This window comes from Lytechinus pictus, chromosome 10 (genome assembly GCF_037042905.1).
Source record: "Lytechinus pictus isolate F3 Inbred chromosome 10, Lp3.0, whole genome shotgun sequence".
Taxonomy (NCBI): domain Eukaryota; kingdom Metazoa; phylum Echinodermata; class Echinoidea; order Temnopleuroida; family Toxopneustidae; genus Lytechinus; species Lytechinus pictus.
Genome location: NC_087254.1, coordinates 30,046,462 through 30,328,981, shown reverse-complemented (window position 1 = coordinate 30,328,981; position 282,520 = coordinate 30,046,462). Strand labels below are relative to the sequence as shown.

The following is a 282,520-nucleotide window of genomic DNA, read 5'->3' as shown; positions in this document are numbered from 1 at the left end:
TCTAACTGCTGAGCGCCTAGAAAGAAGGCAGAAGGTCTCATTTGTATAAGTCTTTGGTATGACTCGGCCAGGGCTCGAACCCACGACCTCCCGTTTATGAGGCGGGCGCTCTACCACTGAGCCATCATGCCGATACAAGTCACGTCATGTACATGACTGTACAGACAGTAATAGACTGTACAACATTAAAGAGAGCCTTTTTATCTTTACCAATTTAAGAAATAAGATTAGCATAACTTATTCAATTCAAGGTAAACATTTGTTTTGACATTCAGATTTGTCTTAAAAATCATCATTGAACAGAACACAAAACAGAACATAAAAATCATCATTGAACAGAACACAAAAAATGCTTATTATTTTCATATTCTTTAATGCTCCTATTTAATGACATCGCAAAAAAGCGTCTAATGTCACAATGGTTCAACCTTCAGATTGAATCGCAAAAAATATAAAAGTGATTTGCCCCTTGAACTTATCGCCACTTGCCATTGCATGTTTACATGCTTAATGGATGTGATTGAACGCAGATTGATGTCGAGTGAATATGGCGCGAAATTGACATATAAATCAATGCAGAAGTCACCCCCTGGGGCGAGATATATACTCACTCAAATCACCCGTCATCCTTCCTTGAACATTTAAGAGTTGATAGTCGCTTGTTCAGACTGATTGAATTATTGTGGATGAATTGATGTCAGGGCTGGCGCAAAGGGGCAGGGAATAACTACTGCTCCCAATAACAAATTTGTTGTAGCATTTCATACAGGCTCACTCTCACATACATGGAGTGCGTTAATTTATAGTACTGATAGAAAATGGGAAAAGAGAGAGAGAGAGTGGGAGATGGGGAGTTAGAGGAGAAGAGTGAGAAAGATAAAAGAGAGATATTGACATGCACGTAGAGTCTGTCACCGTGTAGATAATCATCCAATATGTGTACGCCGTGGCGCGCCGTCGCGTCGCCCCATTGCATTTTGGTTTGCGAAATGACGAATGTGCTAAAATTGGGGAATTAGGAATATAACTGAAATTGAAAATTAGTAAAAGCTCATTGCTATAATAATAATGATAATAATCGAAGTACACTTTTGACGTGTGTGATTCAGCACCTAAGCTCCCTTCAAAAAAAAAAAAAGCTACGCCAATTCGCAATTTTCACTTGCTCCATGTACTTTTTTGTATTTCTCTTATTCAATGCGAAAACTTCACAAGCCATGGAAACTGTTCTGCGTAGAATTCGCTCGACTTCTTTGCTTTTTGTTTAAACATATAAGTCTGATCGAGGAGTGTGGGTGTATTGTCGTGAAATAAGGCACAATGCCTCCTTCATTCCATGGGGGAATGACATGAACACCTTACATGTTCTCCGCCGTCTTCTCCTTCTTCTTTCTTAAGTATGTCACAACACGATGTGATCTTAAAGATACATCACGCCCTAGAACCATGACCACCAGAGCTAAAGGAAAACAATAGGAGGCAAGCAGAAAAGTGGCAGAGATCATCAAAGGGCTAAACCACGACTTTAGAGCCATTAACAACCCCACTTACTATACAATTTAATTAGTAACATTTTTGAGCGCCTTTTTATTTTCTGAAATAACATTGGCTTTTATGCTTACATTATTCTGAGGCCTTTATCTAGTTTCTCTTTTTTGTATCCACTAGTGATGATATCAAATTTAATGATATCAAATTCATCAAATCAAATTCATCAAAATCAAAGGCATGTTGAGATTTTACCCCACCCCCTAAAAAGAGGATGTTTGTCATCCAAACAGGAATTCTACCTTGTTTAAAATTAGTTTAATTTAATGGTTTGATATTGCATCCATGGAACCAATGGGTTAAAGTGTACAAATGAATGTATTACTAACCATGCGACCTATAAATCTAGAAGTAACCAAACTTTGCCACCTTAGTAATGGACCCTTAAATTTCGTTGAACGCGAAGAAAAACATTGCATTCTATCTGAGTCAAGGAGATACTCATTAAACATGTTAAATAAAGTGGTATTTCCTTGCTTATATCGTGTCATTACACTAGCCAATGCTAACCTAAAGATGTCGAAGACAGAATTTGTAATTCAGAACCTTAAACTTCGATACGGCGCTGATACAAGTATATAGCTGTATAAAAAAAAAATCCTTTTGCCTACGCCTCTAAAGGGCTGAAACAGACACTTGTCGAGACTTTTTCGTGAACTCACATCGTAGCAAATAATTATGTAGTGGGCGACCCCCCCCCCTTCCTCTTGGTATTTATAAGGAATAACGTTTTCAACTCAAGGACAGGGTGAAGGGAGTGGGGAACCTTCTAAATATACCATGATATATGAATCACAAAGATTTTCATTCAATGTGAGGGGAGCTTACTTGTCTCCATTGCCCTGATCTTTTGAAACACCGTTAAACCGAAGCCTACGAAAAAGGCTTACGGATTTGATATGTGCGATAAGAATTGGCCATCAGGTAATGCAAATTTGAAATTCGACGTTAAGAATAGCTACGCTCGAGATAAGTAGCCGATACTCGCCGATTTACGAGTTGTGAGAGGTTAAGTGCTTTCTAATGGTAAAATGTCAAAACGCGATCTCCTGCATTCAGAAACCCAAAGCGATCTGATATTGAGAAAGTAATCTTAAACCGTTAGATGTGCATTTTTGTGAACAGTAAGCGGTACTGACAGTAAGGCTGATGCTACATTCACACCAACAAATCCGACTTCAGGGGCCCGTTGCATAAAAATTACTATTATGGTATCGGTATCATCCAATAGTAACTACCATGGTAACGCTGATCAACAGCCAGTCAAAAACAAGTATTCCATGCAAGTTACAATTATTGGATGGCAAAGTAACCATAATGGTAACTTTTATGCAACGGGGTCCTGATTGATCAAATGTAATTACGTTATTTCGAATGACATGCCATCAGCCGTTTTTGGAGTAGAATTCGTTGGCGTGACTGTCTGTTTAACCTGACATTCGAAATCAAACTCGATTAATTAGAGGTGCCGTGGCTAAGTGGTGTAATGCACATGACTAGACACACAAAAGTTCGGTGTTCGATCCCTGGCCACGGCACCAATGCCCTTGAGTAAGGTATTTAATCAACAGTGTTCTTGAAATGCTACAAGCATTCTTGGTAACTATGTTTGCACTTTGTCTTGTTAAGTAAATAATGATCATCATCATCACCATCGGGAAAGTTAATGAAGGTTCTGCCCTCGTAAAAACACATATACTCCAAAAATAATTGGATTCTGTTTCTTCCAACCAGACGTTCATCATTAAATTACAAAGACTACAAGATTCCAAATTACGTGTGTTCATAATCTAAGGAATTGTAGTCTGTATTAGAATTGTTATTACTTGTACACAAAATTTATAATTTCATGCCGAATCCGTGACTTTGCCACTAAAAGAATGTAATTTTCATATAAAGTCGATAAAGGCTGTCGAAAGGTAACTGTTTGGTTCGTATTATCTTTTCTAGTATTCAAATTTCTTTCATTATAATGATCTAATCTCAGCTATATAAACATTATAAAAATGACAATGACCAAACATATTTAGTCATTAAAAGCCATCCGCATCATAGTCGAGATGGGCTTAAAACGTAATATTCATACTTCTTCTTCTTCTAAGTAGTAGTAGTAGTTAGTAGTAGTAATATAATTAATATCATTATTATCATTATTATTATTTTAATTATTATTATCATCATAATTATCATTATCATCATCATTATCATTATCATATCATCATCATTAATATTCTTCACATATGCTATGAATTTTTCATGCACGATTCGACATAGAATTTCCTTATTCGTCCTTGAAACTATGCGGCCAATGAATATCACATTTTTCTCGACCAACGAGTTTTGAGTTCATACTATTGATTTTTTTTCCTCGCAATTATTTTGTCTACCTTCTTTCAAAATTCGATCAAAAATCTCAATCTAATAAATTTAGAAGTCAGTCTTTTTCTCAATCTAATTTTGATAGATTGATTTCCAATCGAAAGAGTCTGTCAGAGAGAAACGGAAGCTAAAATTTAAGAATGATAAGCACTATTGCCAACGAGTAGTACCACTAAACGCTTGAAGACGGCTTTGGGGTTCGGGGGTTTGGTTGGAGTGTTATCCTCTTATTTTGCTCGTCAATTTTGTTCTAGTGCCAATTATGAGGGAGGGGGCATCTTTCTCTATTCATATTTTCTTTCTGCCTCTCTATATCCCATCACAATCATAAAGCTCCCTCCTAGGCCATCTCATCTCTCTCTCTCTCTCTCTACTTTTCCCTCTACCGTCTAATCCTGTTTATTTTGTGTCTTTACACTTAAGGATCTGTCAGGAGAAGCCCAAAGGATATTCTGAGTGCAGAGTTGCAAATTTGAGGTTAGGCCATGCAAACTGAAGCATCACTGGAGTCTACTCTGATTGCACCAATTCATGTTTTAAAGACAAAGTCAGTCCGTAGCAATAATCGTTATCTCTCTTCAATGCAATATTTTGTATATTCCTATTCTTCCCATTTTATGACTCGATTGATTTTGACAGCTTTTTGCAGCAGGACGAGAATAATTTCTGATTAATAATTGAGAAATGATTTGACAACTGGCACTTCATAAAATGTTGGTCATGTAAAGATAGTTAGCACGTGTTTAACTAAACCTTGGCTATCAGAATACGGGACATTTAAGATCAGGACCCCGTATAGCACACACTTAACCTTACTTTTCAACTTAAGTTGTCATACAAAAATCTCCCTATATACGTTGCCTATACCACCAAATGAAGCTGGTCTTATCTGGTCAATTGTTTCGTTCCATCAACACCCCCCCCCCTCCCACCCCCAGCGGATGGGGGCGCTTGCCTCCCAAACACTTTCACGACCAAGAAAAAAAAATAAAAGGAAAGAGAGAAATGTGAAATATAATATTATTTTCTGAACATTGCGTCAAAACCTATCATAAAATTGGATTTGGTAACAGAAATGTCGATATTCCGATGGAGATTCGTGACAATAATCCTGTGCTGAGCAGCCTAAGTCTGAACGTTCCTATGACAATTGTCGAATAATGGTCATTGCATGGTAACAACTATCAAGAAACGGTCCCAAATTTTCAAACATGTACCGATCTGAAATAAACATGCAATTTCATGAATATATACGTCATATCGAAATATTAAGCGTTTTTATAAATAATTAATAATAGAAAGTATTAAGAAACAATGAAAGTAATGAAAAAAAAAGTTTTCCGCCTTATGAAATAAACAGTATATTTCCTTGATAAAATTTTCAGTAATCTTTAGTGTCCTTAGTCATGTAGTGCAGTAAAAGAAAGCGAAATACAGTAACGACGAGGAATGAATTTGAAAAAAAGATATGCATACATAAAACCATAGCAAAGAAGAAGGAGAGGATAAATAATAATGATAATGACAATCATAACAATAATGATAATAATAATAATAATAATCATAACAATGATGATAATAATAATAATGATAATCATAATCATAACAATAATGATGATAATAATAACAATAGTAATGATAATAATAATAATAGTAATAATAATGATAATAATAATAATAATTATGATAATGATAATAATAATGATAATAATAATATTAAAGAGGAAGAAGAAGGAGGAGGAGAAGAAGAAGAAAAAGAAGAAGAATACGAAGAAGAAGAAAAAGAAGAAGGCCCCCATTCTACCCACCCGACGAGTTTCCCATCTCTTTCTTGCCGTTGAGTGGCTTTGGGGTCCAGTTGTTTTTATTTAATTTGTTTAAACATTTTAGAACAATTGACAGTCATTTGCTGCGAATTTATTTTTTATGTATTTATCCCCTATATTTTCCTCCTCTTTAATTTAATAAAATTGAAATTGTTAAAGATCTCCGTGTGTATATATTAGATATAGCACGAATTAGAACTATGCAGTTTGATAATGTTTGATAATCCTTCTTGAATGAAGGGGGAATAGGAATTTCCAAATCTAATGAATAGAAAGTTTTTCACAAGAATTAAATAAACAGTATATTTCATTGATAAAGGGGAATGGGAAACCGAAGAAGAATAGATAGCGAAGAATATTAATGATGATGATGTGATAATAATGATAATAAAAATGATGGTGCTGATAATCAATGATAATTATGATGATAACGATAATTATTATATTACTATTACTACTACTACTACTAAGAAGAAGAAGAAGAAGAAGGAGGAGAAGGAGAAGAAGAAAAGAAGAAGAAAAAAATGCTCAATTAAAAAAAAAGAAAAACAGAAAGCAGAGTATGAGAACCTTGTAACATGGATAATGCATGATAGAAACTATATTCAAATATGATATCTCAACTATCGAAATCCATAATTATTCTTCATACAGGAAATAATTAAAATTTAAAAACGAAGACGAGCACAATGATTCTTAGTGCAATGATGCATGTATGCATCGTGTGAATATTTAGAAAATACTTTGAGCGGATCGATTATGTCAGTGGCGTACAGAAAATTGTTAACAACCCCCCCCCCCCCTCCAAAAGAAAAGCGCGTTTTACGAACTATAAGGGCGCAAAAAATGTGATTCTGAGAGGAAGCATGCGGGTAAGCACAGCGACCGAATTTTACAAATGTGTTCCCTTTTAAGCCTATATGAAGATTAAGTTTGATGCATTAAATTCACCTTCGCGGGGGAGGGGGGGGGGGAATCCTCTATATAGATTTATCATCATTTATTTAATTTTCTCTTTTTTATTTGTTATTGTTTCTGTGAGGTTGATGCGCCTCTCTCGAAGTGCAATTTGGGGCTCGTGCCCCTGTCCCCAAGATACGCCCCTGTTGATATATATATGGTGACGTAATGAACTAGTGAATTTGAGTTAGGCCTACAAATAAAACACAGTTCATAAAAATAGGTCTCTCCTATCTCATTGCCTTTAAGAAAGACTTCACAAAATCAGAAAACCCATTCAATTTCTTCCAAAGGCACGAACTTGGAATTCAATTTCTTCTCGACAACCTAATCTTTGATTAAGATTGTTAAATTTGCTGATCGCAGTCCATCCAACGCTTTTTTGTGGCGCCACCCCCAACGGATTATGAATAATTGAAGCTCTCATAAGATCGGGCAGATTTAATGGTAATTCTTTTCACGAATCTTAAGCCCCTGAGAGGCATGTATACATAATTCAAGGCAATAAAGTCTGTATAGTGACGGTGCAATTTTAGTACAGCGTTAAAAAAAGTATTTAAGCACACTCATATCAGGTATCAGCCCCATGAACAGAATGAGGTTAACATTTTGTTGAGTAACAACGAAGAGCAGTGACCACGTATTATTTTGTATGCCAAGGATCTTTTTTGATAATTATCATCAGCATTTCTGGTATTATATTTGAGAGAATTTACCCCTTATACACTTCCCGCTCGGTCTCCACCCTCACTCGCCTTTGACACCCCATTATACTAAATATTATCGGCTACGTCAGTAATTCTTGGATCTGAGCTTGACATTAATTTTTGGCTATATACTTAAGTAGTAATAAGAGAATAGATTAAAGTTTCGTCTTGATGAAACTGTGTATAATAATCCATATTTTCTACAATTAAAAATCAGTTTAATTATCCATGGTGCACCAGGCTTCAATCAAAATTCAATTCAATTCATTAATTTGTTTCATTTCGACTTCAAGTTTATCATAATTAAAATAATGATGAAGTAAATATCATGGTATCATATAATCACATTTTAACAACATAGATAGTAAATTAACATTATTCATCTTTGTCTTTATTATTTTATCAAGACAAATAATAATGCTGAGCAGTTTATTGATGGATGTCAAAGACAAACGCTGGAGACAGTTTGACCTTGATGATCCATGACCAATAACATGCTACGGTATGCAATTAAGAAACAAATGAATGTATCCATAACAACTAAATATGATATGAATGCCCCTTTTCTGTAGAGGAAATTGACAGGGACTTGATGGCGAGGGTCACTAGCAACGAATATTGGTTCTTTTAGGCATATAATAGTGTAGGCATCCAAAGTATGAGGGAATGCTTAGAAATGTTATTCTCCTTGTTTTTTTAAGTTTTTTTTTTTTTTTTTGGGGGGGCTTTTTTTTTTTTTAATCATTGTCATAATTTCAAAGGTCAGAATAACAAACTTTAACTCGCACTTCGCGCCTCACATTTATTGTTTATTAAGATATACAGCTTTTTCTTCATTTAAAAACGAGCGGAATGTTCAGTTTACAGGTCAGATTAACAAGAAGACTAAGCTGCCGCCCAGCGCTTGCATCATTCATTTTGGAAGATAGGCCAACCCACCAGTTCCAAAAATATAATGTGCATAGAATATCATGTTCTTATGTCTAAATCTCAAAGAAATTCAGCTCGCGGTTCGCGCTCGCAATAACTGCTTATTGATATTCACATACTGTTATTTCTTAAGAACGTGCTTGAATTGCCAAATTGTTTTTCCAGTTGGCATATAACATAAAAAATCGTGTACTCGCGCTTCGCATTCGCATCAATAATGTTTAATTGTATACACGTCCTGTATTACAAAAAGTGCCTATAAATGTCCCGTTTTTTGGTTTTAAGCTGGACAAAAATTCAGCTCACATCATTTTTTTACTTAGATATACCCATCATGTTCATGGTTACAAAAAGCGCTTAGAATGATTAGTTTTCAACATTTTCAGCTCGCGGAAATTTGCGCTCGCATCAATTTTTGATTGTTAGATACCCATCATATTCATGGTCAAAAATGTCGATTTTCAGGGCTAAAAACATCTCAGAAAATATGTAAAAATTAACTCGCTTCGCGATCGTATTATTTATTCATACCTTATGGGATACCTTATCTCGTATGTAACAACCAATCTGAGATGCAGGAGCACCCCTTAAAAAGAAACGCAACAATAAAAATTAGCTTTTTATCGGCAGATCGGGGGAAATGTGGATAAAATGTTTTCCGCCCTGCCCAGTATTCGTGAAAGCTGGAGTCGCCCTTAGGTATAAACATATTCTCTTTTTAATTAATAGACGAAGCAAATATTTTCGCGTCTTAATAAAAAGACACCTTATTTTTACACGTTTTTTTATTCTGGTCTTTCGTGTCTATACGATATGAATTCATTCATTTTTCCCTTTTTTTTAATTCACTTATAATTTAACATGAGAATAATATTAGATTTTACTGTTATTTATATTAAAAAAATACTCATGTCGGGAATCGTATAGAAATAAATGAATGAATTTCGTCCAATTCAGTGGAAAAATCGAAGGCATATCAAATTGACGTAATGATGTTATTTACTAACAACATGAGAGAAATGAACCAAGATGATAGGCCCTGGATGTAGGCCTATTCACAAGATATAGAAATTAAATATATAAGAAATTTATGTTTACAAAATGGAATTATTCACGGGGTGGAGAAATAGATCAATGTTGTGTTGAGTTATCCTATGTTTTTCTATGAGCAAATGCCAAGATGGGGCATTTTTAAATTTCACAGTTCGAACCATAGAGATAGGCCTAGTATATATCTTTATGGTTTGAACTCTCTTTTTACCAATTTACTGGAGGAATTTGAGCCTGTGCTCCATAGACGGCGCTATTCACATTCAGCGATGATCTCCATAGCACTATGCCTTCCACATTTCAATGCTCAAATACTTTTTTATATATGTTTTTTTTTTATATTCGTCTCGCATTTTCATTTACCTGTCATTTTTCATTTGTTTATTTCCAGTTTTATTTCAACAGTGAAGTCTCTTCAGTTGACAGAACTGCTATCACTGAGGGTCCTGCACAATACAAAAACAAATGTATATACATACATATATGAAGATAAAATATAATTGTTTCTCTGAGTTTTCTAAATTTTTAAAACTCTATTCACATATTTCATTTTCCTTATCAAAATACTATTACTTTTTTCTCTTCTTTCTTACGATTTTATTTTAACTTCCTATTTTCATGATCTTGAGGTCCATTCGTGTTTTTTTTTTAATAATTCTCTTTCTCTCATCAACTCTCTTTTTTTACATATACAGCTCCAATCAAGTTTTCTTCTCCATATAAAATGGATAAAATGGAAGCTAAATTCAGCAGACTGGAAGCAGAATACAATGTGAGTAAGGGGAAAATAGATTCAGTAGAGCACAGTCTAGAGTTTGTTATAAGTGAAGTTGAGGATCTGAAAGAGAAGTGTACCATAGACAACATTAAGGGAGCTCTGGAAAGGAGATGTGATGACTTAGAAAATCGTTCTAAAAGAAACAATTTGGTGTTCTGGGGCATCCCTGAAGGAAGTGAGGATCAGTTTGAGAATTGTGCTGAATTTGTTGTTGAGGAGATGCTAAAAAATATAATGAAGATAGAGAGAGCAGATGAGATCGAAATTGAGCGTGCACATAGAACCCCATCAGGAAAGAAAGCTAGAGCGCAATTTGAGCAGACAGCACCCAGACCCATACACATTGCCTTCCTACGATTTCAAGACAGAGAGCGGATTCTTCGATCAGCTGCAAAGGCGTTGAAAGGGAAGAATATCAACGGCAAAGTTGTGTATGTCACAGATGATGTCTCAAAATCCATCCGTGCAGACCGCAAAAAGTTGATACCAACAAAGAATAGGTTGAGAGCAGAAGGTCTATTTGCAGTCATCCCATACAGCGTACCAGCATATGTTCTGTACAAGTCAAACGAGGGAAACTTCAAGAAGATTTTTGTCAAAGATGTTTAACATTCCAGAATTAACTACTACATCTTGCATCAGTAGGAAAGTTTCAGAGCTAGTTAAATTTTTTGATGAATCAGCTGTGGAGTCTGAGCTGAAGATACCATGCAGACATTTATGCAAGACTTTTTGGATATGAACAATATGCCAAGGTCTATGAACACTTTTGGTTTTATTCTTATGTATTTTTTATTTGTATTTTTTGAAGAATTTTTTGTTTTATATTTTTATAGCTTGGTGCTACATGTTAGGAAATGTTATGAAGCAAAGCTGCTCTTAGATGGTCAGAATGGAGAATGATATTACAATGAATATGATGTCTCTGAATGTAAGAGGGTTGCAAAATGCAGTTAAAAGGCGAAGTATTTTTAATTGGTTTAGGAATATGAAGATGGATATTGTTATGTTACAAGAAAGTCACAGCTCTTCAAAAGATGAAGTATTATGGACAAGTGAATGGGGTAACAAAATGTTGTTCTCCCATGGTTCAACAAACAGTAAAGGGGTGTTAATTTTGTTTAATAGTAGAGTAAATCTGAAAATACATAGAGTATTTAGAGATGAATCAGGGAGAGTTATATGTGTTCATGTGAATATTGAAAATAACAGTTTTCTTATTTTAAATTTATATGCTCCAAATGTGGAAAATTTACAAGTACAGTTTTATAGAGAACTATTAAAAATATTAGAAACAGAATGGGATGGAAAGGAAAACATTATCATTGGTGGAGATTTTAATTGTATTCTAGATGCACAACTAGACAAAAAAGGTGGGACACATTTGGTCAAGAAAAAGGTTGTGCAAAGGATTAAAGACATTATGGTCCCTTTTGAATTGATCGACATTTGGCGCAGCAGAAATATTAATCGCAGACAATTCACTTGGAGACAAAACACACCTCTTATTCAGTGCCGGCTGGATTATTTTTTAATTAACAGAGATTTGAAACATAAAGTTAAAAAGGTGAATATTGTTAGTGCACTACGCACAGACCATTCAGGTGTGAACCTAGAAATACGTTTGAATAAAAACATGCGAGGGAAAGGCTATTGGAAGCTAAATACCTCACTTCTCCTAGATGAAGAATATATTAAGGTTATGAAGGAAAATATCAATAATTGGAAAAAAGAGTATTCGTCCTTGGAACCAAGAATAAAGTGGGATTGGATCAAGTATAAGATACGATGTTTTAGTGTGAAGTATTCTAGTAACGTACAAAAGCAGATATCTGATATTGAACAACAATTAAGAAGTAAATTGAATTTACTTGAAAATAGACTTGCCATCAGCGAAGAAGAGGGTATTATTAATCAGATAGAAAAGATAAAGGAAGAATTGATAGAAATAGACAATAAAAGAGTAGCCGGGCTAATGGTTAGGTCAAGGAGTCGATGGTACGAAAAGGGAGAAAAGAGTAATGAGTACTTTCTAGGATTAGAAAAGAGGAATAATGTAAAGAAGATGTGTTACGAAATATATGTAGAAGGCCAGTTAATTACAAATTTTAAAGATATTTTATCTGCTCAAAAGCAGTATTATGAAAAGTTATACACTTCAAAAGTAAGGTTTGGAGCTGGAGAACAATGTAATTCGTTTCTACAAAAAATTTATGTTCCCATGTTAAATATTGAAGAAAGGGAAAAGTTGGAAAAACCAATTTCTAAAAAAGAATGTAGAGAAGTACTGAATGATTTGGCCAAAAACAAGAGCCCGGGAAATGATGGTATCCCAGTGGAATTTTATTTATGTTTTTGGAATGATTTAGAAGATATTTTTATGGAATCGATATTATACAGTTTTGAAATAGGAGAATTGTCAACATCACAAAGGCAAGCTATCCTTATTCTGATTAAGAAAGAAGGCAAAGATGAAAGAGAACTTAAGAACTGGCGTCCGATTTCTTTATTGAATGTAGATGTAAAAATAATAACTAAGGTTTTTGCCAAACGCATGTGTAAGTTTATAGATAAATTGATAAGTGTTTGTCAGACAGGTTTTATCAAAGGAAGATTTATAGGTGAATCCATCAGAGTTATTATGGATATTATGTTTTATACAAAAATGCATAACATACCAGGACTTTTTTTATTTTTAGACTATGAAAAAGCATTCGACTCATTAGAATGGGATTTTATGATGAAAGTACTGGACAAGTTCGGTTTTGGACCCAAATTCAAAAGTTACATCCAGACTTTTTACAACAATATAAGCAGTTGTGTGAGTAGCAATGGACATACCTCTGGATATTTTGATTTGAGCCGGGGAGTAAGGCAAGGGGATCCAATCTCCCCATATCTTTTTATTCTGGGTGTGGAAATACTTTCATGTGCTATACGTCAGAATAAAAAAATTAAAGGTATAGATATAGATGGATATGTAATAAACATTGTACAATATGCAGATGACACTACGTTGGTTTTATCAGACTTAGAATCGGCAAAAGAAGCCCTTTGTGTAATTGAAGATTTTGCTTCCTTTTCGGGTCTTAAAATTAATAAAAGCAAAACAAATGCTATGTGGTTGGGATCCAAAAGAACTTGTGAAGATAAGCCTTTGAATATTAATGTACCGTCTGAACCGTTTCGAGTATTGGGAATATTATTATCTTCAAATATTGATTGTATGATATCATTAAATTTCGAAAAATGTCTAGCTGATGTAAAAGTTCTGCTTAATATATGGCGGAAAAGGAATTTGAGTTTGATAGGAAAAATACAAATAGTAAAAACTTTTGCTATATCAAAATTTGTTTATTGTGGGTCAGTTTTACCAATACCAGGCCATATATTGAAACAATTAGAGCAAGCTATTAAAGATTTTATATGGAATGGAAAAAATAGATATATTAAAAAGTACACTCTAATAGGTTCATATTCACAAGGAGGTTTGAACATGATTGATATCCCTTCCTTCTTTAATGCTTTAAAGATAAGATGGATATCAAGGTTTTTTAAGGAAGACAACTCTCTTTGGTCTATTATATTTAGATATTTTATGAAGAAATTTGGAGGTGAATTTATATTTTATTGTAATATGTAAAAAAAGAGTTGTAAAATGATGGGCAATTGCCCTGGTTTCTATCAAGATGTATTGAGTGCCTTTTTCTATTTTCGGTCATTAGATTCAAAGTATAAAGATATAAGGGAAACAATTGTATGGAACAATGACAGTGTTATAGTAGGAGGTAAACCTTTGTTTGTTAAAGAATTTTTTAGAGCTGGCTTATGGTACATCTCAGACTTATATGACAGGGAAGGTAAACTTATAGATTTCAGTATATGGATGAAAAGAGGAGTGGAAAAGAAATTTTATATGAAATGGTGTTCAATTGCTTCGGCCATTCCAAAAGAATTGAAGTTCAGATGCCTTAATAATCAAGGAGAGTTAATAGAATTAAAACTTGTATGTAATTTCAAAGGCAAAGATATAGACTTTATGAAGTTGACAACACAGAATATCAATTTAATTTTGAAAGGCAAACTTTTTGAGGCTCCAATATCAGAAATTTACTTGAACAATAAATATAATATAGAAAAGGATATATGGAAGATTATCTATAAAATGCCTTTTGTGTTCTTAACGGATACTAAGAGTAGAACTTTTCAATATAAAATAAACACAAGAACACTCCTCTTAAATAAAAGATTATATAAAATGAAAATTGTAGAATCTGAATTATGCACCTTTTGTAAACTAGAGGCGGAAACAACAGAGCATCTTTTTACAGAATGTCAGCATGCATGTACCTTTTGGGAAGAGTTTTTGAAATGGTGGTACACAAAATTTGATATTAATTTACAACTAAATGATGAAGATATTTTGTTTGGTATATCAGATGGAAGACCACATAAATTACTTTTGAATCAATGCTTAGTTGTAGCTAAACAAATGATTTATACATGCAGACATTTGAATATTTCACCGTCTTTTGATTTGTTTCTTGTAAAGCTGAAACGAATATACAAAATAGAAAAACAAATTGGCATTCAAAATAAACAATTATCTAAGTTTGAAAAGAAATGGAAAATTCTACATCCCTCTTTCATATAATAGTTTGGGCAGCTTGATGGAAAACGAAATCATATGTGATGTCATAACCATTCAATCCTGAAATGTTTTCTATTTTATTTTTTTTTATCTTTTATATGCTTTGTTTTGTATTTTATTTCAATTTGTATATAATATGTACAATGTATAATGATTATGTTTGTTATATGTATATGAAGTTATGAAAATAAAAAAATCATTGAAAGAAAAAAAAAAAGTTTTCTTCTCCATCTATTTTCCACACGTATCTTTCCTCTTCTTCGTTTGTATCCTCCTATAATATCTAATTTCGCCTTTCTCTGCCTAGTTCATATTTTGTCATTTTTTTCACACCTCATTCTTTTGTCTTTTTTAGTCTTAATTGTCGTCTGCAGAAATATAAAAAAAGGACAACCGATCCATAAACATACGAAATAGATGTACACACCGCAAATAGATGAATTATCATATTAGAAAAACAAGAGATATAAGGAAATGATTTTTGAAGAGTATGCGCTGGTTTGTCCGAAAAAAAAAAGACAAGCACAGGACCGTAGCCAGGATATGAGGGGGTTCCGAATTATAAAGGGTGAACCTTTTTAGTATTTGATCAGTTCTGTTAGTCCGTGGGGCGGATCTAGCTTTCTTCAATAGGGGGGGGGGGCATAAAAAAAATTCACATCTTTCCCGATAGGCACTTAAATAAGTAGTGCGACGGCAAGCTCATTTTTTTCATTATTTTTTTTTATATTTGATGTATTCAGACATGGAAAGTGAACGCTAAAGAGCAAATTTTTGTAATGTGATCAAGATGCGGATTAAGGCGTAAGTAAAGAAAGCGTGCGCGAAGCGGAAGACGAAATTTGTAATATACTGACCTGAATAAGGACCTGTTTAGTACTGTTTGCAATGACACATGAGGATTTATATCTCTTTAACCAAATAATGCGCGCGCGAAGCGAGAGCTGGAATTTTTTGATATTCTGACCTGAAACTTTAACATATATATACTATAACCTCGTATTACTAGAATGAGTGACATATAAGCACATTTTGTACCAATGATCAGGATGGGTATAAAAATGAACGATTGATGACATTTTTATATTTCGATCTAAAAAAAAGTTTATTTCTAATAAAAAAAATACTGCAAATGCCAGGAGCAAGCTTTTGGAGGTTTATATCCCAAAATTTGACATTTCATTCACTTTTTGTAATCATTAAAATAAAAGGATGTGAATGCTATAGCATTATTGGTTCCATGACAATTGCTCCGCCGACATCTGCTCCGCCGACAGTTGCTACGCAAAATACGACAACTGCTCCGCCGACAATTGCTCCGGACAGTTGCTCCGCCGACAGTTGCTCCGTCGACACTTGCTCCGCCGATATGTGCTCCGTCGACACTTGCTCCGCCGATATTTGCTCCGCCGATATTTGCTCCGCCGACATCTGCTCCGCCGACATCTGCTCCGCCGAAAATTGCTCCGCCGACAATTGCTCCGCCGATAATTGCTCCGCCGACATCTGCTCCGATTATACGACAATTGCTCCGCCGATATTTGCTCCGCCGAAAATTGCTCCGATTATACGACAATTGCTCCGCGACAATTGCTCCGCCGATATTTGCTCCGCCGTAAATTGCTCCGATAATGCGACAATGAATTTACAAAGTAAACTTAAACTATGCTTGCATGATATATTACATGTCATACACAGGGGCCGCGGGACGGTTTTCAAAGTGAGGGCTGAGTCAAAAGTGGGGGGGGGGGGGGCTGTCCATGCTAAAAATCACAATCATATGGTCATTCTTACGTTTTTTGGTACACGGCTTTGGAAAATTGGGGGGCTAAAGCCCCCCGGCTCCGCGGCCCCTGATACATGCATATAGAAAGAAATAGAAAAAAAGGGCTAAGCACAAAGGAGGGAGATATATTCTTAATGCTTATTCATGGTGGGGGGGGGGAGCATTTGTGTAAGTTTATTACGTGCCTGGCGATTAAAATGAAGAAAAAAAAACGCGTTTTCATGTAATTATTATAACCATATAGCTCCATGTTATAACAGTAGAAACAAATTAGACATACCCCATTCTTAGCGTCAAAGTCGCTCAGACTGGCGAAATATGCTCCGAAGTGGAGACATTTGCTCCAGGTGAAATTCAACGGTATACCCCACCTTATTTTGTCGAAAACCTGTACTGTAGTCACGCAAAATGTTTACTGTCGGCAAATTTTGTGCCACACAAACATGACCAAGACATTCAGTAAGTAAAAATTAATATTCAAGAAAATACCAACTTGTGAAAGGCTACATGTCGTGTCACCTTCTCGGCACACCCCTCCACTCTGGTTTCCATATCCTCTCGTACACACAGTGCTCTCAGTCTGGTCTCCACATCCACATCATGTCATACACACCGTAGGTTTTAGATTATGATAATATTGTATATAATAGTGAGTTGCTTTTTTGTTTTATGTTGATCATGATTGTTTTCTTCACTGATAGAAAAAGGATAATTAATTTTTTTTAAATGATCCAAAAATAAAATCCATATGTTCTGTTTTATATAGTTATTAGTCAAGGTTACTTTAGTTCGCATTAGTTCTCATTGTTTATACGTTCTAATTCCTATGCATTATTCCGATTGATATTGTACTTTAAATTTGACTATGTATTGTTACTTTGATTATGTTGTGCTTTGTGAACGGAAAATGAATAAATCTTAATCTAAATCTAAATATGGTCCGCCAATAGTCGAATTATATTCATTATGATGTTATAATGTAAGTAACAATTTGTTGTTGATGGGGGATATAATTTTACACGTAGTTTCAAAAAATAAAAAAAATCAATCAAACAAGATTTTCTTCTATAAATGATATACCTTCATGTGTATATGGCAGCCTATGTATTTTCCAAAAATGAACTATATGAGAAGAAAACGTGTGTTCATGTACTTATTATCATTATCATTGTACCACCATTATCATCATCAGCATCTTCATCATCATTATCATTGTCGTCGTCGTTTTGCTTATGCGGAAATCAAACAAAAATGATTGTGAAAAGGGTTATGGAGGGAAAGAGAGAGAGAGAGAGAGAGAAAGAGGGGGAGTGAGTGAGAGCTTGAGGAAAAAAGGAGGTGTATGACTTCTTATTTCTGAATATCGCGATTTCTGTTTATTCATGGGATTGAAATAGAAGGATAAACTTAACAAGTTCTTGTCATTATCATTTTTTTATTTGATTTACTGATCAGAACATGAGATAAATGAAATCATGAAGACTGTACGTTCTCGACAGTTTTATTAACGTTTTCCAACCAAAACTACACTTTAATGACTGCAAACACCTTCATTTTCACACACTCGCAACTATGGACACAGTATACATGTAATTGAGAGTAGTGTCATTTTCAAAACCTTTCTTAGCTGCAAGGAATACTGAATCTCATTTCCACAATGTGCATCTGAATGCACAATGCCTGTGTTTTTAACATGTACCCAAATTACCAAATTTAAAGAACACATGTTAAGATCTAATGAATCAGCTAAATAATCCACATTCTATCATGATCAGCAGGCATAACAGCCTATATACTCTTCAATACTTCAATTACACTTTGTCGAAAGAAATAACACAAAGAAAAAGAAATATATAGAATTGTAACTCTGGTAAATATATCAAAAATATTCAATTAACGCATCGTGCTCTCATTTCTTTTACGAGATATCTCCCCCCCCCCCGAGATATGCTTCATGTTTACAATTTTAAAAAAGGCGTATAAATGTCCCCTTTCCATGTCAATAACAGCTCGTGCTTTGTGCTCGCATTATAAATTCAGTGAGATGCGTATTGGGTTTCATGAATTTGTAACTATATTATTGCTGGTATATATTATTGTCTTTTAAAAATAACATTATTTGTTTAGACGTAATGAGAGAGATACATACATATATGCATTTATTATAATATATTTATATTGTCGCTATTGCACAGAATAGAACAAAAATACAACCGAAGTCTAGTTTAATAGTAACTCACCAGTAGCGTAATGAGCCAACAACAAAAAATGGAGGGGGCGAGACAAGGATGACATTTATTTTCCTTTCCTTTATTCTTTTTTTTTCATTGGTAGGGAGAATGGGGGGATCCGTGACCCCTAGCACGCCCCTCCCCCATCTGTACGCCAGTGATGATCATACTTTCGTTTGAAACAAATTGAAGGAAAAAAGTGCAAGGGTAGATAAGGCCGAAGACGTAAATAAAAATTATTGATAAAAATATTAATGATTATAATACTGATAAATATACAATAAATCAAGCGGTCACCAATAAAAATAAACAACGTGAAAGAACAAAACGAGAAAGAGCCCGCGCGAATGTATGGTGTATAATTTGCTGGAAAGCAGAAGAGATATTGTGTCCAACACCCCCCCCCCCCAAATTCTCTCCCCGCTCAAGACCGGAGTGAAACCAATGATAATAATATAATATATTAAAACAAAAATCCAGATTCACAATTTCAATGGGGAGTGTGTCATTCCCCTTCTCCGTTACAATTTGTCAAGTGGCAGCGGCAGGGAGAACAATTTGTTTTGTTTTTTAAGCAGAAAGCTGCGATGATAGGGAGAGAATAAAATAAATAAAACATTAACGAATAACAAGAACAAAACAACGACAAAACAATTTTTTTCAGGATGAATTTCTTATCATTTAACCTAGACCAACTTGGAGAAATAAGATGTTCATGCAATTGTCATATAATCGGAGCAGATGTCGGCGGAGCAAATATCGGCGGAGCAATTGTCGCGGAGCAATTGTCGTATAATCGGAGCAATTTTCGGCGGAGCAAATATCGGCGGAGCAATTGTCGTATAATCGGAGCAGATGTCGGCGGAGCAATTATCGGCGGAGCAATTGTCGGCGGAGCAATTTTCGGCGGAGCAGATGTCGGCGGAGCACATGTCGGCGGAGCAAATATCGGCGGAGCAAATATCGGCGGAGCAAGTGTCGACGGAGCACATATCGGCGGAGCAAGTGTCGACGGAGCAACTGTCGGCGGAGCAATTGTCCGGAGCAATTGTCGGCGGAGCAATTGTCTTATTTTGCGTAGCAATTGTCGGCGGAGCAGATGTCGGCGGAGCAATTGTCGGGTCACCAGCATTATTACTATATATAGTACCGCATTGCATGCACGCGCACGCAGCTCAGCTGGGCGCGGCCGGTGTAGCGGCGGATTCGGTTCCACCGGCGGATACCGTATCCGCCGGCAGATATCGTTCTTAATGGCCGATATCGTTTTTAATCGGAACCATATCCGCCGGGTTTGACGCGGCTTGATGTTTGCAGATTTGGTTCCTCGGCGGATTTGGTTCTATTGACGATACGTGTAATATTTATTTGGACAGACGTCCAACCTCGGCAGCGCGCGCATGCGCGGCTCTGGCAATGTCGTTACCAATGGGGGGAGGGGATTTTCGTCCGCCTTTAGACTTTTAGTGAATTTTTATTCAGGGGCGGATCCATACAGCTTTTGACGAAGGGCTCGATGGGGGTGAGGGAATAGGAGAAACAATGACTCGATATATCATGTATACATAGACCTGGCACATGCGCCAAAACTTTGCTATTTATTATTATCAGATTTTGATGATGTCACATCCCCATTTTCCGTTTTCTTATGTTATCACACAAAACCATATTTTTTTCATTTATTTCATATTTGTGTGAATTATATGTCTCCCTTATAATGAAATAAGTTGCAGCAATAAAAACCTAATGCACTAAATCAGTTGTCAATCCAAATTTTCTAGTTCTTGGAGGAAAAAATTTGAATAAACCTAATTTCATATAATAAATTACAAAAGAACAAGTGGAGATGTGACATCATCAGTCCACTTAATGGATATTCATGACGTAACAGGCGGGGGGGGGAGTTGCCCCCTGGCGGATTTCACCAGGAATAAAAGAAAAACGGGAAAGGAAAAAAAGGAGGGAGAAAGAAAGGGAAAGGGGAATGAGGGGAAAAGGAAAGGAAAAAGTGAAAAGAAAACGAAGAAAAAACCCTTTTTAATGGAAAAGGAAGGAAATCGGGAAAATGAACGAAAGAAGAACATTTGAGAAAGAACAAATCATTCCAAAACAGGCATATGTAATGCAATAGCACGGTGGGAAATAAATTAAAAGATGACAAAATGGCAAACAATAGCGCGAAACGAAGGTAAAATGCAATTAGTCAAAAGCTAATTTTTGGAAAACAAAGAAAAGGGACAAGAAAAAAAAAATAACACGACCGGGCTTCCGATGATTGAAATTAAAGAGCGGGAAGAAAGATGGACTGCATACAACATTGTGCTATAAGCTAGCTAAATTTTATGTAAATAAGCTACCGGGGCTTTGCCCCAGACCCCACACAGTAGGGGCTCTTCATTTATACTGAACCTCAAATTGCTCTATAACGCTTCCCGTTCACAATCACGTTCAATTACTGCACATGAGCCGGGGGGGGGGGGGGTCTTGGTTCCACACCCAAGAGAAATAAAATAAATTAAAGGAGACGAGGTATAATGAAATGAATGGAAACAATGAAATTTGTTATTTGCTGAATCTAATGGAAAAATCAATTACATAATTAGAATCTAATTTCAAAAGGCATTTTTTTTCCAGCTCAAACGCTTTGCGACTTTTTACAGATTTTTCCCACATTACTATGTTTTGCCCCTCAAAATATTTTGGTTCATTACGCAACTGGGTTGAATAAATGTGTTGTGTAAAAGCTATATCCTGTACATGCCCGCGATTTGATTAAAATAGCGGCAATCTGCGAGGTTTAAATGGCTTTGATATCAAGAAATTCCGGACCCCAACCGCACAGCACTGCGTATGTAAGGGTTGGGCTATGGTCCCAAAAAAGTTCTACAAACAAGAACAAAAAGAAAGGAGGAAAGAAAAGCAAAGGAAAAGTGTAGAATATGATTTTATTTACTGAATATAATGCCAAAAAATAGCTCAAAGTTAGATTCTTCTTTGTGTGCAGTATGTGAATTTTGTTTCATTTATTGTAAAGCGCGTAGAGAAACTTTCAGTTTTATGCGCTATATAAGGGAAGTATTATTAGTAGTATTATCATGAAAAGGTGATTTTTTTTCTCGCTGGCTTCGTTCGGGACTTATATAAAGCAGCTTTTTAGCTCATGTGCTATACTGCACCCCTCGTTTTTTTTTACACTTCACGCTACTGCCGCAGAATCCTGTTCACTTTTGGCGTACAGACCACCAAAAAAAAAAGGAATCTAAAGAGAGAAGAGTGAAAAATATTATTCTCTTCGCTTCGCTCACTTTTTTTTAAAGATAAATTATGCCCGATACGCAATATCTGGCCTTTTCAAAATAGTCGCCTCATTACACAAAATTTTTGGCTCTTGCCCCCCCCCCCCCCCTGCTACGCCGCTGACTCAAGAGCCCTTCTCTACACATGCCCATCATCCCTCCTCAGCACGTCCCCATACCAACGCACGACGTTCGCCTTTGCCAACTGGTCCTTCGCTTCTTCCAACCCTAACATCTTCATCAAGTCCTCAGTCTTCTTCCTGTCCATCAACTTCATCCCACATCACTCTCACCTTTGCTCTCTCCTTGGATCCCCATCTTATTTTTGTTCAAACACATGTCTCATTCCCATATAACATCACCGATCTTACACAACTCTTATACACCATTCCTTTCATCTTCAAAGGAATTCTTTTCCCACATAGCAGCTCTCCACATTCCCTAAACTTAACTCACCCAAACTTTGCTCTAGCTGTCACATATGCCTCACACCCACCACACCATAAATGATCATGAAAAATACATTTCCTTAAAAAAAAAAGGAGAGATTTGGATCCCTCAATATCGCCTGTACTTCTGGTGCGCATGCATGCATGACGTGTGAACGTGATGAATGAAGGATATCGCGATAGCGCAAGAACGATATCTTCCGAAGGGAGTGGCCTTTTTTGGTACTGAATCCGCCGGAGGAGAACCATATCCGCCGGCGGATTTGGTGCCTAGAACAGTATCTGCCAGGCGCAGGATCCGCCGGTACACCGGCCGAGCTAACATCTCAGAATCTCAGATCGATCAGAAAGGGTAATCCACACATCGCTTAGAAGCACTATCGTCTAACGTTAGATGTGATGTCGCTTCCGTGCAATGTGCATGCAATTTACTCTGGTGAATGACACCTTTCGAGGTATGATTTGAAGGACTGTGTGGAATTGAGGTTTTTTTTATTCCTGGTGGGAGATTATTCCAGTCTTTCTGAGATTCTGAGAATAACCTGCTTCGTCTTCGGCCTACCGTGCGGTTTGAGCGGGACCGAGGTCGATCAGCGGGTTGCCCGATGGTCGGGGGCCGGGTGGCGGCTGCATGGTCGGTGTGGTAAATCAGGGGATCATATTTGGCACTCATCCTACGAACGAGGTTATAATATAATATTTGGGTGGGATGTATGGATAAAGAAAATTCAGGGGCTTCTTTTGATGCTAAGGACAAGTTTATTAGATCATTAGAAAGGAAGATTAACATTAAGAGATAGATTGCAAAGGCCAAAGCATTATTTTTTGTGCATGTTCAATGTTGAGATTGCCATTTCACCATGCGTTACTTGTAAGTTGTAGGATGGGGGATCGGGTGTCCGGACACTTTATATTTTTGAAGCCTTCTTTTTTGTCTTAAGATTACACTAAAAATATGAATTCAAAAGTTGTAATCATCTTCTATTTTGTTCCCTATAATATTTTCTAAAATTTTGTACTAAAATTTGATGAAACTTCGCTTGTAATTTTTTCAAAATGACTTTCTAAAATTGATCGTCCGGACACACAACCTGTCCGGACACACAACAACTGGGTATACTACTACTAGGCCCTAGTTTTACTTTACTTTGTTTTTCGACAAAGCAACAAGACAGACGCATATCTCGATATGCGTCCTGACGCTTTGGGGATCAATGATTGCGGCAATTTCCCCCGTCTTTTCATAAAATTTAAAAATGAAATCAATATTGTAGAAATGTTGGAAATGAAGTTTTATTCCATTTACATGATTTTGTGGCCAGATCTTTTAGAAGGAAAGTAGAAATCTCGGCGAAAATTTCAGGATTTTTTTGCGGTACACGCACATGAATGGGACGCAATTCCTGGCTCCGTGGAGAGTAAGCACACGTTAGTGAATTATTTTTACTCTCTATAGGAGCCTCTTGACTATTAAAGCCAGGTGGCTCCATCATTCACTACCGAGTACCGTGTGCTAGAACTTCATTTCCGACATTGATACATTATTGATTTCACTTTTTAACAAATACATTAAAAAAATCCCAGAAATTTATGTAACTTACCGATGTGCCATCTTGTCCTCTTTGTTAGAAGCTAAGCTACGATGCATTATTACAGAGGGCATTAACATCATGCCGCCCATATAGAGGGCGGCAACATCATGCCGCCCTCTACATGTCGTACCTCAGCTACCAACAAAGCGGTAAGAGTAGAATATTTTTTTTCAAAATGTATATATCGTAATTATTTAAAGAAAACCTATGTCGTAATTTCAGTTCAACCTGTGCTCGAGATTTAAAATAATATTCTAGTTTGTAAACAAAGATAAAAATTATGTCTGATTTACCTTTATCAGCATTCAGGGTTGACCGACATTTCACATCATTTCCAGGAAGAGGCCCATAAGAGAAGCTTCAGTATTCAAGTGATGCTGACCACAACTGGCCACAACTATCACTAGGCAGAGAATCCTTATCACTCCTTGAATAACCCATCTCTAGCAAAAGGATCAAGTCTTCAAGAGATGCAGAGAATACTGACAATTGACCAGGCAGATGGCCAACAGTGGCTGAGCAAATATGCTGTGAGCTTTTGTAGCAATGCAGAGCACCCATCATTCGTCACATTAATTTTGAACTTCGGAGAGAATCTCAGGTGAGGTTTAGTTTGTTTCTACTGATAACGTTTATGGCAGTGCAGATCGCAGATGCTTTTATTTTGATTTCGAAGCAAATTCATTGCTGTACACCCAAACTCCTGCCCAGTGCTTACATGCATCGAAGCACAAGTCACCACAAAATAAATGTTTTTTTTAATTCAGATAGTCTTTCATTGTTGAAAAAACAAAATTACAACACTACTGTCTTCTGTTATCCAATTGCTGTTTGTATTTCGCTCATGAATCAATATTTATAAACTACCTTTGAAGAAATAATAAATAGTAGTTACACTGTTGCCATAGAGCACTCAAAGAGACTTTTGGCACTTGTATATTTTTCTGAATGAGAAAAAAGTTGATTACAGTTTTATCAAAAAAATGATAGTTCATAACTTTTAACAGAGGAACAATTTTTTTGACGTTATATTGTTAAGTGTAGTGACAAAATAATATTTTGGAAGTATATTTATTCCTATTTTATAATAGCCCCCCCCCCCCTTTTCTTGGAATTCAGGGTTAACATTTCCAGGTAGAGACCCGTAAGAGAATCTTAGCAAGTATTCAGGTGATACTGAGAACATTGATTATGGCAGCAAAGCAGAGAATCCACCATCACTCCTTGAATCATCATCTCCAGAAAAAGGGTCTTCAAGCAATGCAGAGAACATCGACCAATTGACCAGATGACCCAAAGTGGCTGAGCAAACATTTTGAGGGATTCTGATAATTTTTGTTATGGCAGCAGGACAGAGCATCCATCGTTCCTCACATTATTTTTCTAAGAGAGAATCTCAGGTAAGATTTAGTTAGTCCTTAAGGTATACTGAGAACATTTATAATGGCAATGCAGATCACAGGTAGTTAACATTTGATTTTGAAATAGAATCATTGCTATATTACCCCTAACTGAGCTGCCAATTAGTACTGATTTTCAGCATTTAGTACTGAAAAATGATGAGAATATGGATGGTTTATGCAAAATACTGATTTATAAGTTTCAATTTTATGTGTTGTCTTGAAGTATTTCTCTGAAGGTGTTGATTTCCTCACCAAAATACTGATTTTCAGGTTTTGAAGTACTGAAATGGTCTTGTTCAGGTGGACAGCTCTGCAAAATGCAGGAGTAAATACATATACAGTACATCCATCCATGCACAACTCACAAGCCACCGCAAAACAAATGTGTATTCAAATCCAAAAGGTCTTTTCTCATCGGAAATACATAATTACAACATGATTATTCAATGACTGCTAATAATGCACTCGCAAATATTTTACAGCTTACATTTTTGAAAAAGAAATAAATAGTACCTGCAGTATTAAGTCCTGAAAATACCTTTGTGCCATTCCCAGAATTATCTTATTCCTGTACACAGAAAAATTCTTGGTCACAATGATTTTTTGACATTATATCATATATTTAAGTTAGTGAAAAATGTTTTTAACAATTTGATACTTTATTTTATTTATTTTTTCATATTGTAAATTTTTTGTTTCTTTTTTTCTTGACATTCAGGATTGACAGACATCTCACATCATTTCCAGGAAGAGACCCACAAGAGAAGCTGAGAAAGTATTCAAATGATGCTGAGAATATTGATTATAGCTACATGGCAAAGATTCCATCACTCTTCGTTGTACTTTCAAAAGGAGATTGGCAAGACATCATGTCGAGAACAATGACAATGGCAGCAGAGCAGAACATCTCTTTCCTCATTTCATTCCGAGAAAGATGACTTCAAGCGATGTTTGGCAAATCTTTAATAGTAGGAGCAAGGCAGAGCAGCCATGAAATCCTTCAAAAAGAAGAATCACCCGAGAGGTTTGTCAAGTATTTCAACAGATGCAAATATAATTTTAAATGTTGGTAAAGCACAGCATCTGTAGTAAAAAAAAGGAAAAGGGATTTGCTACAGAATTTCTATTGCAGCTGATTTTTTTATGTTTTATTTTATAGATATTGTTGTTGATTTCTGTGTGTGTGTGTGTGTATTTCCAACTATGAATCTGTTGTATGGACTTGTATACTCAGATGTGACATGTTTAATTGTGTGTTAAAGTAGAACTAGAAAACCTACAATCATTATATTGGTAATTGAATACATTGCAGAGAAAAAGATTCTTTAAAAAAAAATGAGTACATGAAAAGTGGCAGCATGTATAACCCAATGATGCTAGGTCTGAAAATTGGTCTAATCCAGTAAATTGACTTTTTGATGATGATGTTTGCTAATGACTGTTATACATGCTTTAAGAAGCCCATTCATTAGTATTATAGGTCCTTTTGAGAGAACTTGGATGTCTTCTGATTATTAACAAGCTAGCTTTACTACAGCTTCATTGGGAGAAATCAAACTTCAATTGAAATATTGTGCAATAATTCCAACCAATATCCATAAACAGAAAAGAAATAAATGAATATCAATTGATAAATGTTTTGCAAAGGACCAAATAATAATAAATTGTTGAGACTAAGATTTTAAGATTATTAAAAAAAAATCTCAGAAGAGAATCAAAGAGCAAAAAAAAAAGACCCATAATCTATATTTGCACTGGGGTAAGCTCATCTAAACTACATGGGCAAACAAAGTGGATTAATTTAGGAGCCACACAGTGGGTAGTTGATCAGTCAAGACCAATGCAAAACTGGTAGATTCTATTTCCAAACTTTTTGTTTTCCTGTCTCCACATAATGAATTTAAGGACCTTACTCACTGTCCCCATTAAATAAAATGCTATCCCAAGCCCAATCAAACGGAAACCTGCCTGTAATGCAAATCATATACAATATTTGATGTTAGCTAAATAGCAGCATACTTAAGAAATTGCTTTGGATAAAACAAAAGTTTTGTTTTCACTTTGACTATCACACACAGCACGGCACTGAACATTTGAAGCAGGTGAAGCTATCACGGTCGCTGCTGGCCACTCATGGGGACAAAACCGAATAAAAAATTTTGAGAGATATATAAAATGATTACCATAAGGTTCCTGGGGAGTGTTTCATGAAGGACTTGTCAGACGTTTTATCCGACAAGTCCTGTTTTATCCGACATTTACCATAGTAACAGTGGCTCTCGGCCAATCAGAATCAAGAAAAGATGTCAGATCTGACAACTTGTCGGACAAAAATGTTGATGAAACGCTCCCCCGGTCTTTGTATGACATCCACTATTTGCCACATTATTCCTCAGGGTCTTACGAAGATGCGGGACATCAGCTATGAAGTTAACCTTGCGGTCCTTGGCAAAAGGATTCCTGGTCCAATATGCATCAGCATCGTCAGTACAGAGCGCATAGAACTTGCAGTTACTGCTAGCTCCATCAGATGTAATACTTTTCACTCTCAAACCCCAAGCCTCTAGCAACTTGACTCCTTCCCATACACAAGGGTACAATTGTTCAGAGCTCATGTTGGAGCATGGGAAGTATGCAAATGGGGCCTTCAGTCCTGAAAATATGCCCCTTACCATCAGCACAAAAACATGTGTTGCTAACTTAGTGCTTTCTCCTTTCAAATATTCTTCAAATGTTTTCTGTTCATTATTTATATTACCCAGGTCACTGAACCCCACCAACCGTCCACTGGCACTGAAAACCAAACCAGATTTGATTTTCATCTCATCCATCAGCAGACATACATTTCTCTTGAAGTCAGGCTGATTATCAAGATCTTGTTCCTTGATGATTTCTGTAAGAAGATCTTTATTGAACCCTGGAGTAGAATCTGTGAAGTGCGTGTATTTTCTGAGAGTGTTCTGATAGGGAAGATTTATGAATCCAGAATTGCGGAGGAGGTTATGAGCTGACGAGGATTTCGAATTGAGAGCAATGCACATCCTCAATAAACAAGGACGCCAACGCATTGCTGTGGGTTTTGATGTTGCAGATTTTTTTTGCTGCTCCCACAAAATCTTCTGTGGTGAATCATCTGGGAGGGATTCAAAATACTTTGCTGTTGTATTGTTACTAATAATACCAAGAAATTCCTGCGATTGATCAAGAGGAAGTTCCTCTGCATCCTGTTTGTCTCACCTGCATAGCAGAGTGAGACTATAGGCGCCGCTTTTCCGACGGCGGCGGCGGCGTCAACACCAAATCTTAACCGAAGGTTAAGTTTTTGAAATGACAGCATAACTCAGAAAGTATATGGACCTAGTTCATGAAACTTGGCCATAACGTTAATCAAGTATTACTGAACATCCTACCTGAGTTTCAGGTCACATGACCAAGGTCAAAGGTCATTTAGGGTCAATGAACTTAGACCATGTTGGGGAATCAACATCAAAATCTTAACCTAAGGTTAAGTTTTTTAAATGTCATCATAACTTAAAAAATATATGGACCTAGATCATGAAACTTGAACATAAGGTTAATCAAGTATTACTGAACATCCTGCCAGAGTTTCAAGTCACATGACCGAGGTCAAAGTTCATTTAGGGTCAATGAACTTTGGCCAAATTGGGGGTATTTGTTGAATTACCATCATAACTTTAAAAGTTTATGTATCTGATTCATGAAACTTGGACATCAGAGTAATCAAGTATCACTGAACATTCTGTGCGAGTTTCAGGTCACATGATCTAGGTCAAAGGTCATTAAAGGTCAATGAACTTTGGCCATGTTTGGGGTATTTGTTGAATTACCATCATATATCTGTAAGTGTATTGATCTAGTTCATAAAGCATATGACATAAGAGTAACCAAGTATCACTGAACATCTTGTGCGAGTTTGAGGTCACATGACCAAGGTCAAAGGTCAATGGACTTTGGCCATGTTGGGGTATTTGTTGAATTACCACCATAACTCTGTAAGTACATTGGTATAGTTCATAAAACTTGGACATAAGAGTCATCAAGTATCACTGAACATCTCATGCAAGTTTCAGGTCACATGACCAATGTCAAAAATCATTTAAGGTCATTGAACTCTGGCCATTTTAGAGGTAATTATTAGATTGCTGTCATAACTTTCAAAGTTTATAGATATAGTGTATAAAATATGGATATAGGGGTAATCAAGTATCAATGACAAGTTTTAGGTCACATGATCAAGGTCAAATGTCAATGAACGTAGTATTGTATCATATGAATGGTGTTTTTTGTTAATTATTATTTTATAGTAGTTTTCAAAGTCAGCACTGCTGCTATATTGAATCGAATGATGCAGGTGAGACAGCCAGAGGCGTTCCACTTGTTTACTGTAGATGCTATGCGTTCCTCCAAGATATTTATTTTCTTTTCCATTTTCCTTAACAAGATCTTTGACTGCCTCAGCTTATCCTTGACTTCTTCAGGTGGAAGATGACTAAATGGGGTATATCGAGAAGAAGTGGCACTGCTTGCTCTTGATCTGGTTGCAGCGGCTGCCAGCGAAGTGCGATAAATGGTGCAGGGTCCACAACGTTTTTCTCGAGTGAGTATTGGGCAAGATATATGGCGGATGGTTGAACAATCTGGGTAGTTGTGCCTGTACACACTTCTTGTTAAGAGTTTCTCCTCGCCCAGATCCGTGTATTCAGGATTCCCTAGACAAATATTCAGCGAATAAAATGTATCAACAAGTGATTGTAGGTCAATTCCAGTCAAAGTTTCACTGATGCCAGTAAAGCTGGGATGGGCAGCCGCAATGTGTCTTCCATACACATGTATGTACCATGTCTTGTCCTCTCGTATAACCAAAACTTTAGATGAGTTTCCCTCATCATCCAGTAAAACAACCAGTGTTTTTTTATTTGAAAGTTTCTGAATGTTTAGGGCTGGATACTGTGAGACAGTTTCCAGTAAGACTCAACTAGATTTCCCTCACTTGACTTAGTGCATATTACACATGAATCTCCATGTGGAGAGAATGTGTGCACGGTTACGTTCAGAGGTACAGATTTTTTCTTGTTCTGAGCATCCTTCCATCGCCTCACCTTTCTAAAGCAGCTCCCACAGAGTGATGGAGGGTGGACTTCATCATTGTCATTGGTAACGTCAATGCCCAAGGCCATCAAACTCACTGCAGTCTTGGAATAGCTGCGACCATCATGCAGTTTTTCACCACAAGCCGGCAATATTTCTGCAGCTCCTTTCTGTGTTCATCTATATAAAATCATCACAAAAAATACATGTGTCAACTGAAAACCGATTATTGCAGGTACACCTCATAGAAAAAATAAAATTAAGGACATAAAATGTAGTGTAATCTACTTTTAAAGGAAGAATCTGTCATGATATCTCAATATTATAAAATAAACTAATACTATCAATCAAAGCACCATAGACAATAGTGCAAATTTTAAAGCTGGAGGAGAGTCTTTCAACTTTTGGGCCTCTAATATTTCAGTACAATTTTTTTAAAGACTCCATATAGAGTATAGACCACAGATTTGGCAACAAAGGAGTGCGAAATCTACATGTAAAGTTTAGGTTAGATCTTCAAATGTTAATTGATAAAATTAAATCACACACAGTGACACACAATGACGTAGACTGGTTCTTTAATATTTATTTTCAAAATCTACCTTACAAAATACAATATATTTGAAAAATTTCTATGTACACCGAATTCCATTCATATTTATGATTGTGTTGTTTCAAGTGGTTTTGAAGTTGGTGGTGGATTGAGCACTCATACGTACTCACAGCCGGCAGCCAAGTCAGAGTAAAGAAATGAATGAATCAAGGAATAAGTAGATAAATAAATAAATGAATAAATAGAATAGCTAGATCTAGTCAAGAAAGGCAGTGTTTAGAAAGGGGTCCTACAACTTTTGAATGGCTTATCTTTCTCTTGTAATCACCCATTAAATGTAATAATGCACAACTCTGTGCATCTGTGCTTATTTAGAGTCACCTCTATTAGTGACCTTTGTAACTGCACACAAATTTGAACGCGTGGGGATAATCATATTTTCTCTAGCAGACGACTCTCCCCAAGCTGCCCAAGATTGACTGCGTTCGCTTGCACATATTAAAGTACGTATTTCAACGAATGGGCATCACCGGGCACTTTCCAATTGAGTTGGGTTTTGAAGAAAAAAACATGCTCTTTCCAATGAAATCAAAAAACGAAATCCGCTAATGATCGGAAAATATTTATCTAGAATTATGAAATTAATACTAAAAGTTACTGAAAATTCATAAAAATGGCCATAACTTTCCCATTTTGGGGTGAATATTGGTGAAACATGTATCGTTGGAATCGTTAGAACAAAGGGAACTCATTTTTAAGCACAGTTCATTTGCTTGTTTGCAAATAGTTACTCCACTGAATGAGGATAGTTTCGAACAGCGGCTTCGAAGCCTGTACATGACACAGCAATCGAGCTTTCGCCTCCGGTCAAATTGCAACGAGCGGTACTTTGAAGTCGTTCGTGTTGCGTAAGACATCCGGTCATTAAAACATTGGCTGAGTCTCCAGTGCTGGTAACTCCATGCCGGGATGAAGTTTGTTGAAGAAACACTGAAATGTTTCACCACTGCTGCCTGATGTTTGCAGGGGGCTCCAGTCTTCCCAGCATGACAAGAGCAGTGTCCTAGTTCCATATCGACATCGTACCCCCTGTCTTGTGAAGTCTGACTAGTTACGATGAACTGGGAGGCTGAGAGCTATAACTAAAACAAAAGTTAAAGCAATACTATTTACACCATTAAAATTTACTGCAGCTTGACATTGATTTAATGAACACTTCTACAATTACTCATTCTATATATTGGGATATAAGCTCTTTACTTACAAAATAATCTTACTAATCCCTTATCAAGTAATCAACTTGTCTCCTGACTTTTATAGTAATGTTTTCTGGATGTTTTTGTTTATGTTCTTCAAATATTTGCAGAATATCTTCAGCATCTGGTAGGTTATTACATAAGTTTTGAAAGCAAAAAGCAAAAGGTTTGGGATTAGATTTGAAATGTGGAAAAACTTTTTAATAAATTTCATATTACAGAGTGCTACATAACTTTTTAGAAGCGCTTGCCCAGTCAGGCAAGTAAATTTTCAAATAGTTCGAATATACTTGCCCAAAAATCTATTTCACTTGCCCAAAAAAAATCCTTGAAAAAAAAAGATTTACCTCTTTAAAAGAAAGTTTTGCGGTTTTATAAACCACTGACACCCTTTTCTCTCTTTTGACATGAACTGATCTACCTTGTTATTGCATTTCTTTTTCCAAAGTGATTTTATCTTGCCTGCCATGACCAAAATTTGGGTCAATATCATATCATATCGACCCTAATTTTGGTCATTCTACTGTGAGAATTTTGCTTGCCCAATTCGGGCAAGTAGTTTTGGTCTTTACTTCAAAACACTTGCCCGACTCTAACTTTTACTTGCCCCGGGCAAGTGCTTATGTAGCACCCTGTATTAAATCATACATGATATGTAGTATAGACATCCAAAACCTTCCACAAAAAGACAGGTTTCCTAAATGTTGAAATCGCTAAATGTACAAGTAACTAAATTAATTTTTTTTTTAGAAAGTTCAGAAAGCATGCCATTTGATTGTTAGCTGGGTATGCACCTCTGTTTTGGGGGTGATTCCTGCTTTTTTTAGGAGGTCTTCTACTTTCATTACCTGTCTGATGTCCTGGAGCTTGATTGATTTCTCCTGGGGCATATACCTAGAGGGGATCACATTCTGCAGGTGTCCATTGGCTACATCATTCAGCCTCTGTTGGTAGTTATCATCCAGAAAGGTGGACATATAGTCTGCCAGCTGGGGAATGCTGAACGCCTTTGTCCTTTCCAGGATCTTATCCTTCAGGACATGCATGGCTGCCTCGCAAAAATTGTTGGTGTTATTACCACGCACCTGGAGGTCAAGTCGACAAGTAATTGCCCACTTCTCCTTCCTCCCATAGTAACCAGTGAGATGCTCTTTGAATTTGCTGTTTAAGTGAAAAAGTGGCAATCAGTATACACATAATGTTAAACATCTCAACTGTTTCTTGGTCTTAAAACATATTTGCTTAAGGCCTAGACAAATTAAATCTTTCCAGTCAAACTCTTTTATTCGTTGATCTGAAAGACTATTTGAAATATGTATTTTGAAATCATCTTCTATAAGAAACAATTTACCATTATTGAATTTATCATCATTGGATTTATATTATGCAATATTGCAATAGTCATCATTTTATGCAGTTTCAAATATCCCAGGCTATTGAGGATTATCATACATATAGACTCCTTTATTATATGGGCATTACATGATAATATAATGGGGGACCCTCTTCCGTAATCTCATTACATGCATGCTCAGTAATAGAGCAATGAAGTTAACTCACTCGGACAGGGTTGTGTCTTGAAGACTCTCCTGGTACAGTTCCTCAAGCTCCTCAGTACAGGCGTAGATGAGGCGCTTTAGATATGTTGGAGGTGGTTGGGTCGCTGCTCCTTGGGGATTTGGTTTTTGCCATTCCACAACCACCTCCACGTGGCTTGGGGAACGTGGAACACGCAAAGGAGAGTCTGACTGGCAGGGAAAACGTGACTGAGGGAATTCTGTTCCGATGCAGAGTCGTCGGTCATGAAGAGAGCTGGCCCTTGGACTCCTCTTACTCCGAAACTCTTCTGGGGAAGGAGAGAGCGGTACAGCTTGAGGGCTGCCTCAATCACCCCCTCTGCTTCACTAGAGGTGATGAGCACCCCCATATGAAGGCCACCTGCACAACTATGCGTCAGCAGCAAGAAGATGCTACAGCCATACCTGTCCATGTTCGATGAGGTATCGATGAATACCAGCTCTGACGCATGTTTCACTTCTTCGTAGACCCTCTTCATTAGCGGAGTGCATATAGCCATCACAACTTTGTTGTCGCTTGTTATATCAAGCGCCATGCACTCCGAGCCCGCTCGAGTGTTGTAATGAGAGATGTACGTTCTAAGGCTATGCAGCATCCTCTCACCAGTTGACTCCCCAAACTCTTCTTGAAATACCTTGCGGTACAATCTGGAAAGGACAAAATATAATAATCAATTAGTCTAGATGCCAAAATTCAAATCCAAATGTTGTCTTCCTGTACGTAAGCAAGTTTTTCTGTTGAAAATCTCGTAAATAAAACACTTTTAAAGAATTTCCTTTATGATTATTCAGAGTTCTTTATTTTGCAGAATGATTGCTGCTATAAAAATTCTTATCATTATTATCATTATTATTATTATTGTTGTTATTACCATTATTATCATTACTATTACTGATACAATTAAATGAAATCAGTATTTGGCAACAAAAAAAGGTATGTTGCTTTCACAAGTACAAAATTTGAATATTTAAGCAAAAGTTTCCGAATGCGGAAACTGTGGGCATAATCCATTAAAAAAATTATAAATGGTAAAACACAGGCAGAAGTCAGTCAAAGCGCATACAAGTATGCTTTTTTCAAGCCAGTGTTCGATTGATTCTTCAAACGTATCTGACATTTTCTCACAAAATCCCTGTTTTTCTGCATTTTACCGTTGGTTGGCAACATAACAAGTTTTCTGGGGGCCTTATTATAATGGAAAGATAATAGTCATGTTAATCTACCGCATTTGAAGGTGTAACACATTACCCACCACTATATTAACAAACAAACCTCTGCAATATATGACATGTTATGATATCCTAACTTACAGTTTACTGGTAAATTAAAATCCTAATACATTCAAGCAGGGATAGGTGGTCTAATTTGCATCATAGTCAAGCTGTGCAATTCATGATTTTTTTTGGTTATTATTTCACTCTAGTGTAGATGGTACGATCAATTCAAAATCAAATTCAAATTAATGTTAATTTGCATAATATGCAAATTATAGTATACTGCTTTTCCCATGCTTGAAAATTTTAGGACTTATAATAAGTTACGAGATCATAACAAGTACATTGTAATATTCCTGTGGAGTTTCTATTGTTGCAATATTGATGTGCCAAAACCTTTCCTGAATAAATAAAACATTTAATAATGTAGATTGGGGTGGGGGGTGGGAGCTATTTTGGCCCTCCTTCAGATCTCAACAAATTTACCGACCCACTCAAAAATTGTTACAGGCGTAAAACACATCAAGACGAGTAAGAATTAAAAGAAAAAACATCATTATTTTTTTAAATAGTTAATCACGTTTTTAAATACGTACATTTTTTACGATTATAGGGGAAAAAAAATTAGATTTTCATCTAAATTCATGGGAATTTCATGGATATTTAGTTATTTTCTTCAGGTTTTCTCTAAAAATAATGTCAAATTATGTAATTCATCATTCATATTCATGTCATTCAGTCTAATAGGAATATTACTAATTTGCATAAATTATGCAAATATTCTTTTGTATTTCTTTGTTTTTATTCTTATGTATTTTAAGGGTTTTTTTTTTTTTATGAAGAATTCAGGTCTGAAGTTTATAAAATAAACTAATAGCATAGACAGATCCAATTCTGATTCATTAACACTCACCGGTGGGCGAACTGCACATCAGGACATACAGCCCTATCAGCTGCCTTCAACAGGTAGTTGGCCCCATGCTTCAACTGAAGCTCGTATTTCATCATGTCTATGGCCTGAGTAGGGCCATATTTCCTTTTGAAGAGGGAGATCAGTTTTTCTTTTGCCTCCTCCGAGACATCCCGGAACTTCAGGGCGTCTGCACTCATAATTGGGTGATTATGCATGTATGATAACCTCATCTCAGCTGGGTACAGTGGGAGGTGGCAATTTGTGCGCATTTCAATTACTTTACCATTGTGACGTAATTGTAAGCGCACTGATCCAGCGTTGTCTTTATTATGACGTATATTGTAGGTATGCGTATCATTTCAGGTTTTTGCATCGGCTCGCGGTTCTGAACCGCGAGCTGTAACAACGTGTAAACGCAATCCAAATGCCGATTCTGCATCGGCATTTGGTTCAGAACCAATTAAGAGTAATCGAGTATCACTGAACATCCTGTACGAGTTTCAGGTCACATGACCATGGTCAAAGGTCATTTAAGGTCAATGAACTTTGGCCGTGTTGGGGGTATTTGTTGAATTACCATCCTAACTCTGAAGTTTACGGATCTATTTCATAAAACTTGGGATATAAGAGTAATCAAGTATCACTGAACATCCCCTGTGAGTTTCAGGTCACAAAACCAAGGTCAAAGGTCAGTTAAGGTCAATAAACTTAGGCCATGTTGGAGTAATTGTTGAATTGCCATCATAACTTTGAAAGTTTATGGATAGAGTGAATGAAAAGTCGACATGGGTGTAGTTGACAAGTCTAAAGTCACCGTTCAAATATCATCTATGGTCAATGAACGTGGTATTATGTCATTATATGAATGGTGTTTTTGTGAATGATTATCTTATAGTAGTTTTTAAAGTTAGCACTGCTGCTATATTAAATCGCGTAATGCAGGCGAGACGGCCAGAGGCGTTCCACTTGTTATTATTATTATTCTTTATTCGCACTTCAAACAACAAAAAAAACATAGATTTTTCGTAAATGTTTACATCTTTTTGCAGCTACAAATTCCTGATGTTTGAAATGGTTTCTTATGTCCATATTTACTACAAATGCGGTTCAATGATGAACAAAGACATATAGCATGGACTGTCAGTCAGTCTTTTTGTTTATGCTCTTATATTTCTGGCAGCCTTTGTTTTTGAGCTGCTGTGTAGACATATTTATTGTGATAGACACTTCTTTCAGCTGTTTTGTTAATAGGTGGTACTGGTACCCTTTTTGGTTTGTGCCAGTCTCACTTTATGTCACCCAGTAACCAGTCCTTGGGTCAAATTAGAAATTTAACCTTTCTTGTGCCTTCAGCATAATATTTGATGTAACACTATTTAGTAATCCTTTACCCCATTTTCCACTTCAATAGATAAATATCAGTAGGTTGTTACCTCTGGGCTTGGTTTACCGAGGTGTGATAAAATTTGAAATAGTTGTAGGTCATTCCCACACTTGTTGGTAAGGCTGGTGAGATTGAAGCATTGTTTGAAGGCTATGAAAGCCTCTAGGATAGAATGAATCGGTTGGTACCAAAATGCTAAGTATGTCATTGGTATTTTAACTACATGACTGCATGGATGAGTGACTTATTGCTCATTTAATAATCTATATCCTTACTGTAGGTTTGATGATATAGAAACCTTTCCTCCCTGGGTTTTTCAGATAGGGCAACTTCTGCGTGGTCAGTTTAACTAATTATCGTGGTTAATTCTAGTAGTGGTTCTGACCAAAGAACCTGTTTTGTCGATCAAACAACCACGAAACGTGGTTAAATCATTTTGACCACGTAAAACCACACATTTTTTAGAGTGGACGGTAGATCATGTTCAGACATAATGTAGTAAACTGTTAAAAACATTCCATGTTCAACACAAAGCAGTAAATGTCCTTTGTTAGTGACTTATATGATCTTTTAAATTAAGAGAACCTGTAGGATAGGGGAACAGGCAGCATCAGTAAAATAACAGTATGATAAACTATGGAATCTTTGAAGTACGTTCATCTCCACATATAACAAAATATATCTTACAGTATAAACGATACATCTTTAGCACAGCTGCTTATCGAGGAATACAATAGTACTTTTCCTTGAAAATAAAAAAACTTATCTATTTGAACAAATATCTGTTTTATGGATAATCTTATCTCTCTACCCTAAGTTTTGGTCCATTCTCAAAGGACACCACCTGAGAAAGGAAAATTGAAAGAACAAGGAAAAAGAGAAAAAGCAACAGTTAAGAATAATAGTCTATAGTGCGAAAGAGAAAGGGAAGCATAACAATATATCTGATGTCCTTTTGACTTAGGAGGCGAACGCGTAGAAATGGGGACCAAGCAGTATCAGTACAATATCAGTACAAAATAATGTTCAATTGTTACATACCTAATCTCTCTGATTCTCATTCTTTTGATGGAGAATACAGTTTGAAAAAAATATCAGAAAAAATGGGCATTTCACTGTTTTTTTAACTTTCTGTTGTTTCTGTTTAGGTCCATCATTTTTTCCCTTATGTAGGTCTTGTACTTGCTCATTTCCTTTAGTCTTTTCCCAGGAGAAAGAGGCTGAGTGAGAAGATGGTTTGAGAAGCAGTCTGAAGAATAGAAAATACAACATAGTATTAACAATCATTTACACAAAGTTCCACACTAGCTTTTTTCTTGGTGGCCCGATACGTTCACCCAAATCATCAATTTCATATTCTTAGGGGCCCGCAAAGCAAATTTGGTGACCCTAAAAGAATAGAAAACATTACAAATATAAAAACTTTGGTTGCCAGATTAGACCACCAAATGTAGGCCTTTACAGAATATTGGTGGCCCGACTCGCAATTTTGGTTGTGCCAGGCCACTGTAATGTCGAGCCCTGACCATGAAAAACATTGCTGATATAACTGAAGATTCAAAGACTGAGTGATTTTTGGTGAAAGCAAATTAGAAACTTAATTCTACATACATGTATAATGCTATAAGAATAGAGTTGGTACAGGCGTTATGCCAGGGTCTTCACATTTTTTTTTTAAACTGGGCCAATTGAAGGGAACAGTATATGGAATTCATATTTGAATATATAATTGAATACCTAGAAACTTCAGTTGTGCAGCTTAAAGGGATGGTTCAGGCTGAAAGTATTTATAGCTTAATAAATAAGAGTAGAATTCACTGAGCAAATTGCCGAAAATTTCATCAAAATCGGATAACAAATAACAAAGTTATTGAATTTTAAAGTTTAGCAATATTTTGTGAAAACATTGCTACAGTGTTTACACAACATGAATTCTTTACTAGACATGAACTTTGATGACACATAATTTGGACAACTGGCAGAAACATATCAAAGTGAGTTTGCAATGGGTTTGCTGATGCAGGAGGGGTAGGAGCAGGGGGTCTTCCACTTCTGTTTTTTTTGCTGGCCTACCACCTTTTGATCAGAATACAATAAGATAGCGGCTGTCCCAAGATTCGTTCCGCTTGTGCCTTGCCCAATCATTTTTTTTACGTTTTGGATTTAGGATGGACAGTAGGAATGTGGAGTATTGAATAACACTTCTTTAAAAATTCTTTGGGGCGACCAAGAGGGTCATCGTTTGAAAAATCATAATCAGAATGCCACAGATGTTTATAGTTTGATACAGGAAAAAATGTACCAACAACCTTGCATCCACAAAATCTACATATTGAGCAAAATTTCTCTATGTCTGTCCAGACCACTCATGATTACTCACACGATAGACACAACCAAACAATACACATACGACACGTCACCCACGTGTAAATGTAAACAAAACTGACCCCGGAGTGACCCTACTTAGAATGAACATTTGAAATTAAGAAAAATGGGACAAAAATATGCAAAAAAAATTACCCTTGTCTTTAATACTCTGAAAAGGTAAAAACACAGACAGAACAGAATAACTCCAATGTACAAGTAACAAAGTTTTATGATGATAAGAATAAATGAACTTGAAATTCATCTTAGAATTAGATCTTTCCCCTCATACATGAATGAGACATCCAGTGTATGAAGGGATTATTTGTTTATAGGGAGCTTGTCACTTAAAATGAGCCCGGATAGACCTGGGAAGAATTCATCGCTTGGGCTGAACTTTTAGCCAATCATTTCTTTCCACTCCCTTTTTCTTTGATGAGGGCAGCTTGTCAAAGCATCCCTAGCATTTAGTTACTTCAAAATTACTTTACTGCTAAAGCCAATGACTGCCATCTCAAGTTGATACTTGGCCTTGACGAAATTCTGAAGGATTTCCACTTTGATTTATACTGAACTCGTTGAGATTCTGGTGAATAATTATTGCTTTACAGAAGGGTTGGGGGGGATTTCATGATACACAGATGAAACAATTTGTCTACTGACCTCACCTCTCAGTTTCCTCACTGCCTTTGTCAGGTTTATTTCTCTCGTTCTCAGAAAGATACTCTGTCGCCTCTCCATTTCCATTTATCATTCACCTCAAGTCTCTTTGTCCCCCCTCCTCTCCCTTTTTTCATTTTCTCTTGGACAAATTACAAGATTAAGATATGGTACAAACAAACTTTATTTCTCAATTCTATCAATTTTACCAGAAAATAAATAATTAGATTTCACATATTGCAAAACGTGATACTCCCATTAACAGCCATACCCTATACCAGGTAAAACATTTACTGCAATAACCCTATTTTGAAAGACTAAATCCCTGCTGTAGACTTGAGCACTTTGTCAACCTCCTCGGCAAAATTAATTAATGGATGCATTTTGTAAAAAATTTGCCATTAATGATTTAACATCTTCAGGTATCAGGTCTTGACGTAGTGCCTTCAGTCGATCATTAAACTGAGGCATTATAGCTCTTCGGTCTATTATGGTAGATTTTACAGTCATTATCTCTTTGTCGACCTCCTGCTCATTCTGGTGGATTTGCCCAAGTGCAGCTACAATGTCCTTTATTTTTATTTTGTATGCTTTGAATACAGCATCATTATCGCCAGAAGCCATTTCCAACATTGCTAATGTACGAGATGTTCCATCGGGGAGAGTAACCTGAAAATTTTGATATTTTCTATGGTGTTTTGTTGTGCCGTCACCATGTACATGTATACAGTTCCCAATTGCCTCCTTTGGGTCTGTAGTTTTCATCGCTAAAGACTTCTGCTAGCGCTGTCACAGTCTTTTCTGCTGTCCTAGATTGCATCATCACATATTCATAATACCTGCTGTAGTGGTCGATGATCACCAGAATGGATTCACGAGATGGTGAAAGATAATGCTGTTCTCGCCCTTATAAGATGTGTTCCATCAGTCCACTTCTGAATGTGATCTGTGTCCTAATGCAGTGACAATGAAAATAAATGCATTATCGATGGTGTAGTGCTTTCCATGCAAACTTCTTTTCTTTTTGGGGTTAGATTGCTACACCAATTTTCTGAATATACTAAGAATATGCAGCAATAAGTTTACTAGCATAACTAGATTATACTGTAGTCTTAGTCATAATATCTTTAATTTCTCTCTTTTAATGTGGCAAGGATTTGTAATTTGTTTGCATTTAACAACAAGTCTGACTTGAGAATGATATGTGAAATTGAGATTTCAATCGTTGGATCTAAGGTTTGACTTTCATTTAAGAAACTATGTTGCTAGATAGCATGAATGGCTTGTCATATCTAGAAAGGAGTTCCTCCTGCTTCTCCTTTTAATATAGATAGAGGGAGGAATTGGGGAGGACACATGCATCATGGCAACGGCCTTGCCAGCCAACCATCATGTCAGTAAATCTGTATTTGTGATCACAAACTGATTGCAAAATTATTGATTACCAGCCTTTTCTGTTGTAGTAGTCTACTGGATAATTGGAAGGACTAATATTTTTACCAGTAGAAGTCCATCGCCCTCTCATATCCGATCCTCTCCATTTTGGGAGATTTGCTGCTAGCTTCTTCATCCATAACTGCAGATGTATAGAGGATTTTCTTTGTTGCCTCGTCGCACAGGGAATATGTATGAAATGTGGCACTGTATTCTGGGGAGTTAGACCGCCCATTGCCAGATAGTATGACTCGCTTGTCATATCTAGAAAGGAGTTCCTCCTGCTTTTCCTTGTAATATAGGTAGAGGGATGAATCGGGGGGGGGGGGGGGGGGGACACATGCATCATGGCAACGGCCTTGCCAGCCAACCATCATGTCAGTAAATCTGTATTTGTGATCACAAACTGATTGCAAAATTATTGATTACCAGCCTTTTCTGTTGTAGTAGTCTACTGGATAATTGGAAGGACTAATATTTTTACCAGTAGAAGTCCATCGCCCTCTCATATCCGATCCTCTCCATTTTGGGAGATTTGCTGCTAGCTTCTTCATCCATAACTGCAGATGTATAGAGGATTTTCTTTGTTGCCTCGTCGCACAGGGAATACGTATGAAATGTGGCACTGTATTCTGGGGAGTTAGACCGCCCATTGCCAGATAGTATGACTCGCTTGTCATATCTAGAAAGGAGTTCCTCCTGCTTTTCCTTGTAATATAGGTAGAGGGATGAATCGGGGGGGGGGGGGGGACACATGCATCATGGCAACGGCCTTGCCAGCCAACCATCATGTCAGTAAATCAGGGGAGCGTTTCATGAAAGGACTTGTCGGACGTTTTATCCGACAAGTCCTGTTTTATCCGACAGTTACTATAGTAACAGTGCTTCTCAACCAATCAGAATCCAGGAAAGTTGTCAGATCTGACAACTTGTCGGACGAAAATATTGATGAAACGCCCCCCTGTATTTGTGATCACAAACTGATTGCAAAATTATTGATTACCAGCCTTTTCTGTTGTAGTAGTCTACTGGATAATTGGAAGGACTAAAAATTTTACCAGTCAAAGTCCATCGCCCTCTCATATCCGATCCTCTCCATTTTGGGAGATTTGCTGCTAGCTTCTTCAACCATAACTGCAGATGTATAGAGGATTTTCTTTGTTGCCTCGTCGCACAGGGAATACGTATGAAATGTGGCACTGTATTCTAGGGAGTTAGACCGCCCATTGCCAGATAGTATGACTCGCTTGTTATATCTAGAAAGATCACAAACTGCTTGCAAAATTATTGATTGCCAGCCTTTCTGTCGTAGTAGTCTGCTGGATAATTGAAAGGACTAATTTTTATGGGGATGTGGGTGCCATCTACAGCACCAGCAACTACATCTTATAATTCACAAACAACAAGCCTGTTGTCTCTACAAATTAAATTAATTACATCTGGGGTGTTTATAACGATTTAACAATTTAGGCCGCATCAATTATATGCGGTTCCAAGGCTATAAGTATTGAGATGGGGGTTACGTTTTTCTTTTTTCACATCTTAAGGCCTCTACAGAAAGTTTGAATAAAATCATCACCTTTTCATGTATTCTCTGGCATAGGTGAAAATGGCAACCTTTCACTTCCACGTTTGGAAGTGCATGTTGAAATGCATTCCTTGCAGCGACTTCAAAATCGATGGTCACTCTGGCTGGATTGAGTTGAATGTCGCATTCCAGTAGAACAGCAAGAACCGTCCTATACATGGCTTGTGTCTTGTTAGCAACGAGGGCATAAACAAGCGGGACAACATGGCTCTCATACATGGCATGGATTCTCCACAACTGGAATATATGTTTGGTACAACTTTAAAAGTACCATCAGCAAACCATGACTCGGCATTGCCTAGGACCTGGAGAGGAGAAAGGGGAGATAAAGAAATACATGTTTCTGGAGGTAGTCTTGTAATCTGCTTAGGAATGAAACCCGTATTTTTCCAAACTTTCCTTTAATAGAACAATAATTTGTGCTTCATTATTTGAAACTGATATTAGGTAGCGTTTACTGCAAGAAGTATTTAACCAACATTGCTTAAAATAATAAACTATTCCACTTCAATTTCTTATCAAAAATAAATTTCTGAAAACCTGTTATTAAACGAAAATAGTTTTGTTTCTGCTTTCAGGAAACACAACATGATAAAAAGTTTTCTTGGATGTTCCTATAAAGTGCTTCACCTGAAAATTATCATTAAGTCGTCACATTCTGTTTCAAGTTATATTATGAGTCAGAATCAAACAGTAGTAACACGGCTTCTGTATAGTCAAGAGAGAGTAGCATTTAATAAGTAAACGTTTGTAGCGCCCTCTTTTGGCAGGATCATTACATGCTCCTCAAATCTCATAAACATGCAGGTATTGTAACATCCTCCCTTCTTTGAGCTTTGTGCTAGAGAGAATGTATATAATTGAAAAAAAATCAATGATAAACCAAGCAATTAAATGTATGTAAATATTTACAAAATATAAAACCAAAATACCAGTTTATGAGACTTTCACATTTTTGTAGTTGCACAAAAATAATACTTGCAAAAAAGAATAATTGAGTTAAAAACAGTTCTTTCAGTTGCAAACAAAATGTTTTAAAAGTCCAGGTTAAATTGTCCAGGTTAATTTCACAAAATAAAAAGAGTCCAGATAGATGAGTTGATAAATGAGTTGCTTGTTGCTTCAGTTCTGACTTCAAAATTCGCTTGAGTTAAAAAAAAAGCAAAAAACTTGTTTAAGAAATGTTAGTGTTCAGTTTATTTATTTCAGCATTCACTTTCTTTCCTTCTTTGGTTTAAATGTTCAAAACGTAACAAAATCCCTCATCTTAAGCGGTTCGCGTCGCTGACGTCTAGATCGTCTTAGGGAAGCTGGGTTGGTTGGTTCCGTTTCTGAGGTATTCAAGTTTGCATCACGCGACTTCTCCGGACTGTTAATATCCGCGTTCTGGGATATCTGGGTCCTGGTATAGGAAGTATGGCGCTCAGTAGTTGGTACATCAGGTTGAGGATTACCATCAGAACGTCTCCAGTTAAAAAGAGCAGGACCAGTGTCATGTACATCTTGTGGTTCAGATGTGGCTCTGAGGTGTTCTCTGTTCCTTCTGAGAACCTGGCCCTCACAGCTATCTTCATAGGAACGGTCATCCAGTTTCTTAAGGATAACTGCTTTCTTCCACTTCTTGTCATTGTTGAATGGCTTGACTCTTACGACTGCTCCTGGTGAGAGATCTTTCAACTTTCTTGTATCTCTGTTGAAATACTTTGCTTGACGTTTCTGGCTTTCTTTCAGTCTCTCAAGATCAGCCTGTGGGTTGCGATCAGGTGCAAGCAACCGAGTCGAAGTGGGGAGGAGAGTACGAGTCCGACGGCCCATGAATCTCTGGACTGGACTACTCTGGATACCTTGTGTAGGGGTGTTGCGAATGTTGAGTAAGGCTAGATCAACATCATCTCCAGTATCCTTGCATCTTGTAAGTAGTCTTTTTGCAGTCTTGACAGCAGACTCTGCTTTGCCATTAGCTTTGCTGTTGTATGGAGAGATGGTATTATGCTTAACTCCAAGCTTTTTGGCAAATTCAGCAAATTTGTTAGAGGAGAAAGGAGGACCATTGTCAGATACGATGATTTCAGGTACTCCATATCTCCCAAACTGGTGTTTCAGTTTCTTGATGACTGCAGGGGCAGTTGTCCTCAGTAGTTTTTCCATCTCAAAGAAGTTTGAGTAATAACAGATCATGATCAAATATGTGTCATTACTATGATGGAAAAGATCCAGTCCTATCTTAGCCCATGGTCTGTCTATAATCTGGTGCGACATCAGAGGCTGGGCAGGCTGTGAGCTGGAGTTTTCTTGGCATGTGGCACATGTTTGAATAAATTCCTTGATTTCTTTACTCATGCCCTGCCAGTAGAGATGATCACTAGCTCTCCTCAAAGTTGACTCGACACCATTGTGACCACGATGTAACTCCTCTTTCATTTTGTGCCTGACTTGTTTTGGGACTACAAGCCGTTCACCCTTGAAGATTAGATCATCACTGACAGAAAGTTCATCTCTGAAACCAAAGTATGGGGTGAGTGACTGAGGAAGTTGTGACTTGTGGTCTGGCCACCCTTCAAGAATGGTGTCTTTGAGTTGGCAGAGAGTAGGGTCATTGGCAGTCTGTCTTTTTATCTCTGCTATCTTGTCATCAGGGAGTGCCAAGTGGGTAACAGCATTCACCACTTCTAGATCATGTTGTCCACTCTCATAGGGAAGAGAAGCACGGCTAAGAGCATCAGCCAGGACGTTGTCCTTGCCCTTGAGATATCTCACTTGTATGTCATATGCAAGAGCTCGTAGCAGTAACCCTTGCAGACGCTTTGGAGCTCTATCTAGGTGTTTCTTGCAGATGCTTTCAAGAGGTTTGTGGTCAGTGAACACAGTTATTTCACGGCCATAGGTGTATTGATTCCATTTCTCCAGTGCAAATACTATACCAAGCATTTCTTTCTCAATGACAGAGTATCTGGATTCGGCAGCATTCTGCTAGCAGAGGCTATTGGTCTTCCATCTTGTAGCATAACCGCACCTACGCCTGTGGAGCTGGCATCAGTCTGAATTTCTAGCGGTTTGCTATGATCGTAGAAGGCCAACACAGGTGCTTGCACTAGCATCTCTTTCAACACCTTGAAAGCTTTGTCATGGTTGGAGTCCCAAGTCCACGCCGAGTTGTTATGCGTCAAGTCATTGAGAGGTTTCATCACATCTGATAACTTAGGTAGGTATCTGGATAGGTAGTTTACCATGCCACGCAAGCGATGGATGTCATCTTTGCAAGAAGGATCAGTCATGTTCAGGATAGCTTCGATCTTTGATGGATCAGGTTTGAGTCCAGAGCTGGATTTGATGTGGCCAAGGAATGTGATTTCCTTCAGTCGGAACTGACATTTCTCCTTGTTCAACACAATGCCAACAGCCTGACATCTCTTCAGTAGACAATGTAGTCGGGCATCATGCTCAGCATCACTGTTGCCCCAGATGATGATGTCATCGGCCACACAGCGAACTCCAGAAAGACCATCAAGTGCTTGGTGAAGCCTCTTTTGGAAGATTTCACTACTGACTTTCAAACCAAATGGAAGACGTTTCCATCTGTACCTTCCCCAGGGTGTGGCAAAAGTAGTCAGTAAACTAGACTCTTCATCTAACTTGCAGTGAAGGTATCCGTCTTTCAAGTCACAGATTGAAAAGACTGTAGCATCTGAAAGCTGAGGTAGAATATCATCTAAGACAGGTAAGGGATAGTGCTCCCTCTTAAGCACGATGTTGAGAGGTCTGGGGTCTAGACAAACACGTACTTTACCAGATTTTTTCTGCACCACAGCCATCTGATTTACCCAATCAGTTGGAGAGCTGACTTCTTCGATGATGTCTTTTGCCTGAAGATCATCAAGTGCATCCTTTACTTTGCCTTTCAAGGATTCAGGGATGATTCTAGCTGGGCAAACAGTAGGCATTGCATCATCCGTAACTGTCAGATGAACAGGACTTCCAGGCAGAGTGCCAATTGAAGAAGACGAGAACACATCAGGATACTTGTCAGGTATTATCTCAGCAATGTCCTCAGGAACTATGCTGCGTACTAGCTCAAGGGAATCATAATGAACAGTAATGAGCTGCATCTTTTCCCCTGCTGTTTTGCTCAACAGTGGAGGTAGATCATCCTTTACAACTATGTATTCAACTTTGTATTTCTTGCCAGTAGCAGGATTTCTGGTTATCACCTTACACTTGCCAATAGCCCGAGTTGTAGCTTTATTCCACATAGATAGACGGATGTTTGCACTCTGAACTACATCCTCCTCTTTTAGATACTTTTGTGGAAGAACATTCCTGGTCTTGCACACTGAAGATCCCTTGAAGTGATTAGGCTTACTGCAAGCTTTGCACTTTTGTCCCCATGCTGGACAGGACTCTTTTTTCATCTCATGAACCCTGTTACAGAACTTGCACTTTTTAACCTCTGATTTACCTTTCTGTAGATCTTTCCCTTTTGGTTTCTGCGTGCTATACTTCTTTCTTCCAGACTTTGGGAAATGCCTCTGTCCAACCTTATGTATGTCTTCATTCTTTTGACTCAGAGCTTTCATTTGGACAGAAGTAGCCTCTACAGCTTTACACACGTCTATAGCAGTTGTGAGGTCAAGGTCAGATCTCGAAATGAGTAGTTCTCTCATACGATCATCACGCACACCTAGCAAGACACGATCAACAAGCAGCTTGTCTTTCATACAGTCACAGAATCCGCATGTTTTGCTCATCATACAAAGAACAGTGACATACTGCTCAATGGATTCCCCACTCTCTTGATTGCGCTGGTTGAATTTAAATCTCTCAAAGAATTCTCTGCTCTCTCCAAGGAAATGTGTGTTAAACTTGTCCATAATCACAGAACATTTGATGCTATCAGCCTCAGTAGCAAATTTCATGCCATTGTAGACGCGAAGACATTCCGGTCCAACACTGTGAAGGAGAAGGGCAGTCTGATAACGATCTGGTTGTTGAGAGAGATTTGTGAGAATAGAGTAATTTTCCCATTGCTGGCTCCACATTTTCCACTCCTCTGCGACATTATTTCCAGCAGACGCATTAAAATGCCCAGGGGTTTGAATGTGTAGAAGCGCGCGAGCGGAAGGTAATCTATGGTTTATCAAAATAATGATAAATGAATATTGGCCCTTACCTTCTGAAGTGAAAATGATGAGGCAATCTGGAGCTAATCAGTCACAGGTTGTCATCAAGAGTCTCACACGGTCAAAAGGCGGCAAAAGTAGCTCACGTGACCGGCTCGTCGATGTATCCGGAGGGGTGCAAAGCCGAAGGAGGGGGCTCCCTACTTTATTCCCCCCCGTTTTGAAAAATTGGTCCCATACCAAAATGACAAAAAATGTGGACAAAATTCGGCCACCCGATTTGGAGCGACTATTTCCCGTCGTACCCTCCATAAATTTCCACTGGAGAGCACTAAAAAAAAAAAATTATTATTATTATTTTTTTTTTTTTAAAGAAAAACCTCCCCCCAAAACCACGGGGTCCAAAACTTAAAAACAAATGTGGATCAAAACGATCCAATAGGCCATATAACATCAAATTTGAAAACCAAAACAACACCAATTTAGTATCCAAAAATGGCCAAAACACATTGGGAATTTGGCGAATAAATATTATTTTCGCCTGAACATTCCCTTATAGAGGGAAGAATTTTCTAATGGGCAATATTTAATTGACCGCCAGAAACCAAAAACCTAACTTTATCTAAGCGGTTGCCCTAATGACCAGATCACAACGCCAAATAGCGTTGCTCCAAGTCTCCCGGACAATCTCCGGGTGCTCCTCAGAGATAATCTATCTCCGAAGCAATCCCTGATCCAAGTCAGGGTTTCCCAAGGATTTCATCTTGGGGAAATCTGCTAATTCCAGGATCCCATAGCCTTCTCTGCCGGGTGTCAGGCAGTGCCACTGGCTGTCCCTTCCAAGAAGGGAATCCTGCTGAAATGCAGGACGAATGCATATTGGCTATAGCAGTATGGGCTGATCCTGGATTACAGAAATCTAGCTGTATCAGTGGGTCAACTTGACCTAACAGCTCCAAAGCCATTTTCCTATGCTTAACTCTTACTGTGCCAATACGAATACCCCTTGACTGCCAGGGGTATTCGATGGAATCCTAAATTGACCGAAACGTGAGCAGCGACTGATTTTAAAACGGTCATATTTTTTTACCCGTACGTTGTATAATAAAACTTTCTGCACATGAAATGATGCATGGTTCATGGGCTTTATAATCGTGTTATTATCTTTCATATTCGCGTTTGGAAAAAATGAGAAAATATGTAATATTTTACATCGTTTTTTTTTCAATAAGTAAAACCTAGAAAATAATGATTTCATGAACATTTCAAAGAGTAAATAACCTAAGGAATTGTAGAGATACCAAGAAATTACGAAGATAAAATGAAAGTTCAATGTTTAACCTTTCAAATGACGTATCTATTTATGAAATTGAACAAACAGAAATAACGAAAAAGTATGCTCTTTTGAATGAAATACTATTTTGCTATTCAAGTTATTTCCTCTGAAGTACGAGAGAGTATGTATAAAGGCATTGTCTTCGATCAAGTGACCAATCACAGCACAGCTGCGATCCCCATGCAAACACACACAATAATATATTAGTGCCATGTATCTTCAAAGTGCGGCCAACCATACCCTTTCATTCGTGTAGTCTTCAAAATAAGACTCTGTATTTTTTTTTATTCGTAGTGTAAAAAACAAAGTTATTGCCAGTCAGAAGGAGACAAAGTATAAAAGAACTAAAGATGATATATTGAAATATAGATAAAGAGGGGTCGGACAGATTCAATACTTACAAGTTTGGGGTATAAAATCCCACAAAATAATATGGGCGTTCTTGGCAAAGTGCACAGAAGTAAGAAAAAAAAAGTTTAAATTTTTTTGTGAATCAAAGAAGAGGGAATGCAGATCAGTTACAAACAAAAAAATCAATACAAATTTTCAAAAATAAAATAGGCCTATTTGTTCTGTATTACTGGTCTGACCAAAGTAGCCACCTGTTAACATTCTACGTGAGTACATTCTTTTGTTCATGCCACCAAGTCATGAACAATAGATGCCCAGACTCTCTTTCATGAGGAATCTCTAATCCGCGCTCCCTCCTGACCTATTATCTAAAAGAAGAGTAATTTAGCACAGGATGTTCATAGAAATCGGGGCTCACGCGTGTCTTTTGATTTGACTTTTGAATACTTTCAAAGGTTCCGGTATTGATTTCTTATGGGTGACCCAGGTAAAGAGAAAACAATTTGCCCCCCTACAGAAAAATCCTGCATCCGTCCAGGGCCTCCCCAGCTCGTAGCACTATCCATGGTAAAAGAAATAATTTGTTCAGATAACATAGTGTACAATAATATGCGTGGTATAAAGAATTGTAATATTCAACCCGTTATCATCATTATCATTTCCATTTCTACTCTCTAAAGTCGATTTAAAATCCCCTTGATAGTGACGTCAATGATGCAGCAACTAACAGGTCGGTCTAATCGGTTTTGTTAATGTATCCCTTTCTTTCTTTTCCTAAAAACATCTGATATCACTTTATAAACTCCGTTTACTTTTTCTCTGACCAATGGTTTGATTTAGCAAAGGAAAAACATCCACCTTGAAAAAAAATAAATCTTGAGACGAATAAAGCGGTATTATCGGCCGTTTTAATTATTACATTTATTTTTCTGCTTCTTGCTATTTAATTCGAGGAAAATATTGAACGATTCATCTTTTTTTGAGAAGTTTGAATATGATATTGATAAGCATAACAATCATTTTTTTTATGATTTGGGCTATAAAAACACAAACGAATATGAACCGTTATTTACCTGATCTTAAGTTTATGAAGAGAGAGTTTGGCTGCAGAAGGAATGCAATTGATATGATTACAACAATTATTTTTGAATAATAATCATGATGATGATGATGATAATTCTGATGGCAATAACATTAATGATAATAAAAAGAAGGTGAAGGAGAAGAATAATGATAATAATGATTATGATAATAGTAATACTAATAATGATAATAATGATAACAATAATAAATGAATAAATAAATAATGAGTGTGATTATTGCAGTGCGCAGACGAGAGTTGGAAATGACAGCCTTCTTTACTCATATATTTATAACGAGAACATTTTTGTGAGAATGCTAAAAACAAAGTATAAGACCTTTCCCCCGCCCCCTCCCCCACCCCCCCCCCCCAAAAAAAACCTCCCAAACCGTGCACATTTGCAGGCAGAAAAAGCCTTGACACAAGAATACTACCATACGGGCCTGCAAAACACCCGATCGATAGCTCATGAATATTCATGTAACAATAGCGAATGGGCGAGTAGTGTTGGGTGAGGAACATCGTACCGCTCTGTCATTGGTCAATTCCGAGCTGAATGCCTTCGCACATTCGCCTTTGCTCTGCCCATAGAAGTATGTGTATTGCTACAGACAACCGTTATATCACACGTGTCTATAGGGGAAATCTTGATTCAGATCGCGGCAATATCCGAAATCAACTCTTCAAAATAATGATGCAAAAATACAATTTTACTCAAAAAATGTCTATGTAAACCACTATTTTTTATATGATAAAATGAATTGTGAATTAATTGCCAGTATAACAACATTAAAAACACAGAATATGGTGTTGATTTTCTGGCTGTAAAATTGGATAAACTAAAAAAAATATTTGGGCACGTATACGTGCCAATGGCACTAGAGGGCTAAGGGCACGCATAGCTGCCAATGGCTCTTAAAGAGTTAATGAGCCGTCTATCCTGGGAAACCGCATCCAGGTTTTGTGGGGCGGACCCAGGAGTTTCTGGGCTAAGCATACAGCTTTGTTCCTGCCCTACAGTATTAGGCAGGCTTAGAGGAAATTCCTCCAAGTCTTCACTTCCGAAATCTCCAGAATGGCCTCCTGATGACATAGATATAGAGGCCATGGAACTGGTACTAAGGCGGCAGACAATTACCTCCTCACTGCTCCCTTCTGGTAGGCATGAAGGGTCACTCCCCAGTGGTACCCCCTCCCCTCCTGTGGGTATGCCCTCTGTAGGGGGACTGGAGGCACAAACCACTGATGCCTCCTCGATTGCCTGGGCAAATCCCCGCACAATCTCATCTGCAGGGTGGGGTTGCCAAGGCTCTTCTTCTGGCCCCGCCCCCTGGTCTAGGTCAGGGCACGCCCCTTCGGGACCTTCTACTGCTACAGATCCTCCTGGGCCTGGTATGTCTTGGGTCGGAGGTCGGCCTCCTCCTCCGGCCCCAGGGCGTTTCCCTCCAGCTCTGGTTCAACGCAGGAAACCCTTGGATTCTGAGGCACCAGCCTCTTCTGGGGGCAGTCCTTCCGGAAATGGTCAACCCCACCACAGAGGAAGCACTGAGGGGTTTCGGCTCGGGGAGCCACCTTCATTCCCTTAACTGTATCGAGCAATTGGGTCACCTTATCCTCCACGGACCCAAGGCGTTGATCATGCTCCCCTATCCATTTCATGATTTCGCCCATCCCTATAGGACGGGCATTCCTAGCACTTCCCGGTGAGGACATAGGCCTTCCGACCGGGGGCCGGTGATCCCTCTGGGGAATCTGGACCTGGTTTACGGTCCATTCCCCTTCATGTTCTGGAGCCATTGTAGTGGCCCGGGCCTGTTTTGACCGTCCATAAACGGCCTGGTGCGAGTGTTGGGCCCACCTTATGGCATCTATTGCTGCCTCCAAGGTGGTGGGCCTGCAGTTAAGGGCCTGGTACCCGGCATTCCGGTCAAAGGCTCCTTGGCATACCCGCAAGACCAGCTGGCGCTGCAGGAAAGCATCATCACTGCCTGGGTAAGCCCTGGTGGCTAACTCCTGTAACCGATCGGTCCAGTCTACCAGGGTCTCGGTGGGTTCCTGCTTAGCTGTGAAGAACTCCAGCTGAGCAGCTTCTGGCAGTTCCTGATGGCTAAAGCGGGCGGCCATCCTCCGGATTGCCAGGGTATAGTCCATCCCTGGATCTCGGGAGGCGAGGTGATCAAAATACGCCAGCGCCTTGCCCTCCAGGCACCAGCACAGATGAACCAAACTGTCGGCTCCATCCCACCCCCGGTTATCGGCATAGAGGGAAAACTTCCTAAAAAAGGGGTCCCATTTTCCCTTCCCGTCGAAAACCAGATTTTTCGGGAGGCCTGTGAATGCTAGTCCAGCGCGGGCTTGGGTGGTAGTCGGCGCTGGTACAGGCGCTGAGGGTCTGGTCACAGGCACCTGGGAGCATCTAGTTCGGATGTCCCAATAAGGCAAGTCCGATGTAGTAGTCCCTCCTGTACGCGATCAGCTGGGGAGGGCTTGCCCCCTGTCAACCAAAGGATCCCCTTCCCTATATGGATAGGCGGGGGCTGTGTTGAGAGAAGAGTCCGAACTATAGGTGGGACCACTATCCGAGGAGGCCAGGGTGGGAGCCCGACTCAGTGGGGGTTGGGGGCGCTGGTTAGGAGTCGGGGCAGATAGCTGGGCGCCAGTCTGGTGCTCAGCTTCCCCCGTTCCACTCCGCCCCTGGTAAGCAGGGGGTGGGTACACATCATATTGGTAAACCCCAGGTGCCCCAGCGCGAGCTCTTGGGGTACTGGTTACCGCGGGGCCAGGCTCCCTGATGGTAGAAGCATCCCTGAAATCTTCAGGGGTTTGGCTTGCGGCAGACCTTCCCTCCTGGGGGGAGGGGGTGTCCGAAACCGCGAAGTCAAAAACATCAGGCAAGGCCTCCAGCTCCTCCAGACTAAGCGCCGAGGCAAAGAGGTCCGGAGTGAGGGTGCCATATCGGGCCCTCGCATCAGCAATGGCGGCTACTCCCGATGCGGTAATACCCGGGACTGCCACTAGCTCCAAAAAGGAGCATGAGTTAATGGGAACCTTGGCAGCAGGGTCCATCTTAAAGAAGACCTGCTACCAACAAGAAATGTCTACATAGACTACAAAAAAACAGCAACAATTGGCAGTAAATAGATTATCTGTTAGTTACCCTAATGAATATCTCTGAATTATTGATCAAAAATTAATAAAATATCTAATTGGAAGCACTTAATTCAGAGCAGTGCAAGATCTGCCAGAGCCTGGATAAGTTCCTGGCGAGAAATTACCCCAGACCTGTAAGCAACCAACAGTATAATAATTACACGTAAACGACCCCTAACTTCGATTAAAAACTGTTGATCTGCTTCTTCATTCATCTCCTGATAAAGTTGTAAAGTACACAGGAGGCACATGAAACCCGATTTAAAAGGCCGGATACCCGAATTCCGGTATAAAAAACCGAAAAACCGGTATCCGACTATCCGGATATCCGACTATCCGGTATCCGACTATCCGGATATCCGACTTTGAGTGTCCGGTTATCCGGCTATCCGGTACTGGTCCCTGGTCTCCAAGTTGGAGCCAAGAATTAATTAACCTAAAAGTTACTAAACTAGGGTGGGAATTATCCCTCCAACAAAATTGTACACTTAGCTAATTAAAAACCTAACCTCTAAGACTATCTATCTATATCTAAAAGTTCAGCCTGCACTGTCACCACGGTACCATGCGGTTGCAATATGGCCGACAAATAAAAATTGTATCCAAAATAACACGGTAAATAAGGAAAATAAAGCAATCACCAAAATCGGTATCCGAAATATCAACGAGCTACGAAAACAATATGACTACGCCAAATAATTATATACAGCCTATATGGCCTATTGCCACTGATGTCGCTAGACCACTCACTTCACCTTCCCAACTTGAGTTGGGTGGTGAATTAACTCGGTAAGGTCGATCACCCTTCCAAAAATGCAAATGTAAATCAAAATCACAAAGATAATGAATCAATAATTACTTGCATTTAAAAATAGTCAATAATAATTACCTGTAAATATCCAGGCAAATAAATTAGTCCCAGAATCTGCAGGCAATCCAACGCCAACACAATCACACACCCGGGTGCCCTCAGCCAGCGAACGACCTAGTCGTCTCCACGCTGACCTGTGCCCGGCCTATGTGTGACCGTTCGAACGTTGAACTCTGCCTACAATGCAAGGTTGGGATATCCCCAAATTTGCACAGAATCCGGGCGACTACGCCACTGTAGTAGCGCGCGAGCGGAAGGTAATTTATGGTTTATCAAAATAATGATAAATGAATATTGGCCCTTACCTTCTGAAGTGAAAATGATGAGGCAATCTGGAGCTAATCAGTCACAGGTTGTCATCAAGAGTCTCACACGGTCAAAAGGCGGCAAAAGTAGCTCACATGACCGGCTCGTCGATGTATCCGGAGGGGTGCAAAGCCGAAGGAGGGGGCTCCCTACTTTAAATGGAAGGCTTAGCAAAAGTAGCTCCATGCTGAAGCTCGGAAGGAGACCCATCACTATGATTATCAGTCATCATGCAATCAACAGTAGTCACAGTATGTCAGAATGGTAATTCACACCAACATAGCGATACCGAATGTAGAAAACAGTACACAGACTTACATATGTGGGACACATGCAGGAATGACTCTCACAAAGCTGGCGAAATCCAGTTCAAATCACAGTTTGCAGATACATAACAGAGTTCAGAGAGAAGAATATTAACTGTTCTACGGAAATAGGTAACTTTTCACCGCTGCCATCATGTTTCAAGTTATATTATGAGTCAGAATCAAACAGTAGTAACACGGCTTCTGTATAGTCGAGAGAGAGTAGCATTTAATAAGTAAACGTTTGTAGCGCCCTCTTTTGGCAGGATCATTACATGCTCCTCAAATCTCATAAACATGCAGATATTGTAACACATTCAAAGAGGTTTAGCTAACAATATTTATCAGTCCTAAGTTGCGGGAAAGGTAATGAGGGCTATTTCTCACTGCTGCACTTTATTGGTACTCCCAATGTTTAATAACAAAACATGAATCTCAATGGTATCAATTAGAAAACTAAGGGTTATTTATTGGGGGCAAAGCCAAAAAGAGCACTATTTCAAAATGGGCATTTTTGGTACAAACTGATTTTTTTTTTCACTATAGGACTTTCATCTGGTGAAGTAGTTGTGTGTTTTGTAGTAAATAAGTTGAGCAAAGCCTATTTGAAGTGATTTCTGATTGATGATTGATAAGATTTATATATTTTTTTTCGCATCGAGTTTGCATAGCGCGTGAGCGAGTGGTTTAAAAAAATGTTCAAATCTGAAGTTGCAAAATTTGTTTTAGGTCAATTATGGCGCTAATTACTATTAAAAGGGCATCCTTGGGAGATGCTGCGAGCGTGGATCGTGAGCTCAAACTTTTCGACATTTCATTTCAAATTCAAACATTCCGAGCACAATCTGAATCAAATTAAACTATTTACATAGTTTAGCTCTTATTCTTCTATAAAGCTAATACTTGTTTCTCTCAAAAATTGACTGATCACTAAAAATGATCATTACCTTTCAGTTACACATGTTCATGGGGAAATACAACTTTTTTTCACTTGAAATAGGCAACAAAATTAATATATGTCATACTGGGTATTCCGTGTAAATTGTAATGAAATACAAAAAGTGATTTCATGATGTCATCAGTCTCCTCATTTGCATACCAACCAGGATGTGTAACTATTTTGTAAAATTAACTTTTATTAACTTTGATATAAAATGTCATAGAGATCTACATGTAACATTCTTATATCGCAACCGATTTTGATGAAATTTTTAGTGTAATGCTTCTTTGATTTGTCTCGTCGCCACTGGTATTAGGACCTCAGTGTGTGCCCAATAAGGACACAATTCCTGCCTCCGTGGAGATTAAGCATGAGTAAATGACTTGATCTCTAACAAGTTAGCAGCCTCATGGCTATCTTAAGGCCTAGACAAATATATCCACTCTTTGAGAGGAGATTTTCAACTTTTTTCTGATTTTTGTCTCGCCCACCAGAGGTGAAGGCGAGACTTAGGGATCCAAATGTCGTCCGTCCGTCACAAACCTAATGACACATAACTCCACAACTGTAAGTCGCTTTCCAACCAAACTTGGATGGTAGATGGACTTGGGGGACCTGCATGTTATGCTGCAGTCAGAGGTCACATGGTAAGGTCAAAGGTCATTTTCAGATCAACATTAAAGTTTACGTGCAAGGCTCTTATGACAAGTGTTATTCCATCCCAATCATTTCACAATGAAGTTTCGCTACAAATCTGTTGATTGCCCTCGCAAATCACGATATTTCTGGTTATTTTTATAAGTGGGCGAGACACAAAATCGCTTTTGCCTTGTTTTTCATCTTCCTCCTAACAGACATTTTTATTATATTCCTATCTATTTAATCTATCGGCAACTCATCATATTTATCTGCTACCAATTTTGCCACACATGCATGAATAATGAAAACAAATGAAATTTAAAAGAAAAAAAAATTTAAATGAAGGTGATATCTACTTTAGATGTCAACTCATCATGATATCTGCAGTAGATGTGAACTCATACTTTGGGATAATAATGGGAACATAAATATTCAGATGTTCTAAATTTATTGTCATGCTCAAGTTCTAGTACAATAAATTAACATTGACATAAATATAACAGGTGGGCTATGCTTGTCATTGGTGCACAAAATATAATATCAAGACACAAAATACAATATCAAGAACAAAAAAAAAAACACTCGCCTATAATTCTAAGATTTCGAAGCTCCCAATTATTGCAATAAAGCCGGGCCCTTATTTCCTTAATTCTCTTTTGATTATTTGGAAATTGTGAAAAAAACAGAAAAATAAACATCTAGAAAAGAATCATGTAGAAAATAAAAATTAAAACAATTTGAAGTCTATTCTATCAAAGTAATGTAAAATGGTTAGCTTGTGATGATGGCTCCTTGAGCTTGATTATTGCGGAATAGTTATTCAATTCGTGCTCTCGTCTGGAGGTCCATGATGAAAAGTGCCGGGCTGGGTTCAAGCTGAATGAAAAGTTGACAAGCCCCCCCTCAAAAAAAAAGAAGGTCTTCAACATATTTTTTTTTTCATACAAAAAATATATTTATTGGGGAGGTTGAACCCCTATGACCACCTCCCTGTGTACAAAATGGGTTTCAAAAAGTTACTGTGTTCAAATTAACATTGACACAAATATTTTAAAAATACACTCGCTTAAAACTCTCATATTTTGCAACTTCCAATAACTGCTTCAAACCCACCTCTTTGTCTTTTAGCTACATGACTAATTATGTCAAAATTTTGAAGAAAAAAAACAAAAAATGTACATCAAGAAATGAATCTTGTAGAAAATTGAATTTGAATATGATTGTATGAGACTGATGTAATATTGTGAAATTTTGATGGCTCCTTGAATGTGATTATTATGTAAAAGTGATGAAATGTTTGCTTTATTCTGTATGCGGGACCTATGCACATTTGACAACAGAATCTCTATCAAGAGTTTGTTTGCTGAAGCTAGCCCACATTTTTCTTAGACCTGCCAGTTGCCTATCCCAAGCAATTTAATGATCAAAATCTGAAAAAAATAGGTTGTGTCGATTTTGTCTCTGGTCTCGATGTTGACTATTTTTCAGAGGCCCATTTTCGGCATTTTTCATTAGCCGCTGGGCAGTAATCATGATTTTTGTGCACGTATGTGCAGTTGGCACATGTTTTTTCAGTACCTGAACGCTGGTGCTCAGATGTTCGGGCCTTCTGTGGTCGAGATCAAGTTGGTCGTGGACATCGTTTCAGGTAATGGACGTCGCTGCTGTTTTGCAATTACTCCATCTGCTGGGCACTGCTCTTAAGGCCACCGCACACCTTACGACCCGACTGGTCGGCGACTGGCTTGCGACTGAGTAAGGGGAGATGAATCGCAAGGTAGTCATAAGCCTCGACACCGCACACCTTGCGATCCGATCTGCGACTCACGCATGCGCTTTTTGCTTTTTGGCATTGCAACCATAGACAAATAAATACGATTGCAACTGAGGAAGCGCGCTTACTACTGTGTAAGCGCGTTGTTTATCATATACGCGTCGTGCAACTCTGCTGTCTGATTGGCTGGAAGTTGGATTGAGCTTGCGATCCAGTCATAAGGATTCGACATGTCAAATCCTTACGATTTTCCTTGCGACTTGTCTCTGACCGGTCTGCGACTCGAAGCTGACAAGAGCTGTGACGTCACATCTCCCCTCACCCAGTCGCAAGCCAGTCGGCGACTGGTCGGGTCTTAAGGTGTGTATGGTGGCCTAAGCTCTCTGTTATGCAACAAGTGTCTATACATTTCCACAGGCTCAGATTCTTGATTTGTAGCAGTTTCTCATGGAGCCCTTGGTCGCAAAGTCCGCATACTATTCTGTCGCGGAGCATCTCTCCTTCCAACTTTTGGTATTCACAGTCTGATATCAGTGCTTTCAGATCTGTCAAGTATGCACTGAACGTTTCATCACAATGTTGATTGCGAGAGTTAAACAGTATCTGACAACTGACATGTTCTTTCTAGGCTGACAGTAGTCACCAAACTTCTTCTTGAGAGGCTCCACTCTTCCAACTTTAGCCGATTCAAACTCAAATGTCTTTGAGATTCTCTCAGCTGTTGTTCCCGCATCATGAAGAAACGTAGCATATCACATATCTCCTTTCTTACTCATTTCAGTTGCTGTTTCATAAAGTTCATAAGCACTAAGCCTTTCCTTCCAATTCGTAGCAACATTTCCTTTGAAGCTGAAGGGTCCTGGTGGTTTCAACCCTGCCATTTTTTGTAACAAAAGTTATCACTAACCTGAAATTTTTTCGTAGGAAGATTATGCGAGCGTTGCACATGACACGAGCCCAAAACGCAAGCACAAGTAAGTCCCATCGACTGGGGTCCCTTGAAAAGTGCAAGCTGTAGATGCTCTTTGTTGCAATCTGAGCATATCTGAGAGGTCTTTTCTCCTCAAATTTGATCATATTTTATGGTAGATCTATATCTGATATATTTTGTATTAAATTAAAAAAAAATTAGTAAGAATGAGGCTCATAAAATTTATAAACTCATTTCAGATTCTAAATAAAAATTCAAGCCATCAAATTTGTTCACACCAGTGACTCTTCAAATCTCCATTTTTATAGGTGATGTAGTCAAAGATGAAAAATTGCATTGGTAGTGTCAAAGTCATTACCAAAAATGCGCTTGTCCCAGTTGAAAGGCAGCCCGAGCACTATACCTCAGCTGCACCTTTACAGGGTTCATACTCTTTTTCATGAATAAAATTCCATGACTTTTCCATGAATTTTAAACAAAGTTTTGGCATAATAGACTGACAATTTGATTTTGATTTGAATTAAGATCCCGCTCGCTCAGTGTGCTTGAGTGGGCTGATCGCACAGGCGTCGCGAGGCAGGAGGGTGCACCGTCAAGACAGCGCTAAATTATATCAAATCTTTCGGTCTCATATCAATCAGTATTTGGATTTATGCTAATGAAAGATCATCAATATTTATGTTCAATTTTTACACTTACCGCGTTGTTTGAGTTTTGCTGTGTGTTTTTCACTCTTGTGGCTTTTGATGGCTGCTTCGCCCATATTACGAATACTGAATTTACGCATGCAAACAGCACATCTTGCGATCCCCAAATCTGAGCTTTCTTTTACACTCCAGTCACGATATTGCGGGTACTCCAACCAAGCTTCCTTAAAATGACAGTTTCCTGGCATTTAGATTTCAATTTTCCTAAAATCGGTCACAAAAATGTTACGGTAAAAATATCCACGCCTACAGTACTAGCCTTGACTAATTCCAAACGCATGTGTATACATACAACAACTCAACACGGTCTTCTATGCATTGCCGAATGTAAATATTGCCAAGATAATTATGGTACGTTCATGTAAAGGTTTGTGAATTGTTTCATTCAATATAAACTTGCAATAATAAAAAATATGGGAAATAATTCATATTTTTCTGTTTATTGGAAAAGCAAAAACATTAATAATGGTATTTTAATTTTTTTTCAATGGCGCTGATCTGTACGGTTACGTACAGATCTCTGGTTGTAAACAGTGCATGCAGACCACATGTACAGAACCAACAGCTTGACGAGTAACTACGGCGCAGACGTACATACACATTGAACCGGCCACACACACACACACACAACTGCCGCATACACACCAGCTGTTACACTGTGTTCTCATTTTCACAATCAGTGGACAGATACGACAAAAGAAAGAAAATACAGGAAGAAAATGGTTGAAATATTTTTATTTATTACTACTTCTAACAGAAAATCATTGAACTTAAAAAAAATGATTTTCCATGACTTTTCAATGAAAAAACGATTTTCCATGACTTTCAAGGCGTGAAACACAAAAAAGTGAAATTCCATGACTTTCCAGGTTTTGCATGACCCGTACAAACCCTGCCTTTAAGAGGGTGCTAGCGAGCACCGCTTGCCTGCCCCGCCGGCCATGCCTGTCAAGGAAGAGAGCGCCGGCTCGCTCGACCCCAGTACATGCCCCACCACTGACATGGCATGGTCGCAAGATGATGAAAGCAGCAAAACTAGTTGCATATTCGCAAGAAAAATGTCCTAAATAACATCCTTCAAAAGTGCTATAGCAAGGAGCTTCAAGGGCTCCAAAGTGTCAATTGCATGCCGTAAACCTAAACAAGTTTGTTTGGCTTCATCCAGATCTCGCAAAGATAATCACATGCGATGAATGTTTATACATGTCTGTTAAAGGAGAATGAAACTCTTGGAGCAAGTTAGCTTTTGTGAAAGCAGAAAAATCAAAGAATAAGATCAACAAAACTTTGAGTAAAATAGGACTAGCAATAAAAGAGTTATGAGCATTTGAATGTCGAGATCACTAATGCTATGGAGATCCTCCCATTGGCAATGCGACCAAGATCTGTGATGTCACACACGTACAACTCTCCCATTTGGACACTGAAAATATACCCCAAAACATCTCTTTTTGCTCATTCTAATCATATGACAAACGATTCATCAATGATATAATGTTGTGAAACCTCTGTACTTGTCATCTCATAAAGAGAACACCTCACCTTGTGATAGACTCTATAAAAGTGAGAATATAAGTGAAATAAGTACTAAAGTAATGAGGGAGTTGTACGTGTGTGATATCACAGATCTTGGTCGCATTGCCGTTGGGAGGATCTACATGGCACTAGTGATCTCAATATTCGAATGCTCATAACTTTCTTATTATTCATTCAATCTTCCTCAAACTTTCAACAATATGTTTCTTAGATTTTTCTCTTTGATATGGATTCAGCTGGTTTCAAGGGTTTCATTCTCCTTTAAGTTTATGTGCATTTATAGAAAAAAAAATTGTTTTCAAACAAGTGTATGAATGTGTTTTGATAACTTTGAAATAATCAATTCAGATTTCACCCCAATCGTTCAACAATTCTCTTTACAATTACAGAAAATATTTAGTTGTCTACAAATTTGAATTACGATTGAAAAACAGGCAGCTTCCTTTCCACATGTATCTTTTAATCACTCCATGGACAACTTCCATATTTTTAATGTTCTAGAACTATCAGGAAAGTAATTATTTTCTTCATAAATGAAGGATTAGTCAAAATGAATTATACAAGGGATGGTGGTCTCTGATACAGACATTCAAATCTTTACTTGTTTTCCAAGTGATATCTGCCAATTGGCTCAGTTCTTTTTATTCATAAGATCAGTTGGGTGGGGGGGGGGGTAGAGTCACATTAATTGAAGTTCATGAAATCAGAGTATAAGAAAAAGTTGGGAAATGTTAAATTAACATTTATACTTCTGTTCAATGTTATGATTTATTCCATGAAAAATGAATGACATGAATTCTTATTCAGTTAAAAATGTATGATCAGTTAATTTTATACATTTTTCATTGAATAAATCATAACATTGATCAGAAGTCTAAAATCTTATTTATTAGATGTAAAAGTGTATTTTTAGATAATAGTATGCTTGACTTTGATTTTCACAGATTACATGTTGTTTCTGGGTTATTTAAAGTTGGAATAAGAATGGGTGTTGAATAGAATTGCATAGATATGTATTTGTGTGATTGTGAAATAATCAGGATGCGTGATGATGTTGGTTTACGTGTTTTATTTAGTATATATTTGTGTAAGACAAAATTTTGTAGTTACTTTAAATTTTGAATAAAACATGTTTTTGTAGGTTAATTTGAATTTTGTATACAATATAATTTATATTCATGTCCTAGTTCCTAATGTGTTTAAACGTTGTTACTTCTCTCATACTTGATTTATGTGTGTGCTTTAATATTCAGAATTTTCAGTGAACACTTAGTTGTGGTCAACAAGCCGTTCTCTCAATACAAGGCAGCCATATTTATATGATGTTTCATTTACATCATGATAAATTTGTGTTGTCTCCATTTTAAGAAATTATGATTTGAACAGTTCACTAAGGGTGATTGGGTAGAATTTAAAATGTCAATCTCAAAACAAAATTGCTGAAGATTTGTTTTGGTAACAACAAACACATAGGATGGCTCATTTTCTGTTCTTTAGTATTTTTTAACTTGTTTCAAATGGTAGTGGATTCAGATTTACACACCCATAAGTTCTGCACAGATCTTTTCTGAAATGCATCAGTAATTCTTTGAATTATTTGGAATATTCTGTTTCTGTATTGTGTGTATTTTATACCTGTGTTTTTATATGCTGCATTCGTAGAAATAAATGAATTGAAGGTTGAAATTGATATCTGTTGGTTTGGGTTCTTTCCTTTTTGTTGGGAGAAGAGATGGGAATGGGAATAGAAAATAGAGAATAAGAGTGGGGGTAGTAAAAAATAGGATTCAAGGAGAGTGAAGGGAAGAAAGAAGTATAAAGGAGATTGAGGGGAGAAAGACAGAAGTAGATGTAATAGAAGATGAGGTTTGACCTGAAATGACCTTTGACCTTGACCTGAAAACTTGCACACATAATTGATGATACTCCTTGTTGGTGACGCGACATTTGCTCCGGTCTCAATATCTCAAGAGGGCATAGGGTTAGAGCATGGCTACCTCCATGGTTAGAGTCAGGATTGTAATAGTATTTGGTTCAAAATATCAATGTAAAAATGGCGATTACGGTTTATTTAGTTTTGGAAGTTGAATTTATTGTTTGGCTTAATGTGCAGATTTTCCATCGGAGCAATTGTCGCAGGAGAAAATGTCATGGAACCCTCCTTATATACAAATGATACTGGATTCATGTCTAGAACAAATTGCATCAATACATTTTCATAATTTAAGTAAAAATGTTCATATTTATTTGAAATGGGTGGCATTTTTTCAGCTTGTCCATACTTCCTGTTTTTATTCTAACAAAAGAGTTGTTTGATGAATCAACTTGATCAAGTATACATGTAGGAGTGATGGTCTGATTAGTTTTGGGGCAATGAAGGTCAATGGTCTAAGAATTTGCATTGAAATATACTGTTCTTGTGTTAACTCTGACCTTTGACTTTGCACCACATTAATTCATTTCCATATCATACAAACAACGATCTCATAAAAGTTTCATTAACTCTTTGTGCGCTGGACCATGAACCCATCTGTACTGAATTATTTTCAGGGAGGGAAACAATGCATTGTTTGTTGAGTGTGAAATGCGAAGTTCGCACGGCACCGAGTGTGCATTGGTGCGAAGTACGCGTGGAAAGGGTTAAAAAATCAATTTTTTTTAAAAAAAAACGGAACCAATAATTACTCTTTACAATTGGTGACCTCTAACCTTAAAGGGGGTACTCCTGGCTGAAAGTAATTAAACTGAGTAAAATTTACCAAGCAAGGTATTAGGTAATGAAAACTTCATCAAAATTCTGATAATAAAAAAAAAAAAATTATTGTGTTTTATAAAGTTTAACAATATTTGTGAAAAGATATGCACGTCGTCATGAATATTCATTTGGTGGGCGAATGTCACATCCCCACTTTCCTTTTCTTTTGTTATTACTTGAAGTCATAATTATTTCATTTTTTCATAGACGTGTGAATTTTTGTCTTCCTTTTAAATCAAATAAGTTGCCAATCCAAAATCTTAGTTCTTGGGGAAAAAAAATTTGAATAAACATAATTTCATGTAATAAAATTCAAAAGAACAAGTGGGGATATGATATCATCAGTTTGCTCATTGAATATTCATGAAGACATACATAGAACTGTTTCACCCATTATGCAAGTCTTAAAAATGACATAACCTTTGTTTTTTCTTGTCCGATTTTGATGAAATTGTAATTGTTTTGTTTGTCTGATTTGTCTTTACATGTTCAAATCGTATTATTTTCAGCCTAGAGTATCCCTTTAACCTAGTGAAGTGAGTCTACTCACACATTTGTTGGTAGCTTATAGCCATCATGTCCCAAGTTTAAATAGGGACTGTCAAAATTACTTTCAGAATATAAAGCTGTAACCTCAACTTTTGCTGAACCTTCACTGACCATTTTTATTCTAAGTGAGAGCTGCAGAGAGCACCTCATGTTTTGGACTTTTTCCCCTCTTTTGTCATTAGAAAGTTTTCGCAATCACTACGCATACACTTTCCATAACACAGAAAATCTTTTGCCAAAATGCCTTCAATGACAATACAGTTTTTGTCGAAAAGCGAGTGAATCAAAACGGCAATTTCATCCTGGACTCTGGACAAACAACATACATGTATTTCAAATATTTTGTCTGATCCGAATCTTCGGACAGTCTGCTGTCCCAGTCCACCAACTTTCAACATAAACCTCTCAGCTGTCCTTTGTGATTTGACTTGCATTTTCAAAGGATTTGGTGGTACACATTTGCGTAGTGATTGTGAAAACTCCCTACTGTCCATCCTGTTTCTTTCTCGTTATCCTCTCACTTTCTATTCACTTTCTATTCATCTCCTCCAATTTCCGCCCTATTTCAGCTCAATTATCCAAATGTCTCTTTTCTGTTTCGCTTGACCATCGCTCACAATTTTAATCATTTTTGGGTTATCAGTTGACACTTCATTTTCTCCCTTTACTATTTCAAATTTCCTTTGCCTATCTTTTCATGTTTCTCTCTATATAATCTCAAAGGGATGCTCCGGGCTGAAAATATTAATATCTGAATAAATAGAGTAAAACTCATAGAGCAAAATGCTGAAAATTTCATCAAAATCAGATAACAAATAAAGTTATTGAATTTTAAAGTTTAGCAATATTTTGTTAGAACAGTTATATACTCGTTGTCATGAATATTCATTAGGAGGGCTGATGTCACATCCCCACTTTCACTTTTGTTTCATTATTTCATACATGTGTGAATAATATGCCCCCCTATAATGAAATAAGTTGCAGCAATGATTAGCTAATGCACTAAATCAGTTGTCAATCCAATCTTTTTAGTTCTTGGAGGAAATTTTTTGAATAAACCCAATTTCATATAATAAAATACAAAAAACAAGTGGGGATTAGACATCATCAATTTGCTCATTGAATATTGATGAAGACATGCCTAGAACTGTTTTTGTTATTCCTTGTTCAATTTTGATAATATTTACTTCAGCCTGGAGTACCCCCTTAACCTGTCAGGGGGCTGTTTCCGAAAGCTGTTCATACATGACTTTACAAAACACTTGAACTAAAATTCTTGTTTCAATTTCTATTCAAAACCGAATCCTTTGTCCAATATTTTTTAGAGCTACAGAAAATTTTAAATTTTTGGGAGTAATTCTTAATGGACATCTTTCTTTGAAGGGAATATGAAATTGCATAACCAACACCCCCTTATGCTATTCTTCTTTCTCTCTTCCTTTCCCTCTTTTTCCTCTTCTCTCTTTCTTTGTTCACCGCTTGAAAAGTTATAGAAAAGACAGTTGCCCCCCCGTTTTCCTACAGTGTACCCCTGCTCTCCCACGTTGTACTGGGTTAATAAACACAACTTAACACAAAGGAGACTATGGTACAAAATATATTGTTTCACAAAGAAATTTATTTTTTTAATTAAAATTATGTTTTCTCACATTTTTACAAAATATCTATTTTCAATATAATTTAAAAACAAGTGGAATGCCTCTGGCGGTCTCACCTGCATCACGGGATTCAATATAGTAGCAGTGCTGACTTTGAAAACTACTATAACTCGCACAAGATGTTCAGTGATACTTGGTTACTCTTATTTCCACGTTTTATGAACTAGACCAATACACTTACAGAGATATGATGGTAATTCAACAAATACCCCCAACGTGGCCAAAGTTCATTGACCTTACATGACCTTTGACCTTGATCATGTGATCTGAAACTCGCACAGGATGTTCAGTGATACTTGATTACTCTTATGTCCAAGTTTCATGAGTCAGATCCATAAACTTTCAAAGTTATGATGGTAATTCAACAGATACCCCTAATTCGGCCAAAGTTCATTGACCCTAAATGACCTTTGACCTTGGTCATGTGACGCGAAACTCATTATTATAAATATTATTATTTTATTTGGCATTTCAACAAAAACAGTTTACAATCAATTTACAAGAGAATATACAATTACAAGTGAAAAGGGATGTTTACAGAACAAGTCCAGGTTGCCTGGAAAAGGAAAAAGTTAAATAAATTACTGTAGCCCGCAGGCTTTCCTCCCCGACCTGGACTTGTATGTTAACACCCCAATAATAAAACATATATATAGATTATTATATTAATACAAACAATAATTCATATAGAAAAAGCATATTGAAATTGATAGGTATAAGAACAATCAAATATAGTAAATATAGTGTGACGTAATTACAGGACAACTTAAAGAAGGTGTAGTAAATTGGTATTTAGATATACATTTAAATTGGCCAGGACGTAAATATAAACTTTAAAATGAAGTACATTGTATTGGGAAAAGATGTATAAGCAGTAAAAAAAATGAAAATATGAATGCAGGATGTTCAGTGATACTTGATTAACCTTATGTCCAAGTTTCATGAACTAGGTCCATATATTTTCTAAGTTATGATGACATTTCAAAAACTTAACCTTAGGTTAAGATTTTGATGTTGATTCCCCCAACATGGTCTAAGTTCATTGACCCTAAATTACCTTTGACCTTGGTCATGTGACATGAAACTCAGGCAGGATGTTCAGTAATACTTGATTAACCTTATGGCCAAGTTTCATGAACTAGATCCATATACTTTCTAAGTTATGCTGTCATTTCAAAAACTTAACCTTCAGTTAAGATTTGGTGTTGACGCCGCCGCTGTCGGAAAAGCGGCGCCTATAGTCTCACTCTGCTATGCAGGTGAGACAAAAACCAAATGAATACTCCCCCCAATTAAAAAAAATAAATCAGTTTCCTATACAAATAAATTATACATCAATTCATTCTCTATATTATTACAAGTTATCCCAATGGCCTGTATTCTCAAAAGTGGTTTCAATTGTACCATGGTACAAGACCTCGGACTATGCAGATTTTGTAACATTATGCTTTTATTGCGTACACAGAGTTGAATCCAATTAAATGAGCGCTTTTGGCAAAGTGCGCTTAAAATTAAGCGCATTAATGAAATAAATCTGCATGGATTTGTACCATGGTACAATTGAAACCTCTTGAAAATATGGGCCAATAGGTATACTTCAGGACTAGCTAGAAAACATTTAATGAGAGGTTAAGACTATACTGGCGTTGATTCGGCAAACTCACTATTAAGGGCTAAGTCTGTTTTGGAGGCTTTGAATCAGACTACAAATCTTGGACTTTTTTTCCTTCGGAATCTTGCCTCAATTTTTGAATAAAGAAAATAACCTAGAAAACATCCTTCGAGACAGGATTGCAACCTCCATCAACAGAACAGAGCAAACTCGTAATAGCGCATTGTTTTACCAATTATGCCACATCAGTCGAGCTGACTGAAGTATGGGTATTACACTACATGGTTTGCCATGAATATTCATGAGGCGTAGCCTGACTTAATAACTCCTTTTGAGTACTGAGTCTATGGAATTGATGCCAATATAGTCTTGACCTTAATGAGAGACTAAATACAATGTTGGTCAGTTTACAAATAATGAATGTTTGAGTGTAATGGACAGAATACTTCATGAGGTGAAAGATGAAATGATCCATTGAATGAGGTGTAGCTGAGTTGAATGGATCATTCATTTCATCTTTCATCGAATAAACATTCTATCCTCTGCACAAATGAAAAGAACATTCATTTGGGCATTTTCACGGTAACTGACATTACACGGCACAATGTTTTCACACCTTTCATTGTGTGTATCTCTAAAACAACAAATGATGGGAGTTTGCTTTTGATAGAGTTAATAACGTGAACCTTGCTGTATACTCTGATACTAAGTTTTCCTATGTAACCACATTTTTTTATGCATCAGCAAGCAAAAATGTGTCGGTAACTGACATTACGCAAAAGGACATGCAATTTCAGGGTGTTCATTAAAATTGAAATATCTCATGTCCCTGAGTAGATAGAGTAATAGTTTGAATATGTAAATATACTTCTGTTACTAGGTTAAGATGTGTCAAAATATTAAACAATTCGTTTTTGTCTTTTGGGGACTATGATAATTTTTCCACAACCATGCTGGTAACTGACATTACGGTAACTGACATTACACTTAATTTGCCATAGAGATAACACATGGAAGTAAAATGTGTGGAATCATTGCATTGTATCTTCTGTGCAGGGCTTCTCGTGAAAGTGACCTTGATGTGGAAGTATACCCGAGTTTTTAGGAACATTTCAATTAAAAAACTTTTTCTTTTTCTTAATTCCTTTCTTTGATTTAAACATTTTTATCATTACTTGTCGGTAACTGACAATACACATTAACATTTACCAGTGCTATATGATTTTCAAAGGCATAATTTTCTTGGTACTTATATGTAAGGCTTTTTAAATTCATAAAAGTTTCATAATACTTCACATTTTTAATTATCCAAAGATAAGAAACGTATGTTTTACTTACTCGGGGGGGGGGGGGGGGGTGGGGTCATAGCAGCTACATGTTTTCCTATAGTAATTTAATATTGCATTGACTGTACACATGGATTTTTTTGATTATACACCCATAATATATTCATCAGTTTTATATTGACTTTTTAAACCTTTTCCTTTTCCTCCCCTCAAAAAAGGCAAAATGAATAAGGGTCTCCTCCCCTAGGCTTCATGTACCCCTCCCCGAATCTCATGCAGCCATGTACATGTAGTTTTATTGATTTCTATTCTGGTCAGTGCAAGCAATGCTTGTTCATATCTGTTGGATTTCAATTCTCTTCATAATTTGTTTAATCATTTTCTTTGCTAATTTCTTTTATAAGCTGTCAACAAAAAGTAAACTCCAGCTTCTAAACTGAAACTGAACTATTTGTAAATTTGAAAAAAAAAATCAGTTTTAGTAGATCCATGCAACATTGATCAGAACTGTCAAATTTCACTTTTCATCTATACTTGTAAACCAAAAACAAAATTGTATCACACATCCACACTACTAACAGGTATAAAAACCAGGAATTTACTTTTAGCGAGGCAATGCTCAAAAGAATCCTAGAAACTAAAAAAGGGACCCTGGAAATCCCCTTCATCACAATGTTAAGCTTAAAAAATGTTGCAGATTTAGGCAATAGGTTGGGAAAAGTACCCCCTACCCCCCCCCCCCCCCGAAAACCAAACAAAAAATTGTCTGATACACACAATTAGGTACTTGGTAAGTGCATGTACAAAACAATTTCATAGTAATTTTTTTTGCACGATGGGAATGCAACTTCCTTCATAATTTCATATAGTATTCCTTGTGAACTATACCTTTTAAAAGTCAATAGCAAGCTCCTTCTGGTGTGACTTTTAAAGTGAAAGACTTAAATAACAAGTATACAATATTTCTTCACCATAAAATTTACCACATATTTGCATTTCAATATTGGTAACCAACGTTTTATCATGGTAACTGACATTACATCTCGGTAACTGACATTACATTTTCCACTTGGTAACTGACATTACATATATTTAGTGGTACCCTATGGCTTCATTGTTAATTGGTAATCTTTAATTTTGGTGTAGAAGGGAGGGGTGTTACCTAGAGAGGAAATCTACCAAGTTTCATATAATATATCCTCTTTTCCAGGAAATGAGAAAAAAAAGTTCATGTTTTCGGTAACTGACATTACATACCATATCACATACTTCATCAATGTTTTTTTATCAGATGAATGAATTACTGGTGTTTCTTTCTGTGGGATTTTAAAAAGTGTTATAATAGCAAGCTAAATCACAGGCGAAAACATCATGATCAAACCTGTTCTTTAAAAATCTGTCAAAACAAAATATGTATCAATATACTATTTTCAACACTAATTTGTATCCATACTTTGGCAGCCATTTTGAAATAAAAAATGGCTGCCAGAGTCGGAAAAAAATTTTGTCTCAGAAACTTCAGGTCTTGTTTTATTAAAAAACATAAAGCATTTGACATGAATATCAACTTGATTTTTTTGCCTCTGTGTCCATCTGTGGTGAAAATGCCCATTTATTTTATATGACACCTAAATATAGATCCTTGTCATTTGACATTTTTTACAAATTTGAATATAAGTGCATTCAGTCCAAATGCGGTCTGTTTATTGTCACATACATTCAGCACGCGCACTATGGAAAGCCAGCTAAGTCAACATAAAATGCATGTTTGTAGATATGAGGTATGTTCATAAATTCATAAATTTCTTGACAATTTGGTGTGTTCTCCTTTGTTTACAAATGATATTTTGCAAATTTCCTGTAGAAAAAATTATGACACGGATGGATTTCCATAGAGATATGATGATTGGATCAATCGAACTCTTCGTAAGACGAGGCCCTGTTGTAATCTTTGAACCATGAAATCCTTATACAAGAGTATTGAAAATAAAATCATTGTACAGATTCATGAAATTAAATCATGGCCAAGTCTTATGTTTGTGTTCTGCCCTTATTATGAAACACGAATCACATAAATGCATATTAATCATCACATGAGTCACTTTATTTCAAGAAACACGTGATTGTGAGCTCTTTTTAATTCAATTACTTAGGTGAGAAACAACATGAAAATAAGAATTCAAATACATGGTGCAGGGCACTGGAATAATTTTGTATTTCACAATTGAAGATAAACAAAGAATTCTTGCTGATTGTGACATTTGAATTCTGTTTAACAAATTATTCCTTTTAAACAAATAACCAGCGACTAGAATATTTATCAATGTATTCCACATAATAAGAATCTTGCTTTAGGATTAGTCAAAAGTCAATCATGCGATAAAGGGTAGTTTCCCATCAATCATCACTTGCAGTGATGGAATTTTGTGTTTCGCTGATCTTCAGCCCATATGGCCATAACACAAATAAGTCTGAGTACGCGCTAAATGAAGAGGTCATTCATTACCCCTCGATTTTTTTTGTCCCATCATTCTCCATCACTTGCAGTGACGAACCTGCAAGATCTAGAAAATAAAAGTGTATTGCCCCTTGATTATTTTGTTGTGACAGTAAAATTCCTTCGTGAGGTTACAATTTTCTTGCTGGACCAAGACGATGCTTGCGCACAATTTACATACACGCTAGCATTAAAACAAGCATATGAACTTGATGGATTTTTCAAAGGAAATCTTAAATTTTCAAAATCAAACTTCCTTCTTGTAGAGACATATGAATATCAGTTTCTTCTTTATAGTGTTTCCAATGTGGAATATATAAAGCATAATCATTACTTGATTTCAAGTGACAAGGCAAACTATCAATTCCTCTGCAAGGTGGGTGAACCCGCTTTTTTCCTCAGCTTCCCTTCGGAAAGATAGCTAATCCAGCTGGCCTCCAAAGTGATAGTTTGCCCATCTCCTTCCCCAACAGTGATTATCTGTTTACTATCAACACCAATTAACAAGAAGAAAATCTTGTGTTTTGGATTTGACAAACTATTTACCACCGGCAAAGCTATATTTAGACAGAATTAAGTAAAAGCTTTGTTTTGGTTTCTTTCAATTTCCCATAATAGACATATTTCATCATGGCTGACTACATTGGTGAACACTGCAAGCAAGTTAGAATCACAATAGGAATATTCTAAAGTCGTCAACCCATATTATCTCGCTAGATACGTTTTAAAAGGCATAGTTGTAGAATTCAGTTAATGAACAATGAAAAAAATTTACATCTACAAGAGAAAACAGGATTCACTTACAAAAACTTAACGGGAGAAAGGAAAGAATCAATGAGCTTTTGAAAATGGAAGTTAAAGCATCAGAGGAAAAACTAAAAAAAAAAAAAAAGATCATCTCTGGATAATCATACTATCTATATGAAGAAACAATAAAATCAGGTGCCATCGCCGATACCCACGGAAATACAAGATCTGTCAAGGATATAGAAACTGTAAATGAAAGCCAGAGAAAAGATCTTACTGAACTTGATTATAATTACTAGACAATCTAGACAATGCAAGATGGCAAGACATACAATGCCAAAGTGCAAGAATGCATCTATCACTTCTAGTTGATAAAAATGACAAGTAAACAAGTAGGAAATCTTCCAGATGCATTAACCTGTTCCAGGATGGGCCCAGATATGCGACAACTTTCCAGAAATAATGTTATGAAAGACCTTGAAGAGCCAAAACACTACAAATAGAATGTGGAGGAACAACCAATAAAAGGAGGCATTTTGGAGAGGTACAAATCGCTAAGAAAAGCACATATACCATAGGAATTAAAGGAAATGCCATCAGGAATGGCAGAGTCCTATGTCAATGTCATTAGTGAATCTGTTCAGAGTCTTCTCCCTTCATCTCAGAGTAACATCTCAGGTAACACATCAAATACTATGACTGATATACGTTGCAAATAAATATGCAAACACAGAACTTGAAAAGTCCCAGGCCAGACTCTCAATAATTTCAGAATTGTGAGTTCCATCCTCTAGAAACTTTTGAGACCATATCTGCAATGCCTTGGTTATGCAACATTATGTAAATGCATGTCAGAAAAAAAAATTGCACAAAGATGGGATTCCATGTATGCATCCAATGCAAAATTTGTGGTTTTAAATATAACACAAATTCTGAAGGTTTCTAAAGTACAAGGATGGCAGGAGCTCATCTGAAAGAGACTCAAAAGAGACAGAAAAGGACTATTACATGAAAGTGTTACACAGGAAGTATGAGGTAGGTGAACGGGACACTGCTCAATTGAAGGGGAAGTGCAAGAAACTTTGCCCTCCCTGGAAGGGTCCAGCATTGATTGTGGAAAGACTGTCTCCATTCCTGTATAAGAATGTTAGGATGACAGTGAACCATGACCGCATGAAACCATGCAAAGATCGGACTATTCCTCCGAATAAGAAAGGGAAGAAGCACAGGCAAGAGGAGGTGTATTGCCTTTGCAGGAAGCCCTGGGGAGGAAAGTTTATGATTTCAGTGTGATAAACATGAAGAATGGTTTCACGGTCAGTGCGTGGGAATGTCCGAAGAGGAAGGCGAGATGTTGGGGGTGGACGAAGAGAACCATTGTCCGGGATGTTCATCTAGGACTTAGGGAAATCCACTCCTTTTCTCAAAAGCCTCCGAGAGACATTTGGGTCTCGGGATATTATTTATGGGGCCTGGGAGATTAGGCAGAGGGAGAATATTTCCAAATTCTAATGGTTTTTTCCCCTCTGTTTATACTTCAGATCTGAAGATGCCTCGGCGGTCAAGACCACCCAGACGAACCGAGCAGGACGAGGAAGATTACGAAGAGCAGGTAAGGAGGAGGGTGTGGGCGGCCACAGATGCTGGTGTCTTGCTCCACCCTTTGTTTGTGTGCCGGTCAGCAACCAAGATGTCAAAATTGGCATTTGAATGCTTGGCTGTGAAGCAACACGGCCTTGCGTTCAGACGCGGAGACTGAAGATGGGTAATCTGTCTCCAGTATTGGTTGCTGCGAAGCACCTTCAAGGATCACGATTGGGTATTGCGAAATGTCCCCAACATCGAGGGGCGCCGCAATGTGCCCGAGGAGGGGATGGACGAGTGGTCAGGGAGGAGGAGCTATGGAACCCAGGTGCAAAGATTCGGGCTCCGAGGTCCTATCAAGACCGTGGCCAGCGAGGCAGGCAGGGCGATGGGTTTCGCCAGTCGGCCTCATATGCTGATGTTGCGGCAGGCAGGCGTTGTATTTAAACGTCTTTAAGATCCTAATTACACAATCAGGGTTTGCCTTGTATTTTTAACTTTTCATTCTCAATAATGGTTGTCAGGGTTTTTTTATTCTAATACATGTACTTGTACACATGTTTCATCTTGGTCTGAGAATTGTTTAAATCTGCTGTTTGCGAAGTTAGTCAGTGCCTTTAATGTTGAAAGATACTTTTTTTAAGACCATTCTTGCAGAAACATTTCTTAACTTAGCTTTAACTGTGATATTCATTCTTTCTTGTTGTTTGTCCAATATTGTTCAAACTCTCACCTATCAACTTGACTGATTTTTCGTTTCCTTATAAAAACAAGTTTTTATTTGGGTTGGATTCCCCTTTAACTCTATGCGCCGCTGCGAGCTGCATGTGCATGCAGATATTTTTTTGAACAAAACTAATGCATGCATGCACATGGTACATCTAAAGAAGATCTGAGATCACTGGCCCCCTCATTCATGGCACCAATTCCACCAAAGAAAGACAAACATCCTAAAATGACAAGCCTGATCACCCTTTTTTTTATATCAGGGGCTTTCACTAAGATTAACATAAAATAAAATAATGTTATGATCATATAAGACTTATAAGAGTTTTTTTCTCCAGAAAATAAGGTACCTAACTTTGGTTAATACTGCAGACAAGTATATTTTTCAGATTTCATGGACACAGTCAGAGATTTCACTTCGCTAATGCCCAAACATTTCAATGACCTTGATGCAGAAAAAAAATTAAAAAGCTGGCAAAGAGGTACAGAGATGTTGTAGACATGGAACAGGTCATTCCTGAATACAGGACTTGATTTTTCCATATCTAGTGATATATCATGTTACTGTCGCATACTTTTTTAAATATTTTTAATGAGTGAATGGATGCATATATTTTTTATTTAACTGTGTATATGGAAATAAAACAAATGCAAATCAATACATCAATATAACTGATTTCAATGTCAAATACCTTTTATAACGTCTCTAAATGAGCAGAATAGGGAACATAATGTGAACACCTTCAAAGAGGAATAAAAGATGTAATATAAACATTGCAATTATCACTTGATTAGAAATATACTGACCGAGATCCAATACATTTGGATTTTTTTTAGGGGCCTAATAGGGGTATATAATTAATGCCATACAGGACCTCCTGTGTTTTAGGGGTTTCTATTATTTGGGGGCATAATAGGGGGTATCTGCGCACATATGGGTAAAGGAAGATGAGTATAATATGGTACACATGTACATCAAACCAAGGGTGAGCCACGTGACTTGTCACGACGTGGGTGGGGTTATAGAATGAAGAAATATAATGTCGTATAGCACCTCCCTAGTTTAATGGGTTTTTATTATTAAGGGCTCATTGGGGGTTGGATATAATGATGCTGAGGAGGGTATCCAGCCAATTGGTTGTCACGTTAAGCATTGAACTGTGATAGCAAGCAGCAATCACCCCCCACCCCATTTTTTTTCTTTTGAATTATTTTGCACACGGTCCCTTATACAGGAAAAATTCGGATAGCGCATGCGCGTTGCAATTGCGTGATCTGAAAAACACAGCAGATGTTATTAGGAATTATATAATTAAAACTGCACATCCCATGTTTTATCTCCCTTTTAAATTTCTCGCGCAAGTTACGTCCTCTACAAACTTCGCGGCTTAATACTGGAATGTAAAGCATCATGAACCGTGGATTGTTTCTTTGAACAGGAAATAAAACAAACCGCTTTATACCTCTTTCTTGTAAGCAATGTATGCAAAGTTTCTGGGCATCTTCATTGATAACTTAAAGCCCAAGTATGGTTTTGGTTAGAAAGATGAAGTTTTTATCAACCTTTTGAAAAATGTGGCATTCCTGCTCCAGACACCGGGAAATGAAATGAAATACACAAAAAGTCACTGTTAATAACAAAATATCAGTCAGCAATGAACAACCACTAGATGGAGCTATGTGTACAAATCTGTGGTAAAATCTCGGGGGCATCCAAACAGTTTATATTTTTGTCAAATGTAAAGAAAATAGATGGATTAGGTGAAAATCATTCACAGGGTTGTTTGTTTGTGTTCTTTAAACAGGGTAGCCATTATAGTATTATGTACTACTCTTCCAAGAAGCCCTGTGTTTGGTGAGCTCTATCAAGAAAACCAATTGGGGTTTCTATTTTTTCATGGTTTAGCAAAACTATACTTTGGTTTTGAACTAGAAACAGCATTTACACCGCATAACTATATACTTGTATATCCATTATTGATCATGTACTGTACAAACACAAAACTTGTCTTTCAAAAATATAAGTTTTATGCTTTATAACTCATTTATATTACACTACACAATTAACTGTTACTTTGCATGGTGCCAAAACCAAAATAGAACCTATTTATCTATTAATGTGTGTTGTGTGAAAATCTGTGTGTACATATGTGCGTATGTGTTTGCATTCAATCGAGGACACACACGCGAAATTAAACCTTCAAACCGAGGACGCACCCGCAATGGGGGACCGTCCTTGTTCTCTTTATATCTTTCTTTGGCACAGACATGCGATATCGATCATGCTGTGAAAATCTCTGATCGATTCACCCACAGTCCGCAGTCAGAGGTACTACGTCAAGCACATGTCATGGATATGTGTTTAAAGTGTATACTCTTTCCTTAACAGTGCCATCTCGCGACATAACAAAATGTAACCAGATAGTGCCTTACGTATACGTATAGCAACGATAGCCAGCCGGCCCGCGCGCGCCACTTTTTCCAGATATCCACCAGTACGGTACCCGCCAATTGCAATCCAATGCATATATCGCAGTTTACGTACCCGGGTCAATGAGTTAGTTTTGGGATCACTCAGTATGGTAAGTGTGGAATTCGTTTTCTTCTCTCTCTCATGACAACTAAATTAACTTATAACTTCTTTGAATTAGACTACGCGTATATAGACCGGTACCGATTTCAATCTTAGTTAGATCTAGACATCTTGATCTAGATCTATTTAGAGCCCAGGCTAACCCAGGCCAGGAAGAGCCGGACCGCGAAGCGGTCCGGCGCCCAGGAGCTTACCGTGTATTTACCCATACTCACGGGACAAGGGTAGATTATGGTCAAAATATCTAGCAAGATCAATTGTGAAAACAGAAATTATGCACTTACCACGATTATATGGATGAAGGTCTAACGAGTGGTAGAATCCCGACTTTGAGGCACAGACTGGAACCTCAAAAAAACGGAAAAGTTCTCTCCTACCCCAGTCTCGATCGGCCATTTTGTTATGATTCACAACAAAAACTTGTCGCATTTTTGCACAACTGTATGTCTATCTAGAGTCTAGACCTAACCCAGGGAGGTCCGGCCCGCGCAGCGGGCCGGAGCCCAGGGGGTTACCGTGTAATTCACCATACCCACGGTAGTAGTAAATAATTATCCGAATAGTTAAAACAGAAATTAAGCACTTACCACGATTATATGAATGAAGGTCTAACGAGTGGCAGCTTCCTGACATCGAGGCACAGACTGGAACCTCAAAAAACGAAAAGTTCTGTCGCGGTAGCTCTCCTTCTTTCAAAATTCAAAACAAAATGGCCGATCAAGCCCTAGGGCGCGTGGGCAAAATAAATGAATATTCATGACGTACAGATAGGGGAATTCCCTTCTGTCGCGGGTCTTATGAGATCTGCTGCAATATTGCTCAGATCAAGGTCCATGCCTCGATAGATCTAGGCAGAAAGAATGGCGGAAAGCCAGAATAAATGTGTCATTTGTCATCAGCATTTTGTGCACACTAGTACTAAGTTCAGATTGTCTTCACTCACAAGTCCTAGAACTGTGTTGAAAGTTTTTAAGAGGGAAAATATAATTAATTGCTTTATCTGTGGGTCGTGCAAAGCTAAATTAGTAAAATAAACAAAAAGAAACAAGACATCTTCCAAAAAATATGAGCGAAAGAAAAGAACCTATGCTTCCCCTAATGTAACTCCAGCGGCAAAGAGAGCTGCGATGTTTGCAACACCAGGGAAGGAAGAAGTTCAAAAGGATGATGATGGCAATTTTGATAAAAGATGACGATGACAAACATTTATGAGGCACTGTGGCACTGTGCCCCCCCTAAAAATGAAATCAATATAAGCTAAAACTGTTTACCTTTCTTCTCATCACATGATGAAATGCGAAACATTCGCTTTTCCCATATCCAGTGGGGAGAATGCCCAAAATGTGTGAACAGAAGAGGAACAATCCAACCTACCTTTCTCTAATGCAGGATGTTGTGAAGCTTACAACTTACCTCAAAGAGGAAATTGAGAGAAGAAAGGTATTAATGTCAAAGAACCCTTCAGACGTGGCGGCATATAAAGGCCTTGCTGAAGTAACACTGACATCCATTTTGGTTTTCAACAGGAAGCGGGCTGGAGAGGTTTCTAAGATGAAACTGGCCGACTTTGCACACTGCAAAAAGGGAGAAGACCTCATGACTGATGGACTGTCATCATGGGAGAAAGAATTATGCAGAGTTGTGTACCGCATTGAAATCATTGGAAAGAGAGCAAGGACGGTTCCGGTGCTGCTATCCTCAACACGCAAACCTATGTGGGGCAAGGAAACTAGAATATCTTAGATCTACAAGTCTACGCAAACATATTGGTACCGTTTCACAAGTCATGAACCTGAAAGATCACGAACTTGACATTTTGGCAAGATTCATGGGTCACGATATCAGAGTCCACCGTGATTACTATCGTCTGCCAGACCAAACAATGCAATTGGTGAAAGTCACAAAGGTACTCCTGCAAATGGAGAAAGGGGATGTCACTCACCTTGCAGGAAAGAGCCTTGATGAGATAGATGTCACAGAGGGAGAAGGTATAAGCCCATTGACATTTTTTTAATGTAGCATAATGCAATAATGTCAATTTGTGCTCCTTATATGTGTAAAAGTTACTTATCTTCAAATACATGTATGCCATTTTCAGGTAAATTTCCTAAACTCATTAATTTGAGGCAGAAAAAAAAAATTTGGGAATACTGATATACAGCTATTATCCCTACATGAAAATTTGATCAAAATGGGAGAAATTATCTGAGAAATTTGAAAATATGTAAACATTACTATTAATGCAAAGTCTTAAGTTCAGGAAATGTGGAATTGTACTTGTGCCATCTTTGCACCAGTGAGATAATAGACATACATAAATTATGTTTATGAAATGAAATATATTTTCTATCTTTAATATACATGTACAAGTAATCTAAAGTTCACATTCACTATATGCTTTTTGGTAATATAAATCCCTGATTTGCAAGTAGTTAATGCATATATTCAACAATAGTGGTAAACCCAATTGATAAAAAACATCTCTAGCATTAATTGTCCTTATCAACTCATCTTTAAACCTTCAAGAGAGGACTGTCTTTACTTGCAGGGTGCCAGTCTATGCGTATAGGCATACCACTTGTGCACTGTTAAACAGTTACTTTGCTATAATAGACAAAGTGAATTATGCAAGTTCATGGAAAATAAATTGTGTGTATGTATGTGTCTGTGTTTGCGTTTGTAAAAGGGTTTAACCGAGGACGCACTGACAAGATATAACCTTCTAACCGCGGACCTACCTTCTATGGGGGACGGTCCTCGTTTCCAAATAAGAGTTAATTATGCTTTCTTTCATGCCAGAGAGGGCGCTCTATAATTATGAGAGCAAACGAGCGATCGTCCGCAGTTGTACGTGAATTTCATTTTCAGAGTGCGTTTGCAGTGTACGAAATGGAACGAGAGTGTGTGCATCGAAGTGAATGTCGCCATCTAGTGTCAGCGTTCGAACAGCCCTTTACACACTGCATGCACGTAGTATGGCATGGCCTGTATACGGTACGTGCGCGATTCATCATGCATCATATCAGCAAGCGTGCGTTAAGCTTGTCCTAGATCCTGCAAATGCCTGCTGCCTGCATCCCGGTCCTCGATCAAGCCGACGATGACTGAACGACCTCCTCGTCGACGTCGACGCGGTAACGCCGTCGCTTCATCAGAACCTGGTATGTAAAATAACTTCCATCGTAATTTGGTGTAGAATAGGCCTGACTGTCAGAGCTACTCAGTAGCCACTTTTTAAGTTAGTAGATCTAGGCCTAACGTTACATGTTCTGCAGTAGATCTAACGTAAGCTTGTATAGATCTAACTTAGACCTTGACCGAAATATCTGCCGTTGTGGTAGCTCCTTCGGGCATTTTATAATAAATTTTGGGTTTTCACTTACTACTCCCTTAATAAATTTAGGTTTTTCACTTACTACTCCCTACGGAGTAGTAAGTACATGTACATGGTCTAGACTAATTTCTGTCTCATTAATTTTGTCCATCGGCCCAGTGGAGTAAATTATAAAAGTTTCCACCAACTGATAAGTTACTTTAGCACTGTTTTTTGCTTTTTTTTTTTTTGTCTCGCTGTGATATAATTGGAAATTGAATTAATCATATTGTATGTGTTCTCTTCTTTGCGATTTCCAGACATTAATTATGCAAAACACCTCGGTGGACCTGATCCGGATGGTTTTGAAACCCATTTCATTAGTCAGGTGAGTTTTTCATATATAGAAACATGTTCAGAACCTGATTCATCAATGATTATGTCATCATATATTCATTAATGTGTTTACTTATTGATGTTTTGTCTTTAATGGACTTTTTACCTCATTCATGTTGCTGTCATTCCAACTCATGAATAATACAGAATCACGTACCAAACAGTGAATAATGGACCGTCCTCTGATGTATGTTTGCATTGTGTGATCATGTGTTAACGTCCCCCCCCCCTTTCACAGACACCTCAACTATTAAACCGTGGACTGTCCTTTGTTGTATGTTTTTAAAGTGTGTCAGATTGGTGTTGGAACTGCTTGTAACATTAACAATCCAACAGTGGACCGTCCTCTGTTGTATGTTTTTAAAGTGTGTCAGATTGATATGGGAACTTGAAGGTAACATTAACAATCAAACAGTGGACCGTCCTCTGTTGTATGTTTGTAATGTGTGTCAGGTTGATGTTTGAAATTGAATGTAAAATTAACAATCAAACAGTGGACCGTCCTCTGTTGTATGTTCGTAGTGTGTGTCAGATTGATATGGGAACTTGAAGGTATCATTAACAATCAAACAGTGAACCGTCCTCTGTTGTATGTTTGTAATGTGTGTCAGGTTGGTGTTGGAACTGTTTGTAACATTAACAATCCAACAGTGGACCATCCTCTGTTGTATGATTTTAAAGTGTGTCAGATTGATATGGGAACTTGAAGGTGATATTAACAACCAAACTGTGGACTGTCTTCTGTTGTATGTTTGTAATGTGTGTCAGATTGGTGTTGGAACTGCTTGTAACATTAACAATCAAACAGTGGACCGTCCTCTGTTGTATGTTTGTAATGTGTGTCAGATTGGTGTTGGAACTGCTTGTAACATTAACAATCCAACAGTGGACCGTCCTCTGTTGTATGTTTTTAAAGTGTGTCAGATTGATATGGGAACTTGAAGGTAACATTAACAATCAAACAGTGGACTGTCCTCTGTTGTATGTTTGTAATGTGTGCCAGATTGGTGTTGGAACTGCTTGTAACATTAACAATCCAACAGTGGACCGTCCTCTGTTGTATGTTTTTAAAGTGTGTCAGATTGATGTTGGAACTGCTTGTAACATTAAAGGTCAAGTCCACCCCAGCAAAATGTTGATTTGAATAAATAGAGAAAAATCAAACTGGTAAAACACTGAAAATTTCATCAAAATCGGATGTAAAATAAGAAAGTTATAGCATTTTAAAGTTTCCCTTATTTTTCACACAACAGTGATATGCACAACTCAGTGACATGCAAATGAGTCAGTCGATGATGTCCATCACTCACTATTTCTTTTGTTTTTTATTGTTTGAATTATACAATATTTCAGTTTTTAAAGATATGACCATAGGGACCGACTTGACTGAATCATTATAGTATAAAGCAATGCTAATATCACATGTTCAGGGAGGAATTGATCACTGTTTCACTCGGCAATGAGGAGAAAATTAGAATATTTCACATTTCATATGATAAAATACAAAAGAAATAGTGAGTGGATGACATCATCAGTCTCCTCATTTGCATACCAACCAAGATGTGCATATAACTGTTTTGTGAAATTAAGCGAAACTTTAAAATGTCATAACTTTCTTATTTTACATCCGATTTTGATGTAATTTTCAGTGTTGTGCTTGTTGGATTTTTCTCTTTTTATTCCAATGAACTTTTTGTTGGGGTGGACTTGTCCTTTAACAAGCCAACAGTGGACCGTCCTCTATTGTATGTTTTTAAAGTGTGTCAGATTGGTGTTGGAACTGCTTGTAACATTAACAATCAAACAGTGGACCATCCTCTGTTGTTTGTTTGTAATATGTGTCAGATTGATATGAGAACTTGAAGGTAACATTAACAATCAAACTGTGGACTGTCTTCTGTTGTATGTTTGTAATGTGTGTCAGATTGGTGTTGGAACTGCTTGTAACATTAACAATCAAACAGTGGACCGTCCTCTGTTGTATGTTTGTAATGTGTGTCAGATTGGTGTTGGAACTGCTTGTAACATTAACAATCCAACAGTGGACCGTCCTCTGTTGTATGTTTTTAAAGTGTGTCAGATTGATATGGGAACTTGAAGGTATCATTAACAATCCAACAGTGGACCGTCCTCTGTTGTATGTTTTTAAAGTGCGTCAGATTGGTGTTGGAACTGCTTGTAACATTAACAATCCAACAGTGGACCGTCCTCTGTTGTATGTTTTTATAGTGTGTCAGATTGATATGGGAACTTGAAGGTAACATTAACAATCCAACAGTGGACCGTCCTCTGTTGTATGTTTTTAAAGTGTGTCAGATTGGTGTTGGAACTGCTTGTAACATTAACAATCAAACAGTGAACCGTCCTCTGTTGTTTGTTTGTAATATGTGTCAGATTGGTGTTGGAACTGCTTGTAACATTAACAATCAAACAGTGGACCGTCCTCTGTTGTATGTTTGTAATGTGTGTCAGATTGGTGTTGGAACTGCTTGTAACATTAACAAACAGTGGACCGTTAATTATTATTATTATCTAGTAAAGATGTGCATTAATGGCTAAATGTAAGCTTTCCTCTCTCTATTTCTCATTTTCCTTCTTTATAGGGGATGGGCTGTTTTCAACAAAGGAGTTTATGAAGGGAGAGTTCCTCCTTGAGTACAAGGGTGAACTTTTGACAGAAGAAGAGGCCTTAGAAAGGGATTATATTAGTTTGCGGCACCATTACCAGTACTTCTTTCAGTGGAAAGGGAGAACAATGTGGTAAGAAAAAATCTCTTGATTATCGCTATAGTGCAGTACAGGGAATAATTTCCAGCAAAATTAATGCCTGCAGTATGTGGTACTTTTCAGACTAGCGTAAACTAGACAAACCTGGAAATAATTACGAAGGAGCTATATTTGAGAAGCTTGATTTATATTCACAAAGTTTGCTGGAGGCATAATGTTTGTTTATCATTCCTCTTTTATATCAGTCCTCCTGTTTTTCACAGTTGTTCATGGAATTAACCATTTTTCATCAGAGTTTGGTACAATAGTGACATGCTTTGATAACATTCTGAGGGAAATGAATGAACCCTGCAAATTTTACTGTTGAGATGAATTTAAGACATGGAGCATGTTACACTTAATCTGTTATGAAGTGTAAAAAAGAATACCTTTGTCATATTAACTGTAAAGGAGTTTTCTCTATGTGAAGACTGGAAGTTAAATGTGTAACCATATAAAACACAGATGTATGTTTTCACTTGCTAATTTTACTTTGTAAAAAGGGAACACAGTGTTATTGTTTATTTACTTTTATAAATCTATTCTTTTGCCCCCCCCCCTCTTTTTTTTATTTCAGCATAGATGCCACCAACTACCCACAGTCTCTTGCGAGATATGCAAATGATTCTCGGCCATCAAGGAGGAGCTGCAACTGTAGAATCAGAAAAATAGAAATTAATGATTCAGTACATCTAGGGATCTTTGCTCTGAGAGACATTAAAAAAGGGGAAGAACTGCGTTATGACTATAATGCTCCAGGTTTGCCATGGAGGACCAAAAAAAAGACATATGATCAACACACACTGAATGCTGGAGGTGATCGAAGAGCATCAGATACTGGAGGTGTTCAACAGGCATCAGAAGTTAGAGGTATTCAGTTGGTGCCAGATTTTGGAGGTGTCCAACAGGCGTCAGATGCTGGAATTGTTCAACAGGTGTCTGATGCTGGAGATGTCCAACAGGCATCAAATGCTGGAAGTGTGGAACTGGCATCAAATGCTACAGGTGTCCAACAGGCATCAAATGCTGGAAGTGTTGAACTGGCATCATATGCTACAGGTGTCCAACAGGCATCAGATGCTGGTGGTGTCCAGCAGGCGTCAGATCCCAGAATTGTTCAACAGGCACCAGATTCTGGAAGCGTCCAACTTGCATCAGATGCTAGAGGTGTTAATCAGGCGTCAGATAGTGGAGATGTTCAACAGGCGTCAGATGCTGGAGTTGTTCAGCAGGTCTCAGATGCTGGATGTATTTATCAGGCATCAGATGCTGAAATTGTTCAACAGGTGTCTGAAGTTGGAGGTGTCCAACAGGCATCAAATGCTGGAGGTGTTGAACTGGCATCATATACCGATGTCCAACAGGCGTCAGATGCTGGTGGTGTCCAGAAGGCATCAGATCCCGGAATTGTTCAACAGGCACCAGATGCTGGAAGCGTCCAACTTGCATTAGATTGCTGGAGGTGTTAATCAGGCGCCAGATGTTAGAGGTGTCCAACAGGCATCAGATGCTGGAGGTGTTCAACTTGCGTCAGATGTGGGAGATGTCCAACAAGCGTCAGATGCTGAAGGTGTTCAGCAGGCATCAGATGCTGGGGGTGTTCAACAGGTCTCAGAAGTTGAAAGCGATCCATGTGCTTCAGATTCTGAAATCTCTGAATATGCATCTGATTTGGAAGATTCTGGGCATGAATCAGACCGTGATGATTCAAATCATGCATTAGATCCTGACTTTGTAGTTGACGAATCTGACTCCTCTGATGGTAATTCTTCTGAAAGGTCTTATGTCATTCCATTTAAAAGACCAAAAGTTACTGTGTTGTATCCCGAAGCCTCCCAGGTCAGTTCTGAATCGCCATTACATACTGCAGAAAGCAATGTATTGCAGAGAAATCCTGATACATCTCATGTCCGCTCTGAAGCACACTTACCTCATAGTTCTCCTGGAAAGATCAAAGTATTACAAACTTACAACCAGCAAAGAGACACTGGGACAAAGGGGCATACTGCCCATTTTGTCGATCATATCAGAAGAAGCTACCAAGACACCTAAGAGAATTCAAAGCTCACCAGAACGAACCAGATATCATACAGTGGCTCACAATTACGGACAAAGATCTTAAAGCAAAAAGACTGACGAGAATGAGGAACCTCGGAAACCACTTGCACAATGCCAACGTTATCAAAGAAGGAGAAGGAACGATCATTCCAGTGTATAGACCAGACTACGATGCAGATTACACAAAGTATCTGCCCTGTGTTGACTGTTACGGCTATTTTGTAAAGACTGATCTCTGGAAACACAATTGTCCTTTCAGAGAAAGCAATGGAGAGCAAAAACAGAAGGAAAGGAGACAGTTTGTAAAGGATAGCAGATTGCTATTGCCGATACCAGGTACATCGAAGAAAGCTCAGGAAATTCTTGCAGGACTTCGCAATGATGATGATGGGGTTGCTCGTTTCATAAAAGGAGACAAGTTGATGAAGCAATTAGCTGATGGATTAGCCCTTTCACACGGTCATGATGCTGATAATTTTGCTCACATACGCAACAAACTACGAGAACTTGGGCGCTTATGCATCACATACAGAGAAATAACTGAACAACCGAATGTTGCTTTGACTGACCTCATCAACCCATCGAGGTTTAATAATGTATTAAAAGCCACTAGAAAGACAGCGGGCTTTGATGAAGAAACAAATCTCTACGCAACTCCATCCTTAGCCCTCAAACTGGGCCACTCACTAAAAGCAGCTGCAGAAGTGTTATTGAGTCAAGCCCTCAGTGATGGTCCTATGGTAGATGATGCTTTAGAAAATAAGTGTCAGCGATTTATCAAACTGTACAACATGCAGTGGTCAAGAACAGTGTCATAAAATGCATTGCGCACACTTACTGAGCATAAGCGCAATAATCCTCAGTACATTCCTGTCACAAGTGATATTGCCAAACTGGCAAAGTGTTTGAAGCATGAGATAAAGGCTGGTGTACAGGCCCTAAGCCAAGGTGATCCAAAACCTGAGGTGTGGAGAAGTCTAAGTGAGGCTACGCTTACTTCGATCTTATTGTTCAATCGCAAGAGGTCAGGTGAGGTCTCTAAACTCAAAGTCAAAGATTTTGAGAACCGCCAGAATGGACAGTCTTCTGTTATTGATGGACTCTCTGAGTGGGAAAAAACACTTTGCAAAAGTATGACAAGAATGGAAATCGTAGGAAAAAGAAGACGCACCGTACCAGTTATCCTCACAAGAGACATGGTAGAGAGCATGGAGTTATTGATGAAGAACAGAATGGAGGTGGGGGTTCCTGAGGACAACAAGTTCTTTTTTGCCCTACTTCACTCACAGAACCACATAAGAGGGTCTGACACGCTGCAAGAATATGCAAACAGATGCGGAGCAACAAAACCACAACTTCTGAGGTCTACTAGGCTTAGAAAGCACATTGGAACAGTGTCTCAGATCATCAATCTTCGTGACAATGAGCTCAATATCCTGGCCAACTTCATGGGACACGAAGTCCGCGTCCACAGGCAGTTTTACAGACTTCCTGAAGAAACAGTGCAGTTAGCCAAGGTGTCCAAAATACTGCTCAACATGGATAAGGGTACTACATCACACCTTGCTGGACGGACCCTGGATCAACTTAGCGTAGAACACGAAGGTGAGATTGTGAACTCCTGCTTAGAGTCAGAAGGGGAAAAAAAGTGTTTTTGTCTCAGTTATCCCATCAAAGGGGAAATATGAATTCTATTGCTGAGGCTTTTCATCGGGTATGTTTGCATTCAGGTATATAATTGTTTACATTTCAAATATACTTTCTGAATGAAAGCTCATACAGGAGAAAGGAACAACACAACATTTTTCTTCACAAATTAGATCAAGTGACAACAGTGATGTAGAAAAAAAAAGAAATGGTGTGATTTGCTCATGTGTTCACTTACAACCACTGTATAGTCTTTTTACAAATGTATATATATGTCACTGGACATGTGTACTCATTTATCCATTCACTGTGTACACTTTTAAGGAATTGCTACTTTTCTTCTCAGATGTTCCATTGGACGGTCCTCTGGAGGCTGGGTCAGATTGTGAACCAGAACCAGCTGTACTGAAGAAGGATTCTCTATCCTCTGTCGATGAAACAGGTATAGTAACAGGGCTCTTTCAACCTTAAACTTACATGCTTACATGTAGTCAACTAACTCAACTTGTTATGTGTTGTATGTTTTTTATTTATTCATTTCTAATCTTTTCTCAGGGTAGCCCATTCACCAATAAATAGTGGCCTTCCATGGGGCCCTAAATGAACATATTTACACCAAAATGCATAATTTATATAAGGAATAGTTGGAAATAAAATTCCAAAAGATTCTTGTATTTTATCACTGGGAAATCTTTACATAATGTACTTATATTGCAATATATTAAGTTTCAATGTTGTTGAATTATCAAAGAAATGATAACGATTCCCCGGAAAAGGAATTAAGTGTGTAATATCTCTGTTAACTAGTTTCAATCATTTACGAATGAAGGTAAGTTGTCTCTCAGGATGATTTTGGTACCAATGAATTGCCTATGATTATCTAGTTCTGAAAAACGTTGAAACAAATAAAACATGACAATGATGAAACTAATTATAGGAAAGTTATTGAAATTTGAAATGGAAGAAAAAAAATTACTTACTGCTTTCAATATTTAAGTAGTTTTTTCTTCACTTCTCTCAGAATGCAAGTAGCAAAAAAAAAAACCCCAAAACACACACATAAGGAAGTATTACTTTTTGCATAATGCTAACTTAAAGATTTGCTTGCATTTAGATGTTCCACAGGACGATTCTGTCAATGTTGGGGCAGAGGCAGCCGCAATGGATATAGATCCTTCCTTTTCTTCAACTTCTGCAGATGAAACAGGTATTTACGACCTCAAGATTGGCACAGTATCAGCTGAATAGAAGCCCTTAAAGGGGAATCCAGCCTTGGCCATTAATTTGTTGTGTTGGGAAGGAGAAAATCAAATTAAACAGAATGGTGAAAGTTTGAAAGAAATCGGATAAGCAATGAGAAAGTTATAGCTGCTTTAAAATTGAGATCACTGTTACTATGTAGATTTCAAATTGGCAACTGGGTAAGTAAATTATGACAAGGGGCAAGGACAACTTTCCCATAGGCCATGTACTTTATTAACAGGGATTTGTGGTTTTCTCTTAAGTACCCATTCCCCTGGGGTAGTAATCTAAATATATCCCAGGTAGTATATTGTTATGTCCTCATGAAAGAAAAATATAATTTTAAATTTGAAACTTTTGGGAAAAATGACATTTTAGCCATAATATGTATCGGAGTACAAGGAAGAGTAGTCCGTGCCTTACATCACTATGACATCCCATATGCGGCCAATTTGAAGTCTCCAAGGGTATAGTGATTACCAATATTTACAACTTTTAAAAATTCATAACTTTCTTGTTGTTTGTCCAATATTGTTCAAACTTTCACCTATCAACTTGTCTGATTTTTCTTTTCCTTATAAAAACAAGTTTTTATTTGGGTTGGATTCCCCTTTAAGAACTCTGAAATTCTGTAGTACATGTAAATACCTCCATGACTAGGTAAAAAAAAATCTCAACAGACCTATCCTTAGATAATTGGTCCTAAGAAAAAGTGATCTCTATAACTTCCGGAAATTCTTGTTGTGACCAACAACAGTCACAACATCCATCATCAGTTATTATATATGTGTATATATGTATATATATATTACGTTAATTTGGACCATAGGGGGAATATACGTCTGAAAAAGAGGTATCTTTAGGGGAATTCGTTCCAAAGGGGAATTTTTCAGTTCCCCGTAAGGGTTTGACAGTGTTTTTCATTGCCTTGCCATTGTCCTGCACGCTTCAGACTGTTCCAAAGTGGAGTACAGAGGTCGTAGTACGTGTAGACTGAGGACTGGTCCATTTGTCTAATTTAGGGGGGATCAACAGCGATGCAAAATTTCGGTGTGTATATTCGGGTGTATGGAAAAACGGCTCCTGGGGGAATGTAGGTATTTCTCCTTTATCTTCAATAAAGTATATATATGTTTTTATTATCTCACTACCATAAAGAACTCCGGAGTAAAAGACATATTTTGTGCTAATATGAATTATAAATATCATCTAGTTTTTGCTTAGGAAGAAATATATAAAAAACACCCCCTCAAAACCAAATCGCTTAAAATGTGGGTATCCCCCCGTGCGTACGCTCGGATAGAAGCCAGTACGTAATAATACGTGCATGAGAAGCGCGCGCGCGCGCTGCAAGCAACAACCCCGCGGCGTGGATCTGGCTAGCGCCTAGCCTGGAGTAACGTTCTGTGGTCTGGAAGTTCGATCTGAAGTTCCATAAAATGGTGGCTGTTTCAAGGTTGTGAGAGTGATACGATGGTAAGTAGTTTTGTCCCCATGTTAAACTGTATGAATTAGATTTAACGTTAGGCCTGTCTTCTGTTATCGGCCATTATAAATCGTGAAATCGTCTAACGTTAACTGTTGTTTGTTCGTATGTGCTCGCATTGTACTATTGGCTATGTCTGTAGCAGTTGTAATGCAACTTGTAATGTGTATTGTCATATCTAACTTAGATGTGAGTAACGTTAGTAAGTTAGGCTTTGAAAGTAGGAATGTTGTCCCCAGGCAGGGGCCTGTTTCTCGATAAGTAGACTTCTTGGCTAAGTCAGATAAAAGATTATTAGGTCTAGACTAGTCAAGAAGTTGACGTATGATGGTTTTGAGAAACAGGCCAGGCCCAGGCCAGGCAGCTGGACTGACGAAATAAACGGCAGTGAATCATGACATGGACCTGTGACACTGACAGATTTCATGATGATGCTATTTAACGTTAAACGTTATCTGTTTGACGCCACCGGGGGGGGGGGGGTCGGGGACACCGGAGTCTGTACCCGTGAACAGCTTGGCCCCGCTACGAATAGTGGGGCGGGGGGCTCTTACCACCGGCGTAAATCCACTTTGGGGAGTGGGGGGGATGATCAACATTTTTGATGACCCCCTAGGGCCCTAACGCACATTTTATTATTTTGCGAGCGAGCGAAGCGACCGAGCTAGAAATTACCAGTTTTCGCACATTTCCTAACTTATTTTGCGAGCGAGCGAAGCGAGCGAGCCAAAAAAGACCAGTTTACGCTCATTGTTTTACTTATTTCGTGAGCGAGCAAGTAAAAAATGACCACTTTACTGGTTTTAATCGCATTTTCAGATAGAAATTCTAAAATATAATGGTCATTTATGACAAATTATCAAAAACATAACTAACTGGTAAATTAAAATATCATTTTTGTGTGAAAAGGTGGGGGGATATTTGTACACACCATCCCCTCCTCAAAAAAGTGGGGGGGGGGGATATATCACCCCCATCCCCCCGGGATTTACGCCAGTGGCTCTTACACACATGCCAGGTTATCAGATGTTGGAAGTGTAGGGTGATAAATGCTTAGTACCTGATGAACACTTGCAGTCCGGCACCCTCACTCAGTAACTATGCTTTTTTGTAAACCTTCTGCAGTTCTTTGAAGTAAATTAGCCAATTATGTCTTATTTGAATATAATTTTCACTCTAAAGACTGAAATTTCTTTTAATATCAATGCTAAGCAAAGACATCGTATGATGTTACATGTGGTACACAAGCTGAAAAATATTTGTCATATCAGGTCACCATGAGTCGGAGCAGAAGACCCCGTGTTTCCCCAAGAGAGGAGGCCAACAAATGGTGTGGAATTGGATCTGACCAGGAAGGATTTGAAATAAAGTTCATCAATAAATCTATAGGTGGGTCAAACTAAAGTTTATATCTATGCATGGACTGACGTACACAGGACATGATTGATGTATTCATGTCCTGTGTACCGAGGAAAGGATGTACATGTATCTTCGCAACCTTTTGAATTTCTCCTTAAATACTCAAATTCTCCATCAGACACATGAAGTGCAAATGAAAAAGAAATTATGTTACAGATACTGGTTGAAATCTAGTACTTTTCAGATTGGATACATGAAGAAAGAATGGTGACACCAACAAGTTGGTAAATTTGAAGGGAATGGGTGGGTGTGTTGGACATAGAAAATGCCTTGAGATATAATAATGTGACACTCTAAAAGCATTGTATACAATTACAAAGGAAGATTTCTTAAGACGCAAGGAAATTTCATATTTATCTAGATGAATAGGTAAAATATGGCTCAGAACACAAAAGATTCTTTAGAAAATATGTTAATATATGATAGTTAAATGATGTAACAGGAGTTAACCGAAAGGTTTTATGGGGAACTCTATAGTAAGCAGTGGGCAGGAGTGAGAGAAATTACCCTTGTATTGGGCCTATTTATAAGGCAATTTTTATGCAAACTTTAAGGTTTTTGCACTATTTATCAAATGTAACTGGGATATAAAATCTGTTATATTTTAAATGAGAATGCTGTTAAATTGTACCTTAATTGGGTGATGGAATGAAGGCTCATATTGGGGAAGGCTAGGTAAATTACGATCGGGTAATTGTAATTCATTTAATAACTTTACCATGTTTTTTATCAGTAAAAAAAAATTTTCTCTTTCCAACTTTCTTTGAGAAAATGTGAATAGGCATGTTTTACTTTTGGAAAGTGATTTACATGCATGTAAGTGGTTTTCAGAGAATTTCACAACCCTTACCAATACCGGTACTTTTTGTAGGAGCTCTGCTCTTGCATTTTGGCTATGCATACTCCTTTGAACTGGATGGGTAATATTTTTTCTTTTGTAATTGTACTGTAGGCTATGGACTTTACACAACAAGGCAGTTTGAGAAGGACAGCTTTCTCCTAGAATATAGGGGTGTGCTAAGTGTAGCATCTGAGGACACTGAAAACGAAGAATACACCTTTCATTTCAAGCATCAGGGGGCTGACTATAAGTAAGTTCAATTTAAAAATATGCACTGGTATAAACGACTTATTTGACTTTATTTCAGTACATTATAATTATTTTTCATAATGTTATGTTAGTTTAAATACATCATACTCATAGTATGGCAGCATGTATTAAGGTTGTGTTTCAGAGGTACCACTGTACTGGCCATCTACATTGTAAGGGGAATGGGAAACACATTTGTTTAATACTAAATTAGTTGAAATGACTGGACTGAAAAATGAATGGCCTGAACAGCTTCCATTAAAAAGGGGGAATTTCAAAACATAAAGCATCTTTAGGGAGAAATATTATTATATGGGGGCAATGAATAACTAAACTTTAACTGAAACACATATTTAGGTACCTTTGAGGAGGAAAATGTGTTAGTTTGAAAATAGTTTATGCTCTATCATCATAAGAGGCCGTTTGAATTTAGTGAAATTGGCAAAGTGAAACAATTTGTACATTAGTATCTAGACTTGTGTTCGTAAGCAATTATAAACCTTTTTTTTTCATAACCTCATCAACAGAATTCGAAGGGGCACAGTATATCATGATCAATGTATGGTCATTCAGGCAGGCAGTCAATCAGTCTGTTCTTTGCATATCTTGTAGATCATAGTACTTTCTGATTTTCCAATGAATACTCGTGAAATTTGGCAGATACGCATTGGTCCTGGGGTGATGATTTGCAAGCCACATTGTGTAAGATTGAAGCAACAGAAATTAAAGAGATTCTTATTTTATTTCCCCAAAATTAGCTCGCTCGTGTATTGCAGACAAGTAACTTGAAGGAAAAGTGGATTTATATTACATGTATCTTGTTTTGTGGATGAATTAATACTTGCATAAATATAGTATTTAAGGGGAATTCTGTGAAAAATGTTTTATATGGAGAAATATTGAATAGCGGACATGCTTTGTAGAATAGCAGACGCAAAAGGATGAACTTGGCATTTTAAGATATTGCAAGGGGAATGGAAAACACATTTGTTTACTAAATTAGTTGAAATGATTGGACTGAAAAATGAATGGTCTAAACAGCTTCCATTAAAAAGGGGAATTTCAAAACATAAAGCATCTTTAGGGAGAAATATTATAATCTGGGGGCAATGAATAAGTAAATTTTAACTGAAACACATATATGTATTGAGGTACCTTTGAGGAGGAAAATGTGTTGGTTTGAGAATAGTTTATGCTCTATTCTCATAAGAGGCTGTTTGAATTTAGTGAAATTGGCAAAGTGAAACAATTTGTACACATGTACATTAGTATCTAGACTTGTGTTCGTAAGCAATTATAAACCTTTTTTTTTTCATAACCTCATCAACAGAATTCGAAGCGGCACAGTATATTGGAATCACTGTATGGTCATTCAGGCAGGCGGTCAATCAGTATGTTCTTTGCATATCTTGTAGATCATACTACTTTCTGATTTTCCAATGAATACTTATGAAATTTGGCAGATACGCATTGGTCCTGGGGTGATGATTTGCAAGCAACATTGTGTAAGATTGAAGCAACAGAAATTAAAGAGATTCTTATTTTATATCCCCAAAATTAGCTCGTTGATGTATTGTAGACAAGTAACTTGAGGGAAAAGTGGATTTATATTACGTGTATCTTGTTTTGTGGATAAAGTAATACTTGCATAAATATGGTATTGAAGGGGAATTCTGTGAAAAATGTGTTATATGGAGAAATATTGAATAGCGGACATGCTTTGTAGAATAGCAGACACAAAAGGATGAACTTGGCATTTGATGATATTGCAGGGGAATGGGAAACACATTTGTTTACTAAATTAGTTGAAATGACTGGACTGAAAAATGAATTTTCTAAACAGCTTCCATTAAAAAGGGGGAATTTCAAAACATAAAGAATCTTTAGGGAGAAATATTATTATATGGGGGCAATGAATAACTAAAATAACTAAACTTTAACTGAAAACCTTTGAGGAGGAAAATGTGTTAGTTTGAGAATAGTTTATGCTCTATCTTCTGAGTCATAAGAGGCCGTTTGAATTTAGTGAAATTGGCAAAGGGAAACAATTTGTACATTAGTATCTAGACTTGTGTTCGTAAGCAATTATAAAACTTTTTTTTTCATAACCTCATCAACAGAATTCGAAGGGGCATACATGTAGTATATTGGAATCACTGTATGGTCATTCAGGCAGGCGGTCAATCAGTCTGTTCTTTGCATATCTTGTAGATCATAGTACTTTCTGATTTTCCAATGAATACTCATGAAATTTGGCAGATACGCATTGGTCCTGGGGTGATGATTTGCAAGCCACATTGTGTAAGATTGAAGCAACAGAAATTAAAGAGATTCTTATTGTATTTCCCCAAAATTAGCTCGCTGATGTATTGTAGACAAGTAACTTGAAGGAAAAGTGGATTTATATTACATGTATCTTGTTTTGTGGATAAATTAATACTTGCATAAATATAGTATTTAAGGGGAATTCTGTGAAAAATGTTTTATATGGAGAAATATTGAATAGGGGACATGCTTTGTAGAATAGCAGACGCAAAAGGATGAACTTGGTATTTGAAGATATTGCAAGGGGAATGGGAAACACATTTGTTTACTAAATTAGTTGAAATGACTGGACTGAAAAATGAATTGTCTAAAAAGCTTCCATTAAAAAGGGGAATTTCAAAACATAAAGCATCTTTAGGGAGAAATATTATTATATGGGGGCAATGAATAACTAAAATAACTAAACTTTAACTGAAAACCTTTGAGGAGGAAAATGTGTTAGTTTGAGAATAGTTTATGCTCTATCTTCTGAGTCATAAGAGGCCGTTTGAATTTAGTGAAATTGGCAAAGTGAAACAATTTGTACATTAGTATCTAGACTTGTGTTCGTAAGCAATTATAAAACTTTTTTTTTCATAACCTCAACAGAATTCGAAGGGGCATAGTATATTGGAATCACTGTATGGTCATTCAGGCAGGCGGTCAATCAGTATGTTCTTTGCATATCTTGTAGATCATACTACTTTCTGATTTTCCAATGAATACTCATGAAATTTGGCAGATACGCATTGGTCCTGGGGTGATGATTTGCAAGCCACATAGTGTAAGATTGAAGCAACAGAAATTAAAGAGATTCTTATATTATTTCCCCAAGATTAGCTCGCTGATGTATTGTAGACAAGTAACTTGAAGGAAAAGTAGATTTATATTACATGTACAGTATCTTGTTTTTGTCTCGCCTGCGTAGCGAGAGCGAGATATAGGCGCCGCTATTCCGGCGGCGGTGGCGGAGTCGGCGGCGTCAACATTTTAAGAAATGCTCCCATTCGTAAAGTATTTGTTCAATTTTCATGAAACTTGTACACAAGGCTTATCAAGTATCTCAGATCATGTGGACCAAATTTCAGGTCATGAATCAAGGTCAAAGGTCATTTGGGGTCAATAAACTTAAATTATGTTGCGAAAACTTAACCAAAGGTTAAGTTTTTGATTTTTCCCCTTCATTTCAAAAGCGTTTGTTCAAATTTCATGAAACTAGTACAGAAGGATTATCAAGTATGAAAGATCATGTGGACCAAATTTCAGGTCATGAAGTCAAGGTCAAAGGTCATTTGAGGTCAATAAACTTAAATCAGGTTGCAAAAACTTAACCAAAGGTTAAGTTTTTGATTTTGTCCCCTCATTTCAGAAGTGTTTGTTCAATTTTCATGAAACTGGTACATAAGGCTAATAAAGTGTCAAAGATCACATGGACCAAATTTCAGGTCATGAAGTCAAGGTCAAAGGTCATTTGAGGTCAATAAACTTGAATTATATTTCAAAAACTTCCTCCTCATTTCAAAAGTGTTTGCTCGAATTTCATGAAACTGGTACACAAGGCCTATCAAGTATCAAAGATCATGTGGAACGAATTCCAGGTCATAAAGTCAAGGTCAAAGGTCATTTGAGGTCAATATACCAATTATATTTCAAAAACTTCCTCATTTGAAAAGCGTTTGTTCAATTTTCATGAAACTGGTACACTAGGCCTATCAAGTATCAAAGATCATGTAGAACGAATGGCAGGTCACAAGGTCAAAGGTCATTTGAGATCAATAAACTTAAATTATATCTTCAAAAACTTAACCTTTAAGTTTTTAAACTTTCAACCTCATTTCAAAAGTATTTTTTCTAATTCCATGAAACTTGTTTTAAGATCAGTGTACTGTATTCCGTACATTCTGATCATTTTAATACCCACCCCTTGATACATACATTGTATATATATGTATATGACTGGTTTAAAATGCTGCCATTAAAATTTGCGTGATGCAGGCGAGACCGCCAGGGGCGTTCCACTTGTTTGGATAAAGTAATATGTGCATAAATATGGTATTGAAGGGGAATTCTGTGAAAAATGTGTTATATGGAGAAATATTGAATAGCGGACATGCTTTGTAGAATAGCAGACACAAAAGGATGAACTTCGCATTTGATGATATTGCAAGGGGAATGGGAAACACATTTGTTTACTAAATTAGTTGAAATGACTGGACTGAAAAATGAATGGCCTAAACAGCTTCCATTAAAAAGGGGGAATTTCAAAACATAAAGCATCTTTAGGGAGAAATATTATAATCTGGGGGCAATGAATAACTAAACTTTAACTGAAACACATATTTAGGTACCTTTGAGGAGGAAAATGTGTTAGTTTGAGAATAGTTTATGCTCTATCATCATAAGAGGCCGTTTAAATTTAGTGAAATTGGCAAAGGGAAACAATTTGTACATTAGTATCTAGACTTGTGTTCGTAAGCAATTATAAACCTTTGTTTTATAACCTCAACCACAGAATTCGAAGGGGCACAGTATATTGGAATCACTGTATGGTCATTTAGGCAGGCGGTCAATTAATCTGTTCTTTGCATATCTTGTAGATCATAGTACTTTCTGATTTTCCAATGAATACTCGTGAAATTTGGCAGATACGCATTGGTCCTGGGGTGATGATTTGCAAGCCACATTGTGTAAGATTGAAGCAACAGAAATTAAAGAGATTCTTATTTTATTTCCCAAAAATTAGCTCGCTCGTGTATTGCAGACAAGTAACTTGAAGGAAAATTGGATAAATGTATCTTGTTTTGTGGATAAATTAATACTTGCATAAATATAGTATTTAAGGAGAATTCTGTGAAAAATGTGTTATATGGAGAAATATTGAATAGCGGACATGCTTTGTAGAATGGCAGACACAAAAGGATGAACTTGGTATTTGAAGATATTGCAAGGGGAATGGGAAACACATTTGTTTACTAAATTAGTTGAAATGACTGGACTGAAAAATGAATTGTCTAAAAAGCTTCCATTAAAAAGGGGAATTTCAAAACATAAAGCATCTTTAGGGAGAAATATTATAATCTGGGGGCAATGAATAACTAAATTTTAACTGAAACACATATTTACAGTGTAGGTACCTTTGAGGAGGAAAATGTGTTAGTTTGAGAATAGTTTATGCTCTATCATCATAAGAGGTTGTTTGAATTTAGTTAAATTGGCAAAGTGAAACAATTTGTACATTAGTATCTAGACATGTGTTCGTAAGCAATTATAAAACATTTTTTTTTTCATAACCTCATCAACAGAATTCGAAGGGGCATAGTATATTGGAATCACTGTGTGGTCATTCAGGCAGGCGGTCAATCAGTATGTTCTTTGCATATCTTGTAGATCATACTACTTTCTGATTTTCCTATGAATACTCATGAAATTTGGCAGATACGCATTGGTCCTGGGGTGATGATTTGCAAGCCAAATAGTGTAAGATTGAAGCAACAGAAATTAAAGAGATTCTTATTTTATTTCCCCAAAATTAGCTCGCTCATGTATTGCAGACAAGTAACTTGAAGGAAAAGTAGATTTATATAACATGTACAGTATCTTGTTTTTTGGATAAAGTAATATGTGCATAAATATGGTATTGAAGGGGAATTCTGTGAAAAATGTGTTATATGGAGAAATATTGAATAGCGGACATGCTTTGTAGAATAGCAGACACAAAAGGATGAACTTGGTATTTGAAGATATTGCAGGGGAATGGGAAACACATTTGTTTACTAAATTAGTTGAAATGACTGGACTGAAAAATGAATGGTCTAAACGGCTTCCATTAAAAAGGGAAATTTCAAAACATAAAGCATCTTTAGGGAGAAATATAATCTGGGGGCAATGAATAACTAAATTTTAACTGAAACACATATTTAGGTACCTTTGAGGAGGAAAATGTGTTAGTTTAAGAATAGTTTATGCTCTATCATCATAAGAGGCTGTTCGAATTTAGTTAAATTGGCAAAGTGAAACAATTTGTACATTAGTATCTAGACTTGTGCTCGTAAGCAATTATAAACCTTTTTTTTCATAACCTCATCAACAGAATTCGAAGGGGCACAGTATATCATGATCACTGTATGGTCATTCAGGCAGGCGGTCAATCAGTCTGTTCTTTGCATATCTTGTAGATCATACTACTTTCTGATTTTCCAATGAATACTCATGAAATTTGGCAGATACGCATTGGTCCTGGGGTGATGATTTGCAAGCCACATTGTGTAAGATTGAAGCAACAGAAATTAAAGAGATTCTTATTTTATTTCCCCAAAATTAGCTCGCTCGTGTATTGCAGACAAGTAACTTGAAGGAAAAGTGGATTTATGTTACATGTATCTTGTTTTGTGGATAAATTAATACTTGCATAAATATGGTATTTAAGGAGAATTCCGTGAAAAATGTGTTATATGGAGAAATATTGAATAGCGGACATGCTTTGTAGAATGGCAGACACAAAAGGATGAACTTGGTATTTGAAGTTATTGCAAGGGGAATGGGAAACACATTTGTTTACTAAATTAGTTGAAATGACTGGACTGAAAAATGAATGGTCTAAACAGCTTCCATTAAAAAGGGAAATTTCAAAATATAAAGCATCTTTAGGGAGAAATATAATCTGGGGGCAATGAATAACTAAATTTTAACTGAAACACATATTTAGTTACCTTTGAGGAGGACAATGTGTTGGTTTGAGAATAGTTTATGCTCTATCATCATAAGAGGCCGTTCGAATTTAGTTAAATTGGCAAAGTGAAACAATTTGTACATTAGTATCTAGACTTGTGTTCGTAAGCAATTATAAACCTTTTTTTTCATAACCTCATCAACAGAATTCGAAGGGGCACAGTATATCATACTCACTGTATGGTCATTCAGGCAGGCGGTCAATCAGTCTGTTCTTTGCATATCTTGTACATGTAGATCATAGTACTTTCTGATTTTCCAGTGAATACTCGTGAAATTTGGCAGATACGCATTGGTCCTGGGGTGATGATTTGCAAGCCACATTGTGTAAGATTGAAGCAACAGAAATTAAAGAGATTCTTATTTTATTTCCCCAAAATTAGCTCGCTCGTGTATTGCAGACAAGTAACTTGAAGGAAAAGTGGATTTATATTACATGTATCTTGTTTTGTGGATGAATTAATACTTGCATAAATATAGTATTTAAGGGGAATTCTGTGAAAAATGTTTTATATGGAGAAATATTGAATAGCGGACATGCTTTGTAGAATAGCAGACGCAAAAGGATGAACTTGGCATTTTAAGATATTGCAAGGGGAATGGGAAACACATTTGTTTACTAAATTAGTTGAAATGATTGGACTGAAAAATGAATGGTCTAAACAGCTTCCATTAAAAAGGGGAATTTCAAAACATAAAGCATCTTTAGGGAGAAATATTATAATCTGGGGGCAATGAATAAGTAAATTTTAACTGAAACACATATTTAGGTACTTTTGAGGAGGACAATGTGTCGGTTTGAGAATAGTTTATGCTCTATCATCATAAGAGGCCGTTTGAATTTAGTGAAATTGGCAAAGTGAAACAATTTGTACACATGTACATTAGTATCTAGACTTGTGTTCGTAAGCAATTATAAACCTTTTTTTTTCATAACCTCATCAACAGAATTCGAAGCGGCACAGTATATTGGAATCACTGTATGGTCATTCAGGCAGGCGGTCAATCAGTATGTTCTTTGCATATCTTGTAGATCATACTACTTTCTGATTTTCCAATGAATAATCATGAAATTTGGCAGATACGCATTGGTCCTGGGGTGATGATTTGCAAGCCACATTGTGTAAGATTGAAGCAACAGAAATTAAAGAGATTCTTATTTTATTTCCCCAAAATTAGCTCGCTCGTGTATTGCAGACAAGTAACTTGAAGGAAAAGTGGATTTATATTACATGTATCTTGTTTTGTGGATAAATTAATACTTGCATAAATATAGTATTTAAGGGGAATTCCGTGAAAAATGTTTTTTTATGGAGAAATATTGAATAGCGGACATGCTTTGTAGAATAGGAGACGCAAAAGGATGAACTTGGTATTTGAAGATATTGCAAGGGGAATGGGAAACACATTTGTTTACTAAATTAGTTGAAATGACTGGACTGAAAAATGAATTGTCTAAACAGCTTCCATTAAAAAGGGGAATTTCAAAACATAAAGCATCTTTAGGGAGAAATATTATAATCTGGGGGCAATGAATAACTAAATTTTAACTGAAACACATATTTAGGTACTTTTGAGGAGGACAATGTGTTGGTTTTGGAATAGTTTATGCTCTATCATCATAAGAGGCCGTTTGAATTTAGTGAAATTGGCAAAGTGAAACAATTTGTACATTAGTATCTAGACTTGTGCTCGTAAGCAATTATAAACCTTTTTTTTCATAACCTCATCAACAGAATTCGAAGGGGCACAGTATATCATGATCACTGTATGGTCATTCAGGCAGGCGGTCAATCAGTATGTTCTTTGCATATCTTGTAGATCATACTACTTTCTGATTTTCCAATGAATACTCATGAAATTTGGCAGATACGCATTGGTCCTGGGGTGATGATTTGCAAGCCACATTGTGTAAGATTGAAGCAACAGAAATTAAAGAGATTCTTATTTTATTTCCCCCAAATTAGCTCGCTCGTGTATTGCAGACAAGTAACTTGAAGGAAAAGTGGATTTATATTACATGTATCTTGTTTTGTGGATAAATTAATACTTGCATAAATATGGTATTTAAGGAGAATTCCGTGAAAAATGTGTTATATGGAGAAATATTGAATAGCGGACATGCTTTGTAGAATAGCAGACACAAAAGGATGAACTTGGTATTTGAAGTTATTGCAAGGGGAATGGGAAACACATTTGTTTACTAAATTAGTTGAAATGACTGGACTGAAAAATGAATTGTCTAAAAAGCTTCCATTAAAAAGGGGAATTTCAAAATATAAAGCATCTTTAGGGAGAAATAATATAATCTGGGGGCAATGAATAACTAAATTTTAACTGAAACACATATTTAGGTACTTTTGAGGAGGACAATGTGTTGGTTTTGGAATAGTTTATGCTCTATCATCATAAGAGGCCGTTTGAATTTAGTGAAATTGGCAAAGTGAAACAATTTGTACACATTAAGGTATTTCTTTGATTTCGCTATTCTTTATTCTTCTTTCTGTTCTTATGTAATTCTTTGTTATTCTTTATATCCTCTTCTCTTTCTATTTCTTTGTTTTTCCTATAATAGGTAACATGTTTGAATGTCACATCATTTTTCATTTTCATTTTCAAATGATACATATATTGTATGTCTCATTTTATATCATGCCAAGCATTCATAAGAATTTGATTTTTTTTTTTTGGGGGGGGGTTGGTTTGGTTTTATTCACGATCATAAAAATATACAGATTAAGATATAAACATGAAATTATATAACCGTATAAATGATATTAACATGCAATACAAAAGAAAGTAAATTAAGATCGAGGGATGACCCGCTTCAGATGAACTAACATAGCTAACCTTTCTTGGAAAAAATTATTTGATCAATACTAAATTACCTCAAAGATAAGATGGTCAATGTTTTAGAGTAACTGATGGGATGATAATTTTCCACATGGTTTGTTCACAAATATGAAGGAAATTTCATTTTTCAATCAATTTTGGGACTGACTTGCAAAAAATGTTATGTAATCTTATTGGCCCAGTTTTCACACACAAGGAAGCAAAAAAAGCATCCACTCATTTTGCATTAGCTCCTCTTGCTCCTAAAAGCAGTCATATATAATATTCCTGATACAGCTGAGTAAGCATTATATCACTTTTCTGTTCATTGTCTGTAGGAAAGAAAGAGATCTTGGCATTCCTGAGACAAAACCCATCATTTCCTCACCCATGTGACACCATCAGGAACAGACTAATGAATGAAGTGTATAAGAAGGAGAAAAGGTCACTTAAAGTTATCTAAATGTGCACTGCATGATGTCATCATGAAACTTTCATAATGGATTGCACTTCCTTCTTGGTGAAATGATCGAGGGCATCATGTGTATCTTTTTTAATGACCTTGATTTTACTTGGAAGCATTTCCTCACCCATGTGACACCATCAGGAACAGACTTATGAATGAAGTGTATAAGAAGGAGAAAAGGTCACTTAAAGTTATCTAAATGTGCACTGCATGATGTCATCATGAAACTTTCATAATGGATCGCACTTCCTTCTTGGTGAAATGATCGAGGGCATCATGTGTATCTTTTTTAATGACCTTGATTTTACTTGGAAGCATTTCCTCACCCATGTGACGCCATCAGGAACAGACTAATGAATGAAGCGTATAAGAAGGAGAAAAGGTCACTTAAAGTTATCTAAATGTGCACTGCATGATGTCATCATGAAACTTTCATAATGGATCGCACTTCCTTCTTGGTGGAATGATCGAGGGCATCATGTGTATCTTTTTTAATGACCTTGATTTTACTTGGAAGCATTTCCTCACCCATGTGACGCCATCAAGAACAGACTAATGAATGAAGCGTATAAGAAGGCGAAAAGGTCACTTAAGTTATCTAAATGTGCGCTAATGTCATCATGAAACTTTCATAATGGATCGCACTTCCTTCTTGGTGAAATGATCGAGGGCATCATGTGTATCTTTTTTAATGACCTTGATTTTACTTGGAAGCATTTCCTCACCCATGTGACGCCATCAGGAACAGACTAATGAATGAAGCGTATAAGAAGGAGAAAAGGTCATTTAAGTTATCTAAATGTGCGCTAATGTCATCATGAAACTGATAATGGATCGCACTTCCTTGTTGGTGAGAAGATCGAGGGCATCATGTGTCTTTTTTATGACCTTGAATTTACTGGGAAGGTCACAGTGGTTCTACAGTGTGTCTTTTAAGACACGGCCAAAATGAGTGACAAAATAAATTCAGTAAAAATCAGACTTTAGCTGTCATGATATTTAAATGTTATGTAACGTTTATTGCAGGACTTGATGCAAATGTACAGCATCGTGATGACATCATGTGACAAATTTGCATATTAATAAGCATTTCAAAGAAATTTGCCTTTGGTCACACTCCCACTCGTTAAAGTTTGTGTATCAAAATCATTGTTGACATTGTCATGTTGATTCCCAACTTATTTAGCTTTTGTATATGCCCGTTTCCATGAAGCTTTCTATTTTTACACTTGTAATGATTTCCTTTCTTTCCCATGGTGCATAAAAAGTTGAATTATTGCTCAGAGTTAAAAAATGGATGTGCATGCAACTCGCATACCTAGTACACAGCTGCACAGTGCAAAAAGAAATTCTCATATGTATTTAACACATGCAGTGCTGAGCTGGCTTTCACCATGCCAGCTGATTACTCATGCTAGCCCATTGGACTGTTCCATTGCTTGCCTAGGGGTGTCAGCTTCACAGTTCGTGGAAAAAAACTGGGGGAAAATCTACAATTTTGCTAGGTAATGGGCAATCATTAAGAAAATTGCAGTGTTGCCACAGCAACAGAATGTCGACAAATGTGCATGGTTCTTGGAAAATCATGATATTTGCTCTATAACAACATACAGTGTCTCAACTTTCATTTGCGATCAGTTTCAAACATGGGCGTCAATCCATACTTGAGTGTAAGGGGGACAACCGGCCGCTCAAAGTGATTTCAAAAGTTTTTTTTAAAGGCCAGTTTGGCACTTGATAAGGCCACCGCAAACCGTACGCCTTGTCTAAGACTGGAATTTGAAAAAAAAATTCAATAGCAATAGATATAGGAGTTTATAATATGTAAATTATATCCAACTAATTAAGGTCCTGAATTGACATATCAATATCGAAAATGCGTGATTCTTAAGCAAAATTCAGTCATAGAAAAAGCAAAATCAGCTACCAGTCATGGGACTGGTGTTACGTCACTACGATTCACAGCCGGGACTTCCCTGCAAGTTTTATACATGTATTACTATTGATATGACAAATCGAGACCTCAATCAGGAGGAAGTTACATTCTGAAAATTGATATCCAACCCTATCACAATTTTATCTTAAATTCAGTGGTAGACTATGCAGTCCTAAGGTTTGCAGTGGCATTTAAATTAGATGGTACAAGCATGGAAAACGCAAAGGATATGTGCATTTGGTACCATATATTAAAGCAAAATAATTTCCTTTTTGATAGATTTCATTTCATCTAATTTGCTATTGTAGATTAATAATAGTTAAGCTTTCTGATTAGATTTTGGGTTCAAAGGTCACAGAGGTAAAAGTTATAGGTTTTAGCCTTGCATGTTATTGTGATATCTTGGGAACCACTATAAATATATGGGGTTTAAACTTTCATTTTAGGCCATAAAAGTTACTCTTCTGAAATGTTTATATTATAGGAGATTTGCTGCTGTCTACCTTGTACACCTCCAGAGTTCAGGGAATTATTTTGCTTTAATTCTAGATTGAGTGTTACACTGACATGTTTTTCTGTATCATAATTAAGTCAGATCGATTCTCACATGGCACAGGTCAAAATCTAAAGCCTTATACAGTACAGTACAGTTTGTGAAGCCAAAATGATTGTAGTCTATTTGAGTGATTTGCCAAGCATACTGTTTGTGACCAACCAACCCATTATAGCCTTTTAGAGACATTGACTATACATGCTTACACTTAAGGCCAAAAGATTACTTTTCTAAAATGTTTGGCAATTCACATATATCATAGGAGATTTGCTGCTGTCTATCGTGTACACCTCCAGAGTTCAGGGGATTACTTTGCTTTAATTCTAGATTGAGTATTATACTGACATGTTTTTCTGTATCATAAGATCGATTCTCACATGGCATAGAATAAAATCTAAAGCCTTATACAGTACAGACCTACACTGAATCGATTCAAGGAATTAGTATTATAACAAAATTTTGTATTGAAAATGTAGATGTACTGATATGATGATTAGATAATCTGTTTTTGTGTTCCTGCACATATTCAGTGCTTTTAATTATACTTTTCGGTGGAAGTACTTTATCAAAACAACAGTGCTATTGTTCCCAATATATATTTTTATAACAAGGTTTGCCGAAATGTGAGATTGTTTTCATTTTAGACATAGCTATTTGAGTAGCACTTAGTCTTTAAATTTGACAATTTAATGATTGATTACTGATTCATGTCATTTTCAGAGTAAATGAAAGGTGAAAATTTAACAATGTAATTAAGTTAAATTACGAAGACTTCAGAGCAAACAGGCATACTCATTCGTGACATTTATTTCTTAACTTGCAGATAGTAACAGTGTGTGAAAGATGTTAGTCATTGGTAAATCAGTTGCCAGATTATTATTTTTTTTTAAGTGTTGGCAATTTTTGTCGAGCTCACCGAAGGTGAGGGGAGACTAAGGGATCGCCTGTGGCGTCTGTCCGTCCATCCGTCCGTCCGTCGTCCGTCCGTAACGCTACAAAAACTTGAATAACTCTGTCCTCAGGCCTTCAATTTCAATCAAACTTGGAGGGTAGAGTGGTTATGCAAAGTTACACATTTTACCAAACAGCAGGGTCACCTCAAGGTCAAAGGTCACAGACAGGGTCAACAAACTTTTAGGGGCCAGCGTTAAGTTTTTAGGGCATGTTTCGATTATGGCTCATAACTTTTGATCTACCAAACTTAGGTGGTAGATGTATCTTAGGGAGTTGAAGGTCACCACAAGGTCAGAGTTCACAGACAGGGGTCAACAAACTTTTAGGGGCCAATATTATGTTTTTAGGGCGCGTTTCGATTATGGCTCATAACTTTTGATCTACATGTCCGCTTGCAACAAAACTTAGGTGGTAGATGTCTCTTAGGGAGTTGAAGGTCACCACAAGGTCAAAGGTTGCAGACAGGGGTCAACAAACTTTTTAGGGGCCAATGTCAAGTTCTTTAGGGCATGTTTCAATTATGGCTCATTTCGATAGCAAGTCGCTATTGTGGCTCATATACACTTTGCCTTGATTCCACTTTTTATAACAATCAAAGTTAGTTTCTAAAAGTGTTGTGGCACGTTTGAGGGCGAGACACATTTTGGCACTTGCCTTGTTATGTTTTTGCTACTTGAGATTGAGGAACTGCTGAACAAAACCAGATTTGTGTATAGCCACATGTTGAATTGTGGCCAGTTTGTGAAATACTTGTTCACGTTTTTAGAATAAAACAAACCAAAAGAAGAAACAAATGTTTGCTATAAAATTGTCATTATGAGACGTTGAATGTAAATACGAGGTGAAATGACAGCTTGAAGACAATGAGTTTGTTACTGGAACAGGGATCGGTGAGCAGTTTGGAAGTTTACAGTGTATATGTATGTCAGAGAGAAATATACAAATCCAGGGACAATTTCAGTTTATTCAAGGCATCGTACAGTGTTGGTAAAAGGCGAAGTGGTAACAAAATAGATTTCCTACATTTTATAATTTGCGGATACATATATGAGGTAGGACGCAACCCCATAAAAGTCGGCATATTTGAGAAATCACATGATGAGTGTGGTTACGGGTAACTCCAATAAATAGCTTATTATTAGCTTATTAACTGGGGATCTATTGGGAAATATAGTGCTATAAGAAGAAAAAGTATTTCTTTGGTTTTATCATTCTTTATTATTCTCTCTGTTCTAATGTTTTTCTTTGTTCTTATTATCCTCTTTTCTTTCTATTTCTTTGTTTTTCCTTCTCTCTTTTTATCTTATCCTGATGTATTTCTTTGTTTTCCCGAATTCTATTAGTTTATTCACTTGGGATATATGGGGAAATATAGTGCTTTAAGAAGAAAATGTATTTCTTTGGTTTTATCATTCTTTATTCTTTTCTCTATTGTCATGTATTTCTTTGCTGTTCTTATTATCCTCTTTTCTTTCTACTTCTTTATTTTTCCTTCTCTCTTTTTATCTGATCCTGATGTATTTCTTTGTTTTCCCAAATTCTATTAGTTTATTCACTACGGATCTATGGGGAAATATAGTGCTATAAGAAGAAAAAGTATTTCTCTCACTTTATCATTCTTTATTCTTCTCTCTGTTCTCATGTATTTGTTTGTTGTTGTTTCTATTATCCTCTTTTCTTTCTACTTCTTTGTTTTCCCTTCTCTCTTTTAATCTTATCTTGATGTATTTCTTTGTTTTCCCAAATTCCTTTAGTTTATTCACTTGGGATATATGGGGAAATATAGTGCTATAAGAAGAAAAAGTATTTCTTTGTTTTTATCATTCTTTATTCTTTTCTCTGTTCTCATGTATTTCTTTGCTGTTCTTAGTATCCTCTTCTCTTTCTACTTCTTTGTTTTTCCTTCTCTCTTTTTATCCTATCCTGATGTATTTCTTTGTTTTCCCAAATTCCTTTAGTTTATTCACTTAGGATCTATGGGGAAATATAGTGCTATAAGAAGAAAAAGTATTTCTTTGGTTTTATCATTCTTTATTCTTTTCTCTATTGTCATGTATTTCTTGGCTGTTCTTAGTATCCTCTTTTCTTTTTCTTCTTTGTTTTTCCTTCTCTCTTTTTATCTGATCCTGATGTATTTCTTTGTTTTCCCAAATTCTATTAATTTATTCACTTGGGATCTATGGGGAAATATAGTGCTATAAGAAGAAAATGTATTTCTTTGGTTTTATCATTCTTCATTCTTTTCTCTGTTCTCATGTATTTGTTTGTTGTTGTATCTATTATCCTCTTTTCTTTCTACTTCTTTTGTTTTCCCTTCTCTCTTTTTATCTTATCCTGATGTATTTCTTTGTTTTCCCAAATTCCTTTAGTTTATTCACTTGGGATATATGGGGAAATATAGTGCTATAAGAAGAAAAAGTATTTCTTTGTTTTTATCATTCTTTATTCTTTTCTCTGTTCTCATGTATTTCTTTGCTGTTCTTAGTATCCTCTTCTCTTTCTACTTCTTTGTTTTTCCTTCTCTCTTTTTATCTGATCCTGATGTATTTCTTTGTTTTCCCCAATTCTATTAGATTATTTACTTGGGATCTATGGGGAAATATAGTGCTATAAGAAGAAAAAGTATTTCTCTCACTTTATCATTCTTTATTCTTCTCTCTGTTCTCATGTATTTTTTTGCTTTTCTTAGTATCCTCTTCTCTTTCTACTTCTTTGTTTTCCTTCTCTCTTTTTATCCTGTCCTGATGTTTTTCTTTGTTTTCCCCAATTCCTTTAGTTTATTCACTTAGGATCTATGGGGAAATATAGTGTTATAAGAAGAAAAAGTATTTCTTTGGTTTTATCATTCTTCATTCTTCTCCCTGTTCTCATGTATTTGTTTGTTGTTGTATCTATTGTCCTCTTTTCTTTCTACTTCTTTTTTTTTCTCTTCTCTCTTTTTATCTGATCCTGATGTATTTCTTTTTTTCCCCAAATTCTATTAGTTTATTGACTGGGGATCTATGGTGAAATATAGTGCTATAAGAAGAAAAAGTATTTCTTTGGTTTTATCATTCTTTATTCTTTTCTCTATTGTCATGTATTTCTTGGTTGTTCTTAGTATCCTCTTTTCTTTTTACTTCTTTGTTTTTCCTTCTCTCTTTTTATCTGATCCTGATGTATTTCTTTTTTTCCCCAAATTCCTTTAGTTTATCAACTGGGGATCTATGGGGAAATATAGTGCTATAAGAAGAAAAAGTATTTCTTTGGTTTTATCATTCTTTATTCTTTTCACTATTGTCATGCATTTCTTTGTTGTTCTTGTTATCCTCTTTTCTTTTTACTTCTTTGTTTTTCCTTCTCTCTTTTTATCTGATCCTGATGTATTATTTCTTTTTTTCCCCTTCAATTCTATTAATTTATTTACTGGGGATCTATATGGGGAAATATAGTGATATAAGAAGAAAAAGTATTTCTTTGGTTTTATCATTCTTTATTCTTTTCTCTATTGTCATGTATTTTTTTATTGTTCTTATTATCTTCTTTTCTTTTTACTTCTTTGTTTTTCCTTCTCTCTTTTTATCTGATCCTGATGTATTTCTTTGTTTTCCCAAATTCTATTAATTTATTCACTTGGGATCTATGGGGAAATATAGTGCTATAAGAAGAAAAAGTATTTCTTTGGTTTTATCATTTTTTATTCTTCTCCCTGTTCTCATGTATTTGTTTGTTGTTGTTTCTATTATCCTCTTTTCTTTCTACTTCTTTGTTTTCCCTTCTCTCTTTTTATCTTATCCTGATGTATTTCTTTGTTTTCCCAAATTCCTTTAGTTTATTCACTTGGGATATATGGGGAAATATAGTGCTATAAGAAGAAAAAGTATTTCTTTGTTTTTATCATTCTTTATTCTTTTCTCTGTTCTCATGTATTTCTTTGCTGTTCTTAGTATCCTCTTCTCTTTCTACTTCTTTGTTTTTCCTTCTCTCTTTTTATCCTATCCTGATGTATTTCTTTGTTTTCCTCAATTCCTTTAGTTTATTCACTTGGGATCTATGGGGAAATATAGTGCTATAAGAAGAAAAAGTATTTCTTTGGTTTTATCATTCTTTATTCTCTATATTGTCATGTATTTCTTTGATGTTCTTATTATCGTCTTCTCTTTCTACTTCTTTGTTTTTCCTTCTCTCTTTTTATCTGATCCTGATGTTTTTCTCTGTTTTCCCAAATTCTATTAGTTTATTAACTGGGGATCTATGGGGAAATATAGTGCTATAAGAAGAAAAAGTATTTCTTTGGTTTTATTATTCTTCATTCTTCTCTCTATTGTCATGTATTTCTTTGATGTTCTTATTATCCTCTTCTCTTTCTACTTCTTAATTTTCCTCTTCTCTTTTTTTTAATATCTTGTCCTGATGTATTTCTTTGTTTTCCCAAATTCTATTAGTTTATTTACTTGGGATCTATGGGGAAATATAGTGCTATAAGAAGAAAAAGTATTTCTTTGGTTTTATCATTCTTTATTCTTCTCTATATTGTCATGTATTTCTTTGCTGTTCTTAGTATCCTCTTCTTTTTCTACTTCTTTGTTTTTCCTTCTCTCTTTTTATCCTATCCTGATATTTTTCTTTGTTTTCCCAATTTCCACTAGTTTATTCACTGGGGATTTATTGGGAAATATAGTGCTATAAGAAGAAAAAGTATTTCTTTTATTTTATCATTCTTTATTCTTCTCTCTGTTATCATGTATTTCTTTGTTGTTCTTTTTATCATCTTCTTTTCATTCTTTTTTTTTTTTTTTTTTTTTTTTGCTGTTTCTTCTTTTTTTTCTGGGCTGAAAAATATATGATATGTCATTGAGCCCCCATACCCACAAATATGTGATAAAAAGGTACTATTTTCATTGTTTTTTATTTCATTGTGAAAAAAAATCTATAACGTTCTTATTAGTTGTTAAATTTTCCTCAAACGTTTATCAAGATAATTCTGAATTTCTGCTTTTAATCGAAATAAATTATTGTTGGCCTTCAATTTCATGTACGTCACTTCATGTCAACTGATGATATAAAAATCTCTGTAATTGAATGCATAGCCAGAATGATATGCAATACATGAACACGCGCGTATCCAGGATTTCACACCTGGGCACTGCCGTTTTTAAGAGTTAGCCCCCTCCCCCGCCCATTTAAGATTTAAAAAAGAACTGAAAATTTGGCATATCGATCATAATATACAAAACGAATGGAGAAATTAAAGAAGGATTAACGACTGGTTCTCAATAGAGTTCATGAATTCTTGGGAAAACACATTAGTAATGATGCGGGTCATTTGCTTATGTCATTTATCATTCATTTATTTATTCATCTTTTTTATTTCTCATATCGGGAGAAAACGAAGGTGTAACAAAAGAACCAAGATAAGAGTCTTGACAAAATTAATTTCAATTCGATTAAATTCAAATTTTATTCCTCAGATGAAAAAGACATTTAGATACATATCATACAACACAAACATAATACATACAATTAGAGATATCCAAACATAACTGATAACACAAGCAAATGTGGATAGATAACACAATTTATTTTTTTTTAAATGCAGTATGTGCATGAATTCATGTACCATAACATCATCGATATTTTAAACAAAACTAAAATTAGATTAAACTAATAATTTGTCAATTATCGCAGATGGTGTACATTATCTACCATCACATGACTATGTAAAAACGCTTTAAGGAATTAAACAGATATAACAAATGGCACAACATATAAAAGTAGGGAGAATTATTGACAATATTGAGTCCAAGGGGAAAATGCGCACATTCCCTGTAAATCACTCAAAGGGGGAAATATGGAAATTCACCTTATTGCTTGTGTGAGGGTTAAAATCCTTTAAGGGGAACTCATTTAAAGCAAAAAAAATATATATTTCATATGGAAAGTTTTAAATATTTTTTGTGACTTAATACAGCTTTCTTAAGTTATTCTTAACACTCCCACAAAAAATTGGGTCAATAAATTTATTAACTAATTAATTAATTAAATTTTTGTGGAAGATCCCCCAAACTACCATTTTTTATACATTTCCCCATATGGCTGCAAATAGTGTTATATATATATATATATTTGCCCGTTACGCCATATCGCCCCCTAAAATTTTTTGCCTAATGACGCCATTGCCTGTTCCATGATATGACCGGGAAATTTTTGGCTCTTGCCCCCCCTGGCCACCGACCCCTGTTACGCCGCTGATCAAATCTAATACCTGGAAACAAGAAAAACTCTGTGTTACAGCCCCGAACAATGTATATCTGACTGCTACTGGTGAAATCGTTGAACTCGCCGAGAAGGCTGATGATGGAACCTACATCTACCGTCGATACACACGGTTACGGCCTGCTGTTGCTGCCCCAGTGGACACCACCTTGGTGGGATTCCTTGAGTGCCCCAATGGGAACTTGTTCCTCTCATTCCCTACAGACATGGGTGACACCAAGATAGTTGCTAAAGTATGGAAGCACACAGTTCCAGGGGACAACCGAGTGTGGTTTATGGTTCTTAACCACTGCTCTGCTTTCCCACAGAACACTTAGCTGGATATCAACTGGATTAACTCTTGACCCCAGATGCCTTCAATTATTAAATATAGTGTCTTTGTTTTGAGGCTAAATGTATAAACATGGAGGATCAAATGAGGTCATACATATAAACAGGTTTGTTAAAGGATTTTCTGCTCTTTTTATAGTACTTCCACATTTTTGAAGTGTGCCCTTAATCCTAACCCAATTATGGCCCCCCTCGACGTTTCACACAATATCTCCATGATGCCAAAAGCAATTGACATGACGCTGCCTATTTCTTTTCAAGCCTCGCGCAACTTTTGAGACCAAATTTGCGACGCCCAGGTACGCAGTTCCGGAGTTACGTAACATTATGTAAGAGCATGTCAGACCCAAAATTGCTTAGGATGGGATTTTATGTACAAATCTAATGTAAATTCTGTTTCTAGCCCAAATTTAAATGTATCATTATTTTTACGTTTACCGGTGAGAATCAATTACTTTTATATGAGTTTTATGATCAGAATAATGTTGCCGACAATTTTCTATGAAAAAACAATAAAAAACAAAAAGTCAGAACAAAGAAATAGATAAAAAATTTAGAAAACAATAAAAAACGAAAAAAAATGATACCGAATTTTTTTCTTATCTAAATTTGATCGTGGTCCCAAAAAAGTCTCTACATAAAAAAAAGGGCTTTATTTAACCCATTCATGACAGCAAGTATTTCAAGCCTTATTTGATCAGCTTTTCTTCTTCAAATTGGCAACACCAGTATTTTTATTTTACTGCTATATTTTTCTTATAAAAAGTCATGTATCTGAAATGAATATATATTGACAGAAAATACGTTTACAATTTAAAAAGTTGCCAATTTGCATGGAAAAGCAGTGATTTTAAACTTTCCATCATGTTGCCAATTTAAGGATTTTAGTGCTTATTTTCCTTTGAAAAAATTTCAGCATCAAACTACAAATACTGATGCAATCAAAATGGGCACATTACGTGTAGAATTTTTTTCTCTTTCTGCTCATGTGTTTGGTATATTTTATAGGGCTCTGCATCAAAAGTTATTGGGCCAAACCACAAAAAGTGGGATTCTGTCACGAATGGGTTAACAAGTTATAGCTAAATTCTAATTTTATGCATAAATTAGCATGATTAATTCATATGAAATAAAATATGATTTAGTGAAATTTAACTTTGCAGCATTGTAGATTACGTCATTCTCTAACAGCGTGCACATTTTTGTCGCGATCGAGCGATCCACGCCCCCTCCCGTCCTGTTTTCGTTCTCGCGATAACTTGAGAACCGATCGACGGATCATCTTCTAACTTGGCCCATGTATGCATGTGAGAGGGGCAATGAACTGATTAGATTTGGGGTTTGTAGGTCAAAGTTCAAGGTCACAGCATTCAATAAAATACATAAAAGAATGGCTTGTTCTCTGCCGTTACTTCAGACCCGATTGACGTACATGTATTGACTTCAGAATTGGTTCAAGTACGCATATGGGAGGAACAATGATCTGATTAAATTTTGGGTTAATATAGTCAATGTTCAAGGTCACAGAATGCAAGGAAACATGAAAACGAATTGTTTCCTGGCAAGAACAGAAATAATCAACAGGAATAGGCTGCAAATTTCCAATCTGGCAGTGGCGGAGGCATACATTTTGCGGGGCTGTGTTTGGTAATTTTCTATTTATTTTTTTTGTTAATATCCTTTACGGCAGATATGGCAGACTGTAATCCTGACAAGAGCTGGACGCTTGTCAAGTACCTGCGAGATGGAAAATATGACGTGATCCCGTTTCGCTGGGTTCGAAAGAGGCATGGGGAAGACTGCCAACGCGCCTGGTTCCCAGTAAATGGGACAGTCAAGGCACCAGAGTACACTCGTCTCAAGGAAACCTGTGCGAAGCCCCCAAGTTCCAATATTTCTGAATGGCTCAAGGTTGCTGTTGTAATACACCAAGGTACTTTTGTTTTATATCTCTTTTACCAGGGGCTGATCCAGGATTTTGTGAAGGTGGGGGGCACACAAATCTCCGAAAGTTTTCTGACAAGCAAGCAAAAAAAAAAAGGGTTGTCAGTTTTAAAGTGGGGAGGCACACTTTCTTGAAAAAAGAGGGGGCACAATGTTTATTTTTCTTTCAAAAAGTGGGGGACACGGGACAGATGTGCCTCCCCCCAACTCCGCCACTGTTTGTTACAGCATTTTTCTAAAATTTAAAATGCCTGTGTGCAAATTTCTTTGTTTCTTTTAAGATTTGCTTCTTAGCAATAACTGACTATGAGGTTGGCCAGTCCCTTCTAAAAGAACGCCTTGATGCCTCGTCTTCATCAGATGCTCCTCAAAAGGATGCACAGCGACCAAAGCGTGTACGTGCTAGGCCAATGCGGTTAGCTGAAGATGACAACGATGATAGCAACCATAATTGGAGCTCTGATGCTGATGAGCACTCGTCTAGTTCCGAGGAGCTTGACACCGTCCAGTCAAAGAGTAAGCCCAAAACAATTTGCGAATCTGATAAGACAGATCGAATATTTGAATATTCGGTCATATGTAATTGAGGATAATTTTTAGTGGAAGGCATTAAAAGTGACAGTGAAATTCACAACTGCCTGATGTAATAATTATCAGCATTTGTTTTAGAGGAGTGAAATCTCTTTTTTTTTTCTTTCTTTTTTTTTGTAGAACTCCTTTAGGCATTCCAACTCAAACTTTTATAACCACAGAGTAAAGCTTAAATATTTACGTAGTTACAATATCTGCTATAAAACAGTCTATATTTTAAACCCTTTTTACACTGATTACTCCGGCATTTATGTATATCTCATGCATGTACATAGCAACAAGCAAGACCACTATCCAATGACCCTAGTGCTTTGATATAAAATGAGAACCTCTGTTGGTGAGGTTTGGTTGTTGTTTAACCGAGTAGACTTGCATGTGCTTTGTTGATATTGATGTGTCTTGGAAATTACTTGTAAATTACTGGATCGTAGGTAGATGATATTTAACAATGTTTCCATTTACTTTTATAATATGTGTACAATCTGACATGTCACATCAAATATCTAAGGGATGGTTCACCATAAATAGACCGGTTTACAGTCAGTCCGCAGCCCGTCCGAAAGTGCTCTATTTTATTCAGCGGTATGCATAGCCGTCCGTGGTTATGCATACGTAATGAGCTGTGAAGACGAACTTTCCGATCGGTGTTTTTTGCTCTTAGAATCGTTTATTCCTCACAAAATTGGTCTTATTTTATAGATAAAACTTTGAAATTTCTGATCAGCTAAATAAAATGCACATTTAATGTATTTTGAAGACCGATATTTAGCTTAGAAAAAATGATTTTTTTCAAGAAATATATGTGAATAAACAGAGCGCATTTTTGCACCGAAATTACACTTGCGTCAAATTGATATTATAATCAATATAAAGCGTAGACATTCTTCTTTACGACTGAAAAAGAATTATGAAATTTCATGATGTAGCAAAGTCAGGAACCACAAAAAACCACGGCAATGTCCATCGCAAAATGATTGGAATTGCAGTAGAATTGCCGACGCGTTCTGATTGGTCAACAGCGGCGCACAGACTTGCAACATTTTATATAGCTTAAAAAACCCGGAAGTAGTATGGAAGAGATCGATGGCGAATTGCGTAAGCGCATTGTTTTGGCGTGTGCAAGGACCCTGGTTCGAACCCGCCGGACTGTTTTTTTTTTTTTTTTTTTTTTTTGGGGGGGGGGGGTGATGGGTATATGTTTATGCTTTTTCTTTAAATCATATTCCTTCATCGTTCCTCCCCAGCTTTATTCTCTTTTTACTTTCATGTGAAGTTCTATTTAGGCCTGTATTTATTAAATCATGGAGCTATTAATAGCTCTATGATTAATTCTTTCTTCTTCTTAATCACTGCTTTTGATTTTCAAGTTCTTGATTACACTTATTTGGGCAGGGGTGGGAAGGGAAGTGAGTTAAAGGTCAAGTGCACATCAACAAAAAATTATTTGAATAAATCCAGAAATTTCCCTTTTTTAACACAAAACAGTTATATACACAAAACAATGGTATGCAAATAGAGTTGATTATGTCACTTACATCACATTACTTTTTAAATTTTTGTTGCATTTTTATTACATAAATTTTAGCAAATTTGATCTAAAAAATCTTCCTCGAATCACAATAGGTTACATTTATGGAAACTACGAATGTTAATGGAGGAATTAAAATCCCTCTCAAAATTTGTTAATGAAAATTAAAATAAAATATACATGTCATGTACATGTATCAAACAAAAAAATACACAAGAATTTAGAGTGCTTGTGACATAATCGGTTCTGTAATTTGCACATTGACCAAGATGAGCATATAATTGTTTTATAAAATTAGGCAAATTTCTCAATGTCAAAATAGTAATTTTTTTAATTTTGAATCATAGTTTTTATGAAATTTTCTGCAATACTTTATTTTTCTTTAAATTCAAATTAATTTTTTGGTGGGGTGGACTTCTCCTTTACTCTTTGCTTGGAATAGGGAATGCACATTAATATTTATCCACGAACAAAATTGTCTAAACATATGCAAATCCGTAATTGGACACATGCTCACTATCCTTTCATCCAGGCCACTCCCTCACATCCACCAGGTTTACAGTCTTATAACAAAAATGATGAATTAATTATAATACCATCACACCATAGCTCCATGATCACACAACATTCATACAGTGCTTCACAACAAATATTTCACTTCTGTTCATATATGCAATAATTACTGTGGAAAACAAAAACAAGGCGTAACCACATTCAAATACCGTTCAAAAGGACAAATATATTATACCTTCGAAAAAAAAAATTGTGAACATACATGGCACTTAACCTTCAGCACATTAGATAACATATAACAGAGTTGCTTGAGAACAAAATATGATTATGGGGCATTGCAAGAAACTTATGTTCAATTTCAATTGCAAATCAACTACATGTTTGTGTTTGATCAAAGGACTTACCCTTAATTTTGGAATGTGTGATTGAGTAGAAAGTTTCTTGCAATGCACTATATAGTAACATAAAAAATGTTCTTTGGTTTTGAATTGTGAATTTTTATTTTTGTCAAGCTGTATTCCTGTCCAAGTCAGTATTCTTAGTCCTCCCCAAAACTGTGCTCTAATTTTTTTGTTTCCAATATCGATAAAGATAAATTTTCTGTTGTATCAGTCCAAAATTTGCAAACGAAATAAGGGCTTTGTCGAAATCATAGTCTGATGGACTCTCCCAGAATGAAGTAGCAAGCAGAGACCAGAGTCAGCAAGTATGCAGATCTGTGTGTAGAAGAGACAAAAAAAGAGAGAAATAGTCTAAATTACTAAATAACCATTCAAAGTATGAATTATGTTACATGTACGTCAATTAAGAGACTAACTAAGTTAAGTCTAAGTACTGTCTGTGACAGCCACAATTTTTTTATTTGAACAAAATGGTTTATAAATACGGTAGTACCAGACTTTTTAGTTTGACTTTAAACTGTTTATAGTCTCTAGAGTAGACTGTCTGAGCTAATCATCATTTAATTCTTAACCGCAGCCTGGGCTGGGCTGGGGCAAAAATCATCATGGGGCTCAACTTCGACTAATTAAGAAAAAAGGTTAACAATTTTCAACATAAATCAAGAAATATCTCAATCTATAATAAAAACTTGATGGAATTCGGAAACCTGATAATCATTGAATAAAACTTTAGAAGGGATCTACTTATTAAGCTTCGTTTATATTAAGTCTTAATTTAAAAAAAACAAGTCCACCGTCCACAGACACATATAATGCGAGCCATCTGCCATCATTACAGAAGTTTCAACGTATGGGACCAAAGGCGAAATTCTACCAACCCGCAACGAACGTAATTTTGGCGTTATTTCGCGCCATCATGGAGTGAACGGGAAGGTTACTTCCGGGTAAAACGTAAATTTCTCGATTTTTAGGGTATCATTTTCTCTAAAATAAAAATATAAGGTGAGTTTGCGTCAAGTTGGTTCTGACATATTTTGAACAGTGACTTTTCTTCTTTCTAAAAAATCCTGATCGAAACAATTTGGTTATGTAGCAAAGTCAGGAACCAAAAGTGAAATTCCGACTACAAAATCACAGTTAAAATATTACTAAAATAAGCATCAATTAAAGAGGTAAAAATGGTAGGTTGAAAATGTCGAAATATGGAAAATTATATACCAAACTGTAGATGAAGGTCTTGAGAATAACTTACCACAATTCGTTTCGACGTAAACTGAAGTTAGCGACCAGTACAGAGCTATAACTTCAGCCCCTCCAATTCAGTGGGAAAATCAAGCCAAATTGATCGCACGTTTTCCTTCGGAGACCGCTAGAGGGCCGCTGAATAAATTTCCGTGAATATGCTCATTATCGCGCGAGCTGCGGTCTGACTGTTACTAACATATTAAAATTTTATGCATGCTTTTTAAGAAAAAGGTTGTTCTTGACAACCTGAAAGCTTGCCCATGGTTTGCCCGACATAGCAACATGTAATGCATGCAAATTGGATTCCTAGTATTGTAGTCCATTTATTAATAACAGGTTGGTGGAATACCTGGTTGCTAGGTCCTCCAGAAAGAAACATCCATAAATTTGAATAGCTTGGTAAACCGGTCTTATTGCATTCACAAATAATTCTCATTTGAAAGTAAAGAATATTCAAATATTCCATTGTCAATTCAATATTTTGAAAAGTGCCAAAAATGCAGAGGGGCAAGAAAGGAGGGACGGAAGTGTCGCATAAGAAGAGGAGAATCGGGAAGGATCCTGTTAACAAGCCACCACCCAAGGATGCCAGCAACGCCAGTCTGGCAACACTAGACGCTGAAGAAGCCATTCCCAAACCTAGGTCATTAGCTGGAGCACCTACAGGTATGCAGGTATTTTTCAGTTTAGGTACACACAAAGTTATTTCATAGTCGTAATTTAAGAACCAATTCTGGGTCCCACAGTCATCGAAATCATTGAAAAAAAAAGTTGTCGTGGGAAGTCATGGAAATGTCAGATTTTTTTTTTGGGGGGGGTGGAAAAGTCAGAATGAAGATAATGCTTTTTTTTTTTTTTTTTTTTTTTTTTTGATGACTCCTTTTAATGTCATAACAGATTATTTACAGGGTACATATTCTTATAGAGGACCAAATTTAATTAAAACTTGTTTAAAAGTTGACAAATCGTATGCAGTTGGCGATAAATGCAGAGAATCCAACCAGTACAATTTTCTGTATTTTATTGAGAAATGAAACAAGAATGCGGAATTATGCATATGTCTTGCAAAATATGGGATTTTGAAAGTCTGATTATATCTTATGATTATACATATTAGTGCAGTATGCACAGACAAAATGCACAAAAACGTAACCACTGTGTAGCGTGTGCGTTGCACGTGCAGCATGCATTCACCCACGGGGGTACCATGCACAGTACTGCCCGTCTGTGTTGTCCTGCTGGTCTAGTCTGTGGTCCGCAATGAATTAAGTGTGATCAATGTTCGCCTGTGAGCTGCTCTCGCGCTGTGCAGCATCTATCAACACAGCGGACTGAATTGCTAGGTTTCAAAATCAACTTTTCCAGAAAAACAGAAGGCAAACTTTCAAGAAGTAGACAAGACCAATATGGGGAGAACTTGAGTTCAAGGAGCATTTTGGGGTAAAAGTTGGGAACCGGTCTATTTCACATAATTTGAATGTGCTGAATCTGTTAAGACCGGTTCCCAAGCCAATTTTTCATGTTTTGACCACCTAATTTGCATTAAAAAAATGGCTGCCAAATTGATAATTTATAATCTTATTTCTACACTATTCTTTTATAAGAATCGCTTTCACCGATATGGATACTGCAAAATCCTGCATACTGAACATGTACCATTCGGGAAAATTTGTTATTTCTGTTTCCAGCTAATTATTTATGCAAATTTATGCATATTTTGCAATATTATGCTATAATTTGATAATTACACTTAAAATGTTTATTATTTTGGGTACAAATAGCATTTGTATCATTGTGATAATTGTTTGGCCCTTAAATATATAATACTCGGTCAATTTTATATGTATTTTATTGTTCTTTGATATTTCTTTTGTGTTCTTGTATTTTCTGCCATTTGCTTTGTATATGTTTGATATGAGATCTTTAAAAAATAATATCAATGGCAGACAAATTTTAAGCTTCAATGATAGAATCATTTGATAAACTTCTTTGCCACAACTGTTAATTGTACTCAGGAACAAATACACACACATGCTCACACACCCACACCTGTATATAGAAAGTAATATACATGTACTTGCAAGGTATATTAGACATGCCCAATATGAAAACATTGATGCTGATCCTATAATCAATTACCAAATTCAATGAACCCGTAAGAAAAGAAGAGTTAGAAGTTGGAAAACCTGTAATCATGCTGAACTTAAATTTCTTGAAATTTAAGTTATTTAGTTTTTTATAACAGATCTAATAATCAATTTAACGTATGATTTACGCAGTGCAATTTATTAATCGGATATAAGTAGCAGTACATCCTTGTAGCAAAATTATATCTTTGATTCAGCTCCATCAGAACTGCAACCATGGCAGTTAACCAAAGAACAATTTGTAATAAATGCAAAGGGTCTGTATTACTGGATCGCTTACTAATTTTTTTGGTCATTACTGATTTATTTATTTATTTATTTGGCAACGATACATTTTCCCCAAGTCAACCATCAAAGTGATAACTGAAAACCACAGCTTCTATCCAGTCCTTGCCTAGGAAGATTCTTTGACGAACGATACTGAATACAGAAGAGGAAATGATAAAAAAACATGCGGCTAAACATAGATTAACTCCATGGTAAAAACATGGGGAAAACAAGGTTTCCAGCCCAGTCCCTGCCCAATGCAGAACTAATTTTCACAGTGTGTCCTATGGTTAAAAGTGCTAGAAATGCCTGTTGAAGGTAAACCAACATGGAGACAGTTGCAGAAATCCGGTCTAGAGGTTATCCGGTCATGGATGATATTTTCCGCACCACCGCATGTAAGACAATGTCTGATCTCAGCAATTCTGTGGAGGAGGTAAATATGTAGATTGGCAGACATGTGATGTGTGTTTCTTCATGCTCATTGTTATATCAAAGACTACGCCAAGATATCTAGCCTTGCATACTAAGATATGTAGCTTCCTCACCTATTAATACTGGAGTTGTAGTCATAATAATTACGCATATATGGAGATGACAAAACAAGATACTTCGCTTTTTACTGTTAAGCTCCAGGAAGTTGACCTTCATCCAACATCGAATCCTCAATGGCAGCACCAACAACAGCAGCAGCTGCACGAACCTCTGTATCTTTAACTTTTAGATCAAAAGTGAGGTATAAAGCTGGATGTCATCAGCATAGAAGTGTATACCAAGACCATGTTGCCACATTATAGAGCCAAGAGGAGTGATGTACAGTTTGAAGAACAAGGGACAAGGACATACTCCCAAGGAACTCCATATCAAAGGGTAGTCACAGGAGACTGCATGCCAGTGATGAATACAGCTTCATACAGCTCTATTGGCAAGGTAAGAGGAAACCTGCCATTGGAGTGCAGAATCATCGATTCCAAAACAGACTGTCAGTCTCCCAAGAAGAATGACATGTTCAGGTATCAAAACCGGTTAACAAGTCAAACATAACTTAGGCAACTGCTTTCCTCATAGAAAGAGAAATCCTGGCTCTACAATCGAAGAAATTCTCGACCTAGACTTTGATGGTGATATCTCAGACTCGCATGCAGCCTATCAGAGCTGGGTAAGCTATTGGATGCTGTTGGGTTTAATACCGATCAAAAGAAGTGGATTAATAATCACCTGCATGAACGCCAAACATGCCAGGAACCCACCATCCTCTGAAATATATCTTCGTTATCAATTTGAAATAGTCTATCTTATGAAGATATGAAGATGTGTGAATATTAGAAGTTCGATAAACGGCCTAGAAGACATTAGGCAATTCACTGTGGTATTGAAAAGGTGCACTTCGAGCATTTTAACACCTGGAACAACAACTGGTTAGACAGCAGATTCTCTCTCAAGACAAAAATTTAGGTTTTGTTTATGGATTTGTGACATGAGAATCGGACGTATCTCATGAACACAAACACGATGACTTCGATACGAACTGCCTCCGCAGAATACTTGTACTAAATTGGTTTGATTTCAACAATTAGAGATGACTTTTATAATATGATGCTGCCCTATCAATCAAGCCATCCAATGGAACACCTAATCGATGATAACTGACATTGATCATTCAACACCCGCCGCCGAAGGTAAAGGTGTATATCAAGCTGGGGGAAGCTGGATGCCTCTAAGTTAGATGAAGCGGCAATCCTAGATAGGTTAGGTGCAGAACTGCATTGGAAAAAATATATTATGGAGATACACATGTAATCCGTTAATGAAGTCCAATGATAAAAAAATTGTTATTAAAATGATATCCAGTGACTTATTCGTTGTGGAACTTTAGAACATCACAGTCTGGCTTTTAAAACACGGAAAACGGTCTAATTGGTAGGCAAAATAAAAAATTAGATGAATTATATGTGGGTTCAGTTCTGATTATTTTTTCAAAATTGGGACAATTTGACAAGCGTAATGGAGAGAAACACAGGACATCTCATTTTCAGCAGACTGTTTTCACTTCATTTTGCTGAAGAAAAACACTAAATATATATACATGTATGAGTGATCAGATTCTGTTGGTCAGGAACATAACTACTCCAAAGGATATTAAATGCAACTGATTGACTACTTGGAGTTGAGAATTACAGTACTGTTATGATTCAAATTTAATAATTCATCATCTAAAATTGTGAATATGAATAAATTGATTGATATCATAATTCAAGATACCATTTTATAATAAAAATTTTAGCAATTAATAGTGACATTCGCTTGAATACAGATAGGTTCATGAAATTCGTTGGATCTCCACCAGTGTGCTTTTAAATGGGAAAGCCCTCCGTGCAGGAGTTTACCTTTGTATGCAGATGTGGGTGTGGGAGTGGGTGCATCTGTTTATGCCCATGGATATATGCGAATAAAAAATTTAAAAAAGTGATTACATAATTAAATCATTGAAGATTATTATTTTCTGCCATTGATAATCAATAATTTTGACAGATCCCATAACAAAACATGTACAAAACAAAAGGTACAAAATACAAAGAAATACATAAGAAATTCAAAAACAATAAAATACATTATTATTCACTGTGATATCATATTCTAAGGGCCGTACAATTATTTATAATGATTTAAATGCTATTTGTACCAAAAATATAAACATTTGAGCTGAAATTATCAAATTATAGCATAATGATCCAAAATATGCATAAATTTGCATAATTAATTAGCCGCAAACAAAAATAACAAGTTTTCCCGAAAGGTACACGTGCGTATGCAGGATTTTGCAGTATTCATGTCTGTGAAAGCGAATATGATTAAAGAACATTGTCGAAATAATATTCTGAATTGTCAATTTGGCAGCCATTTTGTTTATGCAAATTAGGTGGTCAAAACATGAGAAATTAGCTTGGGAACCGATCTTATCAGATTCAGCATATATGAATTGTGTGAAATAGTCCAGTTCCCAACTTTTACCCCAAAATGCTTCTTAAAATTTATAAAGGCCTCTTTTTCCAGAATGTGTCTAGTCTAAAGTATTTTAAGCAGTGTTCATGAATTGCATTGTCCAGAAGGGAGGAAAACGGTGCAAAGGCCTACAATTTGTTCATCCGACTCTTCCATTGAACATGGAGGTACAAATGATTTCTTATTAGCAAAACTCTGATTTTCACGTTTTATAATCCTGAAATGCTAAGTTGGCAGCTCTGTTAATGCCATAGAAACTGTCATATTGTAGTCCTAAATCATGAAATTTGGTTTTCAGATTTCTTTGGAAACCCAGGGTGATTTACTAACTGGGATCAATATGGTCCCAAAAATCAGTTACTGGGATTGATGTCAATCCCAGCTTAAAATTAATTCAACTTTTCTGAATCACTAAATCGCTTTTAGTGATTTTATCATGAATATATATGAGCACAAATGAATATTTACAAGTGCACTTAACCAACCAATCAACGTCAAATTTCAGTCACCGCCCCTTAGTCACCCGACCTAATTCTCTACCTGGCGCGCGCTACCTAGCCATTGCATCAATTGTGCGCACACGCATCGATAGCAAGCAGGCACAGCATAGCCGCGGGCGGGCATGCAGTGAAGTGGCCATTTGTGATCGTTAGAAGTGATACGGATCACTCCCAACCCTTAAAATCAATTTAGAGGCTGAAATCAATCCCAATTACCTTAGTGAACCAGTTTAATAGTGAAAGCAATATTGCTCTTAGGATAGATATTGATCTTAAAATTGATTTTTATTATTATTATTAATTTTAGCTGTACGTTAATCATCCCCAGGTAATTACTCCATATATCTTTTTATTTCCTTTACAGCGAAAGTGTCAAGTGCCCTTTCGAGACCAAGGCCAACAAAGTCAAACATGGGTAGGTCACAAACACAAATTGCATCAGAAACATAATCCTTAAGCAGATATGCATTGATTTTTAAAACTGAATTGATTTTCATAATTGAGTAGGTGAAGCTTATATAGACCCCTTATATAGACCCCTACGTGTACAAGAGTTAACTCTTACTTCGCCTCCATCGGGTTAAAAGATTTCTGTTTATAATAATTTCTTCCATATGAATTTTTTATTACGCTAACAAGAGGGAAGTGAGAATTTGAAGACAGACAACTGCTGCTATTTTTCTCTTATGAGTGATGATTGCATGCAGGTAAGGAATTATTTTTTGTTTTTTAAGGACAATTTTTATTAGAGCCTGGGGACTATTTTTGAATTTTGGGGGGCTTTTTTTCTACCCCTGGGACTACTTTTTCGTTGCACATCAGAACTTGACAAATGCAATGAAAGGTTGCCGATGTTTTGCTTCATCAGTGAATGCATTTAATTCAGTTTTGTTTTAATGCCATTAAAAAAAAAAAATTATGTGTAATATTTTTAAAGCAAATCTGAGGGTGATTCTGAAAGAAATGGTCGCCCCAAAGAATGGGGTTTCTGGGATTTTAGGGGGCAATTTAGGCTTTGCCAGGGGCTAAATCACTCGTCGCCAGGGGGTTATTTCTTATGCTGATTACATGTAGCATGTATATGTAGACACTAAATGCCAGTGATCAACCCTCATGACTACTTGAATCAAAGTTAAGATTGTGGAATGTTTGATTTTCCATTTTATTGGACAATAAAGTCTGAAATCTGAATTTGTGGTGTACCTTTGACTTTTTGTAGTTACATGTATTTCACCATCAAGTAATATTAACATCAGAATGGTTTGCTTTGTAGATACTAACATTATGCAACTGGGACATTTGATATTACATGTACATTCTACATGATGGGCATGCTTACTAGCACAGCACCCTTTGTGCAAGTGCAACACTGCAACTTGCCTGCAAACCACATGTCTGCCATATTTTCAGTAACAACTAGTGCTGAACGGTTGCCTGGATCATGTGGCACATGAGAATTGATGTTGTTTTGGCCAAACGACACCAAATCTTGTACTATCTATTATTTTAAAATATGTTAGCGGGGAAAGGGTGGAAATGAGTGGAAAAAATGGGGGGGGGGGATTGGTAGAGATAAAATGAAGACTTGGTATCACTTTTGTGTGCTCTTCACAGATCAAACTGCAGACCAGAGTGGGAAAACCAGAAAGTCTTCTGAACCAGGAGGCAAGACAGCAACAGGTGAATTGAAATCATAAACCCAGTACTATATTTCATCACACCTGCCAACTTTCCCTATTTTCCAGGGACAGTCCCTATTTTTGCATATTTTTTTTTCTAGTAATGTATAGGATATTGAAGAATGCCCCAATTTTCCAAAAAAAAAATTTACCCCATTTTGTCCCTATTTTTGAGGTTTCAGGGTTGGCACTTAGCAGGTATGATTCCTCACTGTTACCGATACTAAAACTGATTCTGTTTAAATTAAAAATTTTCTTAACGGGGGCTACTTTTCCTATTTAGGTACATTTCAGAACTCTGTTGGATTAAACTCCATGGCATTTTATAGGGGCTCTCTTATATTTCATATTCTAAATCGTTCTCCCTGATTGTCAAGAATATGTTGTTTTTTTCCCTCTGAGTCGTGTTTATTTCATTTTGTTTCCAGTAGTTTTTCAGTTGTGTATTTTTTTCTTTCACTTGATCAGATCCAAACGCAAAATCTGGGAGAGCAGAAAAGAAAAGCAAGCCTGGTACGATGAAAGTGGCTACCGATACTAAGAGTGCAGCAGGTAAAGTAATATGAACCAGTCTTATTTTTTGGGTGGGGGGTGGGGGGGGGGGACTTAAGTGTTACTGACATACCAGTAATACTGAATTCACATTGTTGGATCTCTATTAGTAACTCTTTGAGTGCAGGATGTCATTTACCTAAATGTCCTATTCCTTTGAAAATCAATTTCCTCCTTCAATCAAGCGTAAAGACAGTGTACAGGATTTGCACACCAGAAGACGGCAAAATTAATGAAATTAGCGCAAATTGTTCACAATGTGAAGAATAGTATAAATAAACACCTGTCACAGAACCTTAATTACACGGTGACGTTAACTTGCATGTGCTGTTCCATTAGTTCCAGAATTGTCCGATCAGCCGTTAGCTGAAGGTTGTGCCGAATTTAGCCGTTTCACAGATCAGTGTACTCCGCTGGTCATGCGTACCATGATCCGCAATTTGAGCAAAACTTAAACTTGCGAAAAGAACAATATTCTGGTAGCATATCTTTATTTGTTTTTCTCATAAATTCGTGAGGTGTGGATCTCAAACTTTCAACACACCATTTGTAGGTACTAAACTACCATTTGGTATTGATAATGAAGGAGAGTGATGGACTTGCAAATCCTCGAATCAATCTTTAAGACAATCATTCTATAAGCTTCAAGGAAGTTTATTTTTGGTTGATATTTTCATGCTTTAGGAGACAAGTGAAATATTTCAACAATCGAGACAATATTTTCCTGTATAATTAATGCTGTTCACATTTTGAGTCAATATGTGTTTGTTATCTTACAGCAGAAGCCAAGAAAAGAAAGTTACAAGAGGCTAAAACGAAGGTCGCGTCAGCCCAAGCACAAGCTGAAACTCTGTTTGCCAATGGAGGCATCATAAAAAAACAGCAGGCTAAAAAAACACAGGATGCTGAAAATCAGCCAATTTCAACCGACAATCAGTCAATTTCAACCGAAAATCATGCAAAACCATCAAATCAACGGAAAACAGTACCGCTGCAACCAATTCAAGAGACCCGACAACCAGAGCAACATCAGCACCACCAGATACATCAGCAATACCAAGCAACACAACCACAGCCACTGCCAGCTAGACAACACACACATCCAACACCACAGGACCACACAGGACAACTGGAACCTGTGCACCACAGTCTCCAACACCCGATACAGGATCATTTGCCAGTACACTACTCCCCACATCAAATGCCGGACACACCACAGCACCCGCCAAATGAATTTAGCTATTTGGCGTACCTGGATGGATGTGGTGAGTGTGTTTTTAAGGAAGAACAGATGTCTGCCCTCAAGCTACAGCATCAACAACTGCAGCGAGACTATGAATCCCTTCAAAAGAAGTATCAATCATTGGTAGCAGAAAGAGGTCAGTTGATATTCTAGCTATTAATTCAGTTCTTCTGAGATTGTATATCTCTAGTATAGAGGATGACTTGATTTTAGAATGCAATAAAATGAATACTTTTGGGGGATGGCTTTGGACCCGGCCTCTTGGGATTCTTTTTAAACACTGGTAATTCATGGTACGGTACGATTTGCTCTCTCCCTCTCATAAAAAAGCCTTAATTTGTAACTTTCATTTGTAAGTTTTATTTGCTCACCCAAGTCGAGGGCTCAAATGGGCTACTAAAATCGCTTTTTGTTTGTTGTTTATCTGTGCGTAAACCTTTTTTTCACATTTTCATGTTCTTTAAAAGCATGATTAGATTAATCCCAAACTTGTCAGAAATGATCCCCTGTGGGTGGGAAGTTCAGGTTCTTTGGTTTTTACAATCGATTCTGGAAGCTGTTCAAACCTGGCATCTGTCAGGGTACCTTAATTTCAAACATCTTCTCTGGGTGCAGAAATAATTTAGTAAAGTCCCTCTATGTATAGATATGTCTGTCTATACATGTAGAGTGGAACTCTGGTATAAAGGTGGCAGGTAGAAGAAAACCCTTCTATGACAAGGTGATTTTGCAGGTCCCTTAGTTTCTTTCTTTGACTTTGAAAATTCCTGGATATGCACCTAAGCTGGGACACTTGTTTTGCTACTTTCCAGCCAGTAAAAGTTTTGCTAAGTTTCAGTGCCATCGTCATTACAATACTCATCATGTATGTATGTTTCAATGAGATACAATGTAGTTGTACATACTGACAATTATCACTTCTTGTTTATTCGACAGATAATTTGAAACATTCTGCAAGTGCTGCGAATGATGCTGACAGCCTACTACCTGCGAGGTACACACCAGTCAAAGGCATGAAAGTGGATCTCTGTACTTACGTGAGTGGTAACGTTACTTATACATGCAACACTCAATGCTGGTTGCAATTGCTTACTGTCTAATCACAAGGAACTTCCAACCATTATTTTGATATACAGTCAACTCTGCCTAAGTCAAATTTCTTGGGACAGAAGAAAATTCTTCGACTTACACAAAATTTGACTTATAAGGGGTCAAAAACAGTAGAAAATAAAGGAATGGGACCCAGTAAAGACCTTCGACTTGGGCGATTATTCTACATATGCAGAGTTGACTGTAGGTATGTTTACAAAACCATTAAAACATTACTGCAGCAGTGCAAGAAATCTATTTTTTTGTGTTGTGTAATATTCATATATTTTCAAAATATTTTTTATGTTCTTTTGAAACGAGCAATCAGCGATAGCAAATCAAATATGTGGGTCCTGAATTTGTTGTAAAATGTCAATGGGATTTGCTTGTACATGTATATGTGTTACATTGACAGTCACTGTATACAGCTCACATTATGCTGTAAATTATGTTATTACCCATGTAATGTAGCTATACAGTGCCTTTGATATTTGGAAGTTGTGCAGCACCATTTTTATAATTTCAACTTCATTTCTGGACTTCATTTGTTAATAAAGGTTTTTTAATCTCCTTGTACCATGCACTCTCGTTATAAAGAACACTGATATAACAAAATTTCATTATAAAGATGTGAAATCTCTGGCCCCATATCTTGGATTTCCTTTGTAGTTTATTGTTTTTGCAACACTGATATAAAGAAATTTTATTATAAAGAACAAATTTCATGGGTACGGAGGACTTCTTTATAACGAGAGTGACTGTACTTATTTCATTGCTCAATGCTGTGCTCACTTCATTGCTGTTAAACATGTCTGCTTTCTTCATCACATTTAAACATGTCACCATATCCCATTGCACTTCCTATAAACAGCGGAGTTAAAGAATACTTTAGTTACCAATTTGCAATTTTGCATGGACAGCTTATATTAGTTTTGAAGTGGATGAAATTCTGAAACTTTTTGACCATCACTTTTTACCCTGTAGATGATACTAGATGTAAATGCTGAGGTCCAACCACTGTATGAAAGGCTGGAACAGTCGAGGCTGGCTGTGAGACGAGCTTGGCTGACAAATCTCCTGGCCAAGTGCAAAGGGAAGGAGCCATCATACACTTTTAAAAAGATGTTGGATGGCTTCTTCCAACCATCCCAACTGGGAAAAGAAAACTCGTCATCGATGATGTCAAATTACCCAGACATCATGGAAGGCCTGACGTGTAAGTTTTGAAGTGTATGCTCATTGAAATGTATACAGTGCACTCTTGATATAAAAAAGTCCTCGGGACCCATGAAATTTGTTCTTTACAGGGCAATTCCATAAGATAATCAACTTTTGTATGTCCGACCCCCCATTTTTCTCCATTCTTTAATGCTTCACTTCCACAAACTGCTCAAGCCATGATAATTTAAGAGCATTATAACCCTTTAAGAACAAGAAATCAAAGAAATCATTTCCGGAAGGTCTCACATATAGGGGGGGGGGGTTGGACGTACACATTTTATGGAATTGCCCTTTAATCAAATTGCTTTATATCAGCATTGCAAAAACAAAATACAAAGGAAATTCAAGATATGGGACCAGAGATTTTACTATTTTATAATGAAATTTTGTTAATATTAGTGTTCTTTATAACGAGGGTGCACTGTATGTACATTATATCCATGATACATAACTTGATGAAGTCTATGATTCCCCCCCCCCCCAAAAAAAAAAAAAAAAAAAAAATCTTTTCCCTGTATCTGAGTCTGCCGACAGAGCTTGAACAAATTTAGGTTGAATGAAAATGTAATGCAATAGGTGTTGCATATGAAATTTTCAGATATTTCGGGTGGGTGTTAGTAAGAAAAGAACAACACTAATGTACCAATACACTTACATCTGGTTATAACAAAATTTCGAAAGAAAAACGCCAGTCCCAAGGACTTTGTTATCATGGGAGTGGCCTGTATTTTGTCAGTCTGGATGTATGGAAAAAAAAATTGGAAAAAATTACTAAATTGCGTGAAATTTTTTTAATATCATGATTGCCAAAATAAAAAGATCAAAAGAAATTTTTACACTTGGAACCAACAAAATTACTTAGTTGTACATAGAAACTATTGTACACAATTTTTGAGGAAGTGATTGAGACGTACAGAAACTAATTCATTGTCCAGAGAATTGTGTTATGTTAACATAAATCATGTACATTACCATCAAATTAAAATGCGCAGTGATTTAGTCTTCTTCAAAATGTATTATTCTTGAATAAATATGTTTTTTCCTTAACAGTGTTTGCTATCAATAAACTTCACTTGAGGGGGGAGAAATTAACAAGGGCTATCAACCAGAAATGTAGCACCGCAAGACGAACAACAGGAAGCATTTGATGACAATTAACTTTTCAACGACGGATTTTTTGCATGATTTTGCTTCAACCCTGACATAACAAAATTTTGATTTACATGTGCATTATTAAATTATTATAATGTATATGCTTATTAAGAAAGCAGTCATAATGTTTTTAAAATGAATAAAAATATTGATTTACCGATATGATGATTATTTGATATTATATTTACTTTCTGGTGTTTGATTACATTTTAAAATTTCTTCCATTATTTGACGTCAGGTATAATCACAACAAGAAAATAGATATGAAGTGATTTTTTTCTTTTCTTGTAATATAATCTTGAGAAACTTCTAATTGTGGTACTGATGAGCTTTAGATGTTGAACAAAACCACATATTTTGGGGGAATTGTCCCGACAGGTTAAAGCCCAAGTATAATTTTGGTCAGTTATATTACCTTTTTTGTCAATCGTACACAAAGAAAAGTATTCTACATCATCCCAGACAATTAAGAACCATATCTAACCCACTGAAAATTGTTTATAGTGACAAAATGTAATGTTTAAATTATTACGGAACATGTAACTGTAAATACCTTACCTGTGGGAAATGATTTTTTTTTTTTTTTGCCATTTACCAAAACTATACTTTGGATATAAGCATGAATTCTTCATTTACTTTATTTTACAACATGTCAAGTTGAAGATTTGCATGTTAGTATTTTGAAGCATTTAGAAAGTTCTAACATCAACTGTCTTAAAAAAACGTGAATACCAGCAAAGTAATATTCTTTCATTTCTTGTGAACAGGCAATATTTGCAAATGTGGGTTAATAGATATTGAGCAAAAGCCACATATCTGTGGATCATTGTTCTTGATGGGTTTAAAGTGCTGTCTATAAAATCTGGTACAGGGGAACCTCATTAGAATGAGCCACTTTGGACCAATACTGAAATTCTCTCATATCACAGGTCTCGCTATGTCGGGTATCTTGCTATTTCTGACCTCGTTATTTATTACAAGGTTTCCCTGTACCTGGTTATAATTAAAAAGCACAGTCAATGGCTTAAATCATTTTTAGGTTGGCTTTAGTAGCCATGATAGTTTTGTGTGTGTTACATTCACCATCTTTCAGTCATTTACATTACATAGTAGTCCTTGTGACCATTTTTATTGTGTGATAACAGGCAGTGTAGATCACTGACTCATCAAACTCATCAGTTGTATTTTTTTTTTTTGTGTGTGCATTTTGCATCTTAAGTTTTAACAGTGGATGGCAGACTTGCCCATTTACCTGGGATTTAGGTTATATCAGCCACATCTAGTTCGTGTACAAGGCTGTGAACATGTGTTGTGGTCTCATACATTTCTGTTAAAGAGGCTGAGCTACTACCTGTAAGCATATCAATTCAATTGTGTATCTTTTGTGTGTCTGTTACAGTGTATAAACAAGTGACTTGCCAAAATTACATTTCTTGCTATTTTACAAACAAGTACACCTTTTACAACATTTTGCAATGCATACAGCGTTTTTTTTTCTGCCAATTCATCATTCAAAACTGTTCCGTATTTACCAGTATTCATATTAAATATAAGTTGCTTCAGGAAATATCTTGCCACTTCTAATGCACCAAATAGACTCAAAGAAGGAAAGGCGTGTGGGTATGTGTGTGTGTTCTCAGACAATGCCAAAGAACTTGTTTCATCGTGCCAAATGTTAACTTTCGTATTTGCAGATTGCAGCTCAAATGATATGTATTCTATTCACAGAAAAATCTATCTTGCTATTTAAGCTTTATTTACTTTTGCACTTTACATTGTGCCCTTCACATGCCTCAGATATTCCATTCAATATTTTAATTTTTATTTATTCATTATTTTTATTATTTTTATTTATTTTATTTATTTTATTTTATTCATTTTTTTGGAGGGGGGGGGGTTAATATAGATGTCATTACAAACCATGCACAGCTCATGCACAAATTGCAAAAGGTCCCACATGTGATGCTTTATTTATTGTTTATTACATAAAGGTGTCTCAACTGACAGTAACTGAATTTTTTCTTTCATTTTCTGTGTTTGTACATGCACGCGTGTTTATTAATACATGTATTCATACAAGACAATTATTTTTTAGTCATGTATCATTGTGTATTGTACTGATAATCTGAATGTAATGCCTTCGATTGTGGGATGAGGATGGTTTGAGTGAATTATTAGCTGTTGCCGTAACCATGTGGTAACCTTGCCGCAACCTCGCGGTAACCTTACTGCAATCTTACCATAACCTTACGGTAACCTTGGCGTAACTCCCATGTAGCTAGTCTCCTGATTTGCATATCAACTAAAAAGGTTGCGGCGGATCCGCCGCAACCTCCATCTGGTCACTCTGGTCACATGAATATTCATAGAAAAGGTTGCCGCGGATCCGCTGCAACCTCCTGTAGATTTATCAGTTCTGTGAAGGAAGGTTGCGGCGGATCCGCCGCAACCTTTGAGTGGCCACTCTGGTCACATGAATATTCATAGAAAAGGTTGCCGCGGATCCGCTGCAACCTCCTGTAAATTTACCAGTTCCATGAATGAAGGTTGTAGCGGATCCGCTGCAACCTTTAAAAGAGGTTGCGGCAAGACTAATTGGCATGTGAAAAAGCAACCTGGTTACCGCAAGGTTGCCATAAGGTTGCCACAGCAGTCCGCCGCAAGCCCATATTTTTCCTATGGGTAGTCATAACTGTTACTAGTCTATGGTAAAAAAGTTATAGGGGCCTATCTGTATCTAGTCTAAGTTAGTTCTAACACTTAGACTAGGTCTAATCACATCCGGACCCTCAAGCCAGGGGCGGCGATCCCGGGGGGGGGGGGGGGCGGACACGTCCCCCTCAATTTTTTTAGGGGGGATCGTCTCCTCCGGATAATTTGAAAAAGTGCAACAAAAAAAAATGTATAGCAAATACTGATTAAAGGCTGCAACACATTTTTATGCTCTGGGGGGCCTAAGAGTGCATCGTTTAGACTAATAAAAATGCAAAATCTTCTCGCTCGGTCGCTACGCTCCCTCGCATAATATCCTTTAAACGTACAAGTAAATATTGTAGAAAATCTGTATTCCGTTGGTATCACGTAAGCACAGTTTACACTGTATGTTTACAAGATTAAGAGTTATATAAATAGATCAGTGCTACAAAAATGAATATTCCGCTTGCTCTTTTACGGAGTCCCTTCCTGCCTGGTTATAAAAAATGTTGTTGCCTAAAAGGGAAATGGTGTACATCTTTCTAAAAACATTGATCATTACATGATTAATTTTCACTCACATTCTGAAAAAGTACTGTAATGTACAAGCGACCTATAGTGGAAACATACGAGTTTACATTCCTGAGGTTCTTTGGAGTTAAGGCTTGTAATAAACATGAGAAGTATGCGCGTGGAATGCATCACATTCCACGTAAATTACATGGACAATGAACATAAGAAGGGTTGACAAACGCTCATTTTAGACTTGCCGTGATTTGGTGTGGGAAGTTCTATAAATCTCTATTACACCTGCATAAGACATAAGATAGAAGTAAAATGGATATCAGAAATTATTTCAAGAAGGAGAGTAAAAGCCAGAAAAGGGATGAAACAGAACTGGATGATGTAGGAGAGATTGACAATGCCTGTGAAACGATAGGACAGCCATCAGAAGATGTACTTCGAAAGGAATACACAGAGTGAGAGTAGTGCTAGTGTAAGTAAGCGGAATAGAAACTGATGAGGACAGTATCCCCACAGTAAGTGAAGCAGGCCCAAGTTGTGCGGCTCACCCGAGTGTTCCAGAGACTGGTATGCACTTTCTTGATGGCCATGAAAGCCCGAATCATGAAAAACCGTCATCAATTCCGCCCCCAAAAGACAAAACTAGAACATTGAATTTCCAAAAGCACTGGTATAATAAGTTTCCATGGTTACACTTTTCGCTCATTTTTTTTTTTTGGGGGGGGGGGGCAAAAGTGTCATTTTGCATGTTACAGGTATTCCGTAATATTGGTTGGTTTTAATAGTTTACTACCACGCCATTTCAACTTCCATAGCGATATCAATATACATGTACATCACAGAGGGCTAGAGTGGGAAATAGAAATCCCTTCCATGCCCAAGCTCCCTACTTACTAAAGTATACCTACTAAATATTGACAACCCTTCGGACTGCACACTAATTACCGGCAAAGTAAAAGTGAAGTGTGAAAAAAGTATATTGCTTGTTTTTATATTATAGTTTTGCGAAGGAATGTAATTTTGTAATACATCAAAACTTCAAAAACCCTTGAGGGGGTAGTCACTTCCGTCACCTTCGCCCCGATCACGTTCACTATGCTCCCTCGTCCCTCGCATTTCGTCCCCCCCCCCCCCCCCCCCCCCCCCCGGTCATGAAAAGAAATCGCCGCCCCTGCCTCAAGCCAAGTATAAAGTTTGAGGAACCCTAGCTGGTAAGTTACACTAGACTCTAAAGCTTATATCTAACTTAGATCCTAAAGGGGGGACGGGGGCAGAGGGGCAAACTCAAACTGCCCCCCTGGCAAGTGATGAATGACCTGTAACGTAGAACTTAGATTAGAAGCATGTGTTCAGCTTCATGTGGCCACCTTTTGCCAGTTTTGGGGAAAGTAAAAGTGCGCGAAAACGACACCTAAGTAAAAATGCTGATAACCCTTCTTTTTTTTTTTTGGTCAGATTTTTGTTTGGAATTAGTACCCCCACCCCGCGCGCCAAGGTCCAGGTACGCCACTCCAATAGACGAATTGTGATTAGACAGGAGGGTAAATAGTAGACCAAATATGTGTGTTTGTGTGCCAGTGGCACAATGGTGGGGGGGGGAGGAGGCTTAGGAGAGGGTTGCTGCAGCGAAAATGAATTTAAAGTAGAGGTTTAAAAAAAAAAACATTATGAAAGAAAATTTTTTAATGAAATTTCACATTTTACAGTGAAAAATGTAACAAGACTTTAGACAAATGCTCTTACGATGTATGTCTAGATAAATGATAGTGGTGAGACGAATAGATATCCATCTGAACTGAGCGATATATCGGGATAATGGTTGGTTAGTATACATATTTTCTTTTTTTATTTGTGTCGTATGTGTTTCACCAAATATTATGTTGTTGCTTCAGATTTCAAAAGAAACGGATCAGTACACATAAGAACCGTGCATGTAGAACATATCAATTAAAACACTGCTTTGGAACTCAGTTGACAAAAATAATAGTAATTGACAAACCTTCAAAGTCTAAATCTTGCAGTGATCAAAACTGCAAACAATTGAAGTTAGAATGGTTGCACAATTAATTGACAATATTTTGCTCATTTTCCTCGATAATAGTTGCTTTTCCACTAATGTTAATTATTTATCTAGCCAGTAAAGAAGTGAAGTAGGCCTAGAGGTTTAAAAGAGGTCTATAAGTAAATATTGATGACTCAGTTTTCACAACTGCAGATGTAACCTGGCTGCCAGGCCATGTGAATCTCCTTCTAATGCACAGTGCAACTGAGTCGGAATGGCAAAGACTAGTAGTAATGACCAAATCGAGAGGGAAATTTGGGCAGCTAGATCAGAGTAGGGTTAGTGGCTACTGTTATAGTAGTACTGTGGATGTGGCCGAGGAGTATGAGCTGTTGTAATCATATTAGATAATCCTTCATTTCCAGGTACTCCCTCACAGTCCAGTAATGAAACCAAAGAAGCGACAAAGGGTGACACCCAAAGTTGTGGCATCAAAATGGATCCAAGGAAAAAAAGACCAGGATCATTTTGAATGCCATTACTTTGGCCCATTAAAAGGTTTGTGTTTTACATTATTTGTGTAATTCCATTCTAAACTGAATATTTCATTCAAATTGATACACACCATAGACTTTCAGTGTAATGTACAGTTACACAGGTGTATATAGTTCTAGCCCAACTATTAATAGAGGTGCCATGCTTTACAGAGTAGAACTTTACTTTAATTGCATTGTAGGCCGCCTAAATGCTTTTGTCCTCTTTTAGTCCGTTCCATGCATTATTTTCCCTTTACCTTCCTTTTCAGAATAGTATAGGGAAGGGAGGGGAAGAAATTTAAAAAATATAAATAAAAAAAAAATAAAAAAACCATCGTGTTCGTACTTAATGCACGATCGAGTCATCCTCTCACTGTAATCATTTAAATGGAAAAAATATTTTTTTTAATTTGCTTACAGATAAAAATTACTAACAATCTGAAAATCAGTTTTGTTTTCACTTTTTATGTGCTTTTAGTGTTTGCCGATTGATGTGTATGGCAACATGTTTCAGTCACCAATGCACCAAAATCTAAAAGTCAGTATGGTAGTTCATACACTCATCTTCCCCCCCCCCAAAAAAAAAAATATATATATATATAACAACAACAAAAAGTGGCCATTTTGTTTTTTTAACTCTAATTTTTGTTATAAGACTCTAATATTAGGTAATGAACAATATACCTAAGGGAAATTATTCCTCTTTCAGATGAGCATATATTAAGTGGTCATCCATGCATAATGAGTTACAGTCCAATAACCATGCAAATGTGTAAAAACAAAAATATTGAATTATTCACGAACATGATATTTTGCTTGGTGATTTTGACTAATACCATACACCATATGTTTTGATGCTAATCTAATGTAGGCATTTTGGGGGAGCATGCTGGCATGGGTATTGGACTCATCCATAGGCGATCAAAAATTAAAATTCTGCTCATCTGATTGTTTATCAAAAAATCTTTTAGGTTGAACAAGTGGCAACTTCCCTTTTTTATCTGAGTGTAATTATAGTTATTTATATAATTTCAGACTTGGAGGGAATATACAAGCTAAACATTTACATTAAGGGGAATCTGCTATAAAAAGGATTTTCCAATTCCTTTTCACATTTTAATAGTGTGTTTTGTCCAGTTGGATTGGTTAGGAATAAGCAGTTAATTCACAGGTTTTAGTTGGCAAAACAAGAATTCATAATTCAGCTATTGTATCTATACTGCCTAAAATATTTTCAGAAAGTACTGCAATGACAAAGGACATTCTTCTTTAACCTTGAATATGTCTATAAGGGGGTTGGGGCAGGGGCTGGCATGGAAAGGGATAGGAAAAATGTTATAGATGTTAATTGTGCCTTCAAGTAAATGTTTTTAATTCAATCAGTCTTTATTAATAGTTACAATTTTCTATTTCCTCCACTCTACATTACCCCCCCCCCCCCCCAATTTTGCAGGAAGAGGAGTAGTTGTGACACGCGATATACAAAAAGATGAGTTTCTCTTTCAGTATGCTGGAAATCTGATAAATGGCACCGATGGAGAGAACCTTGAAATTCAGAATTCTACTGGTTTTAGATTCTTCTTTACTGCTAAAAATGGCACAAAGATGTGGTAAGGATATCTTCAGCAAGTCCATGTATGCCTTTAAAGAAAAATATAAAACTAAAACTGAAAAACAAAACAGAAAATAGAAAGAGTGCATATATACCTCCGGCTAGGAAGAGTGCTTACTGGAGCATGTCACAGTGTCTGTCACAATGAAAATACGCGCCTCACATTATAAGTGTACTGTACATTCACTTATTTTCATTGGACGCTAAAGGGAAATGCCCTTGGCTCTTCCATCCCTGGGGTCCATACCCCCTGGAAATTGCACATTTTTACCCCTGTGACCTTTGACCTCATGACCCCCCAAATTTTATTATTTGTTGTGAGTTTCATCATGCACCTCTCCTGAAAGTTTGATTAAATTCTGACAAGAACTTTTTGAGTTATGCAAAACAATGAACCAACAGGACTGAAAAAATACAATTCTTCCAAGTTCCTTGGTGGAGGTATTAACACATAATTATTCAGTGTGAAAATGAACATTATGTTCCCTAGCTCTGCTTATCTTGCATTGGATTGAGTAGTATGCTTTATTAGTATATGTAACTACATGTGTCTTGAAAGATCATTGTGTTTGTGCCGATTCTTTATTCTTTATTTCTTTCTGGTGAAAAGTTATTAGATTATAAGCTCAAGAAAAATTGAAAATTTCGGACAGCATGTTGAGAAAAATATACAATTATATGGTGTACAAATATATTGTGTGGAGATTCAAACAATTATAATTTTTTTGTCTAATTCTTCGGCAACTGTGAATTATTTTCAGATTGACCTGTTTTTTAACTGCCTGTGGGAGAAAAAAAACAACTCACATTTGTTTTGCACGACAACATTCAGCTAAACACATGACAAATTGCTCTATCTGTTGTATAATATTGTTGTAAAATGAAGTTTAGATGGATCAATATACAGCCAGGCATACGACCATTAAAAATGTAGTTTGATTAGAAGGTATCCATGACAGACTGTCACAATTTAATTGACTGTCCGGGCCTGCGGGTGGTTTATTATAACACAATAGTCTATGGGGTAAAATGATTGTATTTACAATGACTTTCATTGTTCACACCATACCACAAACACTCTTTCAGTATGTTACAGACTCTGATTGTAATGCCTTCTTACTTTTCAGCATTGATGCAACCGATGAGCCAACTGGTGGGCCAATGCTCGGGAGATTGGTCAATCATGGCGTAGGAAAATCATCAAATGTTAAACTCCGTGTTGTAGAAGATGAAGGCACCCCTTTCTTATGTTTGTTTGCATCCAAGGACATTGAAGCACAAACCGAACTCCTGTATGACTATGGAGTGCCATTGCAATTCAATCAGGATGAAACGGTGAGCTCTAGCTAGCTATTTCGTTATTTTTTAAAGATGCTCTGAAAGAACATTCGATAGGTATGAATATAAATAAATACTTAAATATGAATGCTTTTTTTCCCTTCAATTTGCTAAATGCTTGATAGTCAAAGGGTTTTTATTGAAAGAAAATATCCTTTATACATCATTGTAATTCATTTGCGATCAATATCTGTGTCTTAATTATATCATTAATCAGATTAATCCGATATCGAGTCCGATATCGAGTCCGATACCGAGAACCTGAATACCGAATTGATGATCGATGATGGTATAAATATACATTTTACATATTTAATGAAATGATTTTCGGTATAAAAACGCTGGGAAAGAGAGCATCAAATTTTGTAGTGGAAAGTTTTTTTGGGGGGGGCTGCAGCCCCCCCCCCCCAAGCCCCCCACCAGTACACCAGTGCATGCTATAGGCAGTGCATGTGTTGGTCCGGTCAAAAACTGATTCTCTTTTTTTAAAAATTATTATACTCCTTTTGGGTGCAAAATCAACGTCTTAATTGTTTGTTCTTATTTATTTTGTTGCTTTTAAGAGACATTCATTATTGTTTAAAAGATATTGTCAATTTCAAGGAAAAGAAGCCCCTCTTATCTTTGAACTGTGAGTGATTTGACCGGACCAACGGCTATTGTCTTCTTAACAGTCCGCTCACTTTCAGTAAACATAATGCCCCATTTCTCTTCTAATGTTGCCCTTGCACTTCCAAAAGACGTGATTTCTCTGCAAGAGTAGCCTGTTCTTTTTCAGTTATAGGGCTCTTTCTATTCCAACACTTCCAACTTAGCCCCTTATCACCTTTCAAAATCTCCCCATTTTTCTTCCATTAGAGCCATTTATCTTCCAATAGTGGCCCTTTCCTTTCTAAAAGCGCCCATTTTCTCTTCAAAGAGTGTCCCTCTTTAAGAAATGATGCCCTTTCTCTTTCATAAATAAACTCCTCTTAAAAATTCCAAAATCATCCACTTTTCTAATTTTCTTCTAAAATAAAGTCAATTTCTCTTTAAAGGTGACCACTTTCACTTAAAAAGGCGTAACTACTCTATCAGTAGGAACTCTTTTTCCAAATATAGTGTCCTAGCTGTCTCTTCTGATACCACTTTTTCTTCCAGTAGATAAATAAATGAAATCTAATTGCATTTCTTTTATATTCTTTTTAACGGTCCCACATTACACATTCTTATATCAAACTATTCGTCTGTTTTTCTCACAAGTGCTCACAAATCAAATCCTAATGGGTGTGGAAGTAGTAGTAGTAACAGCAGCAGTAGTAGTAGGCCTAAAGTAGTGGTGGTGGTAGTCGTAGTAGTAGCAGCAATAGTAATAGTAGAAGTAGAAGTAGTAGTAGTAGTAGTGCTGGTGATAGTATAGCAGAAGTAGTAGCAGCTGTAGTGGTGGTGGTAGTAGTGGCAGTAGTAATGGAAGAAGTAGTAGATGTTTGATATGATATAGCACAATGTAAGGCAGCAACCTTTAATTGTTCTTTAAGAGTTCGTATTTTGCTTAATGATGAATTGTTAATATTAATGCAATATAATGTTAAATATATGTCGAAGCCTCGGGCGTCAGTGTTTAAAATATGCGGAAGCCCCCGTGTCAAAATGCACATTTTGACCTTGCATAACATTGCGTGCATTTTAAGTAGCCCATAAAGGAGTGATTTGGGAAGGCGTTGAGCCCCCCTTCCAAACGTGGACGGTCCCCATTGTAATGAATATCACGCGACTAACGTCCACAGTTGAAGGCTTAAAATAAAAAAAATAAATGAATTAGTTACGGGGTATTCAATGTGATATTTTCCCTTTTCACCATTAATAATTAAAAAATCCCTAAAATATATCCGTATTTAAAAAGGTTTCAGGAGCGTCCACGGTTAGATGGTTTAAGTTTATAGTCCTCGAATGAAGGCGATTACACGTAAGGGTGTGTTTGTGTGTGTGTGTGGATGCGCGCGCACGCTAGTGTGTGGGGTCATCACTGCGCATGCGTATTATTGTCAGTACATAACTTTGTTTTAATAACATAATAAGCAATTATAGGAAATAGATTCTTCATCTCCTATATGATATGGGCAACAACTTGTTAAACGTTTAGACCGGAAAAAAGTTAGTTTGAAGAAACATCAAACTTGGAAAAAATGGCTGGTCGCCCACAAGCGCCGACCTCAATAGTAGCTGCACAAGATATCATACCAGAGATGCCAACTTTTGGAAATCAGAATTAGGGAGGATTTGCAACCGACACCAAATTATGTGCGCGTAGCGCACATCTCGAGCGCGGAGCGATCGACCCTTGCGGCCGGGGTCGAGGGCCCGCCTTAGGGCCCTGGAAGCTCTGGGTTTCTAGATGCTCTCTGGTGCAATCTGACCCTTATTTTGGAGCATTTCACATGTTTTTAAAAAAACATTGTTCCCACTTTTTTGACATAAAAATAAAAATATCAAATATCATGAATATGCATTTTTACATGTAAAAAAAATGAGGGGACAATAGAAGAAAAGTACCTGTTCAACTATAATAATGAGGAATTATCCTCTTTATTATTATTAAAGCGCGGGTAACGTCTTCCTCCTCGCTGGTCCCTTGCTTGGTGAAATAAGTCAACAGGGTACTAGTGGAGCTCGAAGATCTCGTCTTCGCAATGTCTGTATGCCGTTTGCTCCCTACGTGCTTCCGAATATCATCACGACCTCCGTGCTCAACTTTAATGTCCACGCTGCAAATTGTGCAAAATGCATGGTAGATTCCTCTTTCCGAATACACGGGTACTGGAGACTGTATTCAGTCTTATACTTCTGAGACCATTTCTTGGTCTTTTTTTGTTGATTTTCCGCCATTTCGTGTCAATATCAACCCATCAATACGCCGAAATCACACACCGATATTCCATCGCACGACTCGACAAATCCAGCGGCCGCGAGCGCACACGCCTCGCGAAGCTAGCCAGGCCTACCGGCCTGGTGCACAGTGGATTCCCGTTGGGCATATCACATGCACCAGCTTTTCGCTGCTCCTTATTTGTCTGCCTTTCACACAGAATTTAGTAGCAGCGAAACGTAATGGAGTTACTACATGCTAAAGTCAGCAGACGATACATGTACTTCCAATCCAATTTGATCAATGCAAAAAAAAATCGTAATTTCGGGAGGATAAGGATGGTAATCGTAAGGGCGGGAGTTGGGATGAATTTTCGGGAGCCTCCCGATGAAATCGGGAGGGTTGGCATCTCTGTCATACCCGTTGCCGATATGATCGCTGATAACTTTTTGCTGATAGATTTACTACCACAGTTAGTGACGGTCGAAGGGTGCATCAATTTTCTTGCGAGGCGACAACTTCTCGCAAACTCCTACACGTGTGAACAGTGCCATGTAGGTTGTGGCAAAATACTGAGAGCGGGTATCGACTCCTATGTTTGGAGGAGTCCTGAGTGTCACAGAAGAAAGAGCATAAGGCATGGATCTTTTTTCTCCGGTAGCCACCTTTCGCTCCAGCAGTTGATTATGTTCGTGTACATGTGGGCAGATGATATGCCACAAAACTTCATCAAAAAACAGACTGCGCTTGGGGAAGATCACACAGCTACAAACTGGTCAAATATGCTAAGAGAAATATGCTAAGAGAACTATGCAGCCAGGGCTTGATTGCGAATTTTCAACAGCTGGGAGGATTCGACTTGAATGGCGCCCCTAAGATAGTTGAAATTGACGAAACAAAGTATTTTCATCGGAAGTACCATCGAGGGGCCTACCGAGATGGCCACTGGGTGTTTGGCACCGTCGAGAGGGAGACGGGAGGTGTTTAATGGAGGTTGTCCCTAACAGGAATAGAGCAACTCTGGAGGCCATCATCTCTAGATGGCTACTGCCCGGGAGCCACATTATCAGCGACGGCTGGGCGGCCTACAATAACTTGGACCAGCTGAACGGAAGAATCTACCTCCACGATGTCGTGGTGCACGAAGAGAACTTCGTTGACCCCCTTCTCCCATGGCTTCACACCAACACCATCGAAGGTCGGTGGATGCACGCCAAACGGAAACTTCGACGGCAGTTTGGAACTAGCAGAGCCCTGTTCCCATCGTACTTAGACGAACATAATTATGTGGCGCACAAGCACCGGACCAAACAAATTCGGTGAGATCATGCGATGCATGCGCCAATTTTACCCTGTGTAATCAGTATTCAGCAGTGTTTAGTTTCTTAAATTGTTTGTGCAGTGTATTGTATTTTGGGTAAAAAAATGATACATGAACTCTATTAATTATTTCATTCGTTTGTGATACATGAGATTGTGATTCGTAAAACCCATGCATTGGACCGATGACGCATTCCCTCATGCATATGTTTACAAATGATTTATATAATTTAAGTGATTAGATTATGTAACATGCTTTAAAATGTTTATGACCAGTGTATATGCCCTTTAACTAAGTCTTTTTTAAAACGTCACTTCACAGAAAGTTTTGCATTAATCCAACTCTTGTCATCATAATATAAAAGGTGTAACTACAATTCCTTTTATGATCCATGATTCGCCTTGATGATGTGACATGCTATCTTCTGACTTTTACTGCGCACCTTTATTTTTTTTAAAGACAATACTTGGTTTTATTTCATCGATGCAAAAAAATAAATGTATAAAATAAGAGTGAAAAGAATATGACATCATTTGCCTATTATAACAGTTTTACTTTCTAATCATTAACTTCTAAAGTAATTTTGTAAATTATTATTTACATATTAATATTTTTTTTGACAGAAAATGTGATTGCAGATAAAAGTGATGAAGGATTACCAAATTTGTTTCACGAAAAAGTCTTGATTTGATTAGACCTTAACAATTTCACTCCCATTTGTTTATTCTCATTCTTGATGACTTTTGGACCCTTCAATTATACATACATGGATATCTTTGTTATCCCTACTCTTTTCCAAGAAAACTGCCAAATTGTGGGTCATTTTCTTCTTTCATACCATCTGCGGAATGGTTGCTCTGAAAATGTTCCCTCTCACTGGGATTGAATTAAAAGAATTCCATATTTCTTTTTTTCTTCCCAGAGCTCATACGTACAGCTTGAAACCCCCAATGAGGTAAGATCCTTTTTGAAGCATATGATGGATAGATTTGTCATTCATATTGCAATTAGAATAGCAACTTCAATCAATTTATTTAGTCATGTTAACCATAAAAATACTTTTTGGCTCCCCAACATTATTTTTTATGATAAATTTGTAACACCAAATACTTGCATTACACGACTTTTCTTTTTTAGTCTAGTGCAACTTCTGAGACCAAAACTGCAAAAACTGCTCAAGACAAAATTTCATGTACGCATCCCATGCAAAATATGTGGTTTTAAATATAATACAAATTCTGGGGGTTTCTAAAGTACAAGGATGACAGGAGCTTTCTAGGCCCTTATTAACACATATCTTGTATGTGGATAACATGATTGTTATGATAATTTTTATCAACAGAGATATGTATATTGTATTGTGTATTTAGATTTCAGTAAATCAAGTTGTACAATAAATTATGATTTTGCTTTTTTAAGGATCGAGGATGTTTTTTTTAAATAATAAATTGTATAAATCGTTAGTGATATTATACAACAATATACATTAATATTATGACCCACCGGTTGATTGAGGAATGAATGTGATGGATGGTACATGTTTGGTAATTTACAACAAAACTTTGTTACATGTATTTTTTTTTCTATCCTTTTGCATTCAGACCTTAGTGCCACTGTTTCCTGGGGGGAGGCCGATCATCACCGATGCACAACGGCGCCATGCATTCAGAAAGGGAACTACAAAGGAGACTCTCCTTACGAGTCTCCAAGAGGTAGTTTTTGGGCAGGAGACCCTGTCTAAAGGGAAGGCGTGTGGCATGAGGGTGGCCGTCAATAAGGCCACACCAGACGCAACTGTGCCCCTAGATCCTGAGCTATTGGTGGAGATAATAGGTAGTTAACAATAGTGAGATGAAGATTTTTTTTTATCATGGCTGGTATCTGAAAGGTTCATGTACATGTTTTGGATAGCTGTAGCATTTCTAATCACAAGAAAACCCTTTAGGTTAATGGAATCCATGTATTGCCAAAAGACAAAAACTTTTTTTTTTTTACATTTGTGTGTCAGTGTTTGTTTATAGTACATATACCTGTACATTAAACTTTTGTCTCAAGTAAAATTGGAAGTCTTGTTTCTTATTATACTTCCCCAACGTTACGCGACGCTCGCGTCCGTAACGTTGAGGAAGTACAATAAGAAACAAGATGGCGGCGTAAACATCGGGCAAGTCTCTTCCGTCTTTTCACAATATTTTTTCATTTTTTTGATGAATTCTTGTTTTAAAAATAACAACGAGAGCGTAGAAATGTCGGAAATTAAGTTTTATCCCATGTACATGATTTAGAGCTAGATCTTTCAGAAGGAAAGTAGAAATCTCGGGGGTGAAAGTTTCAGGTTTTGGCTGGCTCTGTGTGGGTCTATGAGATAGAAGGCCTGGCTTCGTATGAGAGTAACCTTACGTTAGTAAATGATTTTTACTCTCTAGAAGCCGCCTGGCTAAGACTACGGTAGTTGTTGCTCTTCATTCTTGGCCATCCGCACAAAATGTATTGGCCATCAATTTTACAGGAATATGATAAGGCGTCGTGTCTTTCAAATAACGGCTTGCTTAACTAATCCTTACATTGACTTCTTTGCTTCCCATATTTAAATGCCAATGTAGGCCTACCTCAGCATATTCCCATGAAATAGCTAATTACAGTTTCATTTTGCGCAGACAGCGGCCGTAAGCCACGCCGGCCGAAAGTGAGGAGAAGTGACAAATAATGTTCAACACATGCCGATGTCCGATTTGATTTCAATTTACTTGAGTGATTGGAAATGAGATCATGGAAATACTGAGTTGTTTACTTTGTTAAACTTTATCAACCTTATTTTATTTTTAATTTATTATCAGAATCAACATTGGGGACAAAAGCTACGATGAGACGGATCATGCAGGACCATCAAAAAAGGAGGTTCGGTTTTTCCTACCCCATCGTCAAGCAGGCGTACAAATTTCTTCAATTCGCACCCGAAAATCAGCATCACAGTTCACCAAGGCAGTTGACTTCTTCAAGTTGGTTTTACTCTCTCAATAATTGAAGAAATCTGCTATTTCGCAAATGCCTATGCTCTCATCAATGCAAGAAAAGATCACGGGCAAAGTTATCTAAATAGTGATGGATCTTTCACGTATGTTACACCGGATGAATTGTATTCTTTCATTGGTCTTCTGATATATATGGACTTTGTCCAGCTGCCGAATATAGATCGTTACTGGTCAACCAAAACGCTCTATCATGGGATATGGGCGCGTTCCTTTATGACTAAGAATCGATACAAAGCTATCAATAGCTTTCTTCATGTGGTTGATCCCACGGATGGAGAGGAAGGTGATCCCTTGGCAAAAGTTCGCTTCCTTATTAACCACATTAACAACATGTGTCAGGAGTTGTATCAACCGTTTCAAAACATCTCAATTGATGAACGAATGGTCCGTTCAAAGGGATGTTTTAAGTTCAGGATGTATATCCGCGATAAACCAACAAAGTTTGGATTTAAATTATGGGTCCTCGCGGATTCGGCAAATGGTTATACATGCAAATTTGAGGTCTACACGGGTCGCAAAGCTGAAGGGGTGCAACATGGTCTGGCATATGATGTCGCCATTCGTTTATGTGAGAAGTTTATCAATCAGGGGTACCATCTGTACTGTGACAATTTTTACACTACATCAAGACTTTTCAGAGATTTGAAAGCTAGTGGTATATTAGCATGTGGCACGGCCCTCGCCAACAGGAAAGACTTTCCATCGCATTTCAAGAAAACATTTAAATCATGGGCAAAAAAATCAAAGAAGGGACAAATGCGATGGGACAGGGATGGACCTGTTTTGACTATGCAATGGAAAGACAATAAAATTAAGGTAAATGCTAGTTTTGGTAACGATACCAAAATGAGTTCGTACAGAATCCAATGAAATGACCACCAAAGTGTCTGTTTGTATAAATAAAACGCATGTGCCAAAGGATTCTGGAAGAAATTGTGTAATTGCTGAGAAATCAGCAAATAAGCACAGGATTCGGGTAGAGCGTCGGGCCCGACGCTCTAAGCAATAATTATACACAGTCCCACGTGCGCTTATCTGTGTTGCGGAAGTTCAGTCTGAACATTTTTCAGCGTAGATTTCAAGATTTCACAAAGTTCAGTTTATGTAACTGTACCAGATCTAGATCCTCGATGATATACTGACAATTAAGCCTGGTTTTACAGACTTTCTCATGAAATCAGTGTTTACTGCAACTACTGGAATTTCTCTTTAATGTCTACAATTCACAAAGCTGATGCAGCCAGTCATACTCTCCGGAGGGTAAAAGTGAATGGTAAATTTTCACGCCATATTGTACGCCAACCTAATGCTTTCCAAGACTATAATCGTTTCATGAATGGCGTTGATCGCTCGGACCAGTTAATTGGTAAATATGATACTTTGAGAAAAACAATAAAATGGTGGAAAACCTTGTTTTACCATATGGTGGACATAACAGTTGTGAATTCATATATCCTATTCAAACTATTTCAACAGCAGTACCCAAATAATGTTGAATTACAACGTGGATCCACCTATCTGCAGCTTGAATTTAGGGAAGAGCTTGCTTGTCAGTTAGGAGACATTACTGATGAAACAGAAGTCCCTTTGTTTTCACAAACCAAACATGAAAAACAGGACAAGGATGATGCTGAGCCTAAGCATATGCCAGATTGGACAATGACAAAGAAACTGTCAGGTGTGCTTTCGGAAACTAAAGGTTGAGGTGAAATCAAGTGTAAAATGTGAAACTTGTGCTGTATTTCTCTGTTTCAATGCCAAAAGAAACTGCTTCAGAGAGTGGCATAAATCCCAGGCTCAGCATCATGAAGTTTGAGTTTCGTTACATGTATGTTTGCATTATTTATGGTATCAAACTGAGTTATATTTCATTCCAGATTGAGGAGGTTAAAAAACCTCTCGATATAAAACATTGGTAGTCAAGTTCTTTTCAGTATGTGAATGAATGGATTTTAGAATTCTTCGTGTGAATTGGTACAACTCACATTATACATCATCAATGATTGTAAATGTATTGGGATTTCTGGTTAATGTGACATAACTAATTTAATTTATTCTCAAGAAATGTTACAGATATAATGACACAATATTGTACTGTAATTCAGGAATGATAGTAAAAGTTTATTACATAATGCAAACTAATGTTTGAGGAGGTTAAAAAGCCTCTCAATTTAAATTTTAAAACATTGGTAGTCAAGTTCTGATCAGTATGTGAATGAATTAGAATTCTTCGTGTGAATTGGTACAACTCACATTATACATCATCAATTATTGTAAATGTATTGGGATTTCTGGTTGATTTATTCTGAAGAATTGTTACAGAAATAATTCAGGAATGATAGTAAAAGTTTATTACATAATGCAAACTAATGTTTGTACAAATACGCATTCTGTAATGGTAAATTGTCATTCATTTTAATACGGAACAAATATCGGGAAAAGGTGATATTAATACACTGATTTGTACGCTTTACAATGTGGCTTACAGAATTTATATTTCAAACATGGTAAAATGTATATTTTAAGACAAATATAAAATTATTACAATAAGATGAAAACAAAAACTGCACAAATTTGGATTATACTGTGCACGAGTGTATACAGGACATACATTTGTGCACATGGAGACGGTTTATGAATATTCATATACATGTACAATTGTACATTATGTATCGTAATTTGCATAAATTTGCATATACATGCAAATATTTGTCATCAAAATAACCTCCTTATCTTGCAGAGTTAACTTAAAAGAATAATTATTTTATTCCTAAGAGTTCAGACTTAATTCTACTGTTATAACTGACAGGCCTTATTTCCATCATTGGTTACAACACAGTTTATGACAATTTTTACCCAAAAAGGTGAAATATTAAATTCACAAAAAATACAACTTTTAATCAAAAGTATGACATAATTATGACATGCATGTATTGCTGAAGAGTTGCTCTAAAATCTTGTAATGCTTGTGTGAAGAATTTCTAATAATAAAATGCAAATAGTTGTCAACAAAAGTGGAAAATCTGAAAATTTCTATATATTTTGTGTATTATAATTAGCTCATTAATATTCATAACTTAATTTGCATACGTAATTATGCAAAAATATTCATATTTTTAAATTCTACACATTCTAAGCTTTCATATGGCATATAGGTTTACATACTCTCCTCCATAAATTTTGCACCCTATACCCACTAAACAGGAGTAAGACAATTACATATGCAAATTAGCAATATACCCCTGAACAGTTAGGAGTTAATGTATTGTACATTTTAGCATCAATGCAACGGATGAGCCAGCATCTAGCTCCATAAAACTAGGGAAGAAAGGTTTCGAAGACCGAGTGCCCAGCCTCTAGATAAACATATAAAAACTTTGAAAGGTTACATCTTGCAACGAATTAGGCAGATAACAAATGGCAAATTCTGTGTCATGGACTCACATCGCTTTGTAGAGCTGCGAGATTGTGTTGTGTCACGTCTAACTTTTAAAATGCACAAAGAGGGGGGTGCATGAGCAAAGTCACTTGTTTATCAAACACTGGAATGATGCAAATGAGGGGGTGTGGTTAGATCAACAACTGAACGTTCTTGATCCACTGGACAAGGCTCTTGCAGCGCAATTCAAAGTTGGGTATCAGAGTCGAAAAGGCAGGCACCTTGCTCCGATTCTTGTTCAGAGGAAACCCACCATGCTTTAAGGAAGCTAGCAGACCCTGAAGTAAGGTCAATGTGGGGAATCCATGATGATGCTCAAAAGTGTGGTGTGATCCAGCCAACATTACTCAGATTGACAAGATTGCGCATATACATTGCCACTATGACACAACTTCTCAATCTGAGGGAAAATATTTTGCAGGCTGCCTGATGCAGCCAAGCAAGTTGCAAAGATCTCAAATGTTTTGTTTGCAATGGAAGGAAAGGGAGGAAATCCTATTGAAGTGCTGGGTAAGGCAAAGAGCATTGAAGATCTTCAGCTAAAGCCAGATGAAAAATGAAGGTAAATTATATTATCTCTCATATTCAGGATAAATGTGGTTATGGCTTTTCAATATCTGACATATGATATGTATATATATTTTTTTTAGATATGATTGGAACTCTCATGAACTAGAAACAAGTTTTGCTCTTTGCTAGACATCAAAATTTGTTGTTGTTTTTTTAATAGGGCAGCTTTCTGTCTTATAAAAATTATGCAGGGAGAAAGGTATTGTAGCTAATCTTAATTTATATTTGATAAGTCAATTCATTGTTCACCCATGTGTCTGCTTCAGAATTTACACTCTATTACAGCCTATATTTGCAAGCAAAAATAAAGTGCTATAGGTTCTTGTGGGTCCAGCAATTGGATCACCTAGAAAAAATTATTTAAACCATAGAAATCAATAAAGAGCATGTTATTTTCATAAAGAGGCGTCATTGAGTAATTCTGCGACTACAGTAGAGTTATCGCCCTTGGCTACTTTAAAAATAGTTTCATGTCAAAAAATAAATCTGCATTATCTTCAACAGAGCTGGATACTGTAGAATCAGGAACACTCGCTGATGAGGACAGTGGGAGTGATGATGGAAACTCTGACACAGGAGTGCAGTATTCTGTATCTACTAATAGAGATACAGTGACAAAAGTTTTCATTATTGTTACTTTCCAGCTTTGGGAATTCAGATGACAGCACAAGATAATCATGATGATTCTGACAAAGACCATTCAGATTCTGACAAAGACTACCGGTATTCAAATACTGACAGTGATAGTGTTTACTCAGAGGTAGAAGGCCCCATTGGGTCTCCGCACTGTAAATGAGAATTCCTGATCACAATGAGGACTTTGCATCTAAGAACAATCAAATGGAAGATCAGGATATATCAAAGCGAGTCCAACCTCGTAAATCCCTGCAGGATCCAGGTATAACTTCATCCTCAGGATTAGGAATCACAGTTGCCACTACAAACAATAGCAAAGGGTACGGAAATGTGATACGCATGACTATTGCGTTTTTTGCATGAACCAGGATGGCAGTAAGTTACCCAGGCACCTTTTCACACATAGTGCACAAGAACCAGAAGTAATACAAGTTGCCAGCATGCCATTTCACTCTAAAGAGAGGGAGAGCTTATTTCATGTTCTGAGAAATAAAGGAAATCATGCACATAATCTTGATGTGCTTGTGAAGAAAGAGGGCTATTTAATCCCATTTAAAAGACCAACCTACAAAATAGATCCCAGTGAATTCCTTTCCTGTGAGGATTTCCTTGGCTGCTAGCATACATATTCAAACATGGTGTGACTGGTGAAGGTTTGGAGGACCTACTTAAGATGTTTAACATATTTTTTCCTGGCATCTTGCCCCAGTCTAAGTATCTTAACAAAGATTTGTCCCAATAACCTCTGCTATATATCACATTGTATGTAAGAAATGCTTTGGTTACATAGGGAAAAGGGGTGAAATAGTAGATGGTTCATGTAATGAGTGCAATGTAGCATATGTAGTTAAAGAAAACTTGGAAAACAACCACTTCTTTGTCACAATGTCCTTGGCAGATCAGTTAGTAGATCTCTTAGAAAATCACAATGTTGTCAAAAATATGTTAGTAAAATCAAGAGATATCTGTGAGGAGTATGTAAGTGATGTGTGTACTGGGGCAAAAATCAATAACATGATGGAATCAGGGCAATTGACCGACATCGATCTCACAGTCACATTCAATATTGATGGTGTCCCTCTTTTCAAGTCGTCTGGAAAATCTGTGTGGCCAATTCAATGCTCACTTAAAGAATTGCATCCAGATGACAGGAAGATGAATATTCTCATCACAAGTCTTTGGTTTGGCCCATCAAAACCTGTTATGGCAACATTCTTGAAGCCATTCAGAGAAGAGGCTTGTCAGTTGGCGACAAATGGACTACGGTGGATGAATCCTCTGACTGATTGTGTCATCAAATGTCAAGTTTTCCTAGTGTGTGCAAGCTGCGACTCAGTTGCTCGGCCAGTCATACGCAATTGCACCCAATTCAATGGTATCCATGGGTGTGACTGGTGCTATCACTCTGGAGAACGAGTTCCAAAAGGTGATGGTCATGTCCGATGTTTCCCATTTGTCAATCCTGAGCCTGAGCCGCGTACTATTGACACCCACACAACAGATGTTCTTCAAGCTGTTGAACTTGGTCAGCCAGTTCGTGGTGTGAAGAGCCCAAGTCAACTAATGCTGTGCCCCAACTTTGATATAGTAGATGGTTTTGTAGTAGACTATTTGCACAGTACTCTTCTTGGAGTAGTTAGACAATTTACCTATTTATGGTTTGACTCTTAACAACCATGGTAAGCCTTGGTACATTGGTACAAGAATCCAAGAGGTTGATGCTAAACTGATGAGAGTTTCACCTCCAAGAGAAATAACGAGAGCTCCTCGAAGCTTGACTACAAGAAGGTTCTGGAAAGGCTCAGAGTGGAGATCTTTTGTACTCTTCTACTCTCTGTTTGTGTTGCAGGGCATATTGCCTGCCCCATTTCTTCATCATTGGTTTCTGTTAGTCTTTGCTTCGCACATTCTCCTTCAAAACAAAGTGAATCTCGTGGACATTGAGAAAGCAGACCTTGCTTTACAAAAGTTTGTGATCCAAACTGCGTCTCTGTATGGCAAGGAAAATGTGACATTCAATGTGCACCAAATGTGCCACTGGGCAACATGTGTACGTGCATGGGGACCAGCATGGTCGCATTCTTCTTTCAATTTTGAAGGAAATAATCAACTTCTGTTGAAATTGGTGCATGGCACACAATTCATTCTCCGGCAAATGTCACAACATTTTCTTCTCTACAGGACCACGAAACAGCTTGCCAATACCTGCATGGCACAAGCATCAGAAAAATGTGCAGATTTGTTTGCACATCTTTCACACACTGGAGCCTACAGACCAGTGCACAGGAAATTCCTTGACAAAGTGCGGTTTTTAGGGAAGCCTGAGTTCAAGCAGCTGGATGTCGTACACCAGGTTGCTATAGAACATGTTCTTAGACAGGAGATTCGTAGTAGGGATTGTTGCTATTTTCAGCGCTTCCAATACGAAGGAAGGGTGTATAACTGTCTTAGTTACAAGAGAAGTGGTAGGCGGAACAATTCTGTTTTCTAAAGGACAGATGGAACATTCTGTCGTCTACATTCATGTGCTATATTGAAATTGGATTGTCACTGCAATGATGAATGCACTTGTATGGGAACCCCTGTACTTATTATACAGGTTCTTCGCCGTTCTCCAGAAGCAATGTTTGTGGATAGGCAGCTGGAAATCCGATCCCAGCATTTGCATCATGTTCTTATGGACAGATCTCCATTAGAAGCGATGTTTGTGGATTGCATTCATGAGAAGTGTGTTGTATGCAAAGAAGCAGAAGGGTCAATCCTTGTAGTTGTTCTGCCAAATAGATATGAAAGAGATTGAGCTTCCATGCATTTAGAGTAGGAGATAGACGGGTAAAGAATTAACTTGATTTTGTTTAGAAATGTATGCTATGTATCATTAAACACTTTACCAGTACTTATACTTGGATGTTTGCTTTACTCAGATAGATGAGAGGCACCAAAAAGTTTGGATATTGGTTATTTTAAAGGCATCTGGTAACATCTGTTTTGAATAATTATTTTAAATGAATTTCAGGGTGTCCTCTCACAATGACAAATATTTTGGAGACATAAAGGTTTCCACGCAAGTCCTGATATCAGAGTATATTCAAAATATAATTGAAATAAAAAAGAGCGAATTAGTACCGAGGAACCAAGTTCAGCTTTCCCGGAAATAGTTTTCTTATCCCCATGTATATACATGTATGCAGCAGAGAGTGTAACATTGCCTTGGCTTGGTGTAGCTGGGAGCTTTAGTTTATATGTAGCACTAGATGAATGGTAATAGAGTGCAATGTGTACTTGTTGCCTGACACTGGTTAGTGAAAATTGAAATTGTTTTTAACACTCTCAGTGTTACTATTTTGGCTTCAAACTAGCAGACTACTTTTTATTGGTCTTTATGGTCAATTTATCTAAGATACTGTTGTTTTTTTCCGTTTATGTTTTGTTTAGGGTGATAATGTATTAAAATCCCTTGAAGGTCATGTTTTTTGCAAATTTTACATCTTGCCTCATGCTACAGAGTTCCTGTAAAGTACAGGTTGGTCAATGTTGTCAGTCAGCTGATGTCACTGTTGCATGGCTGAAGAACTCAAAGGAAAGTCTAGGGAGCGACATCATTGTGACAAATGAAATGGCAAATTGAAATAGAAGAGTATAAGAACAAAATTGGAATGACTTGGCAAGAGTTGACATTACTTTGGCCAAGATTATTTCTAGAACATAACTGGACACCAGAAAAAGGTAGAGTGAGACAAAGATTTGTTAAAGGTTTTCTAAATTAGGGAAATTAATTCCTACTCATCTATGTAAAATTACCCACTAAAAACGAATTTTACATTTGTTTGCCGCAATAAAGTCTCATTTTGACGAAAATTTTGAAAAACTTTCGGTTTTTTTACCTTCCTGAGAAATCGTGATCTGATTGGCTAACTTAGCGCACACCTCCAAGTGACGTCAGAAAAGTAAATGCCGAGAGCTCAGCTATTGCGAGTCGAATGCATACTGTACTCAAAAAGCCATAAAAGACTCCGCTGTTAAACTTAGATTTTACGGAAGTTGACAGTTAAAAATTATTGTTTTATGATTGAATTACCTCCTTAGATATATATCTTACAAGATGAATCCCACCTTTTACCACAAATTTACAGCGCTTGTGCTATTTTGTAACTTTTGTGAAAGAAAGTTCCCCAATGTTCTTGCTCGCTGAACGGAACTCAAGTTATGATCGTAGACGCTTAGACAGTCGTTTTTCTAGTAACTGTAAAAACTGCACCACACATACGTATACATACTTTATTTCACATTGGTACTTCACGACTGGTGCGTGCGGTCTACGGCACTATTCAGCTTGCTTGCTTGATATCACGCTTTCCAATTCCAACTTGGTTTTATTTATCGTTCGCTTTGCCTTTGTACTTCGACTATTATATTAAATCTAATTTCGGAAGCTAAAATGAATAGTGATCGCGAGTCAGATGAGTTTTCTGACGACCCAGCGATTTATGCTGATTTGGATTCTGAGCCGGAAGAGGAACGGGAATTTGGGATTCAACCTTACATGTTTGAACCACTCGCTGTCGGTGGCGCTGCCGTGGGCCAGGTTCCCGTCGGAGAAGATAGTGGGAGAGCTGACGCTAATGCAATATTAGGGAACGATAAATGGTGAGTGCAGGTGTGAATTGCACTTCCGATTGCGTTTTAACAGGTCTTGGTCAAATGAATATTGTCCAAACTACTTTGTCTTTGAATTAATTCAAAATCTAAGTTAGGCCTTAGTTAAAACTTTACTACAATTGTTTTTAAAAATATGAAACTTTTATTGCTAAATCCTAATTGAATTTTAAATAAGCTTAAATGTCTAATAATAGTCTATAAGGCAAACGAGTGAGGCGATTATTATCAGCCTTACAATTAGCCCGCAATTAGGCCTTACTAAGTGTTCATCTTAGCCATGCTCACTCGTCTCCCCAGCTCCCTCACTTACCTCTTTACTATGAGTATGTAATTCATTGACAGAAAGCTTGGTTTCTTTGACTTTGCCTTCGTTGGTAATCAACGAGAGCCACGGAATGGGGGTGTGATCATGCGAAAACATCATATGGTCGTTTGTACATTTTTTAAAGCAGTTTTGAAAAAAGTGGGGGGGGTGCTGAAGCCCGCAGTGGCTTGTCCAAGCAATGATAAAAGCCTTACTTTCATAATTTCCCCCTTCCCTGCTCATGGAATTGCTGCTAATAACTTTTTTCATAAATGCTACAGGTGTTCGTGTCATGGAGGGTGTCAACCAATGCCAACATTGAGGGAGTCATTTTGTTGCAATCAATGTGACAAAGTTGTGGAAAAGATGGAGGAGTACAAGGAGGAATTTGGTGAAGACCAGGCCCTGCGATGCATTACAGAGCATCCTGGATTTCAAACAGTTTGTCTGGATAGATGGTGTCTGGAAACGGCACAGTTTCACTACTTACAGCAGTATGGAGGGCGAGCTCGTTGGGATGCAACACCAAATGAGTAAGTGTTTCTCATTACCCATGTGCATCTTTGTGCACAGTAATCTGTATACAAATAATGAATGTTTATGAGTGCAAGGGACAGAATACTTTCATGCACTCATTTCATCTTTCACCAAATAAAGTATTTTGTCCATTACAGGAATGAAAAATAATCTTTATTTGGTTTATATGACACCTAAAAATAGATACTTGTCATTTATTAACAGCATCAAAGAAACATCACATTAGCCTTTGATGAGATGAAAATTAGTCAAAGACTGGTCTACTCACACTCTTCAGGTGAGATCGTAGGATTCACCGATTTAGGTAATTTCAACAATGAGCTGGACTTGTATAAAAGGACATGTGACAAAGGAAAGGAACCAGCTATGGCATCCCATGTCCTTGTTCTAATGGCAAGGGCAATCAGTGCATCTTACCGTGTGCCTATTGCATATTTCGCTACGTTAGGAGCTACTGCAGATCAGCTTTACAACATCATTCTTGAAGCAGTAGAATACCTGCACTTTGCTGGTTTCAATGTGAGGGCAATCGTAAGTGATGGGGCAGCAGCCAACCGTAGCTTGTACAAAATTCTTCAGTCAGCAGATGAACATTTCTTTGTCAACCCGTTCACAGGGGGTCATCTGTACCTGTTCTGCGATGTTCCACATCTTGTTAAGACAGACCTAGGAACAATCTAGAAAAATCTGGGTTCAACCAGAATACAAGAAATATGAAGGTATGCCTAAAATACAAATTCATGAATGTTCTAGAAGTCCACAAATAAGAGCTCAAAATTGTGTTTCACATCACAGGAAAATGGGGAACAATTAAAGCCCTGATGGAATCATAATTTTGAAATACCTTTACTATAAATATCTGCAGGGTATTTTTTCATTCAACATTAAAACATACTTATGTGCATGTCATTGTTCTTTGTTTCTTCTAATTAAGTTTAACAAAATTAAAATTCAAATTTTTATATTCATTTTGTTGAATTGCTATTGAAAATAAAATGCAGAGAAAAAAAAGTAGGGAATATTTTTGAAATCATTCCTATGTTTTGTGTATCTCTTTGTTTGCGAATTTGAAATTCGGAATGTTAGTAATTTGTAATACTATTTCCCCCCTTCCAGTTCCGTGGCCTAAGTGTAACATGGCAGCATGTCTTGAATGTGTACGAATGGGACCTTGGGAATAGTTCATCACTAAGGATGCTTCATCGCTTGACTGAAGAACATGTTCGTTTGACACCTGCCCATCGAATGAAAGTTTACTTAGCTGCACAAGTGAGTTGTGACTTGTACCTTTTTTTGTTTTTAAATATAAGACTGGGTGTTTCATCATAGAATGCATTTCACAGATTTATGAATGGATTTATGCAAGGACTGTCATTTTTAATCTCAGATTTATGACGAGAAGCAGTATGAGGTACAGTGTACCTGTCAAATTATAAACCCGTTGACATGTGGTTCATTATTCAAACGGCTTTAAAAAAATCATTTATAGATTTAAATCAGTATGTTAACTTTCAATGGTTTATAAATACACTGCATGATTAATTTTTCTAGAAAGTTATACAACTTGAATATGATAGTATATTCATCCAAAGCCACTTTATTGTGTAACATTTGATGTTAAATTACTATAAAAAACAGTTCTTCATTGAGTCTTGAGTGAAACTTAGACTTGATTTCAATAATTGTGTGCCCTATACATGTACATCTATTCTGGCAATTCTTTGCCGAGGGCAGGAATTGTGAGTATTAAAGGGGTTTGGGTCTTGAATTGGACTGAAATTTACAGTGACATTGCAGAGTTTTTAACTTTAATTGAATATGATGTATCCTTTTCCATCTTTATCAATGTTTCTCTTTCTTTTCTATGCGTAGGTTCTCAGTTCTACCATGGTAAATGCACTGAAAATGCAGGGAGATCCACTTACAGAGATTACAATTAGAACCGATGCATTTGCAAATTCGTAGCAAATTCAGTAATCACTAAACAGACAACCTCTGCCTTCAAATTAAAATACCACTCGACACCACAGCTCCAGTTAAAATTCCCAAGTGGAATATTTAGGAGGAAACTCATCCAAGATCCAAGATCAGAACAATCTTTTGGCATTTATAATCATGATAAGACTACATGTAGGACCCTAACAAGACCAAGGCTTTTGCCTACTGTCATGCAAACAAGTTCTTGAATAGTCAATAGAGATCAGTGGTTGCGCTTCTGTGTACGTACGTGTGTACGTGCGACGCGGGGAGCCCCTCCAAGCAAGGCCACGCGCTTCGTATCCCGTAGGTGCGTGCTCGAGCATGCATATTATATGCACGAACGAACACGTGCATGCATGCCCAGCTACAATGTATAAGCTATATGCATGCACAGCGCACGTACGTACGTTGTGCAAAGATTTGAAATTTTTCTTGCAGTTCAAAATTGTAGGTCTGGCTTCTTCTAGATTATTTAACTCTTAGTCTTAGTCTTACATCATGATGAAATATTGTTTGTATGATTTTTTCGAAGAAGGCACAGTGGAAATTGAATCGACTAGTTTCATCGATTTAGAAGTGGATACCGAGGCAGTTAAAGCAGAAGATTTTAACAATGACCGATGGAACTTCGAACGCGAAGTATTGGTCAACTGGCCATCATCGAGCAAAACCAAGCAGAACAAAGCGTATGTTGCTTGATATCACGCTTTCCAATTCCAACTTGGTTTATTTATCGTTCGCTTTGCCTTTGTACTTCGACTATTATATTAAATCTAATTTCGAAAGCTAAAATGAATAGTGATCGCGAGTCAGATGAGTTTTCTGACGACCCAGCGATTTATGCTGATTTGGATTCTGAGCCGGAAGAGGAAGAAGAACGGGAATTCGGGATTCAACCTTACATGTTTGAACCACTCGCTGTCGGTGGCGCTGCCGTGGGCCAGGTTCCCGTCGGAGAAGATAGTGGGAGAGCTGACGCTAATGCAATATTAGGGAACAATAACTGGTGAGTGCAGATGTGAATTGCACTTCCGATTGCGTTTTTAACAGGTCTTGGTCAAATGAATATTGTCCAAACTACTTTGTCTTTGAATTAATTCAAAATCTACGTTAGGCCTTAGTTAAAACTTTACTACAATTGTTTTAAAAAATATGAAACTTTTATTTCTAAATCCTAATTGAATTTGAAATAAGCTTAAATGTCTAATAATAGTCTATAAGGCAAACGAGTGAGGCGATTATTATCAGCCTTACAATTAGCCCGCAATTAGGCCTTACTAAGTGTTCATCTTAGCCATGCTCACTCGTCTCCCCAGCTCCCTCACTTACCTCTTTACTATGAGTATGTAATTCATTGACAGAAAGCTTGGTTTCTTTGACTTTGCCTTTGTTGGTAATCAACGAGAGCCACGGAATGGGGGTGTGATCATGCGAAAACATCATATGGTCGTTTGTACATTTTTTAAAGCAGTTTTGAAAAAAGTGGGGGGGGGTGCTGAAGCCCGCAGTGGCTTGTCCAAGCAATGATAAAAGCCTTACTTTCATAATTTCCCCCTTCCCTGCTCATGGAATTGCTGCTAATAACTTTTTTCATAAATGCTACAGGTGTTCGTGTCATGGAGGGTGTCAACCAATGCCAACATTGAGGGAGTCATTTTGTTGCAATCAATGTGACAAAGTTGTGGAAAAGATGGAGGAGTACAAGGAGGAATTTGGTGAAGACCAGGCCCTGCGATGCATTACAGAGCATCCTGGATTTCAAACAGTTTGTCTGGATAGATGGTGTCTGGAAACGGCACAGTTTCACTACTTACAGCAGTATGGAGGGCGAGCTCGTTGGGATGCAACACCAAATGAGTAAGTGTTTCTCATTACCCATGTGCATCTTTGTGCACAGTAATCTGTATACAAATAATGAATGTTTATGAGTGCAAGGGACAGAATACTTTCACGCACTCATTTCATCTTTCACCAAATAAAGTATTTTGTCCATTACAGGAATGAAAAATAATCTTTATTTGGTTTATATGACACCTAAAAATAGATACTTGTCATTTATTAACAGCATCAAAGAAAAATCACATTAGCCTTTGATGAGATGAAAATTAGTCAAGGACTGGTCTACTCACACTCTTCAGGTGAGATCGTAGGATTCACTGATTTAGGTAATTTCAACAATGAGCTGGACTTGTATAAAAGGACATGTGACAAAGGAAAGGAACCAGCTATGGCATCCCATGTCCTTGTTCTAATGGCAAGGGCAATCAGTGCATCTTACCGTGTGCCTATTGCATATTTCGCTACGTCAGGAGCTACTGCAGATCAGCTTTACAACATCATTCTTGAAGCAGTAGAATACCTGCACTTTGCTTGTTTCAATGTGAGGGCAATCGTAAGTGATGGGGCAGCAGTCAACCGTAGCTTGTACAAAATTCTTCAGTCAGCAGATGAACATTTCTTTGTCAACCCGTTCACAGGGGGTCATCTGTACCTGTTCTACGATGTTCCACATCTTATTAAGACAGACCTAGGAACAATCTAGAAAAGTCTGGGTTCAACCAGAATACAAGAAATATGAAGGTATGCCTAAAATACAAATTCATGAATGTTCTAGAAGTCCACAAATAAGAGCTCAAAATTGTGTTTCACATCACAGGAAAATAGGGAACAATTAAAGCCCTGATGGAATCATAATTTTGAAATACCTTTACTATAAATATCTGCAGGGTATTTTTTCATTCAACATTATGTACTTATGTGCATGTCATTGTTCTTTGTTTCTTCTAATTAAGTTTAACAAAATTAAAATTCAAATTTTTATATTCATTTTGTTGAATTGCTATTGAAAATAAAATGCAGAGAAAGAAAAGTAGGGAATATTTTTGAAATCATTCCTATGTTTTGTGTATCTCTTTGTTTGCGAATTTGAAATTCGGAATGTTAGTAATTTGTAATACTATTTCCCCCCTTCCAGTTCCGTGGCCTAAGTGTAACATGGCAGCATGTCTTGAATGTGTACGAATGGGACCTTGGGAATAGTTCATCGCTAAGGATGCTTCATCGCTTGACTGAAGAACATGTTCGTTTGACACCTGCCCATCGAATGAAAGTTTACTTAGCTGCACAAGTGAGTTGTGACTTGTACCTTTTTTTGTTTTTAAATATAAGACTGGGTGTTTCATCATAGAATGCATTTCACAGATTTATGAATGGATTTATGCAAGGACTGTCATTTTTAATCTCAGATTTATGACGAGAAGCAGTATGAGGTACAGTGTACCTGTCAAATTATAAACCCGTTGACATGTGGTTCATTATTCAAACGGCTTTAAAAAAATCATTTATAGATTTAAATTAGTATGTTAACTTTCAATGGTTTATAAATACACTGCATGATTAATTTTTCTAGAAAGTTATACAACTTGAATATGATAGTATATTCATCCAAAGCCACTTTATTGTGTAACATTTGATGTTAAATTACTATAAAAGACAGTTCTTCATTGAGTCTTGAGTGAAACTTAGACTTGATTTCAATAATTGTGTGCCCTATACATGTACATCTATTCTGGCGATTCTTTGCCGAGGGCAGGAATTGTGAGTGCTAAAGGGGTTTGGGTCTTGAATTGGACTGAAATTTACAGTGACATTGCAGAGTTTTTAACTTTAATTGAATATGATGTATCCTTTTCCATCTTTATCAATGTTTCTCTTTCTTTTCTATGCGTAGGTTCTCAGTTCTACCATGGCAAATGCACTGAAAATGCAGGGAGATCCACTTACAGAGAGTACAATTAGAACTGATGCATTTGCAAATTCGTAGCAAATTCAGTAATCACTAAACAGACAACCTCTGCCTTCAAATCTGAGGTGTCTAACATACGGAAGCTTGCAAATTAAAATACCACTCGACACCACAGCTCCAGTTAAAATTCCCAAGTGGAATATTTAGGAGGAAACTCATCCAAGATCCAAGATCAGAACAATCTTTTGGCATTTATAATCATGATAAGACTACATGTAGGACCCTAACAAGACCAAGGCTTTTGCCTACTGTCATGCAAACAAGTTCTTGAATAGTCAATAGAGATCAGTGATTGCGCTTCTGTGTATGTACGTGTGTAAGTGTGCGTGCGACGCGGGGAGCCCCTCCAAGCAAGGCCATGCGCTTCGTATCCCGTAGGTGCGTGCTCGAGCATGCATATTATATGCACGAACGAACACGTGCATGCATGCCCAGCTACAATGTATAAGCTATATGCATGCACAGCGCACGTACGTACGTTGTGCAAAGATTTGAAATTTTTCTCGCAGTTCAAAATTGTAGGTCTGGCTTCTTCTAGATTATTTTACTCTTAGTCTTAGTCTTACATCATGATGAAATATTGTTTGCATGATTTTTTCGAAGAAGGCACAGTGGAAATTGAATCGACTAGTTTCATTGATTTAGAAGTGGATCCCGAGGCAGTTAAAGCAGAAGATTTTAACAATGACCGATGGAACTTCGAACGCAAAGTATTGGTCAACTGGCCATCATCGAGCAAAACCAAGCAGAACAAAGCGTATGTTGCTCGAGTGAAGTTCTTCGCAGGTAAGTTTTTGAATTAGTATGGTTAGGGCAATTAGAAGTCGGCTTAGTAAGCTTTTCCGCTTATTATGGCTACAAAATATAATATAAATTTTACCTGAATTTAGTCTCCTTTAGGCAGAAAATTACGCAGATTATGATGCTCTTCTAGTAGTGTCGTAAATATACACATCCCTGTGCGAGGAGGTACAGGATACATCACTGAATCATTTTTTTTTCAACTCGTCACTCTCATGTAACCTTTCTAACCAAACCTGAGTTTCCCCAAGCATAGGAATAACCTCTGTCAACGTGTCAAAGTGGTTTTGATGTCGGCCAGCAGTATACTAGTACTTCACTAGCCTATGATCTAGGCGGAGGCTGCAGCTATATCTTTGCTGTTACGTTAAACGTAAGCGATACGTCCGATGCGGCGAGACTACAGTTGGTGTGAAGAAACCACTGCCTATACCCTCTCAACTTGCTTTAGTTGTTTTTTGCTTTTTAACGACTATGATTCGGTGCAGAGTTTCATACGAAAAACTGCTAACAGATGTTTATCGATAATAAGAAAACAACTAAGGCAAGACGATAATGTATAGGCGGTGAGTGATTTGCACCCACTGTTTGCAGTCTCGTCGCATCGGACGTATCGCACATGTTTAGCGTAACGGCAAAGATATAGCTGCAGCCTCCGCCTAGATTGTAGGCTAGTACTTCACCCACATAATAAAAATTACTCCAAACTGCTTGTAAATGTTTTTGTTCTTGTTTTTTATTAGTTTTACATTTTGTTTTGTTTTTAGACCCCAGAACAGTCTGATAATGAGACTGACGAAGAAGGACAACAACAAGAATTAGAAAATCATCTCCCTCTGGAACAAGATCCACGAGTAGACAGAGAGCCAGATCAAGATCCTTATGAGGACCCACTCCTGCAAAATGGTATTGCAGAAGATCAAGCTGTGCTCATGATTTTAACTTATATCTTACATCACAAGTTGACAGGCGAAGCCCTAAAAGATTTACTTATATTACTGAATGATTTTGCCCCAGGAATAGCCCAAAAGACAAAGTTCTTGTTTTCTAAATGCTTTGAAGGTGTCAAGGATCATATACAAATTCATTATTACTGTAAGTCTAGTTTGACATATGTAGGCAAAGAGAATTTTCCAGATGTATGCCCAAATGATGCATGTTTAGAGGAATTCTCTGCATTGGAGAACAAGAAAAATGGCAACTTTGTGATTTATATGCCGGTTCAATCACAACTTCAGGATCTTCTTTCCAATAAAGAAATTGCCCGATCTCGAATTGAGAAGAAAAGAGATGTAAAAGATTTTGTAGGAGATATTTTTGATGGAAGTATGATGCAAGATTTGATTGCTGATGGTAAGGTTGGGGCAGATGATTTCACCCTTCTTTGGAACTGTGATGGCATTCCAGTTTTCAAGTCTTCTAAGTACTCTTTATGGCCCCTTCAATTTCTAGTGAATGAGCTACCACCTGAAGAGAGGCACAAGCATGTACTTTTTTGTGGCTTGTGGTTTGGCGCAACCAAACCGGACATGAATACTTTTTTCACGCCACTTGTACATGAGGAACTGTGATGGCATTCCAGTTTTCAAGTCTTCTAAGTACTCTTTATGGCCCCTTCAATTTCTAGTGAATGAGCTACCACCTGAGGAGAGGCACAAGCATGTACTTTTTTGTGGCTTGTGGTTTGGCGCAACCAAACCGGACATGAATACTTTTTTCACGCCAGTTGTACATGAGGAACTGTGATGGCATTCCAGTTTTCAAGTCTTCTAAGTACTCTTTATGGCCCCTTCAATTTCTAGTGAATGAGCTACCACCTGAGGAGAGGCACAAGCATGTACTTTTTTGTGGCTTGTGGTTTGGCGCAACCAAACCGGACATGAATACTTTTTTCACGCCACTTGTACATGAGGCAGAGGTTTTGGCAGAGGAAGGGTTTCAGTGGTCTCACCCTGAATCTTGAGAGCAGATCAACTCGAGGGTCTTCTTCTTGACTGCTGCTTGCGATTCAGTTGCTCGTCCAACTATGAGGAACTGTATGCAGTTCAATGGTAGGTTTGGTTGCGACTGGTGTCTGCAAGAAGGCCAAGTTGTAGATAAGGGTGCAGGTACAGTGCGAGTGTACCCTTACAGTGATGAGCCGGAAATTCGTACCCAGGAACAGTGGGAGGAGAATGTAGAGCAGGCAACTCCTCAAAATCCTGTTTATGGAGTTAAAGGGCCTTCCCTTCTCCTTTTCCTCCCACTGTTCAATATAATTTGTGGCTTTGTGCCCGATTATATGCATTGTGTTCTCCTGGGTGTGGTCAGACAAGTTGTGGTTTGACTCGTCTTTCCATGACAAACCCTGGTACCTTGGAAACAAGGTTCCAGAGTTTGATGCAAAACTGTTGGAAGTGAAGCCACCTCGGGAATTACGACGTGCTCCACGGTCGATAACTAACAGGGCATACTGGAAAGCAACCGAATGGAAATCCTTTCTTCTGTACTTTTCCCCGTTGGTCCTTGGTGGGTTACTTCCCGCACAGTATTTGAAGCACTGGTGCCTATTAGTTTTTTCTATGCAGGTATTACTCCAGTCCAGTGTTCCAAAAGCGATGATTGATAAAGCAGATGTTGCCCTCAAAAAGTTTGTCCTTGGAATTGAAGACCTGTATGGCATTGAGCATGTCAGTTTCAATGTCCACCTCCTCACCCATCTGGCAGAATCTGTAAAAGAATGGGGCCCCTTGTGGGCAGCATCTGCTTTTTCATTCGAATCCAATAATGGCAAGCTTTTGAATTTGTTTCATGGAACCCAGTATGTCCCACAGCAGATATCGGAATCTTTCATTCTGTGGAGAAGTATTCCTAAGTATCTTGGTGCCCTCAATGATGCTCCAAATAATGTTAAGCATTTTGTTGAAAGGCTGTGGCTCTGTACTTCCGTCTTGCCAAAACATGCTGTTAGGTTACAAGGAGCAGTGTTGTTTGGATGTGCTGTTCATGAGCAAATTCCTCTTTGTAGTTTTGCAGCCTTGAGAAATCTGCTTGGGTACGATATTCACAACAGAATGGGCAAGTTTTATCAAAGGGTCATGATTGGCAGATGCATGTTTTATTGCAAGTCATACAATCGGTCTGTTCGTAGACTAGATTTCTGTGTCCAACTTGATAATGGCTCATTGGGGACCATTGAACATATTATTCTATGTAAGCTGAACTGCAATTGCCTTGAAAATGAACATTGTCATTGTCGTCAAAGTGTTATTGTGGTGTTTTCTTTACTTGTAAAACAAGCCACTCATGTTTTTCAGGATGCTCGGATACAAGCAAACTCCTCTGATCTTTTCTATGAAGTGCGGCCATCTTTGGAAACAAAATGTGTATTTGCAAAAGATATCCAACAGAAATGTGTAGCTATGTACAATACTGCGGGCAACATGTTTGTTTCTCCTCTATGCAATATGAATGAATCTGATTGATTGATGCAGACTTCTCTTTTACAATTAGATGTAAGGTGCACCTTAGCACCATTTATGAAATTTCTAGGTATAGGGGAAATGCGGTATAACAAGGTCATTGGGACCGATAGATTTTCCTCGCTATAGCCGATACGTCGTTATAACAAGACATTCATAAAAATGCACATATGGGACTACATGTATGGATCTACATAGGTTGCTGTTGTTTGTAATATATTTTATAGTCTTAACCCTGAAAGGGCCAGGGGGGGGTGGCAGATTCCGGGAATATCAGAGATGTGGTGGAAGCTACAAAAACAGTAGCTGGGTTTGACAGTATGAATCATTTGCATGTCACTCCTAGCTTTTGACAAGAAATATAAAAAGTGATTTCACTTGTTTTACTTTCATTTTTTTATTCTACTTGTGAGACTCTCTTTTTTTTTGGGGGGGGGGGGGGGCTAAGAGCACAAGCCCCCATTTCATCCGTTAATGAGAGTCTCAATGTTATATAAAGACATGTTTTGTGTCATGCCACTTTTACTTGAATGAAATGGCAACAACCAGTGTGTGTTATTTTTACTGCGTGGAGGCTCTAGAGGAGCAAGATGGCGCTGGACGGGGGCCCCCATACATAGTCCTCCCGGTAATATGAGAAGGGGTACGTTGTGTTCAAGAGATAGCAGCAAATGTTAGCATCAATGAAAGGGCGATCGGAACACTAAAAAAGTTATCCGAAGGAAAATATTTAGCTATAAGACATTGCCCCAACAATACTGCAAACAATATAAAGTAGAGCAAAGAATCAAAGGTATGTGTAACCTATCAATTATTATTTCATCTTCTATTTTTTTTAAGAGGAAGGGTTCAGGGAGTTCAATGAATATTTTATTGAATATGTATGTTAAATGTAGCTGATCCACCTGGACTCTTGATTCCAAGATAATCATGCCAGAAAGCGCGGACATGCAATGTCTTCCTAGAGTGGTTCTGCAAACAATCAAAATAAAGTGTATCAGATCATCAACAAGTGGAATGCCTCTGGCCGTCTCACCTGCATCACGCGATTCAATATAGCAGCAGTGCTGATTTTGAAAACTACTATAACTCGCACAAGATGTTCAGTGATACTTGGTTACTCTTATTTCCACGTTTTATGAACTAGACCAATACACTTATAGAGATATGATGGCAATTCAACAAATACCCCCAACGTGGCCAAAGTTCTTTGACCTTACATGACCTTTGAACTTGATCATGTGACCTGAAACTCGCACAGGATGTTCAGTGATACTTGATTACTATTATGTCCAAGTTTTATGAACTAGACCAACACACTTTCAAATTTATGGCTGTAATTCAACAAATACCCCAATTTGGCCAAAGTTCATTGACCCTAAATGACCTTTGACCTTGATCATGTGACCTGAAACTTGCACAGGATGTTCAGTAATACTTGATTACTATTATGTCCAAGTTTCATGAATCAGATCCATAAACTTTCAAAGTTATGATGGTAATTCAACAGATACCCCCAATTCGGCCAAAGTTCATTGACCCTAAATGACCTTTGACCTTGGTCATGTGATGTGAAACTCATGCAGGATGTTCAGTGATACTTGATTAACCTTATGTATAAGTTTCATGAACTAGGTCCATATATTTTCTAAGTTATGATGACATTTCAAAAACTTAACCTTAGGTTAAGATTTTGATGTTGATTCCCCCAACATGGTCTAAGTTCATTGACCCTAAATGACCTTTGACCTTGGTCATGTGACATGAAACTCAGGCAGGATGTTCAGTAATACTTGATTAACCTTATGGCCAAGTTTCATGAACTAGGTCCATATACTTTCTAAGTTATGCTGTCATTTCAAAAACTTAACCTCAGGTTAAGATTTGGTGTTGACGCCGCCGTCGCCGCCGCCGCCGCCGTCGCCGCCGCCGTCGCCGTCGGAAAAGCGGCGCCTATAGTCTCACTCTGCTATGCAGGTGAGACAAAAATTATCCATTCATCTTGCAACTTGGATGCAAGTGTTTAAGAAGGCAGAACTCTAGAAAGCAACAGATATCACAAAACATGAGAGAAGTAGGAAGACTGGTGCAACGGTTGTGAGAAATTGACCCACATGAGGGGGACTGCACTTCTGTAGCAGACTTCATAAATCTGCCAAGTTCGACTTGATTGTCCAAGCTGCAGAGGAGGTGGTAGGACAAAGAGACAAAGTTGATGACATCACATGTGACCTTGAACGACCATCTTACGTCTTTACTCACGTTGTGCCTATGCGTTGTATGCTAAAGATACCACTACCACTAATTTAAGAACACAACGAGAGCTAGCTTGTCTTCAAGCTTCAAGAATTTGTAGGGACGCATCAACAGCCGTGACGCATCCGGACTCCAAGATTTCTTAGACTGCTTAGCAAAGGTCGTTGCAGTAAAGAAATCAATAAAGAGCCTGCGGATTTTGGATTTTACCCAAGAAATTCATAACTTGTCGAAAGGCTCCCCTCATACCTCAAAAGCAAGCGGAGGGATGAAATCGATTGTTACAAGGAAAGACATGGGAGACAAGAATACCATCCTTTCATCGCCTTCGCTGATTTAATGAGGAGAGCGGAAGACAAGGCCAATATCCAAGAGCTCAGTACTTCTGTGCGGGAGCAGACAAAGCCAGCCAACCCAAAGCCAAGCAATAAACATGCTCGTACTTTCACAACTGAAGAAAAACCTTCCAAACCTTCAGGTAAGCCATCCAAGGAAACTTCCAAGGACAAGACCTGTCCATATTGTAGTGATAAACATCTCATTGAAGATTGTTTCAAGTTAAAAAACATCACCCTCGAAGAGCGGCGGGCATTCTTCTTTGAGAAAGAGTTGTGCTTTTGATGCGGGATGTACAGCAACCACAGGAGCAAGTGTAAGGCAAGGTGCTCTTGTGCAGTTTGTGAAGGGAGACATCTATCCTGTTTCCATTCGTGGCAGAAATAGCCAGTTCAGCAGCAGGAAGAAGGAACCGAAAAGTGCACCTCGGTCTGCAGTCTTCAGGACATTCAAGGGAAGGACCACTCTATGATCGTTCTTGTATGGGTGAGGAGTGCCAGTAACCCGTCAAAATCATAGTATGCGATATTGGAGGGAAAATTCAATGTCAGCTTCATATCGCGCAAACTGTTCGAACGGCTAGACTTCCAATGCCAAAAGACCAGCCTCAAACTGACTACACTGCATGAGTATGATCACAGAGTATGAGAGTTGCAAGACACGACAAACTAGAAAGCTGCCATAGCCAAGAGGTAAATGCAATCCCATGACTTTTCACAAATTTTCCAAATTCCCTGGCTTTCCATGACCACAAATTTTTCCAGGATTTTCCATGAATGTGGGAACCCTGCATAGAACATGATGAAAAAGACCATCGTTAAGGCTACATGAAACACAGAGATCGATCGAGTGCAGCACATAAATCAATTTTTTTTTTTTTTTTACAGGTAAGAGCAAAGAAAAGGGGTTGAGCATTGATCAAAAGATAAAGTGAAGAGCAGGGCAAAAGAAAGAAGGGAGTGAAAAAGAAATGATTGATATTATATAACTCAAACGAAGATTCTTGCCATCTGATTGGTTGAAAGGTGTTCAATATTTGGTCCATTTTTTACTGCGTGCATTTTGTAATTTTCCATTGCACGGTGACCGTGCATTTTTTATTTTCCCATTGCACGGTACGCGCGCTAGCGCTCCCTCAGTATAATCATGTGTATGTCTACTTATTGTGTATGTGTGTGTGTGTGTGTTCGCGCGCATGAAGATAGCGCAGATCAAACTGACTGTGCGCACTCGACTCAGATCCATGAAGCAATGCGCGTCACAAACATGAAAGCAAAGGGCTGATGAGCTGTCGATACATGGTGTTATCCACCGACTAGCAATTATCAGAGAAAAATTAGTTGCTGGAAATAGGCCAACCTAATCTTTATCTTTTTATTCCTTTTTTTACATTTTTAAAAACTTTGTAACTTATATGAGTTATATAAAACAAATAATGAATGTAAATATTTGTGCAATGGAAAGAATATTTACATTCGATGAAAGATTAAAAGTTCCATTCAACTCGGCTAACGCCTCGTTGAATGGAACTTTACATCTTTCATCTCATGAAAATATTCTTCCCATTGCACGCATACACATTCATTATTTGTATAGTAAAACATGTTAGAAAATTAAGGCTTATATACAACAAATAAGAACTGTTTGAGCAATAAAAAGTATGAGAATGGAGAAGGGCTATTAGCTTGTCAAGATGGTATTGGGTTTTATTTTCTGAGATGCTAAAACATGGGAAAATGCATTACAATCCCATCCACTATGTGCAAAACAAACGGCTTTGTTCGCTGTGTCACAAAGGATGAATACGCTTGCATCGGTTGCTGAGCTACCTCTCTGATCGTACTCAGCGACCGATCATTTTCGACAATAGGGCATTTCAATCGGTCGCTGAGTACGATGTGAAAGAAATAGAGCCGATTGTGCTCAGCGATCGTTTTGATGCTTTCACACCAAGATTTCATAGATCGCTGGGTATGCTTGCTCAGCGATCATACCTTGGTGTGAAACCAACATCAGTATACTAACCTGGCTTGTATCATTAGTGACCAAGTCCAAATAAATATCTGTCTTTAACCACACTTTCCATAAAGCAATATAAAATGGAGGGATATCCTTAATTTTTGGTAGTTTCTCAATTGCATAATTACTGACAAATATTCTAATTGGTAATTTTTTATGGTATCTTTAGATGGCTCAACTAAGAGTCGGCAGGCCATGTAATTGTATTGTGTTCTTGCATGGTCTGGTCAGTGGGTTAGAAATAAAATTCATGATAACCTTCCAAATATTATAGAACATGCATAAACACTTTGTTCTCCTTAGGATCATACTCCCAAATGTATGAAAATTAAATAATTCTGACGTTTATTTCATTCGTGAAAAACTTCTTTTATAAAACATGGTGGCTTCTGTTTTACGTGATTCTTGCCTATCAGAAGGCAGCATTTTCGTCAACAATTTCAGAATTATTCACTCCTAAAGTGCTTCTGACAATGATTTAAACACATTTAATGCAATAACGTGGGCCAAAGCAATGACTAGTGCTGCAATTTGGAAGCATTCTGACGGCAAAAAGGCCAACATTGCAAGACTTTCTGGCACTGATCGACACGACCAGCGACAGGTTGATGAAATTCTAAAACAAGCCGGTATTCATCGAAAATGCTACCAGCAATTTACAGAAAAACAAAGGTTGACCAATCTAAGAGAAAGCAGAAGAAAGCAGAACTGGAAGTTGAAGGTGAGTTTACTTATGAATATTTTCACAGGAAATTACATGTGATAATTTACTTGAGATAGGCCTACAAATTTCTCATACTGTTATTAAGAAACCGAATATTGAATATTAGAATTACTAAAATTTATCATTTCGAACCCAGAATTATTGACATACAATAAATGAATAAAAAAAAGTACATCTATTATTTAATTACTCTTTATTTTTCCCCAGATTCATCAGAAGAACCAGAGCATAAGAAGCCACGAAGGGACTACGTTCCAGAGAGGCAGCCACCAGTTCCCAATGTTCTATGCACGTACTACCAGTAGTGTATCACTTGTCAGAAGAGTGGACGGTTGGATGTAAAGAAGCAAGGAAAGCGTGTGAAGGAACCACTTTTCAGCTGTTAGAAAGACAACGGAGGGCGAATTCTAGAGCAGGCTATCAACAAGCAAAATGCCCACACGTTACGGCTCATCCAACATCAAGATTGCATTGCCATAGAAGTCAAGTACCATGCAGCGTGTTACCTGATTTACACGCGGCCTTTGACAAGCAAAGGAAACAAGCCGCAGCATGACACGCACTACACTGATTCATTTAAGAAATTCTGTAAGGGCATAGCAGATGAGAAGCTGATTAAGAAGGAGAAGGCATGGGAGAAATTTGTCCAAGTTGTAGCCGAAGTTGAGAAGTATCGACTACAAAGTACATACCCATGTCTAAGATTTGCAAGACCGAAGAATCCTAATGAGAGCGACATTGTGTATGCTAAGCAGCTTTCAGCAGAAACCCTTTTTGTTAACAGCAGGTCTTCCGTTGATGGACCGTCTGGTACCGACCCCAGTTTCTTGATTTGGGCCTCCCTTTTGAAAATATTGTTTTCTTCATTGATTTTTTTTCTGAAAAATTGTCTCTTTTTTTAAACTGAAATATACAGTAATAAGAAAAAAATATTGCTAAAGTTTGTACCTCCATTACAACTTTTTGTAAATTTCTCTTACAAGTAAAATTCTAAACAGCTGGATTAGAAAGGCATGAAGGCACTAAGTGCTTCCTTAAAGGAAAATGAAACCTTTGGAACAAAATAGCTTGTGTGAAAACAGAAAAATCAAAGAAACGGATCAACGAAAGTTTGAGGAATATCGGACAAATAGTGAGAAAGTAATGAGCATTTGACTATTGCGATCACTAATGCTATGGAGATCCTCACAATGGCAATGCGACATAGATGTGTGATGTCACTTGTGAACAACTCTCCCCATTACTTTAGTATAATTTATATTTCACTTAAACTGCCTCTTTTATCACATCCATCAGTAGATCATGTGTTCTTTCTATAGGAGGGCATGTAATACAGATTTTTAAAGAACACATCATGGATAAAGAGTTAGTATAACCACAAGAAAAAGCAAAAAGAGACATTTTGGGGGTATTTTATAGTCCATCAAAGGGAAAGTTGTTCACATGTGACATCACACATCCTTGTCACATTGCCAATGGGAGGATCTCCATGGCATTAGTTATTGCAATATTCAAATGCTCATAACTTTCTCAATATTTGTCTGATTTTTCTCAAACTTTCTTTGTTCTCATTCTTTGATTTTTCTGTTTCGACACAAGCCTACTTGTTCCAAAGGTTTCATTGCCCTTTAAGGTCAACGTTTCAAGATGCATGTTTTCCAGTACATTGGCAGTCAACAACACAAAATTCAACATAGTGATGAGAGCAGTATATGCAGACATCAATGTTCAACATGAAGAGAATGTTGTCGCTTCTGAGTTTCCAGTGCCACTTCTCAATAATGGCAAGAGCTCATCAACTGTCGCAGAGTTCTTGGAAGCAGTTCCCAAATCATATTCTGCTCATATTCTGGAGACGCAGGGACAAGCAATGAGTCCAACATGGTTTGCACATCGGAAACGACATGTGACTGGCTCTGTGGCCCACGCAGTCTTGACAAATTAAGGAGAGAACCAGGTAATTGAAACCTGACACATACACATCAGCTCTCTTGAAACGTGTAATGGGATACAAAAAACCTGACATTCTGAGTAAAAATAAGGAGATCCATGCAGGCCTTGATCCATGTGATGTCTATGATGGCCATAAGAAAGATGTCATGACTTTGCTGAAAATAAACTGATGTGTCTGTTCTTTACTCATGTTTCTCATTTGTTATTTCTCTTGACCTTCAAAATTAAGTGTAGTACGGAAATTAAAGAATAAGAGCAAAAACAAATTTTGAAAAAAAAATTGAGCAAGCAGTTTTTCTATAGGGCAAGCAAATTTTGTAGAGGCCTGATTATGAATTAGTATACAATTTTGTAGATTATGTTCAAGACAACCTGCGTGCCAATTGTTAGCGCGGTCGACAGCAAAGGGTGGCCTTCGATGTCCCCCAGCCATATGATCTCCCAAAATACCCTGGTCTAAATAGGGCTAAGTGAGCTGCATAAGAAGAAAACAATTCAGTTCTTTACTAGATATTCGAGGAGCCTTTCTAAAGCCAAATGGCATATAAAAAAGTGTCTTATGTGGAATTTCATACACATTTTCTGGGGCCCGTTTCTCAACACCGTCGTAAGTCTAACTTCTTGACTAAATCGGAGATAGTGAGCTACTTGTCCGCTAACCGTTTCACGAAGCCCTCTTTACCAAGATCGGGTACAACAACCTCACTAAATATTTATGACACCTCCGAACCTGTCATAACTTCTTTCTTAATGACGTAGTGGCATCACGTGGGTAGACTATGACATGCAAAAGTGCCTAGAAATTTTGAAATTATAACTTACGTAATCAATCATAGAGGTTAAAATTACATCACAAAACAAGTGGGTTAATGCATTCAATAATTGTAATACAAAGAAACTATAAAAAATGTTGGTAAAACGCTACAAAATCATTCATTTTGAAATAGTAAAATGATTTAATTGATAAAGATTCTACCACGTCAGCACAGATTAAACATGCCTCCAGTAATTTTACAATAACTTTTTACAGAGAGTTATCATAATTGAAAAAATAATTGACACACCAACACAGCACTCATTTTCCTGACCTTACTAACACATTTACCCCCAAAATTAGCATGAGATTCATTTCCATTTCATTTAATGAATTTCACTCTAAAAATGCAGTTTGGATCGGTCGCGACGACGCAGACATTCTTCTACACTCATTTTCAATGGCATCTTGCATCCCAAGAAAATGGTCAAGATTATCAGGGTAAAATCACACTTATTTAACAAATGGTGTTGCTATCGAGTTGTATAGGTGGTCCCGAAAACAAGGTATGAGTATCAAGCAATTTTCGTGGCTTCTCACCGAATTTGTTTTATGTTGGAAATGTTGTTGGTAACAAAGCTTTGAATAAACGTATAAGAAATCTAGAAAAAAGATTAGAAAAGCAGCGGACTGGCACTGAACAGAAGAATGAAATTCCCAGGATCATACAGGATGTTTTTGTTGTTACAAACACAATGACCGGCACAAAGAAAAATGAGGCTGTGGTGAGAAAGAGTCACATATAAAAAAATGAGAATGCCTCAAAAAAAGGCAAAAGAAAGAAAATACATGTCGATGCCGCCTTGCAAAGAAAAAAAAGTAAGAAGACCGATGTGAGGACGAATTTGAAAAAGATGAAATTAAAGTATGAATAGGCCACAAGGAAATTAACTACATGTCAGAAAGCTTTGGCAGAGGCAATTGTTCATGAAAGAAACGAAACGAAAAAAGGGAACGATTGTCACTTTATAATAAAAGACAAACGCTTTCAGAAATCAATAGAGATCTTGATGGAAAAAAGAAAGTAATCAATCAATTAGACGAAATACATATGAAAATAGAATGAAAGAAAGAATAAAGGAAGAGGGGTAAAGATAACGTCTGTTACCTTATAAAGAGGAAGGATCTACTGAAGAAAGTCATAAGAGAAGGAATGAATTGAAAAAAAAATGAAAAAAGTTGAAAAGAGGCTAAATACACTGGAACAAAAAATAACAAATGAGCATGTTGATTTAGGTACGATGGATGGGGCGAAATACAGTGACGAAATAAGGGAAGTTTATCAGGGGTTGGTGTGTAACTATGGAGTGGGGATACGTAATTGTTAGATTTGTTTTAGATAATTTAATGAAAACAAACCTTGCGCTATGCGAGAGTGGAATACTTATTCTGAACCCTAAAAAGAGAAAATAGAAAACATGAAAAAAAAATTCTGTGGCATGCATCATATTGTAGGACTAGCCGATCAAGTTGCACAAACTATGAAAGCAATTGAAGAAATGTTATTTGATAACATCAATGTAGGGGCCAAGGCAGTAGGATTCACATAAAAAAATAATGAAGGGGGCATTGAGAGATTGATAAGAACTGTATGTAAGGCGATCCAGGATAGTGGATGTGAAAAATCAGGCAAACCAATGCATTTTAGAACATTTTTACGTGATAGAGGAAAAGATTTTGTTCCTCTTGCCCCCTTCAAGGGGAATCGCTTTAATATTCTCTTTCACAATGCTGCCGGTGTTTATTTTCTTAAAGATGACCTTAAGGATTTTTTTGAGTTACATAAAGGTGAGAATTTGTTAATGAAAGCGGTGCACGCCGATTTGAATGTTTCACAATTTCTTGCAGGATGTAGAGCTTTGGGTCTCATTGATAAGTATGTCACCGTTCCTTTATGGAACTTGTTAGAAAAAATTGAATGTGAATGAAATGTCAGATGTCTTCAAACAAATTCTCGCACAATTCGAGATGTTATCAGCTGATTGTTCTCAATTTATTCATGGTAAAATCCAAATATTTGATAATGTAGAAGTAAGGAAAGGATGTGTACTGAATGAGTTAATTAATCCATGTGAAAATGATGAATTAACGGCCCAAATTCTAGAAAGGATTTTTTCAGGGTTCATGAATGTTACGGAAAGAATGGTAGGGGATCATTTAAAAGAGGCTTAGATGAAGAAATTGTGAGTGCACCCAAAACAAACACCAGTGTAGAACGTAATTTTGGAATGTTAGATAGATTAATGAGAATCAAGCCACAAACATCCAATCTTTGCTTGGAAAGCATAATTATGTTCTCAATAAATAAAACAAGTTAATAGCTGTCACAACTATCGTCAGAAAAGAAGGCAAAATACATGGAAAGGGCGAGCGAGAAAGGAAAAACAATGGAAGGACATTTATGGCAGGCGAGTAAGGGAAATATGGGACAAAAGAGAAAGAATTCTGAGAAAAGAAAGAAAACATGCTAACAAAGGAAGAAAGAGACAATGCAAGAAGAGAAAAGGTAATTAAATAGGTCTAAAACATATGTGGAGGGATATGGTTAAGCGAAGAAGACGTAAGGAATGGGTTGGGAAGGGGAACGGAAAGGGAAGAGATGGAACGGTTAAACACCCAATTGAAAGCTCAGAGGTATGTTATCATGGACAAGAATGAAAACGAAATACTTAGTTTTTCAGAGAAGGGAAGAAAAAAATCATGTGGAGAACAGCGAAAACAAGTCATACATTTAATTAATAAAAGCAGGGAAAGGGCCCAAACTGTAACAGATGAGGACAATGAAGTAGAAGATATCTTATGTGCACCACAGCATAGAGTAAAGGAATACAAACAGAGTTTAAAGAGGAAGAGGGAAGAGCACAAGGAGCAAGAAAGGAAAAGAGTTAAGAGTGGAAGAAGTGTACCATATACTCATATTGTCAGGAAACTTGTAAAACATTTAACAAAAATTATGAAGAGGACAAAGAAAACTGGTATACTGCGTTTGTTTGCAGTAAAACAAACGCAGGTATGAATCTGGTTTATGTTAGCAATGCTGACGATGTATATTTTTACTCGAAGGAAGACATCATCAATGATTTAGATTGTGGCGATCTCTATGTAAAGGGTATAACAGCAAAAGATTTACTTGGGTACAAAGTTAAACATGAATTTATGGTAGACGGGAAGGGGGTATGGTACACGGAATATGTCATTGAAACGGAGGAGGGTGAAGGGATCGAGAAGAATTGCAAAGTTGGCGGGAATCAGAACGATAGGCCTATATCTTTTACACCCAAACTCATGTACGTTTACGTGGTTGTGGAGTAAATGACTTTTTTTTACAAACGTTCTTCCACAGCATTTCTTACATAGTGGTCTAACAGTGTATAGGTATGAAATATCGACTGGGGTAATTATGGCCCCAAAGTTTTGTAAGCCTAATTCTTTGAAAGATTGTAATGTGTATATCTTTATTTTCTCCATACATGTAAGAGTGAGAAATTATATGTACACGACAAGATCTTTAAGGATATGGCTGATTATTACTATGTTCCTGAAGTAATTAATCCAATCTCCAAAAGTGATCACAAAACAGTGATTATGAGAGCTCGAACAATCATACCCAAGAAGTCTTCAATAGAAATTGCCTTCAGACCTTTCCGGGAGTCTAACATCCGTGCTTTTGGTGAGGAGATCACGTCTACTAGCTGGAGTCACCTTCTCGAGCACCCGACTGTCGAGGATATGGCTTCTGATTTCCAGGATTCTCTTTCTCTGATGTTCCATCTACACTTCCCATCAGTTAATGTCAAACGCAGATCTCGGGATAAGCCTTGGATCACTAAACGCATCTTATCGCTAATTAAGGAAAGGCAGTGTGCTTTCAAATCAAATAGGATGGCACACTATAGGAATCTTTGCAATCGAGTCAAACGTGAGGTACAAGTGCAAAAGGATCACTTCTATTTTCAGAAAGTCATGATTTTATGGAAATCCAACCCCAAAAGTTGACATCAGCAAATTCGTAGAATGAATAAAAGAGCTACATCCCTACCTGGTTGTGAAATGATCAAGCTAATCTTATTAATGACCATTTTGCTCGTATTTGTAGTCAACTACCTCCGCTTGACATCTCTACTCTACAGTCTTTCTTACCTGCATCACAACCACCCCCTAGAGTGGAAGCCTATCAGGTTCATCAAGAATTGCGCAAGCTCAATGCTTCTAAATCCTGTCATCATGATGATGTACCTGTCAGACTCATTACTGAATTTGCCCCAGAATTAGCTGAACCATTGGCCATGATCTTCAATAGTTGTCTGGAGTCTGGCATCTTCCCTGATTGTTGGAAGAACTCGGACATTGTCCCTATTCCCAAGACTTTCCCCTGTAACTCTGTTGATCTTTTAAGACCCATATCTCTTACCCCCACCTTTGCTAAGGTTTTTGAGTCATTCTTAACCAAGTGGTTGTATAAGGATATCGGTAATAAGATAGATAAGCAACAGTTTGGTAACATTAAAGGATTATCAACCTCCCACTATCTGATAAGCTTGATTGATTCAATCCTCAAGGGTACTGATAAACCTGGTCATGTTGCCACTTTATGTACTATCGATTATGCTAAGGCGTTTGACCATATAAATCACAATGTATTAATTGAGAAATTGATTGACCTTGGCATTGATCCTAACGTTATTGTATTGCTATGTAGCTATCTAAGTAATAGATCTCAAAGTGTTCAGGTTGGGTCTATTCATCTTTTTCCTCTCCTCTCTCTCCTTTCTTCCTAATCTTTCATTCCCCCTATTCTTCATTGGTGACACTTTGTAGTAATTATGTTATGGCCTTTGGTATTTATTTTTTATGATACATTTCTTTTTCATCTGTATGAATTTGTATTGTATTTAATATTTATTTATAATGTTTACTTTATATATTGTTATATTTCTATTTGTACATGTAAACTTTCACTCATTTCCGTCTTTGACTGCTTGTGATTGTATTTTGATAGTTTTATTGCAATAAAATCCAATATATTATTATTATTATTACAACAGCTATTGGACAACTCTTTCATTTGAATATGTTGTGAAAGAAATATATATATAGGTATGTCCACAGGGTTGGGTCAATACACAAATTACATGGGGTAAGCTCTTAGGAACCAAAATTCTGACATTTAGGTAACATTTTGGAAAATTGTTAAGATGCATTATTAATTAGATATATATGAGGGATTAAATGAGCAAGAAAAGAAAAACTTACTTCTCTTATCATTTTGTCAATGCGAGTTCATTTATAACTTGCAAAAGAGCAGTTGTCATTAGAAAAGGAGGAATTGAGAAATTCAGGATCTCCCACCAATCGAACCCCCGGGTCTGGTGTAGCTAAGAGAAAATCCCTGTCAAGAGCCAGGACAAAGATATCACCTAAACCTGTAATATTTGCTGAAACACTATGTGACCTTGTTACGTATGCATCACCAAACAAGAAAAGAGCATTGGAAGAAAAGGGAATCAAAATGGGAAAGTCTGATGTTGACTCCCTTGTCACTGAAAAGGTGGCTGACGGGCTAAACTACTTGATGCTGCTATCTTTATAAAGCCAAGTTGAGGGGAGGGAATAACATGTACATGTATCTCCACTTCACTGACAAAGTGATAGAATGATTTGTCACCTGAAATAAAGTGGTAATTGTTTTATAGTGCACATCTGTATTAACCATTTAACTACATAGGAGAAAGGTATATTCATACTCTACAAAAAAGAATTTGGTATTCAACTGGTCTCCATTAGAGAAAATGAAAAACTCTTTCTCTTACTGTTCACGCGTGTATATGCTGCGCAAGCGCATCTTCCTTAAAAAAGGAATTTACTATTTCGGCATTTGATGGAGAAAAATTATTTGGAGAAGATGGAACACTAAAAAGTGAGATGATGCAATTCTACATCATGCTTTAATACTCAATATTTGAGAAGTAAATAGCTCTGCAGGCTAACTTTACCAGTAAAACACAAAAAATATTGCTCACTACGAGTGAGGAATGACGGGTATTTATAGCATGATTAACTTTTGAACACCTAGCAAGATTCTTAGTAAATACAATATAATTCAGATAATCAATGAAAATGAAATAAATGAAGCATAGCATGTCATTCAAAGTAAATCACATCTAAATGTTAAATCATATTATAAAAGACAAAAGGATTTAGTGTCATGACACAGATCAATGATGACCTAACCTGTCTTGTGATCTTCTTCCTAGAAGCAATGTGACAAGTTGAGTTGGATCCTCCGCTCTGATGGCAGCTTCAATGTAGTCTACATCCCTTGAATACTGACCAAAATTCTTGTCTGTTCCTTTACTGGAGAGCCATGACAGAGCTTGGTGGATGCTCTGCTGTTCTCTGCATAGAATACACACTTCAATTGAGGTCTGTGGGTCAAATTTTGAAGTGCACATCCATTGATATTAAAACTTAATCATTTTTCTCAATGGTGTCATTGAAGTGAAGATAATGAATTTGTAAATAACTTGTTGCACATTTTAGGACAGAATGATTGCTTTTCTTAGCACAATAAAATCACAAAATTGCATGTTTATCATCAATTTGAAAATAAGATATATACAGAACAGAGCATGATAGAATTTGAAGCTTCTTCAGAGCTCTATGAAAGCCCATGTACAGTGAGTTGTCAATTGCACTTAAATGATTTCATCTACAACACCAGTTTGTACCTCTTTTAGAACCCCAATTTTACCAGCATCAGTCTGAATTAAATGATAAATTTCCACTTGGTCTATACCCACTTTATCTACTTTCAATTTCACTTCACCCCTTCTAGTCTGCTCGAATGCGTAGTTTGTCTACAACCTGTTCACCCACTATCCATTTGGTCTACTTGCCATTTAGCCCTTTTGCCATTCTAATTTCCACTTCAACTATACCAATTTTGTCTAATATCCACTTGGTCTAATATCACCTTGAGTATATATAATTAGATGAAGTATCTATGAACTAAATCTTAATTTGACGAATTGTGGGAAAAGTGCAAAAGTCGAAATTATACAATCTGGGCATTAGACTTTATGACAGTGCAAGTGAGTATTACATGTAATCCAGGTAACGGTTGGACCAGGTGGAAACTGGGTAAATTTATAGTGGACCAATAGCCATAATGTTGATAGATGATCTGATAATTAAACCATCTGCTTACATTGTAGACCGAGTGAATACTATCTTGATTTCCTTACTTTAACTCAACCCAAACATCACCAGCCACCACAAAATCAATGATAAGTCACCAGCAAAGGTTCTCTCTAAATGGCTTAAATAAGTCATTTGGTCTTCAAAAAGTGACAAATCAGAAAATTATCTCATTTCAAAATAGAATTTTCTTCTACTGACACAATTTGAAATTGTGAAGTTAAGTAAGGGCAACTTACAATGTATTGTTGGTTTTGGGGATGGAGGTCACAAATGGAAAATGAAAGAAATGAAGAGAATCGAATAAACTTTATTTCATTGATATGACATTTCCATTTTCTTTAAATGTCTACTTTAAACTATTTTTTTTTCTTTCAATTTTTTTTTCTTTCAATTACTTTAAACTATATCATATTACCTGCTCTAAGTTGCTTGAAAAAGTGAAGGCACCGCAAAAGGATTGAGTCCTCGCAACTGTAAGTCATGCTATTTCGAGCCAGGTGAAGAATGTGTGATAGGATGCCATATCAAACTTCATTGCATCTCTCACCTGTTGACAACCTTTTGTCAATCAATTGCCAAATTTTCCATTCCCAGTGGATGCTTTAAAAAAAACATGCACTTGATGATCTCTAATGCACAAGTCCATAAACGGGTCCAAGATGTACCTTGTGATGATTGGCAATCAATCTTTCTTTGTAATTCACTTGAATAAAGATGAGAGGGATTGCAGGTCTGTTACTTTTCATTCTGGCTTTTAAATCTCGCAGTATCAATGTGGGGTGATATTGCACTGTCTATGCTGATTAAGTTTGCATTATAAAGAAAATTCTTTTTCGTATCCGGTTTGCTTCGGTGGTTGCATATTAATATCTTGCAGGCTTAGAAACCCCCTGTTGCATTAATTTTCCTGATTAATAAGTAGTGTTGATTATGATGATGGCTGTGCGGTCTGTAAAGATGAATTCTTGAGACTGGTAACATTTAGGATATCATGTTGCTGGGTTTCTTTTCTGTATATGGTTGACAATATTATCTTACTAGATCCATTGACAGCAAACTCCTCTACTCTGTTTACATAAAGGATGCTGGATTCAGTCTGTTGCAGAAACCTCTCCATAGGAATATTGTCTGTTGATCCTTACAATGCAGCTCTTCACTATCTTGATGTCCAGACACCTATACGTATGAAAAAAAAATACAAATATAAATTGTTGACATTAATCAAACAGTAACAGACGATTGATCGATTTAACCTATGAACACATAAATATTTCCCCTAAATCTTTTTCACAAAAATAAAAAGTGTTTATATATTTTTCTTTTACTATAATCTGTGTAAAAGTTCAATTGATCTATGAAGTCATGCATTTAAAGCAATTACTGCTTTTCAAAGTTCACAGGAGTCCATTTTTATGACATATTAAGAATTTGTTAATTTCTTACACTTTATTTGAAAGCATGCTCACTCAAACATGACATCACAAATACTTCCTGTGTTTACACAATGAATAGAATAAACAAGTAGAGGGAAATTGAATAGAAAGATGATGAAAAATTGTCAGTAAAACATTTTCAAAGTCTTTATATTCTCAAAATAATATAGCTCATCCCAAGTGATTTTGCTGTTTTCTCTAATTTTCCCACAGAATACACACATCACATCTATAATACGATGCCACTTTCAAGTGACCAGAACATTTCACATGCAAGGAGGGTTGCAATTGGGAGCTGAAATCATTTTTTTTTTAAAGTTTTCAGCAAAATTTTTATGTTGACATTTTTGTATATATTTGTGTATTTATGGTGAAAGTTTGATGAATTTTATGAGAATATTGTTTGATATGATTGAAATCATGAAGTGTTCAGTAATACCATCCACTACCGTAACAACTTCGCCCCTCGTGCACCCAAGAGGTGCAATTTCTAAAGCTAAGCTTTATTTCATGCCATGGTCAAGGAATGTGGTAGGGTGGTGAGGGCAACTGCCCCATCTTTTTCAATACCAAGCATTATTGCAAGACCATGGAGGTAACCCCACATTTATTTAAAATTGCCAATAAATATGCCTCAATTCCATGCTTATTCAGTGAATGTAGACTTTTGTCTCATTGAACATTGAAAATTGAACATTGAAATTTTTCTTAATTTCACAAAACAGTTATATGCATATCCTGGCTGGTATGCAAATGAGGAGACTATGACCATCATCCACTCAGTATTTCTTTTGTATTTTATTATGAAATATTCTAATTTTCTCCTCGTTGTCAAGTGATACAATTAATTCCTCCCTGAACATGTAGAATTAGCATTGTTTAATACTATATGGTTTAGTCAAGTTGGTCCTTAATTGTCAAATCTAAAAAAAATGAAATATTGTTTAATTTAAACAATAAAAGAACAAAAGAAATAGTGAGTGATGGACAACATCGACTGACTCACCTAGTTGTGCATATCACTGTTTTGTGAAAAATTAGCAAAACTTTAAAATGTTATAGGGCCTAACTTTCTTTTTTTACATCCTATTTTCAGCACTATGCTAGTTTGATTTTTCTTTTTTTATTTAAGTACATGTAGGAGTGGGCTATACATGGGTCAAAAATACTTTTTTTGTCATTTCAATATGGCAACAGTTTTTTTTTCATTCCTTGTAATGTATCTCAACACGAAATGACAATATTTTTTGTCTCAGGTCCGAGAAAAAAGTGTGCCGGGCCAAAATCCAAAATGGCTGCCAAAACCCCCGAAAATCAGTTTTTGCCACAATTTTTTAATTTATTTATAGGCCCTAGAGAGAAAGTAGAAATCTCGGGGGCGAAAGTTTCAGGTTTTGGGGCCGTATGTGTGGCCGTATGGGAAGCAATTCCAGGCTCCATGGGGAGCAAGCCTACGTGTAGTAGTAGGCCCTAGACTGATTTCTACTCTCCAGGAAGGCAGGAGCCTCCAGGACCAGGCTAACACACACACTTGCATTCTTTTTTCTTGTTTTTGTATTGAGGTGCTGACTACCTTGCAGATACATCCATACACCACATGAAGAGCACTTGCATGTACAACCCCAGACCGAGATAAGTCAGCTCATCGACATCATCACAGTTCAATTCAGTGAGATCTCGGCCTCAGGTGCGCCGTCCATATCCGAGAACTCCACGCATCCATCTGGCCAAGTCACCGCGGACTTCCCCGTCCACGATCTCCTCCTGTGCTGTAGTGTAGCGGTCCATGTGGTCTGGGGATTGAAGTTTCGCTCCCAGCCCAAAATCGGTCAAAGCATTGCCATCTCGAACTCAAATATTAGAAGAATAGTCATATTATAATAAGGCCCAATAAACAAACGCCATTTCATTTTCTTCTTCTCTGCACTTGTACTTCAAAAGAAGTCTAAATTGGCGCCTGGAGATGGAGAAGGCCCCTGGCCCTGGATCTGTGGCTGACTAGTATGTCGTCCGTTAACTCAGCTCCGAACCTTAACCGTACCTACCCAGCTAGCTGTGCAGTGCAGTGGTAAACTTTGTTTTCGCAATTTTTAAAACACGTGCGTTTTTACTAACCAAGACCCTACATTACAAGATACCTCAGCTCAGAATGCTTCCGTAAGACCTTCGGTGTGCTCGAAAAGAATGACGTGATGTACATGAATATATACTTAGGTCCATGGTTGAGACAAGAGATTGGTCTACTCATCCTTTTACATTAAAAGGAAACCTACCCAAATAAAAAGATGTTTTATTATGAAAAATAAAAATCAAACGCTAAAGCTAGTGTATAAAGTTTGCAGAAAATAAGAAAGTTATGATTTTATAAATGTAAAAATTTGTAATTACTACAGGATACAGGTCTATATAGCCTCATTGGTGATGACATAGATTTTAAAGCAAGGACTACTCTTCCAATACATTAAATTGATATGTTGTTTTTTTTCTTTTCAAAAGTCTGTTACTTCAAATAAATGGGGACAAAATGCCGAACCTGTGCTATATTTTTATTAGTGTCCCAGGAAAATAGCCGGAGAATATACCGTCGGATCTAGGGGGGGCAATCAAAGCGGCCGAGGCACTGTAATTAAGCGGGACGCAAAAAGGGAAAGGAAACAAAAGAAAAAAAAAAAAAAAGAAAGGAAATGGGAGGAGAATGAATTAAGAAAAATAAAGGAGAAAGTAAAATTAAGAAAATGATATAGTTCCGATATATTCATATATAAAACACAATGATGAAATATGTTCCCAGTACTTTTTGGTCATGGAAAAAAAATGAACGAACTAATCAGAGATAAGTCGAACAATGCTCATAAATTTCACTATATTTTGTTTCGTTTTAATCCTTCAGAAATGTATATCTTAGGGCCTATACTTCATAATGTTCCACGATTGGCATAAGATAATGAATAAAAATATCGGACTGTACCTTTATAATTTACCCAACTTTGATAGGGCGCACGCCGTGCATGAGCTTTTGTTTTTCTTTTAACCATTCTCATTGCTTTCAGTTCAATTTAATTCAATCTCAATTTATTATAGTCTATGCCATAGGCGGATTCCGGGGGCCCCCTCCCCTATTGGCGGAGCCAAAAAAGGGGGAAGAAATAAAATAGAGGAGAAAAGGAAAAGGAAAATAAGCTAGAGGAGGAAGACGAGTAAATAAAAATAAGATGAGGGGAAGAGTTGGAAAATTTAAAGAAATCTTTCATGTCACTATATGAAATTTTCGCTCTCGTTTCGCGCATTGCCTGATCGATGAGATATACATATCTTGCTCAATAAATAGGCTGGTATGGAGCTTAAAATATTAAACTTTGAAGTCCATTTAGTACAAAACATATTTCAGCTCGGACATCGAGCTTTCCTGCTCTGTAATATGTCCGTTTTATTTTAAGTATCAATTTACAGATCGCGCTGCGCGCTCGCATTATTTGATTTGTCGTACATATTCTATTCGTGTATTCCATAAATTACTCAAAATTTCCATTTTCAGGGTTGATTGTCGAAACCTATGAGCTAGCGCTGCGCACTCGCATTTTGATTGGTGAGTAATGTATACCTTTATAATAGTTTTATAACAAACTACTTAAAATTCCCTTATGATTTTTTTCTTCAAAAATTTCGGCTCGCGATTTGCGCTCGCATTATTGTTAAAAATATAATATTAACCCATGCATCCTATTCATAATTACAAAAGTGCTTAACAATTCCAGTAATCAGGCATTAATATCAACATATTTTGCGCTCTCAATGGGTTTATTACATCAATAAATAAGATAAAACATTCCCATGAATTCCTAATAATTGAATTGTCCCTTTTTTCAGCGGGAATATCGACAAGTATATCAGCTCAAGCTTTGTGTTCACATCATTTACTAAGTTCGATCCATATCGGCTTCACAAAACAGTGCTTGAATTACTGCTTAAATAATATTGACCCCTTTTCAGATCGGAATATAAACTATTTTCAGCTCGATCGAGCTTCGCGCTCGCACAATTGATTTCCATGGTTAAAAAAATGTATTTAGAATGCGCAGTCTAAATCTAAAACACGCGGATGCATGTGTCTTGAGATTGTTCTTCATTCAAAACATGCTAAAATTAATTTAAAATTACCCAGTTTCAGATCAGAATATCAATTTTTTTCTGCTCGCAATCACGCTCACATTATCAATGTAGGAACGTACCCAATTATTACCCATTTTGTTCATAATTTACAAAACATGAATAGTGTCGCGCTTTTAAGTCTAAGGCTCTCATTTTTTTTCCACTCGTGCTTCCCCGGCGTGCTTCGCGCTCACATTGTTTAGATATATACCTATCCTGTTCATGATTGTAAAAAATGCATAGAGTGTCCATTCTTTTTTAGGTCGGAATGTCCAAAATTTTAAGATCGCGCTTCGCGCTTGCATTATTTGATTGTTGAAATATGTATCGTATTCATGCATGGCTAACAGTCGTTAACATGCAGGTCCCTTTTCGAGTGAGACCAAAACGTATATCAAAAATCTTTCTGCCCGCACTCAGTTCGCGCTCGCAGTAATTACATACCCATCTTGTTCAGGATCACAAACATTATTGCCCAATATGTTCAATTTTCAGGACAAAATACACTAAATAAAAATTTTAAAAAATAGCTCGCGCTTGCATTATTTAAACAGGGTTTATGAGATTATTACATATTTATGTTGTTTTATAAGAATAAAATAAGAACTGACTTTTATAGGATATACTCCTTGAAAGGTACGAAAACCATTTTAATTTCACCCACATTTTCTCCGATCGGCTGCGTTCGATCGGGGAAAATGTGGGTGAATTTTTATTTTCGCCCCGGCAGCCCCCTATTGGCGAAAGCTGGCTCCGCCTTGGTATAAATGGATTTACTCTCATGATAGCGGATATATAAAACCTTTGCAATAAGCTAAATGAAAAGACTTGCCATGGCCAAATACTTGTAAGAATACTAATAGTTTGAAGTTTGAACTGCGTGAGAAATTTTGCATTTTTACAATCTTATGCAAAATTAAACCACTTACTGCGTTTACTGATGAATCCACGCAGTAGTATTAACAGTAGTATTAATCATCTGATAATTAAAAAAAAAATCATTTCTGTTAAAAGAGGGGAATGTTTGAAGGCCTACAGCCACCCCCCTCACCGAAAAGTGGGAGGATAGGCCCTATATATTCCATCCCCCGGAATTTACGCCCGTGGAATTAAAGTCTGTAATTTCGTGATAGATTTCTTTACAAAATATTATAAAATAATATCATATGAAACCCCCTTTCCTGTATTCTTATCATTTTCTCCTTTTTTCCATGGTCGTGACACTTTTGGAGAATCGATGCCGGGGGCATGGGCACCCCACTGAACTGAAAATACGTATTTCCAGTTCAGTGGGGCACCCCCGCTCGCTCCTACACCCATCACATCACAAATGAAAATAAATTTGAGACTGCTCGAGCTCCGCGCGCCGGTACTACAGTTCTTTTCAGTGCGGTATTTCGCGATTGAGCCATCTTCGCAATCTATACTCTTTAGTGTTTCTTATTAAACATTGGTCTTGGACTCGGAGTGCGAGAACGGACTGCTGAAGATTTTTAGTCATCTTGGCCCGGTCATCTTTAATTGTCAGGCAAAGAAAGCGAGTTTTAATAATACATTACAAGTTTAGCCAAGCAGTACCCGTCTTAAAGTTTACATCAAAAGATATTGTCACTTTTGTAAGTAAAGAATATCGGCCTTATCCTGAAATAGGTTAGTGTGTGTGCGCCACTCATTCAATGAACAAGGTTATGATATTACCGGGTACCTTGTTCTCAGTTATATCTCCATGTGTGGCAAAATAAGGGTGGCAATGTTTGGCTTATTTTCTCTTTTGGAGGGGGACAAATGCTTGATTTTTTTACACTGACGGTTTCCATTACACCTATTTGTCATACAACTTGGCCCTTAAGTGAATTTGATTCTTCAAAAAAAAATGAAAATTGTCTTGCCATATTACTTTCCACCAATAGAGGGCGTACACAAAAATATGCCCAAATTCAAGTTTTTGAGCGCTCTAGTGAATACAAAAATTATTCCCAAGTTACTAATGAAAAATAAATTGCAACTGTATGGAAATTAGTAATTTTGGTCACAAAAGTGATATTTTAATGATTTTTGAAAGTGTGTGCTCTGTACAGCATTGGCATGCCATAGTCCTACCTGAAGATTCCCCACAGGCAGGGTGGTTGCAGTGAACAAGTGGTGTGCGCTCGTTGTGTTGACTTAAAAACTAAAGTCAATGGGAGATGAAAGAAGTCACCGCCGCGCCGCTGACGAAATTAAATGAACAGCAGTGAATTGAGTGGTGACTTAAAGTTAAACCAGGATTAAACTTATACCCACTTGTTCACTGCAACCACCCTGCCTGTGGGGAATCTACAGGTTGGACTATGGCATGCCAATGCTGTACAGAGCACACACTTAAAAAAATGATTAAAATATCACTTTTGTGACCAAAATTACTAATTTCCGTACAGTTGGAATTTATTATTCATTAGTAACTTGAGAATAATTTTTGTATTCACTAGAGCGCTCAAAAACTTGAATTTGGGGCATATTTTTGTGTACGCCCTCTATTGGTGGAAAATAATATGGTAAGAAAATTTTCATTTTTTAATCTCTATTTTTAATTAAGAAAAAAATAATTTAAAGAATCAAATTTACTTAAGGGCCAAGTTGTATGACGAATAGGTGTAATGGAAACTGTCAGTGTAAAAAAATCAAGCATTTGTCCCAAAGAAAAAGAGAAAATAAGCCAAACATTGCCATCCTTATTTTGCCACACATAGAGATATAACTGAGAACAAGGTTATATCATAACCTTGTTCATTGAATGAGTGCTTATACCGAGGTTTTTTACCTGACTGCTAAGAAAGCACGAATGCCTGTGAACAACCAACCAGGGGACCAACGGTTTAAGGTCCTCTCCGAGGGACCTGCATAAATGCCTTGGGGTGGTATTCTGAGATCCATTTTATCTCAGATAAAATAAAATATTTTATCTCCGTTAAAATCAGTAAGATAAAATCCCCTTAAAATCTCTCCGAATTGGTATTCTGAGAACAATTTTATCTTCATTTTATCTCTGTAAGACACACCTATTTTGTAATCAATATCCAATAAGAAACACGCTTTTATAGCTCTCTCATATCACTCAACCAATGGAAATCCATTCCGCTAGGAGGTGTGGCGAAGAGGTGAGATTGCGTCAATTTATTGACTTCAATACGCTTGCACTATACGCTTGCGCGTCTTTACAGAGATTTCTTTTTAACAAAAATGGCAATACTCATCTTTTTTTCGAAGTCTATATCGCATCTTTTCAAGCATCATTTCAAAGACAATATTAGTGAAGAAAAGTCTTATGAAATGCTTCCTGATTGTACAGGAATAACTTTAAGGTGTTGTTCTCAATGAATATATCATTTTTCTTAATTTTCATGCCAACATTTGGAGTTAATTCAATTAAAAAATATTGACGAAATCAACGTCGCGGAGATAAAATAGCCCCTACCCTCTTAAGTTTATTTTATTTTTTCTTCAAAGTAACTTGGGCGCAAGCACATCACCCGCGTTGCAATGGCCAGATACGCGATGGGTATGTTTACGCAGCCACTGCTCTGTTGCGTATCATCATAGATACGCAAAATAAAATTTATACGCAAGATAAAATTGTAAATTTAATCTGAGAGATAAAATGTCATCTCAGAATACCAATTTCATTTTAAGAGATAAAATAAAATATTTTAAAGATAAAATGACCTCAGAATACCGCCCCTGGTTATTATTACCAAGGTAAAGGGCACTAGCGCACCACTCTTGCCTCTTGGGAATCTAACTCGGGTCACTGGAATCTGAAACCCTCGCTCTACCGACTGAGCTATCATGCCAGAATGCCTTTAAAATGATTGTGATTTAAGCTCCCAATTGAATTGCTGGCATGCTGAATTGTGCTGACCTTGCACAGTGGTTGACTCGAGTTTGAAGAGTCCAAAAAAACCAAAGCCAAGCCAGCGCCAGCCGCCCCAGCCTGGGGTAGACAGGAGGCCCCTGGGCGGGGCCCGTTTCTCAACATCGTCATAAGTCTAACTCCTTGACTAAATCGGAGATAGTGAGCTTCTTGTCCGCTATCCGTTCACAAAGCCCTCTTTGCCAAGATCCGTTACAACAACCTGACTAAATATTTGTGACACCTCCGAACTTGTCATAACTTTTTTCTAATGACGTAGTGGCATCACGTGGGTAGACTATTATGACATGCAGAAGTGCCTCAAAATTTGAAAATTATAATCTTACATTTCAATCATAGGAATTGAAATTATATTGCAAAACAAGTGGGATAAATCATTCAAAAATAACAGAAACCATAAAAACTTGGTAAAACACATCAAAACCATTCATTTTGAAAGAGTAAAACGATTGAATTGATAAAGATTCTACTGCGTCAGGCCATCCATAACTGGACTCATATTTGCTGTTTTCAGACCCTTATTAACATTTGGATTTTTCTCTAATTTATGCATAGAATTTGTTGAATTGTATGCTTCGGTATCTAAAGATTTAAACAATTTATGTTACACTATATTTTGATGATGTTTTGAATCATGAAAAAAACTAATTTACAATATGTAACTATCATCCTTTTACAAAGAAAACTTATAAATATATGGTTTACTTCCATAAACTATTGAATTTTGATATCCCGGGGGTGCCCATCTCGACATTCACAAGTGATTTTTTAGTCTTGAAATTAATTATTCATAATTTCATTTTCTCAGCAATTTAATGGTCAATTCTCCATAGTATAGGTATTTGTGGTGCACATTTTGCCTGTGCTATATTTTGATTAGATATATCTCCAAATTCATCACAATATTTGCAGTTTAATAATAATTTTGCTTTTTGAAAATTATGCTGTTTTGTGACTAAGGCTACGTCTCGTCTGCTCTATCTACCGATAGTATCGATATTAAGGGATTTTAGTTAGGAAGCCCTTCATGAAACAGGTTGAGTAAGAATGGAACTAGACCAAAAGCTTCAGTCTCTGTATTTTGGTTGTTCCGCTGAACTACGTTGGCTCCACTCACCATACATACAGTAAAATGTCAGAAATTGTTTAATAAATCCCCAGAAACGACGGTTATTCCTGTCTAGAATGGAACTAACTCTGTGGTTGGTGGATAAAGATATTTCTAACTTGTCCAGGTTATATATTATTTATTATAACCTCGTTCGTAGGATGAGTGTCCAGGTGATGAAAAACAGGCCCCTCGAGATAAATGTCATATCACTGACGTGAATAAGTTAATCTCCACAGAACCAGAGACGGGATGCCATTGCTCTATACGCACCAAGTATTATGGCAACAATAATGTTGCTCCAAAATACTTGTTTTCTTTAGGGTTTTGAGCCCAAACTTATGTAAATGGGTTACAATACAATTTGGACCCTTTTGGCACTAAAGCCAAAGCGTCATATTTTCAAACAATATTCATAATAAAATGGAAAATATTAAAACAAAAGTAGGTCTAGAGGAGCGTTTACTCACAATCTGTTATTGTCGCCATCTTGCCGTCTTTTTTATCGTAGCCTAGCTAAGATGCATATAGAGGGCGACGGTATTATGAGCGGTGCAAACTTAGATTTAAAAAAATACTTGCATCGGCCGATAAATATCATGAATCTTACCTTAAAAATACTTGCATGGGCCTATAGGTTCATGATATTTATCGGCCGATGCAAGTATTTTTTTAACGGGCTATGTACTGTCCAATCTTCCTCTTGCAGTATCTTTGCCTGAGTGAGGTAGATATGCTCGAGTTGGATGATGTGATTGAGAATACATGAATGGCATGGCCCACTTTTCCAATTGATGCTAAAGTGCTCAGCTAGGAGTACTAGGACATAATACTTTGATTGTGGGCATCAATGGAAAGACGTGAATGAGAGTCTAGGCACAAAGAGTAAGGTAACATTTCACAACACAAGTCCAATTTAAGAAGAATTAAGAGAAATATTGCATATGATAGAGACTATGCTTGTTAATCATTAACAATCATAGTATCTATCATATGCAGCATTTCTCTTAATGTGCATTGTTGTTGCAGTGTATTTACATTGTTTTATATCATGATGAAAAATCACATGTGATTAGTAATGATGTTTTAAATACTTTTAATTGTGTGTTGCATTTAACTTTAGTATTTATTAGGCCTATGTTATGGACTTACAGAAATATGCATGCAAATGTAAGGGAATTTTTCATTTGTCTATTTCTTCCACAATTTCTGCCTGCAGGTGGTTGGGACATCTTGATCGTGAAGAGCTGCATTGCTAGAAGAAACAATGTTTCTTTGGTTGGATGCTCATTTAGTGCTGCATCAGTGCTTTCACAACTTTCCTCAAGTTGAATAGCAGAAATCTGAACATTTTTAAAGAGCACGCTGGAGATACATGTCAGATGAATATGAAAGAGACTGATGTCAGAGTTTAGCAGTATTTAAAACCTAAAGCAGATGAGAGGCCAAAGGATGTGAAGTAATTTGGCATTGTCAGTCAACACGATCAACAATCACTCATCATGAAATCAAATTATTTTACCAACAACAGAAGGCAGAAGCCCCTAGTGAAGGAATCTGGGCTCTTGAAACCTGTTCATTTATGAGCTTTCGTAAAGGCATCGGCCTTTTGAAAGGCGCTGATCAATACCAATCTCTAATATTGAAGACCATCAGCAAACTTAAATATATGAGATACAACAATGTGCGTAAGTAATTATAAGTGTTTTCCTGAACAGCAGTTTCACCAGTTTGACTGAAATCTGTGATTGCTGGTCGTATTCCCAGGAATTTTTTTTGAAGAAAAAAAGTAATATTCGTGCTAAATGAATTCTATTGTTTAAATATTTTCAAACATCGTTTCATAGAAATAAATGTCAAATTATGATTTATATTACATTTTCTATCATGGTATGTCACCACTGAACAAAAAGTGTAATCTGAAATGTTTGTGTTGAGAAGTAACTAGTACAAATATGAAATGTTTTTGTCCAGGTTTATTTTTATTTTATTATTTTATATGAAGAATTGGGGGGAAAACATGACACCTAAATATTTTTCACCTCTTAATGACAAAGCAATTTGATGAAGGGGCTAGACATACTCATTTGTTCGACATCAAATTTGTCATAGGACAAATATTTTATAAGATACAGTAAATTTTATGATGTTTGGCAAGTGTCAACTTTTCTTTGAATTTCTTGGATGTATTTAAACTTCTGCCCTCAACTGTATGTGTTCACATGTGTGTCTATAAAGAGATTCTGGTTGAATAGGTGGTTTTCAATAGTGAATAATGAAAAGTTTGCAAGTAGAGTTCCATATTTATTCCTACATGTATGTAATAGGTTTTCCCCCTTTTCTTGACATTCAGGGTTGACGAACATTTCACATTTCCAGGAAGAGACCAACAAGAGAAGCAAGTATTCAGGTATTGGTTATGGTAGCAGGGAAGAGAATCCACCAGTTCTCCTTGAGTCACCATTTCCAGAAGAATGGCTCAAGTCTTCAAGGGATGCAGAGGACATTGACATTTGACCATGCAGATGAAGGCAAGTGGTTAAGCAAGTATTCGAGGAATGTTGAGATTGTTTGTTATGGAAGCAGGGCAGAGCATCTATCACTCCTGTCCTTATTAAAGGTGATAGTTAACATCTTTTGACAGGGGCAGGGGGAAAAATACACAGGGCTTGGGTAATTTTGTCCCTAAAATGCTTAAAAGAGCCCTGGGGCCATTTCATAAAGCTGTTCGTAAGTTAAGAGCAACTTCAAGAACCACTGGTGATCCCTTCTTATGGTAAATGATATTCACCATTAAATGTTCATTGGTGATTATTTAGCACATAAGAAAACTTCACCAGTTGTTCTTAAAGTCACTCTTAACGTACGAACAGCTTTATGAAACACCCACCTGGAACCTTAAAAAATGGGAGCCCTGGAAATCCCCATTCATTGCAATGTTAAAAGTTTAAAGCTTACCCAATGTTGCAGATTTAGGCAATACATGTAGGTTGTGAAAAGTAGCCCCTGAAAATAAACAAATACTTTGTTTTTTGTCTGGTTACAGAGGACTGAGGACTGATTTTTTAGGGGGGGGGTGCATTATATCATTAGAAAGCCAAGAGTCCACGCTTATCAACATCAATGGATTCTAATTCCATGGGTGGTTTTCAGTTAGTTATAAATGATAAATTAAGAAATATGTATTATTTCATGTAATAGGTATTTCCCCCCTTTCTTGACATTCACAGTTGGTCATTTTCAAACATAAGTGGACATGGGGGTGAAAATTAAAACTTGCTAGAAATCAGTAGGCTTCAAACGTTTTTGAAACTAGACATCTCAAAGAATGTTTTTCCATTTCAGTTACATAAAATTATTCATTGTGTCTTGAAATACAGTGAATTTAGTGCAAGGGAAATTTAATGTTACAAAATGCTGATTTTTGCATTAACATTCACATATTGCCTATCACAATATTAAATTTGTATTAGAAGCATATTTGTTGGCAAGATACAAGCTCTGTATTGTAGCTAACTCCTAAATAACAAAAAAAAATTATCTGAAGTGTTTTTCTGAAAAAAGTAGATCTTGAAAGTTTTCAAAACTGGTTGTCGTGTCACTCACGTTTTAAAGACAAAAAGTTTTCTAGAGCTGTGTATTCTGAAAATTAATTTATCCCAGTACAGGAGCAAATACAGTTTTCCCATACCTTATTGTATATAAAGTAACTTGGTCCAATGTGTTAAGGCTAAGCTAAAATTAACTGTTAAAGTTGTGTCGTGTCACACGAAATGTCGTGTCACTCACGGTCTCATATTGTGTATAAAAAAGGACATCAAATAATTTTTAAAGCATTTTACGAGATAAATTCAGGGATGGAGTCAAAATGTTGTTCCTGACATCATTTAAGCCTATGTAAGGCTAATATTTTTTTCTGTTTTCCCAACTTCACCCCTATCAATGAAAATATAGAATTTGACGTTGAGTTCATCTATTTTCTTTCCACTCCATGGTTTCCTCAGTTTCAAAAATCCTGACAACTTTCCATTCGTGTGAAGACTCAGATCCTAATTCATATTTTAATGATGTACTGAGATAAAAGAATATAATAACATAATCAACACAAAATTATGAATATATCATTATCAAGAGAAAAACCACTATACATAGTAATGAACATATTTACAGTGCATAAAGATTTGGTGATGGTTCAAGTTAGTCAGGTATGACTTTCTCTGTCTCCATTTACAGAAATGAGCAGAACGTTCACCAATGTTTTTAGGAATGTTATTTCTTTGTCTTACTAATTAAGAAAGGTTTAAAGCTAGCAAGGTCAGGGATCTTATTTTGAAATTTGCAGAAATAGATAAAATATTCTAATGGTAGAAAAGTGTATGAAGAGATCTCCGTGAACACCAAACATTCTTTCAAAATCAGAAAAAACTCTTTCCCTTCTGATTAATTAAAACTAACCTTTTTTGCCACAAAGCTTGTATTCGAGGACATGAAATAAACAATTTTTATGCAAGAACATCTCAGGTGAGAATATACTGAGATTTAAAAGAGCATTTTGGATATTGCTTGAAGTAGCTACATGCCTGGTTCAAAATCATTCTTTGTTCGGCCACGGGCCACCATTCATACCACTAGTGATGAACTAGGGTCTGCTCAGCAAACTACCGTGAGCGGGCTGATGTGGGTTCAGAGCTTATTTGCATTACACACAACAAATTGATAGAGTAAATTATGTATATGTAGGTCCAAACAAGTCCCAACCAAGACCGAATTTGCATTTGAGCAACTTTGGTGAGTTGCCGTGTTTTCATGTAGATCAATTTTTCTTGGGGGGGTACCCTGGTTAGAACTGAGCTGGACCTCGTGGGGAAAAAGCTATGCCATATGGAGGTATAGGGGGAGTGTTTGATGGTTGGGGATGCTGAATTGAATTTCAGTGTAACATCCAAGGGCTCATCAAAGGAAAGGCTAATGACTTGTACAATGTAGTTGTAGGTAATACAAACAGACTGTGCTTTGGCTTTTTGCAAGAATCAGGTACTGACTATGCGTCTTTCACCTCGTGGCTTTCCATGTATTACCTGTGGTTTGGTTTATTATCAAATATGATAATTAGCAATGAAAAGCAGCTTGCAAGATTCCTGCTGAAAATCATAGCTCTGAACTTTGGTACAGTGCCTTTAGAGGGGTCCACATACAAGCAGTGTTCAGGAGAAAACCAATGCTTGATGAGTTAAACTTGATCCCTATTAAAGTTTCTCAAGGATCTGCTAATAGTCCATCTGAAGTGTGCAGCCAAGTAACTGTGGTTTGGTACAGTGTACAAAAAAGACATTGAAGCTGCCAAGTCCTATTTGGACAATGCCTAGAATATTTAAGGAGGATAATATTGTAATCCAATATTTCAAGAAAAAGGAGTCATACATGACGTCATTGGCTACCAGACCATGCCAGATGATGCGAGTGACTATTGAGAATACCTTTCTTACAAGGAAAAATTATTCCATCAGTGGTGGATGCTGAATTGTAAACCCGTAAACTTTCATATACAGATAGGGAGAAAGAGTTAGTTTTGAATGAAATCAGGCCACTAAAAGAATGTTTGAGTTGATGTCAATGCCAAGACCACATAACACCTCCTTCAAGTGCCTCCTCCACCAAAGAGGAGAGTGGTAGAAGCCCGAGTGTGACAATAATGTGGTATGGTATAGGGAATGTGAGTTGATGGGCAAATATGACCATAAACCAAGAATAAATCATAAGGATGACACATTATCAACTTTAAAGAAGGCAGTTGTTATGTAATTAAGCTTGTTTTTTGGTTGATGGGATTTCACTCTTGTACATCATGCCAAAAATACTTTCGTTGTTGAGATAAATGTTGTATTTTGCACTCGTCGTGTCACTCACGTTTTGGATGTCGTGTCACTCACGGTATATAGGAGGGCACCATTTTCCATAGAGAAGGTTTGATTGATTCTGACTATATGTGCTAGATAGGTACACTATTTACGTACATGTATGGGTACTCACAGAACTCCTGGACAGCTACTTGGGCACGAATCCAATCATAAGTGATGATGGTCAGAAACCCATGTCCGAAATTTGTCGTGTCACTCACGCATCGTTTTTCAATCATATCTACTAAACAAATTGTAGAATTCAAATCAAACTGGTAGTGGCCCATGCCAGTCCTACATTGTATATAATATAGTAGTCATGATTGATTCATAACCTTTAAGTTTAAAGATATGAGCCCTTAACCCTCTCCGATTGTCGTGTCACTCACATTTGAAAATGACCAGTTGACAAACTATTTACATCATTTCCAGGAAGAGGTTCACAAGAGAAGCTTAGCAAGTAGTCAAGTGATACTGAGAGCATTGTTTATGGCCTAAAGATTGAGTATTCAAGGCATGCAGAGAACATTCACAACGGGGAAGAGAAACCGTGGTCACTCACTGAATCTTCTTCAGGAATAGGATCTTTGTTTCTGTTCTAAGTATTCAAGAGATTCTGTTCCAAGTATTCAAGAGATTCTGGAGCAGTGGTTAATGGCAGCAGAGCATCACTCCATGCATCACTTCCAGAAAAAGGACCAGGAGCAAGGTTTGGTTTAACCTTTTGTTGTTGTCAGTGAAGTATTGTTGATGAATCTGTTTCCTACATATATGTTTGATGGTAAAGAGTAAAACAAAAAAGGTTTGAAATTCATTATTCATTTTTGTCAGTTTTGAAGCAGGAATTCAATTAAAACTAATATGCAGGCTTTACAATGTAATGTGTAAATTATGATTCATGACTTTTTTTGTAGCTTGAATTTTTTTTGTGTTTAAGAAGTATATTCTGCAAGTTTCAATAGGAAACAGCAAGGGCAAAATATAAAGCGATATAGATTAGATTATTTTGGCTGTAAGACCAAAGATGGTATCTCATAGCAATGCTTTTTTCTGTCAACTCCTGGTGGGTGTTTCATAAAGCTGTTCGTACAAAGTTAAGAGCGACTTTTAGAATGACTGGTGAACCTTATGCGCTAAATTATCGCCAATGAACTTTTAGTGGTGAATATCATTTACCACAAGAAAGGATCACTAGTCGAACTTAAAGTCACTCTTATGAACAGCTTTATGAAATGGCTCCCAGGGTCCATTCCATCCAGCAATGGGGTCTATGTCCATATGTCAGTTGAATTAAATCTCTGTGGCTGCTGCTGTTTAACAAATAATCATCAAAATATTTGGGTGGCCTAATTACCCGATGCTGTTTCAGATTGCAATCGCTAAATTGTTGCCTGCTACTAAATATCAGTTTCTTTTTTCAGAATAAAGTTATTACAAGACTCAATGCCCCATCTCAAAAGAGGTTTCAATTGTACCATGGTTCAAAACCATGGACTATGCAGGTATGTGTACATTATTATGATTATTTTATCACATCTACTAAGAAAAGCCCAATTATGTATGCAAGTCCATGGATTTGAACTGTGGCGTGGCCCAATTGAAACCTCTTTAAAGAATATTGGCCTATATTAAACAAAGTTCAGATACTTGACTTTGAAGGTCTTTGGAATGCATACTCAACTCCGCTTCTTTTTCTTTATCCTGGTTAAGAATGGAGAGTCATAATATAGATATATGGACTGCTTTGAGAGGCATGGTTGTTTCTAGAGGCTCAAGGGGACTGCAACGCGACTGCCCGAGGGCATAGTCTGGCCGGTGCGGTACCTGCGAGCCAAAAGAAACTACCATGTCTCGAATATAAAAGCAGTCCATATATATTTTATGAACCGAATTAAACATTAGCTCTAGTCTAGATCTAGGTCTAGGTCTAGATCTTAAGAAGTTAGGGTCTAAGCCTAAACGCCGTAGCCCATGCTAACATCAGGCCTAACTTGTTATGTTAGGAGTAGGACCTAACTTAGGTCTCGAATTCGAATATCAAAGCAGTCCATACTGGTATGGTAGCGGTAGTAGGAACCAAATTAGGGTCTGATTGAATAGACCTACCGTAAGCCTAGCCTGAGTCTTAAATCTCCAATAGAGTCTAACTTTAGATCTAACGTAGACCCCTACGTCAGATCTAAGATTAAACGGAACATTAGGTCTAAGTTAGATCTAGAGTCTACTCTAACTTCTAAGCTAACGTTAGATCTAACAACAACATTATCATTAGACCTAACGCCTGGACCTAACATTGTTGTTTGTCATACCGAACCTTTGATCTATGCAGTGACCGTCTTATCTTTTTAGCCGAATCCCCTTTTGCGAGCATGCATTTGAACCATAGAGATATGATTTGAACGAACAACTGCAATAAGACTTGATGATTGATACATCTGTTATGTCCTTATAAGTTAGTCTTCTTTTCAATAATGCCATATTTTTTAACAGGAATAAACAAGCAAAGCTCAAGATCGGCATCATTCCTGCGATATGTCATATCCATTGTGCGCAATAAGCGCGTAAATGCGCGAATTGTCTAAAACTTTCGATCAAATCACATGGATATTTGATCCGCAATCACCGCAGGAAGCAACATTTTGCAGGCATTCAAATGGAGATCTCGGCCAAATTTTGCTATGCCCGTCGTTAAAACTTTACCAGCGTACCATTCCTGAGCACCAGTAATTTCAACCTCATAGAAGTGTTCAACTTGTTTTCCTACACATTTGCAGTGAAGGTTTGAGAAAAATCATACCATCAATTTAAGAATTGAGTATAGAATATAGACAAATCCATTTTGTTCAGTGCATGCCAGCCACTCATGTGATCTGGGAAACCTCTGATGCAGACAAACACATAGGCCCATATTTTGAAGTCAGGTTAAGCTTAAACTCAAGTTTAAAGTTGTGGTTTAAGTATGGATAGCCAATTGTTTCATAAATCACTAACAGTAGAGATATCATATATCAGCTCATTTGGCTCTTAAATCATTCATAATTGTTAATAGGAAGTATAAATAAATGATTGTCTTTACCATTGAAGAATCAGGAAAGAGCACAGTAAATATAATAAACATACAACTTAATAATATTTTTGAAACTTTAGGCTTCCCATAATTTTAGCACAGAGATAGACCATGGTTTTAGTTAAACCTGACTTCAAAATGCGGGCCATAGGGTTTGTCTATATGTACCTGAGCAGTAGATCTGGCTTCCGGGTCACAAAAGGATTTTTCTCAGGAAATATTTCTGAAACTAGATGATTGTTTCCTTTCCCAGACTGGTAGCATATCTTCAAGGTGACCTCAAAGCTATGTTGCTTTTGTAATCTTACAGGGTCTCTTTATCAGATAGTTAATTCCAATCTTTAACCTGGCTTGTACTACTTTGGTCTACTTTCTAAGATGCTGTCAATTATAGGAATGAAATGTGTGCCATCAAACAAGTCACTCATGTTGCCACCTTTCAATGCTTACCATCACCATAAATTGAATGTTGTCCTTGCCCCTTGTCTGACTTCCTAACCTAACTAGGGTCTTTTTGTCCACCTTTCCTCTTCCACAGCCAATGACCAATGTTCAATATGATTTAGTTTGTTTTGCAATTTATACAGCTTTCTACATCATCCTTCTGATCAGAAATAATACCAAAGATTCTATGAAAGATTTTCTTGAATTCTTTCCCTTCAGGTTTGCATTATTGAGCAGTTCTTGGATTCTTACACGGAAGAGAGCACCAAAATTTGAACAGATTATGGTCTCTTTTCTCTACAAATTATGAAATATGTCGTGGAGTTATGGAATGCAATAGGTGTGAGTTTGACTCAAAAGGATTCTGTCACCGCAGCAGTAGTGTCACTCCCCATATCCATCATTCTTAAAGTTCAATCTGTTATTGTGAATCGAAAGTTTTGGGACTTCTTGTGGAATTTTGTTGTTCCAGCCCCATGGATAATGTTCCCCATTATACTCAAATCGTTCTTTGCATAATGTCGTGTTGGGATCGGTAATTATAAGAAGGGAAACGTAATGAGGAAACTTTGGAGAAAGTTATACAGTTCAAAATCACAAAGTATTTAATTATCAATATTCAGCTACAATTCGAAGTACATGAAGATTCAGATGTAATAGGAGACTATGAATATAAAATAATTTAGAAATATCAGATTGAGATTCGGAGTGAAGTTAAATTAATATTCGATGGACGTCTAAGTCTTGAAGTCAGTCAGTCTATCTGGATGAGTGTGGGTCTAGTATTCTTCTGTATTCTATCTCTCTAATAATCAAGAAGTCTTATTTATATCATTAGTTTTGGGGGTGTAACTATTTAAGGTGGGAGTGATCTAAACTTGATCTGATTGGACTACAGGTAACTGTCTATCAAACTTTCTCTGGTATAAGGGGTGTGGTGATGCTCTATGCAAGTGACTGGGGCTGGAAGTGTGAGTCATACTTTTTAGAACCTTTGTTCCTTTAAGTTAGCTGATGTCACCGAGGGTTGGTATTTTTATGGTCAAGGTTTAGGAGTTAAATGGTATTGGGGGTTTGGGAATTCTTAGATGACATTGGGGGAGTTTGTAAACAAGTGAAGGTGAATGACTGAAAGGATAACAGGAAGTTAAATACATACTACATAACAATAAGCTAAATTGCTCTCCGGCTTTTGAATCTTTCTTTTTCCGTCTCGAACGTCCTGTACGAGTTTGCGTTTTGTTTGGCTCCCTGTTTTATTGGGGATTTTGAAAGAATATGTACCGTTATCAAACTTTTCCCTCAATTCATTCTTTCCTCTTGACCCTTTGGTGTTCGTCCAAGATTTCTAAATTTGAAAAAACTTACTTTTCAGAGAATTTAAACATGTGACTGTAACATGGACTTTGTCGAGAGGAATTGCATACTGTGACATGAGGATCACAACCATATTCAGATTATTATCCGAGAGGCATCCATCCATGTTTTGGATCATACTGAAGAGAAAGATTTCAGAAATATCCAATTCAAGAGTATGCATATAGCATTTTCTCCCTCATTGTTTGACACAGCTTGAGTACACAGAAACAAGCCAGCAAAATGAACAAGAAATGCATTAACACATCCATCATTAAATACTTTGAGATTTGTCAAATTTCAACAAACAAAAATGGTTACATGTAACTTCCAAAAAATGAAAAATTAAGAATAAAAGGGAGCTAACAACAGTCAAAGTTCTCGATTACAATAGACTTGTTTGAATCGACAAAAGTGCCTCTCTGGGCAAAGGCAGTGCAGGTCCACCCTGACAGTTTTGCAATATACGGACTTCACTTCATTCTCCCCTTGAGCATTGTCAATTATACATGTAGTATACCCATTGTTTTGCACACACTAGTCTATCATGTTACACTCAAGATTTTCTGCATCTGCCTCAGTCAAGATCTCTGGCTTATGTTGCCGAATAGAGTGGCAGAAATGAATGTGATTACAAATGCATCCCCCATTCCTATTATAATGTTCACACTCACAGAAAAGCTTGGTGGGAACAACTTTGTACATTACACCTGGTGTCCTTTCAGATTCTGGAAAAAATGTGTTCTCCGTGGTTGTGAATATTGCCAGTTAACTTTGTCAACCAGCCCTTCCTCACAAGATGCTCTGCTCTGACAATACCCGAGGACTGTCTCTTTATACAATCCTTTCATGGAATCTTGACTTTATCATGAGATATTTTAACACCTGGTTCATTCACAAATTGATGAGATCATCAAGTCGACATTTTTGTGTCATTTTAGAACTGATGCTTGAGTCTCAATAAGAATCAGGGGATGGGGGAGCAGAATTTTAAAGTTGATTGTTTGTGTTTATAGTAAACAAATGGTGTCAAGAAACGCAACTCTGGGGCATCATATGGTAAATCACAGAAAGGTCAAACATTTTCTTTATATTCCACCATCTGTATGTTAGGCAGTCGTTAGTCCATCCATTTGGTCCCTTATACAAATGTTCATACATTTTGTACAATCTTGTTTGGCTAGCTTGCGACTAGCTAGATTGTTTCAAATATGTAAATGAGTTGCATGCTCTGTTGCTAGAACTAGCTTGCAGCAATTTATACAACTAGCTCAGCTGGGCTATCTAGCAGCTAAATTGTATACTTGGAATGAAACCAGTTTGAAACAAGCTAGTAAAACCAGCTTTTTACAAGCTAGTTTAGCAAGGATGCATGCAACTCATTTGCAGTCCTCGGGACTGGCAGTTTTCTTTCTTTGTATCAAAATTGAAGTACATAAAGATAATTGATAATCATTTTGTGATAAAAATTTTTACTTCGTTGTAACAGGAATTTTGTTATATAACCGTGTTTGTTACAATCGGAGTGCACTGTACACCATGATATTATAAATTTCATATTGCTGTGAATCAAAATTTTGTATATGGGTTGCAAAAACAATAAAGAAAAAAAAAAAATCAATTTTGGGACCCGAAGATTTTATTTGTATAAAAATATTTAGTTATATTAGGGTCCTTTATGAGAATCCAGTATAATGCAAAAAGTAAACTCGTTGAGGGAAACTTGGAGCTCTTGCTGACAAACGTCGTTCATACCGTCAACCCCCTCTTCAACTTGCTCTTCAACATCACGAGCTATCAGACCTATACCACAGAGTTTCCTGAAGCACTTTTGGATGGTTTCAGGGCTGGTTTCCCTCCATGAACTAACGACCCAGTTGATGGCCTGTAGAACGTCTGTCTTCTTCAGTAATTCAGGTGCTCTCAGCCCAGGCTCTTGCTCCATACCTCTCAGCTGCTTCTTCCTGAACTTCAGCTTAGTTGCCTGTATTATGCCTTGGTCCATGGGCTGGGTGATGGAAGTTTGGCGAGTTTGCTGATGGAGAGCTGCAGTTGGGGATGACAGAGGGCGTTGTCAAGAAGCATCAAGATGTGCCGGCGCTGTCTAGTTATCTTGGTGTTGAGAGACTTCATGTATAGCTTGAACAGGGTGCTAGTCATCCAAGCCTTCTTGTTAGCATGATAGTCTACTGCAAGGCTTTTCCTGTCGATTCTGCCAAAACAGTTGGAGTTGATCGATTTCCTGATGACCATAGGTTTCTCCTTCTCCCCAAGTGCATTGGTGCCCAGCATCAACGTGAGCCGCTCTTTCGATCTCTTACCTCTTAAGCAGTCAGCGCCTTTGAAGTGCAGAATGCTGTCGACCGAAGCCTTGAAGAAAAGACCAGTCTCATCCATATTAAAGATGTCTCTCAGCTCATAACCATCACAAAACTAAGGCAACTTTGTCTTCCAAAGGAAACGCTGACAGGAAACATTCGGGCTGTAGAATCCTTGAACCACTGGTAGACCATGGAGTTGAGTTCATCGTTGCTGGGTCTTGCAGAATTTTCTTTCCTGTTGAGAGGAACATGGCTTTCAAACTCCTCTATCCATTCTTGCTTTCTCTTGAGAATGTAGGAGATTTGTGTTCTACCACATCAATGACCTTGGGTGCTTAACCTCTGAGCAGTAGATCGAGCGCTCAACTTCTGCTGATCGTGCATCTTGATGACTTCAATTTTCTTTTCAAGAGAGAGTGGATGGCTACCCCCGATTGCGGTGTTATTAGGAGCCATTGCAGATTCTTGGAGTAGTGTATCTGAGTATAAACGGAAGTTTATGAAACTGAGTTGATGACATGCGAGGTGAGGGTAGACGATTTTGATGAATAGAACAGCAGGTTGTAGGAGTGCATTGATTCGTCAAAATTTTGGACAAGTGCCATTATCTGGGATTGTGACGGCTTATATAGCGTCGAAGCGGGTAATAATTGGTTCAAAAAACTTTTTTTCAGTTCACTTGTTTATTTTTGCCAGACAAAATAAAGAGTAATATGACTTGAACCTGAACATAATAATGATATTATTTTTCTAAAATTTATTTTGACTTAACAAATATTTTTATTACAATTTTCATAACATAGAAATAAACATTAAAAGTGAAGGAGGTCGCTTCGACCTGAATGAGGTCAAGTAATTACGCCTTCTCGCACCTTGGTACCCGAACAATGGGTGCGAGTTGCAGGTGCGAAACTTTTGATTAAACAACTAACAATAGAAAATCTTGGCTAAGTTACAATAGAAGTTTTCTAACGAACGTTACATTGCCAACAATGATGCCGCCAGCTCATTACTCGTATCAAAGGCTCCCCTTGCCTTAGCCTCATTCCACTGAACGAATGTCTTCTCCCTCAAAACAATATTCTTTCTTTTCGCTCTTTGTCCTTTCTCCCGTTCTTCATAGTTCGCTCTTGCCCTTCACCGCAATTCCTCGTATTTCTTTTACCTCAATTCTGCCATTTAAAGGCAAGACAAAACATCGCTCCCTGTGTAAAAAAGATAAATGTTGATACCTGAAAATAGTATGGATATAACAGTTACAATATTAAAATGCCGTCATGAAAATCTCACATCACAAAAATCATTGGATATATTTATAAAAATATGAAATATAAGTGACCCTCTTTCAGTTGCAGGAGTCCGTTGTGACAGAGAGTTTGTTGCATTTCAAAATTGTGCCATGTATTTATTAGTAGCGCCCCCTTCCGATGAGAGTGTGCAATGCTCATAGATGATCGTTGATTGGTGCACTGATGTGTGGAGGCGGGGCAACGAGCGATGAGGAACAAGTGTTTTGCTTCTAGGAAGTACGTTCCCATATACACATTGGCGTTTGCGAAGTGCCATTGCAGTTTAGCCGATCAGGGTGTCTGTGTTTACAAAGAATCCCCATGTTTCCACTGCCGCCATGTCCTCGCACTGATTGTGAGCGCTGATTGTGTTTATGATACGGTCTCATGTGGTCGTAAGAGGTCAAAGGCCAGTCTAGTGTGTCTGTGTGACTATTTATAGAAATCCCAACACCACTTGGATTTATTGCGTGTACAACGTAGGTCAATGCTCTTTCTAATTATTCTTTGTAATGAATAAGTGTTTCTTACCCGAATGAGTATCTCTTCGAACAATACATTAAGATGTGGTTGTGGAGCGACTCCAATTCCCCAGTGTGCCTAGATTGCAAGAGAAGAAAATAATTGAATGGGTGCCTGCATATCAGCATATTGCCAAAAACAATACAAAAACATCAACAGCTCTTACTATATCCCCACCCCGTCTTCCCTGAATGCGGCACAGCATTCCAAATATGTAAAGGGTATGACACATTCTGGTTTAATTATCTGATCAGTAAATTAGACATCACAAACAGGAGGCATTTGATGTATAACATTTAGGACCGTAGAGCACATGGTATCCCTTCCCAAACAAACTAATCAAAAACAAAAAATATGTATAAGTGAAAGATATCCCAGATTTCTTGATGAAAAAGTCAAGCAATATAGAAGAACAAAATGGAAAAATATATCATTTACCTGAAGTTCACATATCTCACAATTGTGTTGATGAGCTTCTTGTCTGTCACCAGGCGGACAAGGGCATCATGTGGTGGCATGCCCGGTGAGAGCCACTGATAGCGTTCTGTGAGCTCTCCATGTTCACATCTTGGCACACCCCCGAAACCTCCAGTCAGCACCCATTCTCCGTTCCGGCGTGACGTCATCTGCCCTAGCTACGCCTTGGAGACCGATCACTTGCCCGCCCGCCCCAGACACAAGATATGTATGTTACTGCCCCAAGAGGGCTACAGACAATGAATGCTTTTACAGTGCTGTGTTTCTTATAATTCGAATAAACTTCAGCTCTGGCTTTCAGTTTTTTGGGTCGATCAATAAAAATCTCAAAACAATCCATGATCCCTGTCAGTCGAGGAAATAGAGCTTTAAACACAGGAGGTATTGTTCCCTGGAGGGTTTCTCTATCTGGCCAGTGTATCAGAAAGTCCAACTTAAGGTGAAGTAGATCAGTCACACGCCCAAAAATATCTGCGATTGTACTTTTTGCAAAGCCAGTGTGAAGAGACAGATATTCAAAAGGGATATTGTGACGTAATTTTACTAGAGTTATTAGAAGTTGCTGTGGAAGTGGCATAATATTGCTCATTTTTTTTGTGGATACTGATGTCAGGAATGTGACTAATGTAAAAAACACAGACAGAGAAATCCCTGTCAAAAACTTTGACTGCTTGTCGTCAGTTAAAACGCTTGGGTCCAAACGCGAAATTTTGAGTAGTTTATTTGCCTGGTCCAAGTCTGCCTGCAAAGTTTCCTTTTCTTTTCTGAGCATGTTGATTTCTTGGAAATACATGTCCCTTTCCTCATCACTTAGTTTGGAACTATGGTCTTCAGCAGCAGCTTGTTCCAAATGCTCTGGTTGCACTTCGTCTATTCCATTGGATTCTTCACCACCAAAAGTTTTGTGCTGACTATTCGCCTCATCTTGATCAACATGTATAGTACTAGGAGCGATCTCTGAAAATGATCGTTTTCCAGAATTTCGACGATACCCAGATAAGTTGTTCATTTTGCGATTTTTTCCTTTTCCATTGCATTTGTACGATCTTCTCTTGGCAGGGACGTCATTGAAGACTGAAGAAACACAGACGGTGCATAATCAGGATGTATTGGATCAGTTTTTGCTTTGCCTAGGGTATAAAGTAGAAAAACAAATTATTCAATAAAATGTTGTTACAAAATAAAGACATACATAGGCAAATACATGTAAATTTTATTTGAGAGATTCACAGCTGTCACAGTTTGGGCCAAACTCCTAAAAATAAAAGAGAACCGATGAAAAAATATTTAACAGATTTTTTTCAAACCTACTTATAAGTGTACACTGTTTTCAGTTAATTGCACAAAATGATGCTAGAGTTATTTTTATTTCAAATCTAAGTACAATTCACATGGAAGTATGAAAGTTACAGTGCATACTGTCCTGGGTTTTAGGGGATTAAATTATTTGCACACATAAATCCAAAGTTCATCCCAGCATAGATTCCTATCACGACACAGTAATTTTCATGGAAAGCTCCCCCACCCCGACCTTCCCTACCCAGGGGAGGAGGGAGGGCCGGTTGCAGCTGGCACCAGCCAGAATATTTTGATGGGGGGTGGGGGCAATCTACATGTATATGCTTAGATGAGTTGGGTGAAGTTAGCGGCCACTTATATCTTTGTGTGCAAATAATTAGGTCCCTAAAACCCAGGATTGCCATCTTCTTAATCGTATTTCAGAATCAAAATTAGACGTTCGGGTTTCGTAATTAATGACTTGACTTGCTTGTCATGTCACTGTCACAGACTCACAGTGTCGGTCTCAGCTCCCGAAATTATTTCACAAGAAATTAACTTACGTAAAATTCAGTACATGGGACTGAGGAGAACTGTGAATCTTAGCTTACACGAAGCATCATCGTTTCCTTAATTTTTGGCCAAGATATTGATTTGTCTGATGGAAAATAATAAAAAATTCGTAGTAAATGATATCAAAATTGTACCTGATAAGAAGTGTTCCGAGCAAACATACGTATATTTCGACGATGGCTCCCAGCGTTTCTTGGTTTGGGGATCTTTTCTCCCAATCGCGTTTACCCATTTTTCCCACCTTTCTCGTTGTTTTTCACGGTCTGGGAAGATGGAAAATGACAATGACTTCCCTTTCATCATGTTATGATTGTGACATCCTACAGCACAACAACTTTTCGGCATTTTCAGTTATTTTCCGCGACAGAAAGATGGAAAAATCAAGTATAGTGTCTAGATCTACCTACGTCTTCACTAGTTCACAATGCATACAAATGGTTCGTTGCTCGCGTCGCTAAGGAGTTGTTTTCACCCAGGCAATGCGGGGGGTCCGCATTCTAGCGAAAGTACCCGGATGATCGGAACCGAGAATTCATGCTGGTTGCACACATGGTGTACGAGTCCTCGCCACTTGCTCTGGAAGAAAAATTATAATATTGAAAGTTCATTAAATTTACTTTTATTATTATTTTAAAAAAGGGAACAAAAGAACAAAGAGAATGCAATGTATATGTATCAATACTTAGATAATCTTTTAACTGCTTATTGTTATTTGATTTGCTGAATATACTATTACCATATATTTACCTAATTATTTAGCTAATTATTTGTGTAAAGGACAATTCAAATAATTTGTCTGACATAAATTTATCAACTCACGTAAAACAGATCTTCATTGCCACTGCAAGTCTCGGCACAGTACCAAAAATGGTTAACTACATGCTTTACCCAGAACTTCAAAGGCCTGGTCTTTGCCCAACTCAATGGAAATACTTAATGCTTTCCCCCACATAAAGGTAACTTTCTATTAATTTCATGTGTGCCATCAACATTATGATATATATATCCTTATTTGTATCGAGGCATTCACAAAAAAAAAAATATATTAAAGGGGTACTACGGGCTGACAATAATATGGTTTGAATATTCATGACAGTATAACTGTTTTTTGCAAAATATTGTTAAACTTTTAAAATTCCATAACTCTGTTATTTGTCATCTGATTTTGATGAAATTTTCAGCATTTTGCTCAGTGAATTTTACTCTTTTTATTTAGCTATAAATATTTCCAGCCCCCTTTAATTAATCTCTTATAAAACTTGATTTTTCATCCTCCAGATTGAATTATTTTAAAATTATATAAGTAAGGCATCATCAAATAGGTTTTGCTTCATATACACAAAGTGATGTTTATCTTACCTTGGACACCTTCTTTCCTGTTTTTGGCTCCGTGCCAAACATCCCAACTGTGGATAATATCTGGATAATCTCGTCCTGTTAAAAAGAGTATCATTAATCCAGTAATTTCAATTTTAATTGCTACTACATTGATTATGACATGCAAAAAAAACATCACTTTACAGAACAACAACCAGATCCTCATGACACCCCTGTCTCCATAGTTGTGGAACAAGAACAAGAACAAGATGCAGCGCGATCCTCTAATATTGCAGATTTGCGAAAATATTGAGGGGTCATTACGTGCCCCCTCCCTGGACCATTAGGGTTAAAGACTTGTGAATAATAATTACCTGCAGTCAAATCTAGTGAGGACACCCAAGCATCTCAGCTGGTCATCTTCAGAACCCCTGCCATGTAGAAGAGCCTGAAGAATGCGACTCTCCATTTCATTACGCATGCCAAGGAAGGATGACAACACAAGATCTTGAGATACTGCTGCTTTCAAGGATGCAGTGAGAGTCGCCTTATTGATGCTTATAGGCCAGTAACCGCACAGGACGTAAGCATGCGCAATTATGCCCCCTAGGGTACGATAGAGATCTGTAGCATGCAGCCTGAAAATAAAGATGAGAAACTACTATCAGATTTGAAGCAGAATAAATCTCATGCCAATTTTATCAAAATTCAATCATTCTTTTTTTCATTTTTGGTTGAAAAAAAATCTAAAAATAATAAGCGTACCTTAACAAACTCAAGGGGGTGGCTATCTCCTCTGACATTGGCCAGGACTGTCCTTTGCTTGGTAAAGCGGTGATTCACAGATGGGGAATCATTGTCCACGTCGGTCACTCGTACCCATGGTCGACCAGCTGCCCCTAGATCAGAACCACTGTCGGAATCACTCCCACCACTACTCTCGGGCAACAAATCTTCGGCTTCGCTGTCCAGCTCGGATTCAGCTCTCCTCAAATCCCCGGTTGCCTCTTCCAGAATGCTCTCTTCTTCCTCTAAATCGCTCAGGTTTGGCACCTCATCTTTGACAACATTGCTGCTACGATCGAAGTCAACATCCTCCATCTCGACATCGCTTTCCAGATCCATATTTTGAAGAAAGTCTTGAAAAAACACCGATGAAAATCTTCGCAAATGCACGCGATTCAATTGTAAACAAAAGAGGATCTGGGCTCGGAAATTTTCGGTGGTAACCGGAAATTTTCGGACAGAAAATTATTCAAAAAAATATTTCAAATTGCAGCAAATTTATGATACAATATCACTAAAAAAATAAAGTTTGTCTAAATCTTGATTACAATCGATTTTACAACGTAAACACGCAATTTAAATACCCGGTAGTAAACATTTAAATGTCCGATTTTCTTCGTGAATGCAGTTTCGGATTTTTTTTTTGCTCCGATTTCAAAGACCAATCAGAGCCTTTGTATCATCCCTAGCTCGCCGATTTTTTTGCTAATAGAGAGTCTATGATTGGCTGATACTGTTTCCATTCATAATTCGCCTCCCCGTGATCTACCTTCGCAGAAATACTACGTAAACAACACCATATTTGGAGGGCCACGATCGTGGCCCGTCGATATGTATGGAAGGCCACGATCGTGGCCCGCCGCAGATAAGCATGCCAAGGAAGGATGACAACACAAGATCTTGAGATACTGCCGCTGTCAAGGATGCAGTGAGAGTCGCCTTATTGATGCTTATAGGCCAGTAACCACACAGGGCGTAAGCATGCGCAATTATGCGCCCTAGGGTACGATAGAGATCTGTAGCATGCAGCCTGAAAATAAAGATGAGAAACTACTATCAGATTTGAAGCAGAATAAATCTCAAGGCCATGGATACTGGGAATCCTGTTCAACAGAAGGGCAATTCCAAGCAAAAGTAGACATTTTCTAAAAATTTATATTGGCTCTATTTCAAATCTGGATCAAATTTTTCTAACAAAACTCAAATGGAATTTCATAAATACAAAAGGGGAACATTATTAGCCACATTTTTTTTCTTACGCATCTCCATATAGGATAATCCAAACCATACAAGAAATTCTATACATGGGACTACATATATTGTTTTTTACTTAATTTCAATTTAACAGAAAACTATTGCTTGTTTTGTAAAATTTTCTTCTGGATAATCTGAAGGTTATCATTTTGCATCATATCAAACAAAAATTTTAAAATAAAAGTTCATTTTACGTTGCCCACAAGTGGATATTTCTGATGTCACTCCGTAACCAGGTATGGGTTTACGTTTTAAGTCGTAATTAATGAAATAATGCACCAATTTTTTAATGTAATGCAGCATATTAAGCTAGAACAACATAGAATCCAATCAATAAATTATGATAGCAATTTATAATTCAGAGTTTGAGCAATATGTTTTCTCCTCAAATATGCATGTCCATTTTGCGTCACTCCGTAACCATGTTTATGAATATTCATATCTCCTTAATTCAGTGGATCAAAATAACAAATGTTATTATATTGAAAAGTGGGTTTCAGCAACTACTGTCAGGTACCATTACTTGGCAAATAACTACTCAAATGTGGGTGATATCTTTGTCTGAATGCAAAAAACCTGTTTCTGAATGTCACTCCGTAACCGTGGAACTGCCCAGAACTATTCTCAGTGATTTAAGATTTTTGGATCCATTATTAAATTTTCCAGTGATTGTAAGTTTTTTTGGGGAGAGGGGTATTTTTGTTGCATTTGCCTGTGAAAAAAATTGAAACTTTTTAGCAATTTCACTTTGCAGGGCCGAGTTTTGATTTAAAGATACATGGGTTAGCAAAATACATGTACGACGCATACATTGTCTACTCATCACAGTTAATGTGTTATGCACCCATTATGGACTTCACAATCTTAACATAATCATGATGTAAATAATGGCCCATCAGGTGCAAACGCTTTCTTGCTCGATTTAGATTGAGAATGTGGAGAATCTTCTTGCAGTATTCCAAGGCCTTCCGTTTAACCTTTAAAAAACTAGGGGCATCATGCAATCTTTTAAATGGCTTGTCCATTTCTGCTGCTGGAAGTAGCAGAGACGCCAAGATGTGTTTATAGTGGAGATTGAGATTTTTTATGACTCCTTTGTCCATCCGCTGTTTTACACTGGTTGTATTCAGTGGAAAAAACACAAGTTCAATGTTTTCCAGTGTTACTTTTGGATGGGCTAGGCACTTAACAACAATCATGGCAATCAGTTCTGCCTTCCCATCTTGTCAAGTTTTTGCAACCAACCCCCAAAATTCATCCATGCTTTCTTATTGGCTTGATACTTAACAGGAAGTTTCTTTTTCATATAGAAAAGCACTTGGACCAATCATGAAAAGTGGCATCTTATCACTCCTATCAACTTGGCGCAAAAGAGGGCAGTGATACACGTTTTAGACTGTATGTTTTCTTGACAGTATTGCATTTATTGATATCCAGGGGAAAGCCTAAAAGTTTTCTATGGATTATGGTTGCACTACGTTTGGGCAACCATTCCAGTCCATTCAGACTTTCATAAAGTTGTATTCTGAGCAGCATATGCACATTAGTACTGCTCATATGGTCAATTCATATGATTAAAAATCCTGACCTACTTATAGAGTAAACTTCGCCTTTGTCGACCTTCTGTCTTGATTCCCCCCATAGAAAAGCCCACTTTTCTACGTCGAACTATTGCCCGAGTCAATCAAGTTACTGGACAATATACTCATAAAAAACATGCAATTTTCATCTTCGAAGGTCTTCTAAGACGAACAAGACAAACATTTGCCATACACTCGATCGTGACCATTTCAGTACAGATACACTCGTATTAAATCTACTCTAGACCGCCACACACTCTAAGCCATTTAGTCACACAGGGAACATCTCCACACCCCCTCATACATAAATGCAATACTGTCAAGGAACAATAACCTAATAATTGAGTGTAAAGCTGGTAACACCAATAAAAAGATTTTGAGGGAGCCTTTGGTATCGCAAGAATGTTATGGGTAAATGAAGAGATTAAACTAGGATAACTGTGCTTCATGTTACCCCAAATTGTATAATCGTCCTTGAAATCTGTGATAGCATTGTATTTTTACCTGTGATCGTTGTTGGGCACTTTTTCAAGATGTCCAGTCATATATTTGTCGGCGAAAGCCGGAAAAAATAATTGGAACATCTCTTTAGTCACCCCGTCATGGTCGACAGCGATTTCATCTTTTAGCTCGACCGTAAGCCGATGGTGTTCTAGCTCGAGGTTTGACCTGTATGCATTCAGAACCGTGTCTATGATGTCATGACGACTAACAACGATTTTTCTATTTGCACAAAGGTACAAAAAGGCCTGTGCTCTCCTTCTCTCAAGCTCGGTCATGTCTGTTATATGAATATACATATATTCCGCCATCAGAAAAGCGGCACCTATAGGCTATGCAGATGAACCAAAAATGAGTTTACGATAGTAATTGTACACACTATTATAGTTATCCATTCTCTATGGAAACTAAACACACACTGGTGTGCCCTGAAAAGTATCGTTTAAAAAATACAATGATTAAAGCGCATCCATAATTAAATGTTCTGAAAACATTATATTCCATGTCCCTGTTAAAGTTGTCCTGGCTGAAATACAGCCTGCTCAGGGTCAAAGTGTCTGCAGGTTGTAGCCGCCAGTCTCCTCTAAGTCCATCAGTGGAGTTGAAGTCCACCCTCAGGACTTGGTTGGGGAGGAAGGCATTGCTTGCTGTCCAGAAGGTGAAAAACTCCATGAATTGGTCTGAACGTAGAGATGCCATCCACGTCTTCAAGAATATGATCACCCTTTCCTCCATTATCCTATTCACATCATCTTCGGAGAAGACAGGGAAGATAGCATCTTCCAGCTTGGTCGCATCTGGGTATGCGTGCTCGATGAGGAGCACAATATGCTCCTCGCATACTCCATGCCACAAGCTTCTGTACGTATCGAGCCCTTGTCCCTTCTGTAGAAAGGCATGATAAGGCCTATATACAGTAACAGCACTTGCCAAACTGGCAAGCACCTCTTGCACGTTCTGGTTGGTGACCCTTTGTCTAGAAGAGAAAAAAGAAATCAGATGAATAAAAGTGCATGTTTACCCCTGCCCCTTGACCCCAAAATTTAATCTACGGATTAGATTTAACATCTAATAAGCTTCCACAAATTGTAATACCCCCAAACCCCAAATAAGAAAAAAAGGGGATTACCCTGCTCTCTGATTTGAGGAATTGATAAAGGTTTGATTTTGCACATTTAGCTCATTGCAATTTTTTTGTGTTCATTTTACCACATTTAATTTCTTCACAATATAGTAGCAACATGATACTTTGTTGTAGTTTCTTTTGTCATTATCCTTCCTGCTGTACAGAGGAACCTTTATTTCTTGATAATCAGTTACAACTGCATTTACTGTATCAAAACTGGGTAGACTACATAACGTTATACCAAGTTTAACAAACCACTGACTGTGATGAAATTCAATCCTTACTTTTCTGTGTCTCTTTGCAAAACAGTCACTGCAGTAACTCGGCAGGCAATCCAAACAATTGAACAACCCCATGAAATGTTCACATTCATCACGCACGAATTTGGGCTCCTCCCATCATGTGCTATATCAAATGCCATAGTTGGTGGCCACATAGTTAATGAATTGGCTTCTGAAATCCAATTGTTAAGAGTCTTTGGGTTGGGTAGTGATCCCGTTGGAGTCTCGAGAATGTCTTCAAAATGCAGGGCTTTCTCTTTGTCCGTGTCTGCTTGAGACGTGGCCGGTGCTGCAAGCTCTGGCATCCTCTTCGCGGCGAAGACCAAGGCAACCAATTCATCCTTTTTCCCACTTTTAAGTTCCTTTTCTGGAGAAAGTCTTTCAATGCACCCACGTTCCACAGTTTAATATTGTCGATTGATATATCCTCATCATCCATGATGAAACACAAAAAACAAGTTATAAATCTGATAAAATTGTTGAATTACAGAGCAAAACAATTGGCAAACTTAACCTAGGCTCATATAATTTGCTGTGTATGATACTAGCCTAGATCCTAGCAATTCTATTGATTTTTAAGTCAGAAGGTCAAAAGTGAAGTCGCCATCTTCCACTTTTCTTGCTTGACCAATAAATCAATTTTCCGCGTTACAGACGGGCGTATTATGTGCTCGCCTTAGCAACACTCTTGTTGTTTTCACTGGATCATCTGAAAAAATTGCGACATGAAAATATGCTGCCTGGTGAATAAGAACTGCAGCTTTCTTATAATCTCTGTGGGCTGTGTTCCATCCAGTGTGTCTTCATGAGTTTCTTTTGGTTGCTCATACTGTCCAGAAGACTTGTTACATGTGTTTTCTGACTATAAATTACCTATTACTGAATTAAACAAACAACATAATGTTCTTTCATTAACTTATTGATGGGTGATTCCATTTGTGTCGTACGGGACATTTAGAGAACATTTGACAGTTTTTTTACAAGAAAAACAAAAAATATTCCAGTAACTAAAGGTGATCATCAAGTACTACCAGAGTGTTAGGAAAACCAAGACTTAACATGACTTGAATTCACATCCTGTATAATACAGATTTAAAATAGTAATGTGTCGTACGGACGCAGAAAAATTTGCTTTTTTAGAAACCCAAGTTTGTACTCTAAAGTGTGAGTTGGACAGATAATTTTCATAGAAACTGAACTCAAATTGATATTCAATTACCCAAGAACAAACACATCTATGAAAGAAAGCAAAAATAAACATTCATGAATAAATAAAGCAAATTACAATTTTCGAGAACATTGTGGCGAACAGGACACTCAAAATGTGTCATACGGGACATCTCTAAATTGAAGCCAAACTTTCTTATTTTATGTCTCTTTGACTTTTTCGATCACTTTATTTTGCTGATGATAATTATAATCCTATCAAACTAAAGACATTCATTATGTTAGAAACCGCTTTTGGCTGAATATTTCTGTTAATATATCATAAACAAAACAATGTGTCGTACGGGACACTTGTGTGGCGTACGGGACACATGTGTGTCGTACGGGACACTTGTGTGTCGTACGGGACACTTGTGTGTTGAACAGACTCAAGTGTTGTACTGGACAGCCTAAATAAAACAATGAACTTTTTATCAATCAGAAGGGGAGCATTGTCCCTAAATTCTTCCTTTTAATGAAAACCCTTTTAATAAGTAGTCATTCAGGACAATATAATTAATCTGGAGCAATATATTATCTTTTTTTTCATGATGGGAAATGTACAATGGTTCACAGCATTTTTACGAGCTGAAAAACTTGAGGTTTTGTGTGAAGTTATATATTAGTGAATTAATTGATGATTTCCAATACACTATTTAAACAATGAATGAAGGAAACTGTTTGTGTAAATTATGGGGCTAAAATGTTATGATTTTTCATATAAAATGTATATATACATGATATATGTCACAACTCACTTGAAATCCCACAAAATATTTTTTTTTCTAAAGAAATGTGATTCTACTTTTTCAAAGCTTTCTGCATTTCATGAAACCATATGGGTTGTCTTATTTTCCAGATTTTTTTTAACAACATGGTTTTTCTTATTTTCCAGATTTTTTTTTTTTTACTTGAAAAAAGTAAGGAGTTTCAATACTGTATGTAAAAAAATTAGTGATCATCAAGGGAAGTCCAAATAGATGATAGGTAAATATTTTTTTTTACATCTTATAATAATTTCACATTGGCATGCAAGAGGAAGTCATCTTCCAGGCTCGGGTGAATCAATTATAAAGATTTTCTTTTCATGCTCAATGACAAAGAAATTAACCTGCTCTGACCAGTGAAAATCACCAGTTTAGCTGAAGGGACTCACATAAGAATACGCCTACATGTACATGAAGTCAATTAAAATGGTTAGATTCACCTTTTTCATGTTCTATGGAGATTAAAAAAAAGTACTATTTCAGTTCACTTTATGTCAAATCAATTACTTAAATTAAAATAGGCCTACTATTTATAGTTTCTGAACCCAAATCCTGCAATTAAATGCAGTATATATTGTGTCGTACGGGACATGTCCCGTACGACACACACTTTGTCGTACGGGACAACTTTTAATAGGACAATTATTGAAAAATGAAGGGCAGTAATTAAATCCTTATGGGATAAATCGATCACCCATGGGTCAGAGATAGAGAAACTGTTATCATCAAAAGTTAGAATTGTAGGAAAAACATTTTCATGTGTCGTACGGGACATTGCCAAAAATAGGTTCGGAAAAATCAGGGCTGCCCCCATTATGGATCATGAAAATGTTGTAGATATTATTTGGAACCATCAATGATACATTATTCCATTGACCCGCAATATTTTCAATCTTCTCGTGCTTTGCCAATAATCGTTTCAGGCAGTGTGTGTACTTGACTATTTATTTAGGAAAAATTATTGAAAATTGAAAATTCAATTGTTTCCCAAAAAAAAAACTATGTCTGACTTCCTTTTTGGTTAAAACTCATATTTTTCATAAAATTTAGGCATCATAGTAAAATATTACACTACTTATGACTTATTGAAAGCATGTTGAAATTTATGATATTTTTGAAGTTCTAGTGTGGAATCGCCCTGATACAAGAGCATTCATGCAGGGACGAACATAGGCAAGTGAACACAATGATGATGCTAAAATACTACTTCCAAACCTCTTCTGATCATTGTAACTCATAGTGCTCCCTTCTCTTCAACTTTTCACTTGTGAAATATTTTGTGATAAATGATAATGTTACACGAAATGTAAGCTCTTCCATTTTCTCCTGGACGTCTCTCGTTAAAGATTTTCAGACGGGTAATTTGAACTTTTGAAAACGCTTGAAATTTGTACTATTTGGCATACGATTCTGAAAGTTTGAATACCTTGTGGTACTTCCTCTGCCCCATTATTGCCTGGACTTCTGTGGATACCATATTATGCAATTAACTATCTTTAAGCTTTATGAAGTGAATGATTTCGTTCCTAGTCACATCATACTTCTCTAGGCATGGCATCTTTTTATGGTTGCCAACTTAGACAAGATGTGTCCTAGCTTCAGAAAAACTGAAGGATGATTTACTGAGCCATCCCCAGCCTGTCCTACCAGCTTTACTATTTCCACATTTTTTATCAAAGTGGGCAGGTGTCAAGGATCCATCCATCCCAAAGCATTGTCAACTTGTCCTAATTATTTTTATTCAATGATGTTTTTCTTTGTTTAAATATAGAGGTAGAAAATTTGTAACGTCAGGGACACTATATTCACTTATTGTATTGTTTTAAATTAAAGCTTTTCCTTGTACTTTGTCACATTTTTGTTATGTATTTGGAAATGGAAATAAAGTGAAATGAAATGAAATGAAATCTTTAACAAAATGTCTGAAACGTAATTACCTTCATCTAGTTCCATCAGGAGTCTTCCAACAACAGTCAGTGCCTTAACAGCTGGTGGAGCTTGGTATATGTTTTTGTTGGTGTCCTCAGAGTGACCCAAGTGTTTGTATACATAGGCTCTGTCCTGCTACGGGACATCCATCAGCGAAAACAGTGTGCTGACCCTGTGACGGTTCTTGGTTGCTGTCAGGAGCTCGGGTTTATTTGAGGTCAAGCCCCTCGCACACATTGCTGACAGCGTGCCAACCAGAAACATGATCTTGGGATCCGCCGGTACTTTGGAACATGAAGGGGTTGGTCTGGGAGACCCCAACGTCTTCCCTAACCTTCTCATCAGCCAAGAGGCGCATAGCTGCATGTGTGTCTTCTGGAAAAAGAACAGAAATGAGATGTTTCACCCCCTCTGCTTTGGTATAACCTATAAAATTGTCTCAAAAACACTGAACAATAATTTTTGATTAGATACAGTTTTACGGACTTTCAGGGACCCATCTACGGCCCTAAGGCATCTGCACCCAAGAAGCATATGGGACCCATATTGGTGAACCCATATAAGACAGATGAGACCCATATATCAACAATTTCCAAACTGGGTATAAAATGGGCAATATATATGGACAAACCATCTGGGGCCCAAAGGCATCGATCTGCATGGGACCCATATGGGTAAGCCGATATAAGCCAGATGGGACCCTTATCACTGATTTCAAACTTGGCATTACATGGGCTGTGTTACAGGAGCAATATATGGGGCCCATCTGGCATCCGGATCCATGAGTGCTAGCTATGGCCAATGTGAATGGATTGTGGGCTGGGCTTTTATGTGGAGTGGGTCTCGTTACATGGCCAGGACGCGCGTTTCCGTTTTACACCCTGGCGAAGGCATTTTCCGGAAAAATAGCCAAAAAGCGACTAGTGAAGAGTCTACACACGTCGCTGGTTGCAGGCGAGTCCCACACCACCGCATGCAATCTGCACAGTTACTGATCAGAGCACAGAGTTCCTCGGCACTTCATGTATGTACAGAGAGCAGTCATATGAGTGAAATCCGAACATGCTTTTGCAGTTGCGTTTTTTTCTAAAAATAAATTAATAACTAAATGAATAGAATGACAGACAAAATAAAAATAAACAGATACCTATAATATAAAGACAAATTGAAGTTTGATGGATTGATACACTTAGATGCCGAAAGGTAGATATAAAAGACGGATAAATAGATAAAGACATATACAGATAGATAGAAATAGAAAGACAGAGAGATGGATAGATAGATAGATGGGGGGAGAGAACTTGAGAGATGGAGAGATTTTATAGATAGATAGATATATGGATGGATAAAGAGAAATAGAGAAAGAGAAAAAAAGACAGACAGATGGATAGATAGATATAAGATAGAGCATTAGAGAGATATATAGATAGATAGAATGAGAGACACGGAGAAGATAGAAAAATTAACAGATAGATACATAGATGAATAGATAGATAGAGAGAGAGAGAGAAATAGAGAAAGACAGACAGATGGATAGATAGAGGGGCTCTGAGGGGAGAGAGGGATAGAGAATTTGAGAGATAGGTAGATGTTAGATAGATAGATAAAGAATGAGAGAGACAGAGAAGATAGACAAATGAACAGATAGATAGATACTGTAGTTACATAGATAGAAGATAGATAGATAGATGGGGGAGAGAACTTGAGAGATGTTATAGATAGATAGATATATATATGGACGGAAAGAGAGATAAAAGACAGACAGATGGATAGATAGAGGGAGAGATAGAGCATTAGAGAGATAGATAGGCCTAGATGTTAGATAGATATATAGATAGATAAAGAATGAGAGAGACAGAGAAGATAGACAAATTAACAGATAGATAGATACTGTATACATAGATAGAGAGAAAGACAGACAGATGGATAGATAGATAGATAGAGAGAATTTGAGAGATAGGTAAGATGTTAGATAGATAGATAAAGAATGAGAGAGACAGAGAAGATAGACAAATTAACAGATAGATAGATACTGTAGTTACATAGATAAATAGATAGATAGAAGATAGATAGAGAGAGAGAAAGACAGACAGATGGATAGATAGATAGAGAGGGGCTCTGATGGGAGAGAGAATTGGAGAGATAGGTAGATGTTAGATAAATAGATAAAGAATGAGAGAGACAGAGAAGATAGAAAAATTAACAGATAGATAGATACTGTAGTTACATAGATAAATAGATAGATAGATAGATAGATAGAGAAAGACAGACAGATGGATAGATAGATAGAGAGGGGCTCTGATGGGAGAGAGGGATAGAGAATTTGAGAGATAGGTAGATGTTAGATAAAGAATGAGAGAGACAGAGAAGATAGACAAATGAACAGATAGATAGATACTGTAGTTACATAGATAGATAAATAGATAGAAGATAGATAGATGGGGGAGAGAACTTGGGAGATGTTATAGATATATATATGGACGGAAAGAGAGAAAAAAGACAGACAGATGGATAGATAGAGGGAGAGAGAGAGAGAGAGAGAGAGATAGAGCATTAGAGAGATAGATAGATGTTATATAGATATATAGATAGATAAAGAATGAGAGAGACAGAGAAGATAGACAAATTAACAGATAGATAGATACTGTAGTTACATAGATATATGAAAAATATTTGAGAGATAGATATATAGATGGATAGAGAGAAAGACAGACAGATGGATAGATAGATAATTTGAGAGATAGACAGACAGATGGATAGATATATAGAGAATTTGAGAGATAGACAGACAGATGGATAGATAGATAGAGAATTTGAGAGATAGACAGACAGATGGATAGAGAATTCGAGAGATAGATAGACGGATAGAGAGGAATAGAGAGAGAGAAAAAGACAGACTGATGGATAGATATAATTTGAGAGATAGATGGATAGAGAGAAATAAAAGAGACAGATGGATAGAGAGAGAATTTGATAGATGTTAGATGGATAGACAGATAGATGAGAATGAGAGAGAGAGTAGATAGACAAATTGACAGATAGATATATCATGTAGTTCCATAGATTGATTTCTAACATACACTACTCAAAAAAAGTTAAGGACCACTTTTTAAAACGTACATAAAGATTTTATACAAGGTGTTTTATTTCTGGAAATACCTCAGTACAACTGTCCTAAATGTCCTTAAACACGCTGTAATCAATTTCACGCATGGGTGGTTTCAGTTGTTGCACAATGTCTCTCGCATCACTGCACATCCTGAAAAGTGGGCCCCGAGGGGTATCAGCTACCGACATGAAGTGGTAAAAACGAATGTCTGAGTGTCTTTCAGGCAGTTCAGTAACGAGTGTGACCACCTCCTGCAGCAATAACGGCTTCACAGCGCTGTCTCATGGAGCTGATGAGGCGATTGATGTCTCTGACGTCCAGTGCATCCCATGCAGCCTCCAGAGCCACACCCAGCTGCTGCAGTCCAAGTGGATGGGCTTCGAGCTGCTCGAGACTCCTCCCCATCATGTCCCAGACGTGCTCTATCGGGTTTAAGTCCGGGGACCTCGCTGGCCACTCCATACGCTCAATCCCCTGGCCCTCAAGGAACTCGGTCACCACCCTAGCTCGGTGGGCACGGGCATTGTCATCCATGAAAATTATGTTTTGTCCCACATTTTCTGCAAATGGCACCACTATAGGTTCAAGGACCTCATCCCTGTACCTCACTCCTGTCATTGCTCCCCCTGGGACCACGTAGAGACGAGTACGGTTGGCGTAGGTGATGCCTCCCCACACCATGACGCTGCCTCCCCCATAACGGTCATGTTCTGCAATACAGGGGTCTGCAAATCTCTCTCCTGGTCGCCTCCAGACTCTCGAACGTCCATCATTGTGGTCAAGGGAAAATCTGCTCTCATCTGTGAACAGAACTCTACGCCAGTGCTGTCTGGTCCATCTGACATGCTCCCGGGCCCAGTTGAGACGAATTCTTCTGTGAGCAGGGGTGAGTGGGACACACTGAGCTGGCCGTCTGGCATGCATATTGGCTCTGTGAAGTCGGTTACGGATTGTTTGAGTGGAAACAATCACTCCAGTTGCTGCAGCGAAGTCATTGTTGAGGCGGCGTGCACTGTGAAAGCGGTTGCGGAGGCTGAGATTCGTCAAGTAGCGATCATCTCTAGGGGTTGTCGAAACTGGTCGGCCACTGCGGGGTCTCTCGGAGTATAGCCCTGTCTCTCGGTGTCTTTGATTTGCTCTGACACCACCTAAGTGAAACAGATGTAGCCAGAGCCCTAGGGATGCTGGAAGCTGGCCTCAGTCAGCGAAGAGTAGCCAGAATGATGGGCGTGTCACACAGTGTCATTAGCAGAGCAAATCAAAGACACCGAGAGACAGGGCTATACTCCGAGAGACCCCGCAGTGGCCGACCAGTTTCGACAACCCCTAGAGATGATCGCTACTTGACGAATCTCAGCCTCCGCAACCGCTTTCACAGTGCACGCCGCCTCAACAATGACTTCGCTGCAGCAACTGGAGTGATTGTTTCCACTCAAACAATCCGTAACCGACTTCACAGAGCCAATATGCATGCCAGACGGCCAGCTCAGTGTGTCCCACTCACCCCTGCTCACAGAAGAATTCGTCTCAACTGGGCCCGGGAGCATGTCAGATGGACCAGACAGCAATGGCGTAGAGTTCTGTTCACAGATGAGAGCAGATTTTCCCTTGACCACAATGATGAACGTTCGAGAGTCTGGAGGCGACCAGGAGAGAGATTTGCAGACCCCTGTATTGCAGAACATGACCGTTATGGGGGAGGCAGCGTCATGGTGGGGGGAGGCATCACCTACGCCAACCGTACTCGTCTCTACGTGGTCCCAGGGGGAGCAATGACAGTAGTGAGGTACAGGGATGAGGTCCTTGAACCTATAGTGGTGCCATTTGCAGAAAATGTGGGACAAAACATCATTTTCATGGATGACAATGCCCGTGCCCACCGAGCTAGGGTGGTGACCGAGTTCCTTGAGGGCCAGGGGATTGAGCGTATGGAGTGGCCAGCGAGGTCCCCGGACTTAAACCCGATAGAGCACGTCTGGGACATGATGGGGAGGAGTCTCGAGCAGCTCGAAGCCCATCCACTTGGACTGCAGCAGCTGGGTGTGGCTCTGGAGGCTGCATGGGATGCACTGGACGTCAGAGACATCAATCGCCTCATCAGCTCCATGAGACAGCGCTGTGAAGCCGTTATTGCTGCAGGAGGTGGTCACACTCGTTACTGAACTGCCTGAAAGACACTCAGACATTCGTTTTTACCACTTCATGTCGGTAGCTGATACCCCTCGGGGCCCACTTTTCAGGATGTGCAGTGATGCGAGAGACATTGTGCAACAACTGAAACCACCCATGCGTGAAATTGATTACAGCGTGTTTAAGGACATTTAGGACAGTTGTACTGAGGTATTTCCAGAAATAAAACACCTTGTATAAAATCTTTATGTACGTTTTAAAAAGTGGTCCTTAACTTTTTTTGAGTAGTGTAGATAGTGGATAGACAGATATGATAGATATAAGGATAGATATAATATGAAAAAAGTAATTGTTTTATTTTTCAATATTTTAGCTATTATTATTTGTTTTCATTCATATAAACGATCATGTGCGATAAAGTAAAAAAAAAAGAAATCATGTTCACCTTGTGCCCGCATGAATGAATGAGATGCAAGTCTGATGCCTTACCCATTGAGCTACAATATTTCCCATAGCCTTTATACTATTATTACTACGACGATGGCTCCTACTGATAAATAATACTAATTGAATAATACTACTAAAATAATACTATTACTTCTGCTATTACTACTACAACTGATTGTAATAATTATATGAAAACAAAGTAAAAACTACTTGTAGCAATTTAACAAAATCATCAAAAGTGTAAAATGTCCAGTTAGTTTCCCCTTAACTGTATCAAAATGCTAGCTAATATTAAATAAAAAAATTACATGTATAGATCAACGTGATCCTGAATTTATTGCTCGCGATCTTCCAGCACACACTCTTACACACACACACACAAACACCATGACACACACCCTCACTTACACACACACACACTCGTCTCACACATGCACACACACATGAAAAAAAAAACTTAAACGGTGGATGACATGTATAGGGTGCGTGTACCACTTTTGTTTATTTCACTATCATTTCATGAATGACATGCAGTGACAAAAAATAGAGTTGTGACTTCGGTGTTTAATTTTCTAAATCACAAGCCAAAATCAGACATCCATGAGGCCTTGTGACAACAGATGGACAGACAAACAGTGCACAAACAGATGGAAAACATGATGCTTCCAGCAACTTCACTGTGGTAGCATAAAAATCCAATCAGTTATTGCAGTAACATTTATGGTAAGTCAGACAGATTTCTTGCCAAAAAGTGAATACATAAAATATGAATAATTTGTTTGACCACATATCAAGCTTGTAAGAATCTTAATCTTACATTAATATTGCAGTGATCAACAAACATTGTCTTACTTATACCCTATAAGAATTGTTTTTCTTTTAAACGCACACTTACCTCATCGGGTGATATTCTTTCACATCTTACCCGCTGTTGTTGTCACTGGACAACAACCAACCCCACAATATGTTAACAGGCAACTTCAGAAGGGAGGGGGAACTACAGTATCTCTATGTGCAATGGCACGGTCATTTGTAACATTGTAGCTGGTCAGAAATGATGTTTTCTTAAAGTAATCGTTTGGTATGATTCATGCAGAAGAATATGACACCAAGATCATCCATTTTGGTTGAGTAGTTTCGCAGCTATATTTCTACAACCAACCAACGTCACTTTTGAGAATTTCTGTTAAAATCATGAACCAACACAACATTGAAATGGGGTTCTTGCATTCACTGAGACATGTACAAAGGCAAACAAAACTTGTGGTGAGGAGTACTGTGTATAGATTTCAGTACAATAAGTGTAGACGCAGAACTACTTGACCAAAATCAATAATCTTGGTGTTTTTCTTCATTTTTTCATGTGGGAAACTACATCGCGCTAGAAAAATGGCCCTCTGACCAAACGTTTGACTCAAAATCAATGATCATGAAAATATTGTATAAAAACAAGGCAAAAGCAATTTTGTGTCTCGCCCACTTATGAAAATAACCAGAAATATCGTGATTTGCGAGGGCACGCAAGAGAATTTTATCGAAACTTCATTGTGAAATGAGGGGGATGGAATAACACTTGTCATGAGAGCCTTGCATGTAAACTTTAATGTTGACCTGAAAATGACCTTTGACCTTACCATGTGACCTCCGACTGCAGCATAACATGCAGGTCCCCTAAGTCCATCTACCATCCAAGTTAGGTTGAAAAGCGACTTACGGTTGTGGAGTTATGTGTCATTACAGGTTTGTGACCGACGGATGACAGACGGACGACGGACGGACGACATTTGGATCCCTAAGTCTCACCTTCACCTCTGGTGGGCGAGACAAAAATATATTCTAAGCAATGAAACAAAATCGACAACATTTTGCTGAAGGTACTGAAGAAATTAAACCATTGGCTAAGAGAACAGGAACTGTCTCTATGAGATTATCAGAAGCAATGGGTTAACAGTCCCTGGTGTTGTATTCTTTCAGCGCCACCCTGTTTAGAGATAGATAATGTCAAATTCCACTCATGGTTCCTGTATTACATGAGACACAGATTCATTTTGCACTGTGTGTTTTTCCCAGTGACTGGCACATGGTCACAGCATGGCTGAGGGAATGTGGGGCAGCTGCTCGCCTTTTCCGTGGAAGTTGGGACGACTGAGAGCCTCTTGCATAACCATTCTCAACAACTGCTGCCTGTTTGGTCGGGCGACCCGCAGTCAACCGTCTCCGTCCCCCAATCTTCACTCTCCTACGAGCAATGGCAGTTGGCTGCACACTAATGCTAGGCTCAGACGCTTGTAGAATCCCTGCTCCCTTGGTCTTGGATTTTACCTTACGCCTGGCTAGATTAATACCGCTGTATCTGCCAAACATCCTTACAGCAGACACCAAGTTGGTTTGGGTTTTCAGCCTTTTGTAAGACCTTATCATTGCCTTAAAGGGCTCAGCAAATGTCTTGGGATCCTGTTTCAGCTTCTCTTCCATCTCCATGAACATTTCATGGACTCCTTCTACAAGATTATCACATTCTTGGGCTGAAATAGAAGTGGGAAATCATAGTGCTGATAAAGTGGCAAACCCAGAATTTTATTAATTAGTATGATGAACATTTTGAATGTAAAAATGTCCTTTGATATTGGAATGAATCAAAACAAGAAATAGTATTGATTTTCTTTTTCTTAATATCAAGGACATATCTATCAAAGGCCATGTGTATTAATCAAATTGTGAAATTCTGGAGCTAGTAATTATGTTGTGCCTAGAAATTATTATAAATTTCTCATTTTCAGTGTAGTTGTAGGTTACTGATTAAAGGGCATTTACATGGGCATAATACACAAAGTATTAAAGTAATCATTACAAAGTTTAAATTAATATGGACTTCTTCTAAGATATTCATTGAATGATTACTGATATAGAGAATTACATTAAATACATAAACATGTAATGTCTTGATATTCCTTACAGACTCAGTACTAAAAAAATTAACACATTCCATCAGTGTGACAAAATATGTACTACTGATCATATTACAAAACAAATGTAGATGTACAGATAAATGCATTATAGAATAAAACAGGAATCATAATTGTACTTACTTATATGTGCTCAGAGGATATCCAAGCATTCCCTCATATGCAATGTTTAGGTTGTACATGTAGTGGTCATGTTAGAATAAAACATGAAAACAAATAATGTCAAGAGTTAGATCATGCACATGGATGAAATACAACAAGAAAATAGCATGCAAATCAAGAACACTTGTCAGGCAATATGAAACAGATGATGTCATAGCTTTTAATTCCATTTTGAAGAGATATACACATGTAACGATCTGCATTTGGAAAACAGTTCATGCTGGTAAGATATGAAATGTCCATAACATGTCAGTACATACATGACAATGACAGTTTCATGAATTCAACATACATTCATCAATGGTGTTTGTGTACATACATCTATGACATCATGCAAAGACATAACAAGAAAACACTTGTTATTCACCTAAACCTTAACTGTAATTTTGTTTTCTTTCAATTGGTATGTACATTTTATCTGATTTTTTTTAAACATAAATGATACCTACAAACGAACAAACATAGAATTGAGCTCAATTACTGGTCTATATTATGGTGCAGTTCAGTGTCTTGTAATCAGTAATCTCTTGATACTGTGGCTTCTGCTACAGATGGAACACCTTTTGTCATATAGCTAAATAACTGAAGAACAGTGTTAACCCCATTTATTAAAGACACTGTTTACAAATGTGGAAGCACCATTTTAACAAATTGTCATACTTTGACTTCTGACCTGTGTTTAGATGGACAATGTTTCTCCCTGTAGACTCAGTGCTTCTGATTCAGTGTCATGTTTAAGAACTTAACAACGATAATAAAGAAAACAAAGCTATACTTACATTGGGAATTGGAGATGGATATGTTGCCATGGAGACGTCTGTCAAATGCGTTAAGCAAGTTTCCTTGAGCACGTAGACTGTCTACACGAACAAGTTGGGGATCTTGCAATCCACTATGATCTGTGGCTAGTGGAGTGTCATTCAGTTGAGGTGGTGGCGCATCTTCTGCCATGGGCTCTGAAGATTGAAGAGGGTCCAGCCATCCTGACGGAACACTGTCATCACCTTGAATTCAAGTGATAAACAAGAATGCATTTTGATCAAAATATTAGGCATTAGGCATTATTTCAATAAATGTATGCAACACATAAATTAAACATTACACAACACAGATTGATAACATACAGGTAACGCATTAAGAAATTATTTTTTTTTAAAATCAACAGTGGATTGTGGTAATTGCAAAGTCCTTTAATTCTGAATACATAAATGCAATAAAAAAGAGGAAAGCAATTTATAAATCTCATCACATTGAATTCAGAATCTCCTTGTTTTAAGTTAGTACATTTAGTTTTTATTTATGATTACAGCAAAAAAAAAAAAATAATATCCCCAGCCAAAAATTCAACTCTAAATATTCCTGAACAGTAGGCCTTGATTAGGCCTTAAGGGCATTCACAGTGATAGCTGCTCTCAAAAAATAAATCAAAATTATATTTTTTGTGCTTTCAAGTTAAATCCAACAACATATAAGCAATTAAATCAAGTCAAAAGATATTCAAAACACCTTCTCCATCATACTGTATAGTTAGAATTGCACATGGAGTTAGAAATTGCCAATACCATGGACAGAGGGGAATCATACATGTGGCCCAATGATAGTGATATCTCAAACTGCATTTGACTTGGTATTTAAATTCAAAATGTTTACAACGAAAGCTCAATTTTTCTTACGTCCAGTTGCGATTCTTAGCAACAATGTTCTTTCAGAAGCAGATGTTGGAAGGAAGTTGTTTGATGCCACTTTGAAGTGCCTCACAATGGCCCCTTGATGTTTGCAGGCACCCCCGGTGACCCCTTCATGGCACGAACACACACCAACAGCATACCTGCCAACCATTCCGATTTTGGCGGAATTATACCGATTTTTTAACCTCCATTCCGAATTCCGAATTTTAAAACCAAAATTCCAATTTTGGGGTTAATCAATATAGTGTTGAAATTATTGAAACGGCTGTATGATGCGACTAACGCATGCACGGCTGTAAGAAGCGACTAACACATAAACAACTGGAGCGCACGGCTACGCAAATGCGCTTGCTACACAGAGAGCGACTTTAAACGGCGCGCAAACACTGCGAAGTGCGCAGTTCCATTGCAAATGCATGTGAAAATAACGAGCGTACACGCAACGGCCGCACTTATGGCGCTATATTATATTAGCGTTGATTTCCGGAAAAAAATGGCGGCTGACATCGGCTCGCGAAAGTGCCAGTTTTTAGTGAGGACATGTTTTCACAATCCACGAAGATCGCAAAAACCGTGAAAAATTCACCTTTTTAGACCCCTTGTTTCCTAACTACGATGTTCAGAATTACCGATGGGGATATTTTTGACTCGAAATATGGTGATTTAGGTTTAGAAAATATCACCTTTTGTTTGAGGTTTTGCCCATGTCGCCGGATGATTTTGTGGTGTGGGAGTGAGTTAGTGAATGTGTAGTGAATTATGTCTAGAGTGTGTTGGTGTCTTGGTGATTTCAGTGGCATATTGCTGAGCTTCTGCTGCCGATCGAACGGCTGAGCTGCACTCCCGGTACCGTACCCACCTACCTCCGGCCCGCGCAGCCCGGCCGTCCGCGCACTGACAAAGTTGCTCTAAGTTAGATCTATCCCTACGCAATTTTAACATTGATCTGTACTTTATTTTCGAATAATTGTCAAATTTTTGAGGAAGAAAGGAGATTATCAACTTTAGATCTCAAGCTGAGCTGACCGCCAAATCTTTACTTGCTTCGCTTGCCTAAACTCCCGGCGCCCGCTGAGTTGCTGACCCTCAGCCTCCCCGGCGCACCTCATGTGCAGTGTGGGTGCGGGTTGGGCGAATGCAGCCGTTAGTTTCGGCTCCGTTTTTGTCATGGCTGAAAATTTGCTAACTAATTTATACCAACAAGCACTTATACAATTAAGGTTTTGTCCTCAGTCAGTTACTCCTGTGTGTTGAAATAACATGAATATGATTGTCAATGTTTGGCTTATTTTCTCTTGATGCATGATATTGATAATGATAGGCTGGATACAATTAAATGTTTGATTTTTGGCATGTCAGTTTTTAATACAGTAAGTTAGGCCTAACTTAGATCTAAATTCATCATAAAAATGTGCCTTGGCCCAAAACTCAATTGAATTCTTTAATTTTTTCAAATTAAAAAGAGAATCTGTGGAGATGAAGACTTGCAGCAATCTCACTTTCCACAATAGAGGGCTTTTCAAAAACTTACTCAAAATTAAAGCTTTTGAGAGCTCTGGTGAACAAGAAAAATTATTCCTAAGGCTAAATCTATATAGCTTGAAATGAAAAAAAATCACACCTCAATGAAACTAGGTGGGGTTTTTTTTGTCACAAAAGTGATATTTAAAGACTTTTTTTCATTTTTAATTGCCAAATGATATTAAATTATATAAATGTAGGCTCTACAGGTAGGTCATCCTCTGGTGTGGTAATGAGTGTAAATTTGCTTTAAAAAGTGTAGGGAAATGCTTTTTTTTACATGCTGAAAATGCAAAGAGTCCCTACCGTTGGAGCGGGCCGGACACCCGCTCGGCGCCTTCGTAGTTTTGATACTGATTTTTTATTGTCAAAGGTTGGCAGGTATGCAACAGCCATGTCAACAGTGTAATGACATTGACGATCACTCTGGCTTGTGACCTGGTAGGTACTCTCCCCAGTCTGGCAGTAGTAATAGGAGAAATTAAACAATGTAAAGTGCTATAATATTTTTGAAACCATTTTTAATTTACTCATATCCATTTTTCAAATAAAATATCCTTCCACCATGTTTTTATGTCAAATAGCTTGAAAATAACAGGTAACTGTTTACACTTCTCGTTTTTACATTTCATCTATCATTCACAAGATAGAAATGTAAAGCAATGCATTAAATGATTCTCAGATTTTATGTGCATTACTTCAGGGAATTAGAAACTACCACACCTTTTCAAATCAAAATCCAATGACATTTTGTTTTTACAGGAACCACAAGGATTATAACTTATACAAAATGTTAATTTGTAGTGAAATGAAATATACAGAACACTTACTTTGGAAATGTCGTCTTTGCTGATGTTCAATCCGCGATGACGTTCGATTCTCCACTTCAATGGCCGTTAGTTCACAACTGCCAGAAGTCTTCTCTGGTAAAAGCCTTCAAGCCTGCAGAGGATGAAGTCTACCAGTTGTGGCACATTGAAGGCTTTGGAACGTTGAAGGATGGAATCCTTCAGGACCCTCATGGCAGCTTCGGCATAATTGTTTGTTTGATTGGCCCGAATCCGAAGCCCCAATCTAAATGCCTGGGCCCACACCTGTCGTCTCTCGTATAGGGATTCAAGGTATGCTCCATACCCACGGTACCTTAATGAATTACAAGAATCATGATACTACATCCTTTAACACAAAACCATATTCAGAATGAACTGCTAACATATATTTTTTTTTACGATTTAAAGTTTTTTTTAATTGAAAGTTACACTACTCTTTCTTATATTTCAAAGTCATCCCGTAGAACATGTACTTATTGGTATTATTCGAAGTGGTTTAATTTTTGTGAATGTCGTGAGTCAGTTATTGCGATAATTCTCAATTTGGATGATGTGTAATCACAGTAATGAATGTACCACTAAAATAGCCCAAAAAATAGGACTCACAAATTTTTAAATTTAGTCCAAAACCATGAAAATATTGGCATACACAGATTTGGACCTAACGTTTTGTGATGTAAACATTTTATTAGTCTCTGTCTTGCCCTAGAAGAAACCTTATATGTAAATTTCTTCACTGCTTCAACCTCTCTCTCTTCTCTGAATGCTGCTCCTCTCACAAGACAATTGAATGAGAGAAATGATATTTTTACAAACAAATGTCACATCAATGTACATAAAAATGTAAAGACTACTTTTGTGACTTCATGCTCACCGTACAACAGTCGGATCACTCCTTGCATGATTGTATGCTTCTTCAACTGTGTGCGTGTCCTTGGCATACATCATCTGCTTCACATGCAGAAATAAGCTCTGGCGGTGATCTTTACTGATTCCATGCTTGCTGTCCCACAGCCATCGCCAGACAGCTTGCAAAAGGTGGAATATGCAAAGAAGAAGCGTGGACTTCGGGAATACCGCATGGATAGCCTTCCTCTCAGATGAGCAATCATCTGTGATGAACACTGCTGGGCCCTCATCACCATTTCCTCCAAACGCATCAACGGGCAGAATTGTTTTCAGGAGATTCAGGCCTTCAGTGATCGTCCTCTCTTGCTCATTTGAGGTTATAATAACACCTAATGGAAGGCCACCTGATGAGCTGTGGGTCAGCAGCAGGAAGATCCTACTTCCATGGCGATCAACATTACCTGGCAGTAAACATAATGACAACACTTATTTAATTATATATACCAATTGATATAATAAAACAAGAACTCATATAAAGAGGTTAAGTACAAGGGCAATGTAATATTTTTCATCGGGGGTGGGGGTTGGGAAAGTTGAGCAAATAGAAAAGGGGCATTTTTATGGGCAACTTACCCTAAAAAATATTAGGTCGAGGTGCACATTTACATGGATCAAAAAGTGGAGGGATGGGGTAGAGAATGTCCCCTTGTTCCGCTGCCACAGCAATTAAGAAGACTTTTGTATCAAGTTCCCATAAAATAAGCCTTACAAGAAATATCATAGCCCTCAAGCTATTACTAGCACATGATAATTCTGTGTTTTAATGCTTTGAAGAATATACATCTATATTACATTGGACCATAGGCCTACCTGTAGACTCTATGAAAACAAGCTCACTGCTGTGACCAATCATAGAGTAAACACGCTGCATCAATGGCGTGCAAATAGCAATGATCAGATCCTCATTGCTGGTTCTCTCCATCTTTGCACACGTCATTCCAGCCTCGGCATTGTATTTAGCAATGACCTTCTCCTCCACTGAAGCTATCATATCTGCTCCATCTGAGGAACCATAGGCCCGTTGGAAAATCTTGTAATAGAGTCTCTAAAATTAAAGATTTGTAATAAAGCATTCCTTTATAAAGAGCAATATTACAGAGTCCATCTTCATTGTTATTCACCTCTTGGTGTTCCATGAAATTATAAAGCTATGGATATTGTACAGATTGTATGTTGCATATCATTTCTGATGTTGGAATATCAACCCGTTTGCTATCCCTTGTAAAAAAGTACTGCGATTACCGCGGTACTACTGCGGTACTACCACAGTACTACTGCGGTACAATTGAAGTACTTGTAGTACCGCGGTACTACCGCGGTACTACCGTGGTACTTATGCAGTAGTACCGCAGTACAATTGAAGTACTTGTAGAACCGTGGTACTATCGTGGTACTACCGTGGTACTTATGCAGTAGTACCGCAGTACAATTGAAGTACTTGTAGAACCGTGTGTCAGGAAAGAAATTTAATTATAGAGTATTTCAGTTGAGTTCAGACATGTGTTTAAAATATTTACTTGGTCCAGCTTATGGTAGGCCTATAGACAATTGTATATGTACATATGTTTTGAATGTTTCAAAAGCAAGCGTTGGGAACGTTTGATACCCCCCCCCCTAGAGTCCAAGATCAGGTGGATGTCATATTTTGTTCAAGTGTTAGACATATTTCGTACTAGCTAAGCATCTTCATACAGGTGTCATAAATAGTTAATACTGTGCTTTAGCATTGAAGAATGTAGATGTACAGATGCACAGGAAGTCTTTTTGTTATTAAGAATGTGTTGCTTTATGCACTCATCTGCTATAAAAATTCTTTGAATTACGTTATAGAAATTTTACAGTTATTCCTAGTAACGGTAGGGTATATTAGGAGGTTAGTTTCAATAATTCAAGGAGAACCACCTAAGCTAGCATAGACCACAGATGTTCGTGTAGGCAGTCTAAGTTATAACTGAGGGACTACGTCGGTGACGAGATAACGACCCCAGCTGCCGCCGGTTCTCCACCGACATGATTGGTCAAAATTCATGTCATCATTGGGGGCTTGATCTCGTCCACTAATTCGTTGAAGCCACATCTCTGATCTGGGGGTTACTCATCAAAGGGGCAACACAGTCTGCGGAGGCCGAGGCCGAGTGGAAGAGACATCGCTAGCTGCGGAGGCCAGGAACTGGACCGACCACCAGGGCCGAGTGGGGCATGTCAGGCCAGATGAGACGATGGGGGCTAGAGTCAACGATTACCGTTAAGTTAAGTTGTATTTTGTTTTATCCATGTACATTTTCATGTACAAATTATTGTAAAACCATCAAAAGAGAACATCAGAAAGATTGAAGAGATATGATTAAATCTTTTTAATAACTGTATTTATCAGTTTCACGTATTCTTTTTTGGTGTCAAGCAGCAGTAAGTAAATAATTAAAAAAAAGTCACTTCCCACGTGACAATTTGGAGGTCCCACCGAGACACTGCTGCTTGAAATAATTCAAAATTATTTAGGAAAGAAATTAATCTGTGGTCATCTTTCCAAATGGATACTTTATTGATGGTCTATTGGTAATAGCTCTTAAAAGTATTTCTCCCCAAGGTGTGCATTGAAGCCTTGGTACTAATCATACTTGCTATGCTTGAATTTACATTTGGATAGTACGATGAATTATTGTGGGAAATTTTCAGTGAGAAAATATACTTCATACCTTTTTTCGGCCGGGTAAACAGCATTTAGGGAAAGCAGGCCCTGTTTTAATGCTATGGTATATAGTGGGCTGTTGGTCGTTAGGATAAAGGATATGTCGGGAAGAACTGTTTGTTCTTAATTCACATAATTACTGTCTATTCTTACGGGTAACTCGTTGGCAGGGTAGCAAGTATTGTATGTTACAGACTGTGAATTTGTATGTGTGAAGTGGGCTTTGTTGTTCGCATGGTTGAATAATTGTATGCTCGTGGAGATACGATTTCTAGTGCGGTGCTTGTACTAGGGTTCGGCATTTGGTTGCCAGGTTAAAGCTATTGTTGCTTTGTTTTGCGGACGCCTTTCACAATTCAAGTCTGGTTGCTAGGTTTTTGGAATTCATTCAATATGGCTAGCATAGAGAAAATGAAGGAGTTTTCTACTTTAGGTAGGGAGATGGGACTTAGTGGTGGCGAATTGAGTAGTTTTGTCACAGATTCGATGGAACGTGAACGAGAACGTGAAAAGGAAGTTCATGAATTGCGCTTGGCCCAAATTAAAATTGAACAGGCAAAATTAGAGGAACGCCCTCTTGAGTTCAGTGGGATTAAGTTGAAGGTAGGAAAGTTTGACGAATCAACTGACAGTTTTGATTCTTACATAACAAAGTTTGAATTGTTAATGGATAGTCAGAACGTACCAAAACAAGTTAGGTGCTTGCATTTAATTTCAAATCTGACTGGAAAATCGCTGGATGTAGTGAATAGAATGAATAGCACTGATCGCACCGATTATGATAGGGTAAAGCGTGAGCTTATGGAATATTTCCATCTTACTGAGAATGGTTATAGAAAGAAATTCAGGTCGGTAAGACCAAATAGGGAAGAGCGCCCAAAACAGTTTGCTGTTCGGATGAAAGGATACTTTGATAAGTGGTTGGATTTGTCTGGTGTTGGTGATTACGATTCCCTGGTCGATTTGGTTGTTAGGGAGCAATTTTTGGATTGTTGCCCCAGAGAGGTAGTTGGATTCTTGAAGGAAAGGAATTGTGGGAAGTTACATGAGATGGTTGAATGTGCTGAGATATATGTGCATGCGCATGGATTGCATACTTTCATTGGTCATAGAAATGATAAATTCAATCCTAAGAATCAGAACCAAAGACAGAATCAAAATCAGAAACAGAAATTAAGTCAGATCCATAACACTAAATCAGTATTAGGTCCACAGGCAGATAGGAAGCCCAAGTATGCTAGTTCAACGAAAAATAGCACAAAACCTAGCTATGGTAATAGCGGTACAAAGAATGGGTGTTATATGTGTGGTAGTCCGAATCATTTGAAATGGAATTGTCCAATGAAGCCCATAGTTCATTCAGCTCAGGCTATGAGTGTGGAGGACACTCCACTGGATAGTGTTAGGTCAGAAAATTCGGGTTTACATTTGAATAGGAATGAGAATTTTATGTCAATAGGAACTTTGCGTTCAGACGATAGGGCTAGTAGTCAGTCAAAATCCACTGGATTTGTTGAAAGTTCGGCTGGATGTGTTCTCATAGGCAATCCAATGATTACAGTTCCGTCAGAAAGTGAGAGTGTTGAAACGCTTGGTATGGCATACGATGAGGTTGGTGCAATGATTGATGATATGCCAGTTGTTTCGGGTAGGTTGTTACCCAAGAACAAGCCTGTTTCCGTGCTGAAGGATTCTGGGAGTAGTACAAGTGTAGTGAGAACGAGTTTAGTATTAGACAATCAGTTCACGGGAGTGATTCAGTTAGTTAGGCTGATAGATGGTACTCTGAGACGTTTTCCTAGGGCAAAGGTCATGCTCGATAGTCCCTATTTCATTGGAGAGGTCAATGCATTGTGTGTGCCTAATTGTTTGTGTGACGTCATTATTGGTAATGATGTGAAGGGGGCACGTGAGCCCAAGGATCCTGACTTGCAATGGGTGCCTAGTATAGATCGTAAAGAGAATATACATGATCGCATGTCCAAAGTTGATGTTGATAGTACGGAAGATATTCGAGTTTCCGAAGTTGTTCATGTGCAAAGATCGGAAGTTGTGTCTGGTTCGAACGATGATCGGGTATCCGAATCTGATGTGCAAAGTTCGGAAGTTGTGTCGAGTTCGGAAGATAATGTTCGGGTTTCCGAAGTGAGTGAGTTGATTCCGAAAGTTGAGATTTTGGATGATGTATCTTCATGCGTGGATGAGGCTATGGCTGTTGAATCTAGGGCACAACAGGAAAATAAATCTAAACCTAAACAGGAATCGAGAGTGAAAGACTCGGGAGTGAAAGTTAAATCGGAAGACTTTTTGCGAGAGCAAAAGGACGATTTGTCACTTCAGGCTTTGTGGAGTAAGATGAGTCATTGTCAAGAAAGGGATGAGAGAAATCCAAGTGTTGATGCTGATACTTCCAATGAGGTTGGAGATGAGGAAGATATGACGGATGAGTGTATCAAAGATACTCATGATATGCCAGGCCCATTTCAGAGGGGCTTTGTGAATCATGTTCATGATCCTAAGGATGAGGTTCGAGAATTGTCATGCGAATACCAGGATGTATTCACGATCATTCCTAAGCGAACTTCAGTGGCTGAGTGTAAAATTAATTTGACAAGTGATGGACCTGTTCGTTCTCCCCCTTACACTAGAGTACCCCAAGTTGTCGAGGTTGAGTCAATGCTGAAGTCAAGGGTTGTCGAGCCTTCGGATCCGTCTTATGCGCATCCGATTGTATTGGTTAAGAAACCGGATAGTTCAGACTGGTTTTGGATAGATGTCCGGCACCTTAACAAGATAACCGTGTTTGATCCCGGGTCTATATCAAATGAGCTGGTGTGAGAGAGCTTTAGTTCACTAGGATGTTGACAATTACGGATATATGGTTCAAAATATATTTCATAAACATTAAATACTTATACACAATATTATACACTGCTCGTTTTCGTAAAATAAACATTTTATATAATATCTGTGCACTTATGAATAGTAATATTTTCTATATTCCTGTCGTGTAAAAGAAGCCATAAGGCCAATTTTTTTTATATATATGTATACAATGCTTTGTTTGATGCATAAGTATTTTGCAGATATTCATGATCTTTTTATCATTTATTCCAGGTATCCTTGGATCTTCGAAGCTAATCACAATCGCAACTCAATTACAATTCGCGATTAGAAATTAGAATAGGGATTTACGTTAGTAGGGCTTACCTGTGAATTTAGTTAGAATAGGGAAACTTATAGGTCATTTAGTTCAGGAAGTTAGGAAATAAGATTGTAAAATTATATTTTTGTTGTACTTTATATAAAATATGTATGCAATGAAAACAAAACGGAAAGAGTCGCTTGTTCGTAAGAAGTCTTAAACAAAAAAAATCTTAAAGAGTTATTGATATTCTAAAACAGGCACTTTCATTGTACAAAATACATATTTATGTGTTAGAATATGCTGTATTCGTACAAGTGCTATTCAAATTCGTTTAATGAAAATATTGCGAATCAGTAACTGTGTTTGAAATATAAAATTTGTTTCTTTAATCGATTATTTAAAAAAAATAAAATTAAGCAAGAACATAACGTTGAATTCAAATATGTTAAACATGAAACGGTTGAAACTTTGTAACCATTTTTGAAGTAATTTATGTACACAAAAATATGAATTTTTGAAAACTGAATGGCATTGCAATAATTTTAATTTACTTGAATGTTTAAAAAAAAAATGCTGATTTTGAGAAGAATACTGATTTTACATACATAAAGCAATGTTTTAAGGATTATGAAGTACTTTCATTTATTGAAATATACAATGCTATGAAAGTGGTAACAAACACTGCACTTTGTTTTAAAAGAAGTTGTGTTCGGAAAGATTACTGAATTTAAACAGTTATTTGACAAAGCAAAGTAAGAAAGGATTGTAAATTCTAATGCGCTTTGCAGAATTTAAATGATATTTTGAAACTGAAAGTGAAATTGATCTTTTACAAAACTAAAAAGCTTAGATGATTTGATATGAAATGGTTTTGTATAATGCATTTGGCATATATGTTATGCTGGTATAAAAATCGATTATTACTTGTGTTTTTGGAAATAGTGTTATGAAAGCTTAGTCAATGCTTTGAAAGTAAATTTCTTTAACGGATGTAATTCAGGTTCCCTTAATTTCATCTTAAGGTGGGGGATATTGTCAGGAAAGAAATTTAATTATAGAGTATTTCAGTTGAGTTCAGACATGTGTTTAAAATATTTACTTGGTCCAGCTTATGGTAGGCCTATAGACAATTGTATATGTACATATGTTTTGAATGTTTCAAAAGCAAGCGTTGGGAACGTTTGATACCCCCCCCCCCCTAGAGTCCAAGATCAGGTGGATGTCATATTTTGTTCAAGTGTTAGACATATTTCGTACTAGCTAAGCATCTTCATACAGGTGTCATAAATAGTTAATACTGTGCTTTAGCATTGAAGAATGTAGATGTACAGATGCACAGGAAGTCTTTTTGTTATTAAGAATGTGTTGCTTTATGCACTCATCTGCTATAAAAATTCTTTGAATTACGTTATAGAAATTTTACAGTTATTCCTAGTAACGGTAGGGTATATTAGGAGGTTAGTTTCAATAATTCAAGGAGAACCACCTAAGCTAGCATAGACCACAGATGTTCGTGTAGGCAGTCTAAGTTATAACTGAGGGACTACGTCGGTGACGAGATAACGACCCCAGCTGCCGCCGGTTCTCCACCGACATGATTGGTCAAAATTCATGTCATCATTGGGGGCTTGATCTCGTCCACTAATTCGTTGAAGCCACATCTCTGATCTGGGGGTTACTCATCAAAGGGGCAACACAGTCTGCGGAGGCCGAGGCCGAGTGGAAGAGACATCGCTAGCTGCGGAGGCCAGGAACTGGACCGACCACCAGGGCCGAGTGGGGCATGTCAGGCCAGATGAGACGATGGGGGCTAGAGTCAACGATTACCGTTAAGTTAAGTTGTATTTTGTTTTATCCATGTACATTTTCATGTACAAATTATTGTAAAACCATCAAAAGAGAACATCAGAAAGATTGAAGAGATATGATTAAATCTTTTTAATAACTGTATTTATCAGTTTCACGTATTCTTTTTTGGTGTCAAGCAGCAGTAAGTAAATAATTTAAAAAAAGTCACTTCCCACGTGACACCGTGGTACTATCGTGGTACTACCGTGGTACTCCTAATCACTAAATATGGCTCAGAATATGCTTATTATCTGTATCAACATCCATTTTTACTAAATAAACTGGTTTTTAACATTACAAATTGTGATAGCCAACAAATTCCTCATGTATTTCTTGGTTTTTAATTTCTTATGTATTTGTTTGATATTATATTTTTTTTGTTTTTCTTTTTATGGAAAAAATATTGAACATTATTCAACAACTTTTAGCCCCAAATCAAATGATTGCAGTGATGAAAAAGAAAAATAATGAGGGTTTTGACTATTCTTTGAAAAAAAAAACAATTCCCACAGGATTTGTACACAAATCACAAAATTTGGCCAGTTATGGTCTGCACTGACTAACTAAAAGCTCGTAATTTCAGAACAGTATACCCGTTCATCACAAACGTAAAATTGGTCTCAACAGATGCACAAGACTTCAATGAAAAAACTCATGAAGTTAGTGATCTATAATTAAGCTACACGGGATAATTGCATTTTGGTACAGAGGCTACTACACAAATAATTTGTAATGTAACGGTGCAATTTTTATTACTAAAATTGGACCAAAAATGTACTCTCCTTACCAGGACTCAATGTACAGATTTGAATAGAATGATTTGAAGAACACACACACTGAAGTATAAAAGAGAAATAGGCAATGAATATATTATTCCATAATGATGATTTGTTCATTTAATCAACAATTTTCTTTGCACATTCTTTTTTCCCGGCATCAATATTCGACATGAACCCAACATAAAAAATAAAAAAAAATTTATTGTTGACAAATATTCTAAGCGATATATGAACTGCATGAGTAATAAATACATTGAATACCTCTACAATTTTGTCTTCACATAATATCAACAATTTTAGAACAGAATAGATCTTGGAATCTAAAAATGTAAACAATTTCACATGTATAATAACATATTCATAGAATATGGTTAAATATAAGTGTCTATGGAATTTATTATCAAAATAAAAATGGCTAAAAGTCTTGATGTCTGTGCATCAGAGTACTATGTACATTGCAAGTTGCAACTACAATCATTAGGTATTGTATCAAAAATTCAATAGAAAAAACAAGAAATATTAATCGAATGTCTTGTTTAAGTTATAAAAATAGCAGAACACACTAAATGCATACACAAATTAATAGTGCTGACTGATGATCTGTGTACTTAGTAATAAACATTAGTCTAACATATAAACAAAACATACATTCGTCATGATAGTGTAGATAGGACATTTTGAGTCTGTACCACTTAAGATATCCAAAGTACATTGCTGTCCCGGTGCCAGTTAACTTTCAACTTGGGTCAGATTCTGCATAAATACAAATATATTGCTCCGACTGATGATATGCGATCTCAAACTGAACATCATTACTCTGTAACACTGTAATTCTTCAAGATTGCATTATAACAAATATACACAATCATATACATGTATGTATCAAATATATTTTGGAAAGGGTCATAAAAGCTGTTGGAGGTATAAAACATTGTCCCACTAACAATACTCCACTTCAATTCATGTGTTTCAAATAAAACAAGATTACAATGAACTGGGACTTTTTAAAGAGCACTAGAACTTATCATTTTGCAGTAGCATTTTTATGAGAAAAGCAATCACATTAACATGCTAAAGAAAATAGTACATGTACATAATGAAAATATAATTTTAGAACAGAATAGATCTTGGAATCTAAAAGTGAATTCAATTTCACATGTATAATAACATATTCATAGAATATGGTTAAATATAAGTGTCAATGAAATTTATTATCAATATAAAAACGGCTAAAAGTGTCGATGTCTGTGCATCATAGTACTATGTACATTATGGATCAATCAGAAGATATATACAATTAATCATAGAAAATGTACACACTTGTAAAAACTTTGTGTGTCAGGCAAGTTCATTACTCATAGAGGTAGTTTGTAACATACACAAATATTATCAGATGAGTAAGTTTCATATTTGCTTCAAGAAATGTCTGTTCATGGCAAAAGGAAATGTAAAAGAAGTAAAAAGTATGCCTTCCTTGGTACTTTAGACAACTGATAGCTTGATACTTTTCCCCAAGATGATCTTCCAAACCATTCATACAAAACTTAGCTCAGCAATTTTTCTTCTGACAATGTAACCGAGTACCTTTAGTCACCTTCTTCAGTATTTGGTAAAGTCACAACATATTCAGTGTCATCAACTGAAAGAACAATACCTTTGGTCATAATGTTATCACATTCCATGGCTACAATATTACCTCTGGAAAATTCACTTATAAAGTCAAGTGTACTTCCTATTTCTTGTCCATCCATACATCTGAGCATTCTGGTAACATCAAATTGCTCAACCAACACTAATACATGTTTATTGCAAGCACAATTTTCATCATCATCACAATCATGGTTTTGGAAGGTGATGAAGTGAACTATTTCCCCAAGGAAACCTTCTGTTTATATCACAGAATCATTTCGCTTAAAATTCTGTGAGTACTGCTTCGTCGAAAACAAAATCTTGTTTATGATAAAACGTTCAAAGCATTCCACTGTAACAACAAGAAGCTCTTCTCTAAGAAAATCTTGTACAGCATGTATACATGCCTGGCTCAAATCAAGAAGTCTAGCTCTTCCAAGGCAAACAACATCAGCATTGCCACTTCTAAATCTTGCAAATTTCTTATGAATTTTGTTGCCACCCACCATTCCGGAAACATATGTAGCAGCACCATGTGAAGTTATGTAAGGCATGTTCCTAACCAGATCCTGCAGTCTACAAACAGACTGAAATATTTGTTGTGGAACATAATTTGTACCAGAGAATAGTTTTTTAAGGTAACCATTATAGGATTCAAATGGAAATGCTGATGTGCCCCACAAAGGTCCCCACTGTTTTACACTGTTTGACATGTGTAATAATAAATGCACGTTAAATGTAGATTCTTTTATACCATATAAAGGTACTACATACATCACAAACTTTCGTAACATGAAATCACTTGATCGCAAAATGTCGTTGGTTATATGTCTTGAATTTAAGTGGAATATAGCACAGACCAACATGGTCCAGTGAGCTAGAAATCTATTAGGGAGTATACCCAGTAGTATGACTGGGGAGATATACAAAAATGTCCTCCATTCTGAAGCTTTCCAGAAGTTGATATCCTTCAGCGTTCTCGGAATTCGAGAGATATTATTGGAGACTTTTAGTGACACAATACGCCTGTTAATTATGTGCTTCATATTGCCTATGTAATAATGGCAGTTCCTGTTCACAGGGTCTAGCCATGTGTGCATGAATTTCTTCACTACACCTAAACAGACTGCATGCATGTAGTCAGGGACAAAACCTGAAATGATGTTAAAATACATCAAGAATGACAGTACACTAACACCTTTCAACCCATCTACAAGTATGCCCGACTCTGCAGCGAGGACACTTTGCATTTTTGTTTCCTCACAGGTCCTTTGCTCCGCAGGAGGATCCTTGTATGGATACCGCATAGCCCTTTCTGCATGTTCCCCCTTCTCCTTACAAAAAGGACATCCATAAAACCCATTGAACTGGATCATGTTTTGTAGAAGTGGTCTAGCCACAGAATCTACAGTGCACAGCAGTGGAAACACTCTTGATGTTTTGGCCACACCAACATGTGTCCACTGTAGGCCTGTAGAAGAGAGAACATTACACTCATCAACAAATGGTTTGAGGAAAACAGACATGTCTGGCTTGATCTCCCCAAACCACAGAGCAGTGAGCATAACATTCTCTCTTCTCATCCTCATGGGCAGCTCATTTATCGTACACATGACCGGCCACATTGATGACTTTGACGACCTGAATATGGGAACACCATCAGTGTTCCATGAAAGAGAAAGATTATCCTTGTGGCAAAGGAGCCCTTCCCTGACTAACTCTTGGTACATTGTACCATCTGTGATATCGGATATCGTTTCATCCGTCCTCCTTATCTCTCGGTTTATAATGGTCCCACCAACTTCGGTATGTTCCAACAGGTACTGTAGTTGGTCAGCAAGAGGAAATACTAGGAAGAATTTCCCTTCTTTAACCTTGTTATCCTCATCTATTTCTTCCCCACATTTGTCGCATATTTCTGGTAATTCCCCTCTTTTCCCCAAGTACTTCATACAGTTGCAGTAAAAGTGAAACTGGCACGTGTCTTTAAATGTATGGAAGACATTGTTAAACAAGTACTTGGACTGTGGGAGAGAGTGTGGGCAGTGAAGATTGATGAGGTCGATGAGGTCCTGAAGAGCCACTCCAGTAATGTGATGCTTCATGGCGAAGGCGAGGACGGCAAGAAAGCTGTCGAACTTTGTCACATCACTCCCATCGCTAGAGATGACTTCATCCCCGTTTGGTATTTGCAGATTTTGAGGCTGCTGAAAGTTAAAAGAAAGAAAAATTTGTTAAAAAAGAAACACACACACTAACCATAAAAATATTCTAAACATGACCAATTGATAGTCCAGAGGTGGATTGACTGAATCAAGGCAGACTGCAACATTATTTTAAAACAATATTTATTGGCCCAGTTATAAACCTTCTGACTATCGAGTTTTGAAAAAGGTTTCATGGGAATGCCTGCCATTCATAATTGATTTGATTTGGTTTGGTTCATTTATTTTCAACATAATCACATAAAAAATACAAATAATAATATAATAGATTAAAATACATAGAAGGTACGGTTTATAATATTCTTTGAGGCTTGATGATTTTCTAATTTTCTTTGCTCATTTTCAATTATTTAAAATATTTCTAGTCAGTTTCCTCTATTTGTTTGAATTTAAAACAGTATTTAGTGTTGGTAATTGATACAAAATTAAATAAAGCAATCTGGTAGATAATGTGGCAAGTTATCTATCTGTCAAATCTTGTGGCTGCCGCATGTTTGTTGGCCAAGATCTCAAGAGGGAGTGAAACACTGCACCATTTTTTCAAAAAAATCCTTTAGGTGGGTAAAAAAAGGGTAAATGTCATTAACTTTGCAAGAACGCTGCTTAATTTCGTAATGTATTTACCTCCTCAAGATCTGGATTATGCTCTCCCATATCAGATCCCTCATCCGAGTAGAGTTGTTGATCAATTTCTTCCTGAAATAAAATCGGACATGAAAAGAATGTAATGTTCAAGGGCGTTTTATTTTCTTTTTCTTCTTTCATTTTAAATGATCAATCTATAAACAAAGCTTAGATGAACAGTGATATTAAAACAACAATCAGTTTAACTATACAAAATTGAATAATGAACAAATATATGGGTTCCTCAGGGCTAAACACCACAAGCCGATTGATTGCCCCAGGACACTGCAACCGCCCGACTAGATGAATCTGAGGCTAAAGTGATGTGTTGCTTTGGAGGGACTGTAGTCCAGCCCCCACTTAATCACCAGGACCCTCTTCTCCACCGACACGGGTCGCAACTCCGGGCAAACGAGTCGTCCCTTTTAGTCGCCTTCTACGACATGCATGGAATACATCGGGCCAATTCTATCCCCGGACCCGCAGGGGCATAAAATGAATGGGAAAACCTATATTATGCTATTATGCTTACAGTTAAGCTTTTTCAATGACCAATATGTAGTTTGATGGAGGGACGCATTCTGTTTTCACGAGTAGGATCCAAATCACATGGCAGTTCGATCGTCAACTGGAAACTGTCAGACATTTTTTTAAAGAGGAAATCGCTGAAATATCCGTAAACGTAACAATTATATGTGGGGCCCCACAATTATTCAATAATTATGTTTTCATGTTTTCAATTCAAAGACAGATTTAGTATTGGGATAAAACCCACTTACCTCTTCAGAATCCCCATTTTGTTGATCATCAGAAGATCCTTCGGCCACATCAGAGTCGGTCCCCTATCAAAATGCAAAATTAGAAAATATATCTTAAAATCTCAACTTGAGATGTATGCTGAGTTTATTGTCATTTCATAATCCATCATCAACAATTACATTTGACTGATTTAACAATCTAATTTTTAGTCTTCAAATAAAATAATGAATGGAAATTCCCATTAATAAATTGCTGTATACATTCACCTGTAAATAAATACAAAAGTAAATCGGATGGATACAGTAGAGTACCATCCAGCATCGTCCTTACTAAAGACTCATGACACCCGCCATACTGCATTGGGTAATGATCAATGCGTGCGCCATTGTGAGAATTAAGGGGTACTAACAATGTTGCACGCATTTAATGTTACAAGTTGCTATGACAGGCATCATGTGTCTTCACTCCGTTCTGTTATATCTGGGCCACCCTGTATAACAGAGATGCCAACCTCTTTACACAAACCAAAAACAAAGTTAGGGTGGAATTCACATCAACGGGCTAAAATAACCAAAAGGTTTTTTAACCCAGATGTTTTATGGAGCGCCACACTACAAAAATGCACACTAATTTATAAATGCGCGCTTGTTGCTAGATTTGCGCACTCATCCATAATAAGCGCAACACAAAACCTATGAATTGACCACTGAGCATGACGCTTATTTTTGCGCTAAACTGGCAGGAGGAAAGTATGCAAATAGTGAGTAGAAACTTGACAATAATCTTTGATTTTTGCCAAAGTTATTTGACTTATCATATAAATAACACACTCATCTTGCGGGGAAAACCTCCAAACCTCCGCTTCAAAATCAAGTGTAGAGAGCGCTGATTGAATGAAGAAAAAATAAGATAAGTGCCAAGGGAGTATGTGGTGGCAAAGCAGTAACTATCCGGCTTTCCATACAAAAGTAGGTCAAGGTTAACCCATCTCTGACGTAAAACAACGCTATTTAACCATTTGGTTAGTTAGCCATTTGATCAGAATTCCACCCTTGATGTCTAAACAATTTTTTTTTAAAGATTTGAAAAAAAGAAGGATTTTCACACAAAATACTTGTCTTTTCCACACAAAAAAAACTCCCCCCCCCCAAAAAAAATTGTTTGCTTTAAAAAATGCACTATCATAAATCACACGATAAAATTGTACTGGTTGACATGTTGTTGAAAGTGCTGGTCTCCCACATGGTATCATTGGTTTGTTATCTCTCGATCACTATCTCAATGTTTGTAAATACCTCTTCAGAACCAAGGATTCTTTCTCCATCATCTGATTCTCCAGCAGATTCAGCGTCATCCTGGGGATTGATGTCCTCCTGTCATGGGGAGAAAGATACACTAATATTAATTTGAAACAAATAAATACAAACTTATGTGTATACGAATCATAAGAAATGGAAGCTAGAACATTGAAATTAAATGTCAAATGATTGGAAAGTGTGTTCGTCAAATAAAATGTTTATTAGATCAACACAAACACAGAAAATTGGGGGTTTCCTGTACGGACTCAATCGGGGCAGAATCTAGACCAATAATGTTGATATCTTTAAAAATAAAAGCTTCAGAAAACAAGTTTGTTATCACATTAAAGCTTACTTATAAAAATTTCATATTGAAGCTAAATTTACTCTATTCCATTCATCACGAGACTCCTACTTAGTAAACTAAAGATTACTGATACTACAAAAAAAATGAATGAACTTTGAATGAAAAAATTTCTTGTAAAATATCAGCAAATATCATATTGCTGTGAAGGTATGTGTGATATTTGAGAATATATATTTGAGAATATTTTTAGAATATTTAGAATATATATCAATGAAAATATGCTCAAATGTAACGTTACTAACCATGGAATTGCCCTTTCGGTTAATATGAATAAACTGTTAGTTCAAATTAGTTCAAAATGTATTGAAATTTCATCAAGGGGGATATAACCTTGGACCTGCCCTATACAAAAAATGCGTCTTTGAATAAGTTATTATAACTTTGCATCTTCCAATAAACACACAATCAAACTTACATTTTGTCTGCCTTGTTGGACTGGTCCATCATATTCACTTTCACTTCCACCGTGAAATGTCTCAGAATCTGGATTAAGTAAAAGCAGAAAAAATAAATATACCTTTTCACAAGTTATTAAAAAAATTGCTGTGAAAAAACAAAATGAATCGGTTTTTAAAGTCGTTGATATTTCTATTTTTTGAAAAAAACCGTTAATTATTTCATATTTGGGCCCCAAATAATTATTAGATCAGATCCATTTCTTGATATTTCAGCCGTTTGTGGGCCGATTTCGACCAAATAAAGTTTATTCTGCCATTAAAATTGCATGTTCTCTCAAATTTGATACTCAGTTTTTAATTACCTCACAAAAAAATTGCGATCATGTGCAGCGCTCTCTCTACCAAAACCAAACTACCCCTGTAAGGCTTTAAGCTTTACAAATACACAACCCTCCCTTTAAAGTCGTAATTCATGTTATTTCGAATTCGACAGTCAGTTTTCCATTATCTTTCAAAAAAATATTGGGGGCACTTTGGGATATACTCATACGTTAGCTACTAATATTTTAAACTCAAGGGTTTATAATGAATTTATTTAAAAAGAATGATAACTTACCTCAAATTGATGATTTATGTCGGTTAGAATGCGGCCTTTTTTTGATCGCCGCACAACGTCTCTCAAAACTGATCGGCATCGCATAGCGTGCCACCCATACCTACGGAGTACGGGCGACACGCTATGCGATGCTAATCAGTTTTGAGAGACGTCGTGCGGCGATCAAAAAAAGGCCGGATTCTAACCAAGGTCAAGGACTATCGACATAAATCATCAATTTGAGGTAAGTAAGTTATCATTCTTTTAAATAAATTCATCATAAGCCGATTATGGGTTGGGGTTTAAGTGTGTAGTAGAAGCAGATAAAAATAATAAATAAAGGGGATAAATGCGATAAATCAACTGATCGCAAAATTCCAACAAAATTTTGAATTCCATCCCGTTACAGCGCTGATTAGAGTTACTTATCACGTAGAATAATGACCATGACCTGGCCCTGGGCACCAGCACACACATCTATTCAGTTTGTGTGTACCATAAATAATCGCATTGCCGTAGTGTATTATTTGTTCGTTCAGCGCGGCAATTGACCCAGATGACAATGAGTTGTTAATGGTTACGACCCGACGCCAGCGGATAGTCAAAGGCACTACGTAGTGTGATGGGTCATGAGTAACATACATTTTACACATGAAGATCAGGAATGGCCCTGGGGGTGTATTCTGAAAACGATTTTAGGTTAAAATTTTTTAACAATACATGTATCTTATCTACGTCATATCTACGAGACTACGTCACTAAAATATTGCACAGGCGCGCGCGTGCTTAAGGAATAGCGATTTGCTAAAATACATTTTAGTGACGTAGTAGATATGACGAAGATAAAATAATTTTAAAAAAAATTTAACTTAAAATAGTTTTCAGAATACACCCCCTGATCTCACATCTACTTTGTAAATGGTCAACATGATGATGGTTGACCATTTACAAGACATTCATGTAATATCAATATAGCAAGCGTTGTGTACAAAATGCATGGGAGGCCAGTCTAGTCCAGGGGTGGCTGTTGTACACATTGTCAATGCAATGCACATCGCACAGTCACAGTATTGTAATGTACCTATGTGTGCCTGATCTCTATTCATTGGTACAATGTACAATTATAATGATTAATATCTGTACATTCACATTTCACAAGCTCTCTTAGACTTAAGTAAATCTTACCATTGCCTCTGGGGCTGCCATTGATGAAATCCACGGGCTGTTCGACTTCTAACCCTTGCTCAGATGCACCAGTATCTGAATCAGATTCTGTCTCTATGACCATGTCCACATTATCCAGTCGTCTTCGACGAGCTGCAGCTGTGCTCCTCGGCAATTCATCCTCCGAGTCCGAGTTTTCACGCAAATAACGTTTGTATGATCCACGTTCACGCTGAACCCTTGCTCCATCCATGTTTGCAGAACCGGCTAGTATTTTTTTGTATTATTTACAAACAGTTATTTCGTTAAATTACGATACAAAAAATAGCACCATATCACATATGTCGAACACGCATATGAATATTGCGCCATATGCATGTGGGTGATGTTGCCACAAATAAATTTCGCATTATGCCAAATGCGTCCGAAAATTATGCTAGATTTGGCTGAATAGTGCTAGATCCGTTGTGAGCTAAATGCTACACATGCAATGATTTCGGAAGCAAGCTTTGCGAAGTTTTAACATATTATACCCCCCCCCCCCCCCCCCGATTCCAATATCCTGTAATTCCTGGGTTTTTGTTTTTGTTTTTGTTTTCTTTTTTTTCCTTTCTTTTTTCTCTCACTTTTGTTCACTTTTTAAAAATAATTTGTCAAAATTATCATGTAGATCTAGTTGTATATTAATTTTATGAAGATAATTATTAATTTGTTGTCTGTGCCTGTGGTAGTGTGGCACTAAGCTCCTCCACTTTTTAGTGCAGGATTCCTCCATTCTTCACATAATATCACTTTGACAGCTTCATATAGGCCTACATAATTACATATATATATTATGTATATTTATGTATAGCCTATAGGGTCTATAGGCCTATATATATTTATATATATACATAGGCTTAGGAAGATTTTTAGGATTGGGGGAGGGGGGGGGGCTAGATCTTTTGTTTTTGACCGGCCGTTTGAAGATTTTTTCCCCCCGACTCCCCCCCCCCCCCCCCTTGTCAGCATTTTAGACAGTCATTTTTTTCTGTTTCTGCGCCTTTTTAGAGTGTCCTTTTGCGTAAATTGTTAAGCCTTTCTTTTTCTTCTCTCTTCCCTTGTAAAAAAGTACTGCGGTAGTACTGCGGTACAAGTACCGCAGTACTACCGCAGTACAAGTACTGCGGTAGTACTCGTGGTAAATTGGTCGGTACTACTGCGGTAGTACCGCGGTAGTACCGCAGTACCTGTACTGCGGTACCGCGGTACCTATACTGCGGTAGTACTGCAGTAGTACCGCAGTACAGGTACTGCGGTAGTACCGCAGTACCTGTACTGCGGTAGTACCGCGGTACCTATACTGCTGTAGTACCGCAGTAGTACTGCAGTAGTACCGCGGTACCTATACTGCGGTAGTACCGCAGTACAGGTACTGCGGTAGTACCGCGGTACCTGTACTGCGGTAGTACCGCGGTACCTGTACTGCGGTAGTACCGCGGTACCTGTACTGCGGTAGTACCGCGGTACCTATACTGCGGTAGTACCGCAGTAGTACTGCAGTAGTACCGCGGTACCTATACTGCGGTAGTACCGCAGTACAGGTACTGCGGTAGTACCGCGGTACCTGTACTGCGGTAGTACCGCGGTACCTGTACTGCGGTAGTACCGCGGTACCTATACTGCGGTAGTACCGCAGTACCTGTACTGCGGTAGTACCGCAGTACCTGTACTGCGGTAGTACCGCGGTACCTATACTGCGGTAGTACCGCAGTAGTACTGCCGTAGTACCGCAGTACCTGTACTGCGGTAGTACCGCGGTACCTATACTGCGGTAGTACCGCAGTACAGGTACTGCGGTAGTACCGCGGTACCTGTACTGCGGTAGTACCGCGGTATCTGTACTGCGGTAGTACCGCGGTACCTATACTGCGGTACTACCGCAGTAGTACCGCTGTACCTGTAAACCTGTACTGCGATAGTACCGTGGTACCTGTACCATGGTACTACCCTGGTGCTACTGCGGTACTTGCACACCTTTATGAAAACGATCACAATTTCATTTAGCTTAATCACAGTAATAAGAAAATTACAAAAGTATTAATATTATAAAAAGTTTATTTTGAGATGTATATATATATATATATATATATATGTTTTAACATCTGTAATCATGTACTTTCTTACTAACATGACTAAGTTTTGGCACACACAATGGCTAAATGGTTGGTTGAGGTAACGGGATTCCTGAAGTTTTAGCACACACAATGGCTGAATGGTTGGTTGAAGTAAAGGCAAGTTAAAGTTATATGCTTAATATTTTACATGATAAAAACTGTAGTGAAAATCATCTGTACTCGAGTTGCAACAAAAACAAAGATATCTAACATCTCTACTTTAGTACTTTTATAACAACTATGACTAACGAGTTTTAGGTTCACGCACAATGTTTGTGGTGAAGGCAAGTTGAGATTACGCTTCATATAAAAAGTCTATACAATTTCCAAGAACTGTTGAGTTGTAAAACACTGTCCACGTACTTGTATCAAAGTTGCAACAAAAACATAAATCTTCCAATCTTTGACAAGGTAAGTAAATAGAAGTAAAACATGATTATTTAAAACCATTAAAACTAAACACATGCATCATATATGTAGAAATTGCAGCAGATAATCTATCAATAATATCTCAAAACTGTAGTTAAAAACATCTCTACTGAGTTGCAACAAAAACATGTAGATATCTAACATCTCTACTTTAGTACTTTTTTATAACTACGATGACTAACGAGTTTTAGGTTCGAGCACAATGTTTATGGTAAAGGCAAGTTGAGATTACGCTTCATATAAAGTCTATAAAATTTTCAAGAACTGTTGAGTTGTAAAACACGTACTTGTATCCAAGTTGGAACAAAAACATACATCAATCAAGTTCCTTCCAATCTTTGACAAGTAACACGAATAATACAGTCAATTCAATCTTTATTTCCAAATAAAGATTGAATTGAGCGGAGAATTAAACTGACCATAAATATATATTATAGGTAATAAAGAGCAAAGAAAATGGGGTTCCATCGGGATTCGAACCCGAGACCTCCGGATTGCTAGCCCGGTGCTCTACCGACTGAGCTATGGACGGCCCTAGTCGATAATTCGTCCCATAAACCCCTTAACTTTCAATGCTCGTATGGTCAGAAGCTATAGAAACCTGACATAAACCCAAAGGATAGAATCAACTTTATAGGCCTATGCGAGGGATCACGGCGAAGTGATGCAGCTTTTTGAATATATAATTAACACGAATAATACAGTCAATTCAATCTTTATTTCCAAATAAAGATTGAATTGAGTGGAGAATTAAACTGAACATAAATATATATTATAGGTAATGAAGAGCAAAGAAAATCTTTGACAAGGTAAGTAAATAGAAGTAAAATATGATTATTTAAAATAATGAATCATAAATAAATAAATGAATCATATATGTAGAAATTGTAGCAGATAATCTATCAATAATATCTCAAAATTGTAGTTAAAAACATCTGTACTGAGTTGCAACAAAAACATGAAGATATCTAACATCTCTACTTTAGTACTTTTTTATAACTACTACAGATAATCTATCAATAATATAACAATATTTGTTACAGCACTTTATCAATGTGACCTTACACAACAAATAAGTAGGGTAAATATATTGTGTACACATATAGAAGACAATGCCTTTAAAATGTTACATGAGCATACTTTGTTATTTGGCACAAGGCAAAGTTTTTAAAGGACGAGAGGAAATTTGCCACTTAAATAAATGGCGTCAAACGCATACACATTATCAAAGTTATTTTTCAGCACACAATGAATACATTTCAGCAATATCTTTGGCAAATAGAGTACGGAACAATCAGGAACATGAAATAATTTGGTATATTCCCGTCATTCAAAATCATAACAAAAGCAATTTTAATTCCATTCGCTTTTGTTTAAAGACCAGATTAACAATACCAAATGTCTCAAATTTTAATGCATGTTTGAGGCAATTTAGGTTCCCCATATAAATTTTGATGTCTTCCAAGAGACGTAGTTTCTTGTTAGTCTGATTTGATTCCATTCTTCAAGGTGAATTTGGGCTTTTATCCGTAGATCATATATAAATGCCATTTTTTGCACAAAAAAATCTCAAATTGTTTCCTTATCAGATCAAAATTTACTCAACAAGAAAGTTCTTGACACTTATTTGTTTAGAAGGGTGCCAACAAAGAACACTGATTGATGCGTGCGCACTGTCATTTGATATCCACATGCCAAAACATAAAATTTAATATATTAGTACCAGCTGGACGGAAAACACAATACATGCCTAGAATTGATGTGATGGCCCATGAAGAGCTTTTTATCAAAATAGCTTTAGAAACAGGTGAAATGTTAAAGATCATCAAGCGTTGGGATGCTACGCTACAGATCGCCATTTTGAACTAGGCTAGTTTGTGCGCAAGATGGCACTGTGTGTATGATAAACGATGCAGGAGCACCTTTAATATATCAGATAAGGATAATTCTGGCCCCTATTAAAACATTATTATTATTTTTTTTAATGTTGGTCTGTAGCAAGCATTATAGCAATGCCTGTGGTCTAAAACATATTCCAATCAACCAAAAAAATACACAGGAGCGACGGGCGATTCAGAAGTGCCAGAAACGTACCAAACATGGCATACTCGGATAGGTCGCATCATGATGATCATACTAAATTATATTTGGAACAGAATATGCATGTGCTTGTTAAGTCCTCTGATGCTGGCAGTGTTCGGCAGGCCCATGTTACTGACCTCGTCACTGAATGGTGCGAAGAATGTGGCAGGTCGCGCAAATTTGCCTCCTCTGGACAGTGAACAGGGGATAATTAGTAAGTAACAAGACTTAGCTCATTATTAATTAATTAGTCATCTTGACAAAGTGCTTCATTCGGTCTCATCTTGTGGTTCTTGGTTTAATTCTTTGGCTTGGTTTTCTTTGGCTTGGTTCTCTTTCGGTTGAGATCTACGTTTGGCCAACTTAATTTCGTTGCCAACTTTGTTCCGCATAACGATGCGGATTTCCGATGATGACACTCCTGGGAACTTTGACTTGACATGACCTGCAAAGGAACACGTAAAAAACAAAAAAAAAAAGATTATAGTCAAGGTAGGTAAATGAGAATCATAGCACGACTTGGGTGCCAATGGCCACTTGAAATTTTATTTGGCCACTAGAAATAAGAAAGAAGCTCTGTATTAGCCACAAACTTGTTAGGTTCTACAACACACAAGTCTATGATCAAATATATTTAATGTGTTATGTTCACCTGTAAATAAAAAGCTAAGCACTAGCCCTGCATAGATTGGGCAGTGATATCTTTTTATAATAAGTAGGCTGATACGGGCTATTCCAGAGTCAAAGACATTACAAATATGAACTAGATGGATCTTCGATTGCGAACTATAAAAAATCCTGCTTCCGCTATCGCACAATTTAAAGGATGTAACTTGTACTTTGAATACAAAGCTATGAACAAGTTTATACACTACAAGTTTACAAACATTTGGCTCATCAAATGTTCAGCTATTTCATAAAATGTGTACCATCAGGATCCATTACATAATTTGCCCAAATATGTAATGTCCATGATGGCACACATTTTCCACTATAAACGAACAATGAATGAAGAAAATATTATCAAATCAAAATTGCTGGTAGCTTTGTAATCTGAGTAAAAATTACATAATGGACGGGTACATCTGTCAGAAGTGATCATGATATTGGGAAACCCTGTTATAACGAGCTCGCTTATAATGAAGTACAGGTAACCCTGTTTTAACAAGGTGGTCGGGACCATCAAATTTACCTCGTTATATTAAGCGGTACTTCGTTATAAACGGCAGATTTAATAATACATATAAAACACAGATTTACGATCGGGACCAAAGGATTCCCCTCGTTATAAGCGAGTTCGTTATAACGGGGTTTCCCTGTACCGCTTATAACGAGGAGAATCCTTTGGTCCCAATTGTAAATGTGTTTCTATATGTGTTATTGAATCTGCCGTTTATAACGAGATACCGCTTATGACAAGGTAAAATCGATGGTCCCAAACACCTCGTTATAAGGGGTTTCATGTGCACATGAACAAATTTTAAAATTTTAAAATCCAACCACTTTGTTAGCGGAGGGTTAATGATTAAAATGAAACATTAATGGCATTGCATAATATTATCTGCACCCACCAAATTTGTAAAGCTGACAAATTTAAACACAAAAACCAAAATTGTACATCTTGACAAATGTTTAATCAATAATGAGCTAAGTCTTGTTACTTACTAATTATCCCCTGAAGCTTGTCACTGTCCAGAGGTGGCTTTGCGCGACCTGCCACATTCTTCGCACCAGTCAGTGACGAGGTCAGTAGGGTAGGCCTGCCGAACACCGCCAGCATCAAATCGCAGGTGTACTTGCGAAAATCACCAGCGTTGCACCTGTCGAGGACGTTTCGACTAAGAGAGACCTTCGATCCAAGGGCAATCTGTTGGGACTTAAGAAAATACAACATGGTTAGTGATTATATGCTGATATACCCTACTGACTTAATCATGGCCAACATAAATGAGGGTAAATTTACTGTAACATATTTAATGCAATGGTTGAAATTAACAAAGATTTATACAAACCATTGTTCACATCTATGAAATACCATTTGTAAACTGATGGATAAAATAGATGGATCTTTTGACTGTGCGCAGGAAGGGGAGGACGGGGGTTGGATTCCACCCCCTCACTTTTTGCACGATAATTCTGCAACGCACGCAGGTATTGCCGCGCGACTTCAGGAGTTTTTTCATCGAAGTCTTCCGCATCGTATGAGACCACATTTCGCAACGACCATGTGTATACCCTTTTGTAAGCGATTGCTAGCCCGGAAATCGCTAAATTTTGTGATTTGTGTACAAATCCTATGGAAACTGATTTTTTTTTCCAATAAGAGAAAAAAGCTTCATTAATTTTTTTTTCAATCAAAACTATCTTTTGATTTTGGGCTAAAAATTGTTGACTGATGGTAAATAATTTTTCCATCGAAAAAACAAACAATAAAAAATAAAATAAAATTAAAAAAAAAATAAGAAATTCCAAAAACAAAGAAATACACCAGGAATTATTTGGCTGTCGCAATTTTGAAAACATGTTATAAGTTATAAAATATGATGATGCACAAATTGAGCATATTGTCAATTATATTTCGAGATTTATAGACAAAAGGGATTTCGCATAATTTTGCATAATTAACAATACTGATTTTTTCAAAAAAATATTACAATCTTGTAGATTATGTCGCAGGTTATGGTGCCAACTTTCGTGGCGGCGGCGCGTTCTGCGGCCGAGATTTCTTGTGGGGGGGGGGGGGTGCGGGCTATAGACTAACCTGGCCTGGTGAGGACTAAATACTGTTAACAATATTGACAGTACACACTTAATGCAACAAATAAATGTTTCTGAAATATTTTGCCGATTTGCAAGCTCGAACCATCATATAATTAGAAATTGTTATCTTGTATACGAGCAGTAATCAATGTTAATCATGGTTATGTACAAATTTTCTTTTTGAATCTGGGCCACTTAGTCGAACTAAAATATTTATACATGAAGTAATTACCTGTGGTCGTGCTGATGATGGCGAGGGTTGGGTGGAGGACTGGGTGGAGGAACGAGCGGGCGAGGAACGAGCGGGCGAGGATGATGTAGATGACCCTCCTGATGGACAGTGCATCTCTTCATGATCAGCCTGCCAATGAAAACGAAAATCCATATTTCATACCATCAAATATTTACCAAGATTTTACTGCAAAGTAGGTCAAGCAATCAAAGGAAACAAAAGCAAACAGAAAATAGCAAATAGCATAAGAGATTTGCATGCATGTTTCCTCCTCTAAAAAATGACTTCTAAATAGTTACTAATTCCCACTGATTCAGTTTTCATAGACCTATACAATATAACGATCCATCCAGAGTAATTCATCATAAACACAAATGCACGCTGGCCTGGAATCGCTTTGCCTAAAGGAGTGATCACACAGTCATGACTATACCCACAAATGCTGTACACATTTGCCTGCGGTATTAACCTGTACGATCGTAGTTCGCCATGTATCGACCATACCTACATATGCTCAATGCATACTGTATGCATATTTGCGAATGCCACAAGAATGCAGTGAGACAGCAGTAAATATGCGATACTCTTCCATCAAGAAAGAAGAACCAGTACGAGGGTTACACACTTGGTACAATTGCAGTAAGAATGTCATAGGTATTGTCCACCATTCTTACTGCAATCATACTGAGTTCGCAAGACATCGTACTGGTTCTTCTCCATTCTTGATGGAAGTGTTATCGGATTCTTACTGCTTTCTCATGGCATTGGCAAATATGTGAACAGTAGACATAGAGCACTAGTTCGTACCACATGCATACAGCAAATTCGTGGGTATAGTCATGTCCAGTGTGACCACCCCTTAAGATTCACAACATACCTTGAGTCTCGACATCTCCTCCATATCCACTATGAACCCTTTAAAGGTTTCGATGAATTTAGGCACTCCTTGAACAAAAACAAAATAACATAGATATTTATTCATACCACTAAAAATTGAACTATTTAAAACTATGAAGGTATTATATGAAGAAAAATTTGCCAAACCGAAGCTGAATACTCTAGAATGGAGAAGAGAGCTGGAGATTTAATACAAACATAAGATCATGACACAGATAAAAAAAAGTAGAAAACTTCTTTGAGAGATTGGGATACCTCAGAAAAAGAAGCCACTCCATGAATTTCACAAAGTTCAGAAGGCTTATACAGAGTTGTTAACATATGGAACAAGTCCCCTCATTCCAACTTTTTTTTTTACCAACTATTCAACATGAATTATTTAAATGGGCTCAAAAGGGCACCATAAACTAAAGGTTTGTTTAACGAATATGTGAGGTATATGACTATGAGGTATTGTCCAAGCATTTGAATACTAAATAATGGGAGGAAATACTGTACCTTGCAAAAACAACAGCTGTTGCTGTATCTTTTCCCTAACTGCCTTCTCCTTAGTCAGCTTCACCTGCAGATCCTCAGTCTCTCTCCTTGATTTCTCCAACTGCTTTTTCAGGTCAATTATCTCACCACTTGTTCCACTTCCCGTTGCCGTACGTCCATTTGATTTTTTCTGTCAGAATGATAACAAATCGGACACTAGTTAAAAAGTATGGTTTATGAATGTGAACCAGCGCAATTACCTCGTCATAACAGGATTTAGTTAATTTTGACCAATAACAAGGTTTCACTGTGAATTAGGATTTGTAAGATTTTACATGGCAATTAGCATACTTATCTAACTAAATATATTGACTTTGTACATTTATAATGTTTAATTACTTAGCTAAATATGTTCAATGAAAATTTTAAAGGATTCATTCAAATGTGTTAAAATTGTAGCAATCAATAGGAGGGCAAGTCCAAGATAAGGTCCCCTGAGAAGACAAAATTTCATCTTTGCTCAACATTGAAATGTTTGGTGTCATTTTGAAGCATGATAGTTGAAATTTAAAATTCTGTGAAGGAATAAATTGTATCATGCAAATTTATGCAAATTTCAGTGACTTAATTTGCATAAATTAGAAATGCTGTGTTACGTATGGGACAAATATAAAAAATCATTATTATTTAAAGAGGAAGATCAGTAGTGGGCGAGAGGGCGTTGGAACCATTTAACTATTTTGGGAGCTGGAATGAAAATAACTAAAAATACTGAAGTAAGATCATTAATTTTAAACAAATGTCACGTTTATTTGATCAAAATCGGTTCAGAAATGGCTGAAATATCAAAGAAAACAGATATTTACTTTTGTACGTGGCCCACGTACAAAAGTCGATAACGGCCGTGTGTATTGATATTTGAATTTTACGAACGAATTTTCGCTCTTCGATGGATACAAGATCAACCTTTTTTCATTCATAAAATCACACAGAAGTAAAATTAGGTGTCCAAAATTCCACGATAGTTCTTTAATGATGTTTTCTTTATATAAATACCCATTAACCTGATTTCAAATACATTTCGAGTTCCTAAACCACTACTGATCTACACCTTTAAAGGAACACAATTGAAATTTTATTAATATGTGGACCTAAGAGGTTCATCATCTATTTTAATTTGGTATGAAAATTTATGCACGACGCAATTAATTATGCAAATTAGGTCGCGTCCTATCAGCGATTGTCCCATACGTAACAAATTGAGGACATTTTTTTAGTTTATTTCTGAATTTGTAAAAGTTATTGCAGTGCTATTCTGGGAAGTTCTAATTTATTGTGTTAAGAAGTTAGATACTGGTTAGAAAGAAAAGAAATAACAATTAGACCCATTTTTAATTAGCAAATGAAATAATGTTACGTATGTGACAATGTGTTACGTATGGGACATCCCCATATATATTGCATGCGAATGTACATGCAGCAGGCATCAATAGTTTCTCAGTACATGAATGGTCAATGAGCCTGCAGCATGCATCCCAATCTTGCAGCCACTGTCTTGAGACAATACTAGACTGCTGCATTCTAAATGGGGAGAGGTAGGTAAAATAAATCAGCATGAAATGTGTAAAATATATTAATTTAGGTAGAGCATAATCCATACAGAAGTCATCACTTCATTTGAGAACAATCTGAATATGAAGGAGCACATTTGTTCTTCAAGAAATGCAACAACATTAAGCCATCCAGAAGAACCTGATTCAGATTGAAAGAATGCTATAATTTGATTAAAAAATACCCTCTTATTTATTAATTTGTAAGAAAGGTGAAAATATATGACAATCAGACAGTTGCCATTACTGTCAGCCTCGGAATCATGAGGAAGAAAACAAGTCTTGCAAAACAAAGTTCAGCTTTGCTAATGAACCAGAGACAGATTTTTTTTTTTTACCTCCACCAGTTACTACCAATCAAGAAATTCACATCTTTACAGAGGAAAGTGTAGCTACTGAGTAAGATAAATACAGTGAAGAGGGATAACAAAAAAAAAAAAAGAACAAATTTTACAAAAATTATGTGATGATGCAGAAGATGCCCATAAAAAATAGCCTTTCAGAAAAGTTTTGTTAGAAACTGTGACAACATCAAGAATTTTAACTGTGTATTATTTCATATTGTGGCCCCCCTGTTCAAGATTAAATATACAGGTAGTAAAGATGTATTTGATAAAAGCAAGGGTGTGTATGCTTTCATTTTAGAAATCATGCAACTGTTTCATGGCATTTCATATTTAGGGAAAATACACTAATATAGACCAAGAACGGTGCACGGTGGTTCATTATATTCGCACAGAATGATCATACTTGTTTGTAGATCTATAGCTGGTATTACTCAAGTGGTTCTTCTTGAACAATAGAAAAGGCATTTTCACACAGTTTAATTATACAACTTAAAAGCCCAGTGAATGTATAAAAATTGCCCCCACCCCCAAATAAAAAAAACAAAAAAATATCATCAAAACTTCTATAATAATTAGCACTAGTAAATACATGTTCAAATCAGTTAGTGGTTGATTAGCAGCATGCCCGTATGAAACAAAATAGATAAAAATGAAAAATATAATCAAATATGATTATGGTTGTAAATTTTATTGGAATTTCATTTTCCTGACAATTTGCAAACAAATCTGATTAATTACAGCTTATTTCACTTTGGTAACCAGACCAAAAATCCAATATACGCTTTCCACACACTAAACGAATAGGGGAAAAAATGTCCCATACGTAACACGTCATATCTGTCTTTAATCAGAGCCTGTACTTAGAGCTTTCTGCCTTTTTACATGAAATTTATCCTTGGTAAACTTGAGTGCTGTGACTTTTATCACAGTGAGTTTCAAGGTTTTAAATGAAATACTTTCTGAGCAATTTCAACTTGAAAAAGAAATTTAAAAAATCTCTTTTCTTCTGGTCCCATACGTAACAGCACACATTTTCTCTTCTAAAATCTCATTGTCAAGGTCATTTCTCACAATTTTTTACATGAATACACTTCTCCTGGATATCAATCACCATGGTTAAATTCAATGCAATCAAAGTTCCTTTACACCATTTTTCTGGAAATAAAAGCCTCTGAAATGTCCCATACGTAACACGCGCGTTATCTTGGACTTGCCCAGGACTGAGCATTTAGTTAATTGTCATATAACAGTGATTTTAGGACACTTTGCATATGTGAACAAACTTATAGCTTACTATGCATCAACAGGTACCTTAGATTAATCACGCTTGCAAGTTGCAATTCCAAGGTGTTTAAATAGCTGCACATACCGTTTCATTGGCACCAAACATTTGCTTCCTGAGATCCCTGGCCATCTCATTGCACTGTGAAATTTTTGATTTTGATTTCTGAAAAAGGAAAAGATAGAAGTAAAAACAATTTTATGATTTTTTTTAAATAGTACTGTTTAGCATCTTGGGAATTGTCTAGGCACACAAGTTACACAACCATTGGCGATTGCAGTTACTTCATGAAGAAAAATTTAGCAATATGTAGACGCTTAGAACCATCTGTATTAAGCACCCAAGAAATTTAAAAAAAGAGCAAAAACATGTTATTCTGTTTCTACAAATTGAAAACAAATATCCCTCCTTATACATTTTAACCAGAACATTTGTTTATAAATATGATTGAGCTGCATAATATTGAAACAAAGCCAACAATGTTATTTCTGTAAACTGTAAAGGATTTATTGACTATGTTTGTTGATGAGTTTGTAAATGATAACTGGATAGAAAGATTTTGTTAATCTGTCAGTCATCAAAAATTACTTCCAGTGTTGGGATATCATATGACACATGTACACACACCTTTGTTTCTTTTGGTTGAGGCTCCTCATCATCCGTCTCCAACTCCGAAGATGAATACATGTATGTGCGTGTTGGTTTCTTCTTTCTCTTCCCTCTCCCAGTTTCCTTATCAGTCTCCATTGATTGCCCGTCACACATCTTGTTCCTTTTTCTGATGAGATTATCCTTGGATCCTTTAAACAATTTTGAAACAAATTAAAAAATTAACTATACAATTTCAAACAAACTCACTTGGAGCTTTCCCACTCCTCATTTGGTTTGGTTTATGGAAATAATTAATACAAAAATCACTTTTCAAATGTCTCCATAATCATGATAATTGCTTTAACATATCAGGGAGACCCCGAAAAATTTTTTTAACTGGCTAGGGCACTTCTAAAAAATAATCATGCACATAATCATGTTTATGTCAGATTGTCAATTTCTAGTACCTACCTCATCATTCATGCAGCTCGTCAGCGCCACACATACAGACATAACTCTGGGGCAATCCGAATCCACTCAAAAGTGAACAAAAAACTAAAAAAGTTCACATTTGTGCAGTTGGCCACGGGAGGGAAGTCTCGGAAGCCATTAAATGACTGAATTTGTGCCGAATGGAGGGGGAAATCCGATTCTTTTATGGAGGCACAGCAAAGCTAGCATATTGCGTCATATTTTGGTGGTAATTAAGTATTGCATGATTTTATTATTTTAAAGCTGAATTCAGCTGCACAAATGTGAACTTTTTTTGTTCACTTTTGAGTGGATTCGGATCGCCACGCGCAGCGTGGCAATCCTCGGAGTTAACAGACATGTAACTCCGGGGATCGCTAGCGCGACAGCGCTAGTGATCCGGAGCCAAAAATGTCTAATGGGAGTAATGCGCAGCGAAAAACTGCTTTAAAATAATTAAAAAAAAAATTAAAAAAAAAATCTGCTAGCGATGCCCGGAGTTAAATAACAGACATGTTGATAATGCATGTGAGGCTTGGTCTTGGAAATTTACTAGTACTACGTGATCATGTGGTCAGTGCCACTGTTTACATCGCACTCACTGCAATATACCAACATCATGGCAATGTACGAACATCAGAACATAAATCACAGACAATGTTTATAATATAGAAGAGTAGCTAGTAGAACATTCAAATACAAAGTCAAATTCAGTTAACAAAAATAACGGTAAAGCCTAAAGGTCTACAATATTGCACACCCCCCTGGCATTTCAAAAGTGTATGGCCGATTGAGATGAAATTTGCACAAATTGATGCTCTAATAATGATTAATACATTACGATATCGGCATCGACATCCAATGCGATCGCAATGGAGAGTAGTTGTTGCCTCCGATCGTACAACCAATTGTGATCAATCCCAAACAATAATAACGCTGATCATAACATGTGATAAACTTTTTTCCATTATGAATATAAATTATAAGGGAAAAAATAACAGAAAAAAATGTAAAAAGTCTTGTTAATGTTATCACACTCACAGCGTTATAATTGTTTGTGATCCATCACAATTGGTTGTACGATCGGAGGCAACAACTACTCTCCATCGGCATCGCAATCGCAGCCATTGCCATGTTGACACCGATAAGGCGATATCGTGAGTTCCCGCCTTCGAATTTCTTTGAAATTTTTGTCACATATCAATCATTATTAGTTAGAGCATCAATTTGTGCAAATTTCAATCGGCCAAATATTTGTTGAAATGCCAGGGGGGTGTGCAATTGTAGACCTTTTTTTACCAAAATAACAATTTGAATCAATATAGATCTAATTAATAGTACATTGACTGTAATACTGGTAGTGGTACAAGTCAATGGACCATGTCAATTGACTGTTAACCCATCAGTGCCTAAGGCTAAGCCCCGCATATTTGTGGGATGGTAGTGATATTTTAACGAATAATGGCCAACAAAATTTACGACAAATACGAGTTGCCAATTTGTAGAGGAAAACAATGATCAATTTGGCCTTTAGCCTTTAGGCTTTAAATAGCTCTCGTCCTTGATGGGTTAATGAGTCACAAGTAGATCTACTAACATACACAAGGTGTTTTACACATATGACAAGAATATATAGGATTAGGAATGGTGGCAGTGAGTGAGCATGTCAACAATAATGTTACATTCCCATGGCCATGCACACGTTTGTCTTCGGCTTCGCAGACGCAGTTTCTTTTTGGAAGGTTTAGATCTATTTGAAAGTCGATTTGAACTTGAAGAAAAATATGTAGGCCTACGTTAAATTCTTTAGACTTAAATATTGTATGACATCAGATGTGTTCATTATGAGATTGTGCAGCCGATCATATAATTTTCAATTTGATTTTATGCAGAGAATATGTATTTTTGACATTATTCGTTGACATGTACGTCATTGTAAATATGTATGACCACAATTATCGTATAGTAATGCATGCATGATGCATGGGACTGAGTTGCATGGGTACACCGTACGGACTTACTATTTACAGCCAACACTGTTGCTCGATACTTCTCCGTTTTGCTGCCACTGACCCACATAACTTCAACAGCTTGATCGACATAGCTTTCAGGATCCACATCCTTGTCCGTGTCTAATATCCAAGAAAATGGTCCAATTTCGACGCTGTCATCGCTTTCAAATTCAAAAAGACAGAAAAACTCGTCTGAAGCTGGTGGCGGCATAGTGAGGCTGAGATCTTGAATGAAAAATAGACGATCGCGCGCGCCTTTCTACGATCCAATAAAAAAGGTGCACGCGCGTCACGTGATTTTTCGAGATACGCGCATGCGTCCTTCAGGTGATCACGATTGTCAAACAATCGCGTACATATTACATCGCATGATTTTACTGTTCAATGTCCATATTGCATGTAAAGATTAATTAGCCTATATAAATTTCCCGGGATAATTATCATCCTTTTATTGTGAGTATAAACGATAATTGATTTACAGGGACCGCGGGGTATCGCGGAACGGGGTGGGGGGGGGGGGACTGAGGGTTGCAGCCCCCGCCCCCCCCCTCCCCCATGCACACACACACACACACACACACACACACACTAATCTTGTTTGGCTAAAGACAAATGTGGTCAGCCCCCACTTTGAAAACCCATTTCGCGGTCCTTGATTTATGATGAATGTGAATGACAATGGTGTATAATTATTCCAGGATAAATATTCTCCAACGACATTGTTACAAAGATATATCTACTGAATGTTTCCGTTCAAACCTGACCACTGTTAATGAGGCAATTCACAAGCTTGAATCATGCGTTAGAACGATCGTGAATTTTGGAGGTTTTCAATCTCATGAAATCGTTTGTTTGTTTGTTTTTCACAGTATACATTTTTTATAAAAAATGTTCAATTATTTCAATTCAATTATGGGCGTCGATCCCGATCCATTCATCAGGGGATGATCGGGGCACCACCCCTTTCCCTGATGAATACTGGGTATTACGTAAGTATCGACGCTCATATTCCGGCCGGGGCTCATAATAGCATTTAATTGCTCCGATTTATAATTTTGTGAGAACCTACTGAAAAGTAGTTGAAAGTTTTTTCAATTCATATTCCTTAAGTGTTGGGTAGAAGAGAAATACGAAACATATAGTGGGTCCTAATTGTTATATAGGCCTATCAATTTCGAAGTAAATTTATATCATTTCCGAACCGGCATCTAACATTGTAAATTGGTAAGCGGCAATGCCGACAAGAAAAGACAAACTTACTCAGTCAGGGGGCTTGGGGGCGCCCCCCCAAAAAAAAAAATAAAATAAAATAAAAAAAATAAAATCATGGTTTTTTCCCAATTCCATAACAGTGATTGAAAAAAATACTATTTCTTCACACATGAAAACTCAGATTTTACTTTATGTCAAGTCACATAATTCAAAGCAAAACATTATATAAAAACACATTTAGGGGGGTTTAAACCCCCTTGGGCTGCCGAAAATACGCTACATACGCTGCTTCACGGCTTGGGCCGCAAAAAAAAAAAGCACAAAAACGCAAAGTTTCGCCACTTCACGGCTCATTTCGTCAAAACCCCCTTGGTAAAAAATTTAGATCCGCCCCCCCCCCCCAGCCGCTTTAGGGTTAATATTTGCAACCAACAAAAAAACCCAGTAATAATTGAAATAAAAGAGAAAACTCAATAAGGTGCTATGTATTTTGTGTTGCATTGTGTTGTGTATCCTAATTCTTTTTTCTTTTTTTTTTTATCAAACTTGGAATGGGATGAAATGCACTGCTGTTACATAATATATATGTATATACCATAGGCTTAGGAACCGGGGGGGGGGGGGGGGGGCTCGGATATCATTGAGCCCCCCCCCAATATTTTTGGCGGGGCTAATATAATAATATCATTGAGCCTCCAATTTTTGGTCACAGATCCTGGATCCTCCTCTGTTAAGCCCATGTTAAAATGATTATTTCAGATGATTTTTAAATGTGGGATTAGAATGCAGTGATTTCAGGTCACTTTATCGAGAGAGAAAAACTTCAGCTTGCGCTACGCGCTCCCATGATTTCATTGCCTTTTGCAGTGGCGGCGCCACAGGGGGGGGGGGCCCACACACCTCATATTCTGGCAGCGAGGTGCCCGAATGCCCTCATAATTTTGTAATTTCATGCCTGTCATATAAAATTTCGGCATTTTACACAGCAAAAATCTCAAAATTGTTGGTCAAAAAAGCCTAAAAGGCCAAAAAATTGTGCTTGCTCGCAAATTAATACAGGGAAGTTGTTAACAAAAATATTGAGCCCCCTAGATAGGTGTGCCTTTACCCCCATCTTCAAACACACGCACAGATTATATTCTGGCAGCAAGGTGCCCGAATGCCCTCACAAATTGGTAATTTAATGCGCGTCCAATAAAATTTTGGCATTTTAAACACACAAAAAAATCTCAATTTTTTTGCTCGCTCGCTCGCAAATTTAAACCGGGAAATTGATATCTGGCAAAATTGTTCACCCCCCCCTAGATAAAGTGTGCCCGTATGCCCATCCTCTAATTTATTGTCTCAACCCCCCCCCCCTAAAACCATGACATTGCACAAACACAGATGCACTGCTCATAATCTGGCAACAAGGTGCCCAAGTGCCCTCATAATTTTGTCATTTCATGTCCATATTTAAAAAATCGGCTTTTCACAGCAAAAACCTCAAAATTTTTGCTCGCTCGCTTCGCTCGCTCGCAAAATAAAACCGGGACGTTGATATTCGGACAAAAAGGTTGAGCCCACTTGATAAAGTGTGCCCTTACGCCCATTTTTTTATTGATATCTAAAGCCTAACACCTCCGCTTCCATTTTACCCATGGAACATTTTAGTAAAGAATAATACACAACTATTATAGTGAAGAGACATAGAATTTCAGAATATCATGCAATCGTGCACTGGCTGGTTAATAATTACAAACACACATCAAAGGACCTCGAAACTGTATAATCATAATGATATATTTTGCATTTTCATGTTATTAACGGTTAAAATAATTGCGTGTGTTTTTCTAAAAATGGGGGTAGAGCAAATTAAATATTAAATTTATCACGATAGCATGTCTGAGACACATCAACATGATTAAATAGATTGCAATTTATGATAAAGAATTTATGCAAAAAAAATTGGGCCAGTAAATTTTAACATTTTGAGTTTTTACTTTCGCAACATGAAAATTAAATTACCCAGGGCAAGTGGGCAATTGCTAATGTCCAGCCTTAGTATGAAAACACAATGCTACTCAAAACAGAGGATTGAATGAGTTAAATTATAAACAGAATGAATAAAGTCACTGACCTATAACAGAACTTCAGGTCTGGGCAGAGAGACCGGTCTGCAGATTTTATGATAAAATCATCTGGAGATTCATCCTGCATCTCCATCTCTAGCAGATTAAGGGCACCGGCTGGAGAATGCCCACTCCTGTAAAGTTCTTCCAGCTTCTCGCACGTCTCAGCACTCACATCCCTGAATTTCAGTGCTGCAGGGATGGAGACGGCATGATTATGCACCCATTTGAGGCTGACCAGCGTTGGGTGGGTTGCCAGATGGGGATCTGAGTTTCTGTGATGGAAATGGGTTGGAGTAATTAAGATGTGACTATCAAATATTTTGAAAGTTCCCAAAAATATAGCTTGTTATATTTCATACAAAATGTTTGCAGGTGAAGTATTTGACACCAATTAATCTACAAAAAGTGTATCAACTGATATACAATATGGTGTGTGAAGTAATACATATAATCAAGTACATGAATATTGACATAATTGCTATCTGAATAACTTCTACATTTTGACAACAATTTAATCTAAATTTCTGAACTCATACCTGCTTTTCCTCCTACTGGTTGTGTCTGCCCTCCTAATGGAGATTGTAAGTTTAGCACAGCAACCTGTGTCTTTGCTGTGCCTACTGGTTCCTTCCTTGGCCTTCCTCTGTTGGCCATGATGGCATCTGTATATCTTCTATTATCAGTATAAATAAATCATATAAAAGGAAATCAAACATTATAAACATAAATGACATGATTTGGGTATTCATCAACTTGGGGTGAAACTAATCAGGAATCAAGTAAACTGTGCAAGAATAGCCTACTATTGTGAAAATTTGATAGTCAAAAGTGAAAATAACTTCCATCTGAATGCCTTGTGACTTGTTGCTTTTTGTGAAACATCTAATGCTCACATTAACCCCTCGCCCCCTGGCTTGGGCTTGACGCTATACTGCACTGTTCATTCAGAGACGGGTCGATATGCACACTGTTGGTTGACTTTACAGGGAATGCAAACCCATGCTTTCTTGTAAAATTCTTTTCATTAGATTTATTTTCTTACTTTATACTAATTGAAAACTGTAATTTTGTGGACAGATGCACAAAGCAATTAAATGCCATTGTTTATCCAGGGTTTGACCAAAATTGTTTGCCATATTTTCTGGGCTTCATTACAAGCCCGTCGTCCCAAGGGATTGAAATATCTATCAAGCTACTAATTGTGATACATATAATAACAAAATTTATTGGGGTTACAATTGTATCTTATGTGTTATTTTTTTCATATAGTGGATTTTCATCAAGACCATTATCCTATACCTTGGCAAGCACATATCTTCCTGCTGTCGGGTATGTCCTCATGACCCGCCAAGTAGTCTTAGAAGACTGTTCGAAATCCGTCAGCCACTGCTTTGCAGCATCTTCATTTTGGGCTCCTACTTTCAGTGATGCAGCAAACCCAGTTCCTTGCATTTGGAAGTCTGACATACAGTAGTTGTAACTTGCTGGTAAAATTGCCTACAAGAAAACCAAAAATAAATAAATATTACATATTGTTACAAGTTTTTCCATACATCTATTTCATAACCTGCAGATTTCTTAGTCCTTAATAATAAGAATTAGATTTGCTGATCCTAAACAGTAACTCACCACTAGCTGTTTAAGAAATGCACACTTTTGTTTTGTTATGATCTTCAAAATAACAAACCAGATCTATACATTCTGACAGATTGATAGCCTAGGGCTAGGTTAGGTTTTACAACTGAAATCAAATGTTTAAGTCTGTTAAAGCCCAAGTTTAGTTTTAGGGATTTTTTTTATTTGAGAGCTTTATAACCAAACTTCCAAAGGTCATATCCATACACCAATAACAGATTCTGAGTGTCTTTTTTATATAATTAATTAATGAAACATCTCGTGGGGGGAAGACCCCAAGATTTTTTGGTACCCAATTTTTTTTACTATCTTGTCAACAAAAATGACATTAGCATATCACGTTATAAATAATCATCTAAACATAAACACAGGTCTATTTTACATCGTACTCTTATAAGAATGCAGTTTCATACCAACAATGGTGACGGAATGTCATCTTCTTCATGATTGATGATACTTGTGAGAGGGCGAATACCACTTACCAGCAAATGCAAACATGATCACGTTATAAATAATCATCTAAAATTAAAATAAACATAGGTCTATTTTACATCCTACTCAAATAAGAATGCAGTGTCATACCAACAACGGTGACGGAATGTCATCTTCTTCTTCCATGCTGATACTAGTACTAGTGAGAGGGCAAATACCAGCAATTCGGCAAGGCAAACATTCGTATCGAACCTGGAAAGTATAAGCTCAGCTGCATTTGCACGTATGTTCTGTGGATATCTTCGGTGTGGACTTTTGGATCGCGCACCCAGCTGATTATGTAAACAAACGTAGACATAGACTCTTCACTAGTCGCTTTGTGGCTATTTTTCCGGAAAATGCCTTCGCCAGGGTGTAAAACGGAAACGCGCGGCCAGGACCAACTCTACATCTCAGCACACAAGAACCTAAACTTCTCCATCTCCTTGGGTCACCCCAAATCCTCACAATCGATGACACATCTTTTAAAGACAGGGAAGCCGTGTTTGTGTATTTGATCTCTGGCCGCAAACCCTTTATTACTCCTAGTCTATATTCAGACTTGGGTACGTCACACCTCCACCCCTAAGAACAAAAGTTATAACAGAACTTTCGTGACAAAGTAGTACATAATCAATAATAAATGTGGTTATTGAGGAATAAAAGTTCCAGACTTATGAAAATTTTGATGCTAAAACCTTTTGTGCGCGCATTTGTTAAACTCTTTCCGATATCAATACCTTGGTTTAAAATACACTCAATAATTTGTTTAATTAGAACATTCCTTTTGAGAACGTTAGTATCCAAATAAAGGTTTTTGTTTTGAATTTGAGTATCCTCAAAAACCACCGACAACGACAAGTGAAAACATCATTGTATGAAAAAAAAAAAAATTCACTAATTAAAAACACAACCAATATAAGATTGGTAAAGCTGAAAACTATATACTTTGTAAAGAAAATATCGGCAAAAATCAATGCCATGAAAACACAACCCCAATTACTTATTTTGGGTACAATTTCTTTGTGTTTTGTTTAATTTTTGCATCCATAAAGCTTACAAGCCCCCAGTGACAAAGACTGAGCATAAATGTACATGTATATCTTGATACAAAATAAACAGATTGCAAAAATAAGATCAATGATGGAAGTTAAAGGTCACTTTGGGTTCATTTTGATGAGGTATCAGTTCGCACTTCAGTTAGTGTTCAGTTTGTGATTGTTCAACTTCCAGTTTTCAAGATCAGTTCAAATTGAAGTATATCTGTCAAAGTTCCGATTCATCATTATCAATATCAAGATCCAGTACATCCGTTGGATTCAAATTCGCCATTACTCAGTTTAGGTTCAAATACAATATTACTCGGCAAATCCACGAGACAAGGTATCTGCGATCACATTGTCCTTTCCGGGTATGTGTTCTATGGTAAGATTGTATTCCTGAAGCATTAAGGACCACCTCATCAGCCTAGCGTTCTTGTTCTTCATTCTGTTGAAGAAGGTCAAGGGATTGTGGTCTGTTCTGACCACCAATGGATTGTTCGATGTGTAGACATCAAAGTGTTGAAGGCCAAGAATCAGTGCGAGAGTCTCCTTCTCAATAGTGCTATACTTAGCTTGATGGCTATTTAGTTTTTTCGACATGTAGCACACTGGTCGCTCTATCCCATTACCATCTTTTTGAAGAAGAACCCCTCCGACTCCAAGACCACTAGCACCGGACTTCAACACGAAGATAGAAGATAGTCTGTACATAATGGAAAGGTTGAAGAAATGAAGGTCTCATACAGAAAGTTCATATATACTTGCATGTATCAAACTTTATTCAAACTTCAGAGTATTTAAAAGTACAGTACACAAATACTTAATTGCTAATAACATCTTCTGCCCTTCCCATGTCTGCATAGTACTCTTTTCACTATGTGACCAGTATAGTAAATTGATATAGGCAATGCAAATTATCAAAGTAAAACATTTTCTACAGTGCCACATCATGAGAAAATATATGATCTTTTCATTGCAATTAAAGCAATAATTCCCATAAGATCTATAAAAAAAAATCTTATCATTACTGTGTATATTTTGCATATCAATGCACTTTTATCAATATCTGAATGTAATTGTATTCAAAGAGTGATTAACTATACGAATTTGTGAAATTTTTCACTCGAAATATCATCGCTTGGCCAAGTACATTACATCTCAAGATCCACCCGAGCAAGATCACGCTTCATCTCTGTCCTCTGCTGCTGCTGCTTCAACTTGGGGCCTTGCATTCCTTGTCTTTCTGCCACCATTCCTATCCCTGGCATTGTACAGATATTGCTCGATGACCTCTTTGACTTCCTCTTTCGTAGCTTCTTTGGTGTGGGGATTACGCCTTACAGTTCCTGAAAAAGCAGTTCATACAATACAATGTATGTACAGGGTCAGGTACAGATCATTCTGTTTTCCACTGAGATCTACATTTCTCTCACTGCTTTCATCTATAAAATACTAACATTTTTATATTTATTGAATATAATCAAGGAGATTCAATAGATGGAGTCACAACTAACCTTTTGGGTTTTACTTGATGTTCAGTGCTTCCACCATAGGCACTCTGAACACCTACCAGTTTCTGAGCTAGAGCCGGGTCCTCAGCAGCAGCTGCATCCAGTGCCTCTAGGTCATTCATTCTGGGATGAAACCTAGGTCTTTAATTTGTAGGCGAATTGTCCTACAATACAGGGGATAGGCAGGATGGGGGGTGTCCGTACATGTAACAAAAATGAAATTCATTGTCTTTAGTCTAACAAAGTTGGATCTAACTAAAGAGATCTAGACCTAAGTACCTTAGAATCTAGATTCTAATTTCTAGATCTAACGTTGTATGATTGAATTGAATAGTGCTACGACTAACGTTAGACTCTAGATTTAGGATCTACAGCTAGATCTAATTCAATTAATCTAGATCTAACGTGAGAGTCTAAAAGTTAGTGGAGTTTATCTTAATTGTCATCAAATAGATCTACTGTCTAACACTTTGTGCTAAAAAAATGAAGGAAAATTGCTTGTAATATTTAGTAATAAGTTAAACTTTCTCAAATGGGACTGTCCAGATACACACTGCCTGTCCGGACAGAACAACTGAACTGTTACTGTTAGATTAGAATCTACTGGGTAGATCTGGGGCAGGCTATATCACTGACACTTCACAGTGACAGTGAAAGAAGCCACTTTTTGTGAACCTGCGGATGTAAGTTAAAGTTAGACCGAAAGTTTCTGTTTCTGTTCCATTCGTTTCAATCGCGATCTACAAAAATTATGTGTAGGAATTAGCCCCGGAACGCCGCTATGTGTTCGGGCTGCCGCAGTAAAGTGTAACGTTAGGCATACTAATGTTAGATTTAGTAACGTTGTAGTGTAGGAATAGGAGTGAGATCGCGATTGAAACGAACGGAACAGAGACAGAAAATGTCGATCTAACGTTAGATCTAAAAGTTTTAATCTAACAATCGAACATGCCGTCTATATATTGAACTTACTTTCTAGAAACCTAATGAAACCTAAATCGTATTTTGGAACAACTGTAATGTTACATCACCCCGCACATTTTGTGAGACTGCCAACCATAGTCATAGACATGCATTGCAATGAGTGTGCTGACTGCTGAGGGTATAAACCACAGATCAGAGTCTATGGGAAGCACTCGCGAGATCAGAATGTGCGGGTATTCTACAGTTAAACCCGTATTTTACGTACCTTTCCACGGTAACTAGACTTCTAAGAAAATTCTTTCTTCTTGAATTTCTTCGAGTTTGAGCAAATTTGACAACTGCACTGACTTGTATTCCGATCCGATATCCCACGCGCGTAGACTTTATGTATTTTATTGCACGTACATGCAGCGCATGCAGCTTACACAATTTCGCTGGTGACGTGACGTGTGACACACCCAAATCTCAGCAACTTTTACAGCGACGTACGTACGAACATATACATATACACAATTGTAATTGTTAAAACGGGTACATATATGTGGATTGATGATTCTAATGTTTTTAAGATATTATACCTTGTTCTGAAATTGAAGGATCATATAGGTATTATACTTAATACATTATTTATAGGGAAATAATGATATATCATACTGAATTTAAAATTATGAAGGAAAACCTCATAATCGCCTTAACGAAGGTTTTTTCTCCACGAAAGACATATACACCAATTATGACGTACATATCCAAAAGTAGAATTGACGGCGTTAAACAATTGAAACATTGTAGGAAGGAAGATGAGCATGTGCCCTCTAGCGTTGAAGTCTGTCAAGACCATACCCCCCACTTGAATTAGAAAATAAGCTTAGGAAATGTCAAGGCGAATTGAAAAGTTTGACTCTAAGTCGGCTTCCCTCTTCCGCTGAATATTTCGCCAAAAAAATTGCCTTAAGTAGGAATTATATATAATAAGGAATCATGTTTTGCATAATTAAAGAAAACATGGAAATATTGGCTACTTCAAGTGATAAAATATTAGTACAAATGATATCATGAATGTGTGACATCATAGGCTCCCTTATTAATGCTGCAGTCACATTTTCCCTACAGTTCACTCAAACCACCTATGTTGCTGGTACAAAAAAAATGTTAAAAGGGCTGTTTTTTACTCACTGTACAGCCGCCTCAGGGGAAATGTGACTGAGGTATTATCACTATTTTAGTGCAGTTTGTTTCATGATGAAATAAAGATCATGCCTGTTTGGCTTTTCATCCAAACTTATTGTTTGGATTTACTTGATCTTTAAACAAGAATTTTGTAAGTGTGACGGTATCTTCTTTTATTATACATACAATGGTGCTAAAAAGCAAGTGAACCCCACCAGAAAATGAACATATTTAATAAAAGTGTTGATGTTCTGCCATGTTATGGATATTGAATTGTGTAGGCAGGTGATAAAATATTACATTCAATAAAGTTTATTCCTCTGGGCTCACCCGATGTTGTATTGTTGTTGTCTACATTCAACACTCAGCATGAAGGATTGCATGTTGTCATTGGGTCCACTAACTTTCTAGCACAACTGTTATAGTTTGTTGATTTATTTTTAAATGAAGGATTGTAGTAATGGTGTATATTTTCATTTTCAATTCAAATATTGCATTAAGGTTTATTCTGAAAATATGATTTGTATCTTTTGACTTGATTTAATTCATATTTTCAATCATGTTTAAATCAAAATTGATGTTTTATTTTACAGTTTAATTTCATTGATTTTTAGTTTGAAAAAGGTTAGATATGTTTTATGATTGTCAATCATGTTTACACAAAAGAAAATGTGCAATAATAGATTGATGAAATGGTAGATTCATTAATGATGTATTCATATTTTGAAAAAAAAATATTCTTAATTATTGTCTGGATTAAGATGATGAAGATTTCAAGTATTTTGAACTTAACGGTTGACTGCTTTAATGATGTTTATATGCATATCGTGTATTAACCTTAGCATGCCATGGACACATTTTCGTTCAATTGTAATAATTCATGTCCTCTTGAATGATGGCAGTAGAGGCTTTTCAAAACAATGTTTCTTGTTTTGTGTGTGTGGATGAATTTCCAGTCATTTATACCAATCAAGTGTTTTCCATATTTTCCTTAATATTAAAAAGGAAATCCACAGTTTTTGTATCATCATTCTGTGTTATGTTTTCAATAATTTATGAAACTGGTTGTCAAAGTTGAATATAGTTAATCTTCTCAATAAATTATTTGTATATTTTCATAATTGATTTATCTTTTTCTTTTGTTATTGTTATGTTGTTTATATTATCTATTCCATCACCATGAAAGCTGCAGATATTATTGATTGGATAGTCATAAACATTATGTTACCGAATTCCGAGGTACTCACTTGATTAAATCATGTTTACTGAACTAGACTACTTTCCATCCAGTCTTGCCTGCACGTTTCACGGTGAATAACATTAAAATAGCTTTGTGGAGATCTACATTAAGTCAATACAGTAATACACCGAGACAGAGTGTTCTTTATTAGGGTATGAAATATTTCAGTATTATCCTAACTACATGTAGATAGCAATATATAGGGAAACAAAAATATTGAAAATTTACAGGTCATAAAGTGTGATTAGAGGGAGAAAATATTTACATGGCAGAGAAGAGAATGAGAAAAAAAAGAAAAGAAGAAAGGCAAAGATAGGAAAGAAATTGAGGAAAATTTTGTTGAAAACCCGGCTAGAAAGAACTGTGTGTTCCACAGTGTGGAACGAACACAACTTAAAGTCATCTTCGCAAATTTAACATTTTGAATCTCTTATTCACAGAGTCCACTATTTGATATAAACACATGGTCCACAATGTGAATTTATATTTACAATGTTAGATTTGAGGATTTTTTCATGATGTGAATCTCACCTTCAAATTTTGAATATATTGTGTTACACTGATCTTTTCTAGCAGGGAAGTGATGCGAATCAAGATTACATAGAAAGTTTAAAAAAAGAAAAAGGAAACAGATAAAGAGGAAAATGAAAGGGGAACTAAAATTGAGAACGTGTAAAGGATAGGGAACCTGATAGGAAAAGGATAAAAGGATGTAAGAAATCTAGAAAAAAGGAATGGTGGGTAGAAAGAGAAATGGATGGATGATGAAGAAGAAGAATTTAGGGGAAGAATGGGAAAAGATGAATGAAGGAGGTATCTGTTAGAGGGGAACTTCAGCCTGACAAATCGTTGACTGCAAAAATAGAAGAAAAATAATGAAAAATATTGCCGAAGGTTTGACAAAAATCAAGAACAAAGAATAAAAAAAGTTATTAGAGTTTTGATTATTTGATTTGTGACGTTTATGAGGGCAGCTTTCCTACATATCGTGTCGCAATACATCAATGAACGTATTTTTTTCTTAGTAAATTGAAAATGGGTTTAACTGTACCTTCAGTATAT

General features: G+C 37.2%; 9 protein-coding genes, 4 long non-coding RNA genes and 1 other non-coding gene across 17 annotated transcripts; 7 read left to right on the top strand and 7 right to left on the bottom strand.

Moving 5' to 3' along the window:
* Positions 1-22,932: 22,932 nt before the first annotated feature.
* LOC135155724 (uncharacterized) lies at positions 22,933-27,486 on the top strand. 2 transcript variants are annotated; one of them, XR_010294912.1, is made up of 4 exons: positions 22,933-23,046; positions 24,486-24,784; positions 25,303-25,583; positions 26,305-27,486. It is a non-coding gene; the product is annotated as an uncharacterized LOC135155724 (long non-coding RNA). The 2 variants fall into 2 exon arrangements; XR_010294913.1 differs by lacking the exon at positions 22,933-23,046 and adding an exon at positions 23,134-23,234.
* A 406-nt stretch (positions 27,487-27,892) lies between these two features.
* LOC135155820 (uncharacterized) lies at positions 27,893-30,784 on the bottom strand. The gene is made up of 2 exons (XM_064106089.1): positions 30,598-30,784; positions 27,893-28,719 (listed from the first exon to the last, which is right to left on the bottom strand). Exons 1-2 carry the CDS (start codon positions 30,782-30,784, stop codon positions 27,893-27,895), a joined length of 1,014 nt encoding a protein of 337 aa, XP_063962159.1.
* Positions 30,785-30,871: 87 nt separating this feature from the next.
* Positions 30,872-36,446, bottom strand: LOC129277934 (uncharacterized). The gene is made up of 5 exons (XM_064106088.1): positions 36,210-36,446; positions 34,145-34,729; positions 33,353-33,665; positions 32,137-32,384; positions 30,872-30,875 (listed from the first exon to the last, which is right to left on the bottom strand). Exons 1-5 carry the CDS (start codon positions 36,437-36,439, stop codon positions 30,872-30,874), a joined length of 1,380 nt encoding a protein of 459 aa, XP_063962158.1. The 5' UTR covers positions 36,440-36,446.
* An 8,435-nt stretch (positions 36,447-44,881) lies between these two features.
* On the bottom strand, positions 44,882-48,675 carry LOC135155819 (uncharacterized protein K02A2.6-like). Its single transcript, XM_064106087.1, has 2 exons — positions 46,657-48,675; positions 44,882-46,465 (listed from the first exon to the last, which is right to left on the bottom strand). The coding sequence occupies exons 1-2, from the start codon at positions 48,673-48,675 to the stop codon at positions 44,882-44,884; spliced, it is 3,603 nt and encodes a 1,200-aa protein (XP_063962157.1).
* A 33,653-nt stretch (positions 48,676-82,328) lies between these two features.
* On the top strand, positions 82,329-88,316 carry LOC135155868 (uncharacterized). Its single transcript, XM_064106163.1, has 4 exons — positions 82,329-83,511; positions 84,122-84,812; positions 86,000-86,332; positions 86,628-88,316. The coding sequence occupies exons 2-4, from the start codon at positions 84,785-84,787 to the stop codon at positions 87,215-87,217; spliced, it is 951 nt and encodes a 316-aa protein (XP_063962233.1). The 5' UTR covers positions 82,329-83,511; positions 84,122-84,784; the 3' UTR covers positions 87,218-88,316.
* A 3,185-nt stretch (positions 88,317-91,501) lies between these two features.
* Positions 91,502-94,102, top strand: LOC129255617 (uncharacterized). Its single transcript, XR_010294989.1, has 3 exons — positions 91,502-91,588; positions 92,870-92,987; positions 93,970-94,102. It is a non-coding gene; the product is annotated as an uncharacterized LOC129255617 (long non-coding RNA).
* A 22,055-nt stretch (positions 94,103-116,157) lies between these two features.
* On the top strand, positions 116,158-134,910 carry LOC129255622 (uncharacterized). The gene is made up of 10 exons (XM_064106086.1): positions 116,158-116,398; positions 116,704-116,935; positions 121,172-121,353; positions 126,969-127,019; positions 128,219-128,284; positions 128,752-128,835; positions 129,615-130,214; positions 131,015-131,115; positions 132,152-132,383; positions 133,439-134,910. Exons 1-10 carry the CDS (start codon positions 116,158-116,160, stop codon positions 133,534-133,536), a joined length of 1,887 nt encoding a protein of 628 aa, XP_063962156.1. The 3' UTR covers positions 133,537-134,910.
* Positions 134,911-139,953: 5,043 nt separating this feature from the next.
* On the top strand, positions 139,954-152,452 carry LOC135155723 (uncharacterized). The gene is made up of 4 exons (XM_064105783.1): positions 139,954-142,244; positions 147,336-147,368; positions 148,015-148,246; positions 149,251-152,452. Exons 1-4 carry the CDS (start codon positions 141,939-141,941, stop codon positions 149,436-149,438), a joined length of 759 nt encoding a protein of 252 aa, XP_063961853.1. The 5' UTR covers positions 139,954-141,938; the 3' UTR covers positions 149,439-152,452.
* Positions 152,453-162,361: 9,909 nt separating this feature from the next.
* LOC135155818 (uncharacterized) lies at positions 162,362-163,431 on the top strand. Its single transcript, XM_064106085.1, has 2 exons — positions 162,362-162,576; positions 163,176-163,431. Exons 1-2 carry the CDS (start codon positions 162,362-162,364, stop codon positions 163,429-163,431), a joined length of 471 nt encoding a protein of 156 aa, XP_063962155.1.
* Positions 163,432-182,608: 19,177 nt separating this feature from the next.
* On the bottom strand, positions 182,609-188,503 carry LOC135155867 (uncharacterized). Its single transcript, XR_010294988.1, has 3 exons — positions 187,946-188,503; positions 185,355-186,115; positions 182,609-184,164 (listed from the first exon to the last, which is right to left on the bottom strand). It is a non-coding gene; the product is annotated as an uncharacterized LOC135155867 (long non-coding RNA).
* Positions 188,504-191,946: 3,443 nt separating this feature from the next.
* Positions 191,947-226,658, top strand: LOC135155722 (uncharacterized). Its single transcript, XR_010294911.1, has 4 exons — positions 191,947-192,137; positions 196,759-197,227; positions 197,893-198,070; positions 201,869-226,658. It is a non-coding gene; the product is annotated as an uncharacterized LOC135155722 (long non-coding RNA).
* A 20,508-nt stretch (positions 226,659-247,166) lies between these two features.
* LOC129268704 (uncharacterized) lies at positions 247,167-254,920 on the bottom strand. 2 transcript variants are annotated; one of them, XM_054906225.2, is made up of 6 exons: positions 254,817-254,920; positions 253,054-253,121; positions 252,269-252,346; positions 250,994-251,056; positions 250,215-250,286; positions 247,167-249,572 (listed from the first exon to the last, which is right to left on the bottom strand). In XM_054906225.2, exons 1-6 carry the CDS (start codon positions 254,917-254,919, stop codon positions 247,626-247,628), a joined length of 2,331 nt encoding a protein of 776 aa, XP_054762200.2. In that variant the 5' UTR covers position 254,920; the 3' UTR covers positions 247,167-247,625. The 2 variants fall into 2 exon arrangements, with proteins under 2 accessions (XP_054762200.2, XP_063961852.1); XM_064105782.1 differs by having other exon boundaries at positions 247,167-249,569.
* A 2,919-nt stretch (positions 254,921-257,839) lies between these two features.
* Positions 257,840-257,910, bottom strand: TRNAA-AGC (transfer RNA alanine (anticodon AGC)). Its single transcript has one exon. It is a non-coding gene; the product is annotated as a tRNA-Ala (tRNA).
* A 651-nt stretch (positions 257,911-258,561) lies between these two features.
* LOC129270465 (uncharacterized) lies at positions 258,562-271,653 on the bottom strand. 2 transcript variants are annotated; one of them, XM_064105780.1, is made up of 8 exons: positions 270,151-271,653; positions 267,695-267,867; positions 267,155-267,232; positions 263,850-264,018; positions 263,332-263,399; positions 262,455-262,583; positions 261,128-261,338; positions 258,562-259,907 (listed from the first exon to the last, which is right to left on the bottom strand). In XM_064105780.1, exons 1-8 carry the CDS (start codon positions 270,350-270,352, stop codon positions 259,732-259,734), a joined length of 1,206 nt encoding a protein of 401 aa, XP_063961850.1. In that variant the 5' UTR covers positions 270,353-271,653; the 3' UTR covers positions 258,562-259,731. The 2 variants fall into 2 exon arrangements, with proteins under 2 accessions (XP_063961850.1, XP_063961851.1); XM_064105781.1 differs by lacking the exon at positions 261,128-261,338.
* Between the last annotated feature and the right edge of the window lie 10,867 nt (positions 271,654-282,520).

Excerpts from the sequence above, each read along its gene's own strand:
- LOC135155868 (XM_064106163.1), top strand. The coding sequence starts at position 84,785 with ATGTGTCAGATTGGTGTTGGAACTGCTT. Across the intron at positions 84,813-85,999 it reads GATTGGTGTTGGAACTGCTT|ATACTGGAGGTGTTCAACAG; the intron begins GTAACATTAACA and ends GAAGAGCATCAG. Across the intron at positions 86,333-86,627 it reads ACTTGCATCAGATGCTAGAG|GTGTTAATCAGGCGCCAGAT; the intron begins GTGTTAATCAGG and ends AGATTGCTGGAG.
- LOC135155723 (XM_064105783.1), top strand. The coding sequence starts at position 141,939 with ATGATTGTATTTACAATGACTTTCATTGTTCACACCATACCACAAACA. Across the intron at positions 142,245-147,335 it reads AATTCAATCAGGATGAAACG|AGCTCATACGTACAGCTTGA; the intron begins GTGAGCTCTAGC and ends TTTTCTTCCCAG. Across the intron at positions 148,247-149,250 it reads GCTATTGGTGGAGATAATAG|AATCAACATTGGGGACAAAA; the intron begins GTAGTTAACAAT and ends ATTTATTATCAG.
- LOC135155820 (XM_064106089.1), bottom strand. The coding sequence starts at position 30,784 with ATGGCCTTGGGCATTGACGTTACCAATGACAATGATGAAGTCCACCCT. Across the intron at positions 28,720-30,597 it reads TGTAATATGCACTAAGTCAA|ATGATTCACCACAGAAGATT; the intron begins GTGAGGGAAATC and ends AATCCCTCCCAG.
- LOC129270465 (XM_064105780.1), bottom strand. The coding sequence starts at position 270,352 with ATGCCGCCACCAGCTTCAGACGAGTTTTTCTGTCTTTTTGAATTTGAA. Across the intron at positions 267,233-267,694 it reads CTCAACCAAAAGAAACAAAG|AAATCAAAATCAAAAATTTC; the intron begins GTGTGTGTACAT and ends TTCCTTTTTCAG. Across the intron at positions 264,019-267,154 it reads TGTTTGGTGCCAATGAAACG|AAAAAATCAAATGGACGTAC; the intron begins GTATGTGCAGCT and ends TCATTCTGACAG.
- LOC129277934 (XM_064106088.1), bottom strand. The coding sequence starts at position 36,439 with ATGAGGTTATCATACATGCATAATCACCCAATTATGAGTGCAGACGCC. Across the intron at positions 34,730-36,209 it reads GATGTGCAGTTCGCCCACCG|ATTGTACCGCAAGGTATTTC; the intron begins GTGAGTGTTAAT and ends TGTCCTTTCCAG. Across the intron at positions 33,666-34,144 it reads CCCAACCACCTCCAACATAT|CAAATTCAAAGAGCATCTCA; the intron begins CTAAAGCGCCTC and ends TCACTTAAACAG.
- LOC129268704 (XM_054906225.2), bottom strand. The coding sequence starts at position 254,919 with ATGGTCATAGAGACAGAATCTGATTCAGATACTGGTGCATCTGAGCAA. Across the intron at positions 253,122-254,816 it reads TGGCAGCCCCAGAGGCAATG|ATTCTGAGACATTTCACGGT; the intron begins GTAAGATTTACT and ends TACTTAATCCAG. Across the intron at positions 251,057-252,268 it reads GAATCCTTGGTTCTGAAGAG|GGGACCGACTCTGATGTGGC; the intron begins GTATTTACAAAC and ends GCATTTTGATAG.
- LOC135155819 (XM_064106087.1), bottom strand. The coding sequence starts at position 48,675 with ATGTGGAGCCAGCAATGGGAAAATTACTCTATTCTCACAAATCTCTCT. Across the intron at positions 46,466-46,656 it reads CTGATGCCAGCTCCACAGGC|AAACACCTAGATAGAGCTCC; the intron begins GTAGGTGCGGTT and ends AGCATCTGCAAG.
- LOC129255622 (XM_064106086.1), top strand. The coding sequence starts at position 116,158 with ATGGCAGACTGTAATCCTGACAAGAGCTGGACGCTTGTCAAGTACCTG. Across the intron at positions 116,399-116,703 it reads TGCTGTTGTAATACACCAAG|CAATAACTGACTATGAGGTT; the intron begins GTACTTTTGTTT and ends TTTGCTTCTTAG. Across the intron at positions 116,936-121,171 it reads CAGTCAAAGAGTAAGCCCAA|AAAAGTGCCAAAAATGCAGA; the intron begins AACAATTTGCGA and ends TTCAATATTTTG.
- LOC135155818 (XM_064106085.1), top strand. The coding sequence starts at position 162,362 with ATGAATAGTGATCGCGAGTCAGATGAGTTTTCTGACGACCCAGCGATT. Across the intron at positions 162,577-163,175 it reads ATATTAGGGAACAATAACTG|GTGTTCGTGTCATGGAGGGT; the intron begins GTGAGTGCAGAT and ends TAAATGCTACAG.